We start from the raw sequence: 288,358 nt of genomic DNA, 5'->3' as shown, positions 1-288,358 counted from the left end.
TATGCATTTACTTTGGCATTCTGTTTATTTATTGAACCTGAGAGTCAGTTCAATGATCACTGCTTCCTTTGCAAAATCATCACAAGCCATTGGTTTAATACTGCGCTTTGGAATTTTACATGATGGCAGTTCCCAGAATGATTCATTTCTTCCCTTTGAAACATTAGATAAAGATCTTCAGTCTTATCTTGACACCACTCCTTTTCTTTTGTCACTATTATGCATTAAGCACTGATTATGCAATAAGCGCTGATTGGAAGGACTGATGCTGAAGCTGAAACTCCAATACTTTGGCCACCTGATGTGAAGAACTGACTCACTGGAAAAGACCCTGATGCTGGGAAAGATTGAAGGCAGGAGGAGGAGGAGACAACAGAGGATGAGATGGTTGGATGGCATCACAGACTCAATGGACATGCTGATGCTGCTGCTGCTAAGTCACTTCAGTTTTGTCCGACTCTGTGTGACCCCATAGACGGAAGCCCACCAGGCTCCCCCGTCCCTGGGATTCTCCAGGCAAGAACACTGGAGTGGGTTGCCATTTCCTTTTCCAATGTGTGAAAGTGAAAAGTGAAAGTAAAGTCGCTCAGTCATGTCCGACCCTTAGTGACCCCACGGACTGCAGCCTACCAGGCTCCTCCATCCATGGGATTTTCTAGGCAAGAGTACTGGAGTGGTTTGCCATTGCCTTCCCTCAATGAACATGGGCCTGAGTAAACTCCTGGAGTTGGTGACAGATAGGGAATCCTGGCGTGCTGCAGTCCATGGGGTCGCAAAGAGTTGGACACGACTGAGTAACCAAATTGAACTGAACTGATGTAATAAGCTAGTGAGATAATTTTCCATTCAACACCCGAAATCAGAAATATGATTCTGAGGCAGGGTAACAGCCCTCTGGTGGCTCAGATGGTAAAAAATCTGCCTGCAATGGCAGAGACCCAGGTTTGATCACTGGTTGGGAAGATCCCCCTGGAGAAGGGAATGGCTACCCACTCCAGTATTCTTGCCTGGAGAATTCCATGGGCAGAGGAGCCTGGCGGGCTACAGTCCATTGGGTTGCAAAGAGTTGGACACCACTGAGCAACTAACACAGTCAGAGTGGTGGGAGGGGCTGCCTCATGGAGGTGACGACACACAAGGGTACATTTTCCTCCCCATCACAGTTGTAGGGGAGCATTTCACAGTTGTGAAAATGCTGTGATATTTGGCTTTTCTATGTGTTATATGCCCCATACCCTAGTTTAGAAGCTGAAAGAAGAAATTAATCAATAACCTCAGACCCTCCTGCCTTTATTTAATCGTCACCCTCACCTCCTTGTCCTTCTGAGTAAAGCCACTCAAATATCAAGGGATAAGCTTTTACACAATAGAGAGGTTGGCTTAAGGAAGATTTCAGCTCTGAGGTAGAACTCTGGGAAGACCTGAATGGATGGGAGGGAAAATCCAAGGGCAGGTACAAGGGCAGAGGGAGCAGAAGGGAGGAGGTCAGGGGTCAGGCAGGGGGAGGACTGGCTGTGGGGCCGACGGACGCTCCTTCATCTCACCCTCCTCCCCACCTCTCAGTCAGGGGCTCACTCGACAGTCAGGGGACTGGGGATGGTGACACGGCAAGCCTTCTCTTGGCCCCAGGCCCGCTCTGCTTGGGTAGGTGAGTGAAGAATTTGCTACATCTCTGTTTAAAAAGCATGGTTGTAAATGAATGCACATTGATGAGCCCCCAAAGTTAAACAGCCACTAGAGAGGTCTAGGAACGCTCTCCTCTCCATTCTAGGCCTGGGAAGCATCTGCAGGCAATGTCTCTGGCAGGTTCCCCTGTGCCCTGTAGGACAAGTTCTTCATCCATTTGATCCACGTCCCCAGGGAGCTCTCCTCTGTGGCTTTTTGTCTAATCTGAGTTTTCCAAGTGATGTCCCATACCTTGCCAAATTTCCCAGAACCAACTTGGACAAAGGCCAAAGGGGACTTCAGTGAATCCTATCCTTTCCGTGTTCTGAGTTTATCATTGCGATCAAGACCTCTTTTCCATAGGGAAATTGGAAGGTCTCTTATTATGAATGAAAACAGAAGCGGCTGGTTAACAACACCAGTTCTTAATTACCTGATTATTTTGTCTTGGCAAGCTTTCCTGATCTGAAAAAGAAGTGGGGGAGAAAAGACATCTTTGCAAAAGACAAAAAAAAAAAAAAAAAGCTAGTGCTCTTAATAACTTCTTTGAAATATACTTGCTGTTGAATGCTGTTCTTTCTGGGCTTAGAATCTGGCTTTGTGGGTGTCCTAGCTTTGAACTGGTAGGTCCTCTGAACCAGGAACTATCAAGTGGGACATGGAGGTGATTTGAGTGAATGGAATGGGGGTCTATAACTTTTCTTCCTGCTATCTGGTATTTTCTCTGCCATGTGTAAATCACCCAATCCAGGCTTTCGGGAGAACGGCCACAGATTTTTTTTTATCTTTTTAATGATGGTAAAATATGCAGAGTACATCATAAGAAACTCTGGGCTGGAAGAAGCACAAGCTGGAATCAAGATTGCCGGGAGAAATATCAATAATCTCAGATATGCAGATGACACCACCCTTATGGCAGAAAGTGAAGAGGAACTCAAAAGCCTCTTGATGAAAGTGAAAGAGGAGAGTGAAAAGGTTGGCTTGAAGCTCAACATTCAGAAAACAAAGATCATGGCATCTGGTCCCATCACTTCATGGCAAATAGATGGGGAAACAGTGCAAACAGTGTCAGACTTTATTTTTTGGGGCTCCAAAATCACTGCAGATGTTGATTGCAGCCATGAAATTAAAAGATGCTTACTCCTTGGAAGGAAAGTTATGACCAACCTAGATAGCATACTAAAAAGCAGAAACATTACTTTGCTAACGAAGGTCCATCTAGTCAAGGCTATGGTTTTTCCTGTGGTCATGTATGGATGTGAGAGTTGGACTGTGAAGAAAGCTGAGTGCCAAAGAATTGATGCTTTTGAACTGTGGTGCTAGAGAAGACTCTTGAGAGTCCCTTGGACTGCAAGGAGATCCAACCAGTCCATTCTAAAGGAGATCAATCCAGGGTGTTCATTGGAAGGACTGATGCTAAAGCTGAGACTCCAATACTTTGCCACCTCATGCGACGAGTTGACTCATTAGAAAAGGCTCTGATGATGGGAGTGATTGGGGGTGGGAGGAGACGGGGATGATAGAGAATGGCTGTCGTCAGAGATGTCGACAGAGATGGCTGGATGGCATCACCGACTCGATGGACATGAGTTTGAGTGAACTCTGGGAGTTGGTGATGGATAGGGAGGTCTGGCGTGCTGTGATTCATGGGGTGGCAAAGAGTTGGACACGACTGAGTGACTGAACTGAACTGAAAACATACATAAGATTGACCATCGAAACCATTCTAAGCATAGAGTTCAGTTGTGTGATGTGCATTCACAGTGTTGTATCAATCAACAGCAGCCATGGGAAGGAGAGAAAGCAGCAAAGGAGTAGAATTGGGGGTGACAGTGTTACAAGTCCAGGCTCACTGTTTGCTGCGTGGCGGGACAGTAAATCTGAGAGACGAGGGGTTAAGACAAAGAAGGGACTTGTTTAGTGGAGCTGGCTGACCGAGAAGATGGCAGGCTAGCACCTCAAAATGACCATCTTGTTGGGGTCTGGGTGCCAGGTTCTTGTGTAGAGTCAGAGAGAAAGAAGCAATGAGGAACTGAAGTCAAAGGCAGACTAGAGAGGAAGAGGCAGTGGGGAAGTGGAATGAAAGGGCCTTCAGTCTTGTAAGACATCTCCAAGGGGATGGCCAGCCTTTGGAAGGGGAGTGTTAGTCTCTTCTATTCACAGGTGGGCTGGTCAGATTATCTCTCCAAGATCTCTAAGAGCACTTTAGTTTATGGTCAGGCAGAGGGGCAGGGTCTTCTGAGACAAGGTATTTAAGTAAGATCATAGTAAAGTTTCCAACATGAGGTCAGAATTGGCTTCTCCCTGCAGCACCTGGAGGGGACACTGGGCACCATGTCCCCCAGAAAACTCAGAGGGGGAGTCTTCCTTATCACCTGCCCTGGGATGGAATGGAATCCCTGCCCCTCGATGCCACCATGGCTCTAGGAAAATCTTTTGAACAACTAGGTTAGAAAGAAGTCAGGACTCCAAGTCTAGAGCCTATAGCGTGTCCTAGAGCAGGACATGCCGGTGTCATCCCCAAACTGCCCGGTATGTGCTCTGATGGATCCAGCTCTTCATGCTCATAGCTTCAAACATCCATTGAGGGGACTTCTCTGGTGGTCCAGTGGTTGAGAATCTGCCTTGCAATGCAGGGGTTCACAGGTTTGATCCCTGGTTGGGGAACTAAGATCCCACATGCTGTGGAGCAACTAAACCCATGCCACAACTAGAGTCCATGTGCCACAAAGGAAGATTCTGTGTTCTGCAACTAAGACTTGAACCAACCAAATAAACAAATTAAAAAAAAAATCCATTGAGTTCCCAGGAACGCCCGCTCTGTGTCCAGAGAAGCCCCTTACAGTCCCATCTCTTCTTCCACCTCCTTTCCCTAACAGGGGCTTCCCCCAACGGCTTCTGCAGTTTCTGTTCATTTTCTCTCTCACACAATACTTATCTCAGATCCCAGGTTGGGTTCTGTGCCTTTCTCCTTGCCTTCCAGACCTATCTCCTTTTCCTTTTTGCCAAGAAGAGGATGAGATGGTTGGATGGCATCACCGATTCAATGGACATGAGTTTGAGCAACCTCTGGGAGATGATGGAGGACAGGAAAACTGGCGAGCTGCAGCCCATGGGGTCGCAAAGAGTCGGACACACCTGAGCTACTGAACAACAAGTGATCCCAGCTCCCCTGATACCCAGACCATGAGACCACCCCACTCTTCCCAGTCACCTTTTTTCTGCTTTCAAGCAACTTCCTACTCCCTGCCCTGCAGTCACTTAAGAGAAAGTCTTTTCACTTATATTCAAAAGAGTTGGACTTAGCAATTAAGCTATAACTATAACTCCATCAGCATTTATACACTGGCCTCTTCTTTCCATAACCATCCATTCACAAGAACCATTTCCTCCACTCCGTCCATCTCAACAGCCCAATTCAAATTCCAACCTCTGGATCTTGTCATCACCAGCAAGTGCGCCACCTCTGGGATCTCACATTCAGACACCCTCTTCTCCAAACCACCCCTACCCTTCCTGCTTATTAGCTCCAGGATCCCCATGGGAATACCTCTGGAGACCCTTCCCCACAGATGCCATCATCTCAGATCCAGCCAGAATTCCACGACCCAGAATTATAAATTCTGGTAAACACCTGCAATGCCACCTCCTTCCATCAGCTGTATCATCTGGAAAAAACTAAGGCTTAGATTGTGGCAGCCCCACCTTCTCCACACCTGCTGCCGGGCACTCCTGAGGAATCACCCACTGGGCAGACTGACCTTATTAGAGATGTGATCACAAATTTCACATAGACTTTAAGGAGCAAGAAATCTTACTAATAAGGTCACTTTCCCACTCTCTAAAATAACTCCCTCAGGCCTTTTCTTCTCCCCTCAAGCCTTCAAACACACACACACATACACATCGTAGTCCATGCATGGGTTGGAAAAGAATTTTCAGACACGAGGCAAAATGAGAGGAGAATAAAGTTTATTGGAGTTGGAGACGCTGTTAGAACAGGGGGCTGGCTCAAGGGATGGCAGAACCCCTTTACAGACTAGTAAACAATTTTTATAGTCTCAAGACAGAGAAAATTCCTACTTGAATGGTGGCGTTCCCTGGGCTTCCCTGGTGGCTCAGATGGTAAAGAATCTGCCTGCAATCGAACATGGGTTTTCATGTTCGATCCCTGAGTCAAGAAGATCCCCTGGAGAAGGAAATGGCAATCTTACTCCAGTATTCTTGCCTGGAAAATTCCCTGGAGGGAGAAGCCTGGTGGACTACAGTCCATGGGGTTGCGAAGAGTGGGACACGACTGGGAGACAAACACTTAGAATGCTATAGGGTGTATACGAGGATGGGTATCTTACCTAATATGGGGAGAGGGCACTGGCCCGTTTAGATCATCAGGCTCATGGCAGTTCCAGAGATTTTTATCCTGTAACATTAGTACAGAGCTCCACACCTGTGACCTTGATACAGCGCTCCAAAACACACACATAGCCCTGCCTACCCAATCATGGTGTCTGCACTTCATGTTTTAAAACTTCATTGTAATTAGCATGATCTTAGTTGTATACCTATCTATTTCAGCTTGCATTCTAAGTACGGTTAATAACACGTCATCTTGCAAGGTGGGCGTGGGAAGGTGGGGTGAGGTGGAGAGGGACACATGCAGATACACAACCATGTTGTCCCTGGGAGGGGGCACAGCCTCAGGACCTCAAAGCCCCTCCAGAGCCTTCACAGCCCCCTTGGGTCCCTGAGGTTTACGGTGGATCCGCCCATCACCTGGAGGATTTTCACCCTTGGACCTCCCCATCCTCTCTCTCCTCTATGTATCCCTCTGAGTGAGCTTCCTGCTAATCTGAAGGTTTAGGAGAACGACAGAGAGCAGAAGCCAAAGTCTTTGCATATAAATGAAGGCGGCATCAGTTTCCTAGGCCTGCTTGAAAACTGTATGGAAAATTTAGATGGCTAGAAAGAACGGAAATTTATTTTCTCCTGGCCCTGGAGGCTGGAAGTCTGGAATCTAGGTGATGGCAAGGCCCGAGCCCTCCAAAGCCTCCAAAGGTGGGAGGCTCCTCTCTTGCCTCAGCTCCACGTTCCTTGACTTGCAGAGGCATCATTCTGGTCCCTCCTCCACCTTCACAGGGTCGCTTCTTCCTGTGTCTCTCTACATCACCTTCCCTCTTTGCTTGTATGTGTCCATGTTTCCTCTCTGAGGAAACCTGTCATTTTGGGTTCAGTTCTCCAATTCCAACGTGACCGCTGCGTGTGTGTGTGTGTGTGTGTGTGTGTGTGCACGCCTGCGCGCCTGTACTCCGTCATGTCTGACTCTTTCTGACTGTAGCCCACCCAGGCTCCTCTGGCCATGGAATTTTCAAGCAGGAATAGTAGAGTGGGTTGCCATTTTCTCCTCCAGGGGATCTTCCCCACTCAGGGGTCTAACCCACATCTCCTGCGTCTCCTACATTGGCAGGTGGATTCTTTACCACTGTGCCACCTGGGAAACCCAAGATAACCTCATCTAACCCTAACAACAACCCTTACACCCACAACTACCTTGTTTCCAAATAAGGTCACGTTCTGAGATACTGGGTGTTTGGACTTCAATACATCTTTTTAGGAAACACAAACTTAGTTCGTTACAAAGGTCGATCCTTTAATTGCTCATTGCCATTGACATATCTTTGCTTATTCAGCTAAAGCCGTGGAAAGATGCCAAATGAATCTGACATTATCTCGAACTGGCTGGAGCTCAGTGTGAATGAAAAGAGCAGGATTTGGCAAAACTGCTCAGTAACTCTCTAGAGATGCTGATAGTCTTTTTGGGGTTTCTTGATATCTACCACTTGGGTCAAACGTTTCTCATAGTTATGAGCGTGAAACCCAGGGGGAGAGGTACAGATCCATTCCTCATCCAGATAAAGTAGGCAACAATATTATGGAACAGTTCGACTTGGTACCTTTTAGCGAGGACTTGAAGACATCCCATAACATAATTTGTGGAAGACATACCGTGGTTGCTGTTTAGTCACAGAGTCACGTCTGACCCTTTTGAGACCTCACGGACTGAAGCCCACCAGGCTCTTTTGTCCATGGGATTTCTCAGGCAAGAATACTGAAGTGGGTTGCCATTTCCTTCTAGAGACATTTCTGACCACCTGGTATCAGAAAGAGGGTGCAGAATGTTGTCTTGGGAAAGATGATCAAGTCAATCCTTTATAGAGTGGGAACCCACTCCAGTATTCTTGCCTGGAGAATTCCATTAATGGAGGAGCCTGGTAGGCTACAGTCCAGGTGGTTGCAAAGAGTCGGACATGACTGAAGCTACTTAGCACACACACATACAAGTAGGCTGGAGATCCTGTGTATCAGTAAGCCTTAGCTGGCTTGTGCTACAAGAACAAACAGTGTCCTGATTCCCCCGGCACGTTGGCTGAAGGTCAGCTGAGGCCCTGCTCTATGGTCTTCTAAATCCCATGAGGCTGAGGGAGCAGCCCCTCGTGGGATATGCTGGTCTCCAGGCAGGGGGCAGAGAATGATGGTGGGACCGAGGGGCGGATCTTACAGCTTCTACTTGGAAGTGACACACATGACTTCAACTCCCCTTTCACTGTTGTTCAGTTGCCAAGTCCTGTCTGGCTCTTTGCGACCCCATGGACTGCAGCACACCAGGCCTCCCTGTCTCTCACCATCTCCCGGAGTTTGCCCAAGTTCATATCCATTGAATCGGTGATGCCATCCAGCCATCTCATCCTCTGTTGTCCCCTTCTCCTTCTGCCTTCAATCTTTCCCAGCATCGGGGTCTTTTCCAGTGAGTCAGCTCTTCACATCCAGGGGTCAAAATATTGGAGTTTCAGCTTTAGCATCAGTCCTTCCAATGAGTATTAGGGGTTGATTTCCTTTAGGATTGACTGGTTTGATCTGCTTGTAGCCCGAGGAACTCTCAAGAGTCTTCTCCAGCACCACCTTTCAGTGACCTGAGCAAACCACACTGCCAGGCCCAGGTTGCTGGGTCAGGGACGGGGAACATGGACACAGGTACAACCTACCAATCCTGCAAGGCTGGAGAACTGGCAGGGGGTCGAGCCTGTAAACCTGGTTGCATGAACGGTGTCGTGTCTTCTGTGCTGATAACTTGGCCTAATACATATCTCTGGGTGAAGCTGGTTTAACCCTGACTTTGTAATGAGGCTGTGGGGCATGTGGATTCTTTGACAGGTCCCCTTGTCCAGCAAAAGAGCCCAAATTGTGCACCCCAGACGCCCTGACAAAGGCTGATGGCTCCACATATGGGCCCACTGGGACTCTCATTCCTTTGAGCCTTTTCAAAGCTTGGCTTCTGCAGTTTTCCCCAATCTCTCTTCTGCATCATCAAACGCTTCCTTTTTACTGAATCTTTCCCATCAGCACTTAAACATAAATGCAGCTGCTTTTCTCATCTTTAAAACAAAAACATGGACCTTGAGGGCATTATGCTAAGAGAAAGAAGTCAGACAGAGAAAGACAAATATCATATGATTTCACTTACACATGAAATCTAAAAACCAAACAGAAAATCAAGCTCATAGACACCGAGGACAGATTGGTGGTGGCCTGAGGCAGGGAGTGGAGGGGGGTGGGATTTTGGTGAAAGGTGTGAAGGTGGTCAAAAGGTACAGACTTGCAGTTATAAGATAAATAAGCCCTGGGGATATAATAAACATGGTTAAGGTGATCATAGTTAACAATACTGTAATGAGTATTTGACAGTTGCTAAGAGATTTAGTCTTGAAAATTCTCATTACAAGAAAACAGTGTTGAAGCAGTGTGGTGATGGATGTTGATTCGGTTCAGTTCAGTCACTCAGTCATGCCCGACTCTTTGCGACCTCATGGACTGCAGCACGCCAGGCCTCCCTGTCCGTCACCAACTCCTGGAATTTACTCAAACTCATGTCCATTGAGTTGGTGATGCCATCCACCCATCTCATCCTCTGTCGCCCCCTTTTCCTCTTGCCCTTAATCTTTCCCAGCATCAGGGTCATTTCCAATAAGTCAGTTCTTTGCATCAGGTGGCCAAAGCATTGGAATTTCAGCTTCAGCATCAGTCCTTCCCATGAATATTCAGGACTGATTTCCTTATATACACACATCACATCATTATGTTGCATCCAGAAACTAATGTTTTTTCCTTTATTTTTTTAAAAAAAGAATTTTATTTATTCATTTGGCTATGCTGTGTCTTCGCTGCTGTGTGGGTTCCTGTGTAGCTGCGGAGGGTGGGGGCTACTCTCTAGCTTAGGTGCACGGGCCTGTCTCGCTGCGGAGCACAGACTCTAGGCACGAGGGCTCAGTCGTGTTTCCTGAGCTCGGTAGTTGTGGCCCAAGGACTCAGTTTCTCCGAGGAATGTGGGATCTTCCTGGATCAGGGATCAAACCTATGCCTCCTGCATTGGCAGGCAGGTTCTCAGTTCTCCCACTGAGCCATCAGGGAAGCCTCTGAAGCCTCTGAAACTAATACAATGTTATATGTCAACCATATTTCAACAAAAAGCAAAACAAACAAACAAAAAGAATTAAAAAAAAATGCTTTTAAACGCTCAACCCTCTTTGGTTACTGCCCTTTGCTTCTTTTCCAAGAAAAGCATCTTTAAAAAATCTCGTCCTCTTACTCTTTCTACTTCAAGATATAGTCATTCAGTAACATGCCTTGGTCTGCTGCACCTCCACGATGCCTTAAAACTCATGCTTGCAGAGATCACCAGGAACCTCCCTGTTCCACGTCCAGGAGGCATTTTCGGTCCTCACGCGTTGGCCTCTCCATGGCATCTGATGCCACCGCCTACAGGGTCCAGTGAGACGCTGGCTCCTCCCCACTTCCGGTTCCCATCTGAGCCCTTGAACTTGCCCCGGAAACTCGTTCTCAGTCGTCTCCCTCCTGTCAGTAAGGGCCCTGCTGCACGCCCAGAGACGCACTGCCCAAATCCTGTAGTTACTAGTAATACTATGACGCCGCCTGCTCTCTCCCCCGTCTCCTCCAGCCGGCTTCCAAGTCCAAACGTTCTACCCGCAGTTTCTTGACGGTCTGTCTGTTGCCTCCACCCATCTAGGCGGCCACCTTCTGCCCACAGAACGACAACAGCCTTCTGTAAACAGGCTTATTTCATTACCAGTGAAAGAGGATTTTGAAAACCCTGAGAGATTTATTTTGGCCAGAATTTGAACCCCTTACAATCATATCATTATTTGGAATTTGTGATTTGAAGGAAGGAAGGATTAAATACAGTTTTCCTTTATTCAAGGGTTCTCAGTTAATCTTTAAAAGCATATTTTGAGTGCGCACACACATACTAAGACACACACACACAACTGGCTGTTACTGGTGCGGTTTTCATTGAACCAACTCTGTAAGAGACGATTCTGGGTGTGCTGGACTGGAAGGAGAGGAAGCGGTTTGGGGCTTTACCGGGTGATCTGGGGGGTGGAGTGGGGGGACACACCTCCCCCAGAAAGGGCCTTGGGGTTCTGGCTCCAGGTGACCCCCAGGCTGCAGGGCAAACTAGAGAATGGAGGTATTGTCATCAACCTGTGCCCTGAGCTCCAGGTGATTTTGGGGCAAAACCCGGAGTACCCTTGGAGATGATGGCAAAGTGTGGAATGGGAAGATTTATTTTCCTTTCCATATAAATTACTGTAATTTTATACCCCTTTTCTACTGGCTCCGCCAGACACACCAGGAAGTGTCTAGCATCCAAGTTGGCACTGTAGTATTTCTAATTGAGTAAAAAAATCCAAGAACATTTATTCATCACTTTACCCTGGAATCCCAATACTTTGGCCACCTGATGGGAAGAATTGACTCATTTGAAAGATTGGGAAAAGACTGAAGGTGGGAGGAGAAGGGGACGACAGAGGATGAGATGGTTGGATGGCATCACCGACTCAGTGGACATGAGTTTGAGTAAACTCCTGGAGTTGATGATGGACAGGGAGGCCTGGCGTGCTGCAGTCCATAGGGGTTGCAAAAAGTCAGACACACTGATCAACTGAACTTACCCTGGATAAACATCTTGAAATATAAACATTGTTACTTTTATTTTTTCTGGCCATACCTGGAGGTATGTGGGATCCTAATGAGTGTACTCCGGGAGTTGGTGATGGACAGAGAGGCCTGGCGTGCTGTGATTCATGGGGTCGCGGAGAGTCGGACACGACTGAGCGACTGAACTGAACTGAACTGAACTGAATTCCCTGACCAGGGATCAACCCATGCCCCTAGAAGTGGAAGTGTGGAGTCTTAACCACTGAACCACTAGAAAAGTCCCCTACCTTTTTATCTTTGAAGGAACAAAACAGTCTTTCCAAAACCACAGCTTTAATTCAAAATGAATAACATAGCAGAATGTCAATCATTAGCTTTCCTTTATCTCTGCCCAATTGTTCCATTGTTAATGGTGCACTAAAGCATTGAAAACTTAATTTTAAAATGGGAAAGGGATCTATTAATGATCCATGCTGTGAAGGCGATTGCGTATTTGCTTTTATATACATATAGAAAGAAGGAAAGAAAAGAAAAAATAGTGTTGTGCCAGGTATTACTCATGAACTTTTTTAGTTCTTTTCTTCCCTCTTCTTCAAAACAAACAAATCATTAAACAGATAACCCAAGACACCCCCCTCCCCCAACTATTCTTTACTCTTTTAAAAAAGAGATTAATCAGTAGCACCTTGGCTGGGGAGAGGGGAGTGAAACCCAGTCTTCAGGAACCGGGGTCTGCTCCTGGGAAATAAAGCAGCCCCCCCCCCTCCCCCGCAGCGCTTTCCCAGCTGTGTGCTGAGGCTGGAAGGAGGCAGAGAGGAGGGAGGGGAGGGGGAACTTTCAAGAGCTTGTTATTGTTCAGTCGCTCCGTCATGTCTGACTCTTTGCAACCCCATGGACGGCAGCACGCCAGGCTTCCTTGTCCTTCATTATCTCTTGGAGTTTGCTCAGACTCATGTTCAGGGAGTCGGTGATGCCATCCAACCTTTTCATCCTGTCTGCCCTTCTCAGTCAAGAATCTACCTGCAGGGTGGGAGATGCAGAAGATGCGGGAATCGATCCCTTGGTCGGGAAGATCTCCTGGAGAAGGAAATGGCTACCCGCTGCAGTATTCTTGCCTGGAGAACTCCGTGGACAGAGGAGCCTGGCGGGCTCCAGTCCATGGGGTCGCAAAGAGTTGGACACCACTGAGCAACTAACTGTGCATGTATCCTTTCAGTGGATTAGGCTCTCGTTTCCCCTTTTTGCAAAATGAGAAATATCAGAGATAACCGATATAAAAATCCTTTGTGTAAGCAAAGTCTCATTAGTGTTTTCCCCTTAACAACGATAATGCAGTCTTGATTTTCTACTATGTTGCAGCCCCAGATGAGTGCTGTGTGCTTGGTAAGTTCTGGATGCTGTGCTTGGTGCTCCACAGTATTATTCCATTTTTCTTCTCACTGAATGACCTACCCAGAGCAGGTCTTCTCACTTTTTCAAGGAGAATCTAAAACTAAGATGGCCAATGCCAGGGGCTAGGAAGGTGGGGGAGCAGCGACTCCGAAGCAAGCCATTTGATCCCAGAGCCTACATTTCCTGCTTCTAGTCTGCACGGCCTCCACGTTCCTAGCCTTCGCTCACTTCCTAAGGTTCCTTTTTCCGTGTCCCTTCCTGGCTCACCAGCCCTTCCTGGGATGCAAGCCTGCAGCAGAGCCTGTGCCGCGGTAGCCATGGCCTCTTACTGGTGTATGGCGCCACCTGGTGGCCAAAGGAGGCACCTGTCGGGATCAACACTGCACCTGCTGTATTTGGGACTCGTGCGTGCACGCTCAGTTGCTCAGTGTGTCAGACTCTTTGTGATTCTTCACTGCTGAGCCACTAGGGAAGTCCAGTTTGGGACACATCAGCACTTTATTTGAGGTGACGACAGAAATCTCTAGTTGTTTCTTTCCTTTTCTAACAGAATAACATCAACTGGTCTGCGGCTCCGGCGCTTATCAGAGGAGATGTTGCCTGGGTTGCTCTGTGTTCATTGGACCCCAACACATCTCTGATCTCCCAGCCAGATGGGATCTCACTTGAAGAAGGTAGAGATGAGGCTGCTTATGTGATAGCACTGACTAGGAGTAGATTGGGGAGGGGAGAGAGCAAACTGTGAGCAGTTCAGTTCAGTCGCTCAGTTGTGTCCGACTATCTGCGACCCCATGAATCACAGCACACCAGGCCTCCCTGTCCATCACCAACTCCTGGAGTTCACTCAAACTCATGTCCATTGAGTTGGTGATGCCATCCAGCCATGTCATCCTCTGTCGTCCCCTTCTCCTCCTGCCTTCAATCTTTCCCAGCATTAGGGTCAGTTTTTCGCATGAGGTGGCCAAAGTATTGGGGTTTCAGCTTCAGCATCAGTCCTTCCAATGAATATTCAGGACTGATTTCCTTTAGGATGGACTGGTTGGATCTCCTTGCAGTCCAAGGGACTCTCAAGAGTCTTCTCCAACACCACAGTTCAAAAATCACCAGATGCCATCTCCACTCCTGCCCTGGGAGACTGACGGTCGTTTCTGAGGACAAGCAGGCCTTTTCACACTCAGTTTTCAATGTGTGTTGTTAATGTTTCTATGATTTCCTCTTTCTTCTCCCCCAACATTTTATTTTGAAAATTTTAAACCAGAGAAGCTGTGTATAGTACAAAGAAAACGCAGACACCTTCATCCAGATTCACCTTTTCTTTTTTTTTTTTCTGAGCCATTTGAAAGTAAGTTATCTATATTTTGACACTGTGACTTAGATTAGTCATTAGCTGTCCTTGAGCAACACGGTAGAGTCTTCAAAGTGTCAACAGACGAAAAGCAACAGAATAAGATATTTTATACACCATTTTAGTGAGTCAATTAAAGCCTACATACCAAAATAATGTACCTTTTTAAAAGAATAGAGAACAAAAGAAGGCACAGTATACACTAGAGGACAGTGGTTTCTTGATGGAAGACAGGAACATGGAAATGACGAGGGGTGAAAGGACTCAATTACACAAGAGGGCAGCTTCACCAGGCAAACGGGATGCTATGTCATAAACCGAGGGGCATGAGGAACCCGACCTTCTGCGCCTAAATTCAGAAATGAAAGCAAGAAAGGAGCAGAAAAAACAGATAAGAAGATGGAAAGAGTAAGAGAGAGGGAGGGAGGGAAGTAACAATAGATGCATTTGTCCCAAATGAGGGGAGTCCTGGAATGTCAGATTTCTGCAAGTTCTTCTGTGCTCCCTGATCTCAATTCAAGTCCAGCTTCACTTGGAAGTTAGTTTTATGTGTTTAGGGGAAAGAGCTCCCCTTGAAAACAAAAAAGTTGTCTGATAACCTCCTTTCTTAGTACATCATGTTTTTCTTCATCAAGCTGTGAGTTGAATTCTCAGAAAAGACGTGCCTGGTTCTACATTTAAAATGGAAACCCAGGGGATTCCCTGGTGGTCTAGTGGTTGGCACTTGGTTCTCTCACTGCCGTGGGCCCAGGTTCAATCCCTGGTCAGTTCAGTTCAGTTCAGTCTCTCAGTCGTGTCCGACTCTTTGCGACCCCATGAATCACAGCACGCCAGGCCTCCCTGTCCGTCACCAACTCCTGGAGTTCACTCAAACTCATGTCCATCGAGTCGGTGATGCCATCCAGCCATCTCATTCTCTGTCGTCCCCTTCTCCTCCCGCCCCCAATCCTTCCCAGCATCAGAGTCTTTTCCAGTGAGTCAACTCGTTGCATGAGGTGGCCAAAGTATTGGAGTTTCAGCCCCAGCATCAGTCCTTCCAATGAACACCCAGGATCAATCTCCTTTAGAATGGACTGGTTGGATCTCCTTGCAGTCCAAGGGGCTCTCAAGAGTCTTCTCCAGCACCACAGTTCAAAAGCATCAATTCTTTGGCGATCAGCTTTCTTCACAGTCCAAGTCTCACATCCATACATGACCACTGTAAAAACCATAGCCTTGACTGGATGGAGCTTGGTTGGCAAACTAATGTCTCTGCTTTTTAATATGCTATCTAGTTTGGTCATAATTTTCCTTCCAAGGAGTAAGCGTCTTTTAAAGCTTTGGGGTGAGGCCAAAAAAAAAAAAATCCAGCAATTGTTTTATTATATTTATTTATTTTTAATTGGAGGATAACTGCTTTACAGTATTGTGTTGGTTTCTGCCGTACAACAACCTGAATCCGTCATTATTGTACATACATCCCCTCCCTCTTGACCTCCCTCTGACCATCCCCTAAACCCCAGCAATTTAAAGGGAACCACTTATCTTATATCAGTCAAAGAAGTTTTAAACTGGATTTTTTTTTTTTAGACTTAAAGACATCAATATCTACCTCTTTTGGAAAATATCTTCATTCCAGGGCATACTTAGAGTGTTGTCAAAGATTCTTCAAAAAAAAAAAAAGATTCTTCCAAATACTTAACAACTAGCCATAAAAATTAAGTAAACAATTTTGTCTATAAGTAATTATTATATCTAACTTTGTCTGCCAGAATCTTAGGCATTTTGATTTTTTTTTCAGATGTAAATACATGTTAAAGTCTTTCTGACATAAAGCTTAGAACATGAGAAAGAAAGCTGAGAGAAACACTATCTGGGGGAGTCTACAAATGTTTGGGGGCAGAAGCCTGTTCTCACCCCTGCGGCGGGTGGCAGGGAGGGGGACGGAGAAGGGCTGACTTCTCTGAAAGAATTCTTCCAAACTTTGTTTTCTATCTCATTGTCAAAATTACTAAAAGATACCATATTTTAAAGGTTTTTGATCTTTTGCGAGGCTTCCTGAAATTCAAAAGGCAAATTCCAGTATGGGTGGAGGGAGGAATCCACTGTAATTAATCATAGAGAAAAAAGGGGGGTGGCATTAAGTTTGCAAAGTCAGAAACATTAGAAATAGCCAGTGTGAGTGATGGGACACTCACCCAGAGGGATTGCAGCGGGGTGTGAGTAGACCTGTCTTTATAGACTTTTCTTTAGTGGGGCGGGGTGGGGCGGGGGACAAAAATCTGTGAACTCTTCCAGGCTCATAAATTGTGTTATCTCAGAAATACATCCCTCCTAAGTTGGTGTGAGGATTATGACATCAGCTACACAGAGCACAAAGAAAGTGCTCAATAAATGCCATCTATTGTTATTTTTATTCCCAGAAAGACAGGGACAGTAAGAACAGGGTGACGAACACTTTTGGTTTGCTCAGATGGTCCAGGTTTTAGCACTGAATGTCCTGTGTCCCCAGGTGGCACAAAGAACCCACCTGCCGATGCAGGAGACTTAAGAGACGCAGGGTCCATCCCTGGGTCGGGAAGATCTTCTCATAAGATTCCCTTTTGACCATCCTCTCTAGTATTTTTGCCTGAAGAATCCCATAGACAGCGGAGCCTGGCGGGCCACAGTCCACAGGGTCATGCAAAGTTGGACACGACTGAAGTGCTTTAGTGCCCACGTCCAGCCTGTGTTCTGTGAATCTGTTCACTCCCAGGCCACAAATATTTCCAAGTTTTCAGCTTTTTGTTGGGGTCGAGGAGGGTGGAGGAAAGTCAGTGAATTCCTATTTCCCACAATCAAACAGCAATCTCTTGTCATATGCCCAGCAGTTCCTGTTTCTACCGTATCTTGCCATCGCATTGCCTGCAAAAGAGAAGGACCTTCTTGTTCTAGGAGACAAGTTAGCACAACGTGCTGAAGGAGGCTGCCTGCGGCTCCATCCGGACTTGCTGTTCTCTGCACCACTCAGCACCTACCAGCAGAGGGCACACTCCTGCCCTGCTCGCTGTATTCCGAACTCCACCCGCTGAACCGCTTCTGCCTCCCATGAAGTCTTAATACACTGCTCTTCCAAGTTAAGCTGTGTTCATCGTTTTTCCTCTCCCTCTCTTCCTTCCCTTTCGTTTCCATGAATGCACTTGCAAGGAACATGAGCTCACAGTCACAAATCACCATATTTAGTGGTAAAATAGTGGAGCGTGAAAATTAAAAAAAAAAAAATTAAGTGGGAGAAAATGTCCATGAGTTTCCCCTTGTTACTCAATTTATTTGTTCATTTATTTTGGGCTGAACCGGCCCTCTGCTGCTGCGGGCTTTTTCTAGTTGCAGAGAGCGAGGGCTTCTGTCTTGTTGTGGTGGCTCCTCTTGTTGTGGAGCACGGGCTCTTGGGTGCGTGGGCTTCGGTGGCGATGGCATGTGGGTTCACTGGTTGCGGCTTGTGGGCTCCAGAGTGCAGAGCCAGTATTTGTGGCTTAGCTGCGCCCGTGGCACATGGGATCTTCCCAACCCAGGCATCAAACCAGTGTCCTTTGTATTGCAAGGTGGACTCTCAACTGCTGGACCAACAGGGAAGCCCCCTGTTACTCAGTCTTATTAAAAGTATATATGTAGACAAGCTTTCAATGCTTTACATATTAGAAACTATTACAAGCATATGTATCTTAAAGATGGAAAAATTTTAAGATCATTTTCAGCATATTCTATGAGAATATTGAATCATTAGTTTGTGCATGTAAAACTAATATTATAAATTACCAATGTGTGCGTGCTAAGTCGCTTTGGTCATGTCCTACTTTTTGTGACACCATGGGCTGTAGCCTGCCAGGCTCCTCTGTCCATGGAATTCTCCGGGCAAGAATATTGGAGTGGGTTGCCATTTCCTTCTCCAGGGGATCTTCCCGACTCAGAGATGTAACTCGTGTCTCTCAGGTCTCTGGCACTGGGAGGGAGGTTCTTTGCCACTAGCGCCACCTGGGAAGGCATTTTCATACCTCTGGATACCTCCAGGGCCACAATTATTGGCTGTTTGCTTGTATGTCATGATAATAATCACTATCTGCCTTTGCTTTCTGCCTATTTGATAACCATGTTCACAAATCAGCCACAAGTTGTGGGTTTACTATATTAAATATTGCTCTTGGGATTTTATAACATACAGACAATTCACAATCAAATGGCAAAACTGGACCTTGGCTCCAGTAACGAAAATGGAATGATTTAACTGGAAGTTATAAAATATAATCTTTTCTGAGATTTCGTGTCAAGTATTCATATCATTAATCCACAGAGCTTGCCAAGGGGTAAAGAGAGGATATTTAGTGAAATCCAGGAGATTCTAATGACAATCAGGGGAACAGTTCAAGCTTGGACACAGGCCTCCAAATAACATGGGCTTTCCTAAGCCCCCATTGGAGGAATCAGTGCTCGTCTCTCTTCAGTCCCAACTACTAAACTTATCTTGGGATATTTCAAAATTGTTCCTTCTACTGTGGAAGTTTCCCCAGGTGCAGGAAAAACTGTTAAAGGAGAGTGTTGTGGGGGACGTGGTTGCCATTCCACAGACCTCTTGGCCCACTTCCACCTCGGGCAGCAAGTAGAAGATATCTTATGTGGGGAAGTGTATTTCTTTGTTCTTTATTGGGTTCATTCTTTAAAAATATGTGCATTTTGTGTTATTATTATTCGTCCTATATTCCTTAATGAAGCCCAGTTACTGTGAAAGCTGGGCATTCGACCTTAGCTCCAAAGTGGGATAAAGAGCCAAGGTAGATTTCTGTTAGGATTTCAACAGCAATTTCCCCAAATGCATCTTAGAAAACATGGAGCTAGGAATTTTCTTTCTAAATAGGCTTGATGGTAGTCCAAATAATCTTCTACCCTTAAAACTTTACCCTCTTTTTTTTTTTTTTGCCACACTGTGAGGCTTGTGGGATCTTAGTTCCTCCACCAGGAACTGAACCCCCGCCCTTGCCAGTGAAAGCACAGAGTGGACCTCCAGGGAATTCCCCAAACTTTTATCCTCTTGATTTTGCATCTCAAGAGTAAAAATAATGTATTCTACATCTGCTGTGTACCCTGCACATAAGAGGTAATTTGGAAAACTTTGTCCACTGACAATGCTTTGATTAGAATTTGTCAAGTCCATTTAACATATCTCCATTTTCTTCACCCTGAATAAAAATCTTTATCAAAGATACAAGTTACTACAGAAGTCTGTATTCCAGATCAGGAACACTGATTCGTATTTCCGAAGGAAAATGGACACTCCTTAAGTTGGATTTCCTCATTCACACGGAGTCACTGCTGACGGCGCTGGTTGCTTTTCCTTTATTCTTATTTGAAAACACAGCAGTGAGGTGTTGGGAAACCTTTGTATGCCAACAGGCTCTCAAACGTCACAGTAACTCCAAATTGAGAAAAGAACTCACAAGCCAAAGTGGAACCAAAATGTTTACATCACATTTTAATATAAAAAGTGATTTAAGCCTATATTGACAATTGGAGACAAATCTCCTTAGGCTTGGGCCAGATTAAGCCTCCTGTAAGAAAGAAAAACAGAAAACCTTTGTAAGTTGCCAGATTTTTTTTTCCCTTACTGGTTGCATAACTTCATTGTCAAAGTTATACTTTCTTGTTGCTAACCCTCTTAGATGCCCCAGTACAGCCACGGGCTTTTAGGAAATCATTTAGACTAATAGCGACTATGTCCTCTAATGATTTTATGTAATATAGCACCTGGTACCTCAGCTGGTAAAGAACCCACCTGCAATGTGGGAGACCCTGATTTGATTCCTAGGTTGGCAAGATCCCCTGGAGGAAGGCATCGCAACCCACTCCAGTGTTCTTGGGCTTCCCTGGTGGCTCAGACGGTAAAGAATCCACCTGCAATGCAGGAGACCTGGTTTGATTCCTTGGTTGGGAAGATCCCCTGGAGAAGGGAACAGGAACCCACTCCAGTATTCATGCCTGGAGAATCCCCATGGACAGAGGAGCCTGGTGGGCTATAGTCCCTGGGGTCGCAAAGAGTTGGACAAAACTGAGCAACTGAGCACAGCACAGCAACTCTTTGGACAAGGAGCATGTCTTACTATTGTGAAAAATACAGGCCCGCTTCAACTAGAGTTCTGTGGAGTCAGTTTTGGGAGATCACCATAGGGACATGTGCAATTCAGTCCTCGCTGACTCAATTTCAAAAGCACTTCACCGTCTCTAGATGCAAGATCCTCGCTAGGCTCTGTCTCTCGTTCTGTCTTGTCTTGTTTTTCTTACCTGTGAAATGGTGATGAAACGAGGTAAAGTGCCTTGTCTAATGCCAGACACGGAGCCACTCACCACTGTTGTCTAGATGCTCAGTCGTGTCTAACTGTGACTCCCTGGTCTGTAGCCTGCTAGGCTCCTCTGTCCATGGAATTTTCCAGGCAAGAATACTGAAGTGGATTGCCATTTTCCTCTCTAGAGGATCTTTTAGACCCAGGGATTGAACCTGTGTCTCCTGCATTGGCAGATTCTTTACCAACTGAGCCACCAGGGAAGCCCCTGCTCACTATAAAGGGTGGGAATCATTCCTGGCCCCGGGTTGATAAGGGTGGAGGAATATCAGCTTGAAGTATAAAAGCTTGAGAAAGGAGGCCACTGGGATGTGGACTTTGGGTTAGTTGACGTGTCTCTGAAAGCTGCAAGTGTGTGTTATCTCTAAGAATCTGCTGGCCCTGGGAGGGCGGTCTCCCCATCCCCTCAGCTGCCACAGCAAAGCACTGGATGCCAGAACACAGAGAATGCAGAAAATAAGAAGATACAAAGAATACAGTACGAATACGAGACCCTTTGGTGATATTTATGTAGGCAGGTCAGGAAGGCAAGCGCTTCACTATTCCAGATTCTCTTTATGGCTTCTCATGCTAATACTGATGCAAAGAGCTGACTTGATGGAAAAGACCCTGATGCTGAGAAAGATTAAGGGCAGAAGGAGAAGGGGATGACAGAGGATGAAATGGTTGGATGGCATCACCGACCTAATGGACATGAGTTTGAGCAAGCTCCAGGAGATAGTGAAGGACAGGGAAGCCTGGCATCCTGCAGTCCATGAGGTTGCAAAGAATCAAGCACGACTTATTGACCAAACAACCACAACATGGTTATCTGATTGTCTGTATTTGCTTTCTCGTGGTGAGTGTTTTGTGTGGAAAAGTTTCAAGTGTGTTTCTCACCAGGTCCACTGCTCCTCTCTTGCTCATTGCCCATCTGACCCCACGTGGGGCCAGCTGGCACTCCTGAGTCTCCTCTGCTCTGATTCCCTGACTCACCTGCAGACTAACTCATATCCTCGAGTGGGTGAACTCAAAGGGCATCTGGGCAAAGAATGTGCTGGGATTGGTAGCTTTAATTTCCTGTAGCTGTGCATTTTGAGATGATTCCAGAACACTTCACAAAGCAGTAATGCTCTTGAATAAACTTGAGATAGTTGAGCTGATTTTCAGGAGACAACTGGTCTGCAAGTAAGCTTTGGCCAAATTTCTGTACGCATTATGGAAAAAATGGGTGACCAAAATTTTACAGTTTGGCAAATGACTACGGTATCATATTACAACTGCAAAAGGAACCCTGGAGTAGTTAATTCACTTATTCATTAATGAGTTTCTTTCCACTCATTACATTCCTGGCGGAGAATGTGGGGGAGTGAGGACAGGACGCTGGCCTGTCCTCTGTGGACATACAGCTTAGAGGAGATGCTCATGTAGCAAGGGACCAACCCAGGATGGTAAGTGCTGCCTGGGGTTGAGCTCAGGGCATAGGCACACTTCCCAGCAAAGCCAGCGCTTGAATTGACTTGAAAGACGGGTAGAAGTTGGCTCAGAGAAAGGAAGGAAGGGCATTTCAGGTCAGGGGACTTATCCAGCTCTACAGTTTATTAGCTGCGTGACTCCAGGCAAAATGCTTAACATATGAGCTCCCCCGTCTATAAAATGGAAGTAATTTTATCTACTTTAGAGGGTGGTGGTGAGGAGGAAGTGAGTTGATTTGTACAGAGAATTCAGAGCAGGGCCTGAAGCACCTACAAGCAAAGACTTCAAGGCAGGAGGAGCCAAGTGCATCAGGGACCATCAAGCATATCGGAAAGGCTGACACGTGGACGTGCAAGAGGAGGTTCAGACGGGGCGCAGGCGCAGAGAGAGGGGAACTTGCGAAGAGACCTTTAAGCTCCAGTAGGGGATTTAGACTTTGTCTTAGAGGAGCTGGAAAGCCACTGAAACATTCTGAGCAGAGAATTTCTGATGGGACGTGCACTTCAGAAAGATCCTGCAGTATTTCATTCGAGAACCTGCATCAAGGGAGCAGCAGTGGGGAATGCCAAAGAGGGTGCTTAGGTGAGACCACGTAACCTGGTGACTCACGAGGGATGAAGGGCCATGGACGCTCTGAGGTTCCTGCCCAGAGACTTGTGGGCAGCGGAAGAGGAAGCTGGCTGCAGAGCAGGTCCCAACGCAAGCTCCATCCCTTCTCCCAGGACAGTGTTGTCCAATACACGCCAAGACCTCAACCTATCAGATCCTCAACTTAATGGCTGGCTTTAAACATCCTTTGGACGCTAGCCTGGGTGGGGGGAGTGGTTGGGGAAAATGGATACATGTATGTTTATAGTGGAATCCCTGCGCTGTGCACCCGAAGCAGTCACCCGTTGTTAATTAGCTATATATGTGTGCATGTGTGCGTGCTAAGTCACTTCAGTCGTGTCCGACTCTTTGCGACCCCATGGACTCTAGCCCACTAGGCTCCTCAGTCCATGGGATTCTCCAAGCAACAATACTGGAGTGGGCTGCCATCCCCTCATCTAGGGGATCTTCCCGACCCAGGGATCGAACCCTCATCTCTCTATGTCTCCTGAACTGGCAGGCAGGCTCCTTACCACTAGCACCACCTGGGAAGTGCAGCTATAGACACCCCAACACAAAGTAAAAAGTTTGAAAAAAAAAAAACTTTCATGAGGAGAGTCAAATATTACAAAGAAAAATAAAGTTAATTAATCTCTTTGGGGAAAAAATCCATTGGACAGGAGGACAGAGAAAATTTGGCTGAATTAAAAAAAAAAAACACTGCTTCTTAGATGTTTAGTAAAAACCAACAGGAAAAGCTGGCAGTCATCAAGGTTAATGCAATTTGAAGTACCATTAATAGGATAAGGGCATCTGAATTGGGAGGGTGATACCCACCACCCCGCATAACCCATAGTGAAATTTCACAGGGCTAGTCTTGGTTTTAGAAGACATGTAGATAAACCACATTCAATGACTCAAGAGGGGAATAACTAGGAGGATGAGAGGTCTTGAAATAAGTTCATCTGCACTGGTTGCTCAGAGAAGGCACTGGCGATCCACTCCAGTCCTCTTGCCTGGAAAATCCCATGGATGGAGGAGCATGGTGGGCTGCAGTCCATGGGGTCGCTAAGAGTTGGACACGACTGAGCAACTTCCCTTTCATTTTCACTTTCATGCATTGGAGAAGGAAATGGCAACGCACTCCAGTGTTCCTGCCTGGAGAATCCCAGGGATGGTGGAGCCTGGTGGGCTGCCGTCTATGGGGTCGCACAGAGCTGGACATGACTGAAGCGACTTAGCAGCACCAGCAGCAGCACTGGGCACAAAGCCATGCCTGTCTTTCGGGTGAGGTAACTAAAACTTTGAGAAATTTCATAACTTGCTCAGTTTCATGTGAAGGTGGCCGTCATGGCAAGATTCATGCCAGACTGTGTGACTCACAGACCCAAACACTCAGTGGAAGGACTCGCCAAGGCTGGCTCTTAGCAAGAGGTATGCGTTCCAACTGTCCTGACTTGCCTTTCTCGTCCCCCTGCTTCCACCGACTTTGTGCTTAATCTTTCCTTCCCAAGTCTGTGTCCACGCTCACAGCATGTGGGGCAAATGTCGTTCTTCCTCATCCCCATCTCGCTCCTTAAACGCCACCTCCCATGCAAAGTCTTCTTAATCTTCTAACCAGACGGCACTTTGTCTCCACTGATGCCCACACAACTCTGTACTTTCCTTTTTGTGACTGTGTCTTTCTGGCTTGGATTGTGGTTACTTGTGTACTGATTGTCCACCACTAGGTTATAAGCCCTGTGAGGACATGGGTTGGACAATTTCTGTCTCTTGCCTAGAAGATAAAAATCCATTAAGTCCATGCTCTATAGGGTGTATGTTGAATTTGGGAGGTTTTTGTTGAGATGAATGGATGGGAGCAAGGAAGGGACCACAGGGCCTGATCTACCACCCTTGGTGCTATTATAGAGTCTGTGTGGATGGTGATCAGGCACACGTTTCTCCTCCTTGTCCAACAGCACAGCATGATAGAAGTTTCAAAGCATCCCAGTAAACTCATCCGAAGAGAAAGTGTCTAATACGGTGTTTCTTGCTCTTAGGGGATCATACTGGCTCCTACTGGGAGCTTCTGGCTTTACTCAGAGCTTTAAAACCATCTCTTTGTCTATTCTAGAATTTATCTGGGTTTTGCTAGCAAGTTTACCAGTGGGCATTTCTGAAATGTAACCTTTTGAAATTTGGGGCATTTCCTTGACCCCTGCCCTACTCCCTGGTCATTGCCTTCATTCTAAGATCACATCTGGCCCTTTCATCCACGTGCTAACATTATGAAAAGTCTCAGGCACCGTTCACAGTGTCTCCTTTGGGCCACAGGGAACAGTTTATATTTGAAAGGGGCAGCTGAGAAATCAGAATGTGATTTTTAAAAATTAATTTATTTTTTATTGAAGGATAATTGCTTTCCAGAATGTTGCTGTTTTCTGTCAAACCTCAACATGAATCAGGATGTGATTTTTTTAAAATGGCTCTGATTATTTGGACAGAGTCCCTCTCTGAGAACTTTCTATCCTCTGAGTGGTCGTGGGCTGCGTCCTTCTCTTGGTAATTAGTCACTCCTAGATATGGATGTGGCTCTTGGTCTTACGAATCATCCAGCCATGTGTGACCACTGTCAGCAGAAAAAAGAGCTTCCCAGCTCCTCATCTGCTGGATTCTGAAGAGGGGCTGGACTGCGGGCCCTTTCTGTGAGGGCTACTTTCTGCAGGTTACAAGCAACTGGGTAAAAAGTACAGGGTAAACATAAACGCCGTTCACGGCAAGCAGACCAAATTACTAGCCGTCACCTCCTCGAGATAGCCTGCTACCACTCAGGTTATCTGTGTTATAAAACACGTCTAAAGACGACTTCTCTGGAAATAGTGGTTCTTTCACGGGTCTTACTTTAACTCAAATGGTTGAGATAAGGAGAGGAAATCATTTTCCAACAATAAGTTATTTCCTTCCTGAATTCTTTTCCTGCCAGGATTTCCTCTTCATCACCCTGTTCTCTGACTATACACACCCCACAACTCAACTGTGCTTCCTTAGCTTCTTAAATATTTGCAATTATCTTTGATTATTAACTTATTTGGAGGTCTTCTCTTCCTACTTACAAATCTTGATTCTTCCCTTAATTGGCATGTGCTGCTTTAACATTTCAACCTGCCTTATATCTCATACTTTTGCTTTTTTTCTGTGTGTAAAAGTTATGCTCGACATTAAAACAGTCTATGGGAACAAATGCTAAATCTTTACATTTCTGCCCCCATTCAGATGGAATCCAGACAGAAACTCTAGACTTTTCCAGGGACCCCTGCCCTAAATATCTCCAAGCTCGTTGGCATTGCTTGTAACGATCTCAACTCCTACTTGCTCTTGTCTCAGGGGAGAACTCAGATTCTACTCAGTAGGGTGTAAGTCCACCACCACCACCACTGCTCCACCTCAGACTCCATCAGTCTTTCCTCTAAATAAATACAAAGCAGAGGAAAAACTATGCTTTCTATGCAACAAGGCTTCCAGAAAAGACCCCTAGGCATACGTCTCCCAGTGACGTCACTGCGCACAAGCTCCTCCCACCAAGAAATCCAGTGCCCGCCTTGCCACCCAAGGTCATGTTCCACCACTGCTGGCCTCTGCGTCCACCTGGCTGCTTCTCCTTCCCTCCCTCTGTCAACTGCAGACACACTTGTCCCAAGGGCCCCAAGACGGTGACGCTTTATGGGCAGGTGTTTCCCACAGAGACACCACAGCCAGGATGGCCAAGGCAGGACAGGTTTCAGTGTTGGTGCCACGTTGGACCAAGGCCTGGTCCTCCTCTCCAACGATTTAAAGGAGGCTGATGCTGAGACCACGCCGCTGCTCAGGCTCCTCGCCCTGTCTCCCCACCCGTTTACGGGGTTGATGGCCAGGTGGGAAGGGAAGTGCTGTTTTCTATACTCTGGCCTCATCTTAGCAGTTCAGGGGAGATGAAAGCAGAGTGGGTGGTGCGTGTGAGGAGGGAAGGATGGGAGAGGGTCTGGGGATGATGTCAGGGTCCCAGTGCCTCTCGGAAAGCTTGACCCTGTCGACTTAAAAAAAAACAATATACAACCTAAAATCTGAGAATTATATTTTATTTGGTGGGCAAAACTGAGGACATGGGAGTTCCCTGGTGGTCAAGTAGTTAGGACTGCATGCTTTCACTTCCAAGGGTGCCAGGGTTTGGTCCCCGGTCAGGGAACTAAGATCCAGCAGGCCATGCAGTGTGGCTAAAACCTAAGGACTTAAGCCCAGTATACAGCTTCTCAGATAACTCAGAGAGTGCTCGAAAGAGGTAAGGGAGGAGCCAGGAGAGAGGAGTTTTTGCACCAAAGACCAGGTTGTCTGAACATCAAAAGATTATTGCTCATTAAAGAAAACTGGACATCTCAAGTCAAGGAATTTAGTGCTTTTCAGCGTATGGGGAAGATACAGGAGTTTGGGCTCCCTGAAGTCATTCCTTTGACATACACGTCAGCTATCTGGGGCCAGTGTCCTGGGCTTTCTCTTCCTGAGTGTCCTCAGGACATGTCGTTGTGGGGGTCTGCAGAGGCTGACTTTCATTGAGTCTACAGACACCAGTGGAGTCCCTCCACGTGCTATTCATTGTTTAGCACTGGAGACAACAGAAAGCACAGCAAACAAAGTCCTTGCCCTCATGCAGCTTAGGGTTTAGTGGGAACAGGAGGAAATTAGGGGGTTCAGTTGACTGAATGTCTCCCCCATATTCGTATGTTAAAATCCTAACCTCATATGTGATGGTGTTAGGAGACGGGGCCTTTGGGAGGTTATTAGTTTCTTTATAAGGGCTTCCCTGGTGGCTCAGTCGGTAAAGCATCTGCCTGCAATGCAGGAGACCCGAGTTCGATCCCTGGGTTGAGAAGATCCCCTGGAGAAGGAAATGGCAACCCACCCCAGTATTCTTTCCTGAAAAGGCCCATGGATGGAGGAGCCTGGTGGGCTGCAGTCCGTGGGGTCGCAGAGAGTCGGACACGACTGAGTGACCTCACTTCCTTTCACTCTTAGTTTCTTTATAAAAGGGACACCAGAGAGCTCTCTCCCTCTCTTTTTCTATCACATGGGGACACAGCGGGGGTTGGCCCTCTGCCACCCAGAAAAGGGTCCTCACCAGAACACGACAATTCTGGCACCCTGATCTCAGACTTCCAGCTGTTAGAACTGTGAGAAATACATTCTTGTTTTTTATAAGTCCCCACTCTGCAGTACTTAGCATCCTGAACAGATGGGGACTTGGGGCACAGCTCTCAGATCCCATGTATGTTATAACTATCCTTTCTAGATGAATGTTCATTAGCCTCATCTCTCTCAACTTTTTTAGTAACATTCTATTATGGCATTTCTGCTGCTTTCCTTCTTTCTTTAAAAAAATTATTTATTTTCAGCTTCACTGGGTCTTCAATGCTGCTTACGAGTTTTCTCTAGTTGCTGCGAGCAGCGGCTACTCCCTAATTGTGGTGCATGGGCTTCTCATTGCTGTGGCTTTTCTTGTTTTGGAGCACGGCTCTAGGCTCAAGGGCGTCAGTATTTGCAGCATGGGGGCTCAGTAGCTGTAGGGCGGGCTTAGTTGCTGTGGGGCATGTGGGATCTTCCTGGACCGGGGACTGAACCAGTGTCCCCTGCGTTGGCAGGCGGATTCTTAAGCACTGCGCCACCAGGGCAGTCCTCTCTTGCTCTCAGTACCTTCTTTCATTGAATTTTGAAGAAAAGAGTTTAACCAACAAGGAACCAAGGTTGAGGCGTTGATGGATTACGTGATCACTTTCTCAGTGTGTTTCAAAACTATAAGGATATTTGGTCCTGCTTGCCAATTAGTTTTTGCTAAAGGTCATTCCTTTTAAAACCTACAGAGGTTCATGAGAATGTTCAATGAAGAAAATATGCCTGATACACTGTACCAAGGATTATTTTCTATAGCCTGTAGTGGAAAAATAGATTAAAAAAATTCTCTTCCTGAAGCCTACTGGCCAGGGACCCTAGGATTCAATCCAACCAAAACACCCACATTTTATTCAGTGGTTCAGTGTGGTTTTGTTAGCCTTTCCCTCACAGAATGTTCAACATCTCCTTAAAGGTCCAAGCAAATTGTTGTTATTTCTTTGTGAAGTTTCTGATTGAATTAAAACACCAATATAAACCGAATTTAAACTATCCAATGGGAATTTTATTTATAAAAAATAAAACAAATCCTAAATTCCTGGGGACAGAACTAATGGCTTATATTTCTCTATTGCATAGTACTTACCTCATTCAGCACCTGGTACAAATAAGAGCTCTGCAAGTTCATTTGTTGGATGAATGAATTTATTTATTCATGAATAAATTGTTTATTCATGAATGAACTGATTTATTCACACATTACTTTTCTTTCTTTCCTTGCATTTTATCTCTATTTTCGTTATTCTTTGGGCTCAGTAATACTTTTCACATTATTTTCAATAAGAGAGCTGAATAAATGCATATTGACCTGACTTGAAAAGAAAGATGGAAACAGAAAATCTTTTAGCAAATTGGACCCCAAATCTCCCAGTGAGTTGCCAATTAATCCAGTGAAATGTTCTGTGTGATTTTGGATGAGGGAATTCTATCCCAGACAGGTCACACTCCCTCACTAACCTTGGGTCTGGTTGAAGGAAGATTCCTCTAATCCAACATCCCGCAATTTTAATTTAATTATAAGACAACGTGTTATGCAGGTTAAGTTGGACTTCAAGATGACTTAGCAGAAAGTCTCTGCTTTGATAACCAGATGCCATCTAGAGCAATAACAATGACCGCACCAGGCCTATCAGAGACAGAGCCAAGCAGGCTGGGATGACTTATTTAACGTGATGTCAGGAGTGATATCTTTCTGTGTCATTTGGGGTTGAACTTTAATTTCACACTTTTAAAATATAAAACAACATTTGCTATTTGCACATCAAGTAGGCGGTCTAGCCATCTTTACTCTCTTTCCTTATTTCTCGAAATGCAACTTCTTTTTAGATTCTGCCAACTCTTCTTTCTGATCTTTTACATCTATCTGTTTGTTGTCCCCACACAGATCCCAACTCTTTCCAACCTCTGCTCTCATATCCTGTCCTACTTTGCTCTAAGGAACCTCTAGAAGCAAAGGCAAAGAATCAACTCAAGAACATTTGACTATCCATCCAGCCATCCAGCTGTCTACCTGTCCATCCATTCATCCACCCATCCCTACCCATCCCTCCACCAATCCCCTCCCATCCATCCATCCACCCATTCACTCACCCCTTCCAATCCATCTATCTATCCATCCATCCATCCATCCACACATCCACTCATCCATCTACCCATCCACCCACCCATTCCCATCCATCTATCCATCCATCCATCCACTCACCCATTCCCATCCATCTATCCATCCATCCACCCATCCACCCACCCCTTCCCATCCATCTATCCATCCACCCATCCATCCACCCACCCCTTCCCATCCATCTATCTATCCATCCACCCATCCACTCACCCCTTCCAATCCATCTATCTATCCATCCACCCACCCATTCCCATTCATCCAGCCATCTATCCATCCACCCATCCACTCATCCCCTCCCATCCATCCATACACTCATCCACTCACCCATTCCCATCTATCTTTCCATCCATCCATCCACGCACCCATCCACCTGTCCATCCATCCATCCATTCACTCAACAATTGTCTATTAACCATCTTTCTATGTGTAAGGCATTTTGCGTGTTTTATGACGACAGATAAAAGGAAATCAAGTTATGGTTTCTATTTAAGAGAGATTTAAACTTGAAGGGAAGATTGAAGCAGAAGGGGGAACAGGAGAAAGATGGAGATGATACCCATAAATATAAGACACATAGAGACCCTGCTGCCGCTGCTGCTGCTGCTGCTGCGTCACGTCAGTCGTGTCCGACTCTGTGCGACTCCATAGACGGCAGCCCACCAGGCTCCTCCGCCCATGGCATTTTCCAGGCAAGAGTACTGGAGTGGGGTGCCATTGCCTTCTCCACATAGAGACCCTGCTGCTGTTGCTGCTAAGTCACTTCAGTCGTGTCCAACTCTGTGTGACCCCATAGACGGAAGCCCACCAGGCTCCCCCGTCCCTGGGATTCTCCAGGCAAGAACACTGGAGTGGGTTGCCATTTCCTTCTCCAAGGCGTGAAAGTGAAAAGTGAAAGGGAAGTCGCTCAGTCGTGTCCGACTCTTCACGACCCCATGGACTGCAGCCCACCAGGCTCCTCCGCCCATGGGATTTTCCAGGCAAGAGTACTGGAGTGGGGTGCCATTGCCTTCTCCACACAGAGACCCTACTAGGTCATAAATACATCCCAAGCCAAACTCACCACGTTCCCCACAAACCACTCCTCTTCCAGCCTTCCTCGTGCGGTCACAGTCCCACAGTGGCTCCTCTGTCCTCAGGTCGCCTGTCACTGTCCCATCTCCTGCCCACCTCTGTCGTTGTCACTTATGCTTTTCCCCACTACTTGAGGAGGTCTGTACCTTAAACCTGGCAGATCTGACTCCTAGTCACATCCTCCTCCCTGGAGACGACGCCAGTTTCCACAGGGAAGGACACTTCTCAACACCTTGGTTTATGCTAAAAACCACTCTCCATTTTAAATGTAGAACCAGGCACGTCTTTTCTGAGAATTCAACTCACAGCTTGATGAAGAAAAACATGATGTACTAAGAAAGGAGGTTATCAGACAACTTTTTTGTTTTCAAGGAGAGCTCTTTCCCCTAAACACGTAAAACTAACTTCCAAGTGAAGCTGGACTTGAATTGAGATCAGGGAGCACAGAAGAACTTGCAGAAATCTGACATTCCAGGACTCCCCTCATTTGGGACAAATGCATCTATTGTTACTTCCCTCCCTCCCTCTCTCTTACTCTTTCCATCTTCTTATCTGTTTTTTCTGCTCCTTTCTTGCTTTCATTTCTGAATTTAGGCGCAGAAGGTCGGGTTCCTCATGCCCCTCGGTTTATGACATAGCATCCCGTTTGCCTGGTGAAGCTGCCCTCTTGTGTAATTGAGTCCTTTCACCCCTCGTCATTTCCATGTTCCTGTCTTCCATCAAGAAACCACTGTCCTCTAGTGTATACTGTGCCTTCTTTTGTTCTGTATTCTTTTAAAAAGGTACATTAGTTTGGTATGTAGGTTTTAATTGACTCACTAAAATGGTGTATAAAATATCTTATTCTGTTGCTTTTCGTCTGTTGACACTTTGAAGACTCTTCCGTGTTGCTCAGAGGACAGCTAATGACTAATATAAGTCACAGTGTCAAAATATAGATAACTTACTTTCAAATGGCTCAAAAAAAAAAAAAAAAAAGCAAAGGTGAATCTGGATGAAGCTGTCTGCGTTTTCTTTGTACTATACACAGCTTCTCTGGTTTAAAATTTTCAAAATAAAATGTTGGGGGAGAAGAAAGAGGAAATCATAGAAACATTAACAACACACATTGAAAACTGAGTGTGAAAAGGCCTGCTTGTCCTCAGAAACGACCGTCAGTCTCCCAGGGCAGGAGTGGAGATGGCATCTGGTGATTTTTGAACTGTGGTGTTGGAGAAGACTCTCGAGAGTCCCTTGGACTGCAAGGAGATCCAACCAGTCCATCCTAAAGGACATCAGTCCTGAATATTCATTGGAAGGACTGATGCTGAAGCTGAAACCCCAATACTTTGGCCACCTCATGCGAAAAACTGACCCTAATGCTGGGAAAGATTGAAGGCAGGAGGAGAAGGGGACGACAGAGGATGACATGGCTGGATGGCATCACCAACTCAATGGACATGAGTTTGAGTGAACTCCAGGAGTTGGTGATGGACAGGGAGGCCTGGTGTGCTGTGATTCATGGGGTCGCAGATAGTCGGACACAACTGAGCGACTGAACTGAACTGCTCAGTTTGCTCTCTCCCCTCCCCAATCTACTCCTAGTCAGTGCTATCACATAAGCAGCCTCATCTCTACCTTCTTCAAGTGAGATCCCATCTGGCTGGTAGATCAGAGATGTGTCGGGGTCCAATGAACACAGAGCAACCGAGGCAACGTCTCCTCTGATAAGCGCCGGAGCCGCAGACCAGTTGATGTTATTCTGTTAGAAAAGGAAAGAAACAACTAGAGATTTCTGTCGTCACCTCAAATAAAGCGCTGATGTGTCCCAAACTGGGCTTCCCTAGTGGCTCAGCAGTGAAGAATCACAAAGAGTCTGACACAACTGAGCAATTGAGCGTGCACGCACGAGTCCCAAATACAGCAGGTGCAGTGTTGATCCCGACAGGTGCCTCCTTTGGCCACCAGGTGGCGCCATACACCAGTAAGAGGCCATGGCTACCGCGGCACAGGCTCTGCTGCAGGCTTGCATCCCAGGAAGGGCTGGTGAGCCAGGAAGGGACACGGAAAAAGGAAACTTAGGAAGTGAGCGAAGGCTAGGAACGTGGAGGCCGTGCAGACTAGAAGCAGGAAATGTAGGCTCTGGGATCAAATGGCTTGCTTCGGAGTCGCTGCTCCCCCACCTTCCTAGCCCCTGGCATTGGCCATCTTAGTTTTAGATTCTCCTTGAAAAAGTGAGAAGACCTGCTCTGGGTAGGTCATTCAGTGAGAAGAAAAATGGAATAATATCGTGGAGCACCAAGTACAGCATCCAGAACTTACCAAGCACACAGCACTCATCTGGGGCTGCAACATAGTAGAAAATCAAGACTGCATTATCGCTGTTAAGGGGAAAACACTAATGAGACTTTGCTTACACAAAGGATTTTTATATCGGTTATCTCTGATATTTCTCATTTTGCAAAAAGGGGAAACGAGAGCCTAATCCACTGAAAGGATACACGCACAGTTAGTTGCTCAGTCTTGTCCAACTCTTTGCGACCCCATGGACTGGAACCCGCCAGGCTCCTCTGTCCACGGAGTTCTCCAGGCAAGAATACTGCAGCGGGTAGCCATTTCCTTCTCCAGGAGATCTTCCCGACCAAGGGATCGATTCCCGCATCTTCTGCATCTCCCACCCTGCAGGTAGATTCTTGACTGAGAAGGGCAGACAGGATGAAAAGGTTGGATGGCATCACCGACTCCCTGAACATGAGTCTGAGCAAACTCCAAGAGATAATGAAGGACAAGGAAGCCTGGCGTGCTGCCGTCCATGGGGTTGCAAAGAGTCAGACATGACGGAGCGACTGAACAATAACAAGCTCTTGAAAGTTCCCCCTCCCCTCCCTCCTCTCTGCCTCCTTCCAGCCTCAGCACACAGCTGGGAAAGCGCTGCCGTGGGTGGGGGTGGGGGGCTGCTTTATTTCCCAGGAGCAGACCCCGGTTCCTGAAGACTGGGTTTCACTCCCCTCTCCCCAGCCAAGGTGCTACTGATTAATCTCTTTTTTAAAAGAGTAGGGACTGATGCTAAAGCTGAAACTGCAATACTTTGGCCACCTCATGCGACGAGTTGACTCACTGGAAAAGACTCTGATGCTGGGAAAGGTTGGGGGTGGGAGGAGAAGGGGACGATGGAGAATGAGACGGCTGGATGGCATCACCGACTCTGTGGACATGAGTTTGAGTGAACTCCGGGAGTTGGTGATGGACAGGGAGGACTGGCGTGCTGTGATTCATGGGGTCGCGGAGAGTCGGACACGACTGAGCGACTGAACTGAACTGAACTGAAAGAATTGTTGAGGGAGGGGGGTGTCTTGGGTTATCTGTTTAATGATTTGTTTGTTTTGAAGAAGAGGGAAGAAAAGAACTAAGAAAGTTCATGAGTAATACCTGGCACAACACTATTTTTTCTTTTCTTTCCTTCTTTCTATATGTATATAAAAGCAAATACGCAATCACCTTCACAGCATGGATCATTAATAGATCCCTTTCCCATTTTAAAATTAAGTTTTCAATGCTTTAATGCACCATTAACAATGGAACAATTGGGCAGAGATAAAGATTTTTAAGGAAAGCTAATGATTGACATTCTGCTATGTTATTCATTTTGAATTAAGCTGTGGTTTTGGAAAGACTGTTTTGTTCCTTCAAAGATAAAAAGGTAGGGGACTTTTCTAGTGGTTCAGTGGTTAAGACTCCACACTTCCACTTCTAGGGGCATGGGCTGATCCCTGGTCAGGGAATTAGGATTCCACATACCTCCAGGTATGGCCAGAAAAAATAAAAGTAACAATGTTTATATTTCAAGATGTTTATCCAGGGTAAGTTCAGTTGATCAGTGTGTCTGACTTTTTGCGACCCCTATGGACTGCAGCACGCCAGGCCTCCCTGTCCGTCATCAACTCCAGGAGTTTACTCAAACTCATGTCCATTGAGTCTGTGATGCCATCCAACCATCTCATCCTCTGTCGTCCCCTTCTCCCACCTTCAGTCTTTTCCCAATCTTTCAAATGAGTCAATTCTTCCCATCAGGTGGCCAAAGTATTGGGATTCCAGGGTAAAGTGATGAATAAATGTTCTTGGATTTTTTTACTCAATTAGAAATACTACAGTGCCAACTTGGATGCTAGACACTTCCTGGTGTGTCTGGCGGAGCCAGTAGAAAAGGGGTATAAAATTACAGTAATTTATATGGAAAGGAAAATAAATCTTCCCATTCCACACTTTGCCATCATCTCCAAGGGTACTCCGGGTTTTGCCCCAAAATCACCTGGAGCTCAGGGCACAGGTGGATGACAATCCCTCCGTTCTCTAGTTTGCCCTGCAGCCTGGGGGTCACCTGGAGCCAGAACCCCAAGGCCCTTTCTGGGGGGAGGTGTGTCCCCCCACCCCACCCCCCAGATCACCTGGTAAAGCCCCAAACCGCTTCCTCTCCTTCCAGTCCAGCACACCCAGAATCATCTCTCTTACAGAATTGGTTCAATGAAAACCGCACCAGTAACAGCCAGTTGTGTGTGTGTATCTTAGTATGTGTGTGTGCACTCAAAATATGTTTTTAAAGATTAACTGAGAACCCTTGAATAAAGGAAAACTGTATTTAATCCTTCCTTCCTTCAAATCACAAATTCCAAATAATGATATTATTGTAAGGGGTTCAAATTCTGGCCAAAATAAATCTCTCAGGGTTTTCAAAATCCTCTTTCACTGGTAATGAAATAAGCCTGTTTACAGAAGGCTGTTGTCGTTCTGTGGGCCGAAGGTGGCCGCCTAGATGGGTGGAGGCAACAGACAGACCGTCAAGAAACTGCGGGTAGAACGTTTGGACTTGGAAGCCGGCTGGAGGAGACGGGGAGAGAGCAGGCGGCGTCACGGTATTAGTAACTACAGGGTTTGGGCAGTGCGTCTCTGGGCGTGCAGCAGGGACCTTACTGACAGGAGGGAGACGGCTGAGAACGAGTTTCCGGGGCAAGTTCAAGGGCTCAGATGGGAACCGGAAGTGGGGAGGAGCCAGCGTCTCACTGGACCCTGTAGGCGGTGGCATCAGATGCCATGGAGAGGCCAACGCGTGAGGACCGAAAATGCCTCCTGGACGTGGAACAGGGAGGTTCCTGGTGATCTCTGCAAGCATGAGTTTTAAGGCATCGTGGAGGTGCAGCAGACCAAGGCATGTTACTGAATGACTATATCTTGAAGTAGAGTAAGAGGACGAGATTTTTTAAAGATGCTTTTCTTGGAAAAGAAGCAAAGGGCAGAAACCAAAGAGGGTTGAGCGTTTAAAAGCATTTTTTTTAAAATTATTTTTGTTTGTTTGTTTTGCTTTTTGTTGAAATATGGTTGACATATAACATTGTATTAGTTTCAGAGGCTTCAGAGGCTTCCCTGATGGCTCAGTGAGAGAACTGAGAACCCGCCTGCCAGTGCAGGAGGCATAGGTTTGATCCCTGATCTAGGAAGATCCCACATTCCTCGGAGCAACTGAGTCCTTGGGCCACAACTACTGAGCTCAGGAAACACAACTGAGCCCTCATGCCTAGAGTCTGTGTTCCGCAGCGAGACAGGCCCGTGCACCAAAGTTAGAGAGTAGCCCCCACCCTCCGCAGCTACACAAGAACCCACACAGCAACGAAGACACAGCATAGCCAAATGAATAAATAAAATTCTTTTTTAAAAAAATAAAGAAAAAAACATTAGTTTCTGGATGCAACATAATGATGTGATGTGTGTATATAAGGAAATCAGTCCTGAATATTCATGGGAAGGACTGATGCTGAAGCTGAAACTCCAATACTTTGGCCACCTAATGCAAAGAACTGACTTATTGAAAATGACCCTGATGCTGGGAAAGATTAAGGGCAAGAGGAAAAGGGGGCGACAGAGGATGAGATGGGTGGATGGCATCACCAACTCAATGGACATGAGTTTGAGTAAATTCCAGGAGTTGGTGACGGACAGGGAGGCCTGGCGTGCTGCAGTCCATGAGTTCGCAAAGAGTCGGGCACGACTGAGTGACTGAACTGAACTGAACCAACATCCATCACCACACAACTTCAATATTGTTTTCTTGTAATGAGAATTTTCAAGACTAAATCTCTTAGCAACTGTCAAATATGCAATACAGTATTGTTGACTATGGTCACCTTAACCATGTTTATTATATCCCCAGGGCTTATTTATCTTATAACTGCAAGTCTGTACCTTTTGACCACCTTCACACCTTTCACCAAAATCCCACCCCCCTCCACTCCCTGCCTCAGGCCACCACCAATCTGTCCTCGGTGTCTATGAGCTTGATTTTCTGTTTGGTTTTTAGATTTCATGTGTAAGTGAAATCATATGATATTTGTCTTTCTCTGTCTGACTTCTTTCTCTTAGCATAATGCCCTCAAGGTCCATGTTTTTGTTTTAAAGATGAGAAAAGCAGCTGCATTTATGTTTAAGTGCTGATGGGAAAGATTCAGTAAAAAGGAAGCATTTGATGATGCAGAAGAGAGATTGGGGAAAACTGCAGAAGCCAAGCTTTGAAAAGGCTCAAAGGAATGAGAGTCCCAGTGGGCCCATATGTGGAGCCATCAGCCTTTGTCAGGGCATCTGGGGTGCACAATTTGGGCTCTTTTGCTGGACAAGGGGATCTGTCAAAGAATCCACATGCCCCACAGCCTCACTACAAAGTCAGGGTTAAACCAGCTTCACCCAGAGATATGTATTAGGCCCAGTTATCAGCACAGAAGACACGACACCGTTCATGCAACCAGGTTTACAGGCTCGACCCCCTGCCAGTTCTCTAGCCTTGCAGGATTGGTAGGTTGTACCTATGTGTCCATGTTCCCCATCCCTGACCCAGCAACCTGGGCCTGGCAGTGTGGTTTGCTCAGGTCACTGAAAGGTGGTGCTGGAGAAGACTCTTGAGAGTTCCTCGGGCTACAAGCAGATCAAACCAGTCAATCCTAAAGGAAATCAACCCCTAATACTCATTGGAAGGACTGATGCTAAAGCTGAAACTCCAATATTTTGGCCACTGGATGTGAAGAGCTGACTTACTGGAAAAGACCCTGATGCTGGGAAAGATTGAAGGCAGAAGGAGAAGGGGACGACAGAGGATGAGATGGCTGGATGGCATCACCGATTCAATGGATATGAACTTGGGCAAACTCCGGGAGATGGTGAGAGACAGGGAGGCCTGGTGTGCTGCAGTCCATGGGGTCGCAAAGAGCCAGACAGGACTTGGCAACTGAACAACAGTGAAAGGGGAGTTGAAGTCATGTGTGTCACTTCCAAGTAGAAGCTGTAAGATCCGCCCCTCGGTCCCACCATCATTCTCTGCCCCCTGCCTGGAGACCAGCATATCCCACGAGGGGCTGCTCCCTCAGCCTCATGGGATTTAGAAGACCGTAGAGCAGGGCCTCAGCTGACCTTCAGCCAACGTGCCGGGGGAATCAGGACACTGTTTGTTCTTGTAGCACAAGCCAGCTAAGGCTTACTGATACACAGGATCTCCAGCCTACTTGTATGTGTGTGTGCTAAGTAGCTTCAGTCATGTCCAACTCTTTGCAACCACCTGGACTGTAGGCTGCCAGGCTCCTCCATCCATGGAGGAATGGAATTCTCCAGGCAAGAATACTGGAGTGGGTTCCCACTCTATAAAGGATTGACTTGATCATCTTTCCCAAGACAACATTCTGCACCCTCTTTCTGATACCAGGTGGTCAGAAATGTCTCTAGAAGGAAATGGCAACCCACTTCAGTATTCTTGCCTGAGAAATCCCATGGACAAAAGAGCCTGGTGGGCTTCAGTCCGTGAGGTCTCAAAAGGGTCAGACGTGACTCTGTGACTAAACAGCAACCACGGTATGTCTTCCACAAATTATGTTATGGGATGTCTTCAAGTCCTCGCTAAAAGGTACCAAGTCGAACTGTTCCATAATATTGTTGCCTACTTTATCTGGATGAGGAATGGATCTGTACCTCTCCCCCTGGGTTTCACGCTCATAACTATGAGAAACGTTTGACCCAAGTGGTAGATATCAAGAAATCCCAAAAAGACTGTCAGCATATCTAGAGAGTTACTGAGCAGTTTTGCCAAATCCTGCTCTTTTCATTCACACTGAGCTCCAGCCAGTTCGAGATAATGTCAGATTCATTTTGGCATCTTTCCACGGCTTTAGCTGAATAAGCAAAGATATGGCAATGGCAACGAGCAATTAAAGGATCGACCTTTGTAACGGACTAAGTTTGTGTTTCCTAAAAAGATGTATTGAAGTCCAAACACCCAGTATCTCAGAATGTGACCTTATTTGGAAGCAAGGTAGTTGTGGGTGTAAATTAGGGTAAGATGAGGTTATCTTGGGTTTCCCAGGTGGCACAGTGGTAAAGAATCCACCTGCCATTGCAGGAGACGCAGGAGATGTGGGTTAGACCCTTGAGTGGGGAAGATCCCCTGGAGGAGAAAATGGCAACCCACTCTACTATTCCTGCTTGAAAATTCCCTGGCCAGAGGAGCCTGGGTGGGCTACAGTCAGAAAGAGTCAGACATGACGGAGTACAGGCGCGTGGGCGTGCACACACACACACACACACATGCAGCGGTCACGTTGGAATTGGAGAACTGAACCCAGAATGACAGGTTTCCTCAAAGAGAGGATCATGGACACATACAAGCAGAGGGAAGGTGTTGTAGAGAGACACAGGAAGAAGCGACCCTGTGAAGGTGGAGCAGGGACCAGAATGATGCCTCTGCAAGTCAAGGACGTGGAGCTGAGGCAAGAGAGGAGCCTCCCACCTTTGGAGGATTTGGAGGGCTCGGGCCTTGCCGTCACCTAGATTCCAGACTTCCAGCCTCCAGGGCCAGTTCAGTTCAGTTCAGTTCAGTCGCTCAGTCGTGTCCGACTCTCCGCGACCCCATGAATCACAGCACGCCAGGCCTCCCTGTCCATCACCAACTCCCGGAGTACACTCAAACTCATGTCCACAGAGTCGGTGATGCCATCCAGCCATCTCATTCTCGGTCGTCCCCTTCTCCTCCCGCCCCCAACCTTTCCCAGCATCAGAGTCTTTTCCAGTGAGTCAACTCGTCGCATGAGGTGGCCAAAGTATTGCAGTTTCAGCTTTAGCATCAGTCCCTCCAATGAACATCCAGGATTGATCTCCTTTAGAATGGACTGGTTGGATCTCCTTGCAGTATAAGGGACTCTCAAGAGTCTTCTCCAACACCACAGTTCTAAAGCATCGATTCTTCGGCGATCAGCTTTCTTCACAGTCCAACTCTCACATCCATACATGACCACGGGAAAAACCATTGCCTTGACTAGACGGACCTTGGTTGGCAAAGTAATGTCTCTGCTTTTAATATACTATCAACGTTGGTCATAACTTTCCTTCCAAGGAGCAAGCGTCTTTTAATTTCATGGCTGCAATCAGCATCTGCTGTGATTTTGGAGCCCAAAAAAATAAAGTCTGACACTGTTTCCACTGTTTTTCCATCTATTTCCCATGAAGTGATGGGACCAGATGCCATGATCTTTGTTTTCTGAATGTTGAGCTTCAAGCCAACTTTTTCACTCTCCTCTTTCACTTTCATCAAGAGGCTTTTGAGTTCCTCTTCACTTTCTGCCATAAGGGTAGTGTCATCTGCATATCTGAGGTTATTGATATTTCTCCAAGCAATCTTGATTCAAGCTTGTGCTTCTTCCAGCCCAGTGTTCCTCATGATGTACTCTGCATAGAAGTTAAATAAGCAAGGTGACAATATACAACCTTGACGTACACCTTTTCCTATTTGGAACCAGTCTGTTGTTCCATGTCCAGTTCTGACTGTTGCTTCCTGACCTGCATACAGGTTTCTCAAGAGGCAGGTCAGGTTGTCTGGGATTCCCATCTCTTTCAGAATGTTCCACAGTTTATTGTGATCGACACAGTCAAAGGCTTTGGCATAGTCAATGAAGCAGAAATAGATGTTTTTCTGGAACTCTCTTGCTTTCTCCATGATCCAGCGGATGTTGGCAATTTGATCTCTGGTTCCTCTGCCTTTTCTAAAACCTGCTTGAACATCTGGGAGTTCACGGTTTACATACTGCTGAAGCCTGGCTTGGAGAATTTTGAGCATGACTTTACTAGCATGTGAGATGAGTGCAATTGTGCGGTAGTTTGAGCATTCTTTGGCATTGCCTTTCTTTGGGATTGGAATGAAGACTGACTTCTTCCAGTCCTGTGGCCAGCGCTGAGTTTTCCAAATCTGCTGGCATATTGAGTGCAGCACTTTCACAGCATCATCTTTCAAGACTTGAAATACCTCCAGGGCAAGGAGAAAATAAATTTCCATTCTTTCTAGCCATCTAAATTTTCCATACAGTTTTCAAGCAGGCCTAGGAAACTGATGCCGCCTTCATTTATATGCAAAGACTTTGGCTTCTGCTCTCTGTCGTTCTCCTAAACCTTCAGATTAGCAGGAAGCTCACTCAGAGGGATACACAGAGGAGAGAGAGGATGGGGAGGTCCAAGGGTGAAAATCCTCCAGGTGATGGGCGGATCCACCGTAAACCTCAGGGACCCAAGGGGGCTGTGAAGGCTCTGGAGGGGCTTTGAGGTCCTGAGGCTGTGCCCCCTCCCAGGGACAACACGGTTGTGTATCTGCATGTGTCCCTCTCCACCTCACCCCACCTTCCCACGCCCACCTTGCAAGATGACGTGTTATTAACCGTACTTAGAATGCAAGCTGAAATAGATAGGTATACAACTAAGATCATGCTAATTACACTGAAGTTTTAAAACATGAAGTGCAGACACCATGATTGGGTAGGCAGGGCTATGTGTGTGTTTTGGAGCGCTGTATCAAGGTCACAGGTGTGGAGCTCTGTACTAATGTTACAGGGTATAAATCTCTGGAACTGCCATGAGCCTGATGATCTAAACAGGCCAGTGCCCTCTCCCCATATTAGGTAAGATACCCACCCTCGTATACACCCTATAGCATTCTAAGTGTTTGTCTCCCAGTCGTGTCCCACTCTTCGCAACCCCATGGACTGTAGTCCACCAGGCTTCTCCCTCCAGGGAATTTTCCAGGCAAGAATACTGGAGTAAGATTGCCATTTCCTTCTCCAGGGGATCTTCTTGACTCAGGGATCGAACATGAAAACCCATGTTCGATTGCAGGCAGATTCTTTACCATCTGAGCCACCAGGGAAGCCCAGGGAACGCCACCATTCAAGTAGGAATTTTCTCTGTCTTGAGACTATAAAAATTGTTTACTAGTCTGCAAAGGGGTTCTGCCATCCCTTGAGCCAGCCCCCTGTTCTAACAGCGTCTCCCACTCCAATAAACTTTATTCTCCTCTCATTTTGCCTCGTGTCTGAAAATTCTTTTCCAACCCACGCATGGACTACGATGTGTATGTGTGTGTGTGTGTGTTTTGAAGGCTTGAGGGGAGAAGAAAAGGCCTGAGTGAGTTTTTTTAGAGAGTGGGAAAGTGACCTTATTAGTAAGATTTCTTGCTCCTTAAAGTCTATGTGAAATTTGTGATCACATCTCTAATAAGGTCAGTCTGCCCAGTGGGTGATTCCTCAGGAGTGCCCAGCAGCAGGTGTGGAGCAGGTGGGGCTGCCACAATCTAAGCCTTAGTTTTTCCAGATGATACAGCTGACAGAAGGAGGTGGCATTGCAGGTGTTTACCAGAATTTATAATTCTGGGTCGTGGAATTCTGGCTGGACCTGAGATGATGGCATCTGTGGGGAGGGGTCTCCAGAGGTATTCCCATGGGGATCCTGGAGCTAATAAGCAGGAAGGGTAGGGGTGGTTTGGAGAAGAGGGTGTCTGAATGTGAGATCCCAGAGGTGGCGCACTTGCTGGTGATGACAAGATCCAGAGGTTGGAATTTGAATTGGGCTGTTGAGATGGACGGAGTGGAGGAAATGGTTCTTGTGAATGGATGGTTATGAAAAGAAGAGGCCAGTGTACAAATGCTGATGGAGTTATAGTTGTAGCTTAATTGCTAAGTCCAACTCTTTTGAATATAAGTGAAAAGACTTCCTCTTAAGTGACTGCAAAGCAGGGAGTAGGAAGTTGCTTGAAAGCAGAAAAAAGATGACTGGGGTGAGTGGGGTGGTCTCATGGTCTGGGTATCAGGGGAGCTGGGATCACTTGTTGTTCAGTAGCTCAGGTGTGTCCGACTCTTTGCAACCCCATGGGCTGCAGCTCGCCAGTTTTCCTGTCCTCCACCATCTTCCAGAGGTTGCTCAAACTCATGCCCATTGAATCGGTGATGCCATGCAACAATCTCATCCTCTTCTTGGCAAAAAAGAAAAGGAGATAGGTCTGGAAGGCAAGGAGAAAGGCACAGAACCCAACCTGGAATCTGAGATAAGTAGTGTGTGTGAGAGAAAATGAACAGAAACAGCAGAAACCATTGGGGGAAGCCCCTGTTAGGGAAAGGAGGTGGAAGAAGAGATGGAACTGTAGGGGGCTTCTCTGGACACAGAGCAGACGTTTCTGGGAACTCAATGGGTGTTTGAAGCTGTGAGCATGAAGAGCTGGATCAATCAGAGCACATATCAGGCAGTCTGGGGATGACATTGGCATGTCCTGCTCTAGGACGCGCTATAGGCTCTAGACTTGGAGTCCTGACTTCTTTCTAACCTAGTTGTTCAAAAGATTTTCCTAGAGCCATGGTGGCATCGAGAGGCAGGGATTCCATTCCATCCCAGGGCAGGTGATAAGGAAGACTCCCCCTCTGGGTTTTCTGGGGGACATGGTGGCCAGTGTCCCCTCCAGGTGCTGCAGGGAGAAGCCAATTCTGACCTCATGTTGGAAACTTTACTATGATCTTACTTAAATACCTTGTCTCAGAAGACCCTGCCCCTCTGCCTGACCATAAACTAAAGTGCTCTTAGCGATCTTGGAGAGAGAATCTGGCCAGCCCACCTGTGAATAGAAGAGATTAACACTCCCCTTCCAAAGGCTGGCCATCCCCTTGGAGACGTCTTACAAGACTGAAGGCCCTTTCATTTCACTTCCCCACTGCCTCTTCCTCTCTAGTCTGCCTTTGACTTCAGTTCCTCATTGCTTCTTTCTCTCTGACTCTACACAAGAACCTGGCACCCAGACCCCAACAAGATGGTCATTTTGAGGTGCTAGCCTGCCCTCTTCTCGGTCAGCCAGCTCCACTAAACAAGTCCCTTCTTTGTCTTAACCCCTCGTCTCTCAGATTTACTGTCCCGCCACGCAGCAAACAGTGAGCCTGGACTTGTGACACTGTCACCCCCAATTCTACTCCTTTGCTGCTTTCTCTCCTTCCCATGGCTGCTGTTGATTGATTGTACAACACTGTGAATGTACATCACACAACTGAACTCTATGCTTAGAAATGGTTTCGATGGTCAATCTTATGTATGTTTTCAGTTCAGTTCAGTTCAGTCACTCAGTCGTGTCCAACTGTTTGCCACCCCATGAATCACAGCACGCCAGACCTCCCTGTTCATCACCAACTGCTGGAGTTCACTCAAACTCATGTCCATTGAGTCGGTGATGCCATCCAACCATCTCTGTCGACATCTCTGACGACAGCCATTCTCTATCATCCCCGTCTCCTCCCACCCCCAATCACTCCCATCATCAGAGCCTTTTCTAATGAGTCAAGTCATCGCATGAGGTGGCAAAGTGTTGGAGTTTCAGCTTTAGCATCAGTCCTTCCAATGAACACCCAGGATTGATCTCCTTTAGAATGGACTGGTTGGATCTCCTTGCAGTCCAAGGGACTCTCAAGAGTCTTCTCCAGCACCACAGTTCAAAAGCATCCATTCTTTGGCGATCAGCTTTCATCACAGTCCAACTCTCACATCCATACATGACCACAGGAAAAACCATAGCCTTGACTGGATGGACCTTGGTTGGCAAAGTAATGTCTCTGCTTTTTAATATGCTGTCTAGGTTGGTCATAACTTTCCTTCCAAGGAGTAAGCATCTTTTAATTTCATGGCTGCAATCAACATCTGCAGTGATTTTGGAGCCCAAAAAAATAAAGTCTGACACTGTTTCCACTGTTTCCCCATCTATTTCCCATGAAGTGATGGGACCAGATGCCATGATCTTTGTTTTCTGAATGTTGAGCTTCAAGCCAAACTTTTCACTCTCCTCTTTCACTTTCATCAAGAGACTTTTTAGTTCCTCTTCACTTTCTGCCATAAGGGTGGTGTCATCTGCATATCTGAGGTGATTGATATTTCTCCCGGCAATCTTGATTCAAGCTTGTGCTTCTTCCAGCCCAGAGTTCCTTATGATGTACTCTGCATATTTTACCATCATTAAAAAGATAAAAAAAAATCTGTGGCCATTCTCCCAAAAGCCTGGATTGGGTGATTTACACATGGCAGAGAAAATACCAGATAGCAGGAAGAAAAGTTATAGACCCCCATTCCATTCACTCAAATCACCTCCATGTCCCACTTAGTAGTTCAGAGGACCTACCAGTTCAAAGCTTTGACACTCACAAAGCCAGATTCTAAGCCCAGAAAGAGCAGCATTCAACAGCAAGTATATTTCAAAGAAGTTATTAAGAGCACTAGCTTTATTATTATTTTTTTTTTTTTGTCTTTTGCAAAGATGTCTTTTCTCCCCCACTTCTTTTTCAGATCAGGAAAGCTTGCCAAGACAAAATAATCAGGTAATTAAGAACTGGTGTTGTTAACCAGCCGCTTCTGTTTTCATTCATAATAAGAGACCTTCCAATTTCCCTATGGAAAAGAGGTCTTGATCGCAATGATAAACTCAGAACACGGAAAGGATAGGATTCACTGAAGTCCCATTTGGCCTTTGTCCAAGTTGGTTCTGGGAAATTTAGCAAGGTATGGGACATCACTTGGAAAACTCAGATTAGACAAAAAGCCACAGAGGAGAGCTCCCTGGGGACGTGGATCAAATGGATGAAGAACTTGTCCTACAGGGCACAGGGGAACCTGCCAGAGACATTGCCTGCAGATGCTTCCCAGGCTTAGAATGGAGAGTAGAGAGTTCCTAGACCTCTCCAGTGGCTGTGTTTAACTTTAGGGGGCTCATCAATGTGCATTCATTTACAACCATGCTTTTTAAACAGAGATGTAGCAAATTCTTCACTCACCTACCCAAGCAGAGCAGGCCTGGGGCCAAGAGAAGGCTTGCCGTGTCACCATCCCCAGTCCCCTGACTGTCGAGTGAGCCCCTGACTGAGAGGTGGGGAGGAGGGTGAGATGAAGGAGCGTCCGTCGGCCCCACAGCCAGTCCTCCCCCTGCCTGACCCCCGACCTCCTCCCTTCTGCTCCCTCTGCCCTTGTACCTGCCCTTGGATTTTCCCTCCCATCCATTCAGGTCTTCCCAGAGTTCTATCTCAGAGCTGAAATCTTCCTTAAGCCAACCTCTCTATTGTGTAAAAGCTTATCCCTTGATATTTGAGTGGCTTTACTCAGAAGGACAAGGAGGTGAGGGTGACGATTAAATAAAGGCAGGAGGGTCTGAGGTTATTGATTAATTTCTTCTTTCAGCTTCTAAACTACGGTATGGGGCATATAACACACAGAAAAGCCAAATATCACAGCATTTTCACAACTGTGAAATGCTCCCCTACAACTGTGATGGGGAGGAAAATGTACCCTTGTGTGTCGTCACCTCCATGAGGCAGCCCCTCCCACCACTCTGACTGTGTTAGTCGCTCAGTGGTGTCCAACTCTTTGCAACCCAATGGACTGTAGCCCGCCAGGCTCCTCTGCCCATGGAATTCTCCAGGCAAGAATACTGGAGTGGGTAGCCATTCCCTTCTCCAGGGGGATCTTCCCAACCAGTGATCAAACCTGGGTCTCTGGCATTGCAGGCAGATTTTTTACCATCTGAGCCACCAGAGGGCTGTTACCCTGCCTCAGAATCATATTTCTGATTTCGGGTGTTGAATGGAAAATTATCTCACTAGCTTATTGCATCAGTTCAGTTCAATTTGGTCGCTCAGTCGTGTCCAACTCTTCGCGACCCCATGGACTGAAGCACGCCAGGATTCCCTATCTGTCACCAACTCCAGGAGTTTACTCAGACCCATGTCCATTGGGGAAAGGCAATGGCAAGCCACTCCAGTACTCTTGCCTAGAAAATCCCATGGATGGAGGAGCCTGGTAGGCTGCAGTCCGTGGGGTCGCTAAGGGTCAGACATGACTGAGCGACTTCACTTTCACATTTCACTTTCACACATTGGAGAAGGAAATGGCAACCCACTCCAGTGTTCTTGCCTGGAGAATCCCAGGGATGGGGGAGCCTGGTGGGCTTCCGTCTATGGGGTCACACAGAGTCGGACAAAACTGAAGTGACTTAGCAGCAGCAGCAGCAGCATGTCCATTGAGTCTGTGATGCCATCCAACCATCTCATCTTCTGTTGTCTCCTCCTCCTCCTGCCTTCAATCTTTCCCAGCATCAGGGTCTTTTCCAGTGAGTCAGTTCTTCACATCAGGTGGCCAAAGTATTGGAGTTTCAGCTTCAGCATCAGTCCTTCCAATCAGCGCTTATTGCATAATCAGTGCTTAATGCGTAATAGTGACAAAAGAAAAGGAGTGGTGTCAAGATAAGACTGAAGATCTTTATCTAGTGTTTCAAAGGGAAGAAATGAATCATTCTGGGAACTGCCATCATGTAAAATTCCAAAGTACAGTATTAAACCAATGGCTTGTGATGATTTTGCAAAGGAAGCAGCGATCATTGAACTGACTCTCAGGTTCAATAAATAAACAGAATGCCAAAGTAAATGCATATGCTTATAAAGACTGATGGATCTGAAGAAAACTGTAGGGAGATCCCGTATAAAGATTTCAGCAGGCATCTGACAAAGTTTCTTAAGATGTCCTTGATACATAGACATATACAGACATACACAAACACACACATATAGATATTTGATTTAGTTAAGGAGATTATGTTAGGGGAAGAACACTGAATGAAACCAACCACTCTGGCCAGGTACCATAGTAACCATTTTCCTGAGTTATTTTATGACACGAGGTCCTGGTAAGGAACACAAAACTCATCAGCCACCACCAACTGGAAGAATTCAGGAAAGGTCAAAAGGTGATGCCATGTGTCCTACCACCTGCCAGAATCCTTCTCATTGGCATCCATCTTGGCTAAGCAAAGCATGCACCACCAGGAAGGACCTTAAGTCATACGATTGGCAAAAGACAAATCCTATCTCCATGAAACCCAGGACGGTGGGCCACATGGCAGAGCAGTTCGCCTGGGTTCCCTTACCCTCCTGCTCTCCGCCAGGGCACCACTTCCAATAAAGTCTCTTGGTTTGTCAGCATGCATCTCCTTGGACAATTCACTTCTGAATCTTAGACAAGAGCCTACTCTCAGGCCCTGGAAGGGGTCCCTTTGCCAGTAGCAATTAGCTGACTCAGTTGATAAAGAACCCTCCTGCCAGTTCAGGAGGCACAAGAGATGCAGATCCAATCCCTCGGTCGGGAAGAGTCCTGGAGAAGGAAATGGAAACCTGCTCCAGTATTCTTGCCTGGGAAATCCCATGGACAGAGGAAGACTGGCGGGCTACAGTCCATGGGTTAGAAAACAGTTGGACACATCTGAGCGACTGAACTGAACTGAGCATGTGGCACAATGGCATGAATAGCCATTATGAAATGGCTATTCATATAAGTGGAATTGTGTGGTATTTGTCTTTTGGTGACCAGCTTCTTTAGCATAATGTCCTCAGGTTCACCCATGTTGTAGCTTATGTGCTTACGTGTTTTTGCCTAAGAAGGTGTCCCTATCCTTCATACATGTAAAGATCCATTCATTCTCTCCTCAAAAACAAGATAAATTTCCAGCAGTCATCTCTCTCTAGTTTATGTTAATGTTAATCTAGTTCAGTCACAATCACTCTGGACTAATCTGTTGCCTAAAGAATAAATCATAAATGTAAACACCATCGAAAATCCTCACATAAATAGCATGTACAAAACAACAAAGTAGAAAACATGCCTAGCTGCTGTAAATTTTTTCCTACTACCCACTCCATCTTGCCTTTCACCTCATCCAGAAACTCAGCAGGTTGGGATTGTTTACCTGCTGTTGTGACCTAAATCTTCATTCCTGAAGGATCAGAATCGTGCCTTAATTGGACTCATACAGTCATTCTAAGAGAATGCTTTACTACTGGACTTGAAGGTATGGAGAGGCATTCCAGGGAGCTCCCGGTTTGACCTAGTCTTACCTGCCACCCCTGCTGCCGCCCATGTAGTGGCAACCCTACATCCTCCTATAATAGGAATCAATAGCTCCATAATTTACCTTCTTCTTCGCATATTGATTTAGTGGCAAGGGACACCTCCAAAGCCAGTTCACCTGGAACCATTGATGTGTCTCCTGGTAGATGCAGTCTCCCCTCAGAAATGAGGAAAGCCCACTAAAACTGCAGGCGTTAAAAATGCAGGAATGGGAAGCAAATTTTAGGTATACGAGGGCATCTATTCTAACTTCTGTCACCTGAATCCTGGACCAGTGTCTGACTGTGGGAGAAATATTAATTTCATTTCTGAACCAAAGCATATACTTTATCTTAAAGAATAGCACTCCAACTTACCAAGGTGCTTTCAACCAAGGAAAGGAATCTCCCTGGACATGAAGAGGGGGAATTCACTTGTAAAGGTGACTTAGGGACCTTTGGTGTTTCAAAATCATTTATTTGTTCAAATCCACACGAATGTCCCTGTTTCAATTCTCAGCATCCTAGTGCTTAATTAAGGCCCTATGGTTTATGCCAGAAAAGTAGAGAGACTGCTGAATCAGTTTCTCTGGTAATGCTTCAGCCCAAATCATCCAGATGTGGGTCTCTATCAGTTCTGTGTCTACAAAGGAATAGTGATTTTTCTAGGGCCAGCATCAAAGTTCTTGGGTTCTCTGGTGGCCTTTAACAGTATTTAACATTCTGGGTTTGTCATTTTCTTTTTTTAACGCTCTTTGGTATAGTCGTGAGCAGTTATCCGACCTCAAAATCCTTGCACCATCATTCCCAAGGAAACATTAAATGCCACAACCTCTCAGTGTCCCATAGCCTTGTCTTTGAAAAGCAGTTCATCCTAGGCAATCACAGGCCATAATTCAAACACCTCTTTTGCTGCTGATGCCACACCCTACCCATGTCCTAGTTTTCATTGGCTATATGGTTGTCACTATAATCCAGCCCCAATAATTTGATGACCAATCTCAGATTCCCATCCTGAGAATCTGGTGTGTGTGTCTGTGTGTGTGTGTGTCTGTGTGTGTGTGATCCTGTCCTAGTATCACATATTGCAACAGTCAGTCTCTGGTCCAGAGAAATATGACTCTCCAAAGCATTCTTCTGCACTGAGGAACACTGAGTGAGACCCAGGTTTCATAGACACAGCGGCAGGGGAACATATATGAAGACGCTCCAAGGAGAGAGGGAAATGCTGAATTTTTATGAATAAGGCATGTGAGTACTGTTAGAGTCCGGAGTCGCCCTTCCCTCAAAGGAACAGAGGACACTCACGATAATGCAAGACACACAGCGAGGTTTATTTCCAGCTAGCTGGGGTCCAAGTGTCCGCCCGACGCGGCAGGTTTCAACAAGGAACCCGAGCACTCAGAGCCAAGGGGTTATATAGCATTTTCAAATCATGATATTTCTAAATTACCTAACTCACAGGAATTTTTTCATTACACACACACAGCTGTGCCTTTCTCTCTCCTGGGGTCTTAAGGAGATAAGTTTATCAGACCTGTTTACCTGATTTTCAGTGTCGAAGCCGCCCACATCCTTGGTGTTTAAGATTAACTTGCCTTCCTGGTACTTAAGATTAACTTGTCTCCCAGGTTTTATCTAGTTCTTCTTCCCTCAAGTCGCATACTCAGTAAAAATGGTTTTTCTGGCCTCTAAGATGGCCGTTCTTATGCTAACCCATTCTTACTTTGCCCCCTTTTCTGTTGTTCAAACGGAGGAATCTTCCTCCGTGGGTAGAGTTTGATCCAGGGATCATTATACATCCTTCCTCAAAAACAATTTTAGGAATCTTTACTTAAAAACAACCTTATCTTAAAATGGTTTTACAAGCAGCAAGCAAAGTACAGAAGCAAAAATGCATTACAGGAGCATTAAGTTCTACATTAGGTCACAGCGTCTAATCTGAAATCACACCCATAATATCATTTTTCAGGATATCTGGGAAATAGTTATTTCCCAGGATGTCTGAACCATAGCTACTCTATTCTGAGTTTTAATTGTAAAAAAAAAAAAAAATTTTTTTTAATAGCCAAAGCAGATGTCACCATTAATGACGTTAGTATTTTTCTAGGTATGAGAAGATGCAAGAATTGGAACTCATAAAACCTTTTTCTGAAAAGATCTGACTATCTGAAGGCCTGTTCTGCCAGTTTTTTCAGAGCACAGAGTGCCTCATTCCTGATTTTCACCCTGAACTTCTTTCAGGGGGTGTTAAAGGTCAGCAACTTGCAATGGTCATGACATAATCTTTGTAGAGGCAGCTGGCAAGTACCAACTTCCAGTCAGCAGGGTCCCTTCATAGCCACACACCTGACCATGTGACACCATTTCATGGCCATTGTGTCCCGCGTTGCTGGGAAGGCTCATTCCCAGGTCTAGGGAAGTGATGGGCCACTCAGTGTGCTAAAATTGGACCAGGCCTTGCAAGTAGCAAAAGTCTCTGGACCACTGTCTTACTAGCCTCCTGGTCCAGGAAAATATTCCCTCTTGTTGCTTTTTCTCATACCCAGAGTCACATTATTACAATTATTGATCTCATATGGAACTGCATATTAGCATTATATCACAGGCTCAGTGAAACAAGTGATACAGAAAGTAACACAGCCATAGCTATCAGTTATTAGTAAAATAAGAATTATAAGTCAAGAACTTTTATTAGATAAAGCATGGTATACCCCAAGTCATCTGACTTTATTTGTTTATCAGACTACTATAAGATTCAGATCAGATTAGTCGCTCAGTCGTGTCCGACTCTCCGCGACCCCATGAATCACAGCACGCCAGGCCTCCCTGTCCATCACCAACTCCCGGAGTACACTCAAACTCATGTCCACAGAGTCGGTGATGCCATCCAGCCATCTCATTCTCGGTCGTCCCCTTCTCCTCCAGCCCCCAACCTTTCCCAGCATCAGAGTCTTTTCCAGTGAGTCAACTCGTCGCATGAGGTGGCCAAAGTATTGCAGTTTCAGCTTTAGCATCAGTCCCTCCAATGAACATCCAGGATTGATCTCCTTTAGAATGGACTGGTTGGATCTCCTTGCAGTATAAGGGACTCTCTATAGCCTGGTGTTAATCTCCTGATTGTACATTATGGAGCATCTGACCTTTATCTGAAGATTGGTTACTGAGATAAGCCTTAGAAACTAACCTAGAGTGTCCTTTTTAATAACTTAATTAAATCTTTTAGCAGTATCACGTAACAAGGAACTGTCTCAGCCGTGAGTCTTAGTAAACACTAGACATTAACAAAACTATAAACTTAATTTAACAGTTTACAAAACTTAATATTCCGTGATTTTTCATTATGGAGGCCCTGTAGCCAGGGAGGCTTTAACGCATCAAATAAAAAATGAGATTTGTCAGGGAGCTGGGAAAAGCCAAGCAGCCCTCTTGGATTTTCCATAGCCCTGACTCTGATTTCCAGCTATTGTTTTTCATTTTCCAATTTAGAAGCAGACTTTTGCCATGGTTTAAGGACATTAGGATGGCACAAGTCTAACAGAGTTTTTGTATAAGCAGAATGAGCTTTTACATGTCTACAAACCCGACAATTGGATTAATTTCTAAAACTAGCATAGGATCAGGCCTATGGTAGAAAAGCATTTGATTTATATGCAGAGGTCTAAGAAGTCAAGAAAACATTGTAAATGATCATACGAATCAGGTCCAGCATCTTGGGCAAGCTGTCTACCTCTGATGTCATCGTCTTCTCATCCTGGTGTAGTGTAGTTTCTTCTCAAAAAAGTCCTTCCATCCAGGTTGGAGACAGTCCCTTAAATTATGTCTTTTTCTAGTCCTGGTTGTAGGTCATAAGGCATCTGATCTTCATCCAAAGATAGATCACTGAGACAAGCTTCAGAAACAAACCTAGAGTGCTCTTCAAGAACTCAACCAAATCCCATATTAATATCACTTAACAGCAAAGATCATTCAGGAAATGAGTCTTAGTAGATACAGACTTCCATTAACAAACTGGGATTCAACATTCATTGAAACATCTTTTTCTCCCTAAATCACCCTCATTTTTATCAAATATAACCAAATTAAGACTTGTTTACAGGGGGGAGGAATAAGATGGCAGAGGAATAGGACGGCGAGACCACTCTCTCCTCCACAAATTCATCAAAAGAACATTTGAAAGCGAGTAAAGTCCACAAAACAACTTCTGAATGCTGGCAGAGGACATCAGGCACCCAGAAAAGCAGCCCATTGTCTTCGAAAGAAGGTAGGAAAAAACATAAAAGATAAAAAGCGAGACAAATGAAGTAAGGACGGAGCTCCGTCCCGGGAAGGGAGGCTTTAAAAAGAGAGAAGTTTCCAAACACCAGGAAACATTCTCACTGGCGAATCTGTGGCGAGCCTTGGAAGCTCAGAGGGCCACATAACTCTCTTTTTTTTTAAGATATTTTTAAAACCCACAGACTACCCGCCAAACGGTAACTCCCAGCGGAGAAGCAGCGCAGACGCCTGCAGACGCCATTAGCAAGCGGGGGCTGGGCAGGGAGGAGCCGGCTGAACTGCTTAGAGAGAGGACTGGGCTTGAATGCCACGAGAACAATTTGAGAGAACTGGGGAGAGCAAAGTAGACTGTGGGATAGCTTCCCCATGAAAAGGCGGAAAGCTCTAACCTATGACTCGGCCAGCCCCGCTCACAGAATAAAGGACTGAGCAGAGCGAGCCGGCTGCGGTCGGCCCATCCCCCATTCCCCGCCGAGACAGGCAGGGAGCGCAGCCAGAGCCAGAGCGGGCAACCGCGGCCCCAGAAAGGCATCTGATACAAACTGCAGACAGGCTTGTTGCTAATCAGGACTTCTTGGGCTCGGGCCAGTCGATATCCCCCTGAGAAGGTGCGCCGGTTGTACACCCAGAAAACTGAGTGGCGGGGACTGGGGAGGCGATAAGTCGCAGAGACCGCGCTCGCCAAACACCTGGTCCCCTGAGCTGCTCGGACCGGGGAAGGAACAAAACGCAGGCCCAACCAAGTCTGCGCCTTTGTGGAGTACCCAAGAACCTGAACTTGAGCCGCTCAGACCTGGGAAGTGCATACAACCCGGTGCCGGCCTCAGATCATTCCCGGCAGAGCAACCTAGAGCCTGTGCAGTATAGACTGGGACAACATACGTGCTGTGAGCGGGGGCAAACCCAGTGTGGCCGAGATGCTGGGAGCACTCCCCACAGACGCCAGAGATAATCGACTGCAGCATTCCTCCCTTCCCAGAACAGGACTGAACAACTGAGCCTTAAAAAGTGTCCACCCACCCCCTAGTATCAGGGCGGAAATTAGACACTGAAGAGACCAGCAGACAGAAGCTAAAACAGAGGGAACCACCTTGGAAATGACAGATAGAGACGTCTAGAGACTACTCCAAGAATAAGACCAAAAACCAGAGGCAAGAGGCTTAAGCCCGAATCCTGAGAACACTAGAGAAGTCCTGACTCCAGGGAACATTAATTGATAGGAGCTCATCAAACGTCTCCATACCTACGCTAAACCCAAGGGTCAACAAGTTCCAGAGCAAGACATACCACGCAAATTCTCCAGTAACACAGGAAACTAGCCCTGAGCTTCAATATACAGGCTGCCCAAAGTCACTCTAAACCCACTGACATCTCATAACTCATTACTGGACACTTCATTGCACTCCAGAGAGAAGAAATCCAGCTCCACCCACCAGAACACCGACACAGGCTTCCATAACCAGGGAACCTTGACGAGTCACCTGTCCAACCCCACACACAGCAAGGAAACTACATAATAAAGAGAACTCCACAAACGGCCAGAAGAGGGAAAGGCCACCCCAAGCAAAGCATTATAAGCAAGATGAAGAAGCAGAGAAATACCCAGCAAGTAAAGGGACAAGATAAATGCCCACCAACACAAACAAAAGAGGAAGATATAGGGAATCTACATGAAAAAGAATTTCGAATTTTGGTGGTGAAAATGATTCAAAATCTTGAAAGCAAAATGGAGTTACAGATAAATAACCTGGAGAAAAGGATTGAGAAGATGGAAGAAAGGTTTAATAAGGACTTAGAGGAAATAAAAAAGAGTCAATATACAATGAATAATACAATAGATGAGATCAGAAACACTCTGGAGGGAACAAACAGTAGAATAACAGAGGCAGAAGACAGGATAAGCGAGCTAGAAGATAGAATTGTAGAAATAAATGAAACAGAGAGGAAAAAAGAAAAACAAATTAAAAGAAATGAGAACAATATTAGAGACCTCTGGGACAATGTTAAACGCTCCAACATTCGAATCATAGGAATCCCAGAAGAAGAAGACAAAAAGAAAGACCATGAAAGAATACTTGAGGAGATAATAGTTGAAAACTTCCCTAAAATAGGGAAAGAAATAATCACCCAAGTCCAAGAAACCCAGAGAGTCCCCAACAGGATAAACCCAAGGCGAAATACTCCTAGACACATATTAATCAAATTAACAAAGATCAAACACAAAGAACAAATATTAAAAGCAGCAAGGGAAAAACAGCAAATAACACACAAGGGGATTCCCATAAGGATAACAGCTGATCTTTCAACAGAAACTCTTCAGGCCAGGAGGGAATGGCAAGACATACTTAAAGTGATGGAAGAAAATAACCTACAGCCCAGACTACTGTACCCAGCAAGGATCTCATTCAAATATGAAGGAGAAATCAAAAGCTTTACAGACAAGCAAAAGCTGAGAGAATTCAGCATTACCAAACCAGCTCTCCAACAAATGCTAAAGGATCTTTTCTAGACAGGAAACACAGAAAGGGTGTATAAACTCGAACCCAAAGCAATAAAGAAAATGGCTACGGGATCGTACTTATCAATAATTACCTTAAACGTAAATGGGTTGAATGCCCCAACCAAAAGACAAAGGCTGGCTGAATGGATACAAAAACAAGACCCCGATATATGTTGTCTGCAAGAGACCCACCTCAAAACGAGGGACACATACAGACTGAAAGTAAAGGGCTGGAAAAAGATATTCCATGCAAATAGAGACCAAAAGAAAGCAGGAGTAGCAATACTCATATCAGATAAAATAGACTTTAAAACAAAGGCTGTGAAAAGAGACACAGAAGAAAACTACATAATGATCAAAGGATCAATCCAAGATGAAGATATAACAATTATAAATATTTATGCACCCAACATAGGAGCACCGCAATATGTAAGACAATTACTAACAAGTATGAAAGGGGAAATTAACAATAATGCAATAATAGTGGGAGATTTTAATACCCCACTTACATCTATGGATAGATCAACTAAACAGAAAATTAACAAGGAAACACAATCTTTAAATGATATAATAGACCAGTTAGACCTAATAGATGTCTATAGGACATTTCACCCCAAAACAATGAATTTCACCTTTTTCTCAAGTGCACATGGAACCTTTTCCAGGATAGATCACATCCTGGGCCATAAATCTAGCCTTGGTAAATTCAAAAAAGTTGAAATCATTCCATGCATCTTTTCTGACCACAATGCAGTAAAATTAGATCTCAATTATGGGAGAAAAACTATTAAACATGCCAACATATGGAGGCTGAACAACACGCTGCTGAACAACGAACAAATCATAGAAGAAATCAAAAGAGAAATCAAAATATGCATAGAAATGAATGAAAATGAAAACACAACAACCCAAAACCTCTGGGACACTGTAAAAGCAGTGCTAAGGGGGAAGTTCATAGCAATACAGGCACACCTCAAGAAACAAGAAAAAAGTCAACTAAATCACCTAACTCTACATCTAAAGCAACTAGAAAAGGAAGAAATGAAGAACCCCAGGGTCAGTAGAAGGAAAGAAATTGTAAAAATTAGGGCAGAGATAAATGCAAAAGAAACAAAAGAGACTATAGCAAAAATCAACAAAGCCAAAAGCTGGTTCTTTGAGAAGGTAAATAAAATTGACAAACCGCTAGCCAGAGTTATCAAGAAACAAAGGGAGAAGAACCAAATCCATAAAATTAGAAATGAAAATGGAGAGATCACAACTGACAACACAGAAATACAAAGGATTATTAGAGAATACTATCAGCAATTATATGGCAATAAAATGAATAACCTGGAAGAAATGGACAAATTCCTAGAAAAATACAACTTTCCAAAACTGAACCAGGAAGAAATAGAAAATCTGAACAGACCCATCACAAGCACGGAAATTGAAACTGTAATCAAAAATCTCCCAGCAAACAAAAGCCCAGGTCCAGACGGCTTCACAGCTGAATTCTACCAAAAATTTAGAGAAGAGCTAACACCTATTCTACTCAAACTCTTCCAGAAAATTGCTGAGGAAGAGAAACTTCCAAACGCATTCTATGAGGCCACCATCACCCTAATCCCAAAACCTGGTAAAGACCCCACAAAAAAAGAAAACTACAGGCCAATATCACTGATGAACATAGATGCAAAAATCCTTAACAAAATTCTAGCAATCAGAATCCAACAGCATATTAAGAAGATCATACATCATGACCAAGTGGGCTTTATCCCAGGAATGCAAGGATTCTTCAATATCCGCAAATCAGTCAACGTAATACACCACATTAACAAACTGAAATATAAAAATCATACGATTATCTCAATAGATGCAGAGAAAGCCTTCGACAAAATTCAACATCCATTTATGATAAAAACCCTCCAGAAAGTGGGAATAGAAGGGACATATCTCAACATAATAAAAGCTATATATGACAAACCCACAGCAAACATTATCCTCAATGGTGAAAAACTGAAAGCATTTCCCCTAAAGTCAGGAACAAGACAAGGCTGCCCACTCTCACCACTGCTATTCAACATAGTTCTGGAAGTTTTGGCTACAGCAATCAGAGCAGAAAAAGACATAAAAGGAATACAAATTGGAAAAGAAGAAGTAAAACTTTCACTGTTCGCTGATGACATGATCCTCTACACAGAAAACCCTAGAGACTCTACCAGAAAACTACTAGAGCTAATCAATGATTACAGTAACGTTGCAGGATATAAAATCAACACACAGAAATCCCTTGCATTCCTATACACTAATAATGAGAAAATAGAAAGAGAAATTAAGGAAACTATTCCATTCACTGTTGCAACGAAAAGAATTAAATACTTAGGAATATATCTACCTAAGGAAACAAAAGACTTGTACATAGAAAACTATAAAACACTACTGAAAGCAATCAAAGAGGACACTAATAGATGGAGAAATATATCATGCTCATGGATTGGAAGAAAAAATATTGTAAAAATGAGTATACTACCCAAAGTAATTTATACATTCAATGCAATCCCTATCAAGCTACCAAGGATATTTTTCACAGAACTAGAACAAATAATCTCACAATTTGTATGGAAATACAAAAAACCTCGAATAGCCAAAGCAATCTTGAGGAAGAAAAATGGAACTGGGGGAATTAACCTGCCGGACTTCAGGCTCTACTACAAAGCCACAGTCATCAAGACAGTATGGTACTGGCATAAAGACAGAAATATAGATCAATGGAACAAAATAGAAAGCCCAGAGATAAATCCACGCATCTATGGACACCTCATCTTTGACAAAGGAGGCAAGAATATAAAATGGAGAAAAGACAGTCTCTTTAACAAGTGGTGCTGGGAAAACTGGTCAGCCACTTGTAAAAGAATGAAACTAGAACACTTCCTAACACCATACACCAAAATAAACTCAAAATGGATTAGAGAGCTAAATGTAAGACCAGAAACTATAAAACTCCTAGAGGAGAATGTAGGCAAAACACTCTCCGACATAAATCACAGCAGGATCCTCCATGACCCACCTCCCAGAATATTGGAAATAAAAGCAAAAATAAACAAATGGGACCTAATTAAAATCAAAATCTTCTGCACAGCAAAGGAAACTATAAGTAAGGTGAAAAGACAGGCTTCAGAATGGGAGAAAATAATAGCAAATGAAGCAACTGATAAAGGATTAATCTCCAAATTATACAAGCAGCTCCTGCAGCTTAATTCCAGAAAAATAAATGACCCAATCAAAAAATGGGCCAAAGAACTAAACAGACATTTCTCCAAAGAAGACATAAAGATGGCTAACAAACACATGAAAAAATGCTCAACATCCCTCATAATCAGAGAGATGCAAATCAAAACCACAATGAGATACCATTTCACACCTGTCAGAATGGCTGCTATCCAAAAGTCTACATGCAATAAATGCTGGAGAGGATGTGGAGAGAAAGGAACCCTCTTACACTGTTGGTGGGAATGCAAATAAGTACAGCCACTATGGAGAACAGTGTGGAGATTCCTCAAAAAACTGGAAATAGAACTGCCATATGATCCAGCAATCGCACTCCTGGGCATACACACCAAGGAAACCAGAATTGAAAGAGACACGTGTACTCCAATGTTCATTGCAGCACTGTTTATAATAGCCAGGACATGGAAGCAACCTAGATGTCCATCTGCAGACGAATGGATAAGAAAGCTTTGGTACATATACACAATGGAGTATTATTCAGCCATTAAAAAGAATACATTTGAATCAGTTCTAATGAGGTGGATGAAACTGGAGCCTATTATACAGAGTGAAGTAAGCCAGAAAGAAAAACACCAATACAGCATACTAACGCATATATATGGAATTTAGAAAGATGCAAATGATAACCCTGTATACGAGACAGCAAAAGAGACACAGATGTATAGAACAGTCTTTGGGACTCTATGGGAGAGGGTGAGGGTGGGATGATTTGGGAGAATGGCATTGAAACACGTATGTTGTCATATGTGAAACGAATCACTAGTTCAGGGTCAATGCATGTTATAGGATGCTCGGGGCTGGCATGTGGGGATGACCCAGAGGGAGGATAGAGGGAGGAGGGAGGTGGGAGGGGGGTTCAGGAGGGGGAACTTATGTAAACCCGGGGCAAATTCATATCAATGTATGGCAAAACCAACCAATATAATATTGTAAAATAATTTGCCTCCAATAAAAAATAAATTAATTACCAAAAAAAAAAAGACTTGTTTAAAAAATAGATCTGTCCTCAATAAACTTGACCTGATTATTTATATAACCATAGACCTTTTTTTTTTTTTTTTGCTTTGCTGAAACTTTTATGGTGTCTTTAACTTGACTTTAAAACCTTTCAGGGCTAGGAAAGTCATCTCAAAGGCTTATCACAGATTTTGCCTAACAGATGTGAGTGAATTCCTCCCTTTCTTAAGGTCTCCAAAACTGAGATTTCTGTACCTGTTAGTGAGATAACCTTCTTAGTTTATCTGATAAAGTTACTGGAAGCCTAAGAGTTTCCAGTCTCTGAAGGGGTCAGACAGAGAAAAATGTTAAATGCTTCAATTTGTCTATTAAATACCATTTTACCAAATTACTGTTAAGTCATAATTAATTTGAGGGGAAGATTTCCTAAAATCTGGAAAACACAGATTCAAACCAGTAATTTTTCAGAAACCATAAAAGTTATAAGCATATTTGCCAGTTCATTCAGTCCTTTTGTTAACCTTTGTACAGTCATCAGGTTTCTCACTAGAATCTTTAAATTTCTTACCCAGTTCAGAAACTTGTATTTATCCAAAAGTCCTTTTTATAAATCTTCTGGAAGAGGAAGCATTTTCACAAGAAACTTGGTTAGTGCTGTGACAGCACTTTAAGATAGTAATCAGAATTATGGCAACATTTTACCTGAATATATCAGAATTTATATATAAATTGTTTCTAAGATATCTGTATTATTAACATTTACCATACAATATACCCGAGACTTACTATTCACTTGACAATACTTCCCATGTAATTTAACATGGAAGTTGAACCCAATTAGTGTAATATCTCCCTTTGGGATGTTTCAGGGGCCCTCTGAAGCATCCCAAAGTCAGCTAGAAGCCAAAAGTGCTTCATCAGATTGATTTAGGAAGTTTTGTCAACAAATATCAGAAAGGTTTAGAGCACTCAGTCAGATGGGATTATAGGTCACTGTGAAACAATAGCTATTCACTCAGCCATAGTAACAATATAGGATTTCAGAGGCAAATATAGAACAGACCACTTAAGAGACAAAGAAACTTAAATCTATTGTCAAATGCAGTTTAACATCTCAAAAAAACCTTTGTTTATACACAAAACTCTTTCCTTGGGGTCCACTTTCCACAAAACCATTTTATCACTTTCTGTACCCATTTGTTCTCCCATCCTGGAACAGCCAACTGTAAGTCAGACCTACTACCTTTTTCCTTCATAAAATGTAACTTCATTTTTTCATACCTTTTTACTGAACACACACATCTTACTTTCCTTAAGCAACCAAGAATTGACCTTTATATTAGCATTCTATAGATTGGTGAACATAAATACCAGTGATAACTTAAAAAATTTTAGCAAACGTCTCAGGATGGCATCAAACATTATTTATTAATAGTCTAAAATCTTTAGTTTTTCTGGAAGTTAGTATTCAGTAGTGACTGTTTCAGAATCTTATTTTATTTGGAAATGACCTAGCTATTCAATAAACTTTTATTACTTAATTTAGCACAACCTTAGAAATTCAGGTTACCAAAATCTAGAGAAACTGTTTTAGACAGACATTTTTAATCTTAATAGAGTTTATCTAAAAGCTCATGTCTCATTTACATTTTTTAGAAGTTTTTTTTTTTCACTCAAGATAATTTCTTTGTCAACAAACTTGTAACAGATATAACAATATAGCAACATGTAACTTAAACCTAGTTACAGTGATAATACGCTTAATGTTGATGACTCTTAGACATGTCTATATTAGATAGATCAACAAACATTAATATCAGGTATTTAATACTGAATATTTTCCAGTTTACATGAACCTGGAATTTATTATTTAATTTAGAATTATTTGATTTGTAAGTGCTGACCCTTTTTAAAGCCAATTAAATAGAGCTCATTTACAAATTAACTTCAAAAATATTACTCAGAGACAAAGACATACCAAGACATATTAAGACAGACACAGTGCGAGTCTTTAGTCATGAATTAGATATTACAATATAAAATTTACTAGTTTATAAAAACAGTTGGACCGATTCTATAAGGGGTCGGCGGAGGGACCCCATAAACAATAAAAGGGCATAAGGAAGGAGAGCCACCCAGTCCCCGCCAGTCTCTATTGCCAATTTTGCCAATGTTTCCTTTAGGGTCCGAGTCATCCTTTTTACTTGACCCGAGCTCTGGGGATTGTATTCGCAGCGTAATTTTCATTTAATCTCCATAGCCAAAACCAATCCCTGAACAACTTTATCTTAGCCAAATTCCTTGGTCTCCGGGCAGCTGCTCGGAGGCCTGCCATAAGAGTCTGGCGGTACCCTTGGAGATGCTCCCTACCTTCTGCACGCTCAAAGTCCCCCTGGGGCCGGGTCAATGGAAATCCCTCATCAATTAGGTTCAGCTGCATTGTGGGCCTCCCGTCTACACCAGGGACATGTTTCTGAGCTTCCGATAGAATCCGCTCCCGTTCTTCCGTGGTGAAGAGCACCTGTCCTCCCGTCCACACCCGGGATATGTTTCCGAGCTTCCGATAGAATCTGCTCCCATTCTTCCGTGGAGAAGAGCACCTGTAACAGCTACTGACAGTCATCCCAGGTGGGATTATGGGTGAAAAGGATAGAAACAAAAGGCTTTATCCATGCTGGTGCGTTTTCCACCAGATCTTGCCAGACCAGGATATAGGGCATCTGTCTAGGTGGCCGGAAGGGCCGGGCGTGAGAACCTTCCCCCAACAGCCCAGATGGTGGGCAGGCTGAAGGTTCCCTCTCTCGGCCACCCGACATTAAAAGTGGGCCACTCCCAGGAGCAGAGCGTCACCAGCTTATTCCTCTTCACTAGCAGAGACAAGTCTCGCGCCCTAGATTTAAAGTCAGAGAAATGATCCATCATGAGGGAGAGCGGGGTAGAGCTTCCTTGACCCATGACCACAGAATAGATTACGGGAGAGAACAGACACAGGAGAGAGAGACAATGCGGGCACACACGATAACACGACAAACGGAGAACAGACAAACGTCGGCCGAAAACACACTACTAGGTCTCTGAGACCTCTGAGGCTTCCTGCAGTTTAAAGTAACCTTACCGAAGGGCGTCCACCGCCCACCAGATTCCGGATCGGGAGAGACCTCCTCTCTCCCGCAGAGCCAGCTGCCTTCCAGCGCGAATGCTGGGCCTCGGCCTTATGCCAGCTATGGCGATCAATTCACCCCTGAACAGACCTTGCAGAGCCAGAAAAAGACAAGGGATACAATTCCAGCAAACACACAAATTCGAACCGAGCTTTTCAACACCCACTGGCCAGTCTGCCACACCACATTCACAGGCGCCGTCTCATTCACATAACACTCAGGACCCTTACCTAGGGTTCCAAACGGCGTCCACTGTGGACGTCGTTCAGGCAGCCCTTTGTTGGGGACGTCTTGCACGACTTCCAGTAATGGAGCCTCCAGGGTCGTAACCCGCTCCTTCCCTTCCATGAGAATTCTCAATTGGGACCAGGCAGAGACCTGCTTCAGTCTCTGGTCGAGGACCTGTTTCAGTCCTCCCCTCTAGGAGGTGGCCAAACCTCCTGCCGCGGCTTTTGTGCAAACCTCGGTATCGGACGTTGTCTGTCTCTTTGAGGAGGGGTCTTGGGTTGTCTGTCTCTTTGAGGAGGGGTCTTGGGATCCCGGACGAGCCCCCAAATGTTAGAGTCCAGAGTCGCCCTTCCCTCAAAGGAACAGAGGACACTCAAGACACACAGCGAGGTTTATTTTCAGCTAGCTGGGGTCCAAGTGTCTGCCCGACGCAGCGGGTTTCAACAAGGACCCCGAGCACTCAGAGCCAAGGGGTTATATAAGCATTTTCAAATCATGATATTTCTAAATTACCTAACTCACAGGAATTTTCTTTACACACACACACAGCTGTGCCTATCTCTCTCCTGGGGTCTTAAGGAGATAAGTTTATCAGACCTGTTTACCTAATTTTCAGTGTCGAAGCCGCCCACATTCTTGGTGTTTAAGATTAACTTGTCTCCCAGGTTTTATCTAGTTCTTCTTCCTTCAAGTCACGTACTCAGTAAAAATGGTTTTTCCGGCCGCTAAGATGGCCGTTCTTATGCTAACCCATCCTTACAGCAGCTAGTGCGTGAACGTGAGATTTCCATCCAGGGGACAAAGACTGCAAAGAAGTGTTGCAAGGCGATCCTGGAGCACATGCTCACCTAGTTTCACCTGTAAATGAAAAGGAATGGGACGTTGAGAAAATATATGATGCTCTTTTTCAAATGTATGTAGGAGATGGATTCATAAAAATGTAATTTTAAGTTTAAAATATTGCTGAAAGCAGGGTAGCTCTCCTCAAAAGGCTTTTGCTCAATCAAGAGAGCACAGCAGCACAACTATAATTGTACTGTAGGAGGCTGTGGTTTCCTTCCATCTTCCACCCACCCCACCCCCAGTGAGTGGCAGCCACTAGTAGGGTCGGATTTGCCAAAGTCACTGGTTCACAAACCTGGCTACACATTAGAATCACCTGGGAAGTCTCTCTGATGCCCAGACACATCTATAGCCGTGAGACTGGGATCTCTGGAGGGAGGGGTGGTTCTGATGGGCAGTGGGTGTTGAGAACCCCTGGTCCCTCAGAGGACTCATCCTCTGGTCACAGTGATTGTCTCAGAGAAGAGCAGTGGCCTGAGGCCGAAACCAATCAGCATAGGATTAGATGAGTGGCAGGGTGATCATATGGAAAATCAAGAATAAAAGCAGAACCACTCTGAGATACAGTCTGTAAGAAACAGTAAGACATTCTGAACCCAGAAAAACAGAGTACTTTATGGAAGATGGTAGCAATGAGGCTGGAAGACAGGTTCAGAAGTATATTATTAACAGTTCTAACTATCACTACATATGAATTGATCTGACAGGGGAAAACTATTTTTATGCCTAAAATGTACATGATTAGAGCTTTAGGAAGTTAATTTTGGTGTCACTATGGAGAAGGGCCCTAAGTGGAGATAGATGTGGACCAGCCACTGATTAGGAGGTGGGTGTGGTGGGCTAGGGAAGAAATTCTGTAGGGCTGGGGAGTCCCAAGACATTCTAGAAACTGAGAGAACTTCCATGTCACTTGGACAAAAGTGGTCTTGGGATACAATTCTTCTCCACAGTGGCTGATAATGTATCATAAGGAGGAAAAGACAGAAGGACGAAAGGGAAGTTTCCAAAATTTTTTAAAATCACAGAACCATGAAAAAGTGTAACCTATTAAATAACAAAAGAATCCATTATGTTTACTGCTCCATAAACAGGAGAGAAGGGAACTATCTTGCATAATAAAATGCAGAGAAATTTAGAAGGAACAATAGAGGCAGAAAATTTTCCACTGAAGAAAAATCTAGTGGGTGAAACTTTGATGTGGAGCACAGTATTTATGGAGAAGAGCACGGCAACCCACTCCAGTGTTCTCACTTAGAGAATCCCGTGGACAGAGGAGCCTGGCAGGCGGGCTACAGTCCACAGGGTCACAAAGAGTCAGACATGACTGAAGTGACAGCATGTACAATATTTGCATAATATCAGATCATCTCTCTGCAAATTACTGATTAATTGTAAAAGGAAAAAAGCAACTGTACAGAGGATCCTCCCCAAAAACCTATTCAAATCCACTATGCATTGTTAAATGATATTAATATGCAGAGATAGCCCAAAGATTAGCACCATCTTACTGATTTTGTAGGGTAAGGAAATTTCCAAGGCCAGATAGTCACCACCCATGAAAGTGGAGATAGCCATCCTCTTATTTATTGCCTGATTCCCAGCATAATCTCCCAGTGGAGATTCTCGAGAACTACGTGTTGAATAAATGAATGCCTATGAATTATTCAAGAAGCAATAAGAGAGACTGAGCTTCAGATTTTGCTAACTTTAGTAGTTAGGAACCCCTAAAGAACTCCAGTCCAGCAGTCAAAAGACAGGTTTCTAGTCCCAGCAGTGGTACTGGTGACCCAGGACCTCAACTGTCTGTCCCTATCTCCTTCCCCACTTCAGCGTTTCCAAGACCCTTAATATATCTAGGTCTGAATCTCCTTCCAAAACAAAAGTTATCAGTCAGCATCACCACTAAACAGGTTTGAAACAAGATGGGCCTTTTATCCTACAGTCATCCCCTACAGAAAACACTCAGGGAATTAGCACTGAGACCTACCCTGAAAGGCCCTCTTTAATATTCTTCTAGCACAGGAAAAGATTCTCATCATCACTAATCATTATGGAAATGCAAATCAAAACCACAAGGAGATAACACCTCATATGTATTAGGAGGGATACTATGGGGGGAGGGGGAAGAAAAGAAAGATTGGCAAGGATGTGGACAAACCGGAACCCTTACACACTGGTGGTAGGGGATGTAAAACAGGGCATGACGAAACACTGCATGACTCCACTTGCATGAAGGCACTGGGAGCAGTCAGACTCAGAGAGAAACAAGGTGGCCCTGTGCTTGTCAGGGGCTGGGGGGAAGGGGAGAGGGGAGAAGGGGGGTGGGGAGTTAGTGTTGGATAGCACACCAATACCGGATGAGGGCCTCCTTGGTAGCCCAGCTGGTGAAGAACCCATGTTCAACGCAGAGAGACCCTGGTTCGATTCCTGGGTCAGGAAGAGTCCCTGGAGGAGGGATAGGCTACCCACTCCAGTATTTATGGACTTCCCTTGTGGCTCAGATGGTAAACAATCCACCTGCCATGCAGGAAGTCTGGGTTCGATCCCTGGGTTGGGAAGATCCCCTGGAGGAGGGCATGGCAACCCACTCCAGTATTCGTGCCTGGAGAATCCCCAGGGACACAGGAGCCTGGTGGGCTACAGTCCGTGGGGTCAAAAGAGTGGGACACCACTGAGTGTCCAAGCACAGCACAGTGTATCATAAATGACAAAACACTGCATGACTCCACTTGCATAAAGTTACTGAGAGCAGTCAGATTCAGAGAGAAACAAAGTGGCCCTGTGCTCATCAGTGGCTGGGGAAAAGGGGATTTGGGAGTTAGTCTTTGAGAGCACACGAACACAGGATGAGATGAGTTCAGAAAATTGGTTGCACAATAATGTGGAATGTACTTAAAAACACTGAACCAGATGCTTAAAAATAGCTCAGATGGTAAATTTTATTTTGTATGCATTTTACTACTATTTTTTAATTAAATAAGAAAAAAAAATCCACTCAGTGTGCCTCGGGTAGAACTCTTCCTGTGTAGAATCTAGACTTTGCCACTTTCTGGTTGTTAGAACTTTGGACTAGCCACATAACCTCTGGGTATGGGCCTCTGGTGAATAGGAGTAACACCTCCCAAGGCTGATGAGGGGCCAACTGGGAGGATCTGTGTTGCTCTAAAGATGTCCCACCAGACAATGAACAGCCGTCACCACAGCAGAGTTCCTGAGTTACCCCTTGTGGGCCCCAATAGAAAGCCTCTGCTAACTTTGATGGATAAGGTTGCTAACTTTGATAGCAGCACCCAACAGGATGAAGACAGTCTTCTCTTCTTTCCTGGCAAGGACTCAGCCAATGAAAAGCTGTGGAGTCTATACTCTAGCCCTCCCAACTTGCTTTTCCACTCTATAAAAATGTTCTCCGTCCCTAGCACTTAGAGGATTTGCAAATAGCTCACCATGATTACAGGTATGGAACTGCAATTTGTTGCTGATCCCAAGTAAACCCATTTTGCTGGAGAAATATCTGACAGTCTATTTGTTCTACAAAAGGTATACAAAAGGAAGGGTGTTAACAAGTGTTGGGATCAGAAAGGCAAATTATCTGCTTGACACATTTTTTTTCAAAATTTTTTATTAGAAAACTGAAATTTACAATGTGTTTATATCATTCACTGAGTACATGACATTTAAAAACGACATCATTACAGAAAGATAACAAAAATACAAAGTCTTAAAACCTACAGGATATGGAAAACATTATCCGCTGAGGCCTAAAATGTAGTAGACTTTACATAAAAAGGAAAAGCAATGAGTATACAAGTATACAGCCAGTTTAAGAAGTTAGCAAAATAAACAGAATAATCATAAAGAAAAGAAAGCAACTAATACACATTTGAATGAACACTAATTGACACCTCTCAAGCTGATTCAGTGAGTTTTCAACAGGATCACCTCCCTAAACCATCTCAGCACTCAGCCAGTTCACATACCCCTCGTGTCATCAGCTTCTCTGACAAAAGTCTCGGAGAGTCTGTCTTAACACCAGAGACAGTTTCCACATCCACACTCCCTTTGCAAGGGGACAGTTCATTGACTGAAACGTGGCCAGTGTCAGGGTAGCGAGGATGTAATCACTCCCTGAAGGGCCAAATGCATCTGGTCCAAGACCCTGCCCCGCCTCATCACTGGGGACAGGTCCTGCACTCACCCCCAACCTGCTGGCCTCTGGGATGAGGGGGGAAAGAAATGCAGAGCTCACCCCAGAGGCTGCAGTGAGGGCAGGGGGGACATCACCAGGGAGAGTCTCAGCAGACTGGACAGTCTAATCCCCAGCTGGACACTGTTCATAAACTAGGCCACTGATTTCCAATAATGGGGAAGAGGGAGAATTATTCAATAAACTATGATTGGAAAGTGGGCTGCTTTGGGAAAATGGGGCCAGTCTTATAACAAAGTGGCGGTTGCGCAGGGCTGGAGTGGCCGTGAGGAGATACCGGACATCCCCATGTTTGGGGGATTTGGAGATATGCTAAATTTGGAAAACTCAGCAGTGGCCACAGGACTGGAAAAGGTCAGGTTTTATTCCTGTCCCAAAGAATGTACTGCATTGTGCATGAGCTAATCACATACCCTGCAACTCCTTCACCTTGCCTTTAAACACCCTTTCCTAAAATCCATTTGCGTTTTCCAGGTTTTTAAGCATTGCTTCTTATTCGGCACCTGCAATAAAGGCTGCACTTTCCTTCACCACAACCTGATGTCAGTAGATTGGCTTTACCGTGAGAGGGCAAGCTGAGCCAAGTCTGGTTCAGTAACAGATGGAGATCTAGGAGGCCATGTGGGGTTAGTTACTGAACATAAGCAATAGTTCTTTCCCCACACTTCAGCTTCTCAAACCATCAGGGGAGACTCATAGGGACTCATTACAGGAGGGAAGCTCTGTATAATTGGTTAGGTGATAACTCATGGTAACTCCAGGCATAAAAAGTATAGCCAGTCTGATGGTTGAGACATGCCCCATTCTGCATAGTGGATACCCAGACCCCAGATAAAGCCCATTCAGACCAGAGGGATGCATCCTGGAGATTGGCAGACTGACCGCACTGTCATGCCAGCAGCACAGGGCACCTTCAGGCGTCCCTAGGCGCTAGTGGACATTGTTCAGACTGGGCAGAAGGGCTCCCCACTAGAACTGAAATGGCAAAGTGGCTAAGTAAGAGAGAGAACCCCGAGGTTTGGGCTCACAGGATCCTTGTGATGAGGAAAATCATAAATGACAACTGACATGCTCCATTTATGGCAGGACTTTCCCAAAGTGCAACATGCATCTACATTACACATTAACCAGACCTCCTCAAAGCAGGAGGATGAAATCTATCTGTGAGAGAAAGCTGGCCCCTTTCTTCAGAAGCCAGCACTATAATAATTCTATGATTGTTTCTTTTTCATCTCATACAAGGGTACAAAGGGTCACATGGACCACAGGCTTGTCTGTACATGAGTAATTTTTAAAAAGACAAAAAAAAAAAAACCCACTTTGTTGGTTGAACTATGGATATGATGTTAACCTGTCAACCTGATACATAATTTGTCTCAAAAATGTATGAAAATACATCTTTAATTCCTGATCAATGAATATGTTCTCACAGCTTTTAAGAACCTGTTTCCTGGTTGGCACCTTCATTTGGCTTAAATAAAATTCTCTATTCTTTCTTAGTCTGATTACTATTTGCTTTTTTGTCAACACAAAGTGATAATGGCCCAGCAGTCCTGCCTCAAGTGACAAAAGGGATGACAAGTGCCTTGGACATAAAGTGGACCTTACACTCAGCCTGGAGACCCTGCTTATCCGGGAGAGAGATACAATCAGACCTTAAAAGGAACTTTGTCAAGCTATGCCAGAAGACTCAAAAAGAATTGATTAAATTACTCCCAATTGCCTTGCTCTGCATGTAATTAGCTCACAAGGATAAAGTCAAGTGTGTTTGAGCTCATGTATGGTAGACCCACTCCTCAAGTCTGAAAGACGAGACATTTTAGACCCTTTGAAATGAAACAACTCAAGTGTGCCCTCCAGGCAGGAGAAACTATGGTAACCAGGTGGGGGCGCTGCACCTGCGCACCTGCCCTCCACTCCTTCCAGCCAGGGACCAGGTGGATATAAAAATCTGAAAACCAGCAGCCTGCAGTACCAGTCACTCCTGAGAGAAGCGGACCCCACCTGGTGATGCCGACTACCATCAGCCAGAAGCTGCAGGAGGTCACTCGGGGACATCACACTTGAGAGAAGGGAGGCCTGAGCGCCCACCCACGAGGAGACAACCTGGAGCAAGTGGGTCCCCTGGACTACTTGTGTGAACATCTCTCTGACCTGAAGCTTTTCTTCCAGAAAACAATGAAAGTGTGTCCCCAAAGAGCAAATGACTAATTGTAGCAATTGTTGCACCCAGGGCAGTTAAAGACCTTGGCTGAAGGAACCATGTACAACACTCACCATAAAAAAGGTAACAGCCACCCTTGCGATGCTGGCCGATGAGACCCGCCTGGGCTTCTAGTGTGACATAAGACCACTGCCTCCCTGGCCGGGATGGTCCTGGGGACCGAGTTGCCTCTGCCTGGGGAGGAACCTGTGCACCAGGTGGTATGTGGAGCTGTTTTCACAAGCATGCATGTAGCCTCACTGAAGGAGGCGAAGATGGACACTGGGCTGCAGACACCAGGCTGCCTGATCTGGGGAAGAATCTGGGGCCAGAGTGATGGGGCCACCGAGCACCACTGGGTTTGTGCCTTTCCTGGGCCCCTCCACGACCCTGAGAATCTAGAAACCTCCAGACAGCAGTCTCGCTGGACAGTGCAATTAGGGCCGAGGCCCAGGGGCAGCAGATGTGTCCACAGGTGGTGAGAGAAGTCTCATTCCTCCCCAGGGCCTGATAACCCCACACTCAGCAGAAAGCAGCTGCAGGAGCCAGACCTGTGCCCTCAGCACCTTCAGGACGAGGAGAAGGATGGGGACAGAAGAGCCCGTCAACAGTTCCTGGGGAGAAAGCACAGAATCTGCTCATCAGATAGTCTAACCTTATTGCTTCTTCTTTGTGCTGAGTTGAGTTTCACTTGATCACAGAGTGCCTCCTGCAGAGACCTTGCACCCAGCCTTTCAGACCAGATGCCCTGATGCGAAATGGCCACACCTCAGCTCAGAGGGCAGTGCACAGAGATGCCGCACCCGGCACTGTGATCTGGAGCTTCAAGCAGCACAGCTGAGCCCTCCTGTGAGAACCTCACCCCCTCCCAGCTGACAGGAATCATATAAAACAGCACTACTGGTTTGAGGGAGAGCATGTGCTCTAGACCAAACTCCTACCTCTCACACTTTATTGGGAATAAAGCTCTCCTCTCATTCTGAATCAAACTTCTCATTCTATGTGTAAAAGTGACTCCTGGCAGAAGGACCCTTTTTGAGGTCTGACTCAGGAGTGTAGGTGACAAAATAGGAAGAAATCAAACCCTGTTATGCCCGATAACAGTAGGATTCTCCTAGAGATTTAGATAAGAGAGAAGCACTAGACTAACCAAGAAAATTGTTTGATTCTTAAATTCAAGTGTGGTCTGCATTGTTCCCTTGAAACGTGATGCTTACCCTTGGAAACTCGTTGCCCCCCACCTTGTAGAAGCCAGGTGAGGTGTGTAGACCTTCTGTTCTATCAAGAACCAGACAGCCAGGAACTCTCAGAGGTGTGATTCTTGAGGGAAATCCATTGTCTAGGAGACTCAGGCTCACACTAGACCCAGGAGCCAACAGCATCAGAGCATTTTCTCCTTCAGATGCCCCCACTCTATTTGCCGTGAAGTAATGGGACCAGATGCCATGATCTTAGTTTTTTGAATGTTGAGTTTTAACCCAGCTTTTTCACTCTCCTCTTTCATGAATCTCAGGCAGGGTGCCACCTTCCTGGTTCCTCAGATGGTAAAGAATCTGCCTGCAACACTGGAGACCCAGGTTTGATCTCTGGGCTGGGAAGATAGAACTCCGGGAAGGCCTGAATGGATGTGAGGGGAAGTCCAAGGGCGGAGGGAACGGAAGGGTGGAGGTGCTGGGGGCAGGGCAGGGGGCGGGCCAGCTGGGTCTAGAGGGTGCTCCTTCATCTCACCCTCCTCCCCACCTCAGTCACGGGCTCACTCAGCAGTCATGGGGCTGGTGATGGAGACGAGACAAGCCTTCTCTTGGCCTCAGCCCTGCTCTTCTGGGGAAGATGAGGGAAGAATTTGCAGAGGCTGAAGGACAGGACTAAGTGATATCCATGTCCTTCCTACCCTGGGAGCGGATGAGAGATCTGGACACTATAAAGTATGTGATATCTGTACTTTGGGTGGAGGGTAGCAACCATTTATACAAAGAGACACAACACGTGTCTCTCTCAAGTCAGTTTCCATTCACAGCCTTGACCTCAGAGCCTCAACATGTCAGAATAGCCAGAGTGAGCCCTCAGGGAACTTCTCCATGGCACATTCATCCTGGGAGCCCCCTTCACACACACGGGACAGGCTTTGTGCAAATCACGGCAACTGCCTGTTGGCTAGGCTCTTCCTGAACTAGCAAGTTCTTTTCTCCCTTCTCTTTCCAACTGTCTTCTGTTTAAATCATACATGTGTCCTTACTCTGATGCCCACCCCCAACCACACCTGAAATTTATTAGCCACTAAGTCCCTAATTCAAGGGGGAAAAGAAGCATTGGGGACTGGAAAGTTGTTCACCTACAGCCTGGGTGCTTTCAAAGTCTAGCTGAACTAGCTGAACCCTCCTGTGGGCCAGGCTCCCAGAGAGGTGCTGGGGTCCCTGGAGGAGACACAGCTGCTATCCTTCCAGGCTGAAGGAGGATGGAGATGAGAAAGGAGCATGGAGATGAGAAAGAAGCAGACACAGGAGAGTCAGGAGAGGGGACAGGGGTCTCATCTCACGGAGGAGTCCTGCTTGGCAGACCCCTGTTTCACCTGTGAGCTGAGAGCAAGAGTCAGTCAATAAAAGACATAGGGGAGGCTCCAGGCAGTGGAAATATGGGCCCAAAGATCCAGAACAAAGGAGAGGTTGGTGAATTCAAGGAACTGAAAGGGATTAAGACACATTGGAGCTCAGGCTGGAGAGAAGAGAGAAAGTCTGGAGATGCCGACCTAGGGATCGAACCCAGATCTGCCCAGATCTGCATTGTGGGCAGATTCTTTACTGTCTGAACCACCAGGGAAGCCGTAAAAAACCATACCTGGACAAAGAAACAGTAAACGTGATCAGGTGATTCTGCAGGAGTGTGTGTTTCCTGTGTGTGGAGGGTGGGGTAGATGGGGAGGGTGAGGCTAGGGCTCCCACCCTTCTTGTTGCCTGTGTGGCCCACCAGACCCACATTCCATGGCCTTTCCCCTTTGCTCAGCTGGATGCCTGAATTCTGCTGCTTCTTGGTGGTCATTTTCAGTACGGTACAGTTGTCCCTGGAGGTTTCATAAAAGCACAGCCTTAGTTCATCACAACCCTAAGAGCAGGATTCCCAAGGTGTGGCTTGCTGGGAGGGAAATCGTGGGAACTGTATGTGATAAGCAGTTCAGCAGTAACTTCAGGAGTCGCTCCTGCACAGGGAAGCTCAGAGAGCTCTAGGTCACTGGCCAAGCGTGGGTCTGGCACGTCTGTGCCTGGAGACTTCCTGTGCCTGCGGTTTGAGGAAATTGGTCTTAACAGCCAGTGACAAGCGCCTATGATATCAAACATCAGAAAGTGCAGAGCTATAAGTTGACAAGTATCACAGTAAACGACAACAGTCCTGCTGTATATTCCACCCTCCTGTATAGCAAAGAGGTGTTTTGACTTAATGACCATGTTTACCTGTAACACGAGCCTAGAGGCTATTAGGATCCCCATCTCACAGACAAGGAAACAAGCCTACAGAGCTCAAGGAAATTGCTCAAAGTCATACGACTCCTAACTGACAGATGCAGCCTCTGAGCCCAGGCAGGTGGGACCACATAGTCTGTCCTAGCTCCTCCCATGTCCTGGCAGGTCCCGGAGTTCTCTCCTGTCCAAAGATCTGCCCAGCCCTTCAGCCCGACTCCCCGGTGGGTTCAGGTGGTCCCTCCAGGCGCCCACAGCCCCTTTGCTCCTAGTGCCCCTGATTTGGATGCCTCCTTCTGCAGGGCAACCACCCCCCCAACTCCCGAGAGCCCCACAGTCGGCAGGAGGACGCCCTTGCCCCATTCTGGAAGCTTCTCCCTGCAGCCAGCTCCCGGGGGTGGGGTCAGGCCAGGTTGTGAGGAGAATCAGGAGAGAAGCAGGAAAGTGTGAGCTGGTGTCAGCACCTTCCTCTGACCTGGCCCTCCCTCTCTCTCCCTGACACTTCCCGCCACTTGTGGCAGCTCCCTTCTACATACCTCCCCCCACCCCCGGCCTGTAGCTCTGCTGTGGATCAGAGTCACCAGGGGAGGGAGTCAGAATGCAGAGTCCTAGGTTCCATTCCCAAAGATCTGACCCAGGAGGTCACACAGTGGGGCCTGGGAATTTGAATTTTTATCAAACATCCCAGTGGATTGGGGGATTGGGATGCAGGGGGTCCTGTGAACACTCTGAGAAACATTGAATAGACCTACCACTCACATCTGTGGGCTCTGGGTCAAGAGTACAAATGAAGGCCGTGCAGGGATGACCCAGAGGGAGGATAAAGGGAGGAGGGAGGTGGGAGGGGGGTTCAGGAGGGGGAACTCATGTACACCCGGGGCGGATTCACGTCAGTGTATGGCAAAACCAACCAATATAATATTGTAAAATAATTAACATCCAATAAAAAAAATAAGTTTAAAAAAAATCTTAAAAATAAAAAATAAAGATATCCTCAAGATGAAAAAAAAATAAATATTTGAAAGTTATAAAACAAACAAAACTGTCAAGTACACCTTCCTAACTATTAAAACCTAGCAGACACTGAGCTCCAAGCCAGAAGGCAGGACAACAGAGGAAGGGGCCGCCCCAGCCCCCAGCCCTCCCCCTGCTCTTCCCACCTCTGGCTCTGACCCTCTCTGTGCCCTGAGGAATCTGCTGCTCAAGCAAGAGCACCCCCAGCCTTTAAGTCCAAGTTCAGGCCACCCTCTTCCTGCCCCATAAATGCTGTATCTTGCCCACGTGTCGGGCTGGGAGATGGGCCCCAGGAGGGAGGCTTGCACTGGCACTGGGAGCAGGGATGCTAGGGTCCAGATGCTCAGAGCATGGCCTGGAGGGGGTGGGGCTCCAGGTGGAGGGTTTAAAAGCCCTCAGTCCTCTGTTTATCGTTATTTACTTATGACATTTCTAATTTGATAAGAAACTCCATCTCAGAGACTCATTTTTTGTCTAGATAATCTGCAAAACTTAATTTTAAAAATGTTTTTCCTGTAACATCCTCCAGAATTAAATATGATGGATATTTGTTAGCATGTTTGCTGAGCGAAACAGTCAATTTAGTCAGGACCATCCAATGTAAACATCTTGTAGAATATTCCTAGTGTATCTAAGTTTTTAACCTTGGTTCTTATTAAAAAAAAAAAATCACACAATCCCAGTTTGACTCCTAAGGCAAGTCAGATGGGCCTGGAGTACAGATGGAGGTCTCACAGGGCTGGGGCATGAGATTCCTTCTAGTAATGTTATTTTTTAGGTCTAAATTAAAGGAAATATATATTTCTCCCAGTTTTCAACACACATTGCTGCTATAGTTTTTGGTAAAAAGAAATACTTTGCTTAGAACATTAGTTTTAAAAAACAAAAGCTCAGTTAATCCACATTCTTTCTGTTTTTAAAGGAAAATTAACAGGTTACACTTAAAACCTTGTGTTTAAAAAAATTCTGAAGGTTTTAAAGTGGCCTGTTGTGCTTCCAGGGACCTTCTTCAACATTAGGAGCAGTCTGATGATTCAAGAATAGAATTGGTAAAATATATGCACAGTATTGTTTTTAGACTTGAAAAAACCCTTTAAACTTGAACAGGAATTTAACTATTTCTAACTTTTTAGTGCTTTTAAAAACATTGATAATGTATAGTAGGGCCTTTTGAAAGCCTGTGTGCTCTAATTTTAAGATAAATATGATGGTAACAATTAATAAAAAGGATGGTGCTGGAGAGGGTAGTACTTACTGACAGCTAATCACACACCCAACATTGTTCAAAAGCAGTTTTCCTCACCTGACTGGGATTAGATATGTTTTATTTAGTTTTACTTTTTCAACCCATTGCAACCTAATCAGTGATCCACTGTGCATGGTGCAGCTTAGCCAGGGGCCCCTCCCCAACCCACAAGTACAATACTCACACTGGTCCTGGGGTGTTCATGATCCCACCCATCCTGAGGGTGGATGTCACAGCAGTACAGATGGTTGTGAGTTTCTAGCTTTCTTGAATTTCCTATATTTCTCTCTAACCGGGTTACAAACAGGTCATGGACCGACACTAGTACACAGACCACACTGAGTATCACTGTCACAGTTAATCTTTGCAGCAGCACTCTGAGAATCATACTATCCCCACCTCAACTTTCAGACAAAGACACTGAAGCACAGTGGGCTTCCCAACCTTAACAGCCCACACTTACCAGGTAGCAGAACTTGTATCCAAACCCAGTCAGTACCCAGAGGAGCCAGGATTTGTCCCTAATCCAGAGCTTGTGCTTCTCCCCATGTGCCTGTGTCATTCTAACTACATGTGGAGGAGGAACAGTTTGGTCCAGGCCATCAGATGAGGACCTCCTCAAGTACACTTTCCACAGTCTACAAACCTCCTTCATCCACACCCATTCTGCTCTCCTCTCCTGGTGATAAGAATCACCAAGGTCAGGGATTCCACCCTGTGTCTTTGGATGCTCTTAGTCCATCCATCATCCCAACCAAAGCAATGGTTCAAGAACAGGAACTATGTTCCTTTTCTAGACAAAGAAGCTGAGATTCAGAGGTTGAGATGCTTACCCAAGCACGTAACTAAGACTATGTGGCTGTAGGATGTACAGAGCCTGTTTTGTCAGGGATGGTGCCATTCTAATGTCCTGGCACCTTGGCTGGTTACTTCCTGCCCACACCCACACTGCTAGTTAGTAGTAGAGAAAGGACAGATCAGTGTGATTGACTCCAGAACCAGGGCTTCCTGTTATCCCAGGCTACCTCTTAAAATCTCAAAGTTATAAAGTTGAGAAGAAAGGTTTGCTCTTAGTCATCATTTGTTCATTCCACAAACATTTACTGAGCACCCTCTATGTACAGATACTCTGCTGGAAGACATAATTAAAAAGTGAACAGGGCACAGTTTCAAGTCTTCTTTTCACTTAGTTTAGTGAGAAAAAGACCACCTGTGAACACTCACAGGGTAGGCCACATGCACAACAGAAAGAACAGGCCCCTTGTTTAAAAATAAAGTTTCTCAAGATGGAGACAATGGACACTAACCAAGTATGGTTCAGTTTAACACGAAAGGTGCTCAGGGAAATACACAAATCCGAGTTACCCAGGATGATGACTGATCTGAAGATGACTTCCTAGAAGAGGCAACAACTGGGCTGACCCTGGAGAATGCCAATATCTCCCCAACATGGACCCTCTCCTCTATTTATCAGAACAGAGGGTACTGAGGAGAATCACTAAGTCATCATTTTGACTTAAACATCAGTCATCAAGAGTTTCCCCCACAGTACACCCTCATCACCTACCTCTGGAGCTGTGATACATGCCCGGGGGGACATGGAGACATGCTGTCCTGACCTCCCATCAAAGACTCGTTGTCCAGCAGCTGTAAGTGCTGCCAGTGGGCAACCTTAAACCACCAGCCCCTTTGGGGGCAGCCTACATGCAATGACCCATCCGGGTGGAGGTTAAAAGGCCTGGTCATTGGATGTGTCAGGACAACCCTGAAGGGCCATCGTCACTCCAAACTCTAAGGTCGTCTGGCCAGTGATCCAGCTTGATCATTCCTTCTGCTTTACCCTGTTTATTCCCTCCTGATTCCACAGTGTTGACCCCAAGGGCAACCCTGATACACATCCCAGAACTAAACTCCATCTGAGTCTGCATCCCAGAGAACCAGCCAGCAACACGTATCAGAAATCATGCCAGTATTTGGGGAGGATTTTTATTGAAAATTACTGGTTACACATGTACCAGTTAACATTTTAACATTAAATGTTAGCATTTTAAAAACTCCCAATAAAATACAAAATGGTAGAAACAAGGACCTTTTGTGTGAATGTGGTTACCTTTGGTTTAAAATTCACAATCTAATGTTGTCTGACCAAATGAAATTGTTATATATTAAAAACAAAAGAGAACTATATGTTGAACCATATGAAAGTGCCATTTTATAGCTTATAAAAGGCTGAATGTTAGCAATTTCACATGGTTCAATCTAAAAGAAAAAATCCATTAGCATTTGAAATTTAGAGAACATTATACTTATGAATAACCCATGGGTAAAAGATATAGTTAATGAATTAAATTAGGAATTAGAAAATACATATTACATGGTTATTGATGGTGGTGAGTACCAAAACCTGCAGGCTGCAGCTAAAGCAGATCTTAGGAAATAAGTCAGCTTTATATATCTATGTTAGAAAAATGATGACATTACTAATCTCTTTTTAATTTAAGAATTTAGAGGAAAAACCTCAAAGTTAAGGAAAAGTTGAAGGAAAGAAAGAATGATATGATGAACTAGGGGAAAAAAGAGAGCATCAATCAAGCAAAAAATTGATTCTTTGAAAACAGGAAAAAGTTATGCAAGTATATTAAAAAAAAAAAGGCTAAAAAAAGCCAAAAGAACACAGTCAGAGATGCTGTAGAGATTAAACATATAAGATATTGTGAATAAATTTATGTAAATCAAGCTCAAAACTCACAGGAAACAGGTTCCTCCTAGACAAATGAAACTTATCAAAATAACTCTGCAGAAATAACACACTGAATAGGAAAAACATAATTACCAAAAGTTACCCAGACAATGTGGCTGCACAACACTGTGAATGTGATTAATGCCACTGGATTATGTGACTAAAAACGGTTATATGGTAAAGTTTATGTTATATATACTTTACCACAAATTGTAATGTAAAAAAAAAGAAATCCTCTATCTAAAAGACAGTCTAGCACACATCTGTCCTTCATTAGCAAATCCCCTAGAAGGGCTCCTATTTTGAGAAAGCATATTTTCTCTTCCTTCTCTTTTAGAACATATGGTATTGTCCTTTATTTAACCATATATCTATTTTTTTTGTTATTTAAACTATAGTATGTTATATATTTTTCCTATAGTTTTCTCTGTAGTATTTTAACCAGAGGTCTTTTGGTGGAAAAATGGATCCTAGTCATGTTAAAGGAAGTAGTGACACAAAACAGCAACTTCACACAGTCTTCAAGTAAACAGAATCCCTGATATAATTGGAAAGTAATATGTAATTCTGGGAACAGTAAAAAAACATTTGCGACAAATTTGTCTCAAATCTTAGAAAATGAGTTTAGCTCTGGTGTCTTTCAAGACACAAAACCTGGGAGACAGCTTTCATTGGTGGTCTGTACCTCTGATTTTGATAAGAAAGCAAGTAATATAACATTTAAATAAACTTAATAAATCCCTTTTCAAGAGCTTGAAATCATTGAGTGAAGTTGGAGAGCTAATATCTTATAACGTGTAGATGTTTGTTGCTGGTATAAAAAAAGTAGAATATAGTTTATGCAGTGCAAAACCTACTGGAAAAAAACCTTTGGAATAGACACGAACTCATGGTAGAATCACAGTGTTGACTCAAAAACTGTTAAGGCTGAGGGCTGTCCACAGGAAACATTTATAACCACAGGTCACTGTGAGTAATATCTGGCTATCTCCTTTCGAAGTACACCTGAGGGAGAAAAAGACAAAAACAACATGTTTAAAAGTTTTACACAGCAAAGGAAACTATAAGCAAGGTGAAAAGACAGCCTTCAGAATGGGAGAAAATAATAGCAAATGAAACAACTGACAAAGAATTAATCTCCAAAATATACAAGCAGCTCCTACAGCTCAATTCCAGAAAAATAAACGACCCAATCAAAAAATGGGCCAGAGAACTAAACAGACATTTCTCCAAAGAAGACATAAAGATGGCTAACAAACACATGACAAAATGCTCAACATCCCTCATAATCAGAGAAATGCAAATCAATACCACAATGAGATACCATTTCACACCAGTCAGAATGGCTGCTATCCAAAAGTCGACATGCAATAAATGCTGGAGAGGGTGTGGAGAGAAGGGAACCCTCTTACACTGTTGGTGGGAATGCAAACGAGTACAGCCGCTATGGAGAACAGTGTGGAGATTCCTCAAAAAACTGGAAACAGAACTGCCATATGATCCAGCAATCGCACTGCTGGGCATACACACAGAGGAAACCAGAATGGAAAGAGACACATGTACTCCAATGCTCATTGCAGCACTGTTTATAACAGCGAGGACATGGAAGCAACCTAGATGTCCATCTGCAGACGAATGGATAAGAAAGCTTTGGTACATATACACAATGGAGTATTTTTCAGCCATTAAAAAGAATACATTTGAATCAGTTCTAATGAGGTGGATGAAACTGGAGCCTATTATACAGAGTGAAGTAAGCCAGAAAGAAAAACATCAATAGTGTATACGAACGCATATATATGGAATTTAGAAAGATGGTAACCTTAACCCTGTATACGAGACAGCAAAAGAGACACAGATGTATAGAACAGTCTTTGGGACTCTGTGGGAGAGGGTGAAGGTGGGATGATTTGGGAGAGTGGCATTGAAGCATGTATATTATCATATGTGAAACGAATCACCAGTCCAGGTTTGACGCATGACACAGGATGCTCGGGGCTGGTGCACTGGGATGACCTGGAGGGAGGATATGGGGAGGAGGGAGGTGGGAGGGGGGTTCAAGAAAGGGAACACATGTACACCCGGGGCAGATTCATGTCAACGTATGGCAAAACCAACCAATATATTACTGTAAAGTAATTAGTCTCCAATGGAAAAAAAAAGAAAAGTTTTAAAGTCGTTCTCCTGAGACAACACATTTCTAGGTTTCCTTCTCCAAGTGAAGCAATCATATCGCTATTGGAGGCACAGTTTTAGAAAACCAGGGCTGTATTTATTCTACGGAGGAAGCAGCCCCATTAAAACCCTCAGTGGGGTTGGGCGTAATGCCAAATAACCTGTAGATCTACTAGATTTCTGGTCATTCTGACTCACAGATATGCTTTATCACTACAGTAAATTGTTAAGCAAAATCATTTTATTCCCTGAAATACATTAAAAAGAGGGTAACAAAGTGGATAGGAAAACTAGCATCTGAACAGGGTTTGTCATTTTCACACATAAAAGGAGCACAGTAGATTTGGATGTTAATATCAGGTTGTTATGTTTATATTTTATAAACTCTGATTGACAGGCACTGAAACACTGGCATATACGTATGAAATATCCTGGTGTTTAATTTGTGTGGCAAAGCAGTTATAGGGCCTATAGACATGTGACCTGTATATAGTTCGTCCCAAGAATGAAAAGAGAATCAAACACTTTAACAATGACTCAACCAAGAGACTTCTCTAAAATATAAGATGATACCCAATAACAGGACAGATCTCTTCCAGACCTTTGAGCTCTTGAATTCTACCAAATTCTAACTGAACTGGAAGAGATACAGCTATATCAGTATTTTTCAGTATATCAGGTATATCAGTATTTTTTCAGTGTATAATCAGAACAGAAAGGAAATGAAGTGCTGTCAAGCTCCACAATCATCAGTTTTTAATAGCGGTATTGTATCTCGGTTCCTTACAGATGCACATAACAAAATAAGGTTTTACAAGCCCTGACGTTATTTTTATCTCTGAACATGTTTGGGCAAAAAAACGACTTCAAGTGTAACTCTTTTCCTCAAAGAAGAATGTGAAAAGTTTCCTTTGAGTCTTTAAAACAGAAAATGTATCATCTATCAGAGGCTGACTCATGTCAACCTGGGTTGCTTAGACATATGATTCCAGATCTCTTTTATAAAATCTGCCTACAAGCGCATTTGTGGGTGCTGTAAGCAAAGTTATCATGAGAGAGAAGGAACTTCACACACGAAACAGAAAAGCACTAGGACACTGACGTTCATAGTAAATGCACTTTCTTATTCTCTTGTTGCTAACATAACCTGCTCTGCACATGAAATGTTATATATTTAAATGTCACTTAAGGAGAAAAATAAACCCTCCAAGAATGCGTGGGCCCACTGGCTGAAATCTGAGGCTATTTCCATTGTAATGGAAGCACTTAAAAAAGAGCCTTTGGTGGGAGTAAAGGGGAATTTAATTGCATATAATCACCCTCCTCCATTTTATTAAGCTAGACATATTTTGTGATTATATATTAAGTACTCTTTTGGTGAAACTAAAAACGGTTACAGGAACAAAAGAAAATTCATTTCATTTTCTACTGCTTAATATTCTTTCCAAAATCATCTGGCTCTTTTCTCCATAACCCTTCTCAATACAATTTTTTATAAAGAAAATATTATTTCTAGCAACTTTCAACTGAAAAGGACTTTGTTTCATGGTCTGAAATACCTGAACTGAATACTGAAAAGGATCTTCAACAGTTGGGGAGCCCTGATTTAGAGTCTCTAAAGTAACCTAGAAGAACTATGGGTATATTTGTTTTATTATTGGGAGGAAAGGTTTCTACCTACAGCCTTTTACAAAATGATCCCACTTTTATACCATTAAATGCTCTATATTCTCAAAGCACTTAAGCATCTGCTCTCTCATCTGATCCCTGTGGTAAGTGTGAAGAAGCTGGCAGGGCTGTAATCCTGTTCTACACTCAGGTGAGGACCTAAGGCTCAGAGGCCCTGGGGGACACAAGGCCACGTGGATGCAAAGTGCCTCCTCCATCTATCCAACTGGACCAGGCTCCTAGAGCTAGGATATGAGGATTTTATAACTTCTGGGCTGTATTAGGTGATTTCACGAATAGACAAAATGACACCTATGTTACACACTGGGAACAAAGAAACTTCAAAAAATCTCAACCTGATCTGCTTCATCACAGAACAGAATGGATGACAGGCATTTATTCTTGGAGCTGAACCATGTGCCATCTGAAAGGCTGTTGCTAAACCACAAAAGACCCTACGATTCTTGGCCTCCAGAGGAGAAGAATAAAATTTGGGGCCAGTGATGAGGCTTGATCACTCAGAGCTTTTGTGTAATAAAGTTTTATTAAAGTATAAAAGAGATAGAGAAAGCTTCTGACATAGACATCAGGAGACAGAAAGAGTGCCCCCTGCTAGTCTTTAGATGGATGTTATATAGCTACTAGTAGTAATAGTCACTCAGTCATGTCTGACTCATTGCGACCACATGGACTGTGGCCCGCCAGGCTTCTCTGTCCATGGGATTCTCCAGACAAGAATACGGCAGTGGATTGTCATTCCCTTCTCCAGAGGATCTTTCCTACCCAGGGATCTAAGCCAGGTCTCCTTCATTGCAGGCAGATTCTTTACCCTCTGAGCTACAGGGAAGATCCATATGGCTTCTAGCAGCATGCTAATCAGAGAAAGGAAATGTCTCAGAAGTCAGAGACTTGCACCAGACCCCTCACACACAACATGCATTCTGAGATAACATTGGCACAAGGTGACTTGTCCCTGGCCATAAAATAATTGACATGAATCTTGAAGAAAGGCAGCTTTTGAAGCAAATATAGTCTCATTGACATAGCTTAAGAGAATATTTGCATGAGTAAAACATACTGGTTTGTCAAGTCAGTTCTTAGTCTTAGGGGGAACCCACTTGAAGACAGAGTCTAGGGTAAAAACATAGTTCATTTACATAGTTTAAGACAAACACTTCCATGAGAAAAATGCTTTGGTTAGCTCAAGGTTTGAGAAAAGTTAAAGTTCAGGTGGAACCAGGTATCCTTATGGCAACACAGAATTTTAAAAGAAAACTTTTTTAAAATTTGTATCAGTTCAGTTCAGTCCCTCAGTCCTGTCCTACTCTTTGCGTCCCCATGGACTGCAGTACGCCAGGCTTCCCTGTCACCAACTCTCAGAGCTTACTCAAACTCAGGCCCATTGAGTCGGTGATGCCATCCGACCACCTCATCCTCTGCCATCCCCTTCTCATCCTGGCTTCAATAATTCCCAGCATCAGGGCCTTTTCAAATGGGTCAGTTCTTCGCATCAGGAGGCCAAAATATTGGAGTTTCACCTTCAGCATCAGTCCTTCCAATGATTATTCAGGACTGACTTCCTTTAGGATTGACTGGTTGGATCACCTTGCTGTCAAAGGGACTCTCAAGAATCTTCTCTAACACCACAGTTCAAAAGCATCAATTCTTCGGCGCTCAGCTTTCTTTACAGTCCAACTCTCACATCCATACATGACTACTGGAAAAACCATAGCTTTTACTAGATGGACCTTTGTTGTCAAAGCAATGTCTCTGCTTTTTAATATGCTGTCTAAGTTGGTCATAACTTTTCTTCCAAGGAGCAAGCGTCTTTTAATTTCATGGCTGCAGTCACCATCTGCAGTGATTTTGGAGCCCCCCAAAATAAAGTCTGTCATTGTTTCCCCATCTATTTGCCCTGAAGTGATGGGACCAGATGCCATGATCTTAGTTTTCTGAATGTTGAGCTTTAAGCCAACTTTTTCACTCTCCTCTTTCACTTTCATCAAGAGGCTCTTTAGTTCTTCTTCACTTTCTGCCATAAGGGTGGTGTCATCTGCATATCTGAGGGTATTGATATTTCTCTGAGCAATCTAGATTCCAGCTTGTGCTTCATCCAGCCCAGCAATTCTCATGATGTACTCTGCATATAAGTTAAATAAGCAGGGTGACAATATACAGCCTTGATGTACTCCTTTCCTGATTTGGAACCAGCCTGTTGTTCCATGTCCAGTTTTTACTATTGCTTCCTGACCTGCCTATAGATTTCTCACCTGAAGGATTTTCCACAGTTTGTTGTGATCCACAGAGTCAAAGGCTTTGGCATAGTCAATAAAGCAGAATTAGATGCTTTCCTGGAACTCTCTTGCTTTTTCGAGGATCCAGCGGATGTTGGCAATTTGATCTCTGCTTCCTCTGCCTTTTCTAAATCCAACTGCTTAAACATCTGGGAGTTCATGGTTCACATACTGTCGAAGCCTGGCTTGGAGAATTTTGAGCATTACTTTGCTAGCCTGTGAGATGAGTGCAATTGTGCGGTAGTTTGAGCATTCTTTGCCATTGCCTTTCTTTGGGATTGGAATGAAAACTGACCTTTACCAGTCCTGTGGCCACTGTTGAGTTTTCCAAATTTGCTGGCATATTGAGTGCAGCACTTTCACAGCATCATCTTTTAGGATTTGAATTATTCAACTGTAATTCCATCACCTCCATTAGCTTTGTTCGTAGTGATGCTTCCTAAGGCCCACTTGACTTTGAATTCCAGGATATCTGGCTCTACGTGAGTGACCACACCATCATGATTATCTGGGTCATGAATATCTTTTTTGCACAGTTTTTCTGTGTATTCTTGCCACCTCTTCTTAATATCTTCTGCTTCTGTTAGGTCCATACCACTTCTGTCCTTTATTGTACCCATGTTTGCTTGAAATGTTCCCTTGGTATTTCTAATTTTCTTGAAGAGATCTCTAGTCTTTCCCATTCTATTTTTTTCCCTCTATTTCTTTGCATTTATCACTGAGGAAGGCTTTCATATCTCTCCTTGCTATTTTTTGGAACTCTGCATTCAGATGGGTATATCCTTCCTTTTCTCCTTTGCCTTCAGCTTCTCTTCTTTCTCAGCTATTTGTAAGGCCTCCTCAGACAACCATTTTACCTTTTTGCATTTCTTTTTTTCGAGGGATATAAATTTGCATAGAGAAGGGGAAAAAAATATATCACTAGTAGTGTGTTTCCTCCTGCAGCTTAAGAGAGAGATAAAAATTGTCTGACACTTGCAGTCTACTCCCTCCGTTTGGAGACCCCTGGTCTTCCTAACTGTTACCCTCTCACCTCCAATTTTACATGTTGAAGTCCTCAACCCCCCAGCACCACAGAATGTGACTGTATTTGGAGACAGCATCTTTAAAGAGGCAATAAAGTTAAAATGAAATCATACAAGTGGGCCCTAATCTAACAGACTGGAGTTCTCATAAGAAGAGACCAGGACACAGGCTCACACAGAGGGAGGAGCATGTGGGACACAGAGGGAAGACAGTGTCTACAAGCCAAGAGCGAGACCTCAGAGGAAACCAACGCTGTGACACCGTGACCTCAGACTTCCAGCCTCCAGGGCTGTGAGGATATAAGTCCCTGCTGTTTAAGTCGCCTACTCTTTGGTCTTTGTATGGCAGCCCTAGCAAACTACTGCCCCCTGTAGCTTTATGTATCTAAAAGGGACTTTCTCTACTATTTCAAGGATCATCCAGAAGGGTCAATCAGAGTGATCAGCTCACCTGAGCTACGAGTTCAAGAAAATGTGATGTGGAAGCACCTTCTCCCAGATGTTGGGTTTTCTTTTCAGATGAATGAATTCTGTTCTATCAGTGAAAACCTTGTGACTTAGGCCAACACTCCCCGTGTTATAGCGCTGAACAATGCATTGATATCTGATACTTACACATTCAAAAAACTGATAATCTGACAGTTTATCCTCCTAAGAGGATGCAGAGTATGCAGAAGCAACGTCAAGATGGGATAAGAATTAAGAAATGTATTTCTCTCTGTAGAGGTGACCTGAGCCAGTGGCAGGACTGAAATCCAAGAGTGAGGTTCTATCATCCTGTGAACTTCAGTGACTGGCCCTACCTTGGATACCATGTGACAGGAACAGTGTTCTCAGATTCGATGCAGAACACAGTACCTAGGACAGCACACAGCCTCCCTCAGCAACTCCCCCTCAGTGCTTCCTGGACCAGCTCTGTGACCTTGAGTGAACTCTGGACACACTCTCCTCATCCATGACATGGGATAAAAATGGACCATCAGGAGAGTCAGTGAAATCATACGTGTGAGAACTGTATAAAATAAATCATAAAGGACTACACAAATGTAACTTATCATTAATACTGTTAGAGTAGGTGCAGGATCACTGGGCCAGAAATCACAAGATTTCTAATTCTATGACCTATGTCTGCTTCAGTATGTATGTTACACTTGATTTAAACTGTTTACTCAAAGAACAAATTTATAATTCTGTGTCTGCTGCAGACTAGCTTAACACCAGTTATATACATAGGGCCACCTTCCTGCTAAAGCACCTTAGTTTCCTCACCTGTACAAAGAGAGGGTTGAATCCTATTATCTTATTATCTGGACCAATCTAAAATTCTGTGTTCTATTTCTCATTACTCAATGTCATGACAATATAGTTTTAAAATGAAGACTTTGACCTACAGGTGGGAACACCTCTTTTTGATGTGAAATGACTAAGATCAAAAGAGCAAAAGGGTTTGGGAGATTCCTGGCTTACTAGGTCTCAGAATGGATGGTCTGACTGGGAGACACTCTAGTGGATAAAAGTACTCTGAATTTCAGGCAGAAAAAAACACAGAGTTCCTTGTTCAGCTTCTCAGCATTTGCACACAATATAAGTATTTATGAAAAGTTCAGAACACAGACTTTCTTTTCCTCAAACCTAAGCACAAACTCTAACTCTGCCAACTCTTCAGCCAGCTCTGGGACCCAGGAAGTCCCCTACCTGATGAGCAGTGGAAGGTCCTGCTCTGTATTTCCTCATTTCCAGAGAGGACTGAGAGGAGACAGTGATGAACTTGGCCACATTTTAGATAAATCTTTCATATAGAAGTATGGCGTGCTATGATTCATGGGGTCGCAAAGAGTCGGACACGACTGAGCGACTGAACTGAACTGAACTGAAGACACTGGGACATATTTTCTTTAAGACATTTTAAATATTACACAAATCATCTTATTCTATTCACAAGTGAAAATCTGGGAGAGACAGAAAAGAATGAAGAATGGAAAATACACCCATAATTTAACACCCAGAGATAAATTTTCGATGGGGAAGCCACATCCCACCCTGAGCCGTGCATGTTAAGGGGCAAGAACACCAGACCTTCCTTCCCTCCATCTATCTTTCCATCAAGCCCAATCCCACTCCCACCTGGCTCCAGAAGGACTTAGAGATGGCTGCATGACAACGGCTAAGCCTCTGAAAGCAGACCTTGGTTACCACTGCGCCTCTGTTAGGAAGACACCACGTGACCTGAGCGTTACTCACTGAGCCCCTTCCTCACACCATGTACAGTGCTTAGAGCCTTGCACATCTCATCTCAAGAAAGTGCTCTGTAAACCTTCAGGCACCATTCAGGCTACGGTGCGACGGTATCGTGAGTTCTTCATTTGTCCTGACGACAATTTCCTCTTCTAGAAGGTAGAGGAAGAATGGGGGGGGGGGGGGAATGGACCTAACTCTAAACAACAAGGAATTAGGGAGAAAGTGATCATTTCAGGTAAGAGTTTTCTATATAGATTACACCTTTCTCTGGAAGGTCTTCCTAGAATCAAAATATTCCAAGATTCTTCCCCTTAAACTCTCAGGTTTCCTGGATATTCCTCAACAGAACCTGGATCACAAACGTGCTGAGCACCAATCAGAACGAATGGAAAGGGTCTGCAAATGAGAGTGTTCAGTGCTCCATGAGAATCTGAACCCAGAGTCCGAACATGTGGAAAGTCAAATCCAAAGTCTGTCTCAGGCACAGGTGTGTGCACACAGAAGGGCGCACATCCACCCGCACCCCCAGCACTGCCGCAGATTCTCAGCAGACCTGCCTTCCACTGCCGCGTGTTGTTAAGACCCAGTCATGAAGCTTCCTCCCTGGAGGCTTCTAACTGAAAAGAGCACAGAGTGCTTGTTCTCAGACCCCTGGGGGAGATCCTGTGAAGAGTGCACCCTGGAGGCGAATTTTAATTACAGCTTCCCGCAGCAGGCTCACCTATTTTGCCCTTTTGGTGAGGACAGCAGCCTCTGCCTCGCCCAGTTGTTCCACCATCTTGTAAAATAGGCTGTTTCTATCTTGCAGCAAAATACGTGGCCAACTATATTCTTTCCATTTCCCTGAATCCAAAACCTGTTAACAGTAGAAAGAAACCCATTAGCACACAATATCTCCCAGTAACATAACTCAGACAATATTTCAAAAAGAGGCAAGTCAGGGAGAATTTGGGTAATAGGACTGGTGGTATTTAAATGGATTACCCTGTTTTACTAGGGAGACAAAGGCCTAGCCTGACCTTTCTTTATTATTTGGTTATAGAAAAGGAAGAAAACGAAAATTTTAGAATATGATTACTGGAACTGTATATTTTCCCAGGGCATTTGGGGTTGTTATCATTAATTAGCGCTTTTAGCACTCAGACTCTGAGATCTGAGGGCTATTTATAAAGATACACAAAATTGGGAAATGTCTTGATTCAAGAAAATCAGACTGCATTTATCTAAAAAGTAGGTTGACATCATACAAACCACATGGCAGTGTCCTGAAAACAAACTGTCAAGTTGATTTGACAATCTGAGCAATACTTGGTGGGGGGAAAGTAAACGCTTCTGGAATTTCTTTAGGGTCCTGGATTATGTCAGCCCCTACTGGAAGGACTAATGAAGCTGAAGCTCCATTACTCTGGCCACCTGATGGGAAGAGCTGATTCAGTGCAAAAGACCCTGATGCTGGGAAAGATTGAAGGCTGGAGGAGAAGGGGACGACGGAGGAGGAGATGGCTGGATGGCATCACCGACTCAGTGGACATGGGTTTGAGCAAACTCCGGTAAGTAGTGAAGGACAGGGAAGTCTGGGGTGCTGCAGTCCGTGGGGTCGCAAAGAACAGGAAACTGAGAGGCTGAGCAACTGAACAACAAGAAGAGGGGCTGAATCCCTTGTCCAAGAGGTTAAGACGCTTCCTGATGCCAGCTGTGGCTGTAGTTTATTGTTATGAGAGTGGAAGACTGGCAAACAGAGCTGCTATATAAGCAGCTTTTGCGGAACTGCTCTCCACGGAAGGAATTTCTAGAAATCCAGTTTTCTTTTTGAATAAGACTATAAAAGCAAATAAGAAATTGAGCTCCAAATTGAAGTGATCACAGCCTGCACAGCAAATGGGGCGGCCCAACCTGAACTGCCAAGGATCTGAATCCGTTTTCACAAATTACCTTTATTTGCTTCTTTCTCTTTCTTTTTTAAGCTGCCTGCCTTTCACCCCTTTTACTGCTCATTAACAAATCTGCTAATTGGAAATTGAAAGGAAGAGAAAGGGGCTCTTAACTCTGCCTTTCTACTTATGAGAGACCTTGGTTAATGGTTATGGAGAAGGGAAAAGTACCTGAAACAATTGACCCAAACAATAGAACTACAAAAATAATTCTGACGTTAAGTGGAATTTAATTCTTCATTTAGGTCATATTTAGAGTAAATATATCTAAAGAGAATATGTGGTATGGGCTTACCTGGTGGCTCAGTGGTAAAAGAATCTGCCTGCCAATGCAGGAGTCACAGGCTTGCTCCCTAGTCCAGGAAGACCCCACATGCTGTGGAGCAAATAAGTTCATGCACCACAACTTCTGAGCCCACATGTCACAAATACTGAAGCCTGAGCGCCTAGAGCCTGAGCTCCACAACAACAGAAGCCTCTGCAAGGAGAAGTCTGCATGTTTGCCGCAACTAGAGAAAAGCCCACACAGCAACAAAGACCCAGCACAGCCAAAACTAAATTAATAATATTATTTTTTAAAAAAGAAGAGAATATGCTGGAACTCCAAACAAGACACAAGTTATTTTTTCTACACATAGGTATTGCAGTTAACTTCATCCTTTGTATTTAATTGGAAATATTTTTTAAGTCTCACAAAGGGCATATTCCTATTAATCTTGTGTTTATACTGTGAATCATTGTTAAGAGCACCTTTCTCAAAAGAGTCCAAGAATAATTGAATGTCTCATCCACATAATGAATTTTCTATATGTCAATTGGGCATGCCAATTTAGATGCCCTGAATGTGCAATTTTACTTTAAGCATAGCATAATAGAATAGAACTGCTCCTCCTGATACTGAAGAAGAAAAACTGCAGTTTTAAAACACAGGTCTCCAAATATCTGTGTTCAATTAATCTATGAAAGATTAGGTAAGAACATATATTGAAGAAAAGACAATCTCTTTGCTAGATAGTACTGGGAAAGCTGCATACCTGGAAATGAATGAAATTATAAGACTCCCTCATAGCACACATACAAATAAAATCAAAATAGTTTAAAGACCTAAGATAAGACTGGGTACTATACAACAAAAGGAAAACACAGGTAGAGAACACTTTGACATAAATCGCAGCAATATTTTCTTTGATCAGTCTCCCAAAGCAAAAGAAATAAAAGCAAAAGTAAATTGGATCTAATTAAATTTAAAAGGCAAGACGTTAGGGGCTACAAGAGCTAAGATGGGACATAGACTGAAAAATAGCTGGAAACAGAATTTTGCCAACTTAGCTTTTGCATTTACTGGCTTGATCAAAGATTCTAGATATTTCAGAACAAATAAACATAAAGAAAATCTAAATTCTCTTTGTGTCCAGAAAAATAGGTATAGTTTTAGATTTTTAACATCCCTTCTAAGAATAACATTGTGTAATTTCCCACTATGTTCCCACCCTTGCTGTAACACAAGTTAAACTATAAACTAAATCACACATTCAAATTGGTGTGATAATAATCCTTGAGCCCCAGGATTTCTCCAGGAACCCCAACCTTGAAATACTTATCAAGCTCTAGTAGGTTAAGTAAAAACAGATTATATTGAAAAAGTAAGTGAGTGAGTTCAGTTCAGTTCAGTTCAGTTCAGTCGCTCAGTCGTGTCCGACTCTCCGCGACCCCATGAATCACAGCACGCCAGGCCTCCCTGTCCATCACCAACTCCCGGAGTTCACTCAAACTCATGTCCACAGAGTCGGTGATGCCATCCAGCCATCTCATTCTCGGTCGTAAGCTCAATGAAGATGTGTTTATCAAACCTGTTTATGTGCAGACATTCCTGGTAGCTGTCTAGACATAAAAATTACATGGACCCACTGCAAGATAACTTGATCCATTCATTGGCAAGATGCCATCGGTGAAAAAGAGGAATGAAGGGGAGGTGTGTGAGTGCACAGAGAGGCGGGGGGCAGGAGAGGATGGAGATAAAGCCTGATGAGAAATGATGGCAATAATAGAGATAGAGCCCCACTTATTGACAAGTAGAGTTGCAAGGGGAAGATCTGTCATATCTCTGTTTCTGGTTGCCAGGGGATGACACAGGGACAGCTGTCCAAATTTGCATAGTGGGTCCCTCATTGGTAAAATGGGTGCCCATGATTTTCTCACTGGGCAACGTGGCAAGTATTATCTGAAAATCCTTTCCTAGGTCTTCAAATAATAAATTAGTCTCTCACCAGTGGGATGATGAAGGCTGGCTCACGGTCACCTCCACAGTCACTTTCCCAAACCTGCTGCCTTTGCTCATAAGCTCTCCCCTCTTAGCAGATCTCTTCTCCCCAACTACGCTTCTACCTCCGGATTAGTTATTCTCCTTTCAAAACCTGAGTGAAATCTTTTGGAATTTTTGAAGGAGTTTTATCTTCTGAAATGTTCTAATTGTAGCCATGTAGGCTTCTGAAAGAAATGTTCCATGAAGGTGAAAAACAAAATTTAAGTAAAACTCTAGTTAGGCGTGAGCTGTTTTGTGCTTTCCAGGTGGGGATGTTACAACAGTTTCTGGTTTTGATTTCTCTGGGGAATATTCTACTGAGAAGAGTTTTGTGCTGAGGAAGAAACAAAAAACAAAATCATAAGATTGAGTATAAACAAAAGAGGTGGAATCTGAGTTTCCTGTCCCCAGTTTTGGTTTTTCATCATTCATTTCCAAAGAATTCTCTAACTGCAGACAGTGAAAGTGTTGACCACAGCCAACAATACTGTTAATGCAAGTACAGATTGTCAGACGCTTCTTTGTTCGTGCTTCTAGGGAGAATTCGGGTGACATGAAGGCTGCAGTGTGCGGGACTTGGAGGCAACAGCTGTGCTATTGGCTGCAGAGAAAGCAGGTCACAAGAACCCAGCTAATCCTAAAATCTGTAGGAAGAGCCCTCTAATGTAGAGACAGTAGTGAGTCTAAGGACAAAAAGGATTTCTAACTTGTCTGTCTTTCTCCACTGTTTTGGAGCAAATGAGGAAGATTAACTTAGTTGCTGTTATGACTTTTACGCTTAGTCATAACTTAGATGCGGTTATGATATCTTTAAGATACTTAAAATTAAGATAATTTCTTTGTAAAATAAAATTCTGAAACGTTTATGGTTTGGTTTAACAAGCCAGAACTGGGTAAATCCCTTCAGAGAGCCAACACATACACAAAGCTACTAACTGGGTCACAGTTGTTTCCCAACAAGTCTTTTCTCTTGTTTACTTACACTAAGCAAAACCATATCCATCTAATTATTTCAAGATTTTTGAATAAAAGTGACAATTTGAAAAATATATAATCTCTAAAGTGAAAGTGTTAGTTGCTCAGTCATGTCAAACTCTTTGCCACCCCATGGACTGTAGCCTGCTAGGTTCCTCTGTCCATGGAACTCTTCAGGCAAGAATATTGGAGTGGGGTAGCCCTTCCCTTCTGCAAGGGATCTTCCTGACCCAGGAGTCAAACCTGGGTTTCCTGCATTCCAGGCAGACTCTTAACAGTCTGAACCACCAGGGAAGCCCATATTATGTCAAAGTTTCAGATTAATTATACTCAATCTCTAAGATGAAATTTTAGGCAGCCATTAAAATTGTGCTATAGAAAATTAATTAATGACATGGGAGATTTTAAGAATATATTGTTGCTATAAAAATTCAGCTGATTAAACACTTGCATAAGATTAATTATTAAACTATTAATAGTTCTAATTTTATTCAAATAATATTATAGCACTATACAACTGTTACTTTCTGGTGGTGGGTATATTGTAATCTTCCTTTTATGAGATATTTAAAAATTTTCCTATTTCTACCTTGCATATTTGTTGCTTTTTTGTAACAAAAATATATTTTTATGAGTTAGGCTCTTCATTTTAAAAAACAGAATAAAAGAAAATATCCATCTATTTTTGTGCAGAAGTATTCATCAGTGCAACAATATGTAATTATTACACCTTAAACACCTGCAGTGACAGGACTTTGTGGTGACAGCACTGTTGGTTATGCCCTCCGTCAGCATCTGTCACTTCCCCAGCTCCTTCCCCAGGCTGGCAGCCCGCCCTATGAATCATCAGGCTTTGCAGCAGATTGACTTGTCTTTACGCCCGTAAAGCTTTCAGAACAATCACTTGCTTTCCAGAAAGGAACTAGTACAGGCATCCCTCAGAGCTTTTGCGGGTTCAGTTTCTGAACACCAGAATACAGTGAATATTCCAGTAAAGTGAGTCACGTGAATTTTCTGGTTTTCCAGGGCAAACAGAAGTTATGTTACACTATACTATACCCAAGTATGCGTGCAATAGCATTATGCTTGAAAAAAACTATGTACAGAACTTAACTTAAAAATAAGGCTTTGCTAAAAAATATTAACCATCATCAGAGACTTCAGTAAGTCATGGTAGTAATATCAAAGATCATTGATATTATAGATCCCCAAAGCAACTGCAATGATAGTGAAAATGTTTGACATATTGTGAGAATTACCAAAAGGTGACACAGAGACATGGAATAAGCAAATGCTGATGGGAAAATGGTGCCTATAGACTTGCTTGATTCAGGTTTATGACAAGCTCTCAATTTGTAAAAAATTCAATATCCGGGATGCACAATAAAACAAGGTATGTCTATAGTTCTAAAGCAAGCAATAAAAATAAGATTGCCTCAAAAATTGAAGGTTTGAGAAAGAACATTATTTGTGATGTTTTTGCTGCATTGAAAACCAACTGGTAATTAGAAGCTCTAGAATAACATACAAACTTTTAACCTGGGGTGAATGGAGTACAGAGGACAATCCCCAACCCTGAAGCTGGGGGATGCCTGTCTCTTGGTGCCTTGAGGTCTAATCCTGTTATTCCTACCAGAGGAGTCAGCAACCACAACCAGCTCAGACCAAGATGTAAACATGAGGCCAAGCTTACATCTCCTGGTGGGACCTCCCCATGACATCACTGATGACCTCAACCAGGGAACCTTAAACTGAAGGTCTCCCAGCACAGGAGTGGGAAAAGCAGCTCCACAGTGAAGGGTAAGATCCTTTCTGGAAACAAGGTCATTCATCATAAAGATGACAGGCCCAAACAGAACCCTTGCATTTTCCTTCTCGCTCCATCTTCCCCATTCACCCAGATGCTCAGTCTCTGCACCCAGAAACCAGCGTCAGCTTCTCTCTCTGCCCTCAGATTCCATGTTCAATCCATTACACAGTCCACTTGGCTCCACTTCCTTATCTACCCCAAGTCCCACCATCTCACCATTTCCACTGCAGATACCTTAGACTACGCCAACAGTCCAGAGAGGGCACATTGTAAGATAGTGAACATTGAATTTGGAGAACTGAAAGACCATCAGTGTGGTTTTGACTGTAAAGGAAGAAGGGAGAACAGAGTAAGACAAAACTAGAAAGTTGGGGAGGGATGGGCAGTGCACTGCTTCATAAACTACTTTAAAGATTTGTTCATAGACATTGACCAAGAGAGAAAACTCTGAGGTTGCAGAGATTTATAATCTCCTTACCAGGAGATATTGGTAAGTAAAAGACGCTTGTTCCTTGGAAGAAAAGTTATGACAAACCTAGACAGTGTATTAAAAAGTAGAGACATTGCTTTGCTAACAAAGGCCCGTATAGTCAAAGCTATGGTTTTTCCAGAAGTCATGTATGGGTATGAGAGTTGACCCATAAAGAACCTGGGTGCCAGCCTAAGAATTGATGCTTTTGAACTGTGGTGCTGGAGAAGACTCTTGAGAGTTCCTTGGACTGCAGGAGATCAAACTAGTCAATCCCAAAGGAAATCAACCCTGAATATTCACTGAAAGGACTGATGCTGCAGCTGAAGCCCCAATACTTTGGCCACCTGATGTGAAGAGCCAACACACTGAAAAAGATCCTGATGATGGGAAAGATTGAGGGCAGGAGGAGAAGCAGATGACAGAAGGTGAGCTCTGGGAGATAGCGAAGGATAGGGAAGCCTGGCATACTGCAGTCCATGGGTTGCAAACAGTTGGACATGACTGAGTGAATGAACAACAAATCAGTAAGTAAAGCATTAAAAAAATGAACGTATTTTGATAATATCAAGAAAGCTGACTGGTTCAGAGAATATAGATGTTCATATCCGCAGATCAGGTGCTGAATGATAACACTTTAGGACTGACCAGGTGACGTGTCCTCCAAATTCTGTCCTTCTTCAGTTTCCCTAACCAACCACACATTTCAAGCTAACAGTATTTCTAAGAATTAGATAATAAAAAGAATCTGCTACTATGAATGTCATTAATGCTATAATACAAAAAACCAAAAATAAATCTTCAGGGTACATTTAGGAGCAAAGAATTTAATTGAACAGACCCTTAACAGAGCTGGAGATCAAGCCATCTTTCTGCTGCTATGTCTAAAGTCTGACAAAGGGCTTGAAACAGATACATTTCACAGCATCATTTATTTGTTATGGAAAAATGGTGCCTTGGGGGACAGTCTTTGAAATACAATGGTGAGAGGTAAGAACAATAAAGTGACAGGTAAAAACTAGAAATAAAAGGTTACTTTTCAAATTAGCATTCAAGAACACAAAATGAAGGACCAAGGATGCCTGAGGAAAACAACAGAATAGGAAAAACAAGAGATCTCTTCAAGAAAATTAGAGATTCCAAAGGAACATTTCATGCAAAGATGGGCTCGATAAAGGACAGAAATGGTAGGGACCTAACAGAAGCAGAAGATATTAAGAAGAGGTGGCAAGAATACACAGAAGAACTGTAAAAAAAAAGATCTTCACAACCAAGATACTCACTAAGCTATGATCACTGACCTAGAGCCAGACATCTTGGAATGGGAAGTCAAGTCGGCCTTAGAAAGCATCACTATGAACAAAGCTAGTGGAGGTGATGGAATTCCAGTTGAGCTATTTCAAATCTTGAAAGATGATTCTGTGAAAGTGTTGCACTCAATATGCCAGCAAATTTGGAAAACTCAGCAGTGGCCACAGGACTGGAAAAGGTCAGTCTTCATTCCAATGCCAAAGAAAGGCAATGCCAAAGAATGCTCAAACTACTGCACAATTGCACTCATCTCACACGCTAGTAAAGACATGCTCAAAATTCTCCAAGCCAGGCTTTAGCAATACGTGAACTATGAACTTCCAGATGTACAAACTGGTTTTAAAAAAGGCAGAGAACCAGAGATCAAATTGCCAACATCCACTGGATCATGGAGAAAGCAAGAGAGTTCCAGAAAAACATCTATTTCTGCTTCACTGACTATGCCAAAGCCTTTGACTGTGTTCAGTTCAGTTCAGTTCAGTCGCTTAGTCGTGTCCGACTCTTTGCGACCCCATGAACCACAGCACGCCAGGCCTCCCTGTCCATCACCAACTCCCGGAGTTCACTCAAACTCATGTCCATCGAGTCAGTGATGCCATCAAGCCATCTCATTCTCTGCCATCCCCGTCTCCTCCTACCCCCAATCCCTCCTAGCATCAGACTCTTTTCCAGTGAGTCAACTCGTCGCATGAGGTGGCCAAAGTATTGGAGTTTCAGCTTTAGCATAAGTCCTTCCAATGAACACCCAGGATTGATTTCTTTTAGAATGGACTGGTTGGATTTCCTTGCAGTCCAAGGGACTCTCAAGAGTCTTCTCCAGCACCACAGTTCAAAAGCATCAATTCTTCGGCGATCAGCTTTCTTCACAGTCCAACTCTCACATCCATACATGACCACGGGAAAAACCATAGCCTTGACTCGATGGACCTTGGTTGGCAAAGTAATGTCTCTGCTTTTTAATATGTTATTTAGGCTGGTCATAACTTTCCTTCCAAGGAGCAAGCGTCTTTTAATTTCATGGCTGCAATCAGCATCCGAAGTGAATCTGGAGCCCAAAAAAATAAAGTCTGACACTGTTTCCACTGTTTCCCCATCTATTTCCCATGAAGTGATGGGACCAGATGCCATGATCTTTGTTTTCTGAATGTTGAGCTTCAAGCCAACATTTTCACTCTCCTCTTTCACTTTCATCAAGAGGCCTTTGAGTTCCTCTTCACTTTCTGCCATAAGGGTAGTGTCATCTGCATATCTGAGGTTATTGATATTTCTCGTGGCAATCTTGATTCCAGCTTGTGCTTCTTCCAGCCCAGCGTTCCTCATGATGTACTCTGCATAGAAGTTAAATAAGCAGGGTGACAATATACAACCTTGACGTACTCCTTTTCCTATTGGGAACCAGTCTATTGTTCCATGACCAGTTCTAACTGTTGCTTCCTGACCTGCATACAGGTTTCTCAAGAGGCAGGTCAGGTGGTCTGGTATTCCCATCTCTTTCAGATGTTCCACAGTTTATTGTGATCCACACAGTCAAAGGCTTTGGCATAGTCAATGAAGTGGATCCCAATAAACTGTGGAAAATTCTGAAAGACATGGGAGTACCAGACCACCTGACCTGCCTCTTGAGGAACCTGTATGCAGGTCAGGAAGCAACAGTTAGAACTCGACATGGAACAACAGACTGGTTCCAAATAGGAAAAGAAGTATACAATACTTCTTTTATACGTCAAGGTTGTATATTGTCACCCTGCTTATTTAACTTATATGCAGAGTACATTGTGAGGAACGCTGGGCTGGAGGAAGCACAAGCTGGAATCAAGATTGTGGGGAGAAATCTCAATAACCTCAGATAAGCAGATGACACCACCCTTATGCCAGAAAGTGAAGAGGAACTAAAGAGCCTTTTGATGAAAGTGAAAGAGGAGAGTGAAAAGGTTGGCTTGAAGCTCAACATTCAGAAAACAAAGATCATGGCATCTGGTCCCATCACTTCATGGCAAATAGATGGGAAAACAGTTGAAACAGTGTCAGACTTTATCTTTTTGGGCTCCAAAATCACTGCGGATGCTGATTGCAGCCATGAAATTAAAAGACGCTTACTCCTTGGAAGGAAAGTTATGACCAACCTAGATAGTATACTAAAAAGCAGAGACATTACTTTGCCAACCAAGGTCCATCGAGTCAAGGCTATGGTTTTTCCCGTGGTCATGTATGGATGTGAGAGTTGGACTGTGAAGAAAGCTGATCGCCGAAGAACTGATGCTTTTGAACTGTGGTGCTGGAGAAGACTCTTGAGAGTCCCTTGGACTTCAAGGAGATCCAACAGTCCACTCTAAAGGACATCAATCCCGGATGTTCATTGGAAGGACTGATGCTAAAGCTGAAACTCCAATACTTTGGCCACCTCATGCGACGAGTTGACTCACTGCAAAAGACTCTGATGCTGGGAAGGATTGGGGGCGGGAGGAGAAGGGGTCGACAGAGAATGAGATGGCTGGATCGCATCACCGACTAGATGGACATGAGTTTGAGTGAACTTCGGGAGTTGGTGATGGACAGGGAGGCCTGGCGTGCTGTGATTCATGGGGTCTCAAAGAGTCGGACTCGACTGAGCGACTGAACTGAACTGAACTGAAAGGATGTCTGACACAAAACATTTCTAGAAATTAAGAGTCACTGTTGGGCAATCCTGAATGCCACCCCATCTCTCATGAAAGTCTGCAGGTAGAGCCTGCTTCCTACCGTGATGTCTAGTCCAGGTAGCCAGACACACTGCTTGGAGCCTAGAGCATCCTTTTGGTTGGGGATACCCCACTCCTGTCCTCCGCCTCCCCAGAGCTGACTTTTGTGCACGTCCAGCTTGGGGAGTGAGGCTACAGGCACTGCCTCAATGCTGACAGCCTGGTATCTACTCAGTGCCCCAGCGATGATCCCTTCTGACAATGCATGTGAAGGAGGACAGGAGGTGATATTCCAGAAGCTGCCCAAGAAGTCCAAAGAGATGGTACTATGTGGGTATTACTGACCACTCATTAGTGATTACTACCTGTTTTGTATGGACCATCAAAATACTTTAAAGTATCTTGCATTCCCTGAGATTATTTGCTGCCACAGTTTTTCCTTTGAGGAATGCTTTTCTTATGTTATAAAGCCACATCCCATTTCTCATTTATTGAAACTAAGCAAGCAACAGAGGGAAAGGACAAAGAAAGAGATAAAACAAAAAAGAGAAAAGGAATTGACGGAGGAAGGAAATAAAGCTAAGGGAGGAAATGTTAAATTCCTAAGGAAGAAAGAGTCAACCAAACCTGGAAGGAAGATACTAGGCAGATAACCAGAGACCAAAGCCTGGAGCTTGCCGCGTGTACAGAACAGAGCTATTGTGCGAGACTCTCTGATTGTTTATGTAGTCTCTCATCCCTGATTTGCCTTTCCTTCCATACTTGGATCTGTGATGCAGAAGCTGGGTCTCTGCAAGTTACTGCAACAGTACAGAGACTCTTTTGCCAGGTGGCCTTTGTTAGGGCCAGTAGGGGGCACTAGATGGAGACTGAAGGTGGGAAACACAGCTAACGTTCTACCTGATTTTGCTACTAGCATCACCTCAGCACTGGGACCTGACTCCAGCGCCCAGCTATTAGCACATGGAGAACCAGTCCCACGCTGCCCCCTCACAAATACGACCAACAACCGGGCAGTGACCTCTCCTCAGAGGTCCGAGCATCAATTCTTTAGGGCCTCTCTTCCGAGTTCTCAGGTCTGGAGATCTGTCCTAGGATATGGTAGCTGCTTTCTAAAATCGTTACCCAGTGTTTCATTTTTCTAGTCCTCTAATCCCTATGTAATAAATTTCTTATATTAAATCCTTTCAGTTAAAGTACTGCTTTTCTCACTAGGCCTTTTCTTCTCATGGACTCCTGAGAAATTCTACAACTTTAGCCATCAACCTCCTGGCAGTCTAAATTAGAGGCTACTTTTCTGATAAGAGAATCCAAAAATGCTGAAACTTCTATGACACAGTGAAAATGACTGTGTTCTACACCACTAAAATATGGAGCTCTAACTTGGGTTTGGAATATTTTAATCATTGGCCATCATAAAAAATGACAATTCAAATAAACTTTTAATATGAAAAATATAAGATTATTGGATATATTATTTAATAATACATTCTAAAAGTATAGTTAAGTACTTCAGTAATGTTCTGGAACGAGAGAAGAAACGAAGAGAAAAATTAATGGACGTTCCTATCAAATTTTACATGGAAGGATACATTGAAAAGTGAACATAAGTGGAAACAACTAAAATGGTGAGGGTCTTACCATTATCCGTTCACAGTCAATAACAGTGCTCAACCTGTGTGCAATGGTCAGCACGGTGCACTGGGCAAATCGCTCGTGAATTTTTTTTTGTATTAACTCATCAGTTCTAGAAACAAAGAAGTTGATTTAGTTCAGTAAAGACAGGAAAAGCAGACTTAAGAATTAAAAATATCCTATGATATTTTTATAATGTTTTAAAAAATCAATACTTTAACATATAGTCTTGTTCCTAGAAAACTAAGTATAAAAGTCTACTTAGAAATTTACTATTTTTCATAAAATAATGGAAAATTAGTCTTCTCTCAAAATTGCTGGAAACAATCAGGAGCTGGATTTAGGAATTCAGCTCTCTTAGGATGCCTCATAACAACATTAACACCATATAACATGTCTTGGTTTTTTCCTTTGTTTTCTGGAATTAATATTATCCATACATATCCATGAGGCCAAAAGAGCACTTAAAAACATTTCAAAGATTCACTAAATGTTTTCCATTTGCCACATTTACAAGTCAGAGTCAAGATTTCCTGGGGCTCAGCTCCATACCTTGGATCCACGTATGATGTGGCTTTGTCAATAATCAATATCCGATTCTTTCTGAGAATAACCCTGGCAAGGCACACCAGTTGTTTCTGACCAACACTCAAGTTCAATCCAGATTCTGCTAATTCAGTATTCATTTTAGCAGGAAGACCTTCGATGGATTCTTTGAGTTGTACCTGCGGATACAGAAAGAATGACATTTTTCTAAGCAAACTGCTACTGAAGTAGACAAGCCTCTTAGACATTAGAGCTTTGACATCCTCGGGACTTCTTACGTATCTTACATGTACAGACAGGTGATGGGGTGAGCGCCTTCCAATGAGTGTTCACTGAGAAAAATGGAGTCAACTCAGGGCAGAAAGATCTCAGTGTCCCCCAGTCCCACCACAGGATATCCACCAGAAACCCCACCTAGGGGTTAGTTAAGGAAGTTTCTCAAAAAGTGAAGTTGTTTCTCCCAATGTGATTTAAACAGAAAACTTAAAAGGATCTTTATGGTTGAGTCAAGTTTCCCAAAGTACATTTTGCATAGGAGTTGGTACACTAAAGAAAAACTTTCAAAAATTTTACAGAAATCTCATTCTCTGAAGATATAAGCTTATTGGCCCTTTACTATTTTCTAAAGTTTAATATATGCAAGTTTAAGCAATGGCAAACTGCCCCTTATACATTAGTAATCCTGGAACCCATTCTGATGATGGTTCTTTCCCAAGTTTAATCCTATAAATAGTGGACCAATCAAGTGCATTTTCTTCAGTGTCATAAATGCATTATAGTGAATGAAAACACATGAAAAATAAAACACAATATCTTATTTCCCCCAGCATACGGATACAGGTTATTGTCATCCAGTCACTGAGTCATGCCCAACACTTTGCAACCCCATGCACAGCAGCACACCAGGGTTCCTTGTCCTTCACTATTGCTTGGATTTTGCTCAAAATCAGGTCCATTAACTTGATGATGCCATCCAACCATCTTGTCCTCTTTTGTACTCTTATCCACCTGTCTTCCATCTTTCCCAGCATCAGGGTCTTTTCCTGATGTGAAGAGATCTCTTCACATCAGGTGGCCAAAGTATTGGAGCTTTAGCTTCATCATCAGTCCTTCCAAGGAAAATTCAGGGTTCATTTCCTTTAGGATTGACTCGTTTGATCTCCTTGCTGTCCAAGGGACTCTCAACAATCTTCTCCAGAACTACAGTTCAAAAGCATCAGTTCTTCAGCCCTCAGCCTTCTTAATGGTCCAACTCTCACATTGGTACATGACTACTGGGAAAACCATAGCTTTGACTACATGGACTTTGTTGGCAAAGTGATGTCTCTGCGTTTTAATATTCTGTCTAGGTTTGTTATAACTACTCTTCCCAGGAGCAAGCATCTTTTAATTTCATGACTGCAGTCACCATTTGCAGTGATTTTGGAAATAAGTCTCTCATTGTTTCCCGTTTCCCCATCTACTGCAATGAAGTGATGAGACAGGATGCCATGGTCTTAGTTTCTTGAATATTGAGTTTTAAGCCAGCTTTTTCACACTCCTTTTTCACTTTTACCATGAGGCTCTTTAGTTCCTCTTCACTTTCTATGATTAGGGTGGTGTCATCTGCATATCTGAGGTTATTGAGATTTCTCCCAGCAATCTTGATGCCAGCTTGTGCTTCATCCAGCCCAGCATTTTGCATGATGTACTCTGCATATAAGTCAAATAAGCAAGGTGACGATATATAGCCTTGACGTACTCCTTTTCCAATTTGGAACCAGTCCAAATTGTTGCTTTGGAACCAGGTGTTTTATGTCTAGTTCTAACTGTTGCTTCTTGACCTGCATACAGGTTTCTCAGGAGACAGGTAAGGTGGTCTGGTATTCCTATCTCTTTAAGAATTTTCCAGTTTGTTGTGATCCACACAGTCAAAGAAGTAGTCAATGAAGCAGATGTTTTTCTGGAGTTCTGTTGCTTTTTTGATGATCCAGTGGATGTTGGCAATTTGATCTCTGGTTCCTCTGGCTTTTCTAAGTACAGTTTGTACATTTGGAAGTTCTTGGTTCACGTACTATTGAAGCCTAGCGTGAAGGATTTTGAGTAGTACTTTGCTAGCATGTGAATTGAGTGCAATTGTGTGGTAATGTAAACATTCTTTGGCACGGCCCTTCTTTGGGATGGGAATGAAGACTGACTTTTTCCAGTCCTGTGGCCACTGCTGAGTCTTCCAAATTTGCTAGCATATTGAGTGCAGCACTTTCACAGCATCATTTTTAGGATTTGAAATAGATCAGCTGGAATTCTGTCACCGTTAGCTTTATTCATCATGATGCTTTCTAAAGCCCACTTGACTTCGCGTTCCAGGATGTCTGTCTCTAAGTGAGTGATCACATCATTGTAGCTATTTGGGTCATTAAGACCTTTTTCTAAAATAGTCCTTCCATGTATCCTTGCCACCACTTCTTAATCTATCCTGCTTCTGTTAGGTCCATGCCGTGTCTCCCCTTTATTGTGCCTATCCTTGCAGGAAATGTTCCCTTGGTATTGCTAATTTTGTTGAAAAAAATCTCTGGTCTTTCCTTTTCTATTGTTTTCCTCTATTTCTTTGCACTGATCACTTAGGAAGGCTTTCTTATCTCTCTGTGCTATTCTTTGGAACTCTGCATTGAGATGGGTATATCTGTCATTTTCTCCTTTGCCTTTAGCTTCTCTTCTTTTCTCAGCTATTGTAGGCTTTCCCAGACAACCATTTTGCCTTGTTGCATTTCTTTTTCTTGGGGATGGTTTTGTTCACCACCTCCTGTAGAGTGTTACAAACCTCTGTCCATAGATCTTCAGGTACTTCAGAATTAATCCCTTGAATCTACTTGTCACTTCCACTGTATAATTTGTAAGGGATTTGTTTTAGGTCATATCAGAGTTGCCTTGTGTTTTCCCCTACTTTCTTCAATTTAAGCCTGAGTTTGGCAACAAGGAGTTCATGATCTGAGCCATGGTCAGCTGCCGTCTTGTTTTTGCTGACTGTATAGAGCTTTTCCATCTTTGGCTACAGTGAATAGAATCAATCTGATTTTGGTATTGACCATCTGGTGATATCCATGTGTAGATTTGTCTCTTGTATTGTTGGAAGAGGGTGTTTGCTATTACCAGAACGTTCTCTTGGCAAACTCTGTTAGCTTTTGCCCTGCTTCATTTTGTACTCTAAGGCCAAACTTGCCTGTTACTCCAGGTATCTCTTGATTTCCTACATTCGCATTTCAGTCCCCTATGATTAAGAAGACATCTTTCTTGGTTTTAGTTCTAGAAAGTCTTCTAGCTCTTCATCGAACTGTTCAACTTCAGCTTTTTTTAGCATTAATGGTTGGGGCATAGACTTGGATTACAGTGATACTGAATGGTTTCCCTTGGAAATGAACTGAGATCATTCTGTCATTTTTGAGATCGCACCAAAGTACTGCATTTTAGACTCTTTGTTGACTATTTTTTGGCAGCCAAACAAAAATAAATTGGAGATTTGAAGCCAGGCAGCCTGGGCATAAGTCTTGCCTGCCTGTGCCAACAGGACAAGTTCCTGAACCTACTCTATCTTATCTTCCTAAACTCTAAGTAAGACTATAATATCATAATTATAAAGGTGTGTACAACCCCACGTCCAAGTAGCAGCAGTTGCGCGGGCACAGGAGGGCCTAGAGGAGCTACTCCATGTTCAAGGTCAGGAGGGGCAGCCATGAGGAGATACCGCTCATCCAAGGTAAGGAGCAGTGGCTGCGCTTTGAGCAGCCGTGAAGAGATACTCCACAACCAAGGTAAGAGAAACCCAAGTAAGATGGTAGGTATTGCGAGAGGGCATCAGAGGGCAGACACACTGAAATCATAATCACAGAAAATTAGTCTATCTGATCACACGGACCACAGCCTTATCTAACTCAGTGAAACTAAGCCATGCCACGTGGGGCCACACAAGCTAGGCGGGTCATGGTGGAGAGGTCTGACAGAATGTGGTCCACTGGAGAAGGGAATGGCAAACAAATATTCTTGCATTGAGAGCCCCATGAACAGTATGAAAAGGCAAAATGATAGGATATTGAATGAGGAACTCTCCAGGTCGGTAGGTGCCCAATATGCTACTGGAGATCAGTGGAGAAATAAATATAGAAGGAATAAAGGGATGGAGCAAAAGCAAAAACAATTCCCAGTTGTGGATGTGACTGGTGACAGAAACAAGGTCTGGTGCTGTAAAGAGCAATATTGCACAGGAAGCTTGAATGTCAGGTCCATTAATCAAGGCAAATCGGAAGTGGTCAAACAGGAGATGGCAAGAGTGAACGTCGACATTCTAGTAATCAGTGAACTAAAATGGACTGGAATGGGAGAATTTAACTCAGATGACCATTATATCTACTACTGTGGATAGGAATCCCTTAGAAGAAATGGAGTAGCCATCATGGTCAACAAAAGAGTCCAAAATGCAGTACTTGGATGCAATCTCAAAAATGACAGAATGATCTCTGTTTGTTTCCAAGGCAAACCATTCAATATTACAGTAATCCAAGACTATGCCCCAACCAGTAACACTAAAGAAGCCGAAAGTGGAGTAGTTCTATGAAGACCTATAAGACCTTTTAGAACTAACACCCAAAAAGATGTCCTTTTCATTATAGGGGACTGGGATGCAAAAGTAGGAAGGCAAGAAACACCTGGAGTAACAGGCAAATTTGGCCTTGGAGTACGGAATGAAGCAGGGCAAAGGCTAATAGAGTTTTGCCAAGAGAACGCACTGGTTATAGCAAACACCCTCTTCCAACAACACAAGAGAAGACGCTATACATGGACATCACCAGATGGTCAAGAACAAAATCATACTGATTATATTCTTTGCACCCAAAGATGGAGAAACTCTATACAGTTAGCAAAAAGACCGGGAGCTGACTGTGGCTCAGATCATGAACTCCTTATTGCCAAATTCAGACTGAAATTGAAGAAAGTAGGGAAAACCACTAGACCATTCAGATATGACCTATATCAAATCCCTTATGATCATACAGTGGAAGTGAGAAATAGATTTCAGGGAGTAGATCTGATAGAGTGCCTGATGAACTGTGGACGGACGTTTGTGACATTGTACAGGAGACAGGGACCAAGACCATCCCCATGGAAAAGAAATGCAAAAAAGCCAAATGGCTGTCTGGGGAGGCCTTAAAAATAGCTGTGAAAAGAAGAGAAGCGAAAAGCAAAGGAGAAAAGGAAAGATATAAGCATCTGAATGCAGAGTTCCAAAGAATAGCAAGGAGAGATAAGAAAGCCCTCCTCAGTGATCAATGCAAAGAAATAGACGAAAACAACAGAATGGGAAAGACTAGATATCTCTTCAAGAAAATTAGATTCCAAGGGAACATTTCATGCAAAAATGGGCTCGATAAAGGACAGAAATGGTATGGACCTAACAGAAGCAGAAGATATTAAGAAGAGGTGGCAAGAATACACAGAAGAACTGTACAAAATAGATCTTCACGACCAAGATAATCACGATAACGTGATCACTAACCTAGAGCCAGATATCTTGGAATGTCAAGTCAAGTGGGCCTTAGAAACCATCACTACAAACAAAGCTAGTGGAGGTGATGGAATTCCAGTTGAGCTATTTCAAATCCTGAATGATGAAGCTGTGAAAATGCTGCACTCAATATGCCAGCAAATTTGGAAAACTCAGCAGTGGCCACAGGACTGGAAAAGGTCAGTCTTCATTCCAATGCCAAAGAAAGGCAATGCCAAAGAATGCTCAAACTACTGCACAATTGCACTCATCTCACACATGAGTAAAGTCATGCTTAAAATTCTCCAAGCCAGGCTTCAGCAATACGTGAACTGTGAACTTTCAGATGTACAAACTGGTTTTAGAAAAGGCAGAGGAACCAGAGATCAAATTGCCAACATCCACTGGATAATGGAAAAAGCAAAGAGTTCCAGAAAAACATCTATTTCTGCTTCATTGACTATGCCAAAGCCTTTGACTGTGTGGATCACAATACACTTTGGAAAATTCTGAAAGAGATGGGAATACCAGACCACCTGACCTGCCCCTTGAGAAACCTGTATGCAGGTCAGGGAGCAACAGTTAGAACTCGAGATGGAACAGCAGACTGGTTCTAAATAGGAAAAGGAGTATGTCAAGGTTGTATATTGTCACCCTGCTTATTTAACTTTTATGCAGAGTACATTGTGAGGAACGCTGGGCTGGAAGAAGCACAAGCTGGAATCAAGATTGTGGGGAGAAACCTCAATAACCTCAGATATGCAGAAGACACCACCCTTATGGCAGAAAGTGAAGAGGAACTCAAAAGCCTCTTGATGAAAGTGAAAGAGGAGAGTGAAAAGGTTGGCTTGAAGCTCAACATTCAGAAAACTAAGACATGGCAAATAGATGGGGAAACAGTGGAAACAGTGTCAGACTTTATTTTTTGGTCTCCAAAATCACTGCGGATGCTGATTTTAGCCATGAAATTAAAAGATGCTTACTCCTTGGAAGGAAAGTTATGACCAACCTAGATAGCATATTCAAAAGCAGAGACATTACTTTGCCAACAAAGGCCCGTCTAGTCAAGGCTATGGTTTTTCCCGTGGTCATGTATGGATGTGAGAGTTGGACTGTGAAGAAAGCTGATCGCCGAAGAATTGATGCTTTTGAACTGTGGTGCTGGAGAAGACTCTTGAGAGTCCCTTGGCCTGCAAGGAGAGCCAACCAGTCCATTCTAAAGGAGATCAGTCCTGGGTGTTCATTGGAAGGACTGATGCTAAATCTGAAACTCCAACACTTTGGCCACCTCATATGACGAGTTGACTCACTGGAAAAGACTCTGATGCTGGGAGGAATTGGGGGCAGGAGGAGAAGCGGACGGCATAGGATGAGATTGCTGGATGGCATCACCGATTCAATGGATGTGAGTTTGAGTGAACTCCAGGAGTTGGTGATGGACAGGGAAGCCTGGTGTGCTACAATTCATGGGGTTGCAAATAGTCGGACACGATTGAGCAACTGAACTCAACTGAACTATACCTCTTAACATTGTTAAGAATATTAAATGTGTCAGTGCATGCAGAATTTGTAACAGATCAATAGATATTTCCCATGATTAATAATGCTATCAGCTTGCCCCTCCTCATGCTCTGCTTCACTTTCTCCTTTGCACATATCAGCACTATTTCGTTACATATGCACTGGCTTTATTTTCAACTTCTCCTGGAGAATTTCAGCTTCAGAAGGACAGACATTTTGTCTCTTGATGACTGTGACAGCCCCAGAATGTGCAGCATTGCCTAACAAGCTCTTAGTAGATATTGGTTGGCTGGATGAAGGTGGGCTTCCCTGGTGGCTCAGTGGTAAAGAGTCCACCTGCCAAACAGGAGACTTGAGTTCGATCTTGGGTGAGATCCCCTAGCTAAGGAAATTGCAACCCACTCCAATATTCTTGACTGAGAAATCCCATGAACAGAGGAGCATGGTGGGCTACAGTTCATGGGGTTGCAGAAGAGTCAGATGTGGCAAACAGCAACAACATGAATGAAGACATAAGTGACTCTAATTGCATGACATAACTGTTCCTATTAATTAGAAACTAAATGCATATGGATAAATAATTTATATCTAACACTGTTTTCTTAGTAAGTGTAGTTGTAAAAAGGATATATTCTTATAACAATTAACTGACTCCAAGATATCATATCACACTTTAAACGAAAGCACTAAATATGTTATAATTTAAGGAAAATAGAACAAATAACTACTATTCAAAACTATACATCTCAGTCTAGAATACCTCAGATTGTTTTTGAGCTTGGGAAAATAATAGAATACAGCAAACCTGGAAAATAATAAACTGGACTTATACGGCACCCTGTTCCATCATCACTCTGTGCACTATGTGTGGTAGGTACTCACACCCCTCACAGGGGGTGAACACAGAGGTCAGGTGGTTTCCACATTTTGTGGAACTTTCTTACTTTTCAAAGAGAAAATCTAATGTGGGCCAGGAGACACTGAAATGCAATAAACAGATGGGGAAGAGCTTTTTCCCAGAGCAGGGCCAGCAGTAAAGGAAGTTCACCTGACACAAGGCCCCGGGAAATGGACATGTGACCTGTCTCCACTGCAAGGACTGAAGCACATGGTTCCTGATGCACAGGCTGCTGACGCCCAGCTCTCTGCATCTTGGTTTCCTGTGTGATGAGACACACTTGTGTCCTAACAGAGATGCTATCAATGTCGGACATTTAACTGCATGATTTCTTCCAAGTTTTGACAGGACATTTTTGTTATTGTTCAGTTGCTAAGTCGTGGACCTTATGGACTGTAGCCCACCAGGTTTCTCTGCCCATGGGATTTCCCAGGCAATAATATTGGAACGGGTTACCATTTCCTCCTCTAGGGAATTTTCCCAACTCAGGGATCAATCCCACTTCTCCCCCATTGCAGGCAGACTCTTTATCACTGAGCAACTGGGGAAGCCCCCATACTCTACCTTTAATTCCAAATCCCAGTATCTAAGGTGTTTTGGGTTTGCTTTTTAACAGAAGCAACACATCAATGATTCACTTCCAGAGTTCTATCTACTATGACCTTTTAACCTCTGAGTGATAAAGTGCTTCATCCTTAGGCACTACTCATGTTATATTTTTGGAGCTGCCATTGCTTTTTAGCACCCCAATAGCGCTAATTTCTGATGAACTTTTATCAGTTTACCGTAAGTTGGCAAGTTTTCAGTACATGAAAAATGTATTTTCAGCATATTTAGAAAAATAAACAAAATGAGACAGGCAGCATCCATAGGACTGTCTTCCTTCTGAATGTCCATCTCTGCCAAGAAAGAAGGAGGAAACAGAACTAGAGGACCTTAAAAAATTTCTAAGCCAGATGGCTTTTAACTGAAGTTAAAAGCCAGATTTCCTTTTAACTGAAGTTCATAAAGAGGAAAGCATAGTGGTTCCCTCCTATTCATTCTCAGGTTAACTCTGTGAGTTTGGGTTCACATATCCAGTTAGGCATCATACACAAGTTAATAAATAGGGGTTTTGGTTCACTTAAAAACTGACTTCATTGATTTAGTGATACCTCTTGATGAGGGTGAAGGAGGAGTGAAAAAGTTGGCTTAAAACTCAACATTAATAAAACTAAGATCATGGCATCCAGTCCCATCATTTCACGGCAAATAAAAGAGGAAAAGATAGAAGCAGTGACAGATTTCCTCTTCTTGGGCTCTAAAATCAGTACAGATGGTAACTGTAGCCTTGAAATTAGAAGATGATTGCTTCTTGGCAGGAAAGCTATGACAAAACTAAACAGTGTGTTAAAAAGCAAAGATACCACTTTGCTGACAAAGGTCCGTATAATCAAACCTATGATCTTTCCAATGGTCATGTACAGATGCGAGAGCTGGACAATAACAGAGCACTGAAGAATCGATGCTTTTGAAATGTGGTACTGGGGAACACTATTGAGAGTCCCTTGGAGAACAAGGAGATCAAACTAATCAATCTTAAAGGAAATCAACCCTAAATATTCTCTGGAAAGACTGATGCTGAAGCTGAAGCTCCAATATTTTGGCCACCTGATGCAAACAGCTGACTCATTGGAAAAGACCCTGATGCTGGGAAACATGGCAGAAGGAGAAGAGGGAGACAGAGGATGAGATGGCTGGATGGCATCATCTGTTCAATAGACATGAACTTGGGTAAACTCCAGGAGATGATGAGGGACAGGGAAGCCTGGCACGCTGTAGTCCATGGGGTCACAAAGAGTCAGAGGTGACTTAGCAACTGAACAACAATAACTTAGGGTGATAAATCACCCCTTTATCCAGATCCTCTAGGAATTATTTCTTTATCACATTTGTATGTTTTTCAATGAATGATTTGGTAAGTTTCCTTTTAAAATAGTCATAAGGGTAGCTATGGTTCAGACATCCTGGGAAATAACTATTTCCCAGATATCCTGAAAAATGATATTATGGGTGTGATTTCAGATTAGACGCTGTGACCTAATGTAGAACTTAATGCTCCTGTAATGCATTTTTGCTTCTGTACTTTGCTTGCTGCTCGTAAAACCAAAGTTACTCCATTTTAAGATACGGTTGTTTTTAAGTAAAGATTCCTAAAATTGTTTTTGAAAAAATAAAAAATAAACAAATAAATAAATATTTCATTTGGCCTTAAAAAGAATAAATAAAATAGTCATAAGGAATCAATTCCTAGAGAAACATAATGTTGGGATGATTTCTCTAAGTGATATCACCAAAATTAACAGGGTTAATTCCAGAAGCAATACATGGAAACCACACACTTGACTCTGTGAAATAAACTCACATTTCTTTCTTTTTATATAAAGTTCCAAATGTAGTTTAAATAGAAGTAGATCTTAGTATTATCTACTACTTCAGCATTTTAATAATTTAGATTGCCTCTCTATCCATGGAACAGTATGTTCTAAAATTCTAGAGTAATGCTACCTGAGAATCTGTGAAAAAAGGTCTCAATCTAGGAAACAAATAGAAAAATAATTTACCAATACTTCCAGTTTTTTTTTTTAGATGTGTCCCAATTTCATCATTAAATTTGTCCTATGAATTCAAGAGTAGTGGGTCATCCTATCATTCTTTGTGTTTAATGGTTAAATGCTCTACACACCTCTTCTCTTGTAGAATTTTACTGTAAAAGACTCACAAACTTAAATGAAATCAGAGGTGCACTGCTTTTCGGGGAGAAGAAGGTGAAGCAATCGACCCAATTTAAGAAAACAAAATCCACATGCTGCTGAAAAGCAGGGTGGGTGTATAAAGACTCAGTGGTGACATCCTTCAGAAACCAGAATTACTGGCTGGAAATGGTCATACCTCCAAATCTGCCTGCTCACAGTCAAGGCTCACCTGCATATTACAGATTTCAGAGCTTCCCTGGAAGGGTGACAGTAAATGACAAACACACCAATTCAAACCAACATGAACAATCAATCTCTCAGATTTGTGTAACAACAACAAAGATTTTTTAAAAATACACCACACTTCTCTGAAATGAAAAGATCAATCAAACATTTAGTAGTTATTTAGGTTGAGTGTTTTCCCTGTGTTTTCCTCTAAGAGTCTTATAGTATCTGGTCTTACATTTAGGTTTTTCAACCCTCTTTGAGTTTATTTTTGTATATGGTATTAGGGAGTGGTATTTTACACACAGCTGTCCAGTTTTCCCACACCACTTACTGAAGAGACTGTCTTTTTTCCATTGTATATTCTCGCCCCCTTTTTCATAGATTAGGTGACCACCGTGTGTGAGTTCATCTCTGGGCTCTCTAGCCTGTTCCATAGATCTGTATTTCTACTTTTGTGCCAGCACCATACCATCTTGATTACTCTAGCCCTATATTAAACTGGCAAAAAAGTTCATTTAAGTGTTTCCATAAAATCTTATGTAACAAACTTTTTGGCCAACTCAATAATATATTCTGAAGTCAGGGAACCTAATTTCTCCAGCTTCATTTTTCTTTCTAAAGACTGCTTTGGCTACTTGGAATCTTTTGTGTTTCCATTAAAACTGTAAAATTTTTGGCTCTAATTCTATGAAAAATGCCATTGGTAATTTGACAGGGATTGTATTGAATCTGTAGATTCTTTGGGTAGTATAGTCATTTTCACAATATTGTTTCTTCCAATCCAAGAACATGGTATATCCCTCCATCATTTTTGTGTCATCTTTCGTCAGTATCTTGTAGTTTTATGAGTAAAGGTCTTTTGTCTCTTTCAGTTCAGTTCAGTCGCTCAGTCGTGTCCGACTCTCCGCGACCCCATGAATCACAGCAAGCCAGGCCTCCCTGCCCATCACCAACTCCCGGAGTTCACTCAAACTCATGTCCACAGAGGCGGTGATGCCATCCAGCCATCTCATTCTCCGTCGTCCCCTTCTCCTCCCGCCCCCAACCTTTCCCAGCATCAGAGTCTTTTCCAGTGAGTCAACTCGTCGCATGAGGTGGCCAAAGTATTGCAGTTTCAGCTTTAGCATCAGTCCCTCCAATGAACACCCAGGATTGATCTCCTCTAGAATGGACTGGTTGGATCTCCTTGCAGTATAAGGGACTCTCCTTCCAAGGAGCAAGCGTCTTTTAATTTCATGGCTGCAATCAGCATCTGCAGTGATTTTGGAGCCCCAAAAAACAAAGTCTGACACTGTTTCCACTGTTTTTCCATCTATTTCCGATGAAGTGATGGGACCAGATGCCATGATCTTTGTTTTCTGAATGTTGAGCTTCAAGCCAACCTTTTCACTCTCCTCTTTCACTTTCATCAAGAGGCTTCTGAGTTCCTCTTCACTTTCTGCCATAAGGGTGGTGTCATCAGCATACCTGAGATTATTGATGTTTCTCCCAGCTATCTTGATTCCAGCTTGTGCTTCTTCCAGCCCAGCGTTCCTCATGATGTACTCTGCATAGAAGTTAAATAAGCAAGGTGACAATATACAACCTTGACGTACACCTTTTCCTATTTGGAACCAGTCTGTTGTTCCATGTCCAGTTCTAACTGTTGCTTCCTGACCTGCATACAGGTTTCTCAAGAGGAAGGTCAGGTGGTCTGGGATTCCCATCTCTTTCAGAATGTTCCACAGTTTATTGGGATCCACACAGTCAAAGGCTTTGGCATAGTCAATGAAGCAGAAATAGATGTTTTTCTGGAACTCTCTTGCTTTCTCCATGATCCAGTGGATGTTGGCAATTTGATCTCTGGTGCCTCTGCCTTTTCTAAAACCTGCTTGAACATCTGGGAGTTCACGGTTTACATACTGCTGAAGCCTGGCTTGGAGAATTTTGAGCATGACTTTACTAGCGTGTGAGATGAGTGCAATTGTGCGGTAGTTTGAGTCCTAGGTATTCTATTCTTTTTGTTGCAATGGCAAAATGAGATTGTTTTCTCAATTTCTCTTTCTGATTTTTCATCATTAATGTATAGGAATGCTCATTCTTACTTTTTAAAAGCAAAAGACTATGCATGGCTAAACTACTACAATATTGTAATTAGTCTGCAATTAAAATAAATAAATTAAAAAAAGAAGTCTAGGGTTTCTGCCATTAGTAGAACTGATTTGTAAAAGGAGTGCAAATATGCAGAATAGTTTGTATTAAAATACAAACTGACAGCAACTTAATAGTCAAAATTTTTTTTCATGTAAGGGTGAGGAAATTCTAAGGAGTGGAACAAGGGAAAACATGGCACAAATGAACCAACCCACCCATATAAAAACTGAGCAGATGTTCCAGGGTTCTGTTATCTGCATTAATGCTACAGCATTAAAATGACATAATTGCTAATAAATAATCATCATTAATTCCGACTATATAATTTATCTTTATAAACACTTTCCTATGAAACTTCTACAGTTTATTAGTAGGATCTTGTTTATATCTTTTAGTTAATAAGGAAAAACTACTGTTGTCTCCACTTAGTAGATGTTTCCTAAGACCACAGGAATAAAATGAATGTTGGAGTGTAATGGAATAATTAATTCCCTAGGTCACTAGTAGAATTTGATCCCACAGTTTTAACATCTAATTGAGTGCTCTGCTAAGGACAAGATAATGTGTCTATTTGTTCAGGGTTCTAGGGAAATAGCTAAAATGAAAACGTCGCATTACATTGTTGATTTTCATCATCATCAATACACACATTTTTAAGCGCACCCATGTCATCAGTGTTTTCCTAGGAGGTTACCGAAGTCAGTGAAACTGATACGCTCCCCTTAATTATCTGCAATGCTCTAAATGTAAGCACACAGATACTCATGCTAACAAGTTAATTACAGTTACCATTAATAAATTACCTCTTCTAAGGCATTCCACAGTTCGTTATCCGTATGCTCATTAAAGGGATCCAGATTTTTCCTCATTGTTCCAGTGAATAAAACAGGTTCCTAAATACCCCAAAATAGTGAATGTCATTACCTTAACCTCTTTTCATTTTATTCCAATCTGTACAGACTGTCAAAATTAAAATAAAACAACATTTAAATTCATTAAGTATTAATTATAAAGTTGCAAATGTATGTTTACAAAACAGTATCTCTAAAATAATTTTCCATTGTACAAAGTGTGCTACAAAATATCTTCTGAACTACTGAACACTAACAGAAGAAAGTGTTGAAGAAGTTTTTTTCATCTTAAGGAAAAAACTGAAGACAAAGGAAGATTTGATTTAAAAAAAAAAACCCACCCTGGTAATAAATATCTGTTTAAATATTCACACAAACTGAGGAAATAATCACATGAGAAACTTAACATCAAGATCTACATAAATTAACTGTCAATCCTGGTGTGACTGTGAAATACCAACAGCATGATTAGTAGAGGTTTGTGCCTCAAAGCAAACCATTAAATATTTACACATTAGCACTGAAGAATAAACCAGGCTATTTTCTCCATTGGTCAGACTGTCTTCTAGGATTTGGAATCTCTCCACATGTGTGAAATGAACATCCCCACGTGTGCAAGGGGAACGTCAGCTCCTGGGGTCTACAGCATGTCTGTCCAAGGAGAGATTGCCTCGGATTCTGCATCAGCTGGTCCCACGTTCTCTCACCTGTGTGTCAGGATGACTTGCCTCAGAACCTCATTATTAACTGCAAGGCCAGGAGGACCTGAAACCCACTGTGACCTGTGTCATGATACTTTAATTTAAATAGTTCTTCCTATTCATCTGCTTCAGGAGGAGCCACAAGTAAATTACTCTGGAAATATGTCTCCTCTTGGCCTCAAGAGAGAATCCTGTACATAAGCTCATGGCGGCCATTTACATTTTCTTCTGGAAGGTTCTAGTAAGCCAGGTCATAAGAACATGGGCAGCAGAGAAGAGCCCAATAAGCTCCTTTCAGTGAAGGGGCAGAACAAGGGGAGGCACACGTGTGGGAACAAGAGGAGATCTGACGCTTCCACAAGGGCCCGGAACTGCTCGGAATCCCCACGTTCAAATCCCGCCTGGCCTTGGGGCTGGACTTTCCTCCTCACTTCACAAAAGCCTGAGAGGAAAGATGAAGATAGATAGACATTTCTTTTTCCTAATCATGAGGAAGAATGATGCTCAGGAAGCCTTCCAAACCTTCTTTCAATATGGTCTCAGTTTTAAGTCTGGTGAGAGAAAAATGAATACAGAAATCTCAGGGTGTGCCACCAAAAAAAGACATATCCCTGAGCAAATCCACAATTAAAAAGATATTATAAAGGGAGATTTATTCGCACAAAGTTGATTAAGTGGCCAATATGCTTCCAAAGCACTGAAAATCACTAGTCATACAGTATTTCAGAATGAGTACTGAACTGAGCTAAAAAATCTCGAGACCCAAATTTAAGATTTCCCTTAAAACTCGAATTTAGGATCAAAGACTAAACAAACTCCCATGGATGGAGGAGCCTGGTGGGCTGCAGTCCATGGGATCGCTAAGAGTTGGACACGACTGAGCGACTTCACTTTTCACTTTCATGCACTGGAGAAGGAAATGGCAACCCACTCCAGTGTTCTTGCCTGGAGAATCCCAGAGACGGAGGAGCCTGGTGGGCTGCCATCTATGGGGTCGCACAGAGTTGGACATGACTGACGTAAATTAGCAGCAGCAGCAGCAAGTGTTCCTTGCCAGGGGAATAACCATCATTCTACTTCAGATTTTTATTAAAAATTTGTTACTCTTTGTAATTATCAACCCTAAGATTCCCACATGCTGGAGATTTCTCATCCTTCAGCTATCTCCTTGAGTTCTGCACAAATCATGTAGCCAGGTGAGGGGAGGCTGGTCCCCAATATTCTTCCTCCTTCCCTTCTCCATCTCCCCTCCATTTTCCAGGTTCTTTCAAGTAAGCAGGCTGCTCCCTGCACATAATCTCAATCGGTGTTCTTTCTGGGGGACATATTTAACTACTTCAGATCCCGAGCACAAAGGATGCACATACTTCAGCTACCTGTTGTGTTTAAGGAAATTTTTTAAGAACTTTCATTTTAGATTATTCCTAAAATTTTGAACAGAAGTTGAGGAGCACCTTCTTAAGAACGTAGTACCCATCTCTGAAAGTTCCCCCAGGACTGATGGTCTATGTCCCACTCCCCTGTCTCTGCTCCTACCCAGGTCCTTGTTACCATCACATCTCCCCCAGTTCTGACCTGTTCATGGGGGGTCAGCAGTGACGGGGATGAGCCTGGGAGGAAGAGAGACCATGATGGAATCTCCCTGCTGCTTCCAGGATCACAGGGACCAGGGATCCAGGGAAGATGGTGTGGGCCTGGCTCACCTCAGAGAGGCAACTCAAAGAAACAGCACTGGGCTCCCCCTCTGCAGAGTCTGCTCTCAGCTTCCTAAGTTACCTAAATTGGGGTATTGAGACACAAGCATCACTGCTTCCTATTCATTTGGGAGGAAGAGGAATATAAGTTTTTGCACTTAGACAAGTAAATTCAAGTATCTAAACTAACAGACTTTCTCCACCTCTGCAGCTAGCAAGACCCTGTAAAGACAAAGGGCTCTTGGTTGGGGAGGGATAACATTTTGAGTATCTTCTCCTGACACATATCAGCCCATGACATACAAGTGCATAAATCCATTTCTAAATTGATATTGTCCAAATGAGGGACAGAGCAATAGTAGTATTGTCTGGCTTTCAGCTCAGTCGCTCAGTCATGTCCAACTCCTTGCGACCCCATGAAACACAGCACGCCAGGCCTCCCTATCCGTCACTAACTCCCGGAGTCCACCCAACCCATGTCCATTGTGTCGGTGATGCCATCCAACCATCTCATCCTCTGTCATCCCCTTCTCCTCCTGCCCTCAATCTTTCCCAGCATCAGGGTCTTTTCCAGTGAGTCAGCTCTTTGCATCAGGTGGCCAAAGTATTGGAGTTTCAACTTCAACATCAGTCCTTCCAATGAACACCCAGGACTGATCTCCTTTAGGATGGACTGGTTGGATCTCCTTGCAGTCTAAGGGACTCTCAAGAGTCTTCTCCAACACCACAGTTCAAAAGCATCCATTCTTCAGCACTCAGCTTTCTTTATTGTGCAACTCTCACATCCATACATGACCACGGGAACAACCATTGCCTTGACTAGACGGACAAAAACAAAACCTGGTATCCGATGAAAGTGTCTGTTGAAAATACCTGCTGCTAAATGTATGCTCTATTGGGAAAAAAAGGATCAACTCACTCACTTAACATGAAAAGACCAATCAACTTAAAACCACTTAAACCTTAGATGTCTTATGAAAAGAACATGTGAGAGTGCTCTGCTATGCATACCTGAAGTGCAACTGACATTTTCTTCCTTAAATCATGCAGTCCAATACGTGTTGTCAAGATGTCATCAATATGAATGCTACCTTCAGGTTCTGACAATCTAAAAAGGGCAGCAATGAGGGAACTTTTTCCAGCTCCTGTTCTTCCCACGATGCCAATCTGTAAAGAGACCCAGGGGGATGAAGAATTAAGAGAATGCACAAAACCCAGGAGAACCCTGACTGTTGAAGATGAATTTTAAAAGTTCTATTATAGGTAAAGAATAGACTATAAGTTTCTCAGGCAAGGCCCTGCTGACATTTTGGACCAGATAATTTATTGTGGAGGGTGGGGGGCCTGTTCTGTATATTGTAGGATGATTAACAGTAGCCATGAACCCACTAGATACCAGATGTAACCCCCAAAACTGTGGCAACCAAAAATGACAGAAGTTTACAAATGTCCCTGAATGAGACCACCATCATCCCAAGAATACACAATACAAACTATAGTGACTTTCATGACTATTCAGATTTCCCTGATTAAATGCTTAATATGTGGAAAATTGTTTGTTTTCTATAATTATCACATAGTATCCATTACGTGGTATGTTAAAGGGGGAGACATGTATGTGTATGTGGTGTATATGTGTGGGTGTGTTGTATGTAACTAACATTTGTAAATAAAGTAAGAAGATGACTTAAATAACCTGACTGCAGTGAAAACCCAGCAGTCTCCTAAGTGCTCCATAAGAAATCAGCTTTTAAATTAGTTTTATTCCTACTCCCTGGGTAATTTGACCTTGAGAATTATATGGGTAATTTTACAGAGATATCAACAAGTCAAGTCAGAAGTATTATACACAAACAAGTACTCACTTTCTCAGGGATATGTTATTTATTTCAGAGGAATTATTCATTGGCAGAAAAATGAAATCACCTCCTGATATTAAATATCTTAATTATATTCTATCTTGAAAGGAAACATCTTCAAATATAAAATGCAGGTCTCAGTCTTGAGAGACAGAGGCCAGTAGACAAAATGTACATAATGAGATCAACAACAACACGAACAACATTTGCTATTTACATGGGACCTTTCATTGGAGCAGTTCAAAAGGCATTTTATTAATACATTAATACTTAAAACTGAACCTTGGAAAAACACATGTGAAATGTCAGTCTATTTATTAAAAGCAAAGCAGAGAGAAATTAAATGCACTAACAGTAAGATTAAGGAATCAATACATAGCAATACACCAGCCCCAAGCACCCTGTAATGCATCGAACCTGGACTGGCGATTCATTTCACATATGATAATATACGTTTTTCAAAGCCATTCTCCCAGATCATCCCACCCTTGCCCTCTCCCACAGAGTCCAAAAGACTGTTCTATACATCTGTGTCTCTTTTGCTGTCTCATATACAGGGTTATCGTATCTTTCTAAATTCCATATATATGCGTTAGTATACTGTATTGGTATTTTTCTTTCTGGCTTACTTCACTCTGTATAATAGGCTCCAGTTTCATCCACCTCATTAGAACTGATACAAATGTATTCTTTTTAATTGCTGAGTAATACTCCATTGTGTATATGTACCACAGCTTTCTCATCCATTCATCTGCAGATGGACATCTAGGTTGCTTCCATGTCCTGGCTATTATAAACAGTGCTGCGATGAACATTAGAGTACATGTGTCTCTTTCAATTCTGGTTTCCTCGGTGTGTATGCCCAGGAGTGCGATTGCTAGGTCAATGGGATGGGATGGGGAGGGAGGTGGGAGGGGGGTTCAAGATGGGGAACACATGTACACCCAGGGCAGATTCATGTCAATATGTGGCAAAACCAATACAATAAAGTAATTAGCCTCCAAGAAAACAAAAAGGGAGGGGGGATAAATGCTGTACTGAAAGTGAAATAAATAAATAAATAAAACACTTTGGGAAAATCTCAGGAAGAAAAAAAAAGAATCAATACTATGTAGGTAAAATGCTGGTGGCTGGTGGTCTAGGCCCTAAGTCGTGTCTGACTATTGCAACCCATGGACTGTAGCCTGCCAGGCTCCTCTGTCCATTGGATTCTCCTGGCAAGAATACTAGGGTGGGTTGCCATTTCCTTTTCCTAGGTAAAATGCTGGCAGGGAATACAACCACATTCAAATATATATGCAGAAATTGGCCTTTTTTTAACCAATAAATTTTAAAGTGAAAGAAAGCATTATATGATTCGTCATGTCCAACTCTTAGCAGCCCCATGGACTGTAGACTGCCAGGCTTCTCTGTCCATGGAATTGTCCAGGCAAAAATACTAGAGTGGATTGCTGATTCGTACTCCAGGGAATCTTCCTTACCCAGGGATGTAACCCAGGTCTCCTGCCTTGCAGGCAGATTCTCTACCGTCTGAGCCACCCGGGAAGCCCACCTGCAAATTCTCTGATGGAAGCTTTCCAAGAGATGATTTCATCTCTATGTAAAATCTGGAATTGATGAGAGTGTAAGATACGCTTAGATCATTTGTAAATCAGTTAAGTTTTAAAACTCATGGCTTTAAAAAAAGAACAACTAAATCTTTCTGAGCAATATGATCAGAATGCTTAGAACTTTTCATGTTTTCTGATTTGAACCTCTGGAGTTTCACATCTTTGTCAAATCAATCACGGCATTTCAAAAAAGAATTTATCTTTACAGAGATTAAACATAAGAAAATTGGGTTCAGCTAATTTTATTATCTTATAAATCTTATTATCTTATAATGACTATAAGACATTTTGTTATTGGTCAGGAGTGTCTAACTCTTTGCAACCCCATGGACTGTAGCATGCCAGGTTTCCTTGTCCTTCACTATCTCCTTGAGTTTGTTCAAACTCATGTCCATTGAATCAGTGATGCCAGCCAACCATCTCATCCTCTGTTGTCCCCTTCTCCTCCTGCCTTCAGTCTTTCCCAGCATCAGGGTCTTTTCCAATGAGTTGGATCTTCGTGTCAGGTGGCCAAAGTATTGGAGCTTCAGCATCAGTTCTTCCAATGAATATTCAGGACTAACTGCCTTTGGGATTGACTGGCTTGATCTCCTTGCTGTTCAAGGGACTCTCAAGAGTCTTCTCCAGTACCCCAGTTCAAAAGTATCAATTCTTCAGTGCCCAGCCTTCTTTACGACCCAACACTTACATCCATACATGACTACTGGAAAAACCATAGCTTTAACTATATGCAACTTTGTTGGAAAAGCAATATCTCTGCTTTTTAATATGCTGTCTAGGTTTATCATAGCTTTTCTTCCAAGGAACAAGCATCTTCTAATTTCATGGCTGCAGTCACCATCCACAGTGACTTTCAGAGCCTAAGAAAATAAAGTCTGTCACTCTTTCCATTGTTTCCCCATCTATTTGACATGAAGTGATGGAACCAGATGCTGTGATCTTAGTTTTTTGCATATTGAGTTTTAAGCCAGCTTTTTCACTCTCCTCTTCACCTTCATCAAGAGGCTCTTTAGTTCTTCTTTGCTTTCTGCCATTTGGGTGGTATCATCTGCTTATCTGAGGTTACTGATATTTCTCCTGGCAGTCTTGATTCCAGCTTGTGCTTCATCCAGCCCAGGATTTCGCATGCTGTACTCTGCATGTAAGTTGAATAAGCAGGGTAGCGATATACAGCCTTGAGGTACTCCTTTCCCAATTTTGAACTAGTCCATTGCTCCAAGTCTGGTTCTAACTGTTGCTTCTTGATCTGCATAGGCTTCTCAGGACATTTTGTATTTTATGTTAAACCCTAATTTATATAATACAGATGGGCCATTCTCTGCATACAGGCAGGTCATAGTATGTGTACATGTGGTTCATGCATTCTGTGTTCATGCAGGCCTCAAAGATATTTTGAATATCAAAATAAGTTATATGAATGTTTTGTTTCTCTGTGCAAATAAAAGTTATATTTATACTGTATTGTAATCTAATGAATGACAGTCAGTTCAGTTCAGTCGCTCAGTCGTGTCCGACTCTCCGCGACCCCATGAATCACAGCACGCCAGGCCTCCCTATCCATCACCAACTCCCGGAGTACACTCAAACTCATGTCCACAGAGTCGGTGATGCCATCCAGCCATCTCATTCTCCGTCCCCTTCTCCTCCCGCCCCCAACCTTTCCCAGCATCAGAGTCTTTTCCAGTGAGTCAACTCGTCGCATGAGGTGGCCAAAGTATTGCAGTTTCAGCTTTAGCATCAGTCCCTCCAATGAACATCCAGGATTGATCTCCTCTAGAATGGACTGGTTGGATCTCCTTGCAGTATAAGGGACTCTCAAGAGTCTTCTCCAGCACCACAGTTCAAAAGCATCGATTCTTCGGTGATCAGCCTTCTTCACAGTCCAACTCTCACATCCATACATGGCCACGGGAAAAACCATTGCCTTGACTAGACGGACCTTGGTTGGCAAAGTAATGTCTCTGCTTTTTAATATACTATCAAGCTTGGTCATAACTTTCCTTCCAAGGAGCAAGCGTCTTTTAATTTCATGGCTGCAATCACAGTAACATACCTTAATTTCCAATATTTTATTATTAAAAGAATGCTAACCATCTAAGCATTTATAGGGTAGTAACACTAAAAACCATTGATCACAGATCAGGATAACAAATATAATAATAATGAAATGGTTTGAAATATTGCAAGAATTATCAAAATGTGACAGAGACATGAAGTGAGCAAATGCTATAGGAAAAATGGTGCCAATGTACTTGCCTGACACAGCATTGCCAGAAATGTCCATTTTTAAAAAAGCATTATCGGCAAAGCACAGTAAAACAGGTGGGCCTATATTTCTGAGTGTTCTTATACATAAATCAACACACATCAGGACACAGATGAGAACTGATCTGTGAGAATGTGTCTATGTTCCCATGTTATCAGCTCCACCAAAACTGATCCATCTGTGCAAACGGGAACATCCGTAAACTTTGGGTAAATGGACTGAGATATGTAGGGGCGCCGAGGACTGCTCATGACCACAGGACTGTGAGTTCCAAACTCCAGTGAAGAGAACTAAAAAACCAGAGGACTTCCCTGGCATTCCAGGTGTTAAGATTCTGTGCTTCCACTGCTGGAGGTGTGGATTCGATCCTAGGTCAGCGAACTAAGATCCCACATGCTGCATGGCCCCAGGCCCCCCAGAGAGAAAAAGGCAACTCAAAGAAAACCTGACTCTGACTATTCCTAGAGTTCAGTAATCAAAACTATAGTCTAAATGTCTTTTCTGGGTAACCAAAGGGTTTTACCAATTGCCCGTAGAGAGTGTCACCAGTATCAGTAAGCGTACCTTCTTCTATCTAAAGACACATGGGGGCTTCCTTGGAGGCTTAGTGGTAAAGAAACTGCCTGCCAATGCAGGAGATATGGGTTCAGTCCCTAGTCCTGGAGAATCCCACATGCTGCAGAGCAACTAAGCCAATGCACCACCACTATCAAGCCCGTGCTCTACAACCTGGGAGCCACAACTACTGAGCCTACGTGCTACAACTATTGAAGTGCTCACATCCTACACCCCATGCTGCTAACGAGCGAAGACACCACAGTGAGAAGCCCATGCGCAGAAACGAAAGAAAAGCCTGAGTAGCAACAAAGACCTTGCACAGCCAAAAATAAATAAATAAAGAAATACAATTATAAAGACACTTGAAGAAAATCTGTTATTTACTTTGCAATGGCCCCTTTCTGTTTTTCCAACCAAGTTGGTCTCTGATGTTGATACAATTTATTAGACACTTGTTCCTGGATCTCTCTTCACACATCAAACTCAACATAATCAACACCCAACACCCCACACAAAACAACCCCTTCACCCATCTTCCCCACTTGACTCTCACTACTTCTTTCCTAGGCTCATAGTGCTTAAAAAACAAAATAAACCCTTTCCTTAATCATAATCAATGCAAATGAATTTGAAAAGTAGATAAATACTAGCTATACTCTAGCACTCTGAAAAAAATTCTTAAAATGATGTTTTTACTTTCTAGGCTTCTAAATGTGTTCTTTTTGTTGTTGTTGTTGTTGTATTTTTTTCTTTTTTGGTATGTGTTCTTAAAGAGACAAGTTCACATATTTAAACACAATGGGATTAATGTGAACATACTGTTATATGTGCTTTCATTTCATATTTCATAAAAATTTACTTTAATGGTTGCCTAATATTATAGTACATGTGATCATTTATTTAACAAATCCTCTAGTGCTGGATACTTCAGTCAGTTAGTTCAGTTCAGTCGTGTCCGACTCTCCGCGACCCCATGAATCACACCACACCAGGCCTCCCTGTCCATCACCAACTCCCGGAGTTCACTCAAACTCATGTCCACAGAGTCGGTGATGCCATCCAGCCATCTCATTCTCTGTCATCCCCTTCTCCTCCCGCCCCCAACCTTTCCCAGCATCAGAGTCTTTTCCAGTGAGTCAACTCGTTGCATGAGGTGGCCAAAGTATTGCAGTTTCAGCTTTAGCATCAATCCTTCCAAACACCCAGGATTGGTGTTCATTGATCTCCTTTAGAATGGACTGTATACTTAGGCAGCATCAAACAGTTAGCTATTATAAATAACTCTGTCTTAAATATCCCTGAACCTAAATCTTTGCAAACAACCTGAATCATTTTCTTCCCATAAATTCTCAAATGTGGAATTTCCTGAGAGTCAAATATAAACCCCTCGAGCAGCAAGTATGAATTCGTTGGACAGCAAGGAGATCAAACCAGTCCATCCTAAAGGAAATCAGGCCTGAATATTCATTGGAAGGACTGATGCTGAAGCTCCAATACTTTGGCCACCTGACACAGAGAGTCAACTCATTGGAAAAGAGCCTGATGCTGGGAAAGATTGAAAGCAGGAGGAGAAGGGGATGACAGAGGATGAGATGGCTGGATGGCATCACAGTTACAATGAGCACGAACTTGGGCAAACTGCAGGAGATGGTGAGGGACAGGGAGGCCTGGTGTGTGTCAGTCCACGGGGTCATGAAGAGCCGGACACGACTAGGTGACTGAACAACAACAAAGCAGGAACATTTTCAGAGGAAGCTCTTAAGCTGCTAACCTACCCTCCAGAAGTATGATACCATTTTCTGCTTCCACCCATTTCCCTGCATGTTCACAAATCCAGCTGTTATAGCTTTGTTTTAATCGACATCAATTTGATTCCAAGAAGTGGAATCACTTTCCCAACTGTCCTCCCTAACCTCTCCTCCTTCATGTACACGAGTCGGCTTCCTTGGCATCACTGGGTAGTGGTGAGGGTGAATGTAAAAACGTGTCTTACACACTCGGTAGTTCATTTTCCTGAATGCTTTGCAGGTGTCCAGGTCTTCATTCACTGGTTCAGGGCATCATGCTTTTGCTTATGCTGGTCTCACCTCCTGGAATGCCTTTCACGTGCATTTCCACCTGCTGAAACCCTAACCACACATCACTAAGTCTGTCTCACAAGTCTAATTCCTTGGAAATGCTCTCCCTGTCCCCTAATGATGGCTTGTTCCAACTCTAACAGATGTTATGTCATTTTTTATAAACATCTATAAAAACGGTGACCTTGTTCTAGCTTACAAAGCTAATACAGCCGTTTTTTTGTTTCTTCAACTAGACTGTATATATTGACATCAGGATCTGTATTGGATTTGACTTTTTCTTATTTGTATTACCTGTGGTGCCCTGAGACAAAGAAACTTCCACTGGGAGCTGAGATTTTTAACTCAAGCCAGAGAAATTTATGAGAAATCTATTACAATATTATTTAGGTATAAGATAAATCAGAGACAGACACAGCAGATGGATCCTATAGACACAAATACAACTTCAAATGGCCAACACTTCATTCTCATGGGACAGACACCACCTTCCACAGCGTAAGTGGTTATGGTCATTTTACACCCTATGAAAACGATGACCATTTTTGTCCAAGTTTTTGCATGTCTTATCTTAAATTGTGCACCAGCCCTACAGGTTACATCCTTACACTTCCATTTTGCATAAGAAAAGATTGAGGCTTAGATGAATTAGTCTGTCTGAATATCAGAGCCCATAAGTAGCAGGATGGGACTCAAATCCACATCTGTTGGCCTCTTTTCCATCTGCTGATGGACCTCCTTATCCCCTGGATGGCTTGACACATTATGATGTCCCTTTGTGCAGCTAGAACAGAGAAAGTGGGGAGAGGTGCAGTTGCAGTTAAAGGAACAGGCCTAACATAGAGATCTTATGGTCAGAGTGTTAAAGCATGACGTGGACACAGGCATATTTGTGGTGAGTGAGAGCAAAGAAGGTACCTGAGGGCAGGTAGACCAATTGTCAGCAGAAAGAACTGGCACCCACAGCCGGAAGGAGAGAGAAACCTGCACCTAAGTGGGACACATGGTGCCTGGGGAAGAGGCTAAACAGACATCGTGCCCTACTCAGGGCAGCAAGAGTCATTGTTGATCCCATCAGGTGGTGAAACAGCCACGCATACACTGTGGCACAGGGCTGTCTCTGACTCCGGGTCCAGGCAGGGCTGAGTCTGTGGGAAGTCCCTCCAGTCCCCGCAGGAGGCTGGTGTGGGGAAGGACAAACAGCAAGATGAAAACTGCCTGTAATGAAGACAGACTCCACTGGAAAGATGCAAAGAAATGCAGTGGAATCACATAGAATTAGATTATAATGTAAAAGTGCAATTTATAGTGCATAAAAGTAAGTAAATCTAGGGCCACAGGACATTCTAGAGCCTCTTGCTCAGTCGCAACAGAGATTTTGGAATTCTTGAGTTAAATTTCAAACTGTCAAAGGACATGTCTTGGGAATCACAGGTTATCACTCATCAAAAACTGCCCATGGGAGAGAAAGGAAGAGGTCATGTTCAGATATGAAGCTGAGTCAAGAGGTCTGGGAAGCCTAAGACTCTGCATTTCTAAGAAGCTCCAGGAGAGGCAGGTGCTGCTGGCCCTGGCACCACAGTCTGAGTCACAGGGAATTAGGAAGTTGGCAGGAGAAGGGGATAATCTGGGAGTGAGGAGAGTGGTTTTTAAGAAAATATTATGTAAAAAAGGAAAAAATGTAGGAAACTAATATTTTTACACATTACAGCATGGTCTACTAAGCATCTGTAAAAATGTATCATCCAAATAATAGCTGTGAGCCAAAGCAAAGCAAAATCAATCTACCTCGAGAGCTGGAAAATACTTTATTGCTCAGGACTCTCTAAAATGACCAAATCAACAACAAAATAATCTATGAAAAATCCAACCCATGTTCAGACTCTAGCCAGGAAGTCTAGGGTGCTACTTAACTCATGTTGATCTTTTTCATGTTTGGCTGCACTGGGTCCTGATTGCTTTGTATGAGTTGTCTCTATCTGCCGTGAGTGGGGGCTACTCCTACAGTGCACAGGCTTCTCACTGAGGTGGCTTCTATCGTTGCTGAGCAAAGACTTCAGTAGTTGTAGCACGTAGGCTCAGAGGTTGTGGTGCAGGGTTTAGTTGCTCTGCAGCATGTGGAATCTTCCCAGACCAGGGATTGAACCAGTGTCTCCTGCATTGGCAGGTGAATTCTTCTCCACTGCACCACCAGGGAAGTTCCAGTTCCTTATTTTCACTTGCCATTTCTTCTGTGAATTAAAATCCTGCATAGTACCTACTATACTTTCCTATGGACTCTAACTTCTAGGAATTGGGACAGAAGAGAAAATGAGGGGAAGAGAATAAAGCCCCACTTCTGCTGGGCTGGCTCACTCACATGTCACCTGACCCCAGCTCCCCACCCCCACCAATAGCCTCTCCAAATCAAATCCAACACCAAAGGGGAGTCCCGGAGTGATGGCGGCTGGGACAGGTGAGCAGGAGAGGGAACCTGGGATGTACACAGGCAGAGTGAAATCAATTCATGAACACACTGCCCGGGTATCATCTCCAAACACAGAAATGAAGCTAACAGTGATATTGAGAGTGGACCAAGGCACAGATCAAAAGTCAAGTTACTGGAGTTATTAAGTCGGTCTCCAAATTGACTTTTCCCTCAAACATTTTAGAATCTCAATGATCCTATGATTTACAGCTTTTAAGAAGGAAGACTAAGAATCTGTTGTGATCCTAAGTTGTACTACAGAGTTTCTTAGATAATTCCTATTTTACGCTTTGGGGAAAATTTAAGACAAGTGCAGGTTAACAGAATTACATTTATAACAGAAAGTCTGACAGACACATTGTCTGAGAGTAAGTAAACATCACATACAGTGCTCTGAGGGACAAGACTGTATCAAGAGCTGTGATTAATGTTTTCCTGACACAGCAGTTCACCTTCCTGACCTACAATGGAACTGGAAATAATGAGGACCAGCTTTTGCCCTGTGACTAACTGAAGCTGCTCCCTGGGTAACAGTAAGTTGAATATTCTTTTATGTTGCAAGGGTTTCATTCATTAAATTATAGCTATTGTCCACTAGAAGGGTCTGTGGGGTGGTAAAAGTTTTAAAGAGCAGTTCTTTCCGTTACAGAGTTGTTCTGTGTGTGTGTGTTGGTTTTTGCTTCCTCACACCTGTGTAACTCACTCACCCTCACAAGCAGCAGTCCCTCAGGATCCTCTCTGTGCCCTGCATAATGCTACTTTCTGGGAACAAATATGAAAGCACGATGCTCCCTGATTTTAAAAAGCCTCAAGGTACTATGAGATACAGATCCCAAGTTGCAAAGCATGCCACAGGTGCTCTCTCTTATTTTCATTATGATAAAATTCACATGACATAAAATTTAACTATTTAACCATTTTTAAGTGGACAGTTCAGTGTTCAGTACATTCACATTGCTGTGCAACCAAGCTTGAGAATTTTTTTTCTGCCTCGTAAAACTGAAATTCCTACCCATTAAACAAACAACTCCCCATTTCCCCTCCCCAGTCCCTGGAGACCACTATCCCATTTCCCGTTTTCTTGAATTTGACTACTCTCAGGACCTCACATACGTGAAATCAGAGTACTCATTCCTTTTGTGTCTGGCTTATTTCATTTAGCAAGATGTCATCAAGGTTTATCCACAGGTCAGAATTTTCTTCCTTTTTAAGGCCAAATAATACTTTATTGTAAGGATTTAGTTCCAACTTTTCACTGCTACAAACATAGATGTATCATAAACAGTATCTTAAAAGAATATATAAGACACTAAGGAAGAACTCAGGGTCAAAAAGATGCATTAGAGTTGACTCAGAAAATAAGGAGATTTTCCCTATCCAGATGACAGGGCCTGGGTCTCTGAGGTTGAGGGGCAGCGTGTGCACTGGGAACAGGGAGGACGTGGTGCTTTGGGAGAACCTACACACAATCCGAGTGCAGGGGGGTGTGACTGTGTCAGACATACTGGCTGCAGAGGGAGGTGGGGAAGAGCTGCCTACCACCTTGTGTGTTTCAGTTCAGTCTCTTCTTCAAGGTTCTGTCCTGATCCCACCTGAGGGCCTCAAACTGAGTGTGGAAGGAACATCACCAGCAGACATGGATGCTGACAGGTCCGGGTGACAAGCCTCTCTGCCGTCTCCCACGCGGATCTTCTCTGCTCACATCAATGTGCTTTTGACTTCGAGTCAGTCTTTAGACCTTGCCTCCATCTTACACCATGATTCCTCACTGCTGACTGGGTCATTATCGAGGCTCTTCTCTGGTGGACACACGCTCACCCCACGGCCCCTGCTGGAGTAGACTTGAAGCTATGCTACGGTTCTAGCAGCAGCTCACCCAGCCCAGTAAGGATCAGATCTGGGCTAAGAAAGCATCAGTCTGTGGGGGGAGGGCAGGGGGCTGGCAGCTCAGTGTGGGTGAGTGGAGGACAAGGCTACAGGAAGGGCCAAGGGACAGAGGAGGAGGCTGCAACCAGAGGGCACCGTGGGAGGAGGAGGAGATCTCAGAAATACAAACAAGCAAAGATGGCAAAGAATGAGACATTGGAGTGTTAGGGCCAGGAAGACAAGGCTGACGTCCCAGACTTTGTATGAATAATCAGGTGTCACATCTAGTGTCCTGAGTCACGTTAAGATGGAGCCCTGGATCCCAGGGCCCGTCAACCATCATGAGGGAGCTCACAACACAGGGAAAAAATTTCCTGGGATCCCCATTCCACGGTCAGTTTCCAAGAAAGATTCCCCTACAATGTCACTGATCTAATCTGCAGCCATTAGGAACAGAGTCCCCCTGACACTGACAAAGAAGCCAAGAGCAGATGTGGTGCTAAACCTTTAGCTGGATTTTAAAAAGGCAAATGGCTTAAACTAACCTTTTCTCCTGGGTCAAAGTCTGCATATATATTCCTCAATACCAGAGGCCCGTCCGACTTATGCCTGAAGTTCACATCGATAAAGAAAATCATTCCCCTGTTGGGCCAGGATGGTGGTGGACGATACTCAAGTTCCCAGGATGCTTCTTTCACAAGGTCTGTGTATTCAATCACCCTTTCTACTGAAATCATCTGAAACACGTATGACATCTCATGAGTTAGTATCAGAGGATCTTGTTTATGGATGTTCAGAGATTGTAAATGAAACCTTCTGCTTTTATATGGTTCAGAACATCCCAGGTCTCAGAATCCACAAAGGACAGACGTAGGAGTCTGATGAGGCCTTGGATGATTTGAAAACTTGTTCATCATCTTCAACGCTTTTACATACGACTGCTTCCTTCAATTTTATATTAAAGTTAAAAAATTAAAGAAATGCATAGTAAGATTTTATTGATCCTCCTTTCACATCTGAATAAAAAAAATTTTTTTTCAAAGAAAAGAATACTTATGGACACCAATTAGTAATGTGTGGCTACAGAAAGGCCACATGTTACAGATGAACAGAACTGGACGGTCATCAAACCTCATTAATAACCAATTGTTTTCTACTCTGTTATGAGCTTCCCTCATAGCTCAGTTGGTAAAAATCCACCTGCAATGCAGGAGACCCTGGTTCGATTCCTGGGTCCGGAAATTCCCCTGAAGAAGGGATAGGCTACCCTCTCCAATATTCCTGGGTTTGCCTTGTGGCTCAGCTGGTAAAGAATCTTCTTGCAATGCGGGAGACCTGGGTTTCATCCCTGGGTTGGGAAGATCCCCTGGGGAAGGGAAAGGCTACCCACTCCAGTATTTTGGCCTGGAGAATTCCATGGACTATATAGTCCTTGGAGTCGAAAAAAGCTAGACATGACTGAGAGACTTTCACTACTTCTACTCTGTTAGAAGAAAGAAATGGAAAGACTTCATTTTTATTGCTTTTCTCCCTTTAGGAGAAGGTACAAAAATTCAAAAGTGTATAATATACACATTGATTAAGGTCTTCTAAACAACCATGACTCCACACCTTAAAGAGCACATTCTGAGAGAGAGCCTATCCTCCGGGAAGAAGGGCCATCAGCAAATTCGGTGTTCAACTCACACAAAAATAAATGATAAAATGGGGGATGGGTGGAGGAATATAGTAATTAAATAAACCTCAAAATACTGGATTATTTTCTTTTACCAAAAATGAGGAATTACCCATTAAGAAACAAATACAAACAAGCTGCTAAGAAATTAGCTTATATTGTCTCCAGAATTTCACAACCTCCCTCCTACAGAGATATTTATTGTATTTGAAGACAGTTTGTGATGAATACAAAACCTTCTGACATGGCATACACATGACTGAGAAAAATATGTATATATTGTATTTTACATTAACTTTAAGCACATGGAAAGTGAAAGTGAAAGTTGCTCAGTCATGTCCGACTCTTTGCAACCGCATGGACTCTAGCCCGCCAGGCTCCTCTGCTCATGGGGATTCTCCAGGCAAGAATACTGGAGTAGCCATTCCCTTTTGCAGGGGATCTTCCCAACCCAGGGATCGAACCTGAAACTCTTGTGGCTCCTGTGTTGTGGTCAGATTCTTTACCATCTGAGCCACCAGGGAAGCCCTTAAGAAGATGGAAGAGAATGTAAAAAAATTTTGTAAAATGATGTAAAAATAACAGCTTTATATTTTACATAAGAATTGCTTCTGTGTCAAATAATAGCAAGGAGACTGAAAAGACTAAGAACAGAAAGATAAACATCACCATGTTCTCAACTTCCGCACTTTGCCTGACGCACCACTGGAGCATCCTGGTAAGTGTGATGGTGAGTGACAGCACCAGGCCAACATGCTCAGCATCCAAAGCTAAACGAGGAAGAGGAAGGATAAAGTCAGTCTACTTCTCAACCTCACACAGGAGCTTCTGTCACTCTACAAAGAAAACGCCGCTATTTTTATGATTTTTACTGTAGTATAGTTGATTTACAAACTGTGTTAGTTTCAGGTGTACAGTAAAGTGAATTCGCCAGACATATAAGTAATCTGCTCTTTTAAAATTACTTTCCCACATATGTCATTACAGAGTATTAAACAGAGTTCCCTGTGCTATACAGGAGATCTTTTTTAGTTATGTATTTTATGTATAGTGTGAGAATACTCCTTTATAATATTTAAATCATTTGCATGTAATGATAGTATTACTCATAATACTTCTGTTGTATCAGACAATAATAAAGTAAAGAAAAAAAAAAAAACCACTATGAGGGATTTCCCTGGGGGTCCAATAGCTAAGACTTTGAGGTCCCAATGCAGGAGCCCTGGTTCAATCCCTGGTCAGGGAACTAGACTCCACATGCCACGACTAAGAGTTCTTATGCTGCAACTAAAGTCCTGCCTGTTTCAACTAAGACTGAAGATCCTGCATGCCCCAACTAGGACCCAGTACAGACAAATAAATAAGTAAAATTTTTTTCAATATTATGAATTTAGAAAGAACTAACAAAGTTGTTAGACGACAGAGGATGGCTGGATGGCATCACCGACTCAATGGACATGAGTTTGAGTAAACTCCAGGAGTTGGTGATGGACAGGGAGGCCTGGCATGCTGTGGTACATGGATGGGGTCGCAAAGAGTCAGACACGACTGAGCGACTGAACTGAACTAAATTGAACAAAGTTGTTCAGTCCCTAAGTCACGTCTGACTCTGTGTCTCCATGGACTGCAGCACACCAGGTTTCCCTGTCCTTCGTTATCGCCTGGAGTTTGCTCAAACTCATGTCCATTGAGTTAGTGATGCCATCCAACCACCTCATCCTCTGCCACCCACTTCTCCTCCTGCCTTCAATCTTTCCCAGCATCAGGGTCTTCTCTAATGAGTCAGCTCTTCACATCAGCTGGTCAAAGTATTGGAGCTTTAGCTTCAGCATCAGTCCTTCCAGTGAATATTCAGGGCTGATTTCCTTTCAGATTGACTGATTTGATCTCTTTATAGCCCAAAGGACTCTTGAGAGTCTTCTCCAACACCACAGCTTGAAAGCACTAATTCTTCGGCCCTCCGCCTTTTCAATGGCCCAACTCTTAACATCCATTGACAACTCTTACGTGACTACTGGAAAAAATATAGCTTTCACAATATGGATCTTTGCTGGCAAAATGACGTCTCTGCTTTGTAATATTTTGTCCAGATTTGTCACAGCTTTCCTTCCAAGAAGCAAACATCTTTTCATTCACGGCTGCAGTCACAGTTTGAAGTGATCTTTGGAACCCCCCAAAAATTAAATGTCACTGCTTTCAATTTTTCCCCAGACGGGACCAGATATCATGATCTTAGTTTTCTGAACGCTGAGTTTTAAGCCAGCTTTTTCACTCTGCTCTTTCACTTTCATCAAGAGGCTCTTCACTTTTAGTCACTAGAGTGGTATCATCTGCATATCTGAGGTTATTGATACTTCTCCCAGAAACCCTGATTCCAGCTTAAGCTTCATCCAGGCCAGCATTTTGCATGATGTATTCTGCATATAAGTTAAATAAACATAGTGACAATACACAGCCTTGTCATTCTCCTTTTCCAATTTGGAACCAGCCCATTGTTCTACATCCAGTTCTGTTTCTTCTTGACCTGCACACAAGTTCTCAGGAGACAGGTAAGATGGTCTGGTATTCCTATCTCTTTCAGAATTTTCCACAGTTTGTTGTGATCTACACAGTCAAAGTATTTCACATAGTCAATGAAGCAGATGTTTTTCTGGAATTCCCTTGCTTTCTCTATGATCCAGTGAATATTGGCAATTTGATCTCTGGTTCCTCTGCCTTTTGTAAACCCAGCTTGTACAGCTGGAATTTCCGGGTTCATGTACTGTTGAAATCTTGTTTGAAGGGATTTGAGTATAAACTTTCTAGCATGCAGAATGAGTGCAGTTGCATGACAGTTTGAACATTCTTTGGCATTGCCTTTCTTTGGGACTAGAATGAAAACTGACCTTTTCCAATCCCGTGGCCACTGTTGAGTTTTCCAAATTTGCTGGTATATTGAGTGCAGCACTTCAACAGAATCATCTTTTAGGCTTTTAAATTGCTCAGCTGGAATTCCATTACCTTCACTAGCTTTGTTCGTATAATGCTTTGAAGTTAAGGCCCACTTGACTTCACAGTCCAGGATGTCTGGCTTAGGTGAGTGACCACACCATCATGGCCATCCAGGTCATTAAGATCTTTTTTGTACAGTTCTTCTGTGTATTCTTGCCAACTCATCCTAATCCCTTCTACTTCTCTTAGGTCCTTTCCATTTTTGTCCTTTATCATATTAATCCCACCTGGATTGAGGCACCCTTGACAGTGTAATATAGGTGAGGATGTCATTGTTCAGATTTTCGTCCATATGCTTCTATTATCATTATGTAATTTCACTTTTTATGTCCAGTGTAGCTGCAGTTGAAATCACAAAAACAAGGCAATGGGTTTTACAAAACAAAGCAGTGCTTTTTAATCTAAAATATTACTCTCATTTTTGCATTATTAAAGACTGTGATTCAGGGTTATTGCTATGGAAAAGTAAGGGATGGTGAATTCATGCCACACATTCCAACAACTGCTCATCTGGGACCCACACAGCAGTGAGGATACTATTTTTGCTACAGAGACTCTTTCTCACATCAGTACACCAGACCCCTACAACCAAGAGATCCAAGTAGCCCCAAAACTAAAACCTAAAACCTAAGTTGTACAGAAAGCTGAATAGTAAACTTGGTTCCCTCTGTCCAACTATAAGACACTACCTGGGATGTTCAGAAGGTCATCTTGCTACAGTTATATAGATCTCAAACCATTCAAAGAGAGGTAAAGAAATAAAAGATCTCCATTATGACCTACTGTAAACAAACTACTTAAAGCAATCTATAGATTCAATGCAATCCCTATCAAATTACCAATGGCATTTTTCACAGAATTAGAACAAAAAAGTTTACATTTTGTAGGGAAACACAAAATACCATGAATAGCCAATGTAATCTTGAGAAAAACAAAGAAGAAAAATGAAGCTAGGAGGAATCATGCTCTATGTTCAGACTATACTACAAAGCTACAGTAATGGAAACTGGCACCAAAATCAGACACACAGATCAACAGAACAGGACAGAAAGCCCAGAGATAAACCCAGGCGCCTATGATCACCTATGACAAAGGAAGCAAGAGTGCACAGTGGAGAAACAACAGTCTCTTCAATAAGTGGTGCTGGGAGAACTGGACAGCTACATGTAAAAGAATAAAATCAGAACTTTCCCTAACACCATACACAAAAGTAAACTCAAAATGGATTACAGACATAAATGTAAGACCAGACACTACAAAACTTTTAGATGAAAAACATAGGGAGAACTCTCTCTGACATAAATTGCGGCAAGCTTTTTTTTACCCACCTTAGGAGGAGCAATGAAAAGAAAATAAAACACAAACCAACGGGACCCAATTAATCTTAAAAACTTTTGCACAGCAAAGAAAACCATAAAAAATACCAAAGACAACTTGAAGAATGGGGGGAAATATTTGCAAATATAGTGACTTACAAGGGATTACTCTCCAAAATATACAAACAGTTCATGCACTTCAATATCAAACAATATATAAACAACAAAATTTAAAAAATGGTCAGAAGACTAAGAGACATTCTCCAAAGAAGACATACAGATGGCCAAAAAGCACATGAAAAGATGGTCGACATCTCTAATTATTAGAGAATACGTATCAAATCTACAGTGAAAAAAAAATGAAAAAAAAAACAAAACCAAAAGACTACAGTGAGGTTTCACCTCACACCAGTCAGAATGACCATCATCAAAAAATCTACAAACAATAAATACTGGAGAGGTGTGGAGAAAAGGGAATGTAAACTGTTGGTGGGAATGTAAACTGGTAGAGCCACTCCAGTACTCTTGCCTAGAAAATCCCATGGATGGAGGAGCCTGGTAGGCTGCAGTCCGTGGGGTCGCTAGGGGTCGGACAAGACTGAGTGACTTCACTTTCACTTTCACACATTGGAGAAGGAAATGGCAACCCACTCCAGTGTTCTTGCCTGGAGAATCCCAGGGACAGGGGAGCCTGGTGGGCTTCCGTCTATGGGGTCACACAGAGTTGGACACGACTGAAGTGACTTAGCAGCAGCAGCAGCAGAGCCACTTCAGAGAACTATATGGAAGTTCCTTTAAATACTAAAAATAGAGCTACCATATGACCCAGCAATCCCACTCCTGGGCATATATCCAGAGAAAACCAGAACTCCAAAAGATACATCAACCCTTATGCTCACTGCAGCACTATTCACAATAGCCAGGACATGCAAGCAACCTAAATGTCCATCAACAGAGCAATGGATAAGGAAGATGTGCTATCATACATACAATGGAATATTACCCAGCCATAACAAAGGGCAAAATAAATAGTGCCATTTGCAGTAACACGGCTGGACCTAGAGATATTCATACTGAGTGAAGTAAGTCAGACAGGGAAAAACAGAATGATATTGCTTATATATGGAATATAACAAAAGGCTACAGACGAACTTATCTACAAAACAGATATAGAGTAACAGGTGTAGAAAATAAACTCACAGTTACCAGGGGATAAGGGAGAAGAGGGATGAATTCAAAGACTGGGATTGATACATACAAACTACTATATATAAAATATTAAAATACATAACTAATAAGAAACTACTGTACAGAGAACTCGGTAATGACCCACATGGGAAAGAACCAAAAAAGAGTGGATATATGTATACGTATAGCAAATTGACTTTGAGATACATTGGTAACTAAGACAACAGTGTAAATGAACTATACTCCAATAAAAATTAAAATAAAAATGAAAGAATGGCCTGAGCGAGCCAAAGCAGGGGCCCAAGGCACCACAGGTCTGCTGGAACAGGCATGTTCATACCTGGTCTTTGCTCCTGAGGATTCCAAAAGTCAAAAACAGAAATTCTTTTCTGAAAGACTTCATTTGAAGTATTAATCAAAATGGTAATTATTAAAAAAATACACGCACCCCAATGTTCATGGGCATGCAAAAAGAATCTTTAAAAAAGTGGATATATGTACAACAGATTCATTTGGCTATACACCTGACGCTAACACATTGTAAATCAACCACACACCAATCAATTTTTTTTAATGGCTCAACAAGGACCTACTGTAAATAAATAAGTAAATGGAAAAAAAGATAAAAATTCTCATCAAGACACAAATGACTTCACATGGACCACACTGCGGAGTCACATACTGCAGACACTTTAATACAATTCATTAGAACCAAAGAGTGTATATATTTGACAAGATGACAAGAGTTTATTTTTTTTTTTTTTTTTTTGAACAGAGGAAAATTTATGCGTCGAACCTGGACTGGTCACTTATGATAATATACATGCTACAATTCCATTCTCCCCAATCTGACAAGAGTTTAATAACTACAAACAAAGCTATAAACTGTAAACAACCACAAATATCCACACCTGTACTTATTCTACCAGGATCAGGGCCCCAAAGGCAACAACAGTGACAAAGATGGCACAGTTGACATCCAGACACACAGCGAGCCATCGGGACGTTGTCAAAAGCAGGAACCAAGCCTCTGCATTTGTGAACCATAGTAAGTGCAATACATAAACAGAAAAACCATGTTAGCTGCTTCTCATGAGGGAGAGCATTTTCTCAGTTGAGCTACAGAAGATTTTATATGGGTAGGACAGCAAAGTTACACACCCAAGGAACCTGAAGATTCCAGAAAACTAGGTTCAAACACAAGACGGCGTATGGGACACACAGGAATCAGTCCTGGAAGCATGCTTTGAAAACGTCAACCCACAGGTTATCAACAGAAACACGATCACAAGAAGGAAGATGGAAAATCGCCTCATCGGTGCATTTCCTGCAATGCTGGGCCTCAGCGTGAAGATCATCCTCTCACAGGACCGACTGCTCCCAGCTCTCTGACAGCAGACAGCACAGCTCACACTGTTTCCAGCACCTTCTGCCCTCACTACAGGGCCCTGCAGTGTTTATTCTTAGGAGCCAGTGTCTATATGACCATCAGCTAACAGGATCTGCATGTGACTTTCAAAATGCCATTTTTATCTTCAAAATACAACAATTATTGGAAAGTTTGGCTTGGATTTTATAGACTTAGAGGAAATTCTGAATTTTCTACCTAGGGAAAAAAACTTCACTGATAAAAACATAATCAAGTGGGTGGCAAATCAGGAAATTATTTCCTCAATCACATCTGCCACCCTCCACGCTCTGAAACAAGTCAGCAAGCTGCAGCCTGGAGGGTGAGAACAGCCATCACCTGGTTCTGAAAATGAAGTTTCACTGGGACACAGAAACCGCCATTCGCTGATGAATTATCTTTGCCGGTCTTTGTGCCACAACAGCGAAGGTGAGTAGTTGCAACAGACACAGTTTAGCACACAAAGCCTGCAATACTTTCTATCTGGATCTTCACAGAAAAGAAAGTTTGCTGACTCTTGCCCTAAAGAGACAGAAGTCCATAGGGCACAGTGACGCAAGGACAATGCGAGCCAGTCAGGGGAGAAAAGCAGGGGCTGATGGGAAGAGGGGAGCACAGAGGGATGCTGGAAGGAAGGGCTGGGGGAGGCGGGTGTGCAGAGGGGGATGAGGAGTGACACAGAAAGAGATGCTGGCCAGCAAGACCACCCAAGAGGGAGTCAGCCTCAGAAGGCAGCACATCCCGTCCTTAGAAATCCTCTCTGGAAACTTACAGACCTGAGTGCAAGTCCTGGTGTGAGTCGAACAGTTTCTGAAACTTCTGTTCAGCTTTGTACGCCCGGATGGTCCAGAGTCCCCGGAGAGAAGATGCTAAGTGGGAAAACACTGGGCTCCGAGCTGGGGGAGCAGAGACAGACACACGACAAAGAAAGTCAAGGAGGCTGGAGGCGGGGAAACCACTGCTTCCCGGGCTCTGTGGTCACATGTCCTGCCCAAAGGGAATCCTCCTTGTGACCCTAAACTCCTGCTCACACCATGCTTCACTTTAATGACCTGGGAATGAAAGATTCTCCTTGAAACTATCTTTGATCAAATTCAAATCACAGCTAGATTTATATAAAGTAATTCTTGTTCTTCCATCAAGATCCTCTCAAACACGCCTCCCTCCAAATTCTTCAGGCATCTCACCAGGTGGAAATTGTTCACAATTTCTAAAAACATATCGAAGCATAGTTGATTTACAATACTGTGCCAGTTTCAGGTATACAGTATAGTCATTTAGTTATCAATGTACCAGAGACCTGCTTTGCAACAAGATCACTGAATGACTCCATTTCATGAGTGGCCTCAAACCATAAAACGTCTGAAGCCTTGTCTACACTGAAGACTGGATTGAGCTCATCACTCTCTTTTCTGCCTCCCCAGGTCCTACCATCCTACTGAGTAATACAGGTAGAACATCACACACACCTGGACTCTATTGCCCCCCATCCATCCAAACACCTCACCAAACTCGACCTTATAGGAGGTTAGCTGCTTCTCTTGATGAGTGAAAATGTCTTCTACAGCTTTTATGAAACTGATGACCCCTATCCTTTTTGCAAATAAAGATAAGTACCTCAAGTGTTTATTATTAAAATCAAAACATACAAATGCCACAATAAAAAAACTCCTTTGACTGGATGAACTGAGAGTTTTTTTTTCCACTTAGTAGATACAGAGAAGCATGAAACTCAATATGCATCTGGTCCTGGCTTGGTTTCTAGAAAGTTAAGTTGGTATTAATTTGCAATAATTATTCATGATTGAGGTCTCTGATACAACATATTCTCTCCTTACTTTTTGGCTATTGTTTTTATAAATGTTAAAAAATATATAACAATCTATTTTTCTTATTTTTATTTTAATATTGATGAAATGCACGTATTAATAAGAGAAATTTGATTATTTCATCATCTGTGATTACCTGTAGAATAGACTAATTAATCATAAAATGTGTTCCGCATTGTTCTGTTTTTTGCTGCACCTTGCAGGATCTAGTTCCTCAACCAGGGACTGAAGTGGTGACCCCCACAGTGGAAGCACAGAGTCTTACCCACAGGACAACTAGGGATGTCCCTGTTCCCCATTATTCTAAAACTAGGAAGCTGAATGGACAATCAACTAAATGCATACTGAACAGATCCCCCTCCTGTGTCCTCCTAGGGAATTACTTTCAGCATCATTTCTATGAATAGCTTTGGGAGAGGGGTACACAAACTGTGGTGTCACCCCGAATCCTGGCAATGACAAAGAGCAAACCTGAAAATAACAGGGTTTATCTTTTCAATAGGGCTTCCCTGGTGGCTTAGACATTAAAGAATCCACCAACAATGCAGGAGACTTGGGTTCAATCCCTGGGTCAGGAAGATCCTCTGGAGAAGGGAATGGCTACCCACTCCAGTATTCTTGCCTGGGGAACTCCATGGACAGAAGAGTCTGGTGGGCTACAGTCCATGTAGTCGCAAAGAGTAGGACATGACTGAGTGACTAACACACATCATCTCAATATATTTAACAATCGCAACTTATAAGAACATGTGAAAGAATGTATTTTCAAATATATTACTTCTGACATATATTTCCTGAGGTCTCTTTCCCTTTCCTTGTCATTTCTGGTACCTTAGGAGGAGAAAAATTCTCTATTTTCCTTCTACATTAGTTTCAACATGATGAGATATTTTTAAGAACAGTATTAATAGAGTGGATACTCTGTGTAGGGAAGTATGTTGTGAAGAAGACAGAAACAGTCCCTGTCCTCGGGGCTCACATCCGTCCTCCTTGGGCTAAAATGCAAAGGGCAGCTGACCCACCACCAGCTCCATTTTCCTTAAGGGTCAAACCTGCTCTCAGGAGCCATAACTTTCAATCACCTAATGTTAAACAGGGAGAAATTCCACAAGAGAGTCTACAGAATTTCAGGGATCTGGTTAACTGCAGTATAAATGGAAAATAGCCTGCACTGCCATCCCAGCCCGAGTGCCCTGGTACTCACTTGTACATTCCAGGCGTTTCACATCTCGTGACGTCTCTAAGAAATATCGCCGAAGAAAAAAGAAAATGATGCCAAGGGGAATCACAGGAATAGCAGTCCAAGGAACCGCAGCCACCATCACGCCCACCAGACCAATCACAAGTAGAAATGTCTGAAATAGCGAAAATCCAGAGGCCTTCCTGTCAAGGATACTTTTCAAAGATAAACTTTATTGATTTGTTAGGAATAAACTCCTTTCCTTGAAACTTGTTGAAACAGCAGGGAATGCTTTCCCTTCCAAAGAAATACAATTATAGGCGGTCCTCCTGATATTTATTGCATGCACCAAACACTCTGATAAGAACTTTCTAGGTATCAGCTCTTGTGACACACTCAGGAGCCCTTTGAGGCAGGCACGACTATTTTTAACAGATGAGACTCTTTGAGGCTCTGAGAGTAGGAGCTGCATTTCAAACTTTCAGGAGTCAGCACGTGTTACTAGGGAGATGAGTGAGCAGGCATCACAGATGAGGAATCCAGATGTCTCAGCTACCCATGTAGGGATAAAGAAGTGGTTAATTACAAATTCAGGGTAACATTTCTAGTAACAGTATTATCTAATTTTACAAATGGAGACAGTGAGGCATAGGGAGAGGAAAAGCAACTTGATGGAAACTGCAAAGCCTAAGTCACGGAGCTGGGAAGCCCATGTCATGAGCCATTATGACATGTTTAAGCTTGCCCCCCACTTACAGCCATCTTTCTATCACTATACTAAGTATTTAAAATGCCCATTCCAAAGGTTAACTATTATAACAACACCAGATTCCATTTACAATGTGTGTACTGTGTGTAAGGCTCTGTGCTGAGTTCCATTAACATTCTCTTAATCACCACATTATCCCCTGAGATGATTCTCTCCTGGGAAATGATCTTGGTCTAAAAAAGACAGCAGGTAGAATAGAAAATGAAATCATTGGTTGATGCTGATTTAAGCATCCATCTTTATCAGGAAAAGTATGATACCCTGGAGGACAGTATCAGGGAATAAGAATGCAATCAACATTTAGTGTCTGCCTGTTTAGAAAGTCAGGCGAGGTGGTAGGGACTAGCAGATTCACCCAGTCTGGGCCAAGGCCTCTGAAGTTTATGATCTCAGATGGACACAAATCCATGGTGATCTGCATAGGGTGTTGGGGAAACACAGGGAAGAATACCTGAATATTTTTAGGCAATTCTAAGACTCATGACTGATTTTATAGGCTTGTTTAGAAAATAGAAAGAACGGCATGAATGACTTGCAGGCAGTAATCACAGTTGATGGAAATTTTGACCAAAAAGGAGCTGGGATGGGAAGGTTGAGATGCTTGTCTGAGTTAACACCGGCTATTCTTTACAGAAAAGAAATAATGAAGTTGGGAGGGTAAGTGGTTGACCTAAAGTTTCCCAGGAAGGTAATGCTTATCCTGGAGAAAGAGAGGAGCAATTTGTACTCAGGGAATCCCAGAGCCACAGCTGCAGGCAGGAGGAACAAACAACCAGAACTGTGACTCTGTGGCCAGGAGCCTTTGGAAACCAAACTGCATGATCTGGATGGAGACCCATGTGCTTTTCCTGTTTCTCCCCGTCTTTGCCGTGGTATCAAAAGAAAACTCAGAGTGAAGAGGATGGAGTTCTGAAGGAATAAATGCTAAACATTAAGTGGAGAAAAATAGGGCTGTCTGACCTCCCTCCTATTAGACCTACAGTAAACAATTTCTTACAGCCACTGGCTTGACTGTGCATCCTACCAGGCTACAACCTTCATGTTCATAGGGAGGTGTCCTTCCAGCTCCTTCTATGTCTAGCCTTTAGGTCACTTGGCTTGCCATTGTTGTTTGTCAAAAAAAACCAAAAAACTACACATAAAGTGTCAATTATTAAAAAAAAAATCCAAATTACTGGTTTTTAGCAGACTTGCATCATTTGATGGACAACGTTCATCCATTTCAATAATCTGGGTCTCCCCAGGTAGCTTCCCTGGTGGATCAGTCATTAAAGAATCTGACTGCTATGCAGGAGACCCGGGTTTGATCCCTGGGTCAGGAGGTTCCCCTGGAGAAGGAAATGGCAATCCACTCCGGTATTCTTGCCTGGAACATCCCATGAACAGAGGCACCTGGGAGGCTAGAGTCTATGGGGTCAAAAAGAGTCAGACAAGACTGAGCAACTAAACCACTCCAGGTGAGGGCCTTTTATGACTAACCCAACCCGGCAGGTAACCTGGGAAGCAGAGGTAAGATCAAAATGAAGGGCTCCATAGAAGCTGTGCCAATGCTTTTTCCTTAGGTACCCACTGAAGACCCATTACTAATGCTCTCAGAACCTCTGGAGTTAGGTTCAGATTTCATGGCCCTAAATTCTAAAGCAATTCAAAGAGGATGTCTCTAGCAGCTTTATTAGACACACACACAACATATTGGTTTCCCAAGTGGCTCAGGTGGTAAAGAATCTGCCTGTAATGTTGGAGACCCAGGTTTGATCCCTGGGTTTGGAAGATCCCCTGGAGAAGGGACGGGCAACCCACTTCAATATTCCTTCCTGGAAAATTCCACAGACAAAGGAGCCTGGCAGGCTACAGTCCATGGGGTCCCAAAGAGTTGGACATGACTGAGCACTTTTACTTTTGTATGTATATACATTTGTGAATCTTTTATTGCCAACCATCTCAAATCCTTTATAGAAGTTTGTGGAAGATGAAAATAGTATCTAAACAAAAACTCAACATCTGAAGAAGTAAACAAAAGATCCTAGTGCACAATAAACACACAATAAATCCCTTCCTTGAAGCCAACCTCATTACTTTCTCCTACATTCCCAGGAATTCCAAAAAGCCTAATACAAGCTACACACACAATTCCCCCCACTGGTTGGATTCCTGGTCCATCCAATGAACCACAGCACCACAGCCAGTGCTTCTGCACCTCTGTCCCACTATGGAACAGAGACAGTGATGGGTATACAGAAAGAAGCATACTGACCCAGAAGCAAGGGACCCAAGTCCTGATACTCCTCAGATAAGGAGAATCATTATTTTTATATATTTCCCATTTGGACTACACCATTTGGGAAATTCTATCCAAAGTCTATGAATCCACATAAACAAATAAAAAAATTATTAGATGAAATCTTTCACTTGAGAGAGAATGGTGATTTTCCACAATTCAGAAAAATTCAGAGAAAATCCCTGGGTTGGGAAGATCCCCTAGAAAAGAGAACAGCACACCACTCCATTATTCTTGCCTGGAGAATTGCATGGACAGAGGAGGCTGGCAGTTTATAGTACATGAGATTACAAAGATCGGACACAACTGAGTGACTAACAGGCGTACACACCCACGTACAAACCCTAAGACTAAGCTTTTCTAAAGCTGGCCTTTGCTTGGGATACATTAATCACATTCTGCATCCCTCATTTGACTGCCTTGGGTCTTTTCACAACCACATAAGCTCTGAGACCTGGGTATCCTTCAATTCACTCCCAACTCACAGTCATAGCTAACTCCACTGAAGAGTGAATGGTGGGGTTTGGTTCACAGTTTGCTAACCAGCACAATAGGAAGCTTTAGGGAAACATGGTGTACTTCTTCCTTCATGTTTAGTGTATCTCACTGATCAATAGTTTCCATTCCACTTTTGGTAGGGTTCAACATTATTACAAAATTTAAGTCTGGAGTCCTCTTACTTTATAATTTAACAAGGTATACCTTAAAAAGAAGAGCACTATAAAAGTATATCACAGGGAACCTACTCAACATTCTGTGATAACCTATATGAGAAAAGAATCTAAAAAAGAATGTATATACATATATAACTGAATACTCCGCTGTGCATCTGAAACAAACACAACATTGTAAATCAACCATATTCCAATAAAATTAAAATAATTTTTAAAAAAGAAAAATGCCTTTAAAAAAGCTAAAATCAAGGGTTTTGAAATCCATCTTATAAATAAAAGAAAAAAAACAGCATATTAAAGTATGTAGAAGAAAGAAAATAAGGGAAAAAAATAGACTCTTGAGAGTCCCTGGGACAGCAAGGCAATCAAACCAGTCAATCCCAAAGAAAATCAATGATGATTATTCACTGGAAAGATTGGATGCTGAAGTTCCAATACTTTGGCCACTTGATGTGAAGCGCTGATTCATTGGAAAAAACCCTAATGCTGGGAAAGATTGAGGGCAGGAGGAGAAGGGAGGGTCTGAGGATGAGATGGTTGTATGGCATCACCAACTCAATGAACATGAGTTTGAACAAACTCTGGGAGATAGTGAAGGACAGGCAAGTCTGGCGTGCTGCAGTCCATGAGGTCACAAAAAGTCAGGCACAACTGAGCAACTAAATTACAAAAGACCTGAATGAAAAAGAAAACTACCTTCTAAGCAGAAAAATCAACAAACACAAAGCGTGGGTCTTTGAAATCACCACAGAATGCAAAAGGACAAAAAAAAAAGAGAGAGAGAAAATGTACAATTCACACGAATTAAAGAAGATGACCAGTCCAGGTTCGACGCATGATACAGGATGCTTGGGGCTGGTGCACGGGGATGACAGGGAGGGAGGATATGGGGAAGAGGGAGGTGGGAGGGGGGTTCAAGAAGGGGAACACATGTACACCCGGGGCGGATTCATGTCAATGTATGGCAAAACCAACCAATATAATAATGTAAGGTAATTTGCCTCCAATAAAATAAATTTTTTTAAAAAAAGAAGATAACAGAAAAGATTGGGCTTCCCTGGTGGCTCAGAGGGTAAAGAATCTGCTTGCAATGGGGGAGATCCACATTTGATCCCTGGGTTGGGAGGATCTCCTGGAAGAGGAAACGGCAACCTATACCAGTATTCTTGCCTGGAGAATCCCATGGACAGAGGAGCCTGACAGGTTACAGTCCATGGGGTCACCAAGAGTCAGACATGACTGAGGGACTAACACTTTAGCTTTCATTTTAATACAAAAGATACCATAAGTAACAAACAGAATATAATAAACATTGTGCAGATAAACTTTTAAATTTTGATGTAAAGGACAAATGTCTTAAACAATGACATATAAAACTAACAATGATATAGAAAATCATAATAACTGCATATTGACTTAAGAATTTGAATCCTTTTTTTATTTTACTCTATTTTATTGTTTTGGTCATACTGTGCAGCTTGTGGGATCTTAGTTTTCCTACCAGCGATCAAACCCAGGCCCACAGCAGTGAAAGCACCAAGTCATGACCACTGGACTACCAGGGAATTCCCTGAATACATAATTTTTAAATTTCTCAAAGAAAAGACTGTAAATCCAGAGGGCTTCACAAAAACACTGTGCAGAAAAGTTTTACCAAACTTTTCCCAGTACTTTTCTAGGGTCCAGCATTATCATGACATAAAAACCAGATAAAGACATTAAAAGAAAGAAAAACTGCAAACCAAACTGTCTTGGAATATTAAACGACATACCAATGAACTGAATCTAGCAATATAAAAACAGATAATATTCCACAATCTAACTTGACTGGGCAGGCAAGTCCAAAATCCCCAGGGTCGCCTGTTACAAAGGACAGGCTGGAACCCTTGGGCAGGAGCTGATACTGTTCTCTACAAGCAGAATTTCTTTTTATTTCAGGGAGGCTTTGTCCCTACTTAAAATTAACTGATTATGGACTTCAATCATGTCTACAAAATACCTACAGAGCAACACACAGATCACCTTTTGACTGAATAACTGAGAATGTAGTCTGGTCAAGCTGACATTAAACTGACCATTAATGGAAATATTTTCCATGTATTTTCATGAGGATACATAAGAATTGATGCTTTTGAACTGTGGTGTTGGAGAAGACTCTTGAGAGTCCCTTGGACTGCAAGGAGATCCAACCAATCCATCCTAAAGGAAATCAGTCCTGAATATTCATTGGAAGGACTGATGCTGAAGCTGAAACTCCAATACTTTGGCCACCTGATGCAAAGCACTGACTCATTAGAGAAGACCCTGATACTAGGAAAGATTGAAGGCAGGAGGAGAAGGGGATGACAGAGGATGAGATGGTTGGATAGCACCACTGATTCAATGGACATGAGTTTGAGTAAGCTCTGGGAGTTGGTGATGGACAGGGAGGCCTGGCGTGCTGCAGTCCATGGGGTCGCAAAGAGTTGGACATGACTGAGCAACTGAACTGACATACTTCTGATAACAAAAGCTGACAAAATATTTTAAGTAAAGCAAATTATAGACCAATATTCTCCATGAACAACAGGTACAAAAATTCTTGATAAACTATATACAGCAATACAGAATAAAGATGCCACATTATGACCAAGTAAACTCTTTTCCAGGAATGTCAAGTTTAACTTTCAAATACCAATCACCATAATTCACATTAAAAGAGTAAAGATAAATAATTGTATGACCAGCTGAAAAGATGTAGAGGAAATAGTTGTTAAAATTCAATACCTATTCTTCATTTTTTTAAAAAAGTAAAATTCTTGGCAATTGAGGAATTAAAGGAAACATTTTCAATCTGATAACAGATACCTACCTAAAAAATTGTGATTAATATTATTTGTAATGAAAAATTACTGAAGGATTTTGCCCTAAGAATACAAGATTATCTTATCTAACCAATTCTCTTTAACACTAACTGGAAACTCTAGCCACAACAAGAAAAGGAAATAAAAGTCATAGATATGGGAAATGAAGATACAAAACTGCCATTATTTATAGCTGACATGACTGCATATGGACAAAATCCTATAGAATTAAAAAAATAAAAAACATACCACTGTGGACTCCAGGCAATGCAAAGTTAATTCACAAATAAATCAACTACATTTCTATAGACTAGCAACAAGCAAGTGAATAATGGTATCAGAAACAGTACTTCCCTAGTGGTCCAACTGGTTAAGAATCCACCTGCCAATGCAGGGAACATGGGATTGACCCCTGGTTTGGGAAGAATCCACATGTGCAGAGCAGCTAAGTCCATGTGCCACAACTGCTGAGCCCAGGCTCTAGAACCAGACTGCTGTACCTACTGAGCCCACGCGCCACAACTACTGACACCCATGCACCCTAGAGCCAATGCTCTGCAACAGGAAAAGTCACCAAAATGATAAGTCCACCCACAGCAACTAGTCACACCCTCTCACCACAACTAGAGAAAGCCCACACATAGCAGAGAATAAATAAATAATTAAATGATTTTTAAAAACAATCAAATAATACTATGAAAAAGCAAATATGCGTGGATAAATTTAACGAGAGAAGTGTAAGATGTCTATACTAAAAATTATAAAATATTTCTAAAATTAAAGAAGACCTAAATAAGCAGAGAGAGACAAATATTAGTAATTACAGATCCAACATTGTTAAGACTCAGACTTCTCGAATATTCTATAGCTAAAAGTATTGTCAGGCTTTTATTTAAAAACAAATTAAAGATTTCTAAAATTTACAAATAAAAGTAAAGAATCCAGAATGATCACAGCAACCTTGACAAAGAAACACAGTTAGACAACCTAAATTATAGGTTTCATCTCTTATTAATAGGTACAGTAACTAAGAATGCAGTATCGTATAAGGATCAAAATATTGGCATAAACTGCAACTACTGAGGAGCAAAATAAATTATACAGATGCAGATTTCCTTAATTCAATGCATAATATTCTTTAAGAAATGTGTCCAGAATAATTGGAAAAAATAAAACTCAACCACTAATTACTCTTTCACATATAAAAATTAGTGCAAGATGAATCAATATCTGAAAAGTTAGAACACAGAAAAGTATCTTCACACTCCTAAGGATACACAAAGATTTCTTAGGATACAAAAACATCAACTACAAAAGAATAAAATGTAAACATTAGACTTCATCAAAATTAAACCTTGATCTCCACTAAGGATATAAATGGCAAGCCACTGACAGGAAGAAAATATCCACAAAGGACTAGCATGAAATATATATTAAAAATAAACATCCCCAAGGAGGATTTGAGGAAAGGGTTGGGGAAGGGATAAACACACCACAGAAATCTCAAAATGACAAACTTATTTTTCAGTGGGAGAGCCTGGAATACTCTCTACACACTTTCCCTGACATCTCTACACAACAAAATGCAAGGGTCAGTGCTGCTGAGACAAGTAAAGGCTGTAAAAGTAAGTGACCCATAATAACCTATTACACTGGGTCTCAGGCTTCCTTCTCAATATCCAGAGGCAGTGAGCTGTTCTTTCGCACTCCCCTCTCTGGAGAAATGACTGAGGACACCTCCCTCAGTTCAGTTCAGTTCAGTCGCTCAGTCGTGTCCGACTCTTTGCGACCCCATGAATCATAGCACGCCAGGCCTCCCTGTCCATCACCAACTCCCGGAGTTCACTCAACCTCCCTCACATTTTCCTTTTCTCGGGCATTTTCACTTCATAAAACTGCAGTCAGTGTGTTCTGTGTGCAGAGGAGGGAATGACACGGTCCCTGGTGGTCCCACCACGGCCGCCATTGGTGACTCAAGTGCCCTCAGGATTAGCCCTTTGTGTCCGTGAAAGGATATGAAGACTAGTTCAGCTCTGCCAAGCTGCTGATTTTTTTTTTTTTTCCTGAATGAGGGATTTGCGGGGAATAAACATTTTGCAACTTAGTGTTCCTCAATAAAGTACAGTATTTTGCTGAGAGCTCAGTTCAGTTCAGTCATTCAGTCACGTCCGACCCTTTGCAACCCCATGAATCACAGCACACCAGGCCTCCCTGTCCGTCACCAACTCCCGGAGTTAACCCAAACTCATGTCCATCGAGTCAGTGATGCCATCCAGCCATCTCATTCTCTGTCATCCCCTTCTCCTCCCGCCCCCAATCCCTCCCAGCATCAGAGTCTTTTCCAGTGAGTCAACTCTTCGCATGAGGTGGCCAAAGTATTGCAGTTTCAGCTTTAGCATCAATCCTTCCAGTGAACACCCAGGATTGATCTCCTCTAGAATGGACTGGTTGGATCTCCTTGCAGTCCAAGGGACTCTCAAGAGTCTTCTCCAGCACCACAGTTCAAAAGTACCAATTCTTCAGCTATCAGCTTTCTTCACAGTCCAACTCTCACATCCATACATGACCACGGGAAAAACCATAGCCTTGACTAGACGGACCTTTGTTGGCAAAATAATGTCTCTGCTTTTTAATATGCTATCTAGGTTGGTCATAACTTTCCTTCCAAGGAGTAAGCGTCTTTTAATTTCATGCCTGCAATCAGTATCCGCAGTGATTTTGGAGCCCAAAAAAATAAAGTCTGACACTGTTTCACTGTTTTCCCATCTATTTCCCATGAAGAGTACTTGTGCACAAGTTCACATGCTCAGAGCAGTCCCAAACTTTTTTTTTGGAAAATTACAATGCCTAAACCTAATTTCCACATCTCACCTTCATTTTCACTTGCTTTAGCAGTAGGAAGACTCCTTGGAGGTGATGATTTCAATGGCAAGAATTGTAGATAATTGAGACTTCTTATTCAGTGTTATTTGGGACTTTGGCAAATTGTATGAGAATTACATTACTCTGAAATAGTTAATGCTAAATGGTCTATCTTGAAAACAACTGATTTTTATTTTGTGAGTCTATATGAGAGTGTCCATCAAAATCTTCAAGGATTACAAACCTAGAATCTCTGTGATACAAATTCATGAGATGATATTTATGGGCCCTGAAACTGTCTCTGACAATAACTTTAATGCCACTTTGTCAAAGGCAAAAGCAGAAGAGGGCGGCAGAGAATGAGATGGTTGAATAACATCACTGATTCAATGGACATCAACTTGGGCAAACTCCAGGAAATAGTAAGGGACAGGAAGACCTGGTGTGCTGCAATTCATGGGGTCACAAAGTGTTGAACATGACTTAGCAACTGAACAACAACAAATACTACTGTCATCAGACTATTTCTCTTACCTAAAACACACATGTGGTATTTTAAAAATAGATACTTCAGCGCTCAACATGCATTTAGATGTTATGCAAAAAAATATTAAAATGAATTTCATTTTATCTTTCTAGCAAACTTAGGAATTGGGTGTTATTTTCTCCATTTTACAGAAAGGACAGTGTGGCTTTGTGGGTTGGAGATGGTAAGAGGGAGAGCTTGGACGGGGGCTTGGAAAGGGAGACTGCGGGGCTCTGCACTGACACACTTTAAAGCTGTTGGCATCAGGAATGATTATCAGGTGCAATCACACCACATGAATTGATTTTTTATGCTGCTTTCCTTCATCCTTTGAAATGGTGAACAGCTCCAATTTCCCCAACCACTCATATAATGTGACTGAACAGGCAACATATCTGGTAGCTGTAAGCGTCAGTATACAGGATGGTGCACAAACTCATGATCGGCTCTCTGTTGGGATGTGGTCTCTGAGTGGCATCACCTGAGGGGGTGGACTGTCCTGCAGTGTAGATCACTACTCAGAATCCAGGGTTTTCCTTAGCCACACTTGGCGTCACTATCACAAAATATTTAATAAATTATCTGAAATTTCATTTAAGGGAGTGAGAAGAAATTAGATGGGGGAAAGTATATGGAATAAACACTTTAGAAGTAATAAAAATAAAAATGATCAAGAATCTTCTAAGATTTATCAAATAAAACAAGGATAAGCAAAATCATCAAAAAGGAGTTTGAACACAGGTATGCTAACACAGCTGAACAAGGACCTTCCAGCCCCTCCCCTCCCCCGCTCAGCTGGTGACAGAGAGAAAGACTGGGTCCCACGCAGGAACTTGCCTTCCACCAACACCTCCTGCCCCGCTATTCACAGCGGCCTTTCACTCTCATCTGGGATCAAAGGTCACCTTCTAGAAGCTCTGCCCATCTCCTGGACCAGGAGTCAGCTCTTTGCATCAGGTGGCCAAAGTATTGGAGTTTCAGTGTTAACACCAGTCCCTTCAATGAACATTCAGGACTGATTTCCTTAAGGATGGACTGGTTGGATCTCCTTGCAGTCCAAGGGACTCTCAAGAGTCCTCTCCAGCAACACATTTCAAAAGCATCAATTCTTCGGCACTCAACTTTCTTTATAGTCCAACTCTCACATCTACACATGACTACTGGAAAAACCATAGCCTTGACTAGATGGACCTTTGTTGGCAAAGTAATGTCTCTGCTCTCTAATATGATGTCTAGGTTAGTCATAACTTTCCTTCCAAGGAGTAAGCGTCTTTTAATTTCATGGATGCAATCACCATCTGCAGTGATTTTGGAGCCCAAAAAAATAAAATCTGACAGTTTCCACTGTTTCCCCATCTATTTCTCATGAAGTGATGGGACCAGATGCCATGATCTTAGTTTTCTGAATGTTGAGCTTTAAGCCAACTTTTTCACTCTTCTCTTTCACTTTCATCAAGAGGCTCTTTAGTTCTTCTTCTCTTTCTGCTGTAAGAGTAGTGTCATCTGCATATCTGAGGTTATTAATATTTCTCCTTGCAGTCTTGATTCCAGCTTGTGCTTCATCCAGCCCAGCATTTCTCATGATATACTTTGTATATAAGTTAAAGAAGCAGGGTGACAATATACAGCCTTGACGTAGTCCCTTTTATATTTGGAACCAGTCTGTTACTCCATGTCCAGTTCTAACTGTTGCTTCCTGACCTGCATACAGATTTCTCAAGAGGCAGGTCAGGTGGTCTGGTATTCCCATCTCTTTCAGAATATTCCACAGTTTATTGTGATCTACACAGTCAAAGGCTTTGGCATAGTCAATGAAGCAGAAATAAATGTTTTTCTGGAACCCTCTTGCTTTTTCGATGATCCAGCGGATGTTGGCAATTTGATCTCTGGTTCTTCTGCCTTTTCTAAAACCAGCTTGAACATCTGGAAGTTCACGGTTCACATATTGTTGAAGCCTAGCTTGGAGAATTTTGAGCATTACTTTACTAGTGTGTGAGATGAGTGCTATTGTGCAGTAGTTTGAGCATTCTTTGGCATGCCTTTCTTAGGGATTGGAATTAAAACCGACCTTTTTCAGTCCTGTGGCCACTGCTGGCATATTGAGTGCAGCACTTTCACAGCATAATCTTTTAGGATTTGAAATAGCTCGACTGGAATTCCATAACCTCCACTAGCTTTGTTCGTACTAATGCTTCCTAAGGCCCACCTGACTTCACATTCCAGTATGTCTGGCTCTAGGTGAGTGATCACACCATTATAATTATCTGGGTCGTGAAGATCTTTTTTGTACAGTTCTTCTGTGTATTCTTGCCACCTCTTCTTAATATCTTCTGCTTCTGTTAGGTCCATACCATTTCTGTCCTTTATTGAGCCCAACTTTGCATGAAATGTTCCCTTGGTATCCCTAATATTTTTGAAGATATCTCTAGTCTTTCCCATTCTATTGCTATTCAAATGGGTATATCTTTCCTTTTCTCCTTTGCTTTTTGCTTCCCTTCTTTTCACAGCTATTTTTAAGGCCTCCTCAGACAGTCATTTTGCTTTTTTGCATTTCTTTTTCTTGGGGATGGTCTTGACTTCCCTGGTGGCTCAGACAGTAAAACATCTGCCTACGATGCGGGAGACCCGGGTTCAATCCCTGGGTCAGGAAGATCTCCTGGAGAAGGAAATGGCAACCCACTCCAGTATTCTTGCCTGGAAAATCCCATGAATGGAGGAGCCTGGCAGGCTACAGTCCATAGGGTCGCAAAGAGTCACTGTCTCCTGTACAATGTCATGAACCTCCATCCAAAGTTTATCAGGCACTCTGTCCATCAGATCTAGTCCCTTAAACCTATTTCTCACTTCCACTGTATAATCATAAGGGATTAGATTTGGTCATACCTGAATGGTCTAGTGGTTTTCCCTACTTTCTTCAATTTAAGTCTGGATTTGGCAATAAGACATCTTAAGACAGAGCAATCAGCTTATGAAAAGAAAACATGTCTACAAAAACAAAAGACATTTCCTGAGATGGCTTTGATCCCATAAGTGAATTACTGGCTTAAAAGCCTTCATATCTTCAAAGTTGCTCTCTATTAAACTTGTTGAACTTCCCAGGTAGCTCAGTGGTAAGAATCTGCCTACACTGCAGGAGACACAAGTCTGATCTCTGGATCAGGAATATTCCCTGGACAAGGAAATGGCAACCCACTGCAGGATACTTCCCTGAGAAATCCCATGGAAGGAGAAGCCTGGTGGGCTGCAGTCCATGATGTCACAAGAGTCAGACACAATTTAGCAAATAAACAACATTGTCCTTGTTAAAGTATTATTTTCACCTTATTTTTAACCAATCTTTTCTTTGTAAGTAACTACATCTGGCTTTAACCAAATAAAATGGTGCAGCAAATAATTGTCCTCCGTGGGAATACAACGCATCATGCTTGTGCTTAGCTGTGTCCGACTCTTTGCAGCCCCATGGACTATAGCCCACCAGGCTCCTCTGTCTGTGGAGTTTTCCAGGCAAGAATACTGAAGTGGGTTGCCATTCATTCTCCAGGGCTTCTTCCCAAATCAGGAATCGAACCCATGTCTCTTGCATCTCCTGCATTTGCAGGTAAATTCTTTACCACTGAGCCACTTGGGAAGCCCAATATAGTGCATAATTTAGTTAATCTAGGTTATCTTTCCATGAGAGGTGATTGTCTTTCTGTTATGAAATGTGCTCACAATAAAGGGAATCCACACCAGACACCTGGAAGGCAGAGGGAGAACCATTTACCCGACATGTTGCTGCTTCAGACCAACATTGACATGACCATGAAGCCACTCCTGCCCCAAGTGTTACTCAAGTTAACTCAGCCTCCCAATCACAGCCACACCTTTCTCTCAAAAACACAGCCTCTTACAAAAGTTAACAGGACACATTACCAGGCTGAAAGGCCCACCCTCAGCCCCTGTGAAAAATCCTTGAGAAACAGGCACTCTGCTCTTCCCTGTGAGAACTTTGGCAGGACTGGTACATTACCTGGATGAAATCTTGAAATATCAGGGGCAAGGAGTCATCCATATGCCCAATGTCTTTGAAGAAACGATTTAAAGTTCTTCCTGCAAGAATAGGATACAAAAATTACTCATTTCCTCAGACAAGAGCTTTAAGAGAAATAATTCATGAACAAATCAAAACAATATTTCTGAAGCATATATATTTACTTTCTGGGTGATACAGTGTTCCCAGTGCAGGGGACATGTGTTCAATCCCTGATGCGCGAAGATTCCACATGCCACAGAGCAACTAAGCCTGTGCACCACAACTACTGAAGCTCATGTGCCTAGAGCCTGAGCTCTGCAGCAGAAAAAGCCACCACAATGTGCAGCCACAAAGACCCATGCAACTAAAAATAAATAAATCTTTTTTTAAAAGTAAATGTATTAAATATTTAATATATTGGGCTTCCCTAGGGGCTCATGCTAAAGAATCCACCTGCCAATGCAGAAGACATAAGAGACAGGGGTTCAATTTCTGGGTCAGGAAGATCCCCTGGAGCTGGAAATGGCAACCCACTCCAGTATTCTTACCTGGGAAATCCCATGGACAGAGGAGCCTGGCAGCCTACAGTCCATGGGACTACAAAAGAGTCAGACATGCCTTAGTGGTCACACAACAACAAATCTAATATATCACAAATTCATATGAAATAAGCCAATGTCAGTGGTAAAAAGAAAGACAAAATAGGATGATACCTAAAGAGAAACAAAAATACTACCAAAAGGCAGTGGGTGGGGAACTGAAATTGAGTCCTGATTTCTACAAGAATGGGGGAATCTTGTGGCAGAAACAGGAAGGGTTGGTGGATCTGAGAATGTTCCCTCCGTTTAGATCCATCCAATCTAAGACTTACTCCAAGTGTTAAATTGGTAAATAAATAGTTGCAAAATACCTAAGTTAATCCTAATTGTTACACCAATTTTGCTTTAATTATCAAGATTAATTTTGCCAAGTGATACTTTTAAAATAAACATAATTGTAACCTCTCTGCAATTTTTTTTCCCTCCAGATGGCTCACAGCAGCTCACATTTTGGGAATTATGGCTTGTGGCCATTTCCAAGTTGTAAGTTTACTACTGGGGTAATAAGCCATTATTTTCAGAGGTATACCAGGTGTGACAAGCACAGACTTATGAATAAGCATCTAAGAAGACCAGAGGGATGTAGGCAGGAAAACTGAAATATTACTAAATGACTAAGAATCACTTATCATTGATTTTACTTCCCTTCTCAGAATCCACAATAATAGTATATCCTTAAGGTTGCAGGATAGAATATGAGAATTTCTGGTAAGTATCTGGTGTGAACTAAAAATGTCACCTGTTACATCATTAAACAAAGGATGCTACAGCCATCAGGACTCTGCAGCCACCCCAGCAAGGGTGGTGCACCCTGAGGAGACTCAGGATGAGAAAGAACAGGACACTGGCCCCAGGCAGGGGAGGTGCACACCAAAGGAACTGTAGCACAGAGGAGTCAGTTTTGACTCCATGCTGGATCTGTTTCTTTGACCATTGCTATGCATTGTTTTTGTCAGGGGACCCTGCCCTCCTGCCTGAATGTCAAACTAAAATGGCTTTTATCAGCTCACAGGAGACAATCTGACCCTCACCACTTGTGGATGGCTGCAGAAGAAATGCCCTCTTATTGTGCAAGATAAATGGCCTTTTGACTTCACTTCCTCCCCTCCTCTCCTCCATGTTCTGTAAAAGAACCAGGCATCCAGACCCCAATAAGATGGCTATTTTGAGATATTAGCCTGTCATCTTCTCAGTCTACCAGGTTTCCAAATAAAGTCATTATTCTCTGCCTTAACATGTTGTCTGTAAGACTTACTGGCATTGTGAGGCAAGCAGAGCGAGCTTGAACTTGGTAACAAGTAATACCACTATATGTGGTTTTTCTCTTCATGCCATCACATACCAGAAACAAAGACCACCATAAATCATCTATTAAAAATTCTACTTTTGAAAATAAACACAGAGAAGAATTCAATTTAATATACCGCTTATGGAGAAAATAACTGGCCCCTAAACCTTTGGGCCTATCTTTGCAGTTCTTATTTGGGCTTCTATTTTCTTGAAGGAATGAAGTTCTGCTAATAGACACAGGAGGGGGAGACAAGATACATACTGTATATGCCTGCCATTCTAGGATTAGTGACCTTAAAGATTTAAACTTGGTTCCAAATCCTTGAATAATAAATCAGCATCTGGAGAAGCCTACAGGTCATCAAGAGTCTGGTTAACAGGTCACAACCACTCAGAGGCTGTGGTAACAGAAATTCAGTCCCACTTGATGCCCCAAATTTATGACTGCAGTTTCCACATTAACGGACAAAGTAGAAAGACTTCACAGCCATAACAGCAAAGATTCTTCCAATCAGTTCCTCACTCCAGCTTCGTAATGAGATGAGATTGTGTGGGCCTCTGCAGTTTGCCATCCTGTGCTCCTCACAGTGCTTGGAGTAAAGAACATGTGTTGAATAAATCTGCACAAGATGCTGCCCTAAACAGTCTTATTTAATCCTCACAACAGTCTTGTGAAACAGGAAGGGCAGCGGTTATTCGCATTTCACAGGACAGAAGTTCCCAGACAGCATGCCAAAATCCTCACTGAGGTTCATTAGGCACTGACCCTGTGCTAAGTGCTGTGAACGTATTAACCTGCTTAATGCCCACAACATCGAGATATTGGTAAGCGTGTGAATAGAATCCTCATTTTACTGGTGAGAAAATTGAAACACAGAGAAATTAAATAACTAGCATAGAAGAATGGAACTGGGGGAATTAACCTGCCGGACTTCAGGCTCTATTACAAAGCCACAGTCATCAAGACAGTATGGTACTGGCATAAAGACAGAAATATAGATCAATGGAACAAAATAGAAAGCCCAGAGATAAACCCACGCTCCTATGGACACCTTATCTTTGACAAAGGAGGCAAGAATATAAAATGGAGAAAAGACAGTCTCTTTAACAAGTGGTGCTGGGAAAACCGGTCAGCCACTTGTAAAAGAATGAAACTAGAACACTTCCTAACACCATACACCAAAATAAACTCAAAATGGATTAAAGATCTAAATGTAAGACCAGAAACTATAAAACTCCTAGAGGAGTACGTAGGCAAAACACTCTCCGACATAAATCACAGCAGGATCCTCCAAGACCCACCTCCCAGAATATTGGAAATAAAAGCAAAAATAAACAAATGGGACCTAATTAAAATCAAAAGCTTCTGCACAGCAAAGGAAACTCTAAGCAAGGTGAAAAGACAGCCTTCAGAATGGGAGAAAATAATAGCAAATGAAGCAACTGATAAAGGATTAATCTCCAAAATATACAAGCAGCTCCTGCAGCTTAATTCCAGAAAACTAAGTGACCCAATTAAAAAATGGGCCAAAGAATTAAACAGACATTTCTCCAAAGAAGACATAAAGATGGCTAACAAACACATGAAAAAATGCTCAACATCCCTCATCATCAGAGAAATGCAAATCAAAACCACAATGAGATACCATTTCACACCAGTCAGAATGGCTGCTATCCAAAAGTCTACATGCAATAAATGCTGGAGAGGGTGTGGAGAGAAGGGAACCCTCTTACACTGTTGGTGGGAATGCAAACTAGTACAGCCACTATGGAGAACAGTGTGGAGATTCCTCAGAAAACTGGAAATAGAACTGCCATATGATCCAGCGATCGCACTCCTGGGCATACACACCGAGGAAACCAGAATTGAAAGAGGCACATGTACTCCAATGTTCATTGCAGCACTGTTTATAATAGCCAGGACATGGAAGCAACCTAGATGTCCATCTGCAGATGAATGGATAAGAAAGCTTTGGTACATATACACAATGGAGTATTTTTCAGCCATCAAAAAGAATGCATTTGAATCAGTTTTAATGAGGTGGATGAAATTGGAGCCAATTATACAGAGTGAAGTAAGCCAGAAAGAAGAACATCAATACTGTATATTAACGCATATATATGGAATTTAGAAAGATGGTAACCTGAACCCTGTATAAGAGACTGCAAAAGAGACATAGGCATTTAGAACAGTCTTTGGGACTCTGTGGGAGAGGGTGAAGGTGGAATGATTGGGGAGAATGGAATTGTAGCATCTATATTATCATAAGTGACCAGTCCAGGTTCGACGCATAAATTTTCTTCTGTTCATTTCTTTGCATTTGTGCTTTTTCAATAAAAATACTTTTAACAGATGTAAAAAAAATAAATAAATAAAATAAACATGAAAATAAATAAATAAATAAATAACTAGCATATAAGTATTAACATAACTATAACTGGCTACTACTATTAGTAACTAGCCCCAGGACTGAACCCAGGAATTTGGCTCCAGGGTCCATACTTGTAACCATGACGACATCCTGCCTGGAGATTCGCCTGTCAATAGCATCTACCTACTTTGGCCTTGATCACACAGCTAGTTGGTGGCCAGGACAAGGCTACTGCTGTCCTCCCTCCAGTCACATCCCTGCCTCAACAGGTCCTATCAATCATCACCTGCAAAAACAAAGCCACCCTGGGCCTCAGCACAAGTCTAACCAACAGAACAGAGTGGCATGTGCGCTGATGAACTAACTCTTCATAGGAACCCAGGTCAGGAGGCTACCTTCAGAAGCAAGACAGGTCGAAGGCCTAAGGGAGGAGGAAGCAACCACTGGGAAACCTTCAGGAACACTCTTCACACTGAAGATCCACCTACTATAAACCACAAGACCTCTCAAATGTAACCAAAAGTCCATTGTAAAACTAGGGGGTTGCTTTTATTGAAGAGGATGTTTACATTTCACTGATCTTGTATTTTAATTAATCTTATATTATCATTTAGGTAAAACTCAAAATATGGGCACATGTCAGAACTCTGTGGTCCCAGAAATGGATGGGCAATGAAAGAAAGACACACACAGCCTGTCTTCTGTAGAGATGTTCCTGGAAGAAGGTCCTTCCTAGTTAGCTTAACACTATGTAACACAGCCAATGTTTCAACAACTAGTCAAAAACATTTCAACACATTTGCATCGTCTGTTAGGTGTTTCATATGCCACACAACAAATGGACTCCTAAATCATCCTGCAAAGTAAACATTCATGTATTTTTACAGACATGCATAAATTGGAATAAAAGATTATATGCTCCTATATTCAGATTTTCTTTGGCAGGAAAAATTATCAGTGAAGCTTTTTGTAGAAAATGAATAAACATACACAGTGACTTTTTTCCAAGCATATCTTCCATTTTCAAATATGAAAATGTAACCAGGCACTAAGTGTTACTTAAAAAATTTGGTGTCTGACTTACCTATTGGATTTCTACTGAAGAACAATACCGGAGCTCTTAAAACGCTCTCCAACATTTTGTTGTGCAAAGTGTGTGAAGAATTAACAAGGATGTAGAATATCAACAGAGACCGTGTGATGCCAAAAAGGATGGTAGATACAGTTAGCCCTGAAATAAAGAAACATGACTCAGCACAAGATCTCTGTCTTATCCTCAACCATGATAAAGCATGGCAGGCAGTTTAAAAAGATACTGTGTATTTTATTCTATAAATCAAATTTGTATAGAAGTTTACATATATAGAATACAGAATAAAAAACATATATGTATATATATATCCTGTAAGAGTTTAATGCTTTCAAAAAACACATTTATAAAGAAAAGTGTAAAAATCACTGTTTTCCTCTCACTAAATAGAAATAACATGGGGGGTGGGGGAAATAAGTGTAAACTACAGTTTCATTCTGCTGCTGCTGCTGCTAAGTCACTTCAGTCGTGTCTGACTCTGTGTGACCCCATAGGCGGCAGCCCACCAGGCTCCCCGTCCCTGGGATTCTCCAGGCAAGAACACTGGAGTGGGTTGCCATTTTCTTCTCCAATGCATGAAAGTGAAAAGCGAAAGTGAAGTCATTCAGTCATGTCCGACTCTTCGCAATCCCATGGACTGCAGTCTACCAGGCTCCTCCATCCATGGGATTTTCTAGGCAAGAGTACTGGAGTGGGTTGCCATTGCCTTCTAGTGTCATTCTAGGCTTGCCTAATTCAATTACAAGTTCTAATAAAACTTATAAGACAGATAATTATACAAGTAGTTGATCTTTCTTTCTCCACATTTCAAATCTCATTATTTACAACATGTCCCATAATCTAAAAGTAAGGTATGCTTTGGTGAAAGTGTTAGTTGCTCAGTTGTGTCATACTCTTTGCAACCCTATGAACTGTAGCCCCCAGGCTCTTCTAACCATGGAATTCTCCAGGCAAAAATACTGGAGTGGATTGCCATTCCCTTCTCCAATGCTTTGCTACCAGCATGTGAATTAACAGGGAAAAGGAGACATGATCTACCATTTCCTTGTAATTTACAAGGAAATTTACTTCATGTAAAGTAGCTTTTTAAGAATCTACTGTATGGCACAGAGAACTCTACTTAATGCTCTGTGGTGACCTAAATGGAAAGGAAATCCAAAGATATATATGTTCAGTGGTTCACTTGGCTGTACAACAGAAACTAACGCAACATTGGAAAGCAACTATAATAAAAATTAATAAAAATTTGAAACAATAAAAATAAACTCGCTACTTCTATACCCAAGTAGCTATAAAGAATATGAAAAGACCATGTTAAGTTGCAAGTGGACAATCTCTTAAATTATTGTACTGTAAGAAACTACAAATTATATTTTGACACGAGATAATCTAATCTCTCACTATTTTACAGAACCCCAAAGCATTTGTAAATAAATATAATCATTTAAATTTATGTCTTATCAATGACATAAATGAGCACTACTATGCATGTAAAAATTAAAATAGCCCTCCAAACATCTCTTCAACTCACAATGCTATATAGAGAGGGGATAACTTTGGCAATCCATCAAGTACTTTTTTGCATTCAGCTGCCACATCAGTGTCATTTAAATTCTGAAAGCTCCTTAAATTCCTGAATTCCATCAATAGGCATTTGCCTTAGCCCACCATCCTATATGAATGTGTAACAGAATCCCTTCCTTCTTCTTTAAGCTCTCATTGCCCACCAATTCAGAAGGTGAACAGTTGGTAGATTCAAGTTTCTTATCAAGTGATCAATAAAATAAATACCAAATTTCCGTGAGTGGATTTTTACATAACTTACTCTTTGTAGAAAGCTTGTACAAGCATTTCCTGTGAGGATATTTCAATTTTTAGTTGTTTAGTTGTTTAAATTTTATTGGGGTATAGTTGCTTTACAATGTTGTGTTAGTTTCCGCTGTTCAACAAAGTAAATCAACTACATGTATACATATATCCCTTCCCTCCTGGACCTCCCTTCCCCGCCATCCCTGCCCTCTAGGTCATCACAGTGCACTGAACTGAGCACCCCGTGCTATACAGCAGCTTCCCACTAGCTATCTGTTTTACACACGGTAGTGCATATATGCCAATCCTAATCTCCCAGTTCATCTCTCTCACCTCCCCACTCCCACCCTGTGTCCAAATATCTATTCTCTACAACTCTATTCATCCCCTGAAAATAGGTTCATCTGTACCACTTTTCCTAGATTCCATGTTGTTGTTTAGTCGCCAAGTCATGTCCAACTCTTCACAACCCCATGGACTGCAGCATGCCAGGCTTCCCTGTCCCTCACCATCTCCCAGAGTTTGCCGAAGTTCATGAACCAGTGATGCCATCCAACCAGCTCATCCTCTGTCACCTTCTTCTCCTTCTGCCTTCAACCCTCCCCAGCATCAGGGTCTTTTCCAGTGAGTCAGCTGTTTGTATCAGGAAGCCAAAGTACTAGAGTTTGAGCTTCAGCCTCAATCCTTTCAATGAGTATTCAGGGTTGATTTCCTTTAAGACTGACTGGTTTCATCTCCTTACTGTCCAAGGGACTCTCAAGAGTCTTCTCCACCACCACAGTTCAAAAGCATCAATTCTTCAGTGCTCAGCCTTCTTTATTGTCCAGCTCTCACATCTGTACATGACTACTGGAAAAACAACTTTGAGCATATGGACCTTTGTTGGTAAAGTGTTGTCTCTGCTTTTTAATACACTATCTAGGTTTGTCATAGCTTTCCTACCAAGAAGCAATTGTCTTCTAATTTCATGGCTGCAGTCACCATCCACATTGACTTTAGAGCCCAAGAAGAGGAAATCTGTCACTGTTCCCACATTTTCCCCTTCTGTTTGCCATGAAGTGATGGGACTGGATGGCATGATCTTAGTTTTTTAATATTCAGTTTTAAATTGGCTTTTTCACTTTCCTTCTTCACCCTCATCAAGAGGCTCTTTAGTTCCTTTTTGCTTTCTGCCATTAGAGTGGTATCACCCACATATCTGAGCTTGATATTCTCCAGCAATCTTCATTCCAGCTTATAAACCATCCAGTCCAGCATTTCACATGATGTGCTCTGTGTAAAAGTTAAATAAACAGGGTGACAACAAACAGCCTTGTCATATTTCTTTCTCCATCCTGAATCAATCAGTTGTTCCATACAGGGTTCGAACAGTTGTTCCACACAGGTTTCTCAGGAGACAGGTAAGATGGTCTGGTATTCCTATCTCTTTAAGACTTTTCCACAGTTTGTTATGATCCACACAGTCAAAGGCTTTAGCTTAGCCAAAGAAACAGAGGTAGATGTTGTTCCAGAATTCCCTTGCTTTCTCTATGATCCAGAAAATGTTGACAATTTGATCTCTGGTTCCTCTTCCTTTTCTAAATGCAGGTTGAACATCTGGAAGTTCTCAATTCACATAATGCTGAAAACTAGCTTGAATGATTTTGAGCATAATGTTAGTAGCATGGGAGATGAGTGCAATTGTCTGGTGTACTGAACAATCTTTAGTATTGCCCTTCTTGGGAACTGGGATGAGGATTGACCGTTTCCAGTCCTGTGGCCACTGCTGGGTTTTCCAAATTTGCTGACATATTGAGTGTAGCACTTTAATAGCATCATCTTTTAGGATTTTAAATAACTCTGCTGGAATGCTATCACCTTCACTAGCTTTATAGGCAGCAGTGCTTCCTAAGGTTCACTTGACTCCACACTCCAGAATGTCTGGTTCTGAGTGAGAGGCTACATCATTGTGGTTATCCAGGTCATTAGTATCTTTTTTGTACAGTTCTTCTGTGTATTATTTCCATCTCTTCTTGATCTCTTCTGCTGCAATTAGATCTTTACCGTTTCTGTCCTTTATTGTGCCCATCTTCAGATGAAATATTCCTTTGATATTTCTAATTTTCTTGAAGAGATCTCTAGCCTTACCTTTTCTGTTGTTTTCCTCTATTTCTCTGTATTGTCCACTGAAGGCCTTCCAGTCTCTCCTTGCTATTCTCTGGATCACTGCACTTCATTCTAGGAGGTCTTCTAGGTCCTCATAGAACTGGTCAACTTCCGCTTCTTTGGCATCAGTGGCTGGGGCATAGACTTGGATTACTGAAATCTTGAATGGTTTGCCTTGGAAATGAATCAAGGTCATTCTGTTGTTTTTAAGGTTGCACCCAAGAACTGCAATTTGGACGCTTGTTGATTATGAGGGTTATTTCATTTCTTCTAAGCACTTCTCGCCCACAGCAGTAGATATAACGGTCATCTGAATTAAATTCACCCGTTCACGTCCATTTTAGCTCACTGATTCCTAAGATGTCTATGTTTACTCTTACCATCTCCCGCTTGACCACATCCAGTTTACCTGGATTCATGGACCTAACATTCCAGGCTCCTATGCAATACTGTTCTTTACAGCATCAGATTTTACTTTCCCCACCAGACACATCCACAACTGAGCGTCATTTCCATTTTGACCCAGCCACTTCATTCTGTTTGGAGGTATTAGTAGTTTTCTTCTGCTCTTCCCCAGTAGCATATTGGACACCTTCCGACCTGGCGGCTAATCTTTTGGTGTCTTATCTTTTTGCCTTTTTATGCAGTTCATGGGTTTCTCATGGCTAGTACACTAGAGTGGTTTGCCATTGCCTCCTCCATAATTCTGCAGTATGACCTGTCTGTCTTAGGTGGCCCTTCATGGCGTAGCTCATAGCTTCATTGAGTTATACAAGTCCCTTCACCGCAATAAGGCAGTGATCCACGAAGAGGCTAGATTCCACAAATATGCATTAATTCAAGTATTTTTTTCTGTTTTTCTCTTTCTGACTTTACTTTGTATGACAGACTCTAGGTCCATCCATGTCTCAACAAATGACCCAATTTCATTCCTTTCCATGGATGAGTAATATTCCATTGCATATGTGTGCTATTCGCTCAGTCATGTCCATGGACTGTAGCCTGTGTCAGGCTTCTCTGTCCATGGAATTCTCCAAGCATGAATACTGGAGTGGGTTGCCATGCCCTTATCCAGGGGTTCTTCCTGACCCAGGGATCAAACCCAGGTCTCCCACATTGCAGGCAGATTCTTTACCATTTGAGCTACCACCCGACCCAGTGTATATATGTATATACCATAAATGAGATGAAAAGACAGTCCTGAGAATGGGAGAAAGTAATTACAAAATAAGTAACTGACCAGGAATTAATCTCCACAATATACAAACAGCTCATCAGCTTAGTATCAAAAATAAACAAACAAACAACCCAATCAAAAAATGGGCAGAATATCTACATAGATCTTTCACCAAAGAAGACATACAGATGGCCAAAAGGCACATGAAAAGATGCTCAATATTTTTATTAGAGAAATGCAGATCAAAACTCTGATAAGGTATTACCTCACACCAGTCAGAATGTCCATCATCAAAAAGTATACAAACAATAAATGTTAGAGAAGGGGTGGAAAAAGGGAACCTTCTTGCACTGTTAGTAGGAATGCAAATTGCTACAGTCACTATGGAGAAGGGTATGGAGGTTCCTTAAAAAATAGAAAATAGAACCATAATATGACCCAGCAGTCCCATTACTGCGCATATACCCTGAGAAAACCATAATTCAAAAAGACACATGCACCCCAGTGTTCATAGCAACACTATTTACAAAAGCTAGGACATGGAAGCCACCTAAATATCCATCAACAGATGAATGGATAAAGAAGGCTTTTAAAGTTTTTGTTAAAGACATCCTTTAAATAGTATGTAATGCTATGCTATATATAATCTAAATACTCTTGTGAATAGGACAGTCATGATAATATTAGTCTGGCAAGCCGAATTTTGAATTAATCACACAGTTGGGGAGGAGATAACACTGTGATCTCAGGGCAAGAATGAGAAGGAATCCTAATTCCAGACACTGGAATTCCCCTGCTTAGCTTCTCAAGTTATTAGTGAAGCCCAGGAGATGAGCAGTGGGGAAAGGGGAGTTTGGCATACCTGGGAGGGAATAATGCTTTTATCTGGGGCCCACGCTGCCAGAAGATTTCATCCAACATCAATGAATGCCAAGGTTTATTCAGACAGAATCAGAACAACCTGAACCACGGGGTGGGGATCCATTTCTAATCCCCTTACCCGTCCATACAGCAATATAAGATTTAGTTAAAGCACCTATTAGAATACACGGTAGCTACATATTTCCAGTGGCTGATTTTCTCAATATGCAATCCTGGTTTAACTACCAAAATCCAGTATGGACCAAGTTAAGAGTCTCCATTCAACCTCTTTTCTTCTAGTAGATCTTTAAAATAACTATTCTAGTTAATTCACAACGTAAATGTGATTCAGATACTTAATCTATTAAGACATTACTGAATTACTCTTGAAGCCCTCTTGCTCATGCAGACTCATTGTAAGCACCTTAAACTCTGGTATTATAGAGTAGATGACTCAACTTTACCTGAATAAGCTCCTAAGTACCAGTTCAGAACGAATACTACATCTTCATCTTCTTTTTCTAATGTCCCAGAATACAGGACATTTTGTAGATTTGCCCTGTGGAACAGGAAATAAAAAATATTACACTATAGATATACATAGATTTTACACAAATATCACAAAAAATTACCTCAATTCAAGAAATGTATTTTATGCTGGAAAGTGTTTCCCAGCTCACAAGACCCTCTTTGTGTCTCCCTTTTAAAAATCTGAATCATGACTTTCAGTTTTCAAAATTACCTGAGAAGACAGACTTAGAAAATGAACTTATGGTTGCCGAGGGGAAGGATAGATATAATGTTTGGATGCTCATGCACACACTGGTATATTTAAGACAGGTAACCAACGAGGGCTTATTGTATAGCACATGGAACTCTGCCCAGTGTTATGTGGCAGCCTGGATGGGAGGGAAGTCTGGGGGAGACATATATGGGATAAATAAATATCCCATATATTTATCCCATATGTATGGCTGCATCCCTTCACTGTTCATGTGAAACTATCACAACATTGTTGATCAGCTATATTGCAATACAATATTAAAAGTTCAAAAAAAGATAAAGAATTGTCTGTAAAGAAGCTGCTACAGGGAGGGACATGGAGAGAGACCACAGGGGGACCACACACCACCTGCAGGAACTTTCATCTTTCTTCAGGGAAACTACTTGAGGGTAAGAAGAGGAGGCTAAACAAGCCCTATCTCTCCCCTTGACTCTGTGGGAAATGGGGCTCTGTGTAGATTTCACAGTACTTTGGGTCAGACCAGGAATCACTCACCAGAATGCAAGCCACCAATCCTGCAGGACATAGGCAACCTGAGGCAGGAAACAACAGTCACTCACACTGACATTACTGAGCCCTCACACACTGCTCACTAGGATGGGGGATGGAAAGGCTCCAGAATACAGAGTCAGTCCTTCCAGGTCAGGTCTGTACCAAGTCCCACACCCCAGATAACCACAGGTCAGGGGAGGGCATCTTACAACTTAATATGTTTAAAAGAAATCCCCTTTTCCCTAGAAGACTTTGCTCCCCAAATATAATTTATTTCAATGCAAATCCAAGTGGACTGCAAAAGGCAGTAATAACAGTACAGATGTTTGGATTTTTTCAAAGCAAAAGCTTGACAGGTACAGTGATGGTTAGTTCTGGGTTTCAACTTGGCTGGGTCAGTCTCCAGTGATTCAACCAAACACTCATCTAGATGTTTCTGTGAACGTATTTTGTGGATGTGGTTCACATCCATCATCAGAACTTCAGGAGAGGAGACCACCCTCAACACTGTGGTGGCCTCATCCAGTCAGATGAAGGCTTGAAGAGCAAAACCTGAGGCTTCCTAAAGGAGGAAGAAATTCTGTCTCAAGCCATCAGGGTCAGCTCCTGTCTAAGGTTTCAGTCTGCAGGCCTGCCTTTCAGATTTCACATTCACCAAGCTAGACCCACAACTGCATGAGCAAAGTCTTTGAGATAAATCTCTTAATATATATATTTTTAAATAATTATAAAAATACAGTATAAATAGTATATAAATATCAAGCTGAGTGCACAAACCAAAATAAACACCCTTACGTACCTGAGCTGCGATGTTGACTAGAATAAGGATGATGATGACAGGCCAGTCAGCACCAGCTGTGAAGTAATTCACATATGTCTTAAAACCAACTTTTCCTCCCAAATGGCCCTCCAGAGGTAGTGTAACCTGTATATTCTCAGTCTAGAATGGAAAAATGGCAGTGAGAGATGCAATTTTAAAAAATGAATCCCAAATTTCAAGAGATCAGCAATGTCCTCCACTGCAAAGCTGCGGGAAACAGACACACCTCATATACTGGTAGGGGTTCAGGATGGTCCACCTCCTACAGAGAAGGTGTAGGGATATCTGGCCAAATCACATATGTGCTTACACTTAGACCTAGCCATTCTACTTCTAGGAATCTATTAGAAATAAGGAAATGTCATTCACATGAGTTCATTCAATGTTGGGTAGTTTTGCTTAAAATATATTTATCATGACTCTCAACACACAACAAAATCAATTAAAGTATAAATGCAGAAGTTTGATCTAAGATAACACACAAAATGATATGGAGCTAATGCATCCCTCTAGATGACTTGTGTCATTCAATGATAGTGTCACTCTGAGCAGGAAACATTTGAGCTGAGACCTGAATGATATAATTGTGTTTACTCCTGGGGTCATTGTCCCCACTCTGCATCCCTATTTACCTCTCTGAAGCTCAGAGAGGTAAAGTAACTTGCTCCAAGTCACACAGCTAACAAGGAGCAATACTTTGTGTCTCCTAGCCCAGGGTTGCTTCTAGTATGATCTGGTTATATGTTATTTCATTTATGCCTATACTTGTGAAAGGGCCAATGGCACATATTTCTTTAAACACTTTAATAAAGGATTTGGGTACATTGCCAACAGAAAAAAAAATGACAGAAAAGAAAACATACTTGGGGCTCAAAATACTAGCCAAATACATTAAACTGAGTTCACAGGGTCAGCTGGAGTAATACGAGTTTGGATAGCACATTGCAAGCATATGATCTGAATCTATTTGGTTCCTAAGTTTCAGAGAGTGATTCCTGATTTTGGAAAGTGAACAGCTAATCTGAATACTTATCAGAACCATTCCAGGCTCCCGGGTTTGGATACTGAGGGTGTGGCTATCAAAGGAATATCTGTGTATGTTTTTAAGGGAGATCTAGTGCATTTCCTCATTTCTGTTTGGAGAACTTAGAATGCATTATAGCATCACAGAAGCCGAGTGTGTCCTCAGCTTTACCCTGGCGACTGGGATTCAAGGTTGATAAGATGTGGTTCTCAGTCTTGAAGGGTAAGAAAAGAGGACAGAAACTAGAGGTCCTTTGTCCATATTACCTCTGACCTATCACAAACCATCTGACAGTGAGGCAAAATACTACCATCAGTCACCTGAAGTGCCAGAACATTCCAACATATAGAAAAAGTAGCTGATTCAACATGGCAACAGCAGGACTCTGTCTAAGGGGGTCTTCACATTAAGCCTCTGGATGCATAAGAGAAGCCAGGGGCCACCAGCATGATTAGGATGTAACTAAGCTGAAACTGCTTTTTTTTTTTTAATATACTATCAAGGTTGGTCATAACTTTCCTTCCAAGGAGCAAGCGTCTTTTAATTTCATGGCTGCAATCAGCATCTGCAGTGATTTTGGAGCCCCAAAAATACAGTCTGACACTGTTTCCACTGTTTCTCCATCTAATTCCCATGAAGTGATGGGACCAGATGCCATGATCTTTGTTTTCTGAATGTTGAGCTTCAAGCCAACCTTTTCACTCTCCTCTTTCACTTTCATCAAGAGTATATTAAAAAGCAGAGACATTACTTTGCCAACCAAGGTCCGTCTAGTCAAGGCAATGGTTTTTCCCGTGGTCATGTATGGATGTGAGAGTTGGACTGTGAAGAAAGCTGATCGCCGAAGAATCGATGCTTTTGAACTGTGGTGTTGGAGAAGACTCTTGAGAGTCCCTTATACTGCAAGGAGATCCAACTAGTCCATTCTAAAGGAGATCAATCCTGGATGTTCATTGGAAGGACTGATGCTAAAGCTGAAACTGCAATACTTTGGCCACCTCATGCGACGAGTTGACTCACTGGAAAAGACTCTGATGCTGGGAAAGGTTGGGGGCGGGAGAAGAAGGGGACGACCGAGAATGAGATGGCTGGATGGCACCACCGACTCTGTGGACATGAGTTTGAGTGAACTCCGGGAGTTGGTGATGGACAGGGAGGCCTGGCGTGCTGTGATTCATGGGGTCGTGGAGTCGGACACGACTGAGCAACTGAACTGAACTGAACTGAACTGAAGGTAAACTGAAGAGTTCTCAATCAGTGTCAGCCACATGGAATTCATAGCAGCGCGCCCACTACTGATCTCCATAAGATTCTCCATCCTACACCAAAGGGGAACCCCAAGCAGGCTTGCTCCCCTCATGCTCTTCTAACTCTACTAATTCCATGGAACAAGACTTTAGGAACCTTAGGGTCTACTTTGGGACAAATGAAGGTGTCACAAGCAGACTGAAGGTCCATGAGATCACCAGGAGCAGACAGACCCGGGCACACTGCAGGATGAGAAACTCACATCTTGGTCCTCTGGAACCGCATCTTTCAGTGAGGGTCTGGGAGACTGGAGAGACTGAACCAAAGACTCAGAGATCACAGTGGGAGTTCCTGGAACTGGAGATGGCTCAGACTGCTCATTCCCCTTCTCAAAAGGGGAAAAAATATCTACCCCGGATTTCAGAAACTCAGAATAAGTTCCTCTTTCCACCATTTTGCCCTAAAAGTAAAAAAAAAATTGAGAGAAATTAATTTATATTTGATAATATTAAACCAACCTAAATACTAATCAAAAAAGTTATCTGGTCTTAAATTATGATTTTGGTGAAAAAAAAAAAAAGATTCCTTGGTCTAGAATTCTTGTTGAGAAATCTAGTTCAGTCAACTCAGTACAGAACTGAGCATTGCGTTCCCTGCCAAACCCTGTCCCTGTGTCAGGTGCTGGGGGATGTGAAAGAAAGGTGTGATCATGCATTAAAAATGGAGGCAGTTGACATGATTACCCTGGGCACTTCGGGAAGCAAGAAGCACAGAGGTTGGTGGGAGGATCAGCACAGTCTTTTTAGACAAATGTGACAATTCCAGGAAAGAAATTTAAACTTAACCCAGAGGTGGGCACAAGTACATCTGCATATAGGTAAGAGTCACTCATTAAATCTTCATTGACCACTGGCACTGTCATACTATCATGTGCCCAGCTGGGATAACGGGAACCAGCCCCAGACAGAAAATCCATGAGAGGCCTCTCCATGGTCTCTACAACTGCCCCCACACTCTCAACAAGTTCCCAACTGAAAATTCAATATTCCACCTTTTAAAGTAATTAAACAAGGAAACCATGGGGCTGGGGTGGCTCTAAAATCCTGACAGTCTGTGCCCACAAACCAAACCCTAAGCCAGAATCAATGCACTCAGATCCAAGAAAAAACTTAGGAACGACCAACCACAAGCATCCAACCAGGTTTCCCCAAATCAGGCAACTGCTTAAGCTACAGCCAATCAAATCACTTTCTTTGAACACATGTGACACATCCTTGCACAGTTGCCCTCCCTTCCAAAGTCATATAAAATAATGTGCAAATGTTTTGCTCTTTTCTGACCCCATGAAACCAAACTCAGTTTTATTCACTCAGTAGCAAATAAAACATCAGAGGAAAAATATGTCAGGATCAAAACTCATCAAATGAGAACAACTCTGGTTGAGGCAGCTCAGGTAGAGGGAGCTGGCCCAGGACCCTCGCTGGGACCCCTCTCCCCTGAGGGGGTCCATTGGGAGAAACGCAGGGAAGCCTTTGGGTACCGTCAGATACTGCAGAACTAGAAAATTATGCAGAACGTACTGTGTCTTGTTCCACTTGGGAGGCAAAATTCACACACCTCTTTAATGAAATCACCATTCACCACATCAAATCTGTAATATGCACAATTAAATGACTGGTAGTACAAAGACAGCAATTTCACTCAGCAGTCAAGTGCTGGCAATTTTGAGGGGACATGGGGGCAGCAATCCCCTCTCTGCTGTGAGAGAGGGACCTGACAAACAGTGAGGCTGGTCCACAACTCATCCAGGAGTGCTCACCAGTGGACAAATAGTTGTTTTGTTAGTACTAAAATTGGGGGTAGTGTCCTCAAAGGAAGCAATAAGGGGGCCCCAAAACACAACTAGGGACTGGGTTAAATAGATTATACTCCTGCCCACTGATCCTATGCTCATAACACTGTCAACACTGGGTTTACACACTAGATTCACCCCCTCTGCACATGAAATCAGCTGCTCTCAACCTTGCAAACCTTAGCCCCTTCTAGAGGAGTGGAGAAAGAGTTGACATATGGAACTGCTTCCAGAGAGGCAGGGGTTCTGTATTTTAATAATCTTTCTTGGAGCAGAGATTCATTTCAGAAGTCAGGGGTCCGATCAAGGGCCTGTGGAACACTCAGGGGTTAACAACAAAGGTGCTGAGACCCAGAAGTAAAAAAGCCAAGGAGCGAAGCATCAAACAACCTCCAAGTCTGAACACTTCTCACTAATCTCCACCCCACCCTCAACCATGCTAGGAGCTGTGGGTTGGATGGTGCCCCCTCCTCAAAAAGATATGTTCAAACATGACACCTGTGAATGTGACCTTATTTGGAAGCAGGGTCTCTGCAGATGTAATCAAGTTAAGATGAGGTCACACTGGAGCAGAGTGACCCTACATCCCCTATGACCGATGTTCTTATGAGAAGAGGCCCAGACTGACACAGGGACAACCAGGGGACAATGGCCATGGGACATCAGAGGCAGAGACCACCATGCTGCAGCTGGAAGCCAAGGAACACCAAGGAAGGTCCATGAACACCAGAGGCTGGAAGAAAGGATTCTCCCCTGGAGCCTGCAGGGAAAGCATGGCCCTGCCAGCACCTGGATTTGGGATCTGTAGCTCCAGAGCAGGGAGACAATACACTTCGGCTGTTGTAAGTCACTCAGCTTGCAGTACTACGTTGCAGTAGTTCTAAAAACTGATACTCTAGCCTGAGCCCACACTTCTGTCTTCTCAGCTTTACCAAGATTCCTAACTGCTGCTTCTGTCGCCCCTCCAGTGACCATCGGAGGAATCTCTTAACTCCCACATCAGACCACACACCTCCTCTGCTCTGGACCGTGCAAGGCTTCCATTCCACTCCTGGTCCCTGCCCACTGCTCAGAAACCAGCTCCCTTTCGCTCCCCTGTTCACTCTCGTCAGACAGGCTGGTCTTCCCGCTATTCCTCCAACCTGCCAGGTCGCTCCTTCCTGAGGACCCCCTGCCTCAGACCCCCTCCCCCAGATTACTGTGTGGCCCCCACCTTCATGTCACTCAGGCCCTGTGAGGCACCAGCTCCTCAGGGAGGCAGCCAGGACGTCACCCTCGCTCCCTCTCTGTCACATCCTCCCCGTAAGAACAGGAGCCCCGTGAGGGCAGGGCCTGTCCTCCTGCTGCACAGACCCCCACACGTATCAGGCACATAGAGACCTGGGCAGGGAGACCAGCAACTCGGGACACCAGCTGAGTGGGCGTCTCTGCCCCGGGTGCTCGGCTACCCAGCCTCGCTTCTGGTGCTAATGGAAGATGCTCTTGAAGCAAACTAGGTATAATGATCACCTGGATACAAACAGGTATTATTATCTCTAATTTCTAAGTAATACACTTTGACTTAAGTCATGGAAAAAGAAAATAAAAAATTCTAAACAAACTAAACACTTAACAGATTTCTAAACACTTAACAGATTAATTCTAAACACTTAACAGATTTCATTAGAAGAGTGATGATTCAGTAACCTAGGGTTTATGAGGCTTAGAGTGTGAAAGAAAGTGAAAGTCGCTCAGTCGTGTCCGACTCTTTGCGACCCCATGGACTATACAGTCCATAAAATTCTCCAGGCCAGGGTACTAGAGTGAGTAGCCTTTCCCTTCTCCAGGGGACCTTCCCAACCCAGGGATGGAACCCAGGTCTCCTACATTGCAAGCGGATTCCTTACCAACCGAGCCACAAGGGAAGCCCTAGAGTATAGGCTTACAGTGTAGTAGAGATATTTCTGGGCTTTCCAGGTGGCGCTAGTGGTAAAGAACCTGCCTGCCAATGAGACAGTGTTCAATGATAAGAGACTCAGTTTCAGTTCCTGGGTCAGGAAGATCCCCTGGAGGAGGGCATGGCAACCCCCTCCAGTATTCTTGCCTGGGAAATCCCATGAACAGAAGAGCCTTGCGGGCTACCGGTCTTTGGATTATCCTCCAAGGCATGAACAGCAGCTCTGAGAAGAAGAGGGCATAAAACTCAGGGAGAAGAGGGTATTTACTATGAAGAGCGAGGAGAGTGACCTGCGGGGAGGTCTGTCCTTCAACACACCTGAGTGCTCGCAATTCCACAGACTTCCAGAAACTACTTACATCTTTCAATATCAGAATCTGACTTGCATCTTCTAGGAACTGCAAGTGATGAGTGACTAAGATTGTGATCTTCTCCTCCAACACCTGACAGATACACCTACAATGTAAAAGGCGCCGTATACAAATGCACATTAATGGGGTGCTTCAGACTGGAAACTTGTATTTTGAAAAGAATAAGACAAAGACTACACAGCAGTCAAAGATCTGCAGTTTAAATACCAAATCAATAATAAAAATCAAATAAGCATAAATCAATTAATCCAACTAGGTTCTTAAGTTTATCAGCAGCAAATTTGAACCTAATCCTGCTTACAAAATTCTAAAAAGCAGTCCACTGAAGGAGGTACAAACAGCTAAGGTTTTTCCCTAAAACTCAGCTTAACAATTACATACGTGTTTCATAAAGAAAAACAATTGAGTAACACTGAGATTCCGAAATTCTACTGAACTAAAATACTATTTTATTGCTATGTAGGAATGGGAGGAGAGGGATCTATGTCATATAAAAATGTGTACATTTTTAGACAGCTTTCTAAGTGATTATAATTAATGATGTAAACATTAACAACAACAAAAAAAAAACTAATAGATTCTAGGTAATCTTTGCCACGGTGCATTTGCTAGACATTTGTTCCCAAAGAATGTTAGATAAAAAATGAATGCCAGCGTGGCCTCCATTAGTCTCTGCAATATTCCCAGTTCCATCCAGGAAGCAAGTCTTCTTCCATTAGGACTGAACACTTTCCAAACATGAAAATAAAAGAATGGAATGCAAATGGCCCGAATCACAGTGGAAGTCACCCAACGTCTCAGAGCACGTGCCAGTTTTCTATAGTCAAGATCCCCCTCACTATTCAACCTTAAATTTTTTCACAGGAAAAATAAATGCTTACTCAGCCCCAGTCTAACCCCAAAGGGTCCACAACCCCTCTAAGGAAGCAAGTGCCCAGGTCTGGGGCCCCCGTGACCACAGGCAGGTCTGAGTGCCCCAGCCCTTCGCAGAGAAAATCTCAGGAACCTGGGCCAGAGCTCAGCCTGTGAGTGAGTCAGACGGAGAATCTGGAGGCAGCAGACTGCAGCTCAGTCCCTCTCAGGAGCCTGATGATATCAGACGAGAGACTAAACCTCAGTTTCTTCATCTCAGAAGAACGTCAGTGACAACGTCATCCACATGTTCTGAGAAATCAAACCACCAACACGCTCAGTAAACGTCAGCCCCTTTCTCCACTCCTCCCTAGCCACAAGTGGCCCTGTGCTTTGGACTCAGGACAGAAGAGTCCTAAGGGGACACTCTGGACACCGGGTCTGTGATCAGAAACAGGACTCCAGGACATAGACACACAAACCATCGCTTCATTAAGTCGAAAAGGATTCATTAACATCTGTTAGTTCAGCGTTCATACTGTTTCTTGACTAACACTTTTTTCAGATATAGTACTAAAGCATTTAAATAGAATTTTCCTTAATTCATAATTACCTGCCAGTAGTCTCAGAAGACTTCTTAATTGTTAGAAGACTGGATTTGTTAATCAGATTCAGTGGGCTGTTATGTCCAAGATGGACCAACACAAAAGTTTTAAAATGTTTTCTCAATAGTCCATCACAGATGAGGTAACATAATTATAACAAAGTGATCAGTTGATGGCTTTATATTTTTTCCTAAAAAATACTTTTAATCCTAAAAATCATTAGGAAGATACACTATTTTCCAAGTTTTTAGATTAAAAGTTTCCAACTCATGACATAGAAATTACTGAGTTAGCAACCAGTTGTTTAGCTGTTATTCTGATAAAAAGACTGTGTTAATCCTATAATCCCACATAAAATCATATAAGGGCTGGCTCCTGATAGCTCAGTTGGTAAAAAATCTGCCTGCAGTGAGGGAGACCTTGGTTTGATCCCTGGGTTGGGAAGATCCCCTGAAGAAGGGAAAAGCTACCCACGCCAGTATTCTGGCCTGAAGAATGCCATGGACTGTATAGTCCATGGGATCACAAAGAGTTGGACAAGACTGAGTGACTCTCACTTCTCACTTTAAGAGAGGACACATCCCATGGTGGAGGGGACACAAAAGAAACAAAGTCCCCACCTCCATTCATTCAATGAGCAGAGGTTTGTTGAGGAGCCGGGCACTGTCCTAAGTGCTGAGGATACGCTGACGTCAAGACAGAAGACAACACTCTGCACCATGTACAGGGGGACGCACTGAACGATTATAGAAAATGCACTATTGGGCCGTGATGTGTGCTCTAAGGAAAAAGCAAGGGGGGCTGCTGTCTTAGATAGGGAGACACGGGAGCCCTGAGACTGTCTGGGGAAACATCCTAGAAGAAGATACAGCAGGTGCAGGGGTCCCGGGACTGAACACGCTGGGCCGAGGCCCCTTTCTGCATTTACAGCTTGGGGGCGGATAGGGAGACTCATAAATGGTCAACTGCACCCACTGACGGAGAAGGCAATGCCAAGCCACTCCAGTACTCTTGCCTAGAAAAATCCCATGGATGGAGGAGTCTGGTGGGCTGCAGTTCGTGGGGTCGCTAAGGGTCGGACACGACTGAGCGACTTCACTTTCACACATTGGAGAAGGAAATGGCAACCCACTCCAGTGTTCTTGCCTGGAGAATCCCAGGGACGGGGGAGCCTGGTGGGCTTCCGTCTATGGGGTCACACAGAGTCGGACACGACTGAAGTGACTTTGCAGCAGCAGCACCCACTGAGGGCTGTGGGAAGACAGAGGGCACGGGCGCCCCCTGGAGGAGCAGGAGGGAACGGCAGGGCCCACCTTCCTTCTGTGTCCTGGCACACTGCTCCCTGGCTCTGGGACAGAGGGACCAGTGTGCACAGACAGACAGGACTCCCTGAGAAAGGACCCCCACAGAGCCAGCACAGCTGGACACCAAGTGGGGGTGGAGCTGCAAAGGCTGAGGGGGGCAGACGGCAAAGAAGCCTGTTCTCTGTTTGAGGGCCTGGAGCTGCTTCCTGAATGTGAAGAGGGGTCTGAGAAGGGCTGGAGCAGGAGGGTGAGCTGTGTAGACAGCAGCGTGGGAGTCTGATCAGGACAGACCTGAAGACTTGAAAATGCAGGAGGCGGGGGTCTTGGATGGGCTGAACCAGGACTGGATTCACAGCTGGACACAGGTGAGACGGCATCAGTTCACCCAAAGCCCCTCACCTTCTGCAGGTGATGGAACCCATTTAGTGTTTACAGCATAATGTAAAACTCATGAACCGTAATGACCTTCCTTCATGACTGAAGGAATCTGTTCCTTGTAAGTAAAAGTGTGATTTATTTACTTTTAATACAAAACCCTTCACATGACTAAGTTTCCACGTGACCACCATCTCTCATAGCATATTGTTCCGAAAGTTCTCTAACTTGAGAACACTCCAGTTGCTGCTGAGTGATTTCCTAATTTGCTTTCATGCTCTCTGCTTTTACTTTAAGTCACCCTAGAGGATGTGGTTCTCATTAGCAAACAACAATTTTAAGCCTGCTTCTATCAAATATATATCCAAAGTGGTGCACCCAAAATATTTGAGAGGATTTTATAAATATCTCCTGTGTTCAAAAAAAGAGGTCAGGAGAACTTCTGTGATCAGCACACTATATTTGACACCAACTGCCTTCCCCTGTGACACAGATACAATGGCCAGTAGAATCTGTTCCTGCCCTGATGGAGAACTTGTGCAGATGCACACAAGACAGGGTGATACACATTTGTGAGCTCAGGGTGGGGCGCTGGGAACAAAGAGGCTGAGATACTCATGATGCCAGGAGGGTGGGGGTGGGGAATCCCTGTCACAGCACTAGCGCCTGTCACTGAACTCATGACAAGACACAAGGCACTTCTATAAGGGAAAATCCATCAAGCCATGAACAGGAGAGCCTGGGAAAGGGAGGTCAGATCAGAGAGCTGGAGGTCACGCCATGTGTCATCTGCCCTGTTCTCTCTTGTTCCCAAAGATTCGTGCTTGTCTGTGTGTTACAATACACCTAACATGAAAGCTACCATCTTAACAATTTTACGCATAGAGCTCAGTGGCGTTAAGTACATTCACATAGTTGTGCAGCCATCACCACCATCCAACTGCACAACTCTTTCATCACCCCAACACTGAGCACATTTTACAGACGGGCAGGTTCTGCAGACTAACGACCCCTGCTTAGTGGATGTGGAATCCCAGCTCCTCGTGTCCAGAGCTCAGAGCTCCTCACACGTCTCCCTCTCACACACTGGACTCTGCTGAAGTCTCTTTACTTTGCTATTCTGGACCTGCTGTAAATCAGTCACGTCCCCTCAGATTCACTTGACACTTTAACCTGTATACTTTAATACTGTAGAATTCAGTGACAGAGACTTTTAAAAGGTAATCATTACCCTTAGTTATACTGGACCTAATCTAATCTGACCGGTGTGCTTAGACGAAGAGGAGACTAAGACATAAGGACATGGACACAGGCATGTAAGTCAGTGAAGTTAGAACACACCCCCTCATCATGCACAAAAATAAACTCAAAATCGATTAAAGACTTAATCATAAAATGTGACACCATAAAACTGCTAGAAGAGATTAGAGGCAAACTTTCTCTGACATAAATTATACCAATGTTTTCTTAGGTCAGTCTCCTAAGGTAATAGAAATAAAAGTAAAGATATACAAACGGGGGCTTCTCTGGTGGCGCACTGGTAAAGAATCCATGTGCCAATGCAAGAGACACAGGTTTGATCCCTGGTGGTCCTAGAGGATCCCACATGCCACGGAGCAACGAAGTCCATGGACCGCAACTACTGGGCCTGTGCTCTGGGGCCCAGGAGCCATAACCACTGAGCCCACACACCCTAGAGCCGGTGCTCTGCTTGAGAGGAGCCACTGAAATGAGAAGCCCACACACTGCAACTGGAGAGAAGCCCCTGCTCATCACAACTAGAGGGAAAGCCCCACAGCAACAAAGAGCCAACACAGCCATAAATAAATTATTATTTTTTAATTAAAAAATGTAAACAAATGGGATGTAATCAAACTTACAAGCTTTTGCACAGTAAATGAAACCATAAACACAATGAAGAGACAACCTACGGAATGGGAGAAAATACTACAAATGATGTGACCAACAAGGGCTTAATTTCCAAAATATACAAACAGCTCACACAACTCAACAACCACAAAAAATCCAATCAAAAAAGAGGCAGAAGAACTAAATAGACATTTCTCCAAAGGACACATACAGATGGCCAATGGGCACATGAAAAGAAGCTCACCATTTTGAATTACTGCTGCTGCTAAGTCACTTCAGTCACGTCCGACTCTGTGTGACCCCATAGACGGAAGCCCACCAGGCTCCCCCATCCCTGGGATTCTCCAGGCAGGAACACTGGAGTGGGTTGCCATTTCCTTCTCCAATGTGTGAAAGTGAAAGTGAAGTCGCTCAGCCATGTCCGACCCTTAGCGACCCCACAGACTGCAGCCTACCAGGCTCCTCCATCCATGGGATTTTCTAGGCAAGAGTACTGGAGTGGCTTGCCATTGCCTTCTCCATTTGAATTACTAGAGAAACGCAAATCAAAACTGCAATGAGGTATCACCTCACACCAGTCAGAATGGTCATTATTAAAATAACAGTGGCTGAGGGGGAATGGAGTAAAGGGAAACCTCCTACACTGCTGGTGGGAATATCAGTTGTTGCAGGCATTATGGAAAACACTATGGAGGTTCCTCAGAAAACTAAAAACAGAATTACCTTATAATCCAGTAATCCCACTCCTGGGCATATATCTGGAGGAAACTATAAATCAAATACACGTGCACCCATATGTTCACAGCAAAACTATTCACAATAGCCGAAACATGGAAATAACCTAAATGTCCATAGAGAAATGAATGGATAAAGAAGAGGTGATACATACAGATGATGCAATACCACTAGCCATTAAGAAAGGAAAGAAAGAATACCATTTGAAAAATGTGGATGGACCTAGACTTTATCATACTAAGTGAAGTAAGTCAGAAAAAGACAAATATCATAAATCACTTATATGTGGAATGTAAAATATGACAAAAATGAACCTATCTACAAACCAGAAACAGACTCACAGACATAGTGAACAGACTTGGGGTTGCATGGGTGGAGGGGGTGTGGGGGAGGGATGGACTGAAATTTTGGGTTAGCAGATGCAAACTATTATGTGTATAATGGACAGACAACACGGTCCTACAGTATAGTGCAGCAAACTATATTCAATATCCTGAGATAAACCATAATGAAAGAGTATTAAAAAGAATGTATAGCTGTGTATAACTGAGTCACTTTGCTGTACAAAGAAATTAACACAATAGTGTAAATCAACTATATTTCAATAAAAACTTTAAAAAAATGGACAGAGACACAGGGGTGCTCAAGGACAGAGGGAAGACCATATGAGGACACAGCGAAGTGGATGCCACCAGTAGCCAAGGAGAGCATTCTCAGCAGAAACCAAACCTGCCAACACGCTGAACTTCCAGCCTTGAGAACTGTGATAGAATTAATTTCTATTCTTCAAGCACCCCCATCTGTGACAACTTGCTATAGACTGAATGTTTTTGTCCTCAAAATTCATGCATTAAAAGCTATTCCCCACTGTGTTGGTATTAGGAGGTGGGGCCATCGGGAGGATCACGTCATGAGGGTGGAACCTGCATATATGGGATTAGTGTCCTGATTAAAGGAACCACATGACACCCTCACCCCTTCCACCACGTGAGGACCCGGGAATCAGACCCTCACAGGATGCTGAATCTCTCAACACCCTGACCTTGGACTCTCAGACTCCAGAACCGACAGAGATAAACTTCCATTATTTCTAAGCCACCCAGGCTATGTTCTCCTGTGAGAGCAGCCTGAACAGACACAGCCCCAGCAAATTGACACAGGGCCTCCCAGCAAGAATTTCCAAACAGCTTCTCTTTGCCAAACAACCAGCCTCCTCCAGGTGAGGACGTGTCTGCTGTTCTCCTCAGAGCCCTGCTTCCTCCTCCCTCCACAGCTGAGCTTCTACTCTCCCTTCAGCAAAAGAACTGGGTCCTCTTCTCAGCCTTCAAACACCTGCCCAGCCTGCAGGCCCCCAGGGCATATCCTGCCCAGCCCTGGGCACAGGGAGCCTTCCAACTTCAGTGAAAGCCTCCAGCTGCCACTTCCACTTCCACTTAGTATTTCCTACCCTCTATGGAAACTTGCTAAACTGTGACTCTGCTGAGCTTTCCCAGGCATCTGTCTTAACAAGCTCCACATAGAGACAGGTTCCTCAGAGGCAGGAATGAGAGCCGGGCGTCCTCGTCTCCCTTATTTGGCCCAGTGTGTTCCTTCCCCTCTCCTGGCTCACCGTCCTCCTAGTAAACTGAGAGGTTTTGTGTAGGAAAATCTGTAAGGGCATCGACCTCAGTGTATATAGCAGGACATTCATAAGTGCAGCTGGAAGGCTTGTTGGCTTTACAAGGTGAACGAGAGCTAGGGAACTAACTGTGGGGTAGGTATGGAGGCTGTTTCAGAAAAGGGGAACTCATGAGGCTTTCAAAGAGGCCAGTCTAGACTCCACCAGAGGCCTCGGTCAGCGTGTGTTAGGACAGAGAGGCATCAGAGCTCTTCTCCTTCAGGAGTTCTGCGGCCAAGAAAGAGCCACTGACAACACATTCCAGAAACGAAGTGAGAGTCAGGACTTCAACCAAGATACCGAGTTTCAACTTCAAGGTTACCCTACATGAGGGTCTAAGCATTAATTCTAGTAAGGATCCATGAAGCAATGTTAAACAACTGAGTCATACTCAGATGTGAAGTAAATCATTTGCAAATTCTAGGCAATGGCACCCCACTCCAGTACTCTTGCCTGGAAGATCCCATGGATGGAGGAGCCTGGTGGGCTGCAGTCCATGGGGTTGCTAAGAGTCAGACATGACTGAGCGACTTCACTTTCACTTTTCACTTTCATGTATTGGAGAAGGGAATGGCAACCCACTCCAGTATTCTTGCCTGGAGAATCCCAGGGATGGCGGAGCCTGGTGGGCTGCCGTCTATGGGGTCACACAGAGTTGGACACGACTGAAGCGATTTAGCAGCAGCAGCAGCAGTCTTTATTAAGTGTTTCCAAACCAACGGATTAATTAATAAGTATAAACCAATAGTCTTTCCATGGAAGTCCTATGTCAGTACTGAAAACTTCACTTCTAATGTGCCTTCAACGCATGATGGAGGAAAAGGACTGGTATCCAGTTACCAGGTTACCAAGTCCTACTCTCTGATTTAAAATTTTTACATTGCCCTTTTTATCCCTGGGTTCTGGATCCATCAACTGCAAGTCATGGGGGAATCTATCATCTATCCCTCACTCCCTAAAGCATGTACCCCACTCTCCTCCACACACTGGGAGCACCTGCTGTATTTTCCTGTCCTGACCTCATCATGATGTAAGATTTCTCTACAATGGATCTTCTTGGAGGGGACGGAGGGACACCAGGGCAGAGGGAGCTGAGTCTCCTGAGCACAAAGGCCTTCCTGAGCTCCCTTCCCTGATCCCTACAGGGCTCCTGGAAAGAAGAAATGATATAAAACAGGAGCAAACTCACTGTTTGAACAAGTGCCTGCTGACTTTTGCGTCCACTGCGCTGAGAGGATCGTCCAGGAGGTAGATGTCTGCGTCCTGATACACGGCTCTAGAAAACAGAGAGATGTCAGGAGAGGACACTTCACATTCCCTGGGTCTCATCTCTGAATCATGATGGTGTCCAACAACTTCATGTTCCTCCTACAAGCCCAGGGAAAGGACCAAGTCCCTGCTTCACACAGGCCCACCCAGTGAGCGGGGTCTGCGTGCTCACGTCCACTAGGATCCTCGGAGGAGGACGGGCAGGGTGGCAACTGAAACCCCATTTACCTGGCAAGGCTGACCCGGGCTTTCTGCCCTTCACTCAGCGGGGTTCCTCCGTCTCCTGTCACAGTTTGATCTCCTTCCTCCAAATTCCGCAAATCCTGTATGGAGATAGAAAAGGAAAAAAAGAAAATCATTTAAAATGTGTTCTGCCATCCTAACCTTTTAGCATCAGATCTTTATACAAGTGTTTAATCAACAGCAATGTGCTTATTTCATAGTGACTAAACTATAACCAGGAAAATTAAACTCTCAGGGCTTTCCACTTGCTTTCATTCTGTATTTTTTCAAAGCATTTATGCATTTTACCACTTTAACAGGTATTTATTGAGGATTGACTATATACCAGACACCGTTCTGGGCACAATGAATTCAGCCACGGGGAAACAGAGCCCTTAGAATTTCTTTCCACTGTGGGAGATGATAATGTGGAAAATTAACCTTAGGACTGAGGCTGAGAAGGAAAAGGAAGCCGGCCCAGGGGGTGGAGAGTGGAGGAGGGAAGTGAGTCCACACTGGGATGGGAGGGCTCTGCTCAGAGGGGGTGTGAGCAGATCTGGGGTGGAGCTCAGGCAGACCTGGAGAGGCTGCGCTTCACAGAGGGAGGGGCGGGTGCAGGGGCCCCAGGAGACGCCCAAGGGGTTCAGGACAAGGAGGCCGGAGGGCAGAGTGAGAATGAGGGGAGTGAGGGGGGCAGACAGAGCAGGAGGAGCCTGGGGGCACTCCAGTAAGGGGGAGGGGGAGGGGAGGACTGATGTGGTCTGAGCTTTACAAGGAAACTCCTGCGCTTTGCAGAGACCAGGCAGGAAGTGGGGAAGGGTAAAGGCGAATACAAGCGAGGACATTACTGGAATAAGCTAGAAAACAGTGGGAATGGAGAGACGGGGTCACACTCCAGACACATTTGGAAGGCAAAGTTGTAAGACCTGCTGACAGGTTGGGTGTGGCTCTAAGAGGAAGGGGAAGGACAGGGTCTCCAGGACTGAGCTGAGGAAGACGGTGGAGGCAGGTTTAGGAGACATCCCTGTGGACGAGCAGAGACACGCTGTCGGTGACGTCACAGTGCAGCTGGACATGCAGAGGTGAAGGTCTGTGCTAGAGACACAGCTGTGAGGGCTGGAGGCCCAGGAGGTGAAGGCACAGGACTTGTTTTATCCCAAGTTACCAGCTTTCCTGATCTTGGTCTCTGCTTCTCACTTTCAGAGAAGGGATAACACCTCGCCAGTGTCTTCGCAGTGATAGTTAGGGCAAGTCATAGAGTGACAGACAAGGTCTGTACAAGAAATGGGAGCAGAAAGAGCAGGCTGGGCAGAAAAACCAAAAGGAAACAGTGTGCTTGACGTACACCAAGCAGATCAGCTGGACTAAGTTGAGGCTTGTCTGTGAAAGCAGGAAAAACTCAAAGTTAAGAAGGATATGAAGCTTTGACTTGAGGATCTGGGAATCTACCATAAGTTATATTTGAATATTATTTAAGAAGTAAATGGACAAATCAGCCTATTTTCCCCAGAGTATCTGGGGAAATTAAAAAAAAATGACAAAACTATCGCCCAAATGACAAGATAACAATCATGTTTAAGTTACACAATTATTATGTCAGAAATCTTTGAATTATATACTAAACTCCCCAGGCATCCACCTAAGATACACAGCAGTACCTTCTGCAGATGATGCCCTCATTCTCTGTCTCTACTTTAGCAAATCTGGGGAGAAAGCAGGTAGCACACTGGAGTCTGCGTGATAAACAAGTCCTTTGATCTCCATAAGTCTCACATTCCTCTTCTACAGAACGTGCGACAAAAACAAGAGTCACTAAACTCAAAAGCGAGATCACCCTCTATAAATGGAAAAAGTACTAGAATTGATCATAACTTGCTACTGGTGGCTGATGCCTATTTTCCCATCAAACCAATAGCAGGACCACATTCACAGTGTGGGTCATAACATGCAAAGCACACGACCATAAAGAGAAGAAAGAGTGTCCACAAAACCCTCCCTGACAGGCACACAGACACACAGGTTCCCTGCTCACTCAAAGCTTAACCAGGTTATATCCAATGAAAGGCAGCAATTGATCTGTCATGAAGATTCATTATTATTTCATCTTCTTTCTTTGTTGAGTTCAGAAATTATTACCATCTCTTGATTTGGTTTTTGTGAACAACAATGAGACATTTTAAACAGGTTCCCAGCCCTACATTCATACACACACACACACACACATACACACTCATACACAATTATTGGCCTCTGTTTCACTGTTTAAGTCCTCGCAAACTGTTCCACTTAGCTTTTATGCTTTAATTCTACATTGTTTCATTTTGCTTAACAAAACAGTAACAAGTCATAGCACAGAAACCGTAACCAAGTTCTAGAAAAAGCACCTAAATCCACTCATTCACTTAGCACAGTTGGGGCACGAGAAACAGACTCTCTCGAGTCTGGCAGCAAGACTGCAGCTGTGTTGTTGACTCTGATCATTATCTGTGGACCAGCCCCAAATGGGAAAACCATTTCACAGGATTAGCAACAAAATCCAAGTCAGGCTAAATTCCTAGCCACCACTTTCCAATTAGGTTAAAGGGAAAAGCCTGCCTTGAGTATAGACTACAATTCCCCCCACTGATAGAAAAGTGTTCTTATTCATGTTATTTTCCTTTAAGTTTCCCCAATTCTCACTGAACAGCAGACACACACACTAGAGGCAAACTGCTGCTGCTGTTGCTAAGTCGCTCCAGTCGTGTCCGACTCTGTGCGACCCATAGACAGCAGCCCACCAGGCTTCTCTGTCCCTGGGATTCTCCAGGCAAGAACACTGGAGTGGGTTGCCATTTCCTTCTCCAATGCATGAAAGTGAAAACTGAAAGTGAAGTCGCTCAGTCGTGTCCGACTCTTCGCGACCCCATGGACTGCAGCCCCCCAGGCTCCTCCATCCATGGGATTTTCCAGGCAAGAGGACTGGAGTGGGTGCCAGTAGGAAATGGCAAAGCAGATTTGATGCCATCTGTCCAGAAGCACATCAAGGGCCTTCAGCAATGATGGAGACTTACAGCAGAAGCACCACAGAGCAGACTGTTGACACGCTAAATGTGGGCTGGACGTGAGGCCCTGGCAGAGGAGAGCTGGACTCGAGACTCAGGCAGCAGGAGCCCTGCCTTCCTTCACAGGTTTTCTTCCATTTGGAATCGTCCCTTCTCTCACAGCCTGTCAATATCCTGCCCATTTTCCTAGGCTCATCCAAAGCGTACTCTCCCATGAAACCATCCTGGACTCATTTCTCTTCCTGCTGGGTTCTGATTACACTTCTCATCTCTCATGAAGCACTCATCTTATTCTGCTCCATCATTTGTACACGTGTGCAGGGCTTCTCTCAGCTCCTGCAGGGTGAGATCTGTGCACCAAGCTCTGTGCTGGACCCTGACGCTGATTATCTCTAATCCTCACAACAAGCTCACAGGAAGCAGTGGTCCCATTTCACAGATGAGGTAACTGAGACTAAGTGGGGTCATATCACTGGTCTGAGGGTGGTCAATTGTTAAACAGAAGAGCTGGAATCTGAACCAGATTATGTCCTTTTGAACCACTTCATAACCTTTTGCTCTTTCACATCACACGGCCCAGGGGGTGACCAAAGATTATATCTGAAATGAAGGCAACACTAAAATAACTCAACTCTCAAAGGCCTCGATACCTAGACACAGAAAGATCTTATTACCTATTCTTGTCAAGGCAACAGAAAAGAAAATGTCCAAGTTGCCAGGACTGTGTAAATATGAGATGAAAGTATATAGTATATTGCTTATGGTAACAGAACATGTTTATTGATAATTTATGTGGTATCTGGCCCCATTACTTCTTGGCAAATAGATGGGGAAAAGGTAGAAACAGTGACAGATTTTATTTTCTTGGGCTCAAAAATCACTGCAGACAGTGACTGCAGCCATGAAATTAAAAGATGCTTGCTCCTTGGAAGAAAAGCTGTGACAAACCTAAACAGTATATTAAAAAGCAGAGACATCACTTTGCCAACAACGGTCCATATAGTCAAAACTATGGTTTTTCCACTCGTCATATATGGATGTGAGACTTGGACCATAAAGAAGGCAGAGCGCCGAAGAATTTATACTTTTGAACTGTGGTGTTGGAGAAGACTCTTGAGAGTCCCTTGTACTGCAAGGAGATCCAACCAGTCCATTCTAAAGGAGATCAGTCCTGGGTGTTCATTGGAAGGACTGATGCTAAAGCTGAAACTGCAATATTTTGGCCACCTCATGCGACGAGTTGACTCACTGGAAAAGACTCTGATGCTGGGAAAGGTTGGGGGCGGGAGGAGAAGGGGACGACGGAGAATGAGATGGCTGAATGGCATCACCGACTCTGTGGACATGAGTTTGAGTGTAGTCCGGGAGTTGGTGATGGACAGGGAGGCCTGGCGTGCTGTGATTCATGGGGTCGCGGAGAGTCGGACACGACTGAGCGACTGAACTGAACTGAACTTATCAAAAAGTCCAGCATAAAGCAACAAATAAGACCTTTCAAATTAAAAAACAAAAAACTTTTAACAAACCTTAGAGCTTAAATCAACGTTATCATTATTTGAAATTAGATTACATGCAACTCAAAAGTCATTACTCACCTCTTCCAAAGCACAAGCCTTTATTACTTCTTGATATCGTTCTTCTTCATATTTCTTCCCAAATAAAATGTTACTCTTTATAGTTCCTGGAAACATCCAGGGCTGCTGAGAAACATATGCGATACTCCCGTGCACGCTGACCTTCCCCTGGCTCTGGGGCAGCTCCCCCAGCAGAGCGTTTAACAGTGACGACTGCAAGAGATGGCAACACACACAGGTGAACGCGGTGCACTCAGCACAGAACACGCCCCGCAGCACGGCCGATCCCACCCTGGCGCTTGATACACGATATCAGAAGAGTATAAGTACAGCTTTGGATATTGCAGGGGAAAAAAATGGAAAAGAGCATTATTGGTCAACGTAAACTAAAGGTTGATAAGGAATCTTAACACGATAACAATCTACTCTGCCTGAGTTCCCTCAGATGAAATGCTCTACTCAGCAAAGACTAAGAATGTTTAACATCCTTCTCTAGCAGAGCAGGCCAGCAGGATGTATATTTTCTGTATCTGATGTGTAATGCAGTTGTTCCTGCATCTGGGTATCTTTTACTTGACAAATACTTGTTCTTAAAAAGCTATGTGGGGATTCCCTCTGGTTCAGTGCTTAAGAATGCACCTTCCAGGATGGGAGGAAGGGATAGTTAGGGAGTTCAGGATGGACAGGTACACACTGTTGTATTTAAAATGGATCACCAGCAAGGACCTACTGTACAGCACATGGAACTCTATTCAATGTTATGTGGCAGCCTAGATGGGAGGGGAATCTGGGGGAGAATGGATACATGTATATGTATGGCTGACATATACCCTTCACTGTTCACCTGAAACTATCACAACATTGTTAATTGGCTATACCCCAGTACACAATAAACTGTTAAAAAAACAATAATTATATCCAGATAATAAACACTGAAAAAAAAGAAGAATCCACCTTCCAATGCCAGAGGCTCTGATTAGATCCCTGGTCCCCTGGTGGGGGAACTAATAGCCCACATGCCAGGGCAACTGAGCCCGCATGCCACAATTAGAGATGCTATGCACTGCAACCAAGACCCAATGCAACCAAACACATAAATAAGTATATATTTTTTTTAATTTAAGAACTATGTGTGAAGAATATATCCAAAGATTACTATTTAAAAGAACCTGAGGTTGTTGTATTTGAAGAACAGAAGTCCATCATGCCCAGGGAACTCAAATCCTGGGTTCTGTGACAACCTAGGGGAGTAGGATGGGATGAGAGGTGGGAAAGAGGTTCAAGAGAGAGGAAACATATGTATACCTATGGCTGATTCATGTTGATATATGGCAGAAACCAACACAATATTGTAAAGCGATTATCCTCCAATTAAAAATAAATTTTTGAAAAAGTCCTTCATGGCGGAAATCATCACCCTCTGCTGTACACACCCCACATTTAGGTTTCTGTATTTTGTTGTACAAAACACAGGACACTAAGTGCACATGTACACATCTCCTGTAACACACAGAAATGACATGCCTATGTCCACACCATCAGAGCACTCACCACACTGGGCTGAAACAGTCTGTCTGCATATCTGTCTCGCCCCAGAACCTGGTTGCCTCTGGAGGGCAGAGGTGTCAAGGTCTGGTTCATGTCTATATCTTTAGCTCCAGCACGTGGTTGCACATTCCCTACACAAGCACTGATGGGACCAAGTCAAGTCACGTGAAGAAATGCTCAGAGCTTCCTGGAAGAGCCTTCATCACCTCCAGACTTCCTAGAGGGGCCACTGTGACAAAAAGAAGTCCCCACTGTCTCCGTCCATCCTGAACAGCTGCCACATAAATAATCTCCTTCGCTGAGACGTCCAAACTCCCCACAAGCAGTTCCCAACTGTGTCACATGAAGCATTAAGAAGGAAAACACAATGTGCATTTATCCTGATGCATTTGGCCATGAAACCTTTTTGAAAAACTGATGTTCCTAGAGAAACACCTTTCTAGATACACCCAATTCAAACTCAAACTAAGTCATACTCAGCTCTGGGCTCCACCCTGAGGACTGAACAGAGGCTGTGGTGTTACATCAAGCTGACCAAAGGAATCACAACTTACCTTTCCTGCTCCCACAGGTCCGACTACAGCTAACAGTTCACCGGGTCTGACAGTAAAGGAAAGGCCTTGTAGGGCTGGGGTTTCTGATTCCTGCAAATTAAAGTTTATAAAAATTCCATTTCAATAAAGTAATACACATTACTTTATTTTTTTTCTTTTTTTTTATTGGAGGCTAATTATTTTACAATATTATATTGGTTGGTTTTGCCATACATTGACATTAATCCGCCCTGGGTGTATATGAGTTCCCCTTCCTGAACCCCCCTCCCCCCTCCCTCCTCCCTTTATCCTCCCTCTGGGTCATCCCCGCACACCAGCACAGAGTCTGGATTAAACGTCTGAATAATCTTCAAATTGAAATTTTTTTCTAGAAAAAACTGAACTGATTAAACAACATTCACATACTAAAAAAAGGACAATGATTTTTCATCACCAAAAAAACTGGTTTCAGATTTTAGGAATGAAAAGTCTATCAAAAGAAGCTACATTTTCATATACAAGAAACATTTTTTAAGCCTTTTAAGCTTCTCTACTTTCCCCCTCAGTCACTCTCTCCCGTCAGGAAGCTTCCATAAGCCTCTATCCTTCTTCATCAGAGGGCAGACAGACTGAAAACCACAGCCACAGAAAACTAATCAATCTGATCACATGGACCACAGCCTTGTCTAACTCAGTGAAACCATGAGCCATGCCATGTAGGGCCACCCAAGACAGACGGGTCACGGTGGAGAGTTCTGACAAAACGTGGTCCCCTGGAGAAGGGAATGGCAAGCCACAGTATTCTTGCCTTGAGAGCCCCATGAACAGTATGGAAAGGCAAAAAAATAGGACACTGAAAGATGAACTCCCCAGGTCGTGCCCAATGTGCTACTGGAGATCAGTGGAGAAATAACTCCAGAAAGAATGAAGGGATGGAACCAAAGCAAAAACAACACCCAGCTGTGGATGTGACCGGTGATAGAAGCAAGGTCCGATGCTGTAAAGAGCAATATTGCATAGGAAACTGGAATGTCAGGTCCATGAATGAAGGCAAACTGGAAGTGGTCAAAGAGGAGATGGCAAGAGTGAATGCAGACATTCTAGGAATCAGTACACTAAAATGGCCTGGAATGGGTGAATTTAACTCAGATGACCATTATATCTACTACTGTGGGCAGGAATCCCTTAGAAGAAATAGAGTAGCCATCACAGTCAACAAAAGAGTCCGAAATGCAGTACATGGATGCAATCTCAAAAACGACAGAATGATCTCTGCTCCTTTCCAAGGCAAACCATTCAATATCACGGTAATCCAAGTCTATGCCCTGACCAGTAATGCTGAAGAAGTTGAAGTTGAATGGCTCTATGAAGACCTACAAGACCTTCTAGAAAGTAAAGTGAAGTCACTCAGTTGTGTCCGACTCTTTGCGATTCCATGGACTGTAGCCTACCAGGCTCCTCCGTCCATGAGATTTTCCAGGCAAGAATACTGGAGTGGGTTGCCATTTCCTTCTCCAGGATATCTTCCCGACCCAGGGATTGAACCCATGTCTTCCACACTGTATGCAGATGTTTTGCCATCTGAGCCACCAGAACTAACACCCAAAAAAGATGTCCTTTTCATTATAGGGGACTGGAATGCAAAAGTAGGAAGTCAAGAAACACCTGGAGTAACAGGCAAATTTGGCCTTGGAATACAGAAAGAAGCAGGGCAAAGGACAATAGAGTTTTGCCAAGAGAACTCACTGCTCATAGTAAACACCTTCTACCAACAACACAAGAGAAGACTCTACACATGGACGTCACCAGATGGTTAACACTGAAATCAGATTGATTATATTCTTTGCAGTCAAAGATGGAAAAGCTCTATACAGTCAGCAAAAAGATGGGGAGCTGAATGTGGCTCAGATCATGAACTTGTTACTGCCAAATTCAGACTTAAATTGAAGAAAGTAGGGAAAACCAGTAAACCATTCAGGTATGACCTAAATCAAATCCCTTATGATTATACGTGGAAGTGAAAAACAGATTCAAGGGACTAGCTCTGATAGATAGAGTGCCTGATGAACTATGGACGGAGGTTCGTGACATTGTACAGGAGACAGGGACCAAGACCATCCCCAAGAAAAGAAATGCAAAAAAGCAAAATGGCTATCTGAGGAGGCCTTACAAATAGCTGAGAAAAAAAGAGAAGTGAAAAGCAAAGGAGAAAAGGAAAGATACATTCATTTTAATGTGGAGTTCCAAAGAATAGCACGGAGAGATAAGAAAGCCTTCTTCAGTGATCAGTGCAAAGAAATAGAGGAAAACATTAGAAGGGAAAGACTAGAGATCTCTTCAAGAAGATTAGAGATCCCAAGGGAACATTTCATGCAAAGATGGGCACAATAAAGGACAGAAATGGTATAGACCTAACAGACGCAGAAGACATTAAGAAAAGGTGGCAAGAATACACAGAAGAACTACACAAAAGAGATCTTCATGACCCAGATAACCACGATGGTGTGATCACTCACCTAGAGCCAGACATCCTGGAATGTAAAGTCAAGTGGGCCTTAAGAAGCATCACTACAAACAAAGCTAGTGGAGGTGATGGAATTCCAGTTGACCTATTCCAAATCCTGAAAGATGATGCTGTGCAAGTGCTGCACTCAATATGCCAGCTAATTTGGAAAACTCAGCAGTGGCCACAGTACTGGAAAAGGTCAGTTTTCATTCCAATCCCAAAGAAAGGCAATGCCAAAGAATGCTCAAACTACTGCACAATTGCACTCATCTCACACACTAGTAAAGTCATGCTCAAAATTCTTCAAGCCAGGCTTCAGCAGTATGTGAACCGTGAACTTTCAGATGTTCAAGCTGGTTTTAGAGGCAGAGGAACCAGAGATCAAATTCCCAACATCCACTGGATTATCAAAAATACCAAAGAGTTCCATAAAAACATCTATTTCTGCTTTATTGACTATGCCAAAGCCTTTGACTGTGTGGATCACAACAAAATGTGGAAAATTCTTTAAGCGATGGAAATACCAGACCACCTGACCTACCTCTTAAGAAATCTGTATACAGGTCAGGAAGCAACTGGACATGGAACAACAGAATGGTCCCAAATAGGAAAAGGAGTATGTCAAGGCTGTATATTGTCACCCAGGTTATTTAACTTATATGCAGAGTACATTGTGAGAAACGCTGGGTTGGATGAAGCACAAGCTGGAATCAAGATTGCCGGGAGAAATATCAATAACCTCAGATATGCAGATGACACCACCCTTATGGCAGAAAGTGAAGAAGAACTAAAGAGCCTCTTGATGAAAGTGAAAGACGAGAGTGAAAAAGTTGGCTTAAAGCTCAACATTCAGAAAACTAACATCAAGGAATTTGGTCCCATCACTTCATGGCAAATAGATGGGCAAACAGTGGCTGACTTTACTTTTTTGGGCTCCAAAATCATTGCAGATGGTGACTGCAGCCATGAAATTAAAAGACGCTTGCTCCTTGGAAGAAAAGCTATGATTAACCTAGACAGCATATTAAAAAGCAGAGATGTTACTGTGCCAACAAAGGTACGTCTAGTCAAGGCTATGGTTTCTCCAGTAGTCATGTATAGATATGAGAGTTTGACTATAAAGAAAGCTGAGTGCTGAAGAATTGATGGTTTTGAACTGTGGTGTTGGAGAAGACTCTTGAGAGTCCCTTGGACTGCAAGGAGATCCAACCAGTCCTTTCCAAAGGAGATCAGTCCTGAATATTCATTGGAAATACTGATGTTGAAGCTGAAACTCCAATACTTTGGCCACCTCATGCAAAAAAGTGACTCATTTGAAAAGACCCTGATGCTGGGAAAGATTGAAGGTGGGAGGAGAAGGGGACATCAGAGGATGAGATAGTTGGATGGCATCACAGACTCAATGGACATGAGTTTAAGTAAACTCCAGGAGTTGGTGATAGACAGGGAGGCCTGGCATGCTGCAGTCCATGGGGTCGCAGAGTCGGACATGACTGACTGACTGAACTCCTTTCTTCCTGCCTGACCCTTGGGATTCATATTTTACTACTTTTCACTCAGTTATGACAGCAAAATAGTGAATCACCTACAAACATAAATTTCCTATCACAGCCCCTCAGTCTGTCAAGGACAGAGTTCCCTCCGTGTCCAGGCTTCAGGATCACGCACTGCTCTGGGGTGACCAGAAAGGGGCAGCACTCGACAGCTCATGGCTGCTGGGTCCCTCCCCTACTGGTTATCCAGGCTCAGGGAACTCAACAAAGATCATCTAAGCCACTACTCTGTGCAGACACGGTTCAAAACCCTGCCCCGTGAGATCTGGAGGCTCCCATAAGACCGTCTGTTTGCTTTTTTTTATTATTATTATTTTGGCTGCTGTTCTGGGTCTTTGTTGGGGTGAGTTGTTTTAGTTGCTCCATAGCATGTGAGAAATTAGTTCCTCAAACAGGGATGGAACCAGAGTCCCCTGTATTGAAGGTGGATTCTTAACTACTGGACCACCAGAGAAGGCCCTGGATCATTTATTTTAAACCTTAAAAATCAAGGCCAAGTCCCATCATTTCATGAATGAGACCTGGGTCCCTGAGACCTGCCCCCACCTGCCCACCTGGATGTCTAGGGGAGCAGGTTACAGACCTCACGTCTGTCTCCTGCCTCCCAGCCCAGCAGGGGTTTCATTCAGACTCAGCTTCTCTTCAAAACCCCAATGTCTTCCCCTTCCCCTCCGAGGGCTCTCTCACCCATGACCTAACCTGACAGCCCTAATTACTAATGACCCCAGCAAGGGGCACAATCCTTCCATAGGCAAGGCCAGGACAACAGAACAGGGTATTCTGGACGACAGTACAATTTACACCAAAGTCTGTGACCATGTTATTAAGCTCTTGAAAGAACAAGACAGTTAATTTTAAAATGCTGCATCAGTTCAGTTCAGTTCAGTCGCTCAGTCGTGTCCGACTCTCCACGACCCCGTGAATCACAGCACGCCAGGCCTCCCTGTCCATCACCAACTCCCGGAGTTCACTCAAATTCATGTCCACAGAGTTGGTGATGCCATTCAGCCATCTCATTCTCCGTCGTCCCCTTCTCCTCCCGCCCCCAACCTTTCCCAGCATCAGAGTCTTTTCCAGTGAGTCAACTCATCGCATGAGGTGGCCAAAGTATTGCAGTTTCAGCTTCAGCATCAGTCCTTCCAATGAACACCCAGGATTGATCTCCTTTAGAATGGACTGGTTGGATCTCCTTGCAGTATAAGGGACTCTCAAGAGTCTTCTTCAACACCACAGTTCAAAAGCATCATAGTTTGGTACAAAAGCAATTCAGTGGACACCTGCACACACTGCGGGGGAGGATGCAGGGGACAGAAGGACAGACGCAGCGATGGGCACCCCAGGTCCACCCACTCCACTTGAACACCTGCACGGAGAATGCGATGTCCAGGCTCTCCTACCCGCTGCTCTGGGCCGTGGGCTGCCTGGCCATGCTATGTGTGATGACCGCGGCTCAGGGCACCACCCCGGCCCTGACATGACTACAGCCCGGCTTTACTGAGCACCACGAGAGCCCCAGTACCACCAATCCTCAGGGGCACCACTCCAGCACCAGAAATCTGGGAAACCATAACAGCTGCGTTTCCTGTTTTGATGCTAAGGCTGCTAATGCTGAATAATTTCTGGACTGAATGAAAGATATAACTACTGTTTACATACATCAAAGTTAGTGACTGCCAGGTGGTGAACACAGAATTCTTTCTGTGCCTGCTGTCACACCATTGCCAAACAATTTGAGAGCTAACACCATAACTCTGCCTTCCCCTCCGCCCCTCTCCCCGCAGCTGCCACATCAGGTGTAACTAAAACCATTAACTCTGAGCTCACAACCTGCGCCAAAGTCTGCCTCTGATGCAGCCAGGTTCTTTGGAGGAATTGTCCTTTCTTGGGTGTGCAGGCTGTCATTTTCTTTCTCTATACATTCTGAAAATCTAAAACACTAAATTACCACACTCTGTGGGCTTCCCTGGTGACTCAGATGGTAAAGAATCTGTCTGCAATGTGCAAGACCCAGGTTTGATCCCTGGGTAGGGAAGATCCTCTGGAGAAGGGAATGGCAACCCATTCCAGTATTCTTGCCTGGAGAATTCCATGGACAGAGGAGCCTGGAGGGCTATAGTCCATGGGATCACAAAGGGCTGGACCCGACTGAGCAACTAACACTAACCCCACCCTCTGAAAATAGACCTGCTAAATTAACAAGGGCTGGAGTGTAACTCACTGAAACCAGAATATCATCTTTCAATATGTCCCACATGGAAGATGCTATTCTGGGATCTTTCTCAAGGGATGCATATAGGAGCATCACTCTTGAAGAAAAATAAAAAAGAAGAAGAAGAAAAAATATTTTTCTCAAGGGGAGTATTCACAGTACTCTGCATGAATATTTGTGGTTTCTTCTTTTACCTTAAATGGCTGCTGCTTTGGGATTAGATTCTCTCTTCTTTACATGCCAAATGTAACTCTGTAAGTGATGGAAAACACTGTCCTGTTCAGATAACCTCATGATCCTTTGGCAGGTGCAGTGAAAGTCACTTAGCAGTCCCTAGACAAGAATACTAGACTGGGTCGCCATTCCCTTTTCCAGGGGATTTTCCCAACCTAGGAACCGAACCTGGGTCTCCTGCACCGCAGACAGATTCTTTAACATGGAGCCACCACGGAAACCCAATATTGTAAAGCAATCAGCCTCCAATTAAAATTTTTTTCAAAAAGTAGTCATTTTAAAGCCTAAAAGATGCATTATTTTTATTCAAACTCAGGATGTACTTTAGTGACCAGAGTTGAGAAAAAGGTGCTAAGTTAGCATCAATCACGTGGATTTTTGGTTATCATTTAAAAAGTGGAATAAATTTTAAAAATTAGTATCCTTAGAGTAAAATTTTGTGCTTGATAATAATCATATTTTTCTACATGGCAAAAAGATGCCACGTTCCAGATTTAAAGAAACGAATGCATAGGACACAAAAATAGTAAATAAAGTATAACAGATTATTGTTCATACTTATAAAGCACTTTGTATCATTTAGAAATTAAAGAACAATGCCTTAAAGTCTAGACTTAACCTAAAATGCTGGTGATTTGCTATTTCACATTAAAGAAGGGAAAAGTTGGTCTGAGGATGTAACTGTTGATGTGGGCAATAAGAAAATCTGCTCTAAGACACTTCAGTTAGTATTTAACTGAAAACTTACCTACTTTATTTCAAGCCTGAGTAACTTAAAAAATTTATATAAAGCCAAAAGCCTTCATCTATTGAACCACCCTAAATTTTTCTTATGACTGCTAAAAAGTATAAAGTTGATTTAATTATATTTTCCAACTGTTGTACCTTGAGATTTCCACCGAGCTTTCTTAAAATGTAACTTTTATGAGTCAAGAAAGAAGTTGTTTTAGAATAATTACTAACTCTTTAATGAGACAATCATTTTAAGTTTTGACACAGACAATGTGAGCAGTGTAATTTCAGAAAAAAATTTTAGTTGATCAGATTACTGTCGATTTGTAATGATGATTGCCCTGCGTAAACAGAGCATACTTTTTATTTCCTCTCACCCATCTTTTTCTGCTTCGTTTCAGCCCCTGTAGCATGGTAAGCATGCATACTTTCCTCCCTTTCGTTTCCTGATGAATCTCTAGTTTTTCAGCTTTAGGGGCATCCTTCTTCCCTGCCTTCGACACACAGGATTAGTTCAGGGGCTTAAGTCAGTTTACAATGAGCTTTTGCTCATTAAGTTTCCAGGTCATTAAGGCTTTTTTGTTTTAGTTTCTTACCCTACAATGGCTGAATTTAGCACTTGGTTTTCAATATTATATAGTAAGAAATGACAAATTGCTCTTTACCATTTCTTAAGCCAAAATTCCTTACATTTAGATAATCAAAGGTTCATAAAATGAAGATTTACTATTTCTTCATTGCTTGCTGGTACAGCTATCGTTTGTTTTACTTGCAAGTTTATACATAGTGGTGCTGGAGAAGACTCTTGAGAGTCCCTCGGACTGCAAGGAGATCCAACCAGTCCTTTCTAAAGGAGATCAATCCTGGGTGTTCATTGGAAGGACTGATGCTAAAGCTGAAACTCCAATACTTTGGCCACCTCATGCGAAGAGTTGACTCACTGGAAAAGACTCTGATGCTGGGAGGGATTGGGGGCGGGAGGAGACGGGGACGACCGAGAATGAGATGGCTGGATGGCATCACCGACTCGATGGACATGAGTTTGAGTGAACTCCGGGAGTTGGTGATGGACAGAGGCCTGGCGTGCTGTGATTCATGGGGTCGCAAAGAGTCAGACACGACTGAGCGACTGAACTGAACTGAACTGAATGTTTTCAAGTGTCTTAATTGTTTAATATCTTTGGCTTCAAAGGTTTCTGGGAAAAGATATGCTTACCTCACATTTTTGTGTCTCCCTCAGTGGGAACAGTCTAGGTACCTCACAAAAAATGTTATTATGGTGCCGTGGCTGTTAGTTGTTAGTGAGTGCTATTAGAGAACACATTCAGTTGAAAATATTTAGAATTTCCATTCCCTGAAAGTGGTAAGAATTAGCTGCAATAGCATAATTATCATTTACCTAGATAGGAATACCTTTGCTTTGCTAAGTCACTTCAGTCATGTCCGACTCTGCAACCCTATGGACTGTAGCCCGCCTGGATCTGCTACCCGTGGGATTCTCCAGGCAACAATACTGGAGGGGGTTACCATTTCCTTCTCCAAGGAAACCTTGCCACACAATGATGTTAACATTGTATCTATTTTTGTGAAAAGGTAGCTGATGAAGCCTTTCATCTCTATAATTTTGAATTCTGCTCTAACAGAATCATAATATGCCATTAGTTAGATTTTACAAGAGCCTTAAAACAGAACTCACAGCCTTTTCCCCTCTTCCTTCAGCAGTTTAGTATCTTGAATTAGTAATAATGTGGGTTTTTTTTTTTTAACTCTAGAAGCTATATAAAAAACTTTTCGGATTTTTCATCTGATTTATTCACATGGACTATAGTACAACTAAAATCCCTTATTCTACCTTACAGGTATTTGCTGCACAGGCAGACTGCTGCATACAGGTATTTTTATTTCAGTTAATTAGTAACTGCAGAACATATACTGAATTGATTTAAAATAAATCTACATGTTTGCTGGGAACAAAAGAAATCTGCTAATAAGTTCATACAAAGTATGTGTTAGCATTCACATGAAATGGTCTTTCTAATGGAATTTTAGTGGTGCTTTCTATAAATGCTTCAAGAGCATCATGATGAGAAATACCAACCAGAAGGTAAATCCACTGTATTAAGCAGAAGCTCTCAGGTTAGATCAGACACCTTGTGTGAGTTTCCATGGACAGAAGGTGCAGGGATGTGGTTTCATGTATCTGGGAACAAACCACTGGTTGTCAGTAGGGACGGCAGCTGCTGAGTCAGAAGCAGGTGAACACGATGCAGGGGGCACACAGAGTCACCAGCACAAAAGACAGGGTGAGTCTACAGTCAGGACACGTGCTCTGTGGTCCCCACTCTGACAGCCCAGGCTCCTGGGCTCTGCTCTGGTGGTTGGAGAGCCTCCTGAGGGTGGCACCGCCTCCCTGAGTCCCTCCAGTCCTGAGGGTGGGAGCAGTTTCCTGCCTTTGATAACCCCTGGGTGGTCTCACGCACCACCATTTTGCCCTTCCTGCTTTTTCCTCCCTCGTTTATCATCTGCGTAACTAATTCCCTGCGTGGAACTCCCTCTCCCGTGGTGGGGTTCTGTTTTCCTGACTAATCCACACTGATACAGGAGGATGAGCACAGAGGGCCACAGAACCGGGGAGCAGGGGGCGCATTTCAGCTGGTAAAGGGGCTGCACTGGGTGTGTGATACTGACAACTTGAGACCAGACCCTGTTGTTTTTTCTGTTTGACTGAACCTAACAAATAAACCGGGTGTTGGAAATCATCAGCTCTCCTAGTCAGCTTCCACACAGCATAATCCTTTAACTAGGAATCACTGGTGCTCACGAGGATCACCTGCTGTCTCCTCCTACCCTGGCTGCCACCAAAGTATCCAGAAGCTCAGGATGGGGCAGCCCCCACTCTACCCCACAGCAAAGATCCAGATCATGGCCTCACTCTGTGTATGATAAACTGGTCTGAAAATCAAGGCAAAAAATATACGCTGATTCCCCAAAGCCTCTTTAAAAACTAGTTGTGTAGTTTTCAGATAACCCATATCACATTGCAGCATTTTGTCTGTCCAATTCTGTAAATGCTAACATTACAAATGTATGGACTTTAAGTTCAAAATGTGCTAATACTTTGAAAGCTCCCTTGAAAATGAGAGAGACAGCAACATGTCAAACATCTTAGGTTGATTTTATAATTAATCCCCATTAGATACAAACATTAGTCCCTATTTTGAAAAATTTTGCAACATACTTATAGTAAATGAGCAAGTCACGTTTTACACCATGGGTAAAATCTAAAAATTCTCCAATAAATCTTAGTCACAGTTGTCTGTTAGCAGTCATGATCTTGGAATGGAAGGTCTGTTGCTGCTGCTGCTGCTGCTGCTAAGTCACTTCAGTCGTGTCCGACTCTGTGTGACCCCATAGACGGAAGCCCACCAGGCTCCTTCGTCTCTGGGATTCTCCAGGCAAGAATACTGGAGTGGGTTGCCATTTCCTTCTCCAATGTGAAAGTGAAAAGTGAAAGTGAAGTCGCTCAGTCGTGTCCGACCCTTAGCAACCCCACGGACTGCAGCCTACCAGGCTCCTCCATCCATGGGATTTTCTAGGCAAGAGGACTGGAGTGGCTTGCCATTGCCTTCTCCGGGAAGGTCTGTTACCTCATCCCAAAAAGCAGTGAAATCTTGCATGTCCACCATCACTTCACCATCTGATGGCGCCTGAGTGTTGACCTGTGGTATCTCATCAAGTAATAAAAAATTCTACAGAAGAGAGAAAACAAACAGATTGTTAAACTGCAGGAAGAAAGCACAAACAAAAACAATTGCTTTCCTGGGATTTGCAAACTTTGAACAGTCTAAATACTGTTTTGCTAACTGTACTTAAAGTATTAGTTCACATCAGAACATATTATGCAATACATGAGACCCCAGTTCGATTCCTGGGTCAGGAAGATCCGCTGGAGAAGGGTTAGTCTACCCACTCCAGTATTCTTGGGCTTCCCTTGTGGCTCAGCTGGTAAAGAATCCACCTGCAATGCAAGAGACCTGGGTTGGGAAGATGCCCTGGAGAAGGGAAAGGCTACCCATTCCAGTATTCTGGCCTGGAGAATTCCACGGACTGTATAGTCCATAGGGCTGCAAAGAGTTGGACGCAACTGACCAACTTTCAGTTTCACTCAGAACATATTAAACAATGTATGGACTAATATATTACATAATTACTATTATTACAAGTCATGGTATATATCAACATAATCATGTAATATAGTGTATTTGTTGTTGCTCAGTCACTAAGTCGTGTCTGACTCTTTGCAATCCCATGGACTGCAGCACTCCCGGATCCCCTGTCCATCATTATCTCCTGGAGTTTGCTCAGACTCATGTCCGTTGAGTCAGTGATGCCATCCAACCATCTCATCCTCTCTCGTCCCCTTCTCCTCTTGCCCTCAATCTTTCCCAGCATCAGGGTCTTTTCCAATGAGTAGCCCTTCGCATCAGGTGGCCAAAGTATTGGAGCTTCAGCTTCAGCATCAGACCTTCCAATGAACACCCAGGACTGATCTTCTTTAGGATGGACTGCTTGGATCTCCTTGCAGTCCAAGGGACTCTCAAGAGTCTTCTCCAACACCACAGTTCAAAAGCATCAATTCTTCAGTGCTCAGCCTGCTTTATGGTCCAACACTCACATCCATGCATGACTAGTGGAAAAACCATAGCTTTGACTATAGGGAACGTTGTTGGCAAAGTAATGCCTCTGCTTTTTAATACATTGTCAAGGATTGTCATAGCTTTTCTCCAAAGGAGCAAGGATCTTTGAATTTCATGGCTGCAATCAGCACCTGCAGTGGTTTTGGAGCCTAAGAAAATAAAGTCTGTTTCTGTTTCCAATGTTTCCCCATCTATTGCCATGAAGTAATGGGATGAGATGCCAAGATTGTAGTTTACTAAATGCTGAGTTTTAAGTCAGCTTTTTCACTCTCTTCTTTCACCTTCATCAAGAGGCTCTTTAGTTCCTCTTCACTTTCTGCCATAAGGGTGCTGTCATCTGCATGTCTGAGGTTATTGATATCTCTCCCAGCAATCTTGATTCCAGCTTGAGCTTCATCCAGCCCAGCATTTCTTATGATGTATTCTGAATATAAGTTTAAAAAGCAAGGTTACAATATACAGCCTTCATGTACTCTTTTCCCAGTTTGGAACCAGTCCATTATTCCATGACCAGGTCTAACTGTTGCCTCTTGACTTGCATACAAGTTTAACAGGAGACAGGTAAGGTGGTTTGATATTCCCATCTCTCTCATGATTTTCCACAGTTTATTGTGATCCACACAGTCAAAGGCTTCAGAGTAGTCAATGAAGCAGTAGCAGATGTTTTTTTGGAATTCTCTTGTTTTTCTATGATCCAATGGATGCTGGAAATTTGATCTCTGGTTCCTCTGCCTTTTCTAAATCCAGCTTTATATCTGGAACTTCTTGGTTCACATAATGGTGGGAATTATAAATGTGAACAGAAGAGGGCAGCCAGAGAGACAGACAGTTAAGCAGTAAGTAAAGAGGGGCCAGGGATGAAAAGGCAGATGCAAAGGGCGGCTCAGACATCAAAAAGCAAAACATCTGTGGAGGAAAGAGCTCATTTTTGAACACAGAGAATTAAGTGAATCTGAGACCACTCTTCCTGTCCAAGCACCAGGGAGCTCTCAGCAAGTTCCTCTCCTCCCTTCGCAGAGAGGAATCCTGTACCCCAGGGTGGCGCAGTCACTGCCTGGTCATTGGAGTTAGCACAGGAGATGCACTCTGCTTGCTTCTCCTGCTTTTAGACATTTTAATGACTCTGCAGGCATCACTACACTAGAGCCCTGTGCTACTGGCCGTTATATATATACTGCCCCTACACGTAAACCAGTCTTACGGTATCTGTAATGCGATCTACCTAAGAAGAGAAGTGGGCACCTACAATATTCTGGGAGGACTGCCAGCTTTGGCACCGAGAGAGTTAAATATCTCCTAAATGAAACACAGTGACAACAGACAAAAGGGCATTTTACAAAAAATCCACCTACAACTGACAACAATTATTTGTCCCCAAACCTTGATTCTTCGGATGCTGACGACGGCCTCTGACACCTTCTCAGTGGCCATGGGGAAGTAGAGGGTGCTTGAGAACCGCAAAGCCTCGAACAGCGTCACCACCACAAACACCTGGCTGGCTGTGATCAGGTTGTCAAGGAGCTCATTGGTGATGAAGGTGACAAAAATCATGATTTTGCTGACAGCGAAAAATGATGCCAAATTCATGCCCCTAAGGTAGGAACTTTTCAGAATCTTGGAAATTTCCTTCCTGAAAAAGAGAGTAGGAAAGAGGTTTTAAAAGAAGCATCGACATCCAAGGCATGAATTCAAGTCCTCATATGGAGACACTACACAGTGCACGCCTGGGGCTCCATCCTGACACCAGAACCACACACTTCATCACCACTTCACTCTTCCAACTAAAGACAGACTTCATGTCACCCTTTTAAACACTGTGGGTCAGTCAGACTGGGTTTGAACATTCATTCAACAAGCATTTGTAAACACAAGTCCTGGGTGGGGCTCCCCACTGATGACAGAAAGACACAGTCCGTCCCCTCCAGGAGCTCATGAATTTGTTAGGGAAGAGAATAAGACACCCCAAAATTGTGAGGCACCAAGACATCAGACAGAGGCGGGCACCACGGCCCCTCTGGAAGCACATGTCCTGGATGTTGTAAATAGCGCTACAGCGAGCATTGAGGTACATGTGTCTTTTGAATTCTGGCTTTCTCGGGGCATACACCCAGTAGTGGGATGGCTGGGTCATATGTAGACTTATTCCTAGTTTTCTAAGGAATCTCCAGCCTGTTTTCCACAATAGCTATGCCAGTTTGGACTCCTGCCACAGTGCAGGAGGGTACTGTTTGTAGACTTTTTGTTGATGGCCATGCCTACCAATGTGAGGTGATACTTCATTGTAGTCTTGATTTCTATTTCTCTAATAAAAAGTGATGTTGAGTATTTTTTCATGTGTTTATTAGCTATCAGTATGTCTTCAGAAGCACATACAATTTTTCCTTTAAGAAGATCGTAAATGGAACAGCAGGTTAAAATAACATCTCCCCTCTTCCACTTAACCCTCCTGCCACATGTCGGGTGTGGAGCTCATAGTATTTAAGTTCATCTTCATTTGAAAACTTGGTAAGGCTTCTAATTTCAGGCAGTAAAAATAGGGGGGAAAGTACAAAAATATGGTGTGATATGTACAAAAACGTACCTTCTCAATCTGGTAATAAGGTCTATAAATGACTGTTCCCAAGCATTCATTTTTACTGTTCTTATGCCAGTTATAACGTCACTCATGGTCCTGATCCTTTGGTCTGTGAGAGCTGCGGTCTTACTCCTGAGGGAACAGATGTGAGAGATGAGCCTTAGTGACCACAGCCGTAGCAGCAGCAGCAGGGGGCACAGGGAGGGACCAGGGATCAATGATTCCCTGCAGCTCTTCTGTGCTGACATCACAGGCAGGTCCTTCTCAAAGTGCAAATGGAGAAAAAGACTTCTAGAAGTCAACCATTCAGCCTAATTCAAGGAGTAACTTGGAGAACTTGCAGAACTGGCTGAGGAAGACCCGAAGGAAGTCAGATATAAACTCTCTGCCCAAGGAGGTCGCAGTTGGGCAGGGAAGGCAAAAAGACACTGAATCTAACAGGAAGACAGTGTCTGTGCTGTGATAAAATAGGAGAGAAGTTCTGGGGAGCAGAAAAGATGGGACTGTTAATTCTACCAGGAAAGCAGAACAGGAAGAAATGCAGGGACCTGGTAGCACTGGAACAAGCCCTCGAAGGATAAGGAACATCTCTTCACAGCAGACAGGAAGGGAAATTGCAAATAGACAAATATATCACATGTAAAGTCATCAAAAAACAAAAAGAAAAATTTCAAGGGGAAAAAAATAACTTCAAAGAGCACAATACCTCCATCACCTGACAACCTGGACAATGACCCACCTCCAACCCTCTGGGACCTGCTTCAGGTCTATCTCATCGCCATTAGGTCCTTCATCACCAGTCACTGTTCTATCACATATTCTGCTGGGACTGTGGGGCTTTATAAAGACATAGTTAACTAAGATTGACCCTGTCCTTGAGGCACTTATAAATTAATGGAAACACTGAATTAAAAACAAGACATGAAAATAGGTACCTGAAAATTGCTCTAACATAAGAATAACAAAAGTACATGCAGCTAAATTTGAGCCTATAGGATTATTACTATTTAATAAAGTTTACATAACATCAATGTAGGTACATTCTGCTCAAGGACACTCCACTTATTCAGGTATGGTGGTGGGAGGAACCAGTGAGTGCCATATCCTTTCCCTCTTCAAAATCAGCCTTCAGCTTAAGGATGGAGCCTCCGCCTGCAAAGCCTGAAGGGTCTACAACGCACTCAAAGAAGAGACCAGAGAAGGCATTGGTTTTGTTTTTGAACAGAAGCATCGAGCAGATGGTGCACGTTACTAAGCACCTATCACCTATTTTTTAAACCAGTGTTTCTCTTACCAGAGTGATGAAAACAACATCCCGAAGCAGCTTTGCAAAAGCAGAAGAATAATGAGAACCGCCATCCCAGCAAGACACGATATTCCTATTTCCATCCAGAGCAGGGCGGTCACTGCAGCAGCCTGCAGTGGCCCCACCCGCAGATAGTGCAAGAACATCATTACCTTAAAAGAGAAAAGACAAGCCTTCTTAGGACTGCATACAATAAAACCAGTAAGGACACAGTGTAGAAATAATCTGCTCTGAAGGAACAGACAGGAATCTAAAAAGAAATGATCTCAGTGAGTTTTACACCTGCTGAAGCAGAAATCCAAGCATCCATCCCAGATGACACTGTTCTGGGGCCGCACAGGGCCAGCCTCAGGGACGTGCCAGGGAGAGCCCGACCAGCACCACTGATGGAAGATGTTGATTTTGTCCACAACACAGATGAGCTCAGGGCTTCCCCAAACTCTCTCTGTCCCAAAATTCAGTCCCCATCTCCCCAGAAGAGCCTATATTACGGTACCTATCACACTTTCCGATAACTGCTTGTGCATTTACCTTTCGGACAGGTTGTGGCCTTTCCAGGGCAGAAATTAAGGCTTATTCATCCTTCAAATTAAGTAGAGGCCTTATGTCATGTTTGATGAGTGAATAATTGAAGGAGAAGTGAAAATGTTAGTCGCTTAGTCATGTCCGACTCTTTGCGACCCCATGGATTATAGCCCACCAGGCTCCTCTGTTCATGGGATGATCCTGGCATGATAACTGGAGCAGGGTGCCATTTCCTTCTCCAGGGAATGTTCCTGACCCAGGGATGAAACTCGGGCCTCTTGCATTGCAGGTGGACTCTTTACCATCTGAGCTACCAAGGAAACCCCCAAACTTAAAGGCCGGGATCATCCAGGAAAGAGAACTGTTCTATGCAGATCTGGCCAACAGCTGCAACACCGTGGGGTAACGTGATCTATTCATAAGGTAAGTGTGAAATGGGTATGATGTGCAGCAGAGAGGAGGTTGTCTCTGACTGGGGACCACCCACTTGGCATATTCCTCGCAGGCTCCCTATGCAGCAGCACTGAACAGGGCGCAGAGAAAGAACAATCCCTGCCCACCAGGCCTTTATCAGCCAGAGGGGGAGGAAGACAGTCCTGCAACACCAACACCACATGCCCAGAAGGACCACTCCAGGAGGACCCCTAGGGACACTAACCAAGCTGTCCAAGAACACTACTGCCTGCCCATTACTGAAGTATATTGCAGACAATGTCAGGAAAACAAACTTCTCATCTAGAGGACAAAACATATTATCAGATCTAAGCTGCACATAGAGGAAATGAGTGTTGGATAAAGAGAACATTTGTCTTGTGTCCTCAACAGAACCCTGGCTGATACCAAACCCTGGCACTCGGCATCCCAATAAGCTAAACCCAGTGAGAAGGATGGGAAATGGAAGAGGATCCCTCAGGGGCAGCTCACCTGATCAAACCTGTTCACATCGTTGGACAGCAGGTTGACTATCTGGCCTGTGGTGGTCTTCCCCATGGCCGAGCTACTCAGGCGAAGGGCCTGAAATGAGAGAAAGATACAGAGACTCGGATTCCTACAGTGAAACCAAGTCAGTCTGAGAACACAGCAAAATGGAGTGCATTTTCATGGGGTCTCGTGTGGTGTCAGGACGAGCAGGATGATGTCTGAAAGCAGGACTCTGGGGATCCATGTTCATCCTTAGGTGATTCAATGTGGCGGCAGCCCTGCCTACGAGGACAGCACAGGGAGGAGCAGGAGGTCGAAGCAAAACCCTCCACCCTGTTTCTCAATGAACTTGGACCTGTCCGAAGGATAAATGAATGTTGGTTTAGACTTACGAGCCAACTAAGTAATTTTCAGCTAAAACCTAAACAGAATATTAAAAAGTAGAGACATCATTATGCCAACAAAGGTCCATATAGTCAAAGCTATGTTCTTTCCAGTAGTCACGTGCTGATGTGAGAGCTGGACTGTAAAGAAGGCTGAACACCGAAGAATTGATGCTTTCGAAATGTGGTTCTAGAGAAGACTCCCGAGAGTCCCCTGGACAGCTAGGAGATTCAACCACTCAATCCTAAAGAAAATCAACCCTGAATACTCACTGTAAGGACTGATACTGAAACTGAAGCTCCAATAGTTTGGCTGCCTGATGCCAAGAGCCAGCTCACTGGAGAAGATCTTGATGCTGGGAAAGATTAAGGGCAGCAGGAGGAGGGGGCAACAGAGGATGAGAGAGTTGGATGGCATCCTGGACTCAATGGACATGAGTGCGCAAACTCCAGGAGATAATGAAGGACAAGGAAAGCTGGTGTGCTGCAGTCCATGGGGTCACAGAGTTAGACAGGAATTAGAGACTGAACAAGAAGATGAAAGTGGAGAGGCCACCTTAAGGAAAGAGATGAGGGGACGTGGACTATAAATCTGGCCAGTCATTGATACCAGGTGTGACACCATCTAAACACTTTGGGCTTAGTTTCCTCATTCTAAAACTAACCAGTATAATATTCAAAACACTAACCCTGTGAGGAGCCTGTGTTCTTAATGCCAGTCTGCTGACCTTACAAAAAAATAAAAACAGACTGTGCTGTACAATCACTTTTTGATTTGATAAAAAGCTCTGAAAAATTCTCTAGAGAACCGAGAAACCTGAACAGACCACCTTGAACTGTTTCAACAGACAATCAACTAGAGCCCAGATCCAAATGAAATATCACGGTTCATAAAAACTTTCTATTTAGTCTTCAAGATAAACAGAAAAATAAATGTTCAGGAGAAAATGTAAAATGATGTAGCCACAAGGGAAGACAGAAGGATTTCCTCAAAAAAACAAACATGAAATTAGTATACAGCATAGAAATTTCATTTCCCAGAATGTACTCAAAATAGCTTAGAGCATGAATTTGACTGGTTATTCTTAAAGAGATGGGAATAGCAGACCACTTGACCTGCCTCCTCAGAAATCTTCACACTGTTTATAGCACCATTATGTACAATAGTCAAAAGGCAGAAACAACTCAAATGTCCACTAACAGATGAATAGATACACAGTCAGTCAATCACTACTCAAACTCAAGTCCATCAAGTTGGTGATGCCATCCAACCATCGCATCCTCTGGCGTCCCCTTCTCCTCCAACCTTCAATCTTGCCCAGCACCACGGTCTTTTCCAATGAGTCAGTTCTTCACACCTGGTATCCAAAGTATTGGAGTTTCAGCTTCAGCATCAGTCCTTCCAATGAATATTCAGGACTGATTTCCTTTAGGATGGACTGGTTGGATCTTCTTGCAGTCCAAGGGACTCTCAAGAGTCTTCTCTGACACCACAGTTCAAAAGCATCAATTCTTCGGTGCTCAGCTTTCTTTAGAGTCCAACTCTCATCCAAACATGACTACTGGAAAAACCATATCTTTGACTAGACAGATCTTTGTTGACAAAGTAATGTCTCTGCTTTTTAATTGCTGTCTAGGTTGATCATAGCTTTTCTTCCAAGGAGCAAGCATCATTTAATTTCATGGCTGCAGTCACCATCTGCCGTGATGTTGGAGCCCAGAAAATAAAGTCTTTCACTCTTTCCATTGTTTCTCCATCCATTTCCTATGAAGTGATGGGATCGGATGCCATGATCGTAATTTTCTGAATGTCGTGTATTAAACCAACTTTTTCACTTTCCTCTTTCACTTTTATCAAGAGGCTCTTTAGTTCTTCTTTGCTTTCTGACATAAGGGTGGTATCATCTGCATATCTGAAGTTATTGATATTTCTCCCAGCAATCTTGATTCTAGCCTGTGCTTCATTCAGCCCAGATTTCTCATGATTTGCTCTGAATATAAGTTAAATAAGCAGGGTGACAATATACAGCCTTGATGTACTCCTTTCCTGATTTGGAACCAGTCTGTTGTTCCATGTCTGGTTCTAACTATTGCTTCAAACTATTGCATATAGATTTCTGAGGCAGCAGGTCAAGTGGTCTGCTATTCCCATCTCTTTAAGAATTTTCCATGGTTTGTGGTAATCCACACTGTCAAAAGCTTTGGCATAGTCAATAAAGCAGATGTACTTCTGGAACTCTCTTGCTTTTTCGATGATCCAACAGATGTTGGCGATTTGATCTCAGGTTCCTCTGCCTTTTCTAAATTCACCTTGAACATTTGGAAGTTCACAGTTCACATACTCTTGAAGATTGGCTGTAGAATTTTGAGCAGTACTTTGCTAGCGTGTGTTCAGTACAGTTCAGTCACTCAGTCATGTCCCTCTTGTTGCGACTCCATGGACTGCAGCACGCCAGGCCTCCCTGTCCATCACCAACTCCCAGAGTTTACTCAAACTCATGTCCATTGAGTTGGTGATGCCATCCAAAAATCTCAGCCTCTGTCATCCCCTTCTCCTCCCTTCTTTGCTGCACAGGGGAGGTACACACCGTGGTACAGAGCGACACTCACCTTGCGGTAGATCATATGGCACACAGCTACTCTCAGCCTCATCCCCACGCGCTGAATGTGGCAGAAGTAAAAGTGGTGCAGAACGGCCCACAGGAGCACGCAGGCGCTCAGCCCCGCCGCGTAGCCGTAGGCTTCGTGCAAAGCAGCAGAATTGGCAGGATCATAGTTTTCAACATAACTAACCATTTTCCCCAAAAATATGGGTTGAACTACTTTGGTGCCTTCCTGAAAGAAAAAAGCCTAATTAATTAGAAATACAAGTGATGTCAGTTTTTCTTAATACAAGCTTTACTTTTATTATTAGCATGTTAAAAAACCATCTTGAGAAAACGCTGCATTCATGGCTAATCTAAAAGAAAAATACACAGATCCACTATCTCAAAGAAGACAAGCAGACAACAATGTTAGTTTTAACATAAGCCAACATCTTACAATCAAAGACAATAAAGCCTTAGTATTGGGTTGGCCAAATGTTCTTTTGGTTTTTAAGTAAAAATAAAAGGCACATTTTTCATTTTCACCAAGAACTTTGTTGAACACCTTTTCAAATTTTGTTCCATTACCTTCTTCCATTTTTCAGGCAATTTCCTAATTCCATCTTCCCAAAACTTTGTATCTTTTTGAGGAAAACTTTGTATCTATTTCAGGTGCCTTTTATTGTCTTCCAGAAAATTAAAATTTTCTTCCAGTAAGAGGATTTTTTAAAAAAACAAAATAAATGGAACTCTGAAAGTGCAATGTCTGGTAAATATGGAAGGTGAGTTAGATCCTCCAGGTCAGGCTGTGACAGTTTCTGCCTGGTCATCAAAGAAACATGCGGTCTTACATCATCCTGATAGAAGATAATGCATTTTCTGTTGACTAATTTCAGACACTTTTCATCAAGTGCTGCTTTCAGTTCATCTAATTGGGAGAAGTACTCATTGGAATTAACTGTTTGGTTTTCCGGAAAAAGCTCATAATGGAGGACTCCCTTTCAGTCCCACAATATACATAACATCAACTTCTCTAGATGAAGACTGGACTTTGGTGTGGTTGGTGGTGGTTCATTTCACTTACCCCATGATCTCTTCCATTCCACATCGGTGTACAGTATCGACTTTTCATCACCCATCACAATTTGTTTTTAAAAAGGAGCATTTTATTAATAGTTACATTTCAGTAGAGAACTGAGAGTGGAAATATGGTCAAGAAGGGTCCCCCCCACCACTTAACTTAGGTGGAAACCAAACATCAAAGTGATTAACACAAACAAAATGGTAAAATGACTTTCGATGGGGTTTTTTTTGGATATTTTGAGTATGCTGGCTATCTCCTACATGATATGACATTGATTGTCAATGTCTGGCTTTGATCTCTATCAACTTCTACTATCAACTGGTCTACTGAACTATGGAACATCATCCACCAAGAAACCTCCAGCACAAAACTTTTCTTTTTTTTTCTGGCTGTGTTGAGTCTTCATTGCAGTGCGCTGGCTTCTCTAGTTGGGAATTGCCAGTTCAGTTGCCCTGAGGCATGTAATATCTTACTTCCATGACCAGAGATCAAACTCGTGACCCCTGCATTGAAAGGCAGACTCTTAGGACCACCAGGGAAGTTCCCAGATAGGTTTTCTTTTGAGAGCTCTCTACTATCTGTACAAAGTTGATGCACCCACACACAAGAGGAAAGCTGACCCCATCTCTCAAACGGATGAGGTACTGAAGCCCTACACACATATGTTCACAGGTTGTAACACCTGCCTTACCTTCCACAAGGTCGCAGGAGATCTCATCTACTCCAGAGAAGAGAATTATGAGTAGTGGAAGATGAGCAAGATGACCATATCAGAGTAAGATGACCAGTTTTCAAGAACACAAAGTCTCATTGCTACGTTTCCAGAAAGCTCCATCATTCACCCCCAGAGGTGCTACAAGCTTAAGAGGAGCCCCTCACATCATAGATCATAAAACACACTGTTTATAGAGTTTACTGAGATGGAAGTCTGGAGGCTTACACAGAGAAGAAATAATGTCAAACTACACAAGGCAGTCCCAGCCCAGATATGATCAAGGGAAGCCCAGCGCTGCAGGCTATGAACCTGGGGCTATCCACCAGAAGGCCCAGTGGTAACACCTGCCATCCCAAAGTGTCCTAAAACTGTGATTCTCTTTGGGAATCTCTGCTGTCTGTTACTCAGCTCTCTATTTGGTCCTAATATCATTGTAATTACAGGAAAAGTAAGAGTAATGTCACCTACTTAAAGAACACTGTGAATGCAACAAATCCAGCAAAAAAAAAAATACTGCAAAATAAAGGCAGGTCATTACTGCCTAAATGTCTCAATTTTTCTGCTGAGAGACAGAATTTAATATGCCCGTTGAGCAAACAGCCTCACTAAGGAGTAATGCCAGTCCAGGGTCTATAGCTCTACTCTCCTGTCTGTTCCTGATCCTAACCCTCAAGTAATGAGGTAAAAAACAACTGAGAAAGCATTCACTATCAAACTTGAAGCTGGGGGCTCTCCTGACAGCTCAGTTGGTAAAGAAGCCACCTGCAATGAAGAGACCCCTGTTTGATTCCTGGTTCGGGAAGATCTGCCGGAGAAGGGATAGGCTACCCTCTCCAGTATTCTCGTCTGGAGAATTCCATGGACTGTATAGTCTAAGGGGGTAGCAAAGAGTCAGACACAATTCAGTGACATTCACCAACTTGAAACTGACCAAATTACAACTTTCTGGATAAGCAGGGAGAAGATCAAAAATTGTTCCCCAAACCCTTCATCTTTGATGTCAGTCTAGGTTTGATCTGTGAATATTCTTTCCACAAACCAATTGAGAATAGAGTTCTTACTCTGTCACAGGAACTCTTCACAACTGTGAAACCATGAAAGATTTTTAAAAGAGTCCAATACAATAAGACACCATTCGTTCAAGTTTCCACAGGAATCTCACAGTATGAGAGAGACAGACAGACATTTCTTGGTGGGTCCTTGGTATTCAACCTTCTGAAAGGACTTGACTTTTAGGCCCCATTTCCTGCTTCTTAGGGGAACTTCTCAGAGGGTTAAGTGCTACAATTTCCCTAGTCAGTATAGTTTCTCTGTTACATTTCTACATGTACTTAAAAGGTTTCTTACCCAACTCCACCATCTCCACTTCATGAGAAAAATTAAGAAAACACAAAAAAGAAACAAGCTATCAAAGAAAAAAATGCTTGAGTGAAATATATCAGCAGAAAAGAATGAGCTTATGGAAAAAAATAAATAGCCAGTTGAACAGATAGAGGGTTTTAACTGACAGAGGGTTTTAACCAGAGTTCCATGTTACATATCATGCTTCTAGGAAAATTCCTTATGAAACCAAACTCTTGAGACTCCAATGATGAAATTCAGACCTTTCATTTGACACTACAGAAAAAATTAAATGTTTATAAAATACTATATCTACAAAATAAAAACGAATCAAAATTTGTAATGTTACCTCTAAAAGGGGAGGGAGAATTAGAATGGAGACAACAAGGATATCAGTCTTCCTTAAAAACAGCCTCTTCTGTTGACTGAGTTTGAAATTGTGAAAATATTATCAGTTCAGTTCAGTCACTCAGTCGTGTCCGACTCTTTGCAACCCCATGGACCACAGCCCGCCAGGCCTCCCTGTCCATCACCAACTCCCAAAGTCTACTCAAACTCATCTCCATTGAGTCAGTGATGCCATCCAACCACCTCATCCTCTGTTGTCCCCTTCTCCTCCTGCCTTCTATCTTTCCCAGCAAAACATTATACAGAATTATAATTATAAAACAATAAAGCTTTCAAAAGCAATTCCTAAAATTTCAGAGCAAAATGAAACAAAAGTTATATCCATCCACCAGGCTGACAGTTATACAAAAAAGAATTATTAAAAGTGGTTGTAAAAAAATAATTTGAAAACACATTCCCTGTGTGATATGCCTAAGGACAATATGAACAGCAAAAAAAATAAAAATAAAAAGCTTCCAAAAATCACATTATGGTTAATAGTGTTGATACTATAAGATTTTTAAATGAGTAATTATACTGATATCATTGAGAACTGGGATTGGGCATGGCAGAAAAGAGAACAGATGATGAAAGAAAACAGATACCAATCTAAGAGTTAAAAGATAAAGTAAAAACACTACTGTCCTGAATCTGATTTAGACCGAAAATACCCATATAAACTCAAGGTTTGTTTACTACAAAAAGATGTATACTAGCTTTGTCCAATGACAGAGCCGAGAAACAATAGCCAACTCGACAGCAATGAGCACCCTTAGTGCCCAGACCATAGTCTCAAAATACCGTTTCCCCCTAGAAGGAGCCACGGCTGCTTGGAGAAATGGAGATTCCAGGGCTGGGGCAAATTTGTACTTAAGGGTGTGCAGCTTTTTTTGTGTAAAGATAAACTAGAATCATCTTGTCACATCAGAAAGAAAAAAATTAGCAAGGATTTCTACAGTATGCAGAAAAGACAGGAGTCCTGGGAAGAGACATAGTCTATCCTTAATGGTAGAGGCTGGTTTCACAAAGGGCTTAGAAAACTCATTGCTGTTTACAGGCCATTATGACAGAATGAGATCTCTTGAGAAAAGTCACTTCTAAAAGCCAATTTTTCTGGAAAGTAATTAAAAGTTTCACTTCTAAGCAGGATTTTTTTTTTCATCATTATGAAAGTAATCTTTTAAAAAAGGAGTCATCTATTTCCTTGATTTTTTAAAGAAAATGGATTGAGGGGGATTGGAGGATGAGTGAAATAGGTGAGGGAGATTAAGAGACACAAACAAGTTATAAGATAAATAAGTCGTGGGAATGTAATGTACAACCTAGGGATCACAGTCAATAACACTGGAAAAATTTGTATGGTGACAGAGGATAACTAGACTGATCAGGGTGATCATTTAATATGTACAAAAATACTGAGTCACTATGCTATACACTTGAAACTAATACAATATTGTAAGTCAATCATACTTCATTTTTTAAAACTTTTTTTCAAGGAGACAATAAAAACACAGATTCTTTTAAAAAATGAATGGAAAAGCATCACCCTCATATATGTCTCAAGGTCATCACTGTGGATATTACTAACATCTGATGGCATTGCTATGCTCTCAAGAATCAGCGGGGCAGGTGTGCTCTGCAGGTCCCTGTCTGCTTGGCTCCATGCTCCCTTCTTTCTCCCTTGCTGTGTGGTCCTCAGTGGCTGCTCTGAGCCCACAGTATCTCTGCCACAAGCAGCCACTCCTCAGCCTCCCGGGTGGAGCAGAAGTCAGGGACACATGGAAGAAAGGGTTGGGAAATAAACGCAAAGACCACTCAGCTCTCTGGGAGTGAGTCCAGGCACAAAGCCCATGCTGGGATGCAGAGGATTCTGCTTACTTCCTGCTCATCAGAGCTCCAAAATGTAGATTTACCCAAATATGTGCTTCCTTCATTCTCCACCTAAAGCAGAGACCACCAGCAAAAGTGGCCTTGGACAAAGGTCAGTAATTAGACAAGACTGGGCCATTTCTAAGGTTCTCAGGAAGAGGACATAAACCCTGGTCACTCCGCCCCTCTCAGGGGAAGGGACTGGGTGAACCCACTCTGGTTCTCTGAGGTCACCCATTTACACACTAGAGACCTCGCCTCTCAGAGAGAAGCCCTGATGACCTGGGGAGTGGTCTCTGTGTCTCTGGTCCAGGAAGAGTCTTCATGCCCCTCCTCTCCACCCCGAGGACCCCAGGCAGGCGGAGACCTGTTCTCCCCACCCAAGGTCCCCATGGGGGTGCACACAGGGGCCAGGGTGCTGGGAACTCACTGGCTGTTCTAATTAGGGGAGACCTGCACGGGCTCCAGGTTGAACAGTAGCCTGGTACTGGCTCCCTCAAGCATTATGGGCACTCCTCAGTTCTCACAGGACAGAGGTTTCACACTTTGAAATCCTAACCCCAGAATCCCCGCCCTGGACTGGCATCGCCTGCCTCTTCCCACTGTGTGCCAGGAGTGCCTGCGCTGGGTTGGTCACAGCACCATCTGGGAACCACGGGTAACCTGTGAGTCATCCTGTGCACCCCAGAAATTAAAAGAGGGCAGGAGGTCACAGAGTAAATGTGTTCATGTTTCACAGAGTCCAGGGCTGAGTTTAGATCTTCCACTATCTAAAACCATCGCTACTTAGGGATGGTAATGAGGGGAAGCTGGCTTATTACAGGGCTCCTGGTCCATCTGACCACAGCATGATGTTGCTGCTGGCATCAACATCCTAGTCAAATCTGGCCCCCCCGGGGGACGTGGTCACCTGAAATCTACCCACAATTACGATCCCAAATCTGACTTCGTGCTCCAGGAAGTTCTCAGCATCCTATTTACTATCCTTAAACAAAGTTCAGGATGCATGTGTCTGAGACCCTGAAGACAAAGCTCTAAAGACAAGCCTTCGTGACCCTGGACGAGCTCTTAGTCATTGAAATGATCAGGCTTGTAAGTCAGAGAGCCTGAAGTGGAACCTCACGTTGTCCTTGAAGCTCCCTGTAACCACAGGCAACCTATGTAATTACTTGGGTCCAGAGTCCTTTCTTCTACAGTGCGGGTAATAGGAAACCTACAAGTTTGCTGAGTTAGCCAAAAGAATAAAAATGTTATCACACATACAGTGCTCACAGCAGTTCCTGATACGTGACTTATTTTGAGTGACTTCTCAGCACGATGCCCTGTTGCTGCCGCTAGTACTGGTAGAGCTACTGAGATGAGCCCCACCTCTACTAGGTCCTCAACTCCCCACTCCACTGCCATGACCGCCCCACAACCAGCCTCCTGAAGGAGGGGCCGGGGTTCTAGCAGTTGCACCTTATGCAACCCCAGGCCTGGCCTTCCTGGATCCCCAGCAGGAAGTGTTCCTGGGGCTGGACAACTGTGAAATCAACACCACCCCTGCCCTTCACAAGGCACTGCAGTGCCTCAGTGGTCAGAGCCCTCTCTAAGGTGGTGCTCTGCCCCACACACCTGTCCCCACCCTCTGGCACAATGGTCAACACACCTTTGTCATCAACGAGAACTCCATCTCGCAGGACCATCCAGTCACCAGGGAGCTGACAGATACTCTGTCTCTCCAGTTGCATGGGACAGACTTCACCTACCCAGCTGCCCACTGCCCACAGTGCCCTTCAGTACAACACAGCCTTTAAGCAAGAGCCACACTGCCCACCTGTAAACCCAGCCATCTCACTCCCGACACAATGGACTCACACCTTCTCCACCTAAAACACCCCTTTCACAGCAGCTGCCTCTTCCATCCCTCCTGCTCTCACACACTCACAGGCCGCCCGTGTCCTTAAGGCAGCACTAAGGGACCATGGAGAGCACGAGCCACCCAGGGGGGTCTGCAGCAGACCTCCAGCAGGCTCAGCCAGAACAGGGGCCTTCCGGCACTGCGTCCCCAGGTGGAATTGTCTCACTGGGGGGCCTTGACCCAGGATCTTCAGGGTCACGGAGCTCACTGAGCTCACGGCTTTCTGCTCTGGTTTGCCCTGCAATCCCCTCCTACACCCTCCACCAAATCCAGGATACCAAGACTCTGCTTTCAACCAGCAAACCATCCCCACAGCCAGAACAGAAACCAGCATGGAGGGTGCACATAATTTATGGTGCAGCTGGAGCTCCTCCCCATGGGGGGCTCTGGTCTGGGTGACCTGGCCCACGGGGAGGGCGCAGCCCAGGGAAGGGCATGTTCTTGGAGCCCTGGCAGCTCCCGTGCAGATGCAGGGCCCAGAGTTCTGTTCCACAAGAAGAGAAGAAGCGAGGATCCCTTTTTAGGAAATCATTTATCAGATGTGACCTGGGCAAGTTAACAATTACTTGCTTGAGCACCTGTAAAATGCCTTATGTTACTGGGCTCTGATCCAAATTTACGTCCTCCAAACCAGGAGGCTCGTATTCCTTGAGGTTGTAGGATCTTCTTCTCAGGGATCAGTTTCAGCATTTATATCAAGTACTGAGCACTAAAAATGTCCTAATATGGTATAAAACGTCTTGTCCTGTCAGTGCCATCCCTTCCCATAAGCTGTTATGGGAAAACCTGAAAGAACTTTCGGCCAACTTAGTACTAATCCCCTGGAGGCTCAGTCCTTTAAGCATCTGTCCATTCTAAAAATAAACACAACCACTGAGCTACACTGTGATGACATTCACCCTGTGACAAACCGCTGTCCTCTCTCCCACCATCACACCCATCTCAGTACTGATCTGCTTACACTGGAAAGCAACGCACGGCATGGAAAAATTTTTACCTCAAGAAACGTAAATATTCCCAAAACTAGACAGGATTTCCAGTAACACTGTACGATGACTTTCATTAAAGAAGGCTCCCGTTTGTATGACTTGGCTCTCAACACTTCTTGATCCCAGTACCTGTGATGAGAAATAAAGCACAGTAAAGCGTGTCCACCATCGGGGAAAGTGGGGGAGGCAGCAGAGTGGAAGCCGTCACTACAGGGCTCTCTGTGGGGCCCCACAGCTGCTGGCTCACTGCTCACAGGGCTCCTAGCAGTGTTGGCCCTGAAGCACCAGAATGAAAGGCTTTGAGGGGAAAAAGTCCCAATTCTCAAAATAAGTTCCTTCCAAGCTTTGCTGGAATCACAAAGGTCCTGAGCAGCTCAGAAGTGCAGACACTGTCCTCCAGGGGCCCCACCTCCAGGACAGAGCTCAGCCTCCAGGGCCATGGCTGCAGGCTCCCCCCATGTCAACAGATGCACAGGGAACACAGGCTCCCCCAGCCTCCAAAGTGGGCTAAGCCCAGGGTCAGCCTGAGGGGGTGAGTGTGCAGTGTCAGGGGAGGAGGCTCAGAAAAGCCCAGAGGAAGCAAAGCCCCCACACGCACACCTTTAGCTCCATGTGGAAATTCTCACTCTCCTCCCCCTTCTCCCTGCTGCCTATACTCACCCTTGCAGCTCTTCTCCAAGGTGCTGGGAGCGATCTTCTGGAAACACCGAGCACGTGTCACCTTGTTTTAATTTCTGTCCACGACCAATTTTGAACAAGGGGTTTGGCCACCTGCTAAAAATTAAAAGGACAGTGACATATATCCAAATTCTCTCTGCTCTGCACAGATGCTCAATTCTACATCCAGATTACACATCTCTAATTAGAATCCTACATTTATGGGCTTTGTTAAATAAAAACAAAACACTACATTTTAAATATATAGAGGTATGGGGGAATAATTAGACATGTGTTTACACACTCACTCACATACATACACACAGTCCCTAACTCTGTACTCTGAGAGGCCCTGGAAGCAATGACACACTGGGAGCATTCTAGCCCCCTGATCTTGGGGTTTGGGGTAACATACACAATCACAATTTTTTTCTTGTTGTAAGAAACGTTAAGGCCTCTTATCAGCTTTCAAATATTCAATACAGTAGGATTAACTATAATCACCAGACTGCACATTACACCCCCAAAACTGACTCATTTTATAATGGAAGTTTGTGCCCTTTGGCCCCCTTCACCCAGACCTTGGCTTTTTAATACCTTCTTCCCTAAAAGGAACCAACTAAGAAACAGCTGGTTCCAAAATTGGGGCAGTGTGTGTCAGCATGTGATAATTCTTTTTTTTTTTTTTAATTGCAATATAAGTGCCTGACTTTAACATTTGGAGACAGCCATGTCAAAGACATCCATCTCCGGTGAACACGTGACAGCTACACAACGAGATAAAGAGCCAGGCCACCCCACCCGTGAAGTTACCGCTTTAGAAAGCTCTGGTTGACCTGATAACAGACCATCTCACTGGCTGCTTGATTCTCCCTTCCTGCACTTTAATTCCCGCTCTTATTTTTTAAAGTCACCAATAAAGAGTGAAATTTTAAAATCCTAGACACCCCACCCTCAACCTCAAAAAGGCGGAACCCCAAGTCCAAGCTTGCTCGTGAGCTCTCTCTCTACCCAGGACCTCGCTGTGTCACCCCAGGGGTGCCTTGTACCCTCCAGGGCATGTGAGTGATACACCTTGGCATTTCAAAGTTCCCTGATGGTTGTTTCTGAGATGTGTCCCACAATCCTAAGAACCACAAGGGCCGGTCCAGCCACAAAACTGACTGCCAAAGGAGACTTTCTGTGGGGGCTGCTCATAACTAGGATGAGCCCTGGTGAGCAGAGCCCCAGGCAATCCTGGCAGAAGTCTCACTGTCTACGGGCCGAGACCAACAGGCAGAGAAAGTCCAAGATGGGTCTGGGATATCTTGTGCCATAAAATAAGGAAGCGCTCAGTGAATCATGAGGATGTGTAGGAAGAACAGAGAAGCTTGAATGGCTCTTGCTAGACGAATCTGGGATACTTTGAACATCAAAAGAAATAAGTGGCAATGAAGCCTAACCCAGTAAATAATGAAAGAATCCATGAATCCGTACTGCTACATAAATGGGAGAGAAAGGAAAACTCTTGCAAACAAATGCAAACAAACATAAAAGGAGTGATCAATTACTTTTTAACTGTGTACATAACTGAAAATGCACTATACTGAATAATTATTAAGTGCAAGATATTTTTTATCTTTATATGAGGAAAATCACTTGGGAACTTGTTTTGTGATTCAATCTATCAACTATGTATTCTAAGGTATGTCTGTTCTAGATAGATGCTTAGTCCCTTGTGCAAATCAAGTGCTGGTCCAAAAGACTGCTGAAATTTTATATGCTTACTGATATTTTACACTTTTCTATCCTGCATGTCCTGTAAGGTTATAAGCCTGCACAATAAAAATGTTTAACAATTCAAAAAAGATAAAAAAGGAACAATCAAGAAAATCATCAATGGAAATTAAAAACTGGCTGAAAGTTTGAAGCAGATGATGATATTTACATAATCTCAACTTATCTCTCTGCAATTATTTATTATAAAGGCAAAAAACAGTAACTGTACAGATAATCCCACCAAAAAACCTATTCAGATCGATCATGCATTATTTAAATGATAATAGTTGGTATGCAGAGACAGCCCATAGGTAAACACCGTTTTACTGATTTTGCCAGGGTAAGGAAATTTCCAAGCCCAGACCATAATAACCCATGAATAGAGATCAAACCAGTCAGTCCTAAAGGAAATCAACCCTGAATATTCATTGGAAGGCCTGATGCTGAAGCTCCAACACTCTGGCCAAGCTGATGCGAAGAGCTGACTGATTGGAAAAGACCCGGATCCTGGGAAAGGTTGAAGGCAAAAGGAGAAGAGGAGAGCAGAAGATGAGATGGTTAGATAACATCACCAACTCAACGGACATGAGTTCGAGCAACCTCCGGGAGAGAGTAAAGGACGAGGAAGCCTGGCGTGCTGGTCCGTGGGGTCGGACACGGCTGAACAACTGAGCAACAGCGATAGAGACCACATTTCTCCTATCCTGTTATTCCTAGGACAACACGGGTCCAGATGCTCGAGAGCTATTTGTTGAATGTATGACTATCCATGACTCATTAGAGAAGCAGTAAGATAGACTGAACTTCAGATTTTGCTAATCAGGTACCTCGGCACCCCTAAAGAACCCCGGTCCAGGAGTCAGGAGACGGGCCTCTAGTCCCAGCAGTGGAGCTGAGCACCCAGGGCCTCAGCTGTCCTCTGCTTGTCTCCACTCCAGTTCAGCAGCTCCAAGACCCTTAACATCTCCAGGTCTCCGTTTCCTTCCAAAACAACGGTGCACATCTAGGAGCTTTACCACTAAACAGGTTTGACACATGTTGGGTGGTTTATTCCACACTTGTCCCCTACAGAAAATGCCCAGGAAATCAGCACTGGGACTCACCCAGATGATGACATCCTGCCCCCAAAGTGAAAGTGTTAGTCACTCAGCTGAGTCCACTCTTTGCAACCCCATGGTCTGTCCATAGAATTCTCCAGGCAAGAATAGAGGGGTGGGTCGCCATTCCCTTCTCCAGGGCATCTTTCTGATCCAGGGATTGAACCAGGTTCTCCTGCATTACAGCCAGATTTGTTACCATTATCTGAGCTACAAGGGAAGCCCACAAAGACGCTCTTTAAAATTCCGCTTGAGGAGGAAAAGATGTTCAACGTCAAAATATCTTTGATTCCTGCTTCCTTCCTAACTTTTGATGGGAAAGTTTAACATTTATTTATAGCATTAAATCATGTTCAAAATGCGGTATTTATTTTTTAGTTAAACTTTTTATTTTGTAAAGGAGTATATCCAACGGACAACGTGATAGTTTCAGGAGGACAGCAAAGGGACTGAGACGTACATAAACATGTGTCCATTCTCCCTCAAACCCGACTCCCATCCAGGCTGCCACACAAAATTGAGCAGTTCCCTGTGCAATACAGTAGGTCCTTGTTGGTTATCCATCCTAAATACAGCAGTGAGTACACGTCCCTACCAGACTCCCTAACTATCCCTTCCCCGCATCACTCTCCCTGGCAACCATAAGTTCGTTCTCTAAGAGTCTGTTTCTGTCAAAATGTGGTATTTAATTGAAACGTATGCAGTCTTTCACTTTTGTTTAATACAGTTTATTGCTAATTAGGATGTGATGCACATCTATGACCATATATTTTGGTGCATCTTTCCTTTATCCAGTTCCCAGAAGTAGAATAATTAGTGAAGGGCTGAATTGTTTTCCATTAGCTTCAGACCAATTTGCCCTCTTAACAGCTGTTTGTGAGCTTATTTCATTGTCACCTTTGAGTACCTGAATTACAGTTTTTCTGGGCCTAAAGTTGAAAATAATTCAAACAGTTTTGTTTTGAATTTATTTGACTTATGCATCAGTCACTCAGTCCTGTTCAACTCTTTGCAACCCCATGGACTGTAGCCTGTCAGACTCCTCTGTCCATGGGATTTTCCAGGAAAGAAAACAAGAGTGGGTTGCCATTTGATTCATAGAGATGGAACACTTTTTATGTCTCTTGATCACTTGTCTTTCTTCAAATGTTTATTAATATATTTTTGTCTATAGAGCATTTATATTTTTGAAATATCTTATAATAGAGCATATAATACTTTTTCAGATTTTCATTAGTTCTTTTTTTTGGTAATTAATTTATTTTTTATTGGAGGCAAATTATTTTACAATATTATATTGGTTGGTTTTGCCATACATTGACATGAATTCGCCCCGGGTTTACATAAGTTCCCCCTCCTGAACCCCCTTCCCACCTCCCTCCTCCCTTTATCCTCCCTTCATTAGTTCTTTAGAGGTTTAAAATTATATATCATTAAATAAAATCAAGCTTTTCTTTTTCATTTCTCCTGATGCTTTTGTAGTAAGTCTTTTAAAAATCCTAACATCATCTAAATCTCTATGTTTTATTATAGCTTTTTTCTGATTTTATTTCTACAGTAAAGGCAGTTAGAATTTTTTTTTTTTTAGTTTTTTATATGGGATAGGCCCCATTTTTTCCTAAACAGTCCATTCTCCCATTATGGTTTACTGAATTTTCCTTATTCCTCACTATTGGAAATAAGCACAGTTAATGAAGCGTGTTCAGCTGGGGACTGGATTGTCCAGTCCCTTGAGACTCTGTCCTCACTGCAGCCTCTGGGGTGAGCTCTGCATTTCTCTCCACCCTCATCCCAGAGGCCAGCAGATTGGGGGTGGGTGCAGGACCTGTCCCCAGGGATGAGGTGGGGCAGAGTCTTGGACCAGATGCGCTTGGCATTTAACAGGGAGCTGTTAAATCCTTGCTCCCCTGACTCTGGCCATGTCTCAGTCACTGAACTGTACCCTTGCCAAAGGAGTGTGAATGTGGAAACTGTCTGGTATCGAGACAGACTCTCTGGAGACACTTTTCAGAGAAGCTGATGACATGAGGTGGGGCGTGAACTGGCCGAGTGCTGAGATGGTTTAGGGAGGCTGGGCCTGCTAGGTCCTCAGTAACTATCAATGGTGAATGGATAGAAATATTTAATTTCAAACTAGGATTCTTTGCGCCATTTTCAGAATATCACTTGTTATTCTTCATTAACAGTCAGAAATCTACATGCTGTAGGTGGAGGCTGGGTGAGCTCTCCAGGGCTCTTTATCTGACCTTGACCTGTTCCCAGTGAGTGTTTAGTTTGATGAGTTTCGGTAACTTTATACAATAACCACAGCCTCAAGCAAGAAATAGAACATCCCAAAGGTATAGTCAAATTTACTGGTATGTCCTTACAGCAAAACAAACTGCCTAAAAAATTTATCTCCTGTAGCTTACTCTTGATTTTTTGGTCTTTATAGTCCTGCATCTGATCAACCTGAGACTAGAGTCCTCTCAGAGGTGTCAAGTGGATAATTTGCCACTTGAAACCATGGAGTCTTCCATGGTTTCCCCAATGTGTTGATTCCTACCCTCTGTCGACCTGAAACAAACAGACTGTCAGATATTTCTCCAGCAAAGATAGGCTTATTCAGGATCAGCAGAGAATGGCAGTTTGAGGTCTGCATTTGTGGAGAGCCAAGTGTAAGTCCCCAAAGTGCCAGGGCTGGACAGCACTTTTATAGAGGGGAAGAGGAGGTTGGGCGGGCTCTTACAGAGTCCATGGATTTTCAGTGGCTGAGTCCTTGCCAGGAAAGGAGAGGAGTCTTTCTATTCCTGTTGGGTGCTGCTGTTGTTGTAAGCTCATGTATCAAAGTTATCAGAGGCTTTCTACTGGGGACCACATGGGATTACTGGAGAGCGCTTTGGAGGTGATGACTGCTCTTTGTTTGGAAGGACTTGTCCTGTTCAGAGCATCACCAATCCTCTCAGCATCCCAGGGAGGTGTTCTCTCCAAGTCTTCTCCCCACTTTCCCAAGGCCAATACTGAGGTTTTGTGGCTGATTCACAGCCATGTAACCAGGAAGTGGCAAAGTCTAACACAGGAACACTTCCAAATGAGGCACATCAGGTGCCATTTTTGTTTCGCATTAAATTTTTTAAAACTGTGGAAAATGCACACAACGTAAAATTTACCATCTTGATGATTTTTAAGCACACAGTTCATTATTGTTAACTACATTCACATTATCGTGCAACCAGTGTCCAGAACTCTTTTCATCCTGTACTCGTGTGTGCTATCAAACACTAACTCTCCCCTTCCCTTGTCCCCAGCCCCTGGCAACCACGAGGCCACTTTATTTCTCTTTGAATGTGACCGCTCTGAGGACTTCACGTAAATCAAATCATAAAATATTTGTCCTTTGTGATGCACCATTTGACAACCCCACCGTCAGCGTGCAGGGTTCCAGTTTCTCCACATCCTTGCCAACACTATTGTTTCTTCCTTTTTTTCCCATGGAAGGCCTCCTACTATGTGTGAGTTGGTGTCTCACTGTGGTACAAAACTAACACAACAGGGTTGAGCAACTAGACGCCAATAAAAATTAATTCTAAAAAACCATGAGCTGTAATTTTGGTTTAAAAAAAGACTGTGCCTGTGCAGATATGCAGAGATTTCTAGGGTCAAGACTAAGAAATAACCAAAATATCAGCAGGTAGACCTGGCTAATAGAAACAAATCCTTATTCGTTTCTTCTTGCACGTGCTGTCATGTCCAACTCTTTGCGACCCTATGGACTGTAGCCCACCAGGCTCCTCTGTCCATGGGATTCTCTAGGCAACACTATTCGAGTGGGTTGCCATTTCTTACCCAGGGGGATCTTTCTAACCCAAGAATCAAACCTGCGTCTCTTGTGCCTCCCGCACTGGCAGGTGGATTCTTTGCCTCTGTGCCACTTATCTGGGAGGCCCTTCTTCTTCTATAGTTTTAAGTTTTTTATAGAAATAGAAAATATATATTCTTTTCTAAAATTCACAATTACCAGTAGCCATAATGTATGCTTTCTCTTAGGCTCTAAGTGCTACCTATGCAGTAAAAACACTAAAACCCCAGTGTGGTCACTTGTATAGAGTCAGTAGCTAGTTACTGGCATCATTTACAAGCTGGGAAAGCAGATGAAATGTGAGAAGAAAAGCAAACGCCCACTGAGAAGATGAAAACTCAGTTTCTCTACAAGGTGGGCCTTGTCTCTGGGCAGCACTTCCTGCCTGGGCTCATTTCAACTTTCCCAGGACAGCGAGTGGGGAACACGAGGAAATCACAAGGGGACCTCAGACTTAACAAACAAGATGGCAGCTGTGGTCACCAACCAGCTTCACAAAGTCTGGACCCCTTTCTAAAAGTTAGCACTGAAGGAGCAATGCCAGTGGGAGGAGCGGCTTAAAGCAGAAGCCAGCCTCCACCTTCCATCAGAATCACCTGGAGCTTGTTTAACCCCACCCCCACCATTTCTAAATTTACAGAACTGGTCTAAAAGGACTGGAGGGGGGATTTGCATTTCTAACAAGCTCCCAGGTGACGAGGATGAGAAGGTCTGAGAGCCATACTCAAAGATCAGCCGCCCTAAAGCTTGATTATAGAGATGTTTCACGAGCATCATCTCCAACAGCAAGAACTTTAAGAACTTCCCTTGAGAAACACCTGCCTACAAGATCAAAGATGTGTTTGCATTTGCCTTCTCCCTGCATTTCAGAACAAGTATCCAAAGAGAATCAGCTCAGAATAGCAGTTGCATGCAGGGCAACGCAGACTCGGGAACCAGACTCCTGATTTGGGATCCAACTTTCACTATTCTGTGTGATGCAGGCAAGTTACTCAAACTCTTAGAATTTGGGGGAGAATGGATACATGTATAGGTATGACGGAGTCCTTTCCTGTCCACATGAGATTATCACAACATTGTAAATTGGCTATACTCCAATATAAAATAAAACTTAAAAAAAAAATTACTCAAACTCTACTTAAGTGACTTCACATGTAAAATAAGAGGTAATAGCTCCTTCCCATTCAGCAGGAAAATTGGAAATGGGGTCTACCCAAATCAATGAGAAGTCCCCATCTTCCCATTTCCATCCACACACATTTTGAAAATTCACAAACAGAACATCCCTGGAGAGTTCCTTGCCCTGCCTGAAGTTAGGAGAGGTGTCTGTACTTTGGTATCTTTTACAGTTATTGCTGTTCAGTCACTTGTCACGTCCAACTCTTGCAATCCCATGAACTGTACTTGCCAGGCTCCTCTGTCCATGGGATTTCCCAGGCAAGAGTACTGGAGTGGGTTGCCATTTCCTCCTCTAGGGGATCTTCCCGACCCAGGGATTAAACCCACGTTTCCTGGTCTCCTGCTATGGCTTTACCACTGAGCCAACTGGGAAGTCTACTTCCATATTTTTCCTTCTTGACCCTCTTTCCTTAAGGGCTACCAAATGGCCAAGAGATGTAGTTACACACACTGAACACACCACCATCAGAACAAGCATAGACGCTTCAGTTTCCTGGGGATCCCCAAGGCCCTTCCATATAAAAAAAGGAAATGTCAGAATTTGTGAGAAAGATGAATGGATTAGCGTCCAGGAAGAATGGCACTGAAACATGTATATTATTATCATATGTGAAATGAATCGCCAGTCCAGGTTCGATGCATGAGACAGGAGGCTTGGGGCTGGTGCACTGGGATTACCCAGAGGGATGGGATGGGGAGGGAGGTGGGAGGGGGGTTTAAGATGGGGAACACATGTACACCCGGGGCGGATTCATGTCAATGTATGGCAAAACCAACCAATATAATATTGTAAAGTAATTAGCCTCCAATAAAAAAAGGTAATTACTGATAAGTATAAAAAAATAATAAATAAAAATCACTCAAGTGTGATTAAACCCAAAGGTTCCGCCCCACCTAGTTAGTGGTCCCAGCTACCAGAAGGAAAGCTTCAGTTAAGAGCTTCATCTCTCTGAGACGCTTTTCATCTGTGAGTTTCCTCCCAGCTCAGGGACCCTTCAGTGGTTTCAGGACCAGAGGACTCCTAGACAGGACCACCTGCCTCAAGACCCTGCACTGCTTCTGGAAAGGCTAGAGATGCAGATAAGACCCCACACGCTTCAGGGACCCCATCCCCAGGGTGATTCTCAAAGGTGGAAGCAGAGCCATTCACAGTCAGGATAGGGACTGGTCAAATACACCCTCCAATCCTCTCAATGTATCCCAGATAAAAAGCAAAATGGGTTCAAGAATCATGTCCCCATTCATTAAATAAAAAGCAATAGTGTTCTTACACACATGAAATGTGTCACAGCTAGATACCAGTGAGAGATTCACACGGAGAGAAAGAGGGAGGGAGCCATGGCCACAGACACAGGGACAAGGGAGCCCAGTGCAGTAGGAACTCAGCTGTTACCTAAGGAATATGCAGAAAGGTGGGCCATTATTGGAAGATGGCAAAGGAGCAGGGCACTAATCAGATAAAGGAAGCTGTTCAGGGCTGCTTGCTTAGTGGGGAAAGGGTGCGAATTAGTTCAGAACTGTGAATCCGGAGCCGTCCCGGGGAAGCCGGCTAAGGATGGCGTGCGGGGTCCGGTCCTTATCCTGCTGGCGATGACCCCCCGCCTCGCCCCGCCGCCACCTGGTTCCCAGCCTCCCTGCCTCCAGCTCCCGCTGCCCCTCCTGCAAGGCAGGGAGACCCTGCGCCCGCCACCAGGTCCCTCCCGGGTCCTGCTACCTCTTCCCACCGCCCCACCCAGGGGGCGCGGACGGGGACCCCCGCGGCCGGCCTGGGGAGACCCCGCCGCTATAGGCCGCCTTCGGAAAGCGCTCCCTCGTCCGACCCTCGGCGCTCAGCCCTGCGAGGCGCAGCGTCAGGCACCGGCGGGGCTCACCCGAACAGCCGCGAGCGGACGTTCGCGTCCCGCCGCGGGGTGGGCTGCTCCTCCGGGGACTCCCGCCGCATCTTGCCGGCCTGTGGGGTGGGGGCAGCCGGGGGCCACACGCAGGAGGGAGGCGAGGCCGCAGGCGCCGCCGATGGAGGCTGTGGGGGGACCGCACGGCGCGGGGACAGAGGGCGCGCTCCGAGCCCGCGTCCCCACCCAGAAGGTGGAGAGGGAGGGCGGGCTGCCGCAGAAACGCCCCTCAGCTGTGAAGACCCGGAGAAAGCTGGCACAAGGAGATAGCAGCCCGCCCTCGGGCACGCTGCCCTCATCAGCACCAAACAAGGGGCCGTGGGCAGGTCTCCAGCTGGAATGGAGCAGGACCCTGGGGGGCCTTCCTGGGAGAGACCCCACCCCACCGCGAGGTGCCCTGAGCTAGTGGCCAGTACTGGTCAGTGGAGGTGAGAGCTGATGACGGGCACAAAGCTGCCAGGCTACCGAGCTGGCAGCCCGGGCTCCCCAGTGTCTGTCCGACTGCGAGGCTGGCCCGGAGGAATCCCGTCTTGATAAGAGGAGGGAAAGGAGAGACCACAGCACGTCCTTCCGACACTCACTCAGCGGTGAACTGAGGCACAGGGAAAAGTGCATAGGCAAGAGGTCAAGGTTCACTTTGTTTTCCCTCAGATAAATTTTAAATGGGCTAATAAGTGGGCATCAGTGCAAGAGGGAAATAAATAACTTCAGCCTTATTTTTTTACCATATATGAAACCCATCTGAAGATATACGAAAAAAATAAATGCATTCAAAAGTATTTCTGGAATGAATAAAGTGTGGTATAAACACACAATGGAGTAATCATTCAGCCTTAAAAAGGAAGGAAATTCTGACACACACCGCAGCATGGATGAACCTTGAAGACTGTGATGTTGTGACTTAGAATCCGTATTTAGTCTTCGTGCTGTTGCTGGCACAAAACTCCTAAAACCTTTAGGCGCTCTAAGAGTGTAAAACTATCTTTTGATGATTATAACAAGCCCCTTTCAACCACACCTGAGTTTTAGTGAATGCACCTGTTTGTCAGAAAAACCAAAATCAGGTGTTTGACCTGATTAAAGGGTTGGCACTTTCAGCCCCACCCCCCACATCCAGGAAGGAGAGGGACTGGAAACAGTTCAATCACCAATGGCCAATGCTTTAATCAACCTAGCCTAAGGACATTTCTGTGAAGCCTCAATAAAAGCCAGTAGAATGGGGTTCACAGAGCTTCCTGCCGAGTGAACATGTGCAGGTGTTGGGATGGTGACTCTCCTAGAGCGGCCTGGAAGCCCTTGCCCCTCCCCCTCCCCTGCTCTCTGCATCTCTTCCATCTGGCTGTTCTGGAGCTGAAACCTTTATAATAAACTTGTGATCTAGTAAATGGGCTTCCCAGGTGGCTCAGTGGGTAAAGAATCCACCTGCAACTCAGGAGACACAGGTTCGATCCCTGGGTCGAAAAGCTCCCTTGGAGGAGGAAATGGCAATCCACTCCAGTATTCTTGCCTGGACAATCCCATGGACCGAGGAGCCTGGCAAGCTACAGTCCAGGGGGCCGCAAAGAGTCAGACACACCTGAGCGACTATCACGCACATAACAACTAATGTTTTCTTCTCTTGTGTAAATGCTAAGTAATGTAAATGCAAGGAAAGCAATGAATCCTAATGGACATCAACCCTGAATACTCACTGGAAGGACTGATGGTGAAGCTGAAGCTCTAATACTTTGGCAACCTGATGGGAAGAACGGACTTGTCCGAAAGACTCTGATGCTGGTAAAGATTGATGGCAGGAGGAGAAGGGGACGACAGAGTATGAGATGGTTGTATGGTATCACTGACTCAATGGAGAAGATTTTAAGTAAACTCCAGTAGATAGTGAAGGACAGGGAAGCTTGGTGTGCTGCAGTCCATGAGGTCGCAGAGTCTGACAGGAGTTAGCAACTGAGCAAATGCTAAGTGGAATTAGCAAATGTAAGGATTACAGCGCCTTCTACTGGTGAAATGTAGTATGACATCATTTATGGGGTGCAATACTGCTCGATAAAGGACAGAAATGGTATGAACCTAACAGAAGCAGAAGATATTAAGAAGAGGTGGCAGGAATACACAGAAGAACTGTACAAAAGATATCACGACCAAGATAATCACGATAACGTGATCACTGACCTAGAGCCAGACATCTTGGAATGTGAAGTCAAGTGGGCCTTAGAAAGCATCACTACGAACAAAGCTAGTGGAGGTGATGGAATTCCGGTTGAGCTATTTCAAATCTTGAAAGATGATGCTGTGAAAGTGTTGCACTCAATATGCCAGCAAATTTGGAAAACTCAGCAGTGGCCACAGGACTGGAAAAGGTCAGTCTTCATTCCAATCCCAAAGAAAGGCAATGCCAAGAATGCTCAAACTACCACACAATTGCACTCATCTCACATGCTAGTAAAATCATGCCCCAAATTCTCCAAGCCAGGCTTCAGCAATATGTGAACCGTGAACTCCCAGATGTTCAAGCAGGTTTTAGAAAAGGCAGAGGCACCAGAGATCAAATAGCCAACATCCGCTGGATCATGGAGAAAGCAAGAGAGTTCCAGAAGAGCATCTATTTCTGCTTCATTGACTATGCCAAAGCCTTTGACTGTGTGGATCACAATAAACTGTGGAACATTCTGAAAGAGATGGGAATACCAGACCACCTGACCTGCCTCTTGAGAAACCTGTATGCAGGTCAGGAAGCAACAGTCAGAACTATACATGGAACAACAGACAGGTTCCAAATAGGAAAAGGAGTGCGTCAAGGCTGTATATTGTCACCTTGCTTATTTAACTTATATGCAGAGTACATCATGAGGAACGCTGGGCTAGAAGAAGCTCAAGCTGGAATCAAGATTGCTGGGAGAAATATCAATAATCTCACATATGCTGATGACACTACCCTTATGGCAGAAAGTGAAGAGGAACTCAAAAGCCTCTTGATGAAAGTGAAAGAGGAGAGTGAAAAGGTTGGCTTGAAGCTCAACATTCAGAAAACAAAGATCATGGCATCTGGTCCCATCACTTCATGGGAAATAGATGGAAAAACAGTGGAAACAGTGTCAGACTTTATTTTTTTGGGCTCCAAAATCACTGCGGATGCTGATTGCAGCCATGAAATTAAAAGATGCTTACTCCTTGGAAGGAAAGTTATGACCAACCTTGATAATATATTAAAAAGCAGAGACATTACTTTGCTAACAAAGGTCCGTCTAGTCAAGGCTATGGTTTTTCCCGTGGTCATGTATGGATGTGAGAGTTGGACTGTGAAGAAGGCTGATCGCCGAAGAATTGATGCTTTTGAACTGTGGTGTTGGAGAAGACTCTTGAGAGTCCCTTGTACCGCAAGGAGATCCAACCAGTCCATTCTAAGGGAGATCGATCCTGGGTGTTCATTGGAGGGACTGATGCTAAAGCTGAAACTGCAATACTTTGGCCACCTCATGCGACGGGTTGACTCACTGGAAAAGACTCTGATGCTGGGAAAGGTTGGGGGCGGGAGAAGAAGGGGACGACAGAGAATGAGATGGCTGGATGGCATCACCGACTCTGTGGACATGAGTTTGAGTGAACTCCGGGAGTTGGTGATGGACAGGGAGGCCTGGCGTGCTGTGATTCATGGGGTCGCGGAGAGTCGGACACGACTGAGCGACTGAACTGAACTGAACTGTGCGGACAGGAAAGGGAAAAAAGGGACAAGTTAGACAGTGATTACATATTAAGGTGATAGTGAATCTATCTTCTATGAGGAGGTTATACATTTGGACACAAAAGGTATCTGATGATAGATATTAAATATTACTGCTAATTGTTCTTAAGTGTGATATTGGTATTGCGGTTATGTTAAAACACCCTTATGCTTTAGAAGTTTAGGGCCACGACTGGCCCACTGTCTGTTTCTGGATGACCTGCAAGTTAAGAACAACTTTTACATTTTTACTTAATTATTTTGGCCACACCTCGAAGCTTGCAGGATGTTAGTTCCGTGACCTGGGATCAAACCCAGGCCACTGCAGTGAAAGCACTGTTAATCACTAGACCACCAAGGAGTTCCAAATTTTTACATTTTTAAATGGTTGAAAGAATCCACAGAAGAAGAATGTTTTGCGTCATAGGAAAATTAAATGAAATTCAAATTTTAGTGTCTAAACATAAGGTTTAACTGGAGCACAACCGTATTTGAGCTTTAACATCAGAGCTGAGGAGTTGCAGAGATCACGGGACCACCAAAGCCTGGAAATGTACTTACTGGTCCTTTACCGAAAATCTCCGCCAACCCTGCCCCAGAACTCTGCTGTTCTAAGCGTGTCCTGTGGACCAGCAGCATGGGCTTGGCCTGGGAGGCTGTTAGAATATGGAATCTTGTCTCTACCCCAGACCTACTGATGCAGAATCTCCAGATCCCAGGTGAATCCTGCTTGCATTACAGTTTGAGAAGCGCTAGTGTACTTGAAAGTGGGTTAGCTTGATTTATAGCTTTTGAATATTTAAACATATAGTATGGACTTCATTTATATTCTTGACCTGGGGTACACAGATGTGAGTGGCAGGTCTGTTAAATGTTTCTCAAAGTGTGCTCAGAGGACCCCCTGCCTCAGAATTCACTTGTTGTTTATCAAAAATTTAAATTCCCAGGCCCCACTTGTGTGACCCTCTGAATCAGAATCTTCAGGGTGGAGCCTAGGAACCTGCATTCTGCCCCCTCCCCTGGTGACTCTGACCCACAGCAGAGCTACAGGAGCACTTGTAATGGGGCGGGGGGTGGAAAGGAGCTGCCACGAGTGGCGGGAAGAGTCAGGGAGAGAGAGGGAGGTCCCAGGTCAGAGGAAGGTGCCAACCACGAGCTCACACCTTCCTGCTTCTCTCTTGATTCTCCTCACAAACTGGCCTGACCCCACCCCTGGGAGCTGGCTGCAGGGAGAAGCTTCCAGAACGGGACAAGGGTGTCCTCCTGCCGACCGTGGAGCTCTTGGGGGCTGCCCTGCAGAAGGTAGGACCTGAGTCAGGGGCAGTAGGAGCAAAGGGGCTGCAGGTGCCTGGAGGGACCACACGGACCCACCCGGGGAGTCAGGCTGAAGCCGCTGAGCAGGTCTTTGGACAGGGAGACCTCTGGGTCCTGTGGGGACACAGGAGGAGCAGGGACAGACTGTGTGGTTCCACCGGGGCTCAGAGTCATCTGTCAGTTAGGAGTCATGTGACCTTGACAAAGGTCCTTAAGCTTTGTAAGCGTGTATCCTTGTCTGTGAGATGGATGGCCTAATACCCTCTAAGCTTTTGTTACAATTAACCATGATAGTTAAGTAAGAACGCATCCTGCCACACAGAGCAGAATAAGGGTCGGACACGACTGAGCGACTTCACTTTCACTTTTCACTTTCACACATCGGAGAAGCAAATGGCAGCCCACTCCAGTGTTCTTGCCTGGAGAATCCCAGGGATGGGGGAGCCTGGTGGGCTTCCGTCTATGGGGTCACACAGAGTCGGACACGACTGAAGTGACTTAGCAGCAGCAGCTGTTTACTGTGAAGCTTGTCACCTTACACCTCTGCACTTCCTGATGCTTGATATCATAGGCACTTGTCACTGGCTGATAAGACCAGTTTCCTGAAACCACAGGCACAGGAAGCCTCCAGTTACAGGCATGTGCCAGACCCACGCTTGGCCAGTGACCTAGAGCTCCTGAGCTTCCCTGTGCAGGAGCGACTCCTGAAGTTACTGCTAAGCTGCTCATCACATACAGTTCCCAGGATCTCCCTCCAGCAAGCCACACCTTGGGAATCCTGCTCATCAGTTTGTGATGAACCAAGGCTGGGCTTTTATGAAAACTCCAGGGACAACTGTACCATACTGGAAATCACCACCAGGCGGCAGCAGAACCCAGAGGGTGAGAAGAGGGGAAAGGCCATGGAGTGAGGGGCCAGGAAGGTCACACACAGGGCAAGAGGGCTGGGGCCTCTAGCTTGGCCTTGCCTTCCTCATTCAGCCCACCCTTCACACACACAAACACACACTTATGGTCCTGCTGAATCAAGACCCGAATCAGGAAACCGTTTACCCTGTTTCCTCGTCTGGGTACAATCCTTTGTATCTTAAACATGGCAAAGGCAGTGGTTTGTAAAATCACAGTTCTGCCAAATCCCAGGGCTGAAGACTCATCTCAGTTAAATCCGTGTCTCCGGGAAGGGGAGGCAGGAGTCAACACTTTTTAAAACCCCACAGGGGATTCCACCCTGCAGTCGAGTGAGAATCACTGATGGAGGCGACAGATCTCATTTCTTCCCGAATGGCAGCAGCTTTCATTACTGGAGGCCTCCTCCAAGAAGCCTTCCTGACTAGTCACACTTCTCCCTCATCTGTCCATGAATTTGTCTGCAGTTGGGACCAGCACTTTCCATATCTGAATGTGCTTGTGGGTCCCCTGGGGACACTGTTAGCGTGCAGGTTTAGACTCAGGAGGTCCAGGGGGCCGAGGGTCGGCATCACTAGGACGCTCCCAGGTGCTGCCCCCTGCTGGTGCGAGGCCCCACGTGCAGGATCTGCAGGAGAGCAGCCTCTGCCTGCACAGGCGTCTTTGCGATTGTTCTTGGGCTGTTTAGGCCCCTTTTCTGCCTTCCCCGCACACGCGGGGAGTAGCTGGTCGCCAGCTCTTTCCTGTCCTGCCTCTCGTCATGCCCCAGTCCCCACCACGCTGCCCACGTTGTGAACACAGGCCTGCACACGCGCGCTCACACACGCACACATACAGAAACCTCTCCAATGACTGTTGAATGAATACGTGAACAAATGTGCTGAGAAATCTCTAGGGTGCTGGTAACATACACAAAGGTCTCAGGAGTGCCTTGAGGAATCTCAGTGCCCTGGGAGCCCTGGGTGCTAAGCACCATGGTCGATGCAGTCAGCCTCCCCTGTGTGGTCGTGGTGCCGAGCTTCTCATTCACAGAGTAAAACATTTTATCAGAAACAAACAAACAGGGCTTCCCTGGTGCCTCAGTGGTAAAGAGTCCACCTGCCAATACAGGAGATATGGGTTCCATCTCTGATCTGGGAAGATTTCACAGGCCGTGGAGTAACTAAGCCCCTGCCCCACAACTCCGGAAACCCAAGCGCCTAGAGCCCGTTCTCTGCAACAAGAGAAACCATTGTGGTGAGAAGCCCCAAGTCTGTAACTAGAGAGCAGCCGCTGCTGCTGGCAACTGGAGAAGGCCCTCCAGTAGCAAAGAAGACCCAGCGCCACCAAAAATAAACTGTAAAAATAATAATAATAACTAAAAATTAAATGAAAAACCACGAAAACCGAACTCATAGATACAGAAAACAGACTGGTGGTTCCCAGAGGCAGAAGGCTGGGGATGGCTGAAATTGAGAAAGGTGGTCAAAAAGTTCAAACTTGCTGTTAGGAAGATAAACAAGTCCTGGGCATGTCATGTACAGCACGGGGAATATAGGTAACCACACTATACTGTATACTTGAAAGTTGCCAAGACAGTAGATCTTAAAAGTTCTTACCACACACAAAAATGTGAAACTGTATAGTCATGAATATCAATCTTGGGATGGACATGCACACACTGCTATATTTAAAATGGATAATTGAGGGACCTCCCTGGTGGTCCAATGGTTAAGACTCCACACTCCCAATGCAGGGGGCTTGGGTTCCATCTCAAGTCAGGGAACTGGATCCCACTTGCCTTAACTAAGAGTCTGTATGCCACGACTATTAATAAGATCCCACAAGCCACAATGAAGACCCAGTGCAGCCAAATAAATAAATAAAAATAAATATTTTGAAAAATGGATAATTGACAAGGACCTACTGTATAGCACTTGGAATTCTGCTCAGTGTTTCGTGGGAGCCTGGATCGGAGGGGAGTTTGGGGAAGAATGGATACATGTATGACTGAGTCCCTTCACCGTTCACCTGAAACTGTCACAACATTTGTTCATCGGCTATACTCCAATACAAAATAAAAAGTGGGTTGTTTTTTTTTTTAAAGAGAGTGGTTTTTAGCATAAACCAAGGTCTTGAGAAGTGTCCTTCCCTGTGGAAACTGGCATCATCTCCAGGGATGAGGATGTGACTAGGAGTCAGTTCTGCCAGGTTTAAGGTACAGACCTCCTCAAGTAGTGGGCAAAAGCATAAGTGACAATGACAGAGGTGGGCAGGAGATGGGACAGTGACAGGCGACCTGAGGACAGAGGAGCCGCTGTGGGACCGTGACCGCACGAGGAAGGCTGGAAGAGGAGTGGTTTGTGGGGAACGTGGTGAGTTTGGCTTCGGATGTATTTATGACCTAGTAGGGTCTCTGTGTGGAGAAGGCAATGGCACCCCACTCCAGTACTCTTGCCTGGAAAATCCCATGGGCGGAGGAGCCTGGTGGGCTGCAGTCCATGGGGTCGTGAAGAGTCGGACACGACTGATGTGACTTAGCAGCAGCAGCAGCAGCAGCATGGTCTCTATGTGTCTTATATTTATGTGTATCATCTCCATCTTTCTCCTGTTCCCCCTTCTGCTTCAATCTTCCCTTCAAGTTTAAATCTCTCTTGAATAGAAACCATAACTTGATTTCCTTTTATCTGTCCTCATAAAGCAAGCAAAATGCCTTACACATAGAAAGATGGTTAATAGACAATTGTTGAGTGAATGGATGGATGGATGGACAGGTGGATGGGTGCGTGAATGGATGGATGGAAAGATAGATGGGAGGGGATGAGTGGATGGGTGGATGGATGGATGGATAGGAATGGGTGAGTGGATGGGTGGATGGATAGACGGATGGATGAATGGGAATGGGTGGGTGGATGGATAGATAGATAGATGGATGGGAATGGGTGAGTGGATGGGTGGATGGATAGATGGATAGGAATGGGTGAGTGGATGGGTGGATGGATGGATAGACGGATGGGAAGGGGTGGGTGGATGGATAGATGGATAGATGGATGGGAATGGGGGAGTGGATGAGCGTATGGGTGGATGGGAGGGGATGAGTGGATGGATGGATAGATAGATGGATTGGAAGGGGTGAGTGGATGGGTGGATGGATAGATGGATGAATGGGAATGGGGGGGTGGATGGGTGGATGGATGGATAGATGGATTGGAAGGGGTGAGTGAATGGGTGGATGGATGGATGGGAGGGGATTGGTGGAGGGATGGATGGGTGGATGAATGGATGGACAGGTAGACGGCTGGATGGATAGTCAAATGTTCTTGAGTTGATTCTTTGCCTTTGCTTCTTGAAGTTCCTTAGAGCAAAGTGGGACAGGATATGAGAGCAGAGGTTGGAAAGAGTTGGGATCTGTGTGGGGACAACAAACAGATAGATGTAAAAGATCAGAAAGAAGAGTTGAAAGAATCTAAAAAGAAGTTGCATTTCGAGAAATAAGGAAAGAGAGTAAAGATGGCTAGACCGCCTACTTGATGTGCAGATAGCAAATGTTGTTTTATATTTTAAAAGTGTGAAATTAAAGTTCAACCCCAAATGACACAGAAAGACATCACTCCTGACATCACGTTAAATAAGTCATCCCAGGCTGCTTGGCTCTATCTCTGATAGGCCTGGTGCGGTCATTGTTATTGCTCTAGATGGCATCTGGTTATCAAAGCGGAGACTTTCTGCTAAGTCATCTTGAAGTCCAACTTAACCTGCATAACACGTTGTCTTATAATTAAATTAAAATCGCGGGATGTTGGATTAGAGGAATCTTCCTTCAACCAGACCCAAGGTTAGTGAGGGAGTGTGACCTGTCCGGGATAGAATTCCCTCATCCAAAATCACACAGAACATTTCACTGGATTAATTGGCAACTCACTGGGAGATTTGGGGTCCAATTTGCTAAAAGATTTTCTGTTTCCATCTTGCTTTTCAAGTCAGGTCAATATGCATTTATTCAGCTCTCTTATTGAAAATAATGTGAAAAGTATTACTGAGCCCAAAGAATAACGAAAACAGAGATAAAATGCAAGGAAAGAAAGAAAAGTAATGTGTGAATGAATCAGTTCATTCATGAATAAACAAATAAATTCATTCATCCAACAAATGAACTTGCAGAGCTCTTATTTGTACCAGGTGCTGAACGAGGTAAGTACTATGCAATAGAGAAATATAAGCCATTAGTTCTGTCCCCAGGAATTTAGGATTTGCTTTATTTTTTAAATAAATAAAATTCCCATTGGATACTTTAAATTCGGTTTATATTGGTGTTTTAATTCAATCAGAAACTTCACAAAGAAATAACAACAATTTGCTTGGACCTTTAAGGAGATGTTGAACATTCTGTGAGGGAAAGGCTAACAAAACCACACTGAACCACTGAATAAAATGTGGGTGTTTTGGTTGGATTGAATCCTAGGGTCCCTGGCCAGTAGGCTTCAGGAAGAGAATTTTTTAAATCTATTTTTCCACTACAGGCTATAGAAAATAATCCTTGGTACAGTGTATCAGGCATATTTTCTTCATTGAATATTCTCATGAACCTCTGTAGGTTTTAAAAGGAATGACCTTTAGCAGAAACTAATTGGCAAGCAGGACCAAATATTCTTATAGTTTTGAAACACACTGAGAAAATGATCACGTAATCCATCAAGGCCTCAACCTTGGTTCCTTGTTGGTTAAACTCTATTCTTCAAAATTCAATGAAAGAAGGTACTGAGAGCAAGAGAGGACGGCCCTGGTGGCGCAGTGCTTAAGAATCCGCCTGCCAACGCAGGGGACACTGGTTCAGTCCCAGGTCCAGGAAGATCCCACATGCCCCACAGCAACTAAGCCCGCCCTACAGCTACTGAGCCCCCGTGCTGCAAATACTGACGCCCTTGAGCCTAGAGCCGTGCTCCAAAACAAGAAAAGCCACAGCAATGAGAAGCCCTTGCACCACAATTAGGGAGTAGCCGCTGCTCGCAGCAACTAGAGAAAACTCGTAAGCAGCAGTGAAGACCCAGTGAAGCTGAAAATAAATAATTTTTTTAAAGAAAGAAGGAAAGCAGCAGAAATGCCATAATAGAATGTTACTTAAAAAGTTGAGAGAGATGAGGCTAATGAACACTCATCTAGAAAGGATAGTTATAACATACATGGGATCTGAGAGCTGTGCCCCAAGTCCCCATCTGTTCAGGATGCTAAGTACTGCAGAGTGGGGACTTATAAAAAACAGGAATGTATCACAGTTCTAACAGCTGGAAGTCTGAGATCAGGGTGCCAGAATTGTCGTGTTCTGGTGAGGACCCTTTTCTGGGAGGCAGAAGGCCAACCCCCGCTGTGTCCCCATGTGATAGAAAAAGAGAGGGAGAGCTCTGGTGTCCCTTTTATAAAGAAACTAAGAGTGAAAGGAAGTGAGGTCACTCAGTCTGTCCGACTCTGCGACCCCACGGATGCAGCCCACCAGGCTCCTCCATCCTGGGCCTTTTCAGGCAAGAATACTGGGGTGGGTTGCCATTTCCTTCTCCAGGGGATCTTCTCAACCCAGGGATCGAACTCGGGTCTCCTGCATTGCAGGCAGATGCTTTACCGTCTGAGCCACCAGGGAAGCCCTTATAAAGAAACTAATAACCTCCCAAAGGCCCCGTCTCCTAACACCATCATATATCAGGTTAGGATTTTAACATACGAATATGGGGGAGACATTCAGTCAACTGAACCCTCTCATTTCCTCCTGTTCCCACTAAACCCTAAGCTGCATGAGGGCAAGGCCTTTGTTTGCTGTGCTTTCTGTTGTCTCCAGTGCTAAACAATGAATAGCACGTGCAGGGACTCCATTGGTGTCTGTAGACTCAATGAAAGTCAACCTCTGCAGACCCCCCACAACGACATGTCCTGAGGACACTCAGGAAGAGAAAGCCCAGGACACTGGCCCCAGATAGCTGACGTGTATGTCAAAGGAATGACTTCAGGGAGCCCAAACTCCTGTATCTTCCCCATACGCTGAAAAGCACTAAATTCCTTAACTTGAGATGTCCAGTTTTCTTTAATGAGCAATAATCTTTTGATGTTCAGACAACCTGGTCTTTGGTGCAAAAACTCCTCTCTCCTGGCTCCTCCCTTACCTCTTTCGAGCACTCTCTGAGTTATCTGGGAAGCTGTATACTGGGCTTAAGTCCTTAGGTAATAGCCGCACTGCATGGCCTGCTGGATCTTAGTTCCCTGACCGGGGACCAAACCTTGGCACCCTTGGAAGTGAAAGCATGCAGTCCTAACTACTTGACCACCAGGGAACTCCCATGTCCTCAGTTTTGCCCACCAAATAAAATATAATTCTCAGATTTTAGGTTGTATATTGTTTTTTTTTAAGTCGACAGGGTCAAGCTTTCCGAGAGGCACTGGGGCCCTGACATCATCCCCAGACCCTCTCCCATCCTTCCCTCCTCACACACACCACCCACTCTGCTTTCATCGCCCCTGAACCGCTAAGATGAGGCCAGAGTATAGAAAACAGCACTTCCCTTCCCACCTGGCCATCAACCCCGTAAACGGGTGGGGAGACAGGGCGAGGAGCCTGAGCAGCGGCGTGGTCTCAGCATCAGCCTCCTTTAAATCGTTGGAGAGGAGGACCAGGCCTTGGTCCAACGTGGCACCAACACTGAAACCTGTCCTGCCTTGGCCATCCTGGCTGTGGTGTCTCTGTGGGAAACACCTGCCCATAAAGCGTCACCGTCTTGGGGCCCTTGGGACAGGTGTGTCTGCAGTTGACAGAGGGAGGGAAGGAGAAGCAGCCAGGTGGACACAGAGGCCAGCAGTGGTGGAACATGACCTTGAGTGGCAATGCGGGCACTGGATTTCTTGGTGGGAGGAGCTTGTGCGCAGTGACGTCACTGGGAGACGTATGCCTAGGGGTCTTTTCTAGAAGCCTTGTTGCATAGAAAGCATAGTTTTTCCTCTGCTTTGTATTTATTTAGAGGAAAGACTGATGGAGTCTGAGGTGGAGCAGTGGTGGTGGTGGCGGACTTACACCCTACTGAGTAGAATCTGAGTTCTCCCCTGAGACAAGAGCAAGTAGGAGTTGAGATCGTTACAAGCAATGCCAACGAGCTTGGAGATATTTAGGGCAGGGGTCCCTGGAAAAGTCTAGAGTTTCTGTCTGGATTCCATCTGAATGGGGGCAGAAGTGTAAAAATTTAGCATTTGTTCCCATAGACTGTTTTAATGTCGAGCATAACTTTTACACACAGAAAAAAAGCAAAAGTATGAGACATAAGGCAGGTTGAAATGTTAAAGCAGCACATGCCAATTAAGGGAAGAATCAAGATTTGTAAGTAGGAAGAGAAGACCTGCCAAATAAGTTACTAATCAAAGATAATTGCAAATATTTTAAGAAGCTAAGGAAGCACAGTTGAATTGTGGGGTGTGTATAGGCAGAGAACAGGGTGATGAAGAGGAAATCCTGGCAGGAAAAGAATTCAGGAAGGAAATAACTTATTGTTGGAAAATGATTTCCTCTCCTTATCTCAACCATTTGAGTTAAAGTAAGACCCGTGAAAGAACCACTATTTCCAGAGAAGTCGTCTTTAGACGTGTTTTATAACACAGATAACCCGAGTGGTAGCAGGCTATCTCGAGGATGTGACGGCTTGTAATTTGGTCTGCTTGCCGTGAACGGCGTTTATGTTTACCCTGTACTTTTTACCCAGTTGCTTGTAACCTGCAGAAAGTAGCCCTCACAGAAAGGGCCCGCAGTCCAGCCCCTCTTCAGAATCCAGCAGATGAGGAGCTGGGAAGCTCTTTTTTCTGCTGACAGTGGTCACACATGGCTGGATGATTCGTAAGACCAAGAGCCACATCCATATCTCGGAGTCACTAATTACCAAGAGAAGGACGCAGCCCACGACCACTCAGAGGATAGAAAGTTCTCAGAGAGGGACTCTGTCCAAATAATCAGAGCCATTTTTAGAAAATCACATCCTGATTCATGCTGAGGTTTGACAGAAAACAGCAAAATTCTGGAAAGCAATTATCCTTCAATAAAAAATAAATTAATTTTTTAAAATCACATTCTGATTTCTCAGCTGCCCCTTTCAAGTATAAACTGTTCCCTGTGGCCCAAAGGAGACACTGTGAACGGTGCCTGAGACTTTTCATAATGTTAGCACCTGGATGAAAGGGCCAGATGTGATCTTAGAATGAAGGCAATGACCAGGGAGTAGGGCAGGGGTCAAGGAAATGCCCCAAATTTCAAAAGGTTACATTTCAGAAATGCCCGTTGGTAAACTTGCTAGCAAAACCCAGATAAATTCCAGAATAGACAAAGAGATGGTTTTAAAGCTCTGAGTAAAGCCAGAAGCTCCCAGTAGGAGCCAGTATGATTCCCTAAGAGCAAGAAACACCGTATTAGACACTTTCTCTTCTGATGAGTTTACTGGGATGCTTTGAAACTTCTATCATGCTGTGCTGTTGGACAAGGAGGAGAAACGTGTGCCCGATCACCATCCACACAGACTCTATAATAGCACCGAGGGTGGTAGATCAGGCCCTGTGGTCCCTTCCTTGCTCCCATCCATTCATCTCAACAAAAACCTCCCAAATTCAACATACACCCTATAGAGCATGGACTTAATGGATTTTTATCTTCTAGGCAAGAGACAGAAATTGTCCAACCCATGTCCTCACAGGGCTTATAACCTAGTGGTGGACAATCAGTACACAAGTAACCACAATCCAAGCCAGAAAAACACAGTCACAAAAAGGAAAGTACAGAGTTGTGTGGGCATCAGTGGAGACAAAGGTGCCATCTGGTTAGAAGATTAAGAAGACTTTGCCTGGGAGGTGGCGTTTAAGGAGCGAGATGGGGATGAGGAAGAACGACATTTGCCCCACATGCTGTGAGCGTGGACACAGACTTGGGAAGGAAAGACTAAGCACAAAGTCGGTGGAAGCAGGGGGACGAGAAAGGCAAGTCAGGACAGTTGGAACGCATTCCTCTTGCTAAGAACCAGCCTTGGCGAGTCCTTCCACTGAGTGTTTGGGTCTGTGAGTCACACAGTCTGGCATGAATCTTGCCATGACAGCCACCTTCACATGAAACTGAGCAAGTTATGAAATTTCTCAAAGTTTTAGTTACCTCACCCGAAAGACAGGCATGGCTTTGTGCCCAGTGCTGCTACTGATGCTGCTAAGTCGCTTCAGTCATGTCCAGCTCTGTGCGACCCCATAGATGGCAGCCCACCAGGCTCCACCATCCCTGGGATTCTCCAGGCAGGAACACTGGAGTGCGTTGCCATTTCCTTCTCCAATGCATGAAAGTGAAAATGAAAGGGAAGTTGCTCAGTCGTGTCCAACTCTTAGCGACCCCATGGACTGCAGCCCACCATGCTCCTCCATCCATGGGATTTTCCAGGCAAGAGGCCTGAGTGGATCGCCAGTGTCTTCTCTGAGCAACCAGTGCAGATGAACTTATTTCAAGACCTCTCATCCTCCTAGTTATTCCCCTCTTGAATCATTGAATGTGGTTTATCTACATGTCTTTTAAAACCAAGACTAGCCCTGTGAAATTTCACTATGGGATATGCGGGGTGGTGGGTATCACCCTCCCAATTCAGATGCCCTTATCCTATTAATGGTACTTCAAATTGCATTAACCTTGATGACTGCCAGCTTTTCCTGTTGGTTTTTACTAAACATCTAAGAAGCAGCGTTTTTTTTTTTTTTATTCAGCCAAATTTTCTCTATCCTCCTGTCCAATGGATTTTTTCCCCAAAGAGATTAATTAACTTTATTTTTCTTTGTAATGTTTGACTCTCCTCATGAAAGTTTTTTTTTTTTTTCAAACTTTTTACTTTGTGTTGGGGTGTCTATAGCTGCACTTCCCAGGTAGTGCTAGTGGTAAGGAGCCTGCCTGCCAGTTCAGGAGACATAAAGAGATGAGGGTTCGATCCCTGGGTCGGGAAGTTCCCCTAGATGAGGGGATGGCAGCCCACTCCAGTATTCTTGCTTGGAGAATCCCATGATCTGAGGAGCCTAGTGGGCTAGAGTCCATGGGGTCGCAAAGAGTCGGACACGACTGAAGTGACTTAGCACGCACACATGCACACATATATAGCTAATTAACAACGGGTGACTGCTTCGGGTGCACAGCGCAGGGATTCCACCATAAACATACATGTATCCATTTTCCCCAACCACTCCCCCCACCCAGGCTAGTGTCCAAAGGATTTTTAAAGCCAGCCATTAAGTTGAGGATCTGATAGGTTGAGGTCTTGGCGTGTATTGGACAACACTGTCCTGGGAGAAGGGATGGAGCTTGCGTTGGGACCTGCTCTGCAGCCAGCTTCCTCTTCCGCTGCCCACAAGTCTCTGGGCAGGAACCTCAGAGCGTCCATGGCCCCTCATCCCTCGTGAGTCACCAAGTTACGTGGTCTCATCTAAGCGTCCTCTTTGGCGGTCCCCACTGCTGCTCCCTTGATGCAGGTTCTCAAATGAAATACTGCAGGATCTTTCTGAAGTGCACGTCCCATCAGAAATTCTCTGCTCAGGATGTTTCAGTGGCTTTCCAGCTCCTCTAAGACAAAGTCTAAATCCCCTACTGGAGCTTAAAGGTCTCTTCGCATGGTCCCCTCTCTCTGCACCTGCGCCCTGTCTGAACCTCCTCCTGCACGTCCACGTGTCAGCCTTTCCGACATGCTTGATGGTCCCTGATGCACTTGGCTCCTCCTGCCTTGAAGTCTTTGCTTGTAGGTGCTTCAGGCCCTGCTCTGAATTCTCTGCACAAATCAACTCACTTCCTCCTCACCACCACCCTCTAAAGTAGATAAAATTGCTTCCATTTTATAGACGGGGGAGCTCATATGTTAAGCATTTTGCCTGGAGTCACGCAGCTAATAAACTGTAGAGCTGGATAAGTCCCCTGACCTGAAATGCCCTTCCTTCCTTTCTCTGAGCCAACTTCTACCCGTCTTTCAAGTCAATTCAAGCGCTGGCTTTACTGGGAAGTGTGCCTATGCCCTGAGCTCAACCCCAGGCAGCACTTACCATCCTGGGCTGGTCCCTTGCTACATGAGCATCTCCTCTAAGCTGTATGTCCACAGAGGACAGGCCAGCGTCCTGTCCTCACTCCCCCATATTCTCCGCCAGGAATGTAATGAGTGGAAAGAAACTCATTAATGAATAAGTGAATTAACTACTCCAGGGTTCCTTTTGCAGTTGTAATATGATACCATAGTCATTTGCCAAATTGTAAGATTTTGGTCATCCATTTTTTCCATAATGCGTACAGAAATTTGGCCAAAGCTTACTTGCAGACCAGTTGTCTCCTGAAAATCAGCTCAACTATCTCAAGTTTGTTCAAGAGCATTACTGCTTTGTGAAGTGTTCTGGAATCATCTCAAAATCCACAGCTACAGGAAATTAAAGCTACCAATCCCAGCACGTTCTTTGCCCAGATGCCCTTTGAGTTCACCCACTTGAGGATATGAGTTAGTCTGCGGGTGAGTCAGGGAATCAGAGCAGAGGAGACTCAGGAGTGCCAGCTGGCCCCACATGGGGTCAGATGGGCAATGAGCAAGAGAGGAGCAGTGGACCTGGTGAGAAACACACTTGAAACTTTTCCACACAAAACACTCACCACGAGAAAGCAAATACAGACAATCAGATAACCATGTTGTGGTTGTTCGGTCAATAAGTCGTGCTTGATTCTTTGCAACCTCATGGACTGCAGGATGCCAGGCTTCCCTGTCCTTCACTATCTCCTGGAGCTTGCTCAAACTCATGTCCATTAGGTCGGTGATGCCATCCAACCATTTCATCCTCTGTCATCCCCTTCTCCTTCTGCCCTTAATCTTTCTCAGCATCAGGGTCTTTTCCAACAAGTCAGCTCTTTGCATCAGTATTAGCATGAGAAGCCATAAAGAGAATCTGGAATAGTGAAGCGCTTGCCTTCCTGACCTGCCTACATAAATATCACCAAAGGGTCTCGTATTCGTACTGTATTCTTTGTATCTTCTTATTTTCTGCATTCTCTGTGTTCTGGCATCCAGTGCTTTGCTGTGGCAGCTGAGGGGATGGGGAGACCGCCCTCCCAGGGCCAGCAGATTCTTAGAGATAACACACACTTGCAGCTTTCAGAGACACGTCAACTAACCCAAAGTCCACATCCCAGTGGCCTCCTTTCTCAAGCTTTTATACTTCAAGCTGATATTCCTCCACCCTTATCAACCCGGGGCCAGGAATGATTCCCACCCTTTATGGTGAGCAGGGGCTTCCCTGGTGGCTCAGTTGGTAAAGAATCTGCCAATGCAGGAGACACAGGTTCAATCCCTGGGTCTAAAAGATCCCCTAGAGAGGAAAATGGCAATCCACTTCAGTATTCTTGCCTGGAAAATTCCATGGACAGAGGAGCCTAGCAGGCTACAGACCAGGGAGTCACAGTTAGACACGACTGAGCATCTAGACAACAGTGGTGAGTGGCTCCGTGTCTGGCATTAGACAAGGCACTTTACCTCGTTTCATCACCATTTCACAGGTAAGAAAAACAAGACAAGACAGAACGAGAGACAGAGCCTAGTGAGGATCTTGCATCTAGAGACGGTGAAGTGCTTTTGAAATTGAGTCAGCGAGGACTGAATTGCACATGTCCCTATGGTGATCTCCCAAAACTGACTCCACAGAACTCTAGTTGAAGCGGGCCTGTATTTTTCACAATAGTAAGACATGCTCCTTGTCCAAAGAGTTGCTGTGCTGTGCTCAGTTGCTCAGTTGTGTCCAACTCTTTGCGACCCCAGGAACTATAGCCCACCAGGCTCCTCTGTCCATGGGGATTCTCCAGGCATGAATACTGGAGTGGGTTCCTGTTCCCTTCTCCAGGGGATCTTCCCAACCAAGGAATCAAACCAGGTCTCCTGCATTGCAGGTGGATTCTTTACCGTCTGAGCCACCAGGGAAGCCCAAGAACACTGGAGTGGGTTGCGATGCCTTCCTCCAGGGGATCTTGCCAACCTAGGAATCAAATCAGGGTCTCCCACATTGCAGGTGGGTTCTTTACCAGCTGAGGTACCAGGTGCTACATTACATGAAATCATTAGAGGACATAGTTGCTATTAGTCTGAATGATTTCCTAAAAGCCCGTGGCTGTACTGGGGCATCTAAGAGGGTTAGCAACAAGAAAGTATAACTTTGACAATGAAGTTATGCAACCAGTAAGGGGAAAAAAAATCTGGCAACTTACAAAGGTTTTCTGTTTTTCTTTCTTACAGGAGGCTTAATCTGGCCCAAGCCTAAGGAGATTTGTCTCCAATTGTCAATATAGGCTTAAATCACTTTTTATATTAAAATGTGATGTAAACATTTTGGTTCCACTTTGGCTTGTGAGTTCTTTTCTCAATTTGGAATTACTGTGACGTTTGAGAGCCTGTTGGCATACAAAGGTTTCCCAACACCTCACTGCTGTGTTTTCAAATAAGAATAAAGGAAAAGCAACCAGCGCCGTCAGCAGTGACTCCGTGTGAATGAGGAAATCCAACTTAGGGAGTGTCCATTTCCTTCGGAAATATGAATCAGTGTTCCTGAGCTGGAATACAGACTTCTGTAGTAACTTGTATCTTTGATAAAGATTTTTATTCAGGGTGAAGAAAATGGAGATATGTTAAATGGACTTGACAAATTCTAATCAAAGCATTGTCAGTGGACAAAGTTTTCCAAATTATCTCTTATGTGCAGGGTACACAGCAGATGTAGAATACATTATTTTTACTCTTGAGAAGCAAAATCAAGAGGATAAAAGTTTGGGGAATTCCCTGGAGGTCCACTCTGTGCTTTCACTGGCAATGGCGGGGGTTCAGTTCCTGGTGGAGGAACTAAGATCCCACAAGCCTCATGGTGTGGCAAAAAAAAAAAAAAAGAGGGTAAAGTTTTAAGGGTAGAAGATTAGTTGGACTACCATCAAGCCTATTTAGAAAGAAAATTCCTAGCTCCATGTTTTCTAAGACGCATTTGGGGAAATTGCTGTTGAAATCCTAACAGAAATCCACCTTGGCTCTTTAACCCACTTTGGAGCTAAGGTCGAATGCCCAACTTTCACAGTAACTGGGCTTCATTAAGGAATATAGGATGAAGAATAATAACACAAAATGCACATATTTTTAAAGAATGAACCCAATAAAGAACAAAGAAATACACTTCCCCACATAAGATATCTTCTACTTGCTGCCCGAGGTGGAAGTGGGCCAAGAGGTCTGTGGAATGGCAACCACGTCCCCCACAACACTCTCCTTTAACAGCTTTCCCTGCACCCGGGGAACCTTCCACAGTAGAAGGAACAATTTTGAAATATCCCAAGATAAGTTTAGTAGTTGGGACTGAAGAGAGACGAGCACTGATTCCTCTAATGGGGGCTTAGGAAAGCCCATGTTATTTGGAGGCCTGTGTCCAAGCTTGAACTGTTCCCCTGATTGTCATTAGAATCTCCTGGAATTCACTAAATATCCTCTCTTTACCCCTTGGCATGCTCTGTGGATTAATGATGTGAATACTTGACACGAAATCTCAGAAAAGATTATATTTTATAACTTCCAGTTAAATCATTCCATTTTCGTTACTGGAGCCAAAGTCCAGTTTTGCCATTTGATTGTGAATTGTCTGTATGTTATAAAATCCCAAGAGCAATATTTAATATAGTAAACCCACAACTTGTGGCTGATTTGTGAACATGGTTATCAAATAGGCAGAAAGCAAAGGCAGATAGTGATTATTATCATGACATACAAGCAAACAGCCAATAATTGTGGCCCTGGAGGTATCCAGAGGTATGAAAATGCCTTCCCAGGTGGCGCTAGTGGCAAAGAACCTGCCTCCCAGTGCCAGAGACCTGAGAGACACGAGTTCAGTCTCTGAGTCGGGAAGATCCCCTGGAGAAGGAAATGGCAACCCACTCCAATATTCTTGCCTGGAGAATTCCATGGACAGAGGAGCCTGGCAGGCTACAGCCCATGGTGTCACAAAAAGTAGGACATGACTGAAGCGACTTAGCACGCACACATTGGTAATTTATAATATTATATTAGTTTTACATGCACAAACTAATGATTCAATATTCTCATAGAATATTCTGAAAATGATCTTAAAATTTTTCCATCTTTAAGATACATATGCTTGTAATAGCTTCTAATATGTAAAGCATTGAAAGCTTGTCTACATATATATTTTTAATAAGACTGAGTAACAGGAGGGCTTCCCTGTTGGTCCAGCAGTTGAGAGTCCACCTTGCAATACAAAGGACACTGGTTTGATGCCTGGGTTGGGAAGATCCCATGTGCCACGGGCGCAGCTAAGCCACAAATATTGGCTCTGCACTCTGGAGCCCACAAACCGCAACCAGTGAACCCACATGCCATCGCCACTGAAGCCCACGCACCCAAAAGCCCGTGCTCCACAACAAGAGGAGCCACCACCACAAGACAGAAGCCCTCGCTCTCTGCAACTAGAAAAAGCCCGCAGCAGCAGAGGGCCGGCTCAGCCCAAAATAAATGAACAAATAAATTGAGTAACAAGGGGAAACTCATGGGCATTTTCTCCCACTTAATTTTTTTTTTTTTTAATTTTCACGCTCCGCTATTTTACCACTAAATATGGTGATTTGTGACTGTGAGCTCATGTTCCTTGCAAGTGCATTCATGGAAACGAAAGGGAAGGAAGAGAGGGAGAGGAAAAACGATGAACACAGCTTAGCTTGGAAGCTGCTGCTGCTGCTGCTAAGTCACTTCAGTCGTGTCCGACTCTGTGCGACCCCATAGACGGAAGCCCACCAGGCTCCGCCGTCCCTGGGATTCTCCAGGCAAGAACACTGGAGTGGGTTGCCATTTCCTTCTCCAATGTGTGAAAGTGAAAAGTGAAAGTGAAGTCGCTCAGTCGTGTCTGACCCTTAGCGACCCCACGGACTGCAGCCTACCAGGCTCCTCCATCCATGGGATTTTCTAGGCAATAGCACTGGAGTGGCTTGCCATCAGTGTATTAAGACTTCATGGGAGGCAGAAGCGGTTCAGCGGTTGGCGTTCGGAATACAGCGAGCAGGGCAGGAGTGTGCCCTCTGCTGGTAGCTGCTGAGTGGTGCAGAGAATAGCAAGTCCGGATGGAGCCGCAGGCAGCCTCCTTCAGCAAGTTGTGCTGACTTGTTTCCTAGAACAAGAAGGTCCTTCTCTTTTGCAGGCAATGTGATGGCAAGATACGGTAGAAACAGGAACTGCTGGGCATATGACAAGAGATTGCTGTTTGATTGTGGGAAATAGGAATTCACTGACTTTCCTCCACCCTCCTCGACCCCAACAAAAAGCTGAAAACTTGGAGATATTTGTGGCCTGGGAGTGAACAGATTCACAGAACACAGGCTGGACGTGGGCACTAAAGCACTTCAGTCGTGTCCAACTTTGCATGACCCTGTGGACTGTGGCCCACCAGGCTCCGCTGTCTATGGGATTCTTCAGGCAAAAATACTAGAGAGGATGGTCAAAAGGGAATCTTATGAGAAGATCTTCCCGACCCAGGGATGGACCCTGCATCTCTTAAGTCTCCTGCATTGGCAGGTGGGTTCTTTGTGCCACCTGGAGACACAGGACATTCAGTGCTAAAACCTGGACCATCTGAGCAAACCAAAAGTGTTCGTCACCCTGTTCTTACTGTCCCTGTCTTTCTGGGAATAAAAATAACAATAGATGGCATTTATTGAGCACTTTCTTTGTGCTCTGTGTAGCTGATGTCATAATCCTCACACCAACTTAGGAGGGAGGTATTTCTGAGATAATACAATTAATGAGCCTGGAAGAGTTCACAGATTTTCGTCCTCCGCCCCACCCTGCCCCACTAAAGAAAAGTCTATAAAAACAGGTCTACTCACAGCACCCCGCTGCAATCCCTCTGGGTGAGTGTCCCATCACTCACACTGGCTATTTCTAATGTTTCTGACTTTGCAAACTTAATGCCACCCCCCTTTTTTCTCTATGATTAATTACAGTGGATTCCTCCCTCCACCCATACTGGAATTTGCTTTTTGAATTTCAGGAAGCCTCGCAAAAGATCAAAAACCTTTAAAATATGGTATCTTTTAGTAATTTTGACAATGAGATAGAAAACAAAGTTTGGAAGAATTCTTACAGAGAAATCAGCCCTTCTCCGTCCTCTTCCCTGCCACCCGCCACAGGGGTGAGAACAGGCTTCTGCCCCCAAACATTTGTAGACTCCCCCAGATAGTGTTTCTCTCAGCTTTCTTTCTCATGTTCTAAGCTTTATGTTAGAAAGGAGATTTTAACATGTATTTACATCTGAAAAAAAAAATCAAAATGCCTAAGATTCTGGCAGACAAAGTTAGAGATAATAATTACTTATAGACAGAATTGTTTCCTTAATTTTTATGGCTGGTTGTTAAGTATTTGGAAGAATCTGACACAACTCAGCAATTGAGCACGAGTCCCATATACAGCAGGTGCAGTGTTGATCCCGACAGGTGCCTCCTTTGGCCACCAGGTGGCGCCATACACCAGTAAGAGGCCATGGCTACCGCGGCACAGGCTCTGCTTCAGGCTTGCATCCCAGGAAGGGCTGGTGAGCCAGGAAGGGACACGGGAAAAGGAACTTAGGAAGTGAGTGAAGGCTAGGAACGTGGAGGCCATGCAGACTAGAAGCAGGAAATGTAGGCTCTGGGATCAAATGGCTTGCTTCGGAGTCGCTGCTCCCCCACCTTCCTAGCTCCTGGCATTGGCCATCTTAGTTTTAGATTCTCCTTGAAAAAGTGAGAAGACCTGCTCTGGGTAGGTCATTCAGTGAGAAGAAAAATGGAATAATACTGTGGAGCACCAAGTACAGCATCCAGAACTTACCAAGCACACAGCACTCATCTGGGGCTGCAACATAGTAGAAAATCAAGACTGCATTATCGTTGTTAAGGGGAAAACACTAATGAGACTTTGCTTACACAAAGGATTTTTATATCGGTTATCTCTGATATTTCTCATTTTGCAAAAAGGGGAAACGAGAGCCTAATCCACTGAAAGGATACATGCACAGTTATTTGCTCAGTCGTGTCCAACTCTTTGCGACCCCATGAGACTGGAGCCCGCCAGGCTCCTCTGTCCACGGAGTTCTCCAGGCAAGAAAACTGCAGCGGGTAGCCATTTCCTTCTCCAGGAGATCTTCCCGACCAAGGGATCGATTCCCGCATCTTCTGCATCTCCCACCCTGCAGGTAGATTCTTGACTGAGAAGGGCAGACAGGATGAAAAGGTTGGATGGCATCACCGACTCCCTGAACATGAGTCTGAGCAAACTCCAAGAGATAATGAAGGACAAGGAAGCCTGGCGTGCTGCCGTCCATGGGGTTGCAAAGAGTCAGACATGACGGAGCGACTGAACAGTAACAAGCTCTTGAAAGTTCCCCCTCCCCTTCCTCCTCTCTGCCTCCTTCCAGCCTCAGCACACAGCTGGGAAAGCGCTGCCAGGGGGGGCTGCTTTATTTCCCAGGAGCAGACCCCGGTTCCTGAAGACTGGGTTTCACTCCCCTCTCCCCAGCCAAGGTGCTACTGATTAATCTCTTTTTTAAAAGAGTAAAGAATTGTTGAGGGAGGGGGGTGTCTTGGGTTATCTGTTTAATGATTTGTTTGTTTTGAAGAAGAGGGAAGAAAAGAACTAAGAAAGTTCATGAGTAATACCTGGCACAACACTATTTTTTCTTTTCTTTCCTTCTTTCTATATGTATATAAAAGCAAATACGCAATCGCCTTCACAGCATGGATCATTAATAGATCCCTTTCCCATTTTAAAATTAAGTTTTCAATGCTTTAGTGCACCATTAACAATGGAACAATTGGGCAGAGATAAAGACTTTTAAGGAAAGCTAATGATTGACATTCTGCTATGTTATTCATTTTGAATTAAAGCTGTGGTTTTGGAAAGACTGTTTTGTTCCTTCAAAGATAAAAAGGTAGGGGACTTTTCTAGTGGTTCAGTGGTTAAGACTCCACACTTCCACTTCTAGGGGCATGGGTTGATCCCTGGTCAGGGAATTAGGATCCCACAGACCTCCAGGTATGGCCAGAAAAAATAAAAGTAACAATGTTTATATTTCAAGATGTTTATCCAGGGTAAGTTCAGTTGATCAGTGTGTCTGATTTTGCGACCCCTATGGACTGCAGCACGCCAGGCCTCCCTGTCCATCATCAACTCCAGGAGTTTACTCAAACTCATGTCCATTGAGTCAGTGATGCCATCCAACCATCTCATCCTCTGTCGTCCCCTTCTCCTCCCACCTTCAGTCTTTTCCCAATCTTTCAAATGAGTCAATTCTTCCCATCAGGTGGCCAAAGTATTGGGATTCCAGGGTAAAGTGATGAATAAATGTTCTTGGATTTTTTGACTCAATTAGAAATACTACAGTGCCAACTTGGATGCTAGACACTTCCTGGTGTGTCTGGCGGAGCCAGTAGAAAAGGGGTATAAAATTACAGTAATTTATATGGAAAGGAAAATAACTCTTTCCATTCCACACTTTGCCATCATCTCCAAGGGTACCCCGGGTTTTGCCCCAAAATCACCTGGAGCTCAGGGCACAGGTTGATGACAATCCCTCCATTCTCTAGTTTGCCCTGCAGCCTGGGGGTCACCTGGAGCCAGAACCCCAAGGCCCTTTCTGGGGGAGGTGTGTCCCCCCACCCCACCCCCCAGATCACCCGGTAAAGCCCCAAACTGCTTCCTCTCCTTCCTGTCCAGCACACCCAGAATCGTCTCTCTTACAGAGTTGGTTCAATGAAAAACGCACCAGTAACAGCCAGTTGTGTGTGTGTGTCTTAGTATGTGTGTGTGCACTCAAAATATGTTTTTAAAGATTAACTGAGAACCCTTGAATAAAGAAAAACTGTATTTAATCCTTCCTTCCTTCAAATCACAAATTCCATATAATGATATTATTGTAAGGGCTTCAAATTCTGGCCAAAATAAATCTCTCAGGGTTTTCAAAATCCTCTTTCACTGGTAATGAAATAAGCCTGTTTACAGAAGGCTGTTGTCGTTCTGTGGGCCGAAGGTGGCCGCCTAGATGGGTGGAGGCAACAGACAGACCGTCAAGAAACTGCGGGTAGAGCTTTTGGACTTGGAAGCCGGCTGGAGGAGACGGGGGAGAGAGCAGGCGGCATCACAGTATCAGTAACTACAGGGTTTGGGCAGTGCGTCTCTGGGCGTGCAGCAGGGCCCTTACTGACAGGAGGGAGACGGCTGAGAACGAGTTTCCGAGTTTCCGGGGCAAGTTCAAGGGCTCAGATGGGAACCGGAAGTGGGGAGGAGCCAGCGTCTCACTGGACCCTGTAGGCGGTGGCATCAGATGCCATGGAGAGGCCAACGCGTGAGGACCGAAAATGCCTCCTGGACGTGGAACAGGGAGGTTCCTGGTGATCTCTGCAAGCATGAGTTTTAAGGCATCGTGGAGGTGCAGCAGACCAAGGCGTGTTACTGAATGACTATATCTTGAAGTAGAGTAAGAGGACGAGATTTTTTAAAGGTGCTTTTCTTGGAAAAGAAGCAAAGGGCAGTAACCAAAGAGGGTTGAGCGTTTAAAAGCATTTTTTTAAATTCTTTTGTTTGTTTTGCTTTTTGTTGAAATATAGTTGACATATAACATTGTATTAGTTTCAGAGGCTTCCCTGATGGCTCAGTGGGAGAACTGAGAACCCGCCTGCCAATGCAGGAGGCATAGGTTTGATCCCTGATCCAGGAAGATCCCACATTCCTCGGAGCAACTGAGTCCTTGGGCCACAACTACTGAGCTCAGGAACACGACTGAGCCCTCGTGCCTAGAGTCTGTGCTCCGCAGCGAGACAAGCCCGTGCACCAGAGCTAGAGAGTAGCCCCCACCCTCCGCAGCTACACAGGAACCCACACAGCAGCGAAGACACAGCATAACCAAATGAATAAATAAAATTCTTTTTTAAAAAAATAAAGGAAAAAACATTAGTTTCTGGATGCAACATAATGATGTGATGTGTGTATATAAGAAAATCAGTCCTGAATATTCATGGAAAGGACTGATGCTGAAGCTGAAACTCCAATACTCTGGCCACCTGATGCAAAGAACTGACTTATTGGAAATGATCCTGATGCTGGGAAAGATTAAGGGCAAGAGGAAAAGGGGGCAACAGAGGATGAGATGGGTGGATGGCATCATCAACTCAATGGACATGAGTTTGAGTAAATTCCAGGAGTTGGTGATGGACAGGGAGGCCTGGCGTGCTGCAGTCCATGAGGTCGCAAAGAGTCGGGCACGACTGAGTGACTGAACTGAACTGAACCAACATCCATCACCACACAACTTCAATATTGTTTTCTTGTAATGAGAATTTTCAAGACTAAATCTCTTAGCAACTGTCAAATATGCAATACAGTATTGTTGACTATGGTCACCTTACCCATGTTTATTATATCCTCAGGGCTTATTTATCTTATAACTGCAAGTCTGTACCTTTTGACCACCTTCACACCTTTCACCAAAATCCCACCCCCCTCCACTCCCTGCCTCAGGCCACCACCAATCTGTCCTCGGTGTCTATGAGCTTGATTTTCTGTTTGGTTTTTAGATTTCATGTGTAAGTGAAATCATATGATATTTGTCTTTCTCTGTCTGACTTCTTTCTCTTAGCATAATGCCCTCAAGGTCCATGTTTTTGTTTTAAAGATGAGAAAAGCAGCTGAATTTATGTTTAAGTGCTGATGGGAAAGATTCAGTAAAAAGGAAGCGTTTGATGATGCAGAAGAGAGATTGGGGAAAACTGTAGAAGCCAAGCTTTGAAAAGGCTCAAAGGAATGAGAGTCCCAGTGGGCCCATATGTGGAGCCATCAGCCTTTGTCAGGGCGTCTGGGGTGCACAATTTGGGCTCTTTTGCTGGACAAGGGGAACTGTCAAAGAATCCACATGCCCCACAGCCTCATTACAAAGTCAGCGTTAAACCAGCTTCACCCAGAGATATGTATTAGGCCAAGTTATCAGCACAGAAGACACGACACCGTTCATGCAACCAGGTTTACAGGCTCGACCCCCTGCCAGTTCTCCAGCCTTGCAGGATTGGTAGGTTGTACCTATGTGTCCATGTTCCCCATCCCTGACCCAGCAACCTGGGGCCTGGCAGTGTGGTTTGCTGAGGTCAATGAAAGGTGGTGCTGGAGAAGACTCTTGAGAGTTCCTCGGGCTACAAGGAGATCAAACCAGTCAATCCTAAAGGAAATCAACCCCTAATACTCATTGGAAGGACTGATGCTAAAGCTGAAACTCCAATATTTTGGCCCCTGGATGTGAAGAGCTGACTCACTGGAAAAGACCCTGATGCTGGGAAAGATTGAAGGCAGAAGGAGAAGGGGACGACAGAGGATGAGATGGCTGGAAGGCATCACTGATTCAATGGATATGAACTTGGGCAAACTCCGGGAGATGGTGAGAGACAGGGAGGCCTGGTGTGCTGCAGTCCATGGGGTCGCAAAGAGCCAGACAGGACTTGGTGACTGAACAACAATGAAAGGGGAGTTGAAGTCATGTGTGTCACTTCCAAGTAGAAGCTGTAAGATCCTCCCCTCGGTCCCACCATCATTCTTTGCCCCCTGCCTGGAGACCAGCATATCCCACGAGGGGCTGCTCCCTCAGCCTCATGGGATTTAGAAGACCATAGAGCAGGGCCTCAGCTGACCTTCAGCCAATGTGCCGGGGGAATCAGGACACTGTTTGTTCTTGTAGCACAAGCCAGCTAAGGCTTACTGATACACAGGATCTCCAGCCTACTTGTATGTGTGTGTGCTAAGTAGCTTCAGTCATGTCTGACTCTTTACAACCACCTGGACTGTAGCTGCCAGGCTCCTCCATCCATGGAGGAATGGAATTCTCCAGGCAAGAATACTGGAGTGGGTTCCCACTCTATAAAGGATTGACTTGATCATCTTTCCCAAGACGACATTCTGCACCCTCTTTCTGATACCAGGTGGTCAGAAATGTCTCTAGGAGAAGGAAATGGCAACCCACTTCAGTATTCTTGCCTGAGAAATCCCATGGACAAAAGAGCCTGGTGGGCTTTAGTCCGTGAGGTCTCAAAAGGGTCAGACGTGACTCTGTGACTAAACAGCAACCACGGTATGTCTTCCACAAATTATGTTATGGGATGTCTTCAAGTCCTCGCTAAAAGGTACCAAGTCGAACTGTTCCATAATATTGTTGCCTACTTTATCTGGATGAGGAATGGATCTGTACCTCTCCCCCTGGGTTTCACCCTCATAACTATGAGAAATGTTTGACCCAAGTGGTAGATATCAAGAAACCCCAAAAAGACTGTCAGCATCTCTAGAGAGTTACTAAGCAGTTTTGCCAAATCCTGCTCTTTTCATTCACACTGAGCTCCAACCAGTTCAAGATAATGTCAGAATCATTTTGGCATCTTTCCACGGCTTTAGCAATAAGCAAAGATATGTCAATGGCAATGAGCAATTAAAGGATCGACCTTTGTAACGGACTAAGTTTATGTTTCCTAAAAACATGTATTGAAGTCCAAACACCCAGTATCTCAGAACGTGACCTTATTTGGAAACAAGGTAGTTGTGGGTGTAAATTAGGGTAAGATGAGGTTATCTTGGGTTTCCCAGGTGGCACAGTGGTAAAGAATCCACCTGCCATTGCAGGAGACGCAGGAGATGTGGGTTAGACCTCTGAGTGGGGAAGACCCCCTGGAGGAGAAAATGGCAACCCACTCTACTATTCCTGCTTGAAAATTCCATGGCCAGAGGAGCCTGGGTGGGCTACAGTCAGAAAGAGTCAGACATGACGGCGTACGGGCGCACGGGCGTGCACACACACACACACACACACACGCAGCGGTCACGTTGGAATTGGAGAACTGAACCCAGAATGACAGGTTTCCTCAGAGAGGAAACATGGACACATACAAGCAGAGGGAAGGTGATGTAGAGAGACACGGGAAGAAGCGACCCTGTGAAGGTGGAGGAGGGACCAGAATGATGCCTCTGCAAGTCAAGGACGTGGAGCTGAGGCAAGAGAGGAGCCTCCCACCTTTGGAGGCTTTGGAGGGCTCGGGCCTTGCCGTCATCTAAATTCCGGACTTCCAGCCTCCAGGGCCAGGAGAAAATAAATTTCCGTTCTTTCTAGCCATCTAAATTTTCCATACAGTTTTCAAGCAGGCCTAGGAAACTGATGCCGCCTTCATTTATATGCAAAGACTTTGGCTTCTGCTCTCTGTCTTTCTCCTAAACCTTCAGATTAGCAGGAAGCTCACTCAGAGGGATACACGGAGGAGAGAGAGGATGGGGAGGTCCAAGGGTGAAAATCCTCCAGGTGATGGGCGGATCCACCGTAAACCTCAGGGACCCAAGGGGGATGTGAAGGCTCTGGAGGGGCTTTGAGGTCCTAAGGCTGTGCCCCCTCCCAGGGACAACATGGTTGTGTATCTGCATGTGTCCCTCTCCACCTCACCCCACCTTCCCACGCCCACCTTGCAAGATGACGTGTTATTAACCGTACTTAGAATGAAAGCTGAAATAGATAGGTATACAACTAACATCATGCTAATTACACCGAAGTTTTAAAACATGAAGTGCAGACACCATGATTGGGTAGGCAGGGCTATGTGTGTGTTTTGGAGTGCTGTATCAAGGTCACAGGTGTGGAGCTCTGTACTAATGTTACAGGATAAAAATCTCTGGAACTGCCATGAACCTGATGATCTAAACGGGCCAGTGCCCTCTCCCCATATTAGGTAAGATACCCACCCTTGTATACACCCAATAGCATTCTAAATGTTCGTCTCCCAGCCGTGTCCCATTCTTCACAACCCCATGGACTGTAGTCCACCAGGCTTCTCCCTCCATGGAATTTTCCAGGCAAGAATACTGGAGTAAGATTGCCATTTCCTTCTCCAGGGGATCTTCTTGACTCAGGGATCGAACATGAAAACCCATGTTCGATTGCAGGCAGATTCTTTACCATCTGAGCCACCAGGGAAGCCCAGGGAACGCCACCATTCAAGTAGGAATTTTCTCTGTCTTGAGACTATAAAAATTGTTTACTAGTCTGCAAAGGGGTTCTGCCATCCCTTGAGCCAGCCCCCTGTTCTAACAGCGTCTCCCACTCCAATAAACTTTATTCTCCTCTCATTTTGCCTCGTGTCTGAAAATTCTTTTCCAACCCACGCATGGACTACGATGTGTATGTGTGTGTGTGTGTGTGTTTGAAGGCTTGAGGGGAGAAGAAAAGGCCTGAGGGAGTTATTTTAGAGAGTGGGAAAGTGACCTTATTAGTAAGATTTCTTGCTCCTTAAAGTCTATGTGAAATTTGTGATCACATCTCTAATAAGGTCAGTCTGCCCAGGTGGGTGATTCCTCAGGAGTGCCCGGCAGCAGGTGTGGAACAGGTGGGGCTGCCACAATCTAAGCCTTAGTTTTTTCCAGATGATACAGCTGACAGAAGGAGGTGGCATTGCAGGTGTTTACCAGAATTTATAATTCTGGGTCGTGGAATTCTGGCTGGATCTGAGATGATGGCATCTGTGGGGAGGGGTCTCCAGAGGTATTCCCATGGGGATCCTGGAGCTAATAAGCAGGAAGGGTAGGGGTGGTTTGGAGAAGAGGGTGTCTGAATGTGAGATCCCAGAGGTGGCACACTTGCTGGTGATGACAAGATCCAGAGGCTGGGATGTGAATCGGGCTGTTGAGATGGACGGAGTGGAGGAAATGGTTCTTGTGAATGGATGGTTATGGAAAGAAGAGGCCAGTGTATAAATGCTGATGGAGTTATAGTTGTAGCTTAATTGCTAAGTCCAACTCTTTTGAATATAAGTGAAAAGACTTCCTCTTAAGTGACTGCAGGTCAGGGAGTAGGAAGTTGCTTGAAAGCAGAAAAAAGGTGACTGGGAAGAGTGGGGTGGTCTCATGGTCTGGGTATCAGGGGAGCTGGGATCACTTGTTGTTCAGTAGCTCAGGTGTGTCCGACTCTTTGCGACCCCATGGGCTGCAGCTCGCCAGTTTTCCTGTCCTCCACCATCTCCCAGAGGTTGCTCAAACTCATGTCCATTGAATCAGTGATGCCATCCAACCATCTCATCCTCTTCTTGGCAAAAAGGAAAAGGAGATAGGTCTGGAAGGCAAGGAGAAAGGCACAGAACCCAACCTGGGATCTGAGATAAGTAGTGTGTGTGAAAGAAAATGAACAGAAACTGCAGAAGCCGTTGGGGGAAGCCCCTGTTAAGGAAAGGAGGTGGAAGAAGAGACGGGACTGTAGGCGGCTTCTCTGGACACAGAGCGGGCGTTCCTGGGAACTCAATGGATGTTTTTTTTTTTTTTTAATTTGTTTATTTGGTTGGTTCAAGTCTTAGTTGCAGCACACAGAATCTTCCTTTGTGGCACATGGACTCTAGTTGTGGCATGGGTTTAGTTGCTCCACAGCATGTGGGATCTTAGTTCCCCAACCAGGGATCGAACCTGTGAACCCCTGCATTGCAAGGCTGATTCTCAACCACTGGACCACCAGAGAAGTCCCCTCAATATATGTTTGAAGCTGTGAGCATGAAGAGCTGGATCAATCAGAGCACATACCGGGCAGTTTGGGGATGACACCGGCATGTCCTGCTCTAGGACGCGCTATAGGTTCTAGACTTGGAGTCCTGACTTCTTTCTAACCTAGTTGTTCAAAAGATTTTCCTAGAGCCATGGTGGCATCGAGGGGCAGGGATTCCATTCCATTCCAGGGCAGGTGATAAGGAAGGCTCCCCCTCGGAGTTTTCTGAGGGACATGGTGGCCAGTGTCCCCTCCAGGTGCTGCAGGGAGAAGCCAATTCTGACCTCATGTTGGAAACTTTACTATGATCTTACTTAAATACCTTGTCTCAGAAGACCCTGCCCCTCTGCCTGACCATAAACTAAAGTGCTCTTAGAGATCTTGGAGAGATAATCTGGCCAGCCCACCTGTGAATAGAAGAGATTAACACTCCCCTTCCAAAGGCTGGCCATCCCCTTGGAGACGTCTTACAAGACTGAAGACCCTTTCATTTCACTTCCCCACTGCCTCTTCCTCTCTAGTCTGCCTTTGACTTTAGTTCCTCATTGCTTCTTTCTCTCTGACTCTACACAAGAACGTGGCACCCAGACCCCAACAAGATGGTCATTTTGAGGTGCTATCCTGCCATCTTCTCGGTCAGCCAGCTCCACTAAACAAGTCCCTTCTTTGTCTTAACCCCTCGTCTCTCAGATTTACTGTCCTGCCACGCAGCAAACAGTGAGCCTGGACTTGTGACACTGTCACCCCCAATTCTACTCCTTTGCTGCTTTCTCTCCTTCCCATGGCTGCTGTTGATTGATACAACACTGTGAATGCACATCACACAACTGAACTCTAAGCTTAGAATGGTTTCGATGGTCAATCTTATGTATGTTTTCAGTTCAGTTCAGTTCAGTCGCTCAGTCGTGTCCAACTCTTTGCCACCCCATGAATCACAGCACACCAGACCTCCCTGTCCATCACCAACTCCCAGAGTTCACTCAAACTCATGTCCATCGAGTCGGTGATGCCATCCAGCCATCTCTGTCGACATCTCTGACGACAGCCATTCTCTATCATCCCCGTCTCCTCCTACCCCCAATCATTCCCAGCAACAGAGCCTTTTCTAATGAGTCAACTTGTCGCATGAGGTGGCAAAGTATTGGAGTTTCAGCTTTAGCATCAGTCCTTCCAATGAACACCCAGGATTGATCTCCTTTAGAATGGACTGGTTGGATCTCCTTGCAGTCCAAGGGACTCTCAAGAGTCTTCTCCAGCACCACAGTTCAAAAGCATCAATTCTTTGGCACTCAGCTTTCTTCACAGTCCAACTCTCACATCCATACATGACCACAGGAAAAACCATAGCCTTGACTAGATGGACCTTTGTTAGCAAAGTAATGTCCCTGCTTTTTAGTATGCTATCTAGGTTGGTCATAACTTTCCTTCCAAGGAGTAAGCATCTTTTAATTTCATGGCTGCAATCAACATCTGCAGTGATTTTGGAGCCCCCAAAAATAAAGTCTGACACTGTTTCCACTGTTTCCCCATCTATTTCCCATGAAGTGATGGGACCAGATGCCATGATCTTTGTTTTCTGAATGTTGAGCTTCAAGCCAACCTTTTCACTCTCCTCTTTCACTTTCATCAAGAGGCTTTTGAGTTCCTCTTCACTTTCTGCCATAAGGGTGGTGTCATCTGCATATCTGAGGTTATTGATATTTCTCCTGGCAATCTTGATTCCAGCTTGTGCTTCTTCCAGCCCAGAGTTCCTTATGATGTACTCTGCATATTTTACCATCATTAAAAAGATAAAAAAAAATCTGTGGCCATTCTCCCGAAAGCCTGGATTGGGTGATTTACACATGGCAGAGAAAATACCAGATAGCAGGAAGAAAAGTTATAGACCTCCATTCTATTCACTCAAATCACCTCCATGTCCCACTTGGTAGTTCCTGGTTCAGAGGACCTACCAGTTCAAAGCTAGGACACCCACAAAGCCAGATTCTAAGCCCAGAAAGACCAGCATTCAACAGCAAGTATATTTCAAAGAAGTTATTAAGAGCACTAGCTTTTTTTTTTTTTTTTTGTCTTTTGCAAAGATGTCTTTTCTCCCCCGCTTCTTTTTCAGATCAGGAAAGCTTGCCAAGACAAAATAATCAGGTAATTAAGAACTGGTGTTGTTAACCAGCCGCTTCTGTTTTCATTCATAATAAGAGACCTTCCAATTTCCCTATGGAAAAGAGGTCTTGATTGCAATGATAAACTCAGAACACGGAAAGGATAGGATTCACTGAAGTCCCCTTTGGCCTTTGTCCAAGTTGGTTCTGGGAAATTTGGCAAGGTATGGGACATCACTTGGAAAACTCAAATTAGACAAAAAGTCACAGAGGAGAGCTCCCTGGGGACGTGGATCAAATGGATGAAGAACTTGTCCTACAGGGCACAGGGGAACCTGCCAGAGACATTGCCTGCAGATGCTTCCCAGGCCTAGAATGGAGAGGAGAGAGTTCCTAGACCTCTCTAGTGGCTGTGTTTAACTTTGGGGGGGCTCATCGATGTGCATTCGTTTACAACCATGCTTTTTAAACAGAGATGTAGCAAATTCTTCACTCACCTACCCAAGCAGAGCGGGCCTGGGGCCAAGAGAAGGCTTGCCGTGTCTCCATCCCCAGTCCCCTGACAGTCGAGTGAGCCCCTGACTGAGAGGTGGGGAGGAGGGTGAGATGAAGGAGCGCCCGTCGGCCCCACAGCCAGTCCTCCCCCTGCCTGACCCCCGACCTCCTCCCTTCTGTTCCCTCTGCCCTTGTACCTGCCCTTGGATTTTCCCTCCCATCCATTCAGGTCTTCCCAGAGTTCTATCTCAGAGCTGAAATCTTCCTTAAGCCAACCTCTCTATTGTGTAAAAGCTTATCCCTTGATATTTGAGTGGCTTTACTCAGAAGGACAAGGAGGTGAGGGTGACGATAATAAAGGCAGGAGGGTCTGAGGTTATTGATTAATTTCTTCTTTCAGCTTCTAAACTAGGGTATGGGGCATAAAACACACAGAAAAGCCAAATATCACAGCATTTTCACAACTGTGAAATGCTCCCCTACAACTGTGATGGGGAGGAAAATGTACCCTTGTGGGTCGTCACCTCCATGAGGCAGCCCCTCCCACCACTCTGACTGTGTTAGCCGCTCAGTGGTGTCCAACTCTTTGCAACCCAATGGACTGTAGCCCGCCAGGCTCCTCTGCCCATGGAATTCTCCAGGCAAGAATACTGGAGTGGGTAGCCATTCCCTTCTCCAGGGGGATCTTCCCAACCAGTGATCAAACCTGGGTCTCTGGCATTGCAGGCAGATTTTTTACCATCTGAGCCACCAGAGGGCTGTTACCCTGCCTCAGAATCAAATTTCTGATTTCAGGTGTTGAATGGAAAATTATCTCACTAGCTTATTGCATCAGTTCAGTTCAATTTGGTCGCTCAGTCGTGTCCAACTCTTTGCGACCACATGGACTGCAGCACGCCAGGATTCCCTATCTGTCACCAACTCCAGGAGTTTACTCAGGCCCGTGTCCATTGGGGGAAGGCAATGGCAAGCCACTCCAGTAGTATTGCCTAGAAAATCCCATGGATGGAGGAGCCTGGTAGGCTGCAGTCCGTGGGGTCGCAAAGGGTCGGACATGACTGAGTGACTTTACTTTCACTTTTCACTTTCACACATTGGAGAAGGAAATGGCAACCCACTCCAGTGTTCTTGCCTGGAGAATCCCAGGGACGGGGGAGCCTGGTGGGCTTCCGTCTATGGGGTCACACAGAGTCGGACACGACTGAAGTGACTTAGCAGCAGCAGCAGCAGCATGTCCATTGAGTCTGTGATGTCATCCAACCATCTCACCCTCTGTTGTCTCCTCCTCCTCCTGCCTTCAATCTTTCCCAGCATCAGGGTCTTTTCCAGTGAGTCAGTTCTTCACATCAGGTGGCCAAAGTATTGGAGTTTCAGCTTCAGCATCAGTCCTTCCAATCAGCGTTTATTGTATAATCAGTGCTTAATGCATAATAGTGACAAAAGAAAAGGAGTGGTGTCAAGATAAGACTGAAGATCTTTATCTAATGTTTCAAAGGGAAGAAATGAATCATTCCGGGAACTGCCATCATGTAAAATTCCAAAGTGCAGTATTAAACTAATGGCTTGTGATGATTTTGCAAAGGAAGCAGTGATCACAGCGAAGAAACTACATAATAAAGAGAACTCCACAAACTGCAAGAAGAGGGAAAGGCCACCCCAAGCAAAGCAATATAAGCAAGATGAAGAGGCAGAGAAATACCCAACAAGTAAAGGAACAAGATAATTGCCCACCAACACAAACAAAAGAAGAAGATACAGGGAATTTACCTGATTAAGAACTTCAAATTTTGATGGTGAAAATGATTCAAAATCTTGAAAGCAAAATGGAGTTACAGATAAATAACCTGGAGAAAAGGATTGAGAAGATGGAAGAAAGGTTTAATAAGGACTTAGAAGAAATAAAAAAGAGTCAATATACAATGAATAATGCAATAGATGAGATCAGAAACTCTCTGGAGGGAACAAACAGTAGAATAACAGAGGCAGAAGACAGGATAAGCGAGCTAGAAGATAGAATTGTAGAAATAAATGAAACAGAGAGGAAAAAAGAAAAACCAATTAAAAGAAATGAGGATAATATTAGAGACCTCTGGGACAATGTTAAACGCTCCAACATTCGAATCATAGGAGTCCCAGAAGAAGAGGACAAAAAGAAAGACCATGAGAGAATACTTGAGGAGATAATAGTTGAAAACTTCCCTAAAATGGGGAAAGAAATAATCACCCAAGTCCAAGAAACCCAGAGAGTCCCCAACAGGATAAACCCAAGGCGAAATACTCCAAGACACATATTAATCAAATTAACAAAGATCAAACACAAAGAACAAATATTAAAAGCAGCAAGGGAAAAGCAGCAAATAACACATAAGGGGATTCCCATAAGGATAACAGCTGATCTTTCAACAGAAACTCTTCAGGCCAGGAGGGAATGGCAAGACATACTTAAAGTGATGAAAGAAAATACCCTACAGCCCAGATTACTATACCCAGCAAGGATCTCATTCAAATGTGAAGGAGAAATCAAAAGACAAGCAAAAGCTGAGGGAATTCAGCATCACAAAACCAGCTCTTCAACAAATGCTAAAGGATCTTCTATAGACAGGAAACACAGAAAGCGTGCATAAACTTGAACCCTAAGCAATAAAGAAAATGGCTACGGGATCGTACTTATCAATAATTACCTTAAACGTAAATGGGTTGAAATTTTCAAAAAGGCTAGGAAACAATTCTCATAGCCATCAATAGTTCAGTGTTGAGTTCATGAATAGTTTTTAAAGTTTGGGACAAACTGTAGTATTTGCTATTTGAAGTACTATTTCTAATTGGCATATTACGATGTAACATTGGTCTTCATTTCCAACTTAAAACGCCTAAAAATGCCTAACAGGTTTTTAGATTTGTGAATTTTAGTTGAAATGTATTTTATGATTTACTAAACCTGCAGAAATATTGAAATATTTCAGAGAACTTATTCACTGTACATTTAATTTATTTTATTTATAAAAGTTATGAACTGTAGAAAGTTTTACTTGTTGGGTCAAATGCTTATTGCTTCAAATGCTTGTTGCATTTGAAATGCTAGTTACAAGAAAATCAAATACCTTCAATGTATAAATGCTATTAAGTTTTTAAAGGACTCTGGAGTATAAGTAAGTTTGTTTAAAGAAATTTAGTCTGTTCAACTTGAATCAGCTCTGTCAAACATTAATTAAAAGCCTCATTTAAATAAAAAAAAAAAGGAAGCAGTGATCATTGAACTGACTCTCAGGTTCAATAAATAAACAGAATGCCAAAGTAAATGCATATGCTTATAAAGACTGATGGATCTGAAGAAAACTGTAGGGAGATCCTGTATAAAGATTTCAGCAGGCATCTGACAAAGTTTCTTAAGATGTCCTTGATACATAGACATATACAGACATACACAAACACACACATATAGATATTTGATTTAGTTAAGGTGATTATGTTAGGGGAAGAACACTGAATGAAACCAACCACTCTGGCCAGGTACCATAGTAACCATTTTCATGAGTTATTTTATGACAGGAGGTCCTGGTAAGGAACACAAAACTCATCAGCCACCACCAACTGGAAGAATTCAGGAAAGGTCAAAAGGCGATGCCATGTGTCCTACCACCTGCCAGAATCCTTCTCATTGGCATCCATCTTGGCTAAGCAAAGCTGCGCCACCAGGAAGGACCTTAAGTCATACGATTGGCCAAAGACAAATCCTATCTCCATGAAACCCAGGACGGTGGGCCACATGGCAGAGCAGTTCGCCTGGGTTCCCTTACCCTCCTGCTCTCCGCCAGGGCACCACTTCCAATAAAGTCTCTTGCTTTGTCAGCGTGCATCTCCTTGGATAATTCATTTCTGAATCTTAGACAAGAGCCTACTCTCGGGCCCTGGAAGGGGTCCCTTTTCCAGTAACAATTAGCTGACTCAGTTGATAAAGAACCCTCCTGCCAGTTCAGGAGGCACAAGAGATGCAGATTCAATCCCTCGGTTGGGAAGAGTCCTGGAGAAGGAAATGGAAACCTGCTCCAGTATTCTTGCCTGGGAAATCCCATGGACAGAGGAAGACTGGCGGGCTACAGTCCGTGGGTTAGAAAACAGTTGGACACATCTGAGCGACTGAACTGAACTGAGCATGTGGCACAATGGCATGAATAGCCATTATGAAATGGCTATTCATATAAGTGGAATTGTGTGGTATTTGTCTTTTGGTGACCAGCTTCTTTAGCATAATGTCCTCAGGTTCACCCATGTTGTAGCTTATGTGCTTACGTGTTTTTGCCTAAGAAGGTGTCCCTGTCCTTCATACATGTAAAGATCCATTCATTCTCTCCTCAAAAACAAGATAAATTTCCAGCAGTCATGTCTCTCTAGTTTATGTTAATGTTAATCTAGTTCAGTCACAATCACTCTGGACTAATCTGTTGCCTAAAGAATAAATCATAAATGTAAACACCATCGAAAATCCTCACATAAATAGCATGCACAGAACAACAAAGTAGAAAACATGCCTAGCTGCTGTAAATTTTTTCCTACTACCCACTCCATCTTGCCTTTCACCTCAGCCAGAAACTCAGCCGGAGAAGGCAATGGCAAGCCACTCCAGTGTTCTTGCCTGGAGAATCCCAGGGACGGGGGAGCCTGGTGGGCTTCCGTCTATGGGGTCGCACAGAGTCGGACATGACTGAAGTGACTTAGCAGCAGCAGCAGCAGAAACTCAGCAGGTTGGGATTGTTTACCTGCTGTTGTGACCTAAATCTTCATTCCTGAAGGATCAGAATCGTGCCTTAATTGGACTCATACAGTCATTCTCTTAAGCTTTACTACTGGACTTGAGGGTATGGAGAGGCATTCCAGGGAGCCCCCGGTTTGACCTAGTCTTACCTGCCACCCCTGCTGCCGCCCATGTAGTGGCAACCCTACATCCTCCTATAATAGGAATCAATCGCTCCGGTCTATAATTTACCTTCTTCTTTGAATATTGATTTAGTGGCAAGGGACACCTCCAAAGCCAGTTCACCTGGAACCATTGATGTGTCTCCTGGTAGACGCAGTCTCCCCTCAGAAATGAGGAAAGCCCACTAAAACTGCAGGCGTTAAAAATGCAGGAATGGGAAGCAAATTTTAGGTATACGAGGGCATCTATTCTAACTTCTGTCACCTGAATCCTGGACCAGTGTCTGACTGTGGGAGAAATATTAATTTCATTTCTGAACCAAAGCATATACTTTATCTTAAAGAATAGCACTCCAACTTACCAAGGTGCTTTCAGCCAAGGAAAGGAATCTCCCTGGACACGAAGAGGGGGAATTCACTTGTAAAGGTGACTTAGGGACCTTTGGTGTTTCAAAATCATTTATTTGTTCGAATCCACACGAATGTCCCTGCTTCAATTCTCAGCATCCTAGTGCTTAATTAAGGCCCTATGACAGAAAAGTAGAGAGACTGCTGAATCAGTTTCTCTTGTAATGCTTCAGCCCAAATCATCCAGATGTGGGTCTCTATCAGTTCTGTGTCTACAAAGGAATAGTGATTTTTCTAGGGCCAGCATCAAAGTTCTTGGGTTCTCTGGTGGCCTTAAACAGTATTTAACATTCTGGGTTTGTCATTTTCTTTTTTTATGCTCTTTGGTATAGTCGTGAGCAATTATCCGACCTCACAATCCTTGCACCATCATTCCCAAGGAAACGTTAAATGCCACAACCACTCAGTGTCCCATAGCCTTGTCTTTGAAAAGCAGTTCATCCTAGGCAATCACAGGCCATAATTCAAACACCTCTTTTGCTGCTGATGCCACACCCTACCCATGTCCTAGTTTTCATTGGCCATATGGTTGTCACTATAATCCAGCCCCAACAATTTGATGACCAATCTCAGATTCCCATCCTGAGAATCTGGTGTGTGTGTCTGTCTGTGTGTGTCTGTGTGTGTGTGTGTGTCTGTGTGTTAGTCTGTGTGTGTGTGTCTGTGTGTGTGTGTGTGAGTCTGTGTGTGTGCATGTGTCTATGTGTGTGTGTGTGTCTGTGTGTGTGTGTGTCTGTGTCTGTGTATGTCTCTGTGTGTGTGTGTGTCTGTGTGTGTGTGTGTCTGTGTGTGTGTCTGTGTGTGATCCTGTCCTAGTATCACATATTGCAACAGCCAGTCTCTCGTCCAGAGAAATACGACTCTCCAAAGCATTCTTCTGCACTGAGGAACACTGAGTGAGACCCAGGTTTCATAAACACAGCGGCAGGGGAGCGTATATGAAGACACTCCAAGGAGAGAGGGAAATGCTGAATTTTTGTGAATAAGGCATGTGCGTACTTGAGTGTTTTGTTGGAAAAATGAAAGCGTGCTGACTGTGCTTGTTCTTGAACTAGATGAAGCAGGTCATACTGAAGGGCTTACATGACCTCTTTCTTAAACTGAAGGCCAGGGACTTCCCTCGTGGTCCAGTGGCTAAGATTTTCGAGCTCCCAATGGAAGGGGCTGGAGTTCGATCCCTGGTCAGGGAACTGGATCGCACATGCTGAAACTAAGACCCAGCACAGTCAAATAAAAAAATAAATACCCGAAGGCCAAGGAGATGGCTCCTTCATGTAAATTTCCCCTGCTCTTTCCATCTCTTCCAGCCTTTGGTGCTTCACACATGATTATCTTTCTATGAACATATCCTATCACCCCAATGAGATTTCAAGCTCCAATGACACAATCAGAAATTATTTCCTTTCCTAGATGTGTAACCTTAAAACACAGTGATGACTGAAGAGACGGGAAGAGGTGAACTCATTCACTCTGTTAGTCGTCCCTCTGATCTCAGAGAACTAAAATTATCAATTAAAAACATATTAAGTAACAGAAGTCACAAAATAGTAAATGATCAACAGAAAGAAAGTCTTAAATGTATTACCAAAATCAAACCAGTAAAGGTTTTTTGTTTGAAAAGTGAGGTCTCAATTTTCATCTATTTTTGTATTTGCTCAGTTCAGTTCAGTTCAGTTCAGTCGCTCAGTCGTGTCCGACTCTCCGCGACCCCATGAATCACAGCACGCCAGGCCTCCCTGTCCATCACCAACTCCTGGAGTACACTCAAACTCATGTCCACAAAGTCGGTGATGCCATCCAGCCATCTCATTCTCTGTCGTCCCCTTCTCCTCCCGCCCCCAACCTTTCCCAGCATCAGAGTCTTTTCCAGTGAGTCAACTCGTCGCATGAGGTGGACAAAGTATTGCACTTTCAGCTTTAGCATCAGTCCGTCCAATGAACATCCAGGATTGATCTCCTTTAGAATGGACTGGTTGGATCTCCTTGCAGTATAAGGGACTCTCAAGAGTCTTCTCCAACACCACAGTTTCCAATTAATATTGCACAGTTGGTCTTCATTTACCCAGTTTCTATTTGCTAAACCATTACACAGATAATTTTCATAACTTAACTCCTGTAATGGCAGAAACAATAAAAATGTTAGATATTAGAGGTAAAGGATCAGTGTCAATTCATTTTAAAATTACGGAGTAATGATTTCATTATCTGAGAAGAATGCAGAGTTTAAGTTCCAATCCCTTTACATTTTATTCTCAAAGCAATGTAACTGAGCAGGTTTGTGTTTGTAGCTAGAAATAGGAATAAATGAAACCAGAAACATCAGGTGATTTGGCCAAGGTTTCCTCTGCCCACCTGAGAGTCTCTGTGATTTACCTGGACTGATTGGAATATTTTGATAGATGCAACCACAGGTGCTTTCTGGGTGGGGCTGGTGAGTGGGCGTGGGAAAAGTTTTCTGCCTCTGAAACGCATATATTGGAAAAGAAAATGGCAATCCACTCCAGTATTCTTGCCTGGAGAATTCCATGGCCAGAGGAGCCTGGTGGGCTATCAGTTCATGGGGCTGCAAAGAGTCACAACTTACTGAGTGAACTGAGTAGACAGCAAACAAATGCATATATGTGGAATCCAGAAAAAAATGATACTGATGAACCTATTGGCAGGGCAGGCCTAGAGAAGCAGAGGTCCAGAACAAACTTGTGGATACAGAGGGGAAGGAGAGAGGGGACGAACTGAGAAATTAGCACTGACATATATACACTGCTCTGTGTAAAAAGAGAGCTAGTGGGAAGCTGCTGTATAGCACGGGGAGCCCTGTGCTCTGTGATGACCTAGAGGGCGTGAGATGAGGGTGGGTGGGAGGAGGGTGCATGAAGGAAGGGATATCTGTATACATAAAGCTGACTAATGTTGCACAGCAAAAACTAAAACAACAGTGTAAACCAATTATACTACAATTTTAATTAATAAATTTTTAAAAAAGAAAGAAACTAATCCTCCTGACATCTTAATCTTGGATTTATAGCATCTAGAACTGAGTAAATCAATTTTTGCTATTTAAGCTACCTAGTCTTAAGGTATTTTTATTGTGGCAGCCTTAGAAAACTAACAGAAGAGTCCATTTTAATATCTTATTGTATAAAATGTCACAGAAAGCAACTTGAAGCCATAACTATATATCTTATCATTGTCACAATCTACCTTTTATAACAAAGTTTTAGCATGTTTGTCTCCTAAATAGAAGTGTGTCTGTGCCTTAAATATCCACAAAGGAATTGTTTATGAAAGTCTAATTACCCTAACAATGTTTTAATATGGTAAAAAGACTCGAAGTTTGTACTGAATGTGTTGTGTAATAAAGAATAAAATAGAGTAATTTAAAAACATTTTAAAAAGCAGCTGTATGTTCCCTATAAGAAACAAAATGCACTTTACATATAAAGATGCATACAGAATAAAAGTAAAAAGATTAAAAAGATATACCATGATGCTGCTGCTGCTGCTAAGTCACTTCAGTCGTGTCTGACTCTGTGTGACCCCGTAGACAGCAGCCCACCAGGCTCCCCCATCCCTGGGATTCTCCAGGCAAGAACACTGGAGTGGGTTGCCATTTCCTTCTCCAATGTGTGAAAGTGAAAAGTGAAAGTGAAGTTGCTCAGTCACCTCTGACTCGTAGCGACCCCATGGACTACAGCCTTCCAGGCTCCTCCGTCCATGGGATTTTCCAGGCAAGAGTACTGGAGTGGCTTGCCATTGCCTTCTCCGATACCATGCTAATATTAGTCAAAAGAAAGTTAGAGTAGCTTTATTATATTAGACCAAAGGATATTACCAGGGATAAAGACAAGAAGGTCAACTAATCAGAAGTGTAACCGAGTCCAAGCTCCCTCTGCTCTCTGCTCGACAGGCCAATGAATCCCAGAGATGAGATGTTGCAGCAAGGAAAATGACTTTACTCAGAAAGCCTGCTGACTTTGGCAGGCTAGTGCCTCAAAATAATATCTTACCAGGGTCTGGATTCCAGGTTCTTTTATAGAACAGAGATGGGAGGAGGTGAGGAAGCAAGGTAAAAAGGCCATTAATCTTGCAATCATCTCCTAGAATGGCAAGCCTCAGGCAGAGGATGTTTTCTTTCTTCCTGCCATCTACAGGTCGCCGGGGTTCTGAACAAAGGCACTTTAAAAGTCAGGCAGAGGGCAGGACTGTGTGGATCACCACAAACTGTGGAAAATTCTTAAAGAGATGGGAATACCAGACCACCTTACCTGCCTCCTGAGAAATCTGTATGCAGGTCAGGAAGCAGTTAGAACTGGACATGGAAGAACAGACTGGTTCCAAATAGGGAAAGGAGTATGTCAAAGCTGTATATTGTCACCCTGCTTATTTCAATTATATACAGAGTACATCATGAGAAACGCTGGGCTGGATGAAGCACAAGTTGTAGTCAAGATTGCTGGGAGAAATATCCATAACCTCAGATATGCAGATGACACCACCCTTATGGCAGAAAGTGAAGAAGAACTAAAGAGCCTCTTGATGAAAGTGAAAGAGGAGAGTGAACAAGTTGGCTTAAAGCTCAACATTCAGAAAACTAAGATCATAGCATCTGTTCCCATCACTTCATGGCAAATAGCTGGGGAAACAGTGGCTGACTTTATTTTTTTGGACTCCAAAATCACTGCAGATGGTGACTGCAGCCATGAAATTAAAAAACATTTGATCCTTGGAAGGAAAGCTATGACCAACCTAGACAGCATAACAAAAAGCAGAGACATTACTTAGACAACAAAAGTCCATCTAGTCAAAGCTATGGTTTTTCCAGTAGTCATGTATGGATGTGAGAGTTGAACTATAAAGAAAGCTGAGTGCCGAAAAATTGATGCTTTTGAACTGCAGAGTTGGAGAAGACTCTTGAGAGTCCCTTGGACTGCAAGGAGATCCACCCAGTCCATTCTAAAGGAGATCAGTCTGGAATATTCATTGGAAAGACTGATGTTGAAGCTGAAACTCCAATGCTTTGGCCATCTGATGCAAAAAACTGACTCATTTGAAAGGACCCTGACCCTGGGAAAGATCGAAGGCAGGAGGAGAAGGGGACGACAGAGGATGAGATGGTTGGATGGCATCACCAACTCAATGGACATGAGTTTGAGTAAACTCTGGAAGTTGGTGATGGACAGGGAGTCCTGGGTTGCTGCTGTCCATGGGGTCTCAAAGAGTGGGACATGACTGAGCTACTGAACTGAACTGAGAGGGGCAGAGTCCTTGTAAGCAAGCCATTCTGTTTGATTATAATAACAAAAGCAATAAAAAGCAAGTCAAAGAAGCAGTTCCAACATAGAGTCAGAATTGGCTTCTTCTCTGCAATGGAAAGACCTAATAATGCCCTGAATATCAGTTTCAAAAATCCATGAAAGCAAAACCTGATAGAACTGCAAAGAAAAATAGATAAATTCGGATTTCAAATCTCTCTTCCAGTAATTGACAGAATATGTAGACAGAAGATCAGCAAGAATACAGCAGATCTGAGCAACATGATTAGCCAATGTGACCTAACTGAGAAATGTATAGAACCCCAAAGGACATTAACCAAGATAGACCATAAAATAAGTCTCAGTAAATTCAAAAGTATTCAAGTCATATCAGAAATATTCTCTGACCACGATGGAATTGAATTAGAAATCAGTAATAAAAAGATATCAGGAAAATCTTCAAATATTTGGAAATAAAAGAATATACTTTTAAATAACCCTTGGATCAGAGAGGAAATCGAGAGGAAATTAGAAAATATTTTGAGCTGATTGAAAGTGAGAACAGAGTATGTTGGAATTTGTAGAATGCCAGCAAAGCAGTCCTTGAGAAATTACAGCACTATATTAGAAATGAAAAAAAGGCCCCAAATAATCAGCCTCAAATTTTCCCTTAAGAAACTAGAAAAGGGGCCTTCCCTAGTGGCTCAATGGTTAAGAATTTGCGCTTCCATTTCCATGGGCATAGGTTCTATCCTATGGTCAGGGAAGTAAAATCCCCCAAGCTGCAAAGTACACCCAAAAAATGAAACTAGAAAAGATAAAGCAGTCAAACCCAAATTAAGAAAGGAAATAATTAAGATCAAAGTATAAGTTGATGAAATAGCTGTTAGAGTCCGGTAGAGGCAGCTGGCAAGTACCAACTTCCAGTCAGCAGGGTCCCTTCATAGCCACATATCTGACCATGTGACACCATTTCATGCATTGTGTCCCGCGTTGCTGGGAAGGCTCATTCCCAGGTCTAGGGAAGCGATGGGCCAGTCAGTGTGCTAAAATTGGACCAGGCCTTGCAAGTAGCAAAAGTCTCTGGACCACTGTCTTACTAGCCTCCTGGTCCAGGAAAATATTCCCTCTTGTTGCTTTTTCTCATACCCAGAGTCACATTATTACAATTATTGATCTCATATGGAACTGCATATCAGCATTATATCACAGGCTCAGTGAAACAAGTGACATAGAAAATAATATAGCCATAGCTAGTAGTTATTAGTAAAATAAGAATTATAAGTCAAGAACTTTTATTAGATAAAGCCTAGTATACCCCAAGCCACCTGACTTCATTTGTTAAATGACTATAGCCTGGTGTTAATCTCCTGGTTGTACATTATGGAGCATCTGACCTTTATCTGAAGATTGGTTACTGAAATAAACCTTAGAAACTAACCTAGAGTGTCCTTTTTAATAACTTAAATTTTTTAGCAGTATCACGTAACAAGGAACTGTCTCAGCAGTGAGTCTTAGTAAACACTAGACCTTAATTAACAAAGCTAGAAACTTAATTTAACAATTTACAAAACTTAATATTCCATGATTTTTCATTATGGAGGCATTAACCCTGTAGCCAGGAAGGCTTTAACCCATCAAATAAAAAATGAGGTTTGTCAGGGAGCTGGGAAAAGCCAAGCAGCCATCTTGGATATCCCATAGCCCTGACTCTGATTTCCAGCTATTGTTTTTAATTTTCCAATTTAGAAGCAGACTGTTGCCATGGTTTAAGGACATTAGGATGGCACAAGTCTAACAGAGTTTTTGTATAACCAGAATGAGCTTTTACATGTCTACAAACCCGACAATTGGATTAATTTCTAAAACTAGCATAGGATCAGGCCTATGGTAGAAAAGCATTTGATTTATATGCAGAGGTCTAAGAAGTCAAGAAAACATTATAAATGATCATACGAATCAGGTCCAGCATCTTGGGCAAGCTGTCTACCTCTGATGTCGTCGTCTTCTCATCCTGGTGTAGTGTAGTTTCTTCTCAAAAAAGTCCTTCCATCCAGGTTGGAGACAGTCCCTTAAATTATGTCTTTTTCTAGTCCTGGTTGCAGGTCATAAGGCATCTGATCTTCATCTAAAGATAGATCACTGAGACAAGCTTCAGAAACAAACCTAGGGTGCTCTTTAAGAACTCAACCAAATCCTATATTAATATCACATAAGAGCAAAGATCCATTCAAGAAATGAATCCTAGTAGAAACAGATTTCCATTAACAAACTGGGATTTAACACTCATTGAAACATCTTTTTCTCCCTAAAATCACCCTCATTTTTATCAAATATAACCAAATTAAGACTTGTTTACAAAATAGATCTGTTCTCAACAAACTTGACCTGATTATTTATATAACCATAGACTTTTTTTTTTTTTTCGCTTTGCTTTGCTGAAACTTTTATGGAGTCTCAAACTTAACTTTAAAACCTTTCAGGGCTAGGAAAGTCATCTCAAAGGCTTATCAGATTTTGCCTAACAGATGTGAGTGAATTCCTCCCTTTCTTAAGGTCTCCAAAACTGAGATTTCTGTACCTGTTAGTGAGATAACCTTCTTAGTTTATCTGATAAAGTTACTGGAAGCCCAAGAGTTTCCAGTCTCTGAAGGGGTCAGATAGAGAAAAATGTTAAATGCTTCAATTTGTCTATTAAATACCATTTTACCAAATTACTATTAGAAAACACAGATTCAAACCAGTAATTTTTCAGAAACCATGAAATTATAAGCATATTTGCCAGTTCATTCTGTCCTTTTGTTAACCTTTGTACAGTCGTCAGGTTTCTCACTAGAATCTTTAAATTTCTTACCCAGTTCAGAAACTTGTATTTATCCAAAAGTCCTTTTTATAGATCTTCTGGAAGAGGAAACATTTTCACAAGAAACTTGGTTAGTGCTGTGACAACACTTTAAGATAGTAATCAGAATTATGGCAACATTTTACCTGAATATATCAGAATTTATATATAAATTGTTTCTAGGATATCTGTATTATTAACATTTACCATACAATATACCCCGGACTTATTATTCACTTGACAGTACTTCCCATGTAATTTAACATGGAAGTTGAACCCAATTAGTGTAATATCTCCCTTTGGGATGTTTCAGGGGCCCTCTGAAGCATCCCAAAGTCAGCTAGAAGCCAAAAGTGCTTCATCAGATTGATTTAGGAAGTTTTGTCAACAAATCTCAGAAAGGTTTAGAACACTCAGTCAGATGGGATTATAGGTCACTGAAACAATAGCTATCCACTCAGCCATAGTAACAATATAGGATTTCAGAGGCAAATATAGAACAGACCATTTAAGAGGCAAATAAACTTAAATCTATTGTCAAATACAGTTTAACATCTCAAAAAACATTTGTTTATACACAAAACTCTTTCCTTGGGGTCCACTTTCCACTAAACCTTTTTATCACTTTCTGTACCCATTTGTTCTCTCATCCTGGAACAGCCAACTGTAAGTTAGACCTACTACCTTTTTCCTCTATAAAATGTAACTTCATTTTTCATACCTTTTTACTGAACACACACATCTTACTTTCCTTAATCAACCAAGAATTGACCTTTATATTAGCATTCTATAGATTGGTGAACATAAATACCAGTGATAACTTAAAAAATTTTAGCAAACATCTCAGGATGGCATCAAACATTATTTATTAATAGTCTAAAATCTTTAGTTTTTCTGTAAGTTAGTATTCAGTAGTGAATGTTTCAGAATCTTATTTTATTTGGAAATGACCTAGCTATTCAATGGAGAAGGTAATGGCAAGCCACTCCAGTACTATTGCCTAGAGAATCCCATGGATGGAGGAGCCTGGTGGGCTGCAGTCCGTAGGGTCGCTGGGGGTCGGACACGACTGAGCGACTTCACTTTCACACATTGGAGAAGGAAATGGCAACCCACTCCAGTGTTCTTGCCTGGAGAATCCCAGGGACGGGGGAGCCTGATGGGCTTCCGTCTATGGGGTCACACAGAGTCGGACATGACTGAAGTGACTTGGCAGCAGCAGCAGCTATTCAATAAACTTTTGTTACTTAATTTAGCACAACCTTAGAAATTTAGGTTACCAAAATCTAGAGAAACTGTTTTAGACAGACATTTTTAACCTTAATAGAGTTTATCTAAAAGCTTATGTCTCATTTACATTTCTTAGAAGTTGTTTTTTTTTTTTTTTTTTCCCTCACTCCAGGTAATTTCTTTGTCGACAAACTTGTAACAGATATGATATTTAATTTATATTGAACTTAGGTGCAATGAAAATATTCTACTTAATGTTAATTACTCTAAGACATGTCTATATTAGATAGATCAACAAACATTAATATCAGGTTTTTAATACTGAATATTTTCCAGTTTACTTGAACCTGGAATTTATTAATTTAGAATTATTTGAGGAAGGAAACGGTAACCCACTCCAGTATTCTTGCCTGGAGAATCCCATGAATGGAGAAGCCTCATAGGCTACAGTCCATGGGGTCGCATAGAGTCGGACACGACTGAGCGACGGAACGGAACGGACCCTTTTTAAAGCCAATTAAATAGAGCTCATTTACAAATTAACTTCAAAAAATATTACTCAGAGACAAAGACATACCAAGACATATTAAGACAGACACAGTGCGAGTCTTTAGTCATGAATTAGATATTACAATATAAAATTTACTAGTTTATAAAAACAGTTGGACCAATTCTATAGGGGGTCGGTGGAGGGACCCCATAAACAATAAAAGGGCATAAGGAAGGAGAGCCACCCAGTCCCCGCCAGTCTCTATTGCCAATTTTGCCAATGTTTCTTTTATGGTCCGATTCATCCTTTTTACTTGACCCGAGCTCTGGGGATTGTATCCGCAGCGTAATTTTCATTTAATCTCCATAGCCAAAACCAATCCCTGAACAACTTTATCTTAGCCAAATTCCTTGGTCTCCGGGCAGCTGCTCGGAGGCCTGCCATAAGAGTCTGGCGGTACCCTCGGAGATGCTCCCTACCTTCTGCACGCTCAAAGTCCCACTGGGGCCGGGTCAATGGAAATCCCTCATCAATTAGGTTCGGCTGCATTGTGGGCCTCCCGTCCACACCAGGGACATGTTTCCGAGCTTCTGATAGAATCCGCTCCCGTTCTTCCGTGGTGAAGAGCACCTGTCCTCCCGTCCACACCAGGGACATGTTTCCAAGCTTCCGATAGAATGCGCTCCCATTCTTCCGTGGTGAAGAGCACCTGTAACAGCTACTGACAGTCATCCCAGGTGGGATTATGGGTGAAAAGGACAGAAACAAAAGGCTTTATCCATGCTGGTGGGTTTTCCACCAGATCTTGCCAGACCAGGATATAGGGCATCTGTCCGGGTGGCCGGAAGGGCCGGGCGTGAGAACCTTCCCCCAACAGCCCGGATGGTGGGCAGGCTGAAGGTTCCCTCTCTCGGCCACCCGACATTAAAAGTGGGCCACTCCAAGGAGCAGAGCGTCACCAGCTTATTCCTCTTCACTAGCAGAGACAAGTCTCGCACCCTAGATTTAAAGACAGAGAAATGATCCATCATGAGGACGAGCGGGGTAGAGCTTCCTTGACCCATGACCACAGAACAGATTACAGGAGAGAAAAGACACAGGAGAGAGACGGAGACAGTGCCGGCACACACGATAACACGACAAACGGAGGACAAACGTTGGCCAAAAACACGCTACTAGGTCTCTGAGACCTCTGAGGCTTCCTGCAGTTTAAAGTAACCTTACTGAAGGGCGTCCACTGCCCACCAGATTCCGGATCGGGAGAGACCTCCTCTCTCCCGCAGAGCCAGCTGCCTTCCAGCGCGAATGCTGGGCCTCGGCCTTATGCTGGCTATGGCGATCATTTCGCCCCTGAACAGACCTTGCAGAGCCAGAAAAAGACAAGGGATACAATTCCAGCAAACACACAAATTCGAACCGAGCTTTTCAACACCCACTGGCCAGTCCGCCACACCACATTCACAGGCGCCGTCTCATTCACACAACACTCAGGACCCTTACCTAGGGTTCCAAACGGCGTCCACTGTGGACGTCGTTCAGGCAGCCCTTTGCTGGGGACGTCTCGCACGACTTCCAGTAATGGAGCCTCCAGGGTCGTAACCCACTCCTTCCCTTCCATGAGAATTCTCAATTGGGACCGGGCAGAGACCTGCTTCAGTTTCTGGTCGAGGACCTGTTTCAGTCCTCCCCTCCAGGAGGTGGCCAAACCTCCTGCTGCGGCTTTTTTGTAAACCTCGGTATCGGAGGTTGTCTGTCTCTTTGAGGAGGGGTCTTGGGATCCCGGACGAACCCCCAAATGTTAGAGTCCAGAGTTGCCCTTCCCTCAAAGGAACAGAGGACACTCACGATAATGCAAGACACACAGCGAGGTTTATTTTCAGCTAGCTGGGGTCCAGGTGTCCGCCCGACGCAGTAGGTTTCAACAAGGACCCCAAGCACTCAGAGCCAAGGGGTTATATAAGCATTTTCAAATCATGATATTTCTAAATTACCTAACTCACAGGAATTTTCTTTACACACACACACAGCTGTGCCTATCTCTCTCCTGGGGTCTTAAGGAGATAAGTTTATCAGACCTGTTTACCTAATTTTCAGTGTCGAAGCCGCCCACATTCTTGGTGTTTAAGATTAACTTGTCTCCCAGGTTTTATCTAGTTCTTCTTCCCTCAAGTCACATACTCAGTAAAAATGGTTTTTCCGGCCTCTAAGATGGCCGTTCTGATGCTAACCCATCCTTACAGCAGCTAGTGTGTGAACGTGAGATTTCCATCCAGCGGACAAAGACTGCAAAGAAGTGTTGCAAGGCAATCCTGGAGCACATGCTCACCTAGTTTCACCTGTAAATGAAAACGAATGGGACGTTGAGAAAATATATGATGCTCTTTTTCAAATGTATGTAGGAGATGGATTCATAAAAATGTAATTTTAAGTTTAAAATATTGCTGAAAGCAGGGTAGCTCTCCTCAAAAGGCTTTTGCTCAATCAAGAGACCACAGCAGCACAACTATAATTGTACTGTAGGAGGCTGTGGTTTCCTTCCATCTTCCACCCACCCCACCCCCAGTGAGTGGCAGCCACTAGTAGGGTCGGATTGGCCAAAGTCACTGGTTCACAAACCTGGCTACACATTAGAATCACCTGGGAAGTCTCTCTGATGCCCAGACACGTCTATATCCGGGAGACTGGGATCTCTGGAGGGAGGGGTGGTTCTGATGGGCAGTGGGTGTTGAGAACCCCTGGTCCCTCAGAGGACTCATCCTCTGGTCACAGTGATTGTCTCAGAGAAGAGCAGTGGCCTGAGGCAGAAACCAATCAGCATAGGATTAGATGAGTGGCAGGGTGATCATATGGAAAATCAAGAATAAAAGCAGAACCACTCTGAAATGTAGTCTGTAAGAAACAGTAAGACATTCTGAACCGAGAAAAACAGAGTACTTTATGGAAGATGGTAGCGATGAGGCTGGAAGACAGGTTCAGAAGTATATTATTAACAGCTCTAACTATCACTACATATGAACTGATCTGACAGGGGAAAACTATTTTTATGCCTAAAATGTACATGATTAGAGCTTTAGGAAGTTAATTTTGGTGTCACTGTGGAGAAGGGTCCTAAGTGGAGATAGATGTGGACCAGCCACTGATTAGGAGGTGGGTGTGGTGGGCTAGGGAAGAAATTCTGTAAGGCTGGGGAGTCCCAAGACATTCTAGAAACTGAGAGAACTTCCATGTCACTTGGACAAAAGTGGTCTTGGGATACAATTCTTCTTCTCCACAGTGGCTGATAATGTATCATAAGGAGGAAAAGACAGAAGGATGAAAGGGAATTTTCCAAACTTTTTTAAAATCACAGAACCATGAAAAAGTGTAACCTATTAAATAACAAAAGAATCCATTATGTTTACTGCTCCATAAACAGGAGAGAAGGGAACTATCTTGCATAATAAAATGCAAAGAAATTTAGAAGGAACAATAGAGGCAGAAAATTTTCCACTGAAGAAAAACTAGTGGGTGAAACTTTGATGTGGAGCACAGTATTTATGGAGAAGAGCACAGCAACCCACTCCAGTGTTCTCACTTAGAGAATCCCGTGGACAGAGGAGCCTGGCGGGCTACAGTCCACAGGGTCACAAAGAGTCAGACATGACTGAAGTGACAGCATGTACAATATTTGCATAATATCAGATCATCTCTCTGCAAATTACTGATTAATTGTAAAAGGAAAAAAGCAACTGTACAGAGGATCCTCCCCAAAAACCTATTCAAATCCACTATGCATTGTTAAATGATATTAATATGCAGAGATAGCCCAAAAATTAGCACCATCTTACTGATTTTGTAGGGTAAGGAAATTTCCAAGGACAGATAGTCACCACCCATGAAAGTGGAGATAGCCATCCTCTTATTTATTGCATGATTCCCAGCATAATATGGGCACAGAGGAGATTCTCGAGAACTATGTGTTGAATAAATGAATGCCTAATGAATTATTCAAGAAGCAATAAGAGAGAATGAGCTTCAGATTTTGCTAACTTTAGTAGTTAGGAACCCCTAAAGAACTCCAGTCCAGCAGTCAAAAGACAGGTTTCTAGTCCCCCAGGACATCAACTGTCTGTCCCTATCTCCCTCCCCACTTCAGCATTTCCAAGACCCTTAATATATCTAGGTCTGAATCTCCTTCCAAAACAAAAGTTATCAGTCAGCATCACCACTAAACAGGTTTGAAACAAGATGGGCCTTTTATCCTACAGTCATCCCCTACAGAAAACACTCAGGATATTAGCACTGAGACCTACCTTGAAAGGCCCTCTTTAATATTCTTCTAGCACAGGAAAAGATTCTCATCATCACTAATCATTATGGAAATGCAAGTCAAAACCACAAGGAGATAACACCTCATATGTATTAGGAGGGATACTATGGGGGGGGAGAGAAAAGAAAGATTGGCAAGGATGTGGACAAACCGGAACCCTTACACACTGGTGGTAGGAGATGTAAAACAGGGCATGACGAAACACTACATGACTCCTCTTGCATGAAGTTACTGAGAGCAGTCAGATTCAGAGAGAAACAAGGTGGCCCTGTGCTTGTCAGTGGCTGGGGAGAAGGGGATTTGGGAGTTAGTCTTTGAGAGCACGTGAACACAGGATGAGATGAGTTCTGAAAATTGGTTGCACAATAATGTGGAATGTACTTAAAAACACTGAACCAGATGCTTAAAAATAGCTCAGATGGTAAATTTTATTTTGTATGCATTTTACTACTATTTTTTAATTAAATGAGAAAAAAAATCCTCTCAGTGTGCCTCGGGTAGAACTCTTCCTGTGCAGAATCTAGACTTTGCCACTTTCTGGTTGTTAGAACTTTGGACTAGCCACATAACCTCTGGGTATGGGCCTCTGGTGAATAGGAGTAACACCTCCCAAGGCTGATGAGGGGCCAACTGGGAGGATCTGTGTTGGTCTAAAGATGTCCCACCAGACAATGAACAGCCGTCACTACAGCAGAGTTCCTGAGTTACTCCTTGTGGGCCCCAGTAGAAAGCCTCTGCTAACTTTGATGGATAAGGTTGCTAACTTTGATAGCAGCACCCAACAGGATGAAGAAAGACTTCTCTTCTTTCCTGGCAAGGACTCAGCCAATGAAAAGCTGTGGAGTCTATACTCTAGCCCTCCCAACTTGCTTTTCCCCTCTATAAAAATGTTCTCTGTCCCTAGCATTTAGAGGATTTGCAAATGGCTCACCATGATTACAGGTATGGAATCGTTGCTGATCCCAAGTAAACCCATTTTGCTTGAGAAATATCTGACAGTCTATTTGTTCTACAAAAGGTATACAAAAGGAAGGGTGTTAACAAGTGTTGGGATCAGAAAGGCAAATTATCTGCTTGACACATTTTTTTTTCAAAATTTTTTATTAGAAAACTGAAATTTACAATGTGTTTATATCATTCACTGAGTACATGACATTTAAAAACAACATCATTACAGAAAGATAACAAAAATACAAAGTCTTAAAACCTACAGGGTATGGAAAACATTATCCACTGAGGCCTAAAATGTAGTAGACTTTACATAAAAAGGAAAAGCAATGAGAATACAAGTATACAGCCAGTTTAAGAAGTTAGCAAAATAAACAGAATAATCATAAAGAAAAGAAAGCAACTAATACACATTTGAATGAACACTAGTTGACACCTCTCAAGCTGATTCAGTGAGTTTTCAACAGGATCACCTCCCTAAACCATCTCAGCACTCAGCCAGTTCACATACCCCTTGTGTCATCAGCTTCTCTGACAAAAGTCTCTGGAGAGTCTGTCTTAACACCAGAGACAGTTTCCACGTCCACACTCCCTTTGCAAGGGGACAGTTCATTGACTGAAATGTGGCCAGTGTCAGGGTAGCGAGGATGTAATCACTCCCTGAAGGGCCAAATGCATCTGGTCCAAGACCCTGCCCCGCCTCATCTCTGGGGACAGGTCCTGCACTCACCCCCAACCTTCTGGCCTCTGGGATGAGGGGGGAAAGAAATGCAGAGCTCACCCCAGAGGCTGCAGTGAGGACAGGGGGGACATTGCCAGGGAGAGTCTCAGCAGACTGGACAGTCTAGTCCCCAGCTGGACACGGTTCATAAACTAGGCCACTGATTTCCAATAATGGGGAAGAGGGAGAATTATTCAATAAACTATGATGGGAAAGTGGGCTGCTTTGGGAAAATGGGGCCAGTCTTATAACAAAGTGGCGGTTGCGCAGGGCTGGAGTGGCCGTGAGGAGATACTGGACATCCCCATGTTTGGGGTATTTGGAGATATGCTAAATTTGGAAAACTCAGCAGTGGCCACAGGACTGGAAAAGGTCAGTTTTTATTCCTATCCCAAAGAATGTACTGTATTGTGCACGAGCTAATCACATACCCTGCAACTCCTTCACCTTGCCTTTAAACACCCTTTCCTAAAATCCATTTGTGTTTTCCAGGTTTTTAAGCATTGCTTCTTATTCGGCACCTGCAATAAAGGCTGCACTTTCCTTCACCACAACCTGATGTCAGTAGATTGGCTTTACCATGAGAGGGCAAGCTGAGCCAAGTCTGGTTCAGTAACAGATGGAGATCTAGGAGGCCATGTGGGGTTAGTTACTGAACATAAGCAATAGTTCTTTC

The 288,358-nt window shown here is 43.7% G+C and overlaps 1 protein-coding gene and 1 long non-coding RNA gene across 4 annotated transcripts; both read right to left on the bottom strand.

Moving 5' to 3' along the window:
- Window positions 1-78,714: 78,714 nt before the first annotated feature.
- On the bottom strand, window positions 78,715-224,567 carry LOC148775815 (ATP-binding cassette sub-family C member 4-like). Its single transcript, XM_088842816.1, has 32 exons — window positions 224,554-224,567; window positions 221,696-221,806; window positions 221,044-221,164; window positions 212,776-213,000; window positions 209,786-209,875; window positions 208,325-208,488; window positions 207,037-207,162; window positions 205,836-206,085; window positions 203,406-203,507; window positions 192,546-192,635; window positions 190,465-190,656; window positions 185,835-185,929; window positions 185,527-185,613; window positions 176,929-177,025; window positions 173,044-173,241; window positions 170,489-170,629; window positions 169,693-169,730; window positions 168,878-168,972; window positions 162,416-162,562; window positions 157,068-157,147; window positions 143,131-143,281; window positions 140,874-140,993; window positions 139,616-139,719; window positions 139,030-139,042; window positions 133,864-133,964; window positions 132,065-132,256; window positions 119,827-119,982; window positions 116,373-116,462; window positions 102,546-102,718; window positions 102,000-102,105; window positions 89,604-89,738; window positions 78,715-80,487 (listed from the first exon to the last, which is right to left on the bottom strand). The coding sequence occupies exons 1-31, from the start codon at window positions 224,565-224,567 to the stop codon at window positions 89,604-89,606; spliced, it is 3,804 nt and encodes a 1,267-aa protein (XP_088698942.1). The 3' UTR covers window positions 78,715-80,487.
- Window positions 224,568-266,745: 42,178 nt separating this feature from the next.
- LOC148775814 (uncharacterized) lies at window positions 266,746-286,012 on the bottom strand. Of its 3 annotated transcripts, XR_016038859.1 has the most exons (7): window positions 285,997-286,012; window positions 283,788-284,040; window positions 283,205-283,315; window positions 282,414-282,703; window positions 282,184-282,334; window positions 268,336-268,412; window positions 266,746-267,987 (listed from the first exon to the last, which is right to left on the bottom strand). It is a non-coding gene; the product is annotated as an uncharacterized LOC148775814 (long non-coding RNA). The 3 variants fall into 3 exon arrangements; XR_016038861.1 differs by lacking the exons at window positions 266,746-267,987; window positions 268,336-268,412 and adding an exon at window positions 280,615-281,209; XR_016038860.1 differs by lacking the exons at window positions 266,746-267,987; window positions 268,336-268,412 and adding an exon at window positions 280,615-281,155.
- Window positions 286,013-288,358: the final 2,346 nt, after the last annotated feature.

The sequence above is a fragment of the Moschus berezovskii genome, chromosome 13 (assembly GCF_049115385.1).
Source record: "Moschus berezovskii isolate FMDL1 chromosome 13, NW_MosBer_1.0, whole genome shotgun sequence".
Classification (NCBI taxonomy): Eukaryota; Metazoa; Chordata; class Mammalia; order Artiodactyla; family Moschidae; genus Moschus; species Moschus berezovskii.
Note: the sequence above shows the minus strand (reverse complement) of the source record. Positions and strands in the feature narration are given on the sequence as shown.

What these genes read in the sequence shown, in the direction of transcription:
- LOC148775815 (XM_088842816.1), bottom strand. An exon ending in CTTGGAGAAGAGCTGCAAGG is followed by an intron (nt 221,165 to 221,695) that starts GTGAGTATAGGC and finishes TTCTCATCACAG; the next exon opens with GTACTGGGATCAAGAAGTGT. An exon ending in GCCCGGGTCAGCCTTGCCAG is followed by an intron (nt 185,614 to 185,834) that starts GTAAATGGGGTT and finishes TCTGTTTTCTAG; the next exon opens with AGCCGTGTATCAGGACGCAG.